The sequence below is a fragment of the Sus scrofa genome, chromosome 4 (genome assembly GCF_000003025.6).
Source record: "Sus scrofa isolate TJ Tabasco breed Duroc chromosome 4, Sscrofa11.1, whole genome shotgun sequence".
Taxonomy (NCBI): domain Eukaryota; kingdom Metazoa; phylum Chordata; class Mammalia; order Artiodactyla; family Suidae; genus Sus; species Sus scrofa.
The window spans coordinates 90,120,993-90,402,641 of NC_010446.5; the positions used below are offsets into that span (position 1 = coordinate 90,120,993).

The 281,649-nt window shown below is 47.0% G+C and overlaps 11 protein-coding genes and 1 pseudogene across 39 annotated transcripts in view; 4 read left to right on the plus strand and 8 right to left on the minus strand.

The window, feature by feature from the left end:
• Positions 217-21,942, minus strand: NCSTN (nicastrin). Of its 2 annotated transcripts, none has more exons than XM_001928786.4 (17): positions 21,760-21,942; positions 20,196-20,300; positions 9,989-10,112; positions 9,436-9,557; positions 8,860-9,005; positions 7,691-7,841; positions 7,266-7,375; positions 6,857-7,009; positions 6,077-6,181; positions 5,799-5,876; positions 4,661-4,833; positions 3,139-3,241; positions 2,927-3,022; positions 2,532-2,619; positions 2,143-2,297; positions 1,683-1,895; positions 217-1,046 (listed from the first exon to the last, which is right to left on the minus strand). In XM_001928786.4, exons 1-17 carry the CDS (start codon positions 21,842-21,844, stop codon positions 924-926), a joined length of 2,130 nt encoding a protein of 709 aa, XP_001928821.1. In that variant the 5' UTR covers positions 21,845-21,942; the 3' UTR covers positions 217-923. The 2 variants fall into 2 exon arrangements, with proteins under 2 accessions (XP_001928821.1, XP_013852326.1); XM_013996872.2 differs by lacking the exon at positions 21,760-21,942 and adding an exon at positions 21,262-21,577.
• On the plus strand, positions 21,637-70,751 carry COPA (coatomer protein complex subunit alpha). Of its 2 annotated transcripts, none has more exons than XM_001928707.6 (33): positions 21,637-22,109; positions 25,117-25,230; positions 25,419-25,492; positions 30,721-30,801; positions 32,236-32,312; positions 33,274-33,383; positions 40,239-40,348; positions 41,744-41,843; positions 42,425-42,560; positions 44,110-44,192; positions 49,335-49,485; positions 50,441-50,507; positions 51,963-52,038; positions 53,926-54,008; positions 55,139-55,278; positions 55,853-55,938; positions 56,054-56,192; positions 60,137-60,299; positions 60,397-60,543; positions 61,816-62,005; positions 62,125-62,220; positions 63,587-63,675; positions 63,868-63,991; positions 64,870-64,959; positions 65,137-65,246; positions 65,668-65,745; positions 65,908-65,976; positions 67,168-67,304; positions 67,579-67,765; positions 67,868-67,978; positions 68,295-68,456; positions 69,096-69,290; positions 70,098-70,751. In XM_001928707.6, exons 1-33 carry the CDS (start codon positions 22,070-22,072, stop codon positions 70,155-70,157), a joined length of 3,675 nt encoding a protein of 1,224 aa, XP_001928742.1. In that variant the 5' UTR covers positions 21,637-22,069; the 3' UTR covers positions 70,158-70,751. The 2 variants fall into 2 exon arrangements, with proteins under 2 accessions (XP_001928742.1, XP_001928732.1); XM_001928697.6 differs by having other exon boundaries at positions 21,962-22,109; positions 56,027-56,192; positions 70,098-70,744.
• On the plus strand, positions 75,994-92,316 carry PEX19 (peroxisomal biogenesis factor 19). 3 transcript variants are annotated; one of them, XM_001928869.5, is made up of 8 exons: positions 75,994-76,182; positions 77,601-77,710; positions 78,126-78,291; positions 78,774-78,859; positions 79,075-79,236; positions 80,325-80,501; positions 80,741-80,785; positions 80,946-84,224. In XM_001928869.5, the coding sequence occupies exons 1-8, from the start codon at positions 75,999-76,001 to the stop codon at positions 81,027-81,029; spliced, it is 1,014 nt and encodes a 337-aa protein (XP_001928904.2). In that variant the 5' UTR covers positions 75,994-75,998; the 3' UTR covers positions 81,030-84,224. The 3 variants fall into 3 exon arrangements, with proteins under 3 accessions (XP_001928904.2, XP_020945233.1, XP_013852328.1); XM_021089574.1 differs by lacking the exon at positions 80,946-84,224 and adding an exon at positions 86,088-92,316 and having other exon boundaries at positions 76,046-76,182; XM_013996874.2 differs by having other exon boundaries at positions 76,086-76,182; positions 77,601-78,023.
• DCAF8 (DDB1 and CUL4 associated factor 8) lies at positions 93,924-142,267 on the plus strand. 23 transcript variants are annotated; one of them, XM_021088540.1, is made up of 16 exons: positions 93,946-94,253; positions 95,114-95,186; positions 98,056-98,178; positions 99,019-99,134; positions 110,267-110,341; positions 114,731-115,401; positions 116,573-116,713; positions 117,902-117,996; positions 123,716-123,826; positions 131,584-131,656; positions 132,133-132,190; positions 132,702-132,809; positions 134,720-134,850; positions 138,598-138,717; positions 139,351-139,467; positions 140,298-142,267. In XM_021088540.1, the coding sequence occupies exons 5-16, from the start codon at positions 110,293-110,295 to the stop codon at positions 140,412-140,414; spliced, it is 1,791 nt and encodes a 596-aa protein (XP_020944199.1). In that variant the 5' UTR covers positions 93,946-94,253; positions 95,114-95,186; positions 98,056-98,178; positions 99,019-99,134; positions 110,267-110,292; the 3' UTR covers positions 140,415-142,267. The 23 variants fall into 23 exon arrangements, with proteins under 23 accessions (XP_005663251.1, XP_020944200.1, XP_013852317.1 ...); XM_005663194.3 differs by lacking the exon at positions 99,019-99,134 and having other exon boundaries at positions 93,924-94,081; XM_021088541.1 differs by lacking the exon at positions 99,019-99,134 and having other exon boundaries at positions 93,925-94,081; positions 110,224-110,341.
• On the minus strand, positions 104,116-104,363 carry LOC106510118 (annotated as a pseudogene).
• PEA15 (phosphoprotein enriched in astrocytes 15) lies at positions 142,608-155,150 on the minus strand. The gene is made up of 5 exons (XM_001928960.6): positions 154,553-155,150; positions 153,014-153,344; positions 146,279-146,452; positions 144,782-144,937; positions 142,608-144,628 (listed from the first exon to the last, which is right to left on the minus strand). Exons 3-5 carry the CDS (start codon positions 146,448-146,450, stop codon positions 144,564-144,566), a joined length of 393 nt encoding a protein of 130 aa, XP_001928995.1. The 5' UTR covers positions 146,451-146,452; positions 153,014-153,344; positions 154,553-155,150; the 3' UTR covers positions 142,608-144,563.
• CASQ1 (calsequestrin 1) lies at positions 155,760-167,998 on the minus strand. 2 transcript variants are annotated; one of them, XM_021088573.1, is made up of 12 exons: positions 167,839-167,998; positions 165,973-167,258; positions 163,829-163,913; positions 162,702-162,802; positions 162,378-162,489; positions 161,739-161,812; positions 161,336-161,466; positions 160,200-160,245; positions 159,726-159,780; positions 159,269-159,369; positions 157,911-157,985; positions 155,760-156,391 (listed from the first exon to the last, which is right to left on the minus strand). In XM_021088573.1, exons 2-12 carry the CDS (start codon positions 166,249-166,251, stop codon positions 156,242-156,244), a joined length of 1,209 nt encoding a protein of 402 aa, XP_020944232.1. In that variant the 5' UTR covers positions 166,252-167,258; positions 167,839-167,998; the 3' UTR covers positions 155,760-156,241.
• Positions 170,289-198,598, minus strand: LOC100157711 (sodium/potassium-transporting ATPase subunit alpha-4). Its single transcript, XM_021089576.1, has 16 exons — positions 198,359-198,598; positions 195,868-196,066; positions 195,522-195,631; positions 195,213-195,347; positions 190,773-190,962; positions 190,460-190,632; positions 185,148-185,284; positions 184,605-184,755; positions 183,509-183,677; positions 179,824-179,978; positions 179,573-179,696; positions 177,904-178,049; positions 173,894-174,024; positions 173,687-173,788; positions 170,656-170,747; positions 170,289-170,431 (listed from the first exon to the last, which is right to left on the minus strand). Exons 1-16 carry the CDS (start codon positions 198,581-198,583, stop codon positions 170,403-170,405), a joined length of 2,268 nt encoding a protein of 755 aa, XP_020945235.1. The 5' UTR covers positions 198,584-198,598; the 3' UTR covers positions 170,289-170,402.
• On the minus strand, positions 204,293-211,250 carry LOC110260485 (sodium/potassium-transporting ATPase subunit alpha-4-like). Its single transcript, XM_021090811.1, has 5 exons — positions 211,074-211,250; positions 210,831-210,890; positions 208,281-208,484; positions 207,105-207,218; positions 204,293-204,481 (listed from the first exon to the last, which is right to left on the minus strand). The coding sequence occupies exons 1-5, from the start codon at positions 211,221-211,223 to the stop codon at positions 204,293-204,295; spliced, it is 717 nt and encodes a 238-aa protein (XP_020946470.1). The 5' UTR covers positions 211,224-211,250.
• On the minus strand, positions 220,324-250,048 carry ATP1A2 (ATPase Na+/K+ transporting subunit alpha 2). 2 transcript variants are annotated; one of them, XR_002343034.1, is made up of 23 exons: positions 249,892-250,048; positions 244,786-244,890; positions 244,523-244,582; positions 241,946-242,149; positions 241,041-241,154; positions 240,644-240,778; positions 239,547-239,664; positions 237,069-237,337; positions 235,653-235,851; positions 235,396-235,505; positions 235,122-235,256; positions 234,215-234,404; positions 233,924-234,099; positions 229,960-230,096; positions 229,367-229,517; positions 229,111-229,279; positions 228,745-228,899; positions 228,345-228,468; positions 227,993-228,138; positions 226,956-227,789; positions 224,030-224,131; positions 223,840-223,931; positions 220,324-222,584 (listed from the first exon to the last, which is right to left on the minus strand). XR_002343034.1 is itself a non-coding variant. In NM_001171541.1 (23 exon segments), coding segments are annotated over 23 exon segments (3,063 nt in total). In that variant the 5' UTR covers positions 249,904-249,913; the 3' UTR covers positions 222,547-222,555.
• IGSF8 (immunoglobulin superfamily member 8) lies at positions 272,622-280,388 on the plus strand. Its single transcript, XM_003481424.4, has 7 exons — positions 272,622-272,931; positions 276,043-276,420; positions 277,341-277,802; positions 278,165-278,572; positions 279,010-279,423; positions 279,813-279,943; positions 280,126-280,388. The coding sequence occupies exons 1-6, from the start codon at positions 272,646-272,648 to the stop codon at positions 279,926-279,928; spliced, it is 2,064 nt and encodes a 687-aa protein (XP_003481472.2). The 5' UTR covers positions 272,622-272,645; the 3' UTR covers positions 279,929-279,943; positions 280,126-280,388.
• Positions 281,050-281,649, minus strand: part of KCNJ9 (potassium voltage-gated channel subfamily J member 9) — a 10,385-nt gene continuing 9,785 nt past the window's right edge. The window contains exon 3 of the mRNA XM_001929061.4: positions 281,050-281,649. This exon is cut by the window's right edge and continues 3,097 nt beyond it. The gene's annotated coding sequence lies outside the window, so the exon portion shown is untranslated.

Genomic DNA, 281,649 nt, shown 5'->3' on the forward strand with positions numbered 1-281,649 from the left:
AAATGGTGAGAAATTATGCTAACATCGCTCCTATGAGAAGGAACCCAGGGCTCCGGAAGGAATCCTTCTTTCACAGCTTCTGCTGTTTTTGACAGGGCCTTCCTCCTTGGGCCCTCTGTGGATCCAGGGGAGAGCACGTGGGATCGAAATTCCATGATGCCGGTCTGGGGTCACTGAGCAAGGGGGCTCGGGAAGAAGAACAGGTAATGGTACAGGTCATGTGGGAGAGTTCGTTTTAATGAAACTCACTATTTATATATTTACACACACACACACACACACTCTCACACATTCACACACACAGGGGAAAAAAAAAAATCAATATTACAGCTTAATACAAATTACAACCGAGCACTGTGGGCTGGAGGTGGGGTACCCGCCGGGCAGTACACCTACCCTGATGTGCCATCTAAGGGCCTGGAGACAGGACAGCAGGAGGGAGACCGCAGGCTCAGCCGCAGATCTCCCCTGTCCTCGTCCCCAGGACTTCCTGTAGTTTGCTCCTGGCATTCAAACTTTCGTGTCCCTCCGGGTCAGGAGGGTGGATGAGTACACGGGGTGGGGGTGGGGGGTGGAGAGCAGAGGGAGGTACAGGGCAGCACAGAAAGAGAAGGGTCCTGAAGAAGGGTGTAAGTTACAGGGGTAGCTAGGAGTCAAACAGGAGCAAGCGGCTTCTATCTGTCATCCTGGGATCTGGCCAGGGTGAGGAAGAAGAAACAGGGAAGGGGAAACGGGGATGGGGAGATGGGGCAGGGGGTGACATATTTATCTCTCATGGTCTCTTTTGGGCAGTTCCACTTCTTTAATGTTAGTCTGAGTCAGACCCAGAGAGGCTCCAGTGACAAACTAGTGGTTTATGTCTCGGTGGGACAGGTGATCTAGGAAGTGAACTGCAGAGCTGGCAGGAAAAGCTGGGGTCCTCTTCAGTAAGACACAGATCCCGGTTCCCGGGGAGCAATGAAAAGGACGTCGGCTTTGGCATTGATGCAGTAGGTGACAACGAGAGAGAAGACGAGGATGCCGAAGCCCACCATGAGAGTGATGAACTGCAGGAGGGGTGGGCAGGAAGGAGAGAGGTGCGTTCAGAACTCAGCATAGCTGCGGATAATGGCTTGGGGCTGGGGGCCAGGGCACTGGGATTCTGGAGCTGGCTCCACGCACCAAGTACTGGGCAATCACAGGCAACGAACGCCTCCCCAACTTGGGGACTCAACTTCCCATTTGAAAAGGGAAGTCAAGGACTTCTGTCCTTGCTGCTGTCTTTTTTACTTAGATGTTATGCATCCTGAAGGTAGGACTGTGACTTTTGATTCTCTTGTGGCCACATTATGTGACTGACATACTTGTGACAGGTACTCACTAAGCACCTATGGAGGATTGACTTGACCTGGCTACGGCAGGTGGGAACTCGGATGGGAGTGGAGTTGTGGAAGGGCTAGGTAGGGTCCATGGGGTAAGGCATAGCTCCTTGGGTCTCCATGGAAATCTATCTCCAGAACAAACACATACTCAAACTATCAGTGAGGACAGCCTTCCTAATGGGGCATGCTGGCTGACCAGGGACAGATCTGCAGCAGGTTTTTGAGGCCAATCTGGGGCAAATGGGAGATGGAAGGGGGTCAGAGACAAGAGGCAACAGAGGGAGGTCAAACAGGCCTCTGCCACCCCCATCCCCATCTCACCTCCAGTTCTTTGCTGGCTATCAGAAATATCCGGGCGCGGATATCTTTCCAGCGGCTCTCAGTCCATGTGGAGTACTCAGTAGAGCCCCACTGCCTCAGTTCAAAGGCAGGGGACAAGGCCCTGGCCAGTCGTGCCGTGGAACGCACACACCGGGGCAGCCGGTCTGTCTCGTTGGGATTCAAAGGGCCCTGAACCCAAGCGTACTCATACAGCTGCATAGAGGACAGGCCACAACAAGGGGCTGATGTCATCTCTCTTATCACTCGAGTGAGTCCGTTTTCCCCTCTAGATGGTCCGTTTTCACCCAAGCTCACTGCCTCTTCAGTCCTCAGGTTCAAAGGGCTGCATCCCTCCACCTCTCCAACCCAATCCCTTGGGTCCATCTGGGCCCAGGAGATCCACCAACTTTCCCAAAGGAAGGGGGTCCTCAGGGTACCTCCGACACCCACCACCACTCACGTCTTTGTTTTCAGTGGGGATTTTACTTGGATCCTGGCACTGCTCTCGGGTAAGGTCCATCACCTTGCCAGTCAAATTTGCCAGGGCATACTGCACGATGTATGTGGTGTTGGTGGGGCTGGAGACGGCTATGTAATGCTGAAGAGGCCCGTCGCCTGATCAGAGACCACACGGAAGGGAGGGTTGGGTGGGTGGGGTGCAGATGGGCAGGGACAGAAAGAGCCACAGATTGGGTGGGAGTCAGAGAAGAGAAAGCAAAGAGAAAAGGATCCAACAAATATCAAGAGGAAAGAAAGAGGAGGAAGAAGTAAGTAAAGATTAAACCTAATAATGACCTTTTCTCTACCCCTTCCCTTGGTTAAGGGTCTCAACCCACACGAAGCACTTACCCAAGTAGGACCTTAGGTCTTGCCTGAGGATGGACTGGAACCATGAGTTGTTGGCTCTAACCAGGAACCCGTAGAGCAGGCGGGTAACCTAGGATTGGGACAGGGAGAAGAGAGACCCCTGTGACCTGGAGCCCAGGGCAAGAGTTATTAGCGGAGATCCAGTCATAAGGTGGGAACTAGACTAACCAGACATGGGGCTGGGAAGATGGGGGCCGGCTCACAGGATGCAGATGAGGCCCACCCGAGAGCCCTCTGGGGCATCGGTGGTCCTCACCCACACGTCCAGGCAGGCTGAATGCCAAGGTTGAGAGCCTCGGCGAGAGGCTGAGATAAAAGATGAGCCAGCATGCTGTGTAAACCGAGACAGAAAGGAGCCAGGGCCCGTTTGCTCTCACCGTTTTGGGATCAGCCTGAATGGTATTGCTGAAGTTGGTTCCTCCTGCAAGCTGGTACAGTGCACGTGACAGCACCGTGGCCACATCTGCCAGAGCCTGGGGTAGGTGAGGGAGGGGGGCTGAATGGCCCATGTTATCGGACCTCGAACATGAACATTCGAACATCTGCACTGTGTTCCCCATGCTCCCAACGCGGCCCAGGTTGGTGCTACCTTGGCAGTGTCTGTCACAAAGTTCAGGTCCTCTTCAGGGCTCTGCCACTCAGGGTAGCTCACGTTAATGTTCTCGGCAGTGTCGTAAACGCTCTGGTAGTAGCTGCCAGGAAAGCCGGCATGAGCCTCGGCCACACTCAGCCGGGGCCCTGCCCTGTCCTGTCCTCCCTCAGCTGTCCCTTTTGCAGGAACTCGGTATCTCATTTTTCCTCATCCAGGGAGGAAGGAAGAGAGAAAATCAGGATTCCATATTGAAGAAGGCGTAAAGAATGGGGAAGGAGGAGTGAGGGTGGGAGTGGTTCAATACAAAGACTTGTCTGACAAAGCAGAAAAGGTACATGAGGTCAGAAGGCGGGAACTTCTCCGTCCTGGGAGATCTCTAGACGTGAGAGACACTTCTGTTTCACGGGGGTCAGAGATGTCCAGGAGGAGGGCCGAGACGACGCTCAGGGAGCCTTGCCAGCCACACATGATCAGAGCGATCGTCTGATTGTTTCAATGTGGCCGGGAGGAGCGGGGGATGAGCAGGCCTGTGTGAAGATGTGTGACACTGCACTGGTCAAACCACCCTCCAGGAGCGCCAGGGAGACAGGTCTTAGAAGAGAAGCTAAGAGGGGAGAGCTCCCAGTCCCACCGTCAATGAATGCCTGCCCCACACAGAGTCAAGTCAGCCGCATGGTCAAGTCCAAAAAGCATCAAATGATGAATCGCCCCTCACCCCAAAGTGGTACAGCAGACAAATATGGAGAAGAGAGCTGGCCCTACGTACCGCAGCTCTCAGTGCCCTAAATAAATAAGAGGGGGTTGGAGAAGCAGAGCTTATGCATTTTTGCTCAGAAACTCCTTCGGCCTGTTTTAAGAGGGGACAGGAGGCTGGAGGCTTAGCAATCCAGCCTGAGTAAAGTCCTCTGTTACTGAAGGCCTCAAGTCAGGGGCAGTTTAGGGGTGCCCGAGACGAGGAGAGAGGTGATAGCTGGGCCTCAGCCCTTAGGTCTGGATCCCCCTCAGCTGTAGGGGACATTTTTGCACCCACATTGGACCACGCGTACTTACCACATGGCAAGGTGTGACATTTCATAGCGTACGACTGCTGACTGTGGCACCCTCACCCTTGGGTGGGCCCCAGGCCGGGACAGCTCTTCTGTCCTCTGGCCAAAGAACCCCTATCCTCATTCTGTCACTCGTTTGAGACGATGCCCTCTGCTGGCAGCCCTGGGGAACTCAGACCCCTGGAGAGCTTGGGAGAGCTGGAACCACCAATGGGGATGACTGTGCCAGGGATGGGTTAAAGGTGAGGACTCTTTTCTAAGAGGAACGTCAAGTCAAAGGAAGGAGCCAGGTTAGACACAAAGAGGACACTGAGCAAAGAACACAGATTGACCTGAGAGTTTGGAGAGGGTGGTGGGGGGAGAGGGCAGAGCGGTGATCTCTCTCGACACAGAGACGTTTCTCTCTACGGCCCCCAGACTGCAGAACAGATGCTGCTGGAGAGCGAAGAGGATGCAGCCTAGGTGACTCTTACTGGTTATGGAAGACAGTGGAGTGGTCGGCAAGAACAACGCCAGAGATGTTTCGAGCGCGAAGAAATCGCTGCAGAGAAGATGGGGGGAGAGGCTGCGTCTGATTCGGCCTCCTGAGGACGACGGTGGGGACGCCGGCACCACTCTTCTCCAGTGTGGTCAGGAGCTCCTCCACCTGGGGATGAGGGGCATTAGCTGACAGGAGGCTAGGGGGTAGGAAGCAGGGGGTCTCCTTCAGATCTGAAATGCTCTCCACTTCAAATCCCCGCCCTAAGCCCTCCCAGATCTAAATTCCTTGAGCCTTTTGGCTTCCAGGTCCTCTGAATTTTTCTGTAGCTCCCATCACCCTGCCCGAAGAAGGAAGAGGCTGGTGGTTTTTTTTTTTTCACATCTGCAGGTAGATCTCACTGTCCTCAGGACACTATCTTATCCTCAGCTGATGTTTCACTTATTATGTGTTGTGCAGAATTGGAAGAGCAAATAATACAAAACAATGCCGAATGCCACACCAGTAATCCACTCCAAGTGCTCTAGGAGTCCAGAGCAGGGAGGACGCTAAAGCTGGGCTGGCAGGAAAAGGACCTCAGGGAAGAAACAGAACGAAAGGTGCATTTTGGCTTTTTAAAAATTTTTTGTTGATCACTTGGCCATGATGTGCAGTGGCTTGATGTAGGATCTTAGTTCCCAAACCAAGGACTGAATCTGGGCCGCAGCATTGAAAGCACCAAGTCCTAACGACTACACCAGGAAACTTCCTAAAGCTGTACTTTGAAGGGGAGGGAGGGTCTTGGGCAGGGAGTCTGACACAGCCAGGTATGTGGCTGGGCAACCAGGACGGCTGGGTCCCTGGAGCAGCAGGAAAGAAGGAACCACTCACAGCCCTGTCCTTAAGGGACAGAGATAGTTCCCTGGGCACCCAATCATCAGAGACCCACCCATCCCAGGGGACCAGTGATAGGAGCTGAGCTCATGGTTCCTCCTGGGGAGCTGCAAGTTGGGGTGTTCACCCTTTGGCCAACACCCAACCTAAGGTCCTGTCTCACAGGCCCTGGAGACTGGTGGGGATAGGGCCAGGGTGAGGGGGTGTCCATATTCGGAGCCTCTGAAACAGGAAGGCAGGGGGAGAGATGCTCAGATTACCTGGTTGTGTACAGTTTCATTTTTCTGAGACATGGGGTCTGTGTGCATCCAAAGCGCTAGCGAATTTCTTAAGGCCACCTGGGGGGGGGGAGGGGAGATGAAGAAGCAACACCTCTGATCAGGCTCCTATTCTGGCCCACACCTGAGAGAAAGGAGTGGGATGAAGAGTCAAGGGAAGAGGGGGTGGCACCTGCAGTGAGGACACAGAACAACGGCAGTGGGGCGGGCGGGGGGAGCTTCAGGTGGGAAGGAAGGGGTGGAGGACACCTGCTGCACACCTGTCCCAGCTCCACGAATGAGTCAATGTTCTCTAACTGCACAGGAAACTTGCCCTTCTCCATATCGTAGACCATTCTTGAGCTGCCAATGTAGTCAAAAGTTTCCTGAGGGGTGGAGATGGGTGGGAAAGGGAACAGAGATTCTGAAGCGGTAGGGCCACCTCGGTGCCTTGGGGCCAGATCGTCAAAGCTCTAGGCACAAGGGCTCCTGTCCGTGTCATCTCAACTGCTGGCCAGCGCAGTCATGTGACTCCGCCCCCCACCCCCTGTCCCTGCCTCCCAGCTGTGACTATGCCTCACATGTTATGTCACAGGACATCTCGGGCTCAGACATGGGGAAGGCAGCCTCAGTAAAGGCCCGAGGCGAACATCAGCTGTTATGTGCCTGTCTCTTGCTTCTCCCCCACCTCGGCCGACGCAGCCACGGCTGCTGTTCCCTCATTCCAAGGCCCAGGCTGCGGTGGCAGTGGGGAGACAAGGGAGCCTCAGGGCTCCTGGGTGGAGGTGCAGGAAAAGGGACCAAAGAATAAAAGTCGAAGAATGCCTCCAACAGGCTTTTGCACTGGGGAGTGAGGGAGCTGGCAGTATGCCAATTCCATGTCAGGGTGCAAAGGCTTCCTGAAATGGGGGGATCTGAAGGGGAGACACCCATGGACACAATCAGAAGCTCTCTGCTGAATAATGACTCCGGTCGAGTGCTGAGATCTTCCCCAAACAGCCGCTCCCACCTTTACCACCCCCTCCTTCCCTGGCAACCCACCCCAGCCAAAGGGCCCTCACCCCTTGGAAGAAGACAAACATGACATTGCGGGGCAGGGTGGTCACATCGGGTGCCTTCTGCAGAGCTTCAGCGGCAGCCAGCTGGGTGACGAAGGAGGCAACAGCACTCTCCGCCCCTGGGGCCACATTCCAGAAAAAGGAACGACTGTCCAGCTGGGTTGGGCAGGAGAGGCAAGGGAGATACACTTTGAAAACGGAAATTGGGACCATTCCCCCCGCTCCTGTTCCATCCAAGAGAGTACTCCTGTCCTGGGGTGAGGGCTAGAGCCCCAGAGTCTCACACCCCAGACCCCTCTCTGTTGGAGACTCCCTGCTGCAGCAGTCCAGACACTCGATATGTATGCCCAACAGATGCCTGCCTGTCTTTCTGTGCCAGTCCAGCCCACCCTGATCAGGGGCCAGCACTTACTCGGGTGGCAGCCACCACAACCCTGTCACCAGGCTCCAACGTCCCAGATGTATTTATAGGCTTAAGCATGCTCCACACATTGTAGTCGGAGAGGGGATCACAGACGATTTCTGAGTGTGACACAAACAGTGAGAGACCAACAGGAGTGAGGGCGAAGGTAGCTACAGAGAAGAACATTTCTGACCAGTACCCAAGGGCTCTGTGAATCATTTGCTTTATGTCCACTTTCCAGACTGGTTTCGCTGCCACCATCAGAGACAAGCTTCAGGGACAAGCTGCCTCAATCGTGTGGAGCTGTTTCCACTTCTCCCACACGGTGCTCCCCGCCTGCACCCACTCTGTCCTGACACTCACCCACCTTCTCTGGCCTGGCCCCTTCACCCCGCCCTGGGGCACCCAGCTTGCCTCGGATGGATCTGTCCTACCTGGGTTGATGCTGAAGGTGCTCTGGATGGAGCTGCGCCGCATGCAGGTGACAGTGCTGATGACAGCATGCATGTGTGAGAAGAGCTGCATGGCACACAGCGGGAAGGCTGGAGCCGAGCCATTCTGACTCAGGTTGTGATCTCGGTAGCACTGCAAGGGGAGATGGAGCCCACTGAGGCAGCTGGTTGTGGAGTCCCTCCCATACTGCCCAAAAAGAGGAGGGCCCAGCTCCATCCTTAAGCCACTCCCAAATCTGTCCCTGAGCTAGAGCTGTCCTGGTACAACCACTGGATCTATAAGGAGAAAAACTCATCAAGAGGTGCGAAGGGGCACAGACTCAGTGACTTGGCTGGGGCAGATGAAATTACCCTGTACCCAAAGGCCTGGCCCAATGCGGAGCTTCAGCCACTGTTCCTACTGTGATCTGTGATCTGTTCCTCTGTGATACAAAGCACCAAATGGAGATGAAAAATCAAATTCAAGACAGCCTGGACATAAACTCATCATGTAACTCTGGATAAACCTCTGAACTGCTCTATGTATCAAAATCAGAGAACATTATATTAGAATTACAGAACACGAGCACTAAAAAGAATTTCAGAAATTACTGAAGTGGGAGTTCCTGCTGTGGCTCTAATGGGACAAGAACCCAGCATAGCATCGGTGAGAATGTGGGTATGATCCCTGGCCTCAGTGAGTTAAGGATCCAGTGTTGCCATGAGCTGTGGTATAAGTCACAGATCTGGTGTTGCTGTGGCTGTAGCGTAGGCCAGCAGCTGCAGCTCCGACTCGAGTCCTAGCCTGAAGCTTTCATATGCCATGGGTGTAGCCCTTAAAAAAAAAAAAAAGAAAGAAATTACTGAACTGAATCTCTCTCAATTCCTAGTCCAACGCTCTTTTTAACCACAGTAAAGGTTCTTAACTGGGGCTCTCCACCTTGCTTTGTATTAAATACTCTTTATGTTTTCTTTCAGTCCAAAAGCCTTTAATGCTATAATATCAGGCAGGAGAGAAACAGGAGAGGGAAACATGAGAAAAAGAAACTTCTTGGCTTGTATTAGAGCAACTGTCTTTCAGAGGGTATACTAACAGAATGAGACTCCCTCCAAACAGAAGAGCCTAAGAAATAATTCTAAGTAGAATTGCTAGGAGCTGGCAAACTCATTACCTGTTTAATGATATTAGTTTCATCTTCATCTTCAAGAAGGAAGATGGGGAAACTAAAGTCTTCATAAGCCAAGCCATTGCCCAGGGAGTTCCACAGTATCTCTCTGCAGTGAGCAAACTCTGGCCCATAGGAGTCGGAGTAAATTCCTGAAAAGCAGGACCAGGGGTTAGGATGTTGGGACACCAAGCACTTAGGGATCAGGTGAGGGAGGAAGGCTAGGATATATATAGGGTTGGGACTACGAGTTCCAAAGGAGGGGGTGACTCAAAGAAGTATCAACCTATCACCTCCTACAGTAAAACAGACACGGGTATCAGGGGGCCCTGGGCTGGCCAATCAGGGATCTGAGCATGTGACCAAAAGGGAGGATGGAAGGTAAGCAGAAGGGGCAGCAAGAGAGAGAAGGGATGAGTGGCAAAGACACAGACGCAACCTTCTGTTTGGGAGTCAATTGCTCCATTATCCACAGACGCAGCAGACCCACACATATCCTTTCCCAACCCCCCAAGGCATGAGAATGAAGCAACAACGCGTTTTTGGGTGGCAGCAGCTCCACTGATCCCTTGGGGCTCTTACCAAACCCATCATTGGGACACTGTACACTAGGAGAGAAGCCCGAGGTGGGACTGGGCTTGGCTAAAGACACTGCAAGACCAGCAATTCGGCCGGTTCTCCCCTTCAGCTTCTCCATCAGATTCCTGGAATAAGGTGACAATGGCATGAATGAAGACAGGGAGATTATCAGGCAGCCCAACATCCTGTCCCCAAGGATGGAAATAAATGCAGTATTAGGGGAATCAACACTGTTGACTCGTTTCTTGTCTTCTTCAGACTCTAACTTCTGAGTGAGAACTATGACCTAATCTGAGCCCAGGACTCAATCTTACCTACTCTGGTTCCATGCAACCCTCCTTCCTCCCTGGGGTCCTTACTCGACTAGAGCTCTACTCACAAGGTCACCGAGACAATTCCTTTTAATGATTCATCTTTTCTTTCGAGGATCACCCCATCTCCTGCCCTGATTGGACCAGGGCAGCCAAGGGAAGTTATCACGCACAAGCGTGAAAACTGTTCACTGACTCGTCCCCTCCCTGGATACATTTCCCTACCAGGAACACACAGTTCTTACCTGGTAAAGAGTGTGCCTTCCAGCAGAACCATGTAAGGGGGGTTAGGGCCATCGGTCAACACCCACTGCAGGTCCTCTTCCTTCTCTACTACGTGGATAACCCCTGTATCCCCGCTAACGGAAGCTGCCAGGACAGAATGGGTCAAATTAAAGCTCCCACAGTGGACAATTATGACTTTGCCTCACTGATTCTGCAGATCACTTATCGCCACCCACTGCCCCCTCTCTGCCTGGGGCCTGTGCCCCACATCAAATGCTACAAGACATTTAGTCAATGCAGCCAACTCTGGACTGGAACTGAAGGGCTGAACTGCCCTGGCTCCAACCAAAGGCTACTAGGGAAGGAATGTAGGACAAAAGAGCCCAGAAGTCTACTCATTAAAAGCCTTGTTCAGGGGAGTTCCCATCGTGGTGCAGTGGTTAACGAATCCGACTAGGAACCATGAGGTTGCGGGTTCGATCCCTGCCCTTGCTCAGTGGGCTGGCAATCCAGCATTGCCGTGAGCTGTGGTGTAGGTCGCAGACGCGGCTTAGATCCCGTGTTGCTGTGGCTCTGGCGTAGGCTGGCAGCTACAGCTCCGATTCAACCCCTAGCCTGGGAACCTCCATGTGCCGTGGGAGCGGCCCAGGAAATGGCAAAAAGACAAAAAAAAAAAAAAAAAAAAAAAAAAGACAAAAAAAAAATATATAAAAGCGTTGTTCATTAAATGTCAGAAAAGCTGTGTGATCTTCATTTTCTTACCTTCTTGTTTCAACCTCATTTAGCCATACATACAAGACACTATAACAGCAGAAGCCAAAGTTTTTAAACATGTGCTTTGTCCATGACATGGCAGGCTCTAGTTCTCAAGCTCAGAGTTCTAGCACTGATTCTTTGTGAAAACGTATGTGCAGATTTCCTTGGCCTCATGGCCTCCCTGCATCTCCATTCCTTTGCCCTATTTGGGAATGACTTTATATGCTCTTGGCTGATTTCAGGAAAGGTTAATTGATAAGTTCAAAAACAAAACCTAAAGTCAATAGAAGGAAGGGAGTAATAAAGATCAGAGAGGAAATAAATAAGAGATTTAAAAAACAACAGAAAAAAAAAAAAATCAGTAAACCACAAGCTGGTTCTGTGAAAGGGTAAGCAAGATTCACAAACCTTTGGCCAGGCTCACCAAGAAGAGAGAGAACCCAAATAAACAAAATAAGAAATGAAAAGGGATGGGAGTTCCTGCTGTGGTGCAGTGGGTTAAGAATCTGATTGCATGGAGTTCCCGTCTTGGCTCAGTGGTTAATTAATCCAACTAGAAACCATGAAGTTGCAGGTTTGATCCCTGGCCTCACTCATTGGGTTAAGGATCTGGTGTTGTAGGTCACAGACGAGGCTGTGGCTGTGGCTGTGGTTGTGGCGTAAGCCAGTGGCTGTAGCCCCAATTAGACCCCTAGCCTGGGTACCTCCATATGCTGCGGGAGTGGCCCAAGAAAAGACAAAAAGACTAAATTAATTAATTAATTAAAATAAAAAAGAATCTGACTGCAGTGGCTTGGGTCTCTATGGGGGTGTGGGTTTGATCCCTGGCCCAGCGCAGTGGGTTAAAGGATCTGGTGTTGCTGCAGCTGTGGTGTAGGCTGCAGTGTGGCTTGGATTCAATCCCTGCCCCAGGAACTTCCATATGCCATGAAAGTGGCCACAAAAAAGAATAAAAAGAGGAATCTCAACTGATGTTGCAGAAATATAGAAAAAAAAATACTATGAACAATTAAATGGAAACAAATTTGACACCTGGAGTGGACAAATTTCTAGAAGTATACAGTCCACCAAGACCAACTGAATTAAGACCAATCACCAGAAGTGAAACAGAATCCGTAATTTAAAAAGAAATAAACCCTAGAAACAAAAGTCCAGGAGGAAATGGCTTCACAGGTGAATTCCACCAAACATATAAAGAAGGATATACCTATTCTTCTCCAACTCTTCTGAAAGATTGAAGAGGGAACACTCCCAAAGACATTCTATGAAGACGCCATTACTCTGATACCAAAACCAGACAAAGATACCACCAAAAAAGAAAATTACAGGCCATTATCTTTGATGACTATAGATGCAAAAATTCTCCACAAAATATCAGCAAACTGAATTCAACAACACATAAAAAAAAAAAAAGATCATATACCATAACCAAGTGAGATTTCAAGTTCCCAAGTTAACAAGGATGGTTCAACATATGCAAATCAATCAATGTGATACACCACATTAACAAAAGTCAAAACCCACATAATCCAAATTCCATATCCATTCATGACAAACACTCTTACCAATGTGGGTACAGAGGAAACATATCTCAACATAATAAAAACCATTTATGATAAACACACAGCCAATACAATACTCAACAGTGAAAAGCTGAAAGCCTTCCCACTAAAATCTGTAACAAGACAAGGAAACCTACCTATATCACCATCACTTCTGTTCAACATAGTATTTGAAGTCCTAGCCACAGCAATCAAACAAACAAAAGAAATAAAAGGTATCCAAATTGGAAGAGAAAAGATAAAACTGTCACTACATGCAGATGAATTCAGCAAAAGTAGTAGGATACAAGATTAACACTCAGAAATCAGTTGCATTTCTTTACACTAACAATGAAAGATCAAAAAGAAAATACAAAAAAAAAAAAAAAAAAAACTTTTTAAAATTGCGCCAAAACAGGAGTTCCTGTTGTGGCTCAGTGGAAATGCATCTGACTAGCATCCATGAGGACCTAGGTTTGATCCCTGGCCTCGCTCAGTGGGTTAAGGATCCAGCGTTGCTGTGAGCTGTGGGGTAGGTTGACAGCTATAGCTCTAATTCGACCCTAGCCTGGGAACCTCCATATGCTGCAGATGCAGCCCTAAAAAAAGACCAAAAAATAAAATAAAATAAAAATAACACCAAAACAAAAGAAAAGAAAACCTAGGAATAAACCTGACCAAGGAGCTGAAAGACTTATGTGCTAAGAATTATAAAACATAAATAAAGGAAATTAAAGAGGACCCAAAGAAATGGAAAGATATCCCAAGCTCTTGGATTGGAAACATTAATATTGTTAAAAGAGCATTACTACCCAAAGCAATATAAAGATTTAATGTGATACCTATTAAATTACTCATGAGATTTTTCACAGAACTAGAACAAATAATCCAAAAATTTATGTGGAACCATAAAAGACCCAGAACTGCCAAAGCAACCATGAAGTAGGGAAAAAAAGGCCAGAGGTATAACTCTCCCAGATTTCAGACAATACTACAAGGCTACCATCATCAAAACAGTGTGGTACTGGGGGGAAAAAAAAAAGACATAGGGATCAATGGAACAGAATAGACAGCCAAAGAATAAACCCAGACACCTCTGGTCAATCAATCTTCAAAGAAGTCAAGAATATAAAATGGGAAAAAGACAGTCTCTTCGGCAATTTGACTAAGTTGGACAGCTGCATATAAATCAGTGAAGTTAAAACACAGCATCATACCATGCACAAAAATAAACTCAAAATGGCTCAAAGACTTAAACATAAGACATTACACCATAAAACTCCTAGAAGAGAGCATAGGAAAAACATTTTCTGACGTAAATCATACCATTTTTTTTTTAGGTCAGTCCCCCAAAACAACAGAAATAAAAACAAAATTAGGAGTTCCCGTCGTGGTGCAGTGGTTAACGAATCTGACTAGGAACCATGAGGTTGCGGGTTCGGTCCCTGCCCTTGCTCAGTGGGTTAACGATCCGGCGTTGCCGTGAGCTGTGGTGTAGGTTGCAGACGCGCCTCGGATCCTGCGTTGCTGTGGCTCTGGCGGAGGCCGGTGGCTACAGCTCCGATTCGACCCTTAGCCTGGGAACTTCCATATGCCGCGGGAGCGGCCCAAAGAAATAGCAAAAAAAAGACAAAAAAAAAAAAATTAAAACAAATGGGACCTTTAAACTTACAAGCTTTTGCACAGCAAAAGGAACCACAGAAAACCCTAAAGGACAACCTACGGAATGGGAGAAAATAGTTGCAAATGATGTGACTGACTGACAAGGGCTTCATCTCCAAAATACACAAAACAGCTCAAATGACTCAACAACAGAAGAACAAACAACCCAATCAAAAAATGGGCAGAAGACTTAACTAGACCTTTCTCCAAAGAAGACACACAGACACCGGCATGAAAAGATACTCAACATCACTAATTATTAGAGAAATGCAAATCAAAACTACAATGAGATACCACTTCATACCAGTCAGATTGGCCATCATTAAAAAGTCTAGAAATAACAAACGCTGGAGAGGGTGTGGAGAGAAGGGAACTCTCCTACACTGTAACTGAAATGTAAGTTAGGGCAACCACTATGGAAAACAGTATGGAGGTTCCTCAGAAAACTATAAATAGAATTACCACATGATCCAGCAATCCCACTCCTGGGCACACACCTGGGAAAAAAAATGACTCAAAGGGATACATGCACTCCTTTGCTCATAGCAGCACTATTTACAATGGCCAAAAATTGGAAACAACCTAAATATCCATTGATAGATGAATGGATTAAGAAGATGTGCTACATATATACAATGGAATACTACTTAGCCATAAAAAGAGTGAAACAATGCATTTGCAGGAACTTGGATGCAACTAAAGATCATACTAAGTGAAATCAGAAAGAGAAAGACAAATACCATATATCACTTATAAACGGAATCTAAAAATATGGCACAAATGAACCCATCTAAAACATAGAAACAGACTTACAGACATAGAAACAGATTTGTGGCTGCCAAGGAGGAAGAGGAGAAGAGACAGATTGGGAGTTTGGGGTTAGTAGACACAAACTATTACATTTAGAATGGATAAGCAATGAGGTCCTACGGTACAGCACGGGGAACTATATCCAACCTCCTGGGATAAACCATAATGGAAAGGAATATTTAAAAAAAAAAGAATGTATATCTTAGGTGGGAACTAAAATGAAGACCTAAAAAAGAATAAGTTCGCATGACTCATTGACCCATCCAGAACCAGACCCACAGTGTCCACGTCACTGGACCTCCACAGGCAGAACAACCAAGCCCAGGAAGCAGCTGACTTCCCAAGGACAAAGACAGCCCCAAGGAGAAAGTTGAATTTTTATACCATGATCTCAACAACCATCCCGAACCTACAGTACTCAGCATATGATCCCCTGCCTATAAAACCCGATTCTCTCCCAATGGCGGGGGGGGGGGGTGCTCTGAGTTCCTCTGGCTCAGTGCTCCCAGCTACTCTCCTGGTCAATAAATCTTGCCTGAGATCTCACTGTTCTGCTCAACTGTCTTTCTTTCCCCTGTACTCTAACAGTATATATGTGTATAAGTCACTTTGCTGTATAGCAGAAATTAGCACAACATTGTAAATCAATTATACTTTAATTAAAAAAAAAAGTTCAAGGAGTTCTCTAGAAGGGAGCTTCCCAAATGATGGGCCTTGAATGAATTAGATGTGCTTATATTAATTCCTTTCATTCTGGAGGCACAGTCACCCCAGGCCAGAGCAGACCTATCTGTTATCCCAAGATGCCTGACAAATAACATCTTCATGTCAAAGACTGGAAGGGACCACTCCAGAGGATGGAAGATCCACAGTGCAGAATGCCTTGAGTTTGATGAGGCAATACCACTCACATTCCCAGGGATCCATACACAGATATCCCAGGGTCTCCCCAAGAGTCTTCTTCCCACTCAAAACTAGGTGTTAGTCACAAATTGTTTTAGGTCAACATTTCTCAACCCTGCTATATATGAGTCTCTTTGGAATTTAAAAAAATACAAATACTTGAGCTTTACTTCAGATTATACTAAATTACTTACTTTTTGGCTGTGCCTGAGGCATGCAGAAGTTCCCAGGTCAAAGATCAAACCCCCACCACAGCAGTAAACAAAGCCACAGCAGTGACAATGCAAGATCCTTAACCTGTTGAGCCACCAGGGAACTCTGAAGGAAAGTTTTGGGGTTTTTTATTTGTGTTTTGGCTGCTCCCATGGCATGTGGAAGTTTCCAGGCCAAGAAGGGAACCCAAGCCACAGCAGTAACAACTTCGAACCCTTAACTGTTAGGCCATCAGGGAACTAAAATTTAAATCTCTAAAGGTGAGACCCAAACGTGTGTTATTTTCAAATCATGCCACGTGCAGATCTTTATTAGGCATGAGAATTGTGGCTCTAAAAGAAGACACTGAATACTTGTAACTTGCATGAGACAAAAACCACAGGTACTTTCAGACTGCCAGCCAGGTAGAATTTTTCTCCCAAGGGATCTGGTGAAATCGAGATATAGAAGCAGGTCTCCAACATTCAGCTATGTCATATATAGTAAATAAGTTCATACTGATAGTGATAAAAATAACATGCAGAGGAATATCAGAATCTGCAATAACTTCAGTAAAGATTTAGCTACCAATGGCAGTTCTAAGTAAAACAAGAGGCAACAATGCGAACCAGATCATTTAGAACATAAGGGAGTTCCTGTCATGGCTCAGCAGTAAAGAACCCAACTAGTATCCATGAGGATGCAGGTTTGATCCCTGGCCTTGCTCAGTGGGTTAAGGATCCAGTGTTGCCATGAGCTGTGGTGTAGGTCACAGGCTTGGATCCCACATTGCTGTGGCTGTGGTGTAGGTGACAGGTGCAGCACCCATTCAGTCCCTAGCCTGGGAACTTCCATATGCTTCAGATGCAGCTCTAAAAAAAAGGGGGAAAAATGGGAAAAGGAAAAGGCCATCTGACAAATAAAAAATATACAACTTCTGCTCCAAGGAGGACAGGAGGACAAACTATAACACTGGGCTGAAAAAAACTGGGTTCTCGATGACTATATAGTCTTTAAGTATCCTGCTTATTTTCCCTGGTCCTTCAATGAGGAGAAAGTTTTCCACCCTTATTCATGTCATACTGTAGGGACAGAGTGAAAAAAAGGAAGGAAAGTAAAGAAAGCTACAGATGGCTCCTTTTGAGCACTTTAAAAAGAGTCTTCTAGAGGAGTTCCCACCATGGTGCAGTGGGTTAAAATCCAACTGCAGTGGCCTGGGTCGCCTTGGAGGCATAAGTTTGATTCCTGGCCAGGCACAGTAGGTTAAAGGACTTGGCATTGCCACAGCTGTGGAGTAGGTGGCAGCTGCAGCTCGGATTCAGTCTTTGGCCCAGGAGCTTGCATGAGTCACGAGCGCAGCCATTTAAAATAAAAAAAAAAAACCAAAAAAAAAAAAAAAAACAAAAGAAGAAGAGTCTAATAGAAAAAGAGCATTAGATTCAGAAAATTGAGACAAAAAAAAAAAAAAAAAAAGGAGTTCCCATCGTGGCGCAGTGGTTAACGAATCTGACTAGGAACCATGAGGTGGCAGGTTCGATCCCTGCCCTTGCTCAGTGGGTTAATGATCCGGCATTGCCGTGAGCTGTGGTGTAGGTTGCAGACACGGCTCGGATCCCGCGTTGCTGTGGCTCTGGCGTAGGCCAGTGGCTACAGCTCCGACTGGACCTCTAGCCTGGGAATCTCCATATACCGCGAGAGCAGCCCTGGAAAAGGCAAAAAGACAAAAAAAAAAAAAAAAGAATCAGAAAATTGAACCTAGGTCTTCTTCTCCAAATTTAAGAGGGTGGGGCTTGCTCAGGATGAATAGATTTGGTTAAGACTGAGAAATAAGTAGGTTGAAAAGGCTGAAAAGGAAACAAGATCTTTTTTTTTTTTTTTTTGTCTTTTTTGTTGTTGTTGTTGCTATTTCTTGGGCCGCTCCCGCGGCATATGGAGGTTCCCAGGCTAGGGGTCGAATCGGAGCTGTAGCCATCGGCCTACGCCAGAGCCACAGCAACGCGGGATCCGAGGCGCGTCTGCAACCTACACCACAGCTCACGGCAACACCGGATCGTTAACCCACTGAGCAAGGGCAGGGACCGAACCCGCAACCTCATGGTTCCTAGTTGGATTCGTTAACCACTGCGCCACGACGGGAACTCCGGAAACAAGATCTTAATGAGGAGTTCCCGCCGTGGCACAATGGAAAGACATCCGACTAGGAACCACGAGGTTGAAGGTTTGATCCCTGGCCTTGCTCAGTGGGTTAAGGATCTGGAGTTGCCATGAGCTGTGGTGTAGGTCGCAGATGCGGCTCAGATCTGGCATGGCTGTGGCTGTGGCGTGAGCTGGCAGCAGCTACAGCTCTGATTAGATCCCTAGCCTGGGAACATCCATATGTGGCAGGTGCAGCCCTAAAAAGACAAAAGACCGGAAAAAAAAAAAATCTTAATGAGGAAGTGACCAGGGTCCAGCCCCTCCCCTCTTGTCTCTCTATATTGGCACCAGGCTCTAACACTAGAGGTTATTACTTTGTTTCCCACAGGACTGCTCTAACAACATGCAACAGAATGTCTCACTCCCAAAGGGGATATCTTAGAGCTCAGTTTCAGGCTGGGGGCCTAGCCTTTGCCCTAGAGTGGGGTTCCAGCAGGACCAGCAGTCCGATTTCAGCCCACACTGGGCCTGGCTCCATTCTATTCACAAAGCAGTTAGAGAATAGAGTCCAACAGGAGTTCCTGTTGTGGCTCAGCAGGTTAAGGACCTGATGTGGTCTCTTTGAGCATGCAGGTTCCATCCCTGGCCTCGCTCAGTGGGTTAAGGATCCAGCGTTGCCATAAGCTGTGGCACAAGTCACAGATGTGGTTTGGGACAAGAGTTATTATGGCTGTGGCACAGGCCAGCAGCTGCAGCTCCGATTCAGCCCTTAGTCTGGAAACTTGCATATACTACAGGTATGGCCATAAAAAGAAAAAACAAACCAACAAAAGAACAAAGTCCAACAGAAACTTTATTTGGAACTGTTTGGAATCAGTTAACCTACTCCCAGTACTTCCTGCGGTAAGGATATGGACAATTAACATAGATTATAGCTAGAGAAAAGACCAGTAGAAAAGCAGTAATTGCCACCTTGAGCAAGTCTTTTACTCCCCAGTGTATAGTTTTTTCTTATGAAATTGGAAGGTTTTAGCCAATCACATAGTACTGCTGAGACCACACTCAGCATCATTAATAAACATCTATTAAAAGTAGTCTGAGGGTTCCTGTTGTGGCTCAGCAGTCAGTGAACCCGACTAGCATCCATGAGGATGCGGGTTCGATTCCTGGCCTCGCTCAGTGGGTTAAAGATCCAGTGTTGCCGTTGGCTGTGGTGTAGGCTGAAGATGCAGCTAGGATCCCACATAGCTGTGGCTCTGGTGTAGGCCGGAGGCTACAGTTCCAATTGGACCCCTAGCCTGGGAACCTCCATATGCTGTGGGTACAAAAAGACAAAAGAAAAAAAGTAGTCTAACTTTCAGCTTCATGCAGTTATGCTCTAACCATTTTTATGGGAGTAATCAAATTCAGAGGTAACCAACTTGATGATGAAATCAAGATCTGACTCTAAGTTTCCTGCTTCCCTGCAAAACTATGCTCTGACAGAGCTACCACCCAAAGAACAAAATCTGAAGATAATAGGTTAAGCAGCAAAGGAACTGGAAATTCAGGCTTTAGATAACTTTTTTCCCCTCTCATAGTTTTATAATCATACCATGTGGACATGGTAGCTTGTTTTGGAACACATTTACAAAACATAAAGATAAATCCAAATACTTTAATATTTCCTCTTGAAACCATTTGGCTTTCTCAATGCCTTCTTTTCAAAGAGTTCACTGCCTTAAAGAAACCCATCTTGGTTCCAAAAAGATCAGAGTGCAGCTGATGACTGGACTTCATAGAATATGAGGCTTTTTTCTCCTTAGAAAAGAGCATAGCTCTGTAAATAATCTACTGGGTGGTTATGAGTCCTGGCTTAGAACCTCAGACCACCAGGGCTCATATCCTAACTTTATCACTTAATAGTAGGATGATCTTGGAAAAGTTACTCAACTGCCCTAAGTATCAGTTTTATTAGTTGTAAAATGGTGGAAATTAAAAGAACTATTTCATGGGGTTGCTATGATGGTTAAATGAGATATACATGTACGGAGCTTAATATGTAGCATTTACCAAATGTTAGCTCTTATTAATTATCTCACCTGGTTTGACAAATGGTTCTCTATCACCTAATACCCACACAGCCTAATTTGTCTACTGAGACTCCCAAGCCAGACTTGGATCATTATATCTAGGACACAGATTGAAATATCAACAGCCAGGAACACAAATCCCAACCTCAACTCACACTGGCAGCCAATCTGATGAGTGGCATTGAGCAGACGGACACAGGGAGCTGTTTTATTTAAAGGGATGTAGATCTTCCTCTCCACTGAGTTTCCTTTGCACAAGCCTGATCAGAAGATAAAAAGTGTTAGAAAAAACTTAAGAGACATTGGTACTAGCCTCTACCATGTCATAAATTTGTTGTATGGCTTGGGTATATTATACTTTGTAAAATGGGACCAATATCTATTTTTTTCACCTCTTGGGAACATTACTGGAACAAATAAATGCACCCAGCTATGTATCACCGAAGGTTATTACATATTCCACATAAAGCAACTGACATTGAAGCTAAAAGATGGAAAACTTGACTTGTCAAAGGAAAGACCTCAGATATATCTGCCTCTGGTTGCATGGATGACCCCCACTTCTGCTTTTCGATTCTGTATTGCATATTACTAATTAGTTAAAAGGATGCCAGTCTTAGAATATAGATTACAATTTAAAAAACTTTTCTGAAGAGTTTCTGTTGTGGCTCAGCAGAAACGAACCCAACTAGTATTCATGAGGACACAGGTTCCATCCCTGGCCCTGCTCAGTGGGTTAAGGTTCCAGTGTTGCCATGAGCTGTGGCATAGTCCAGCAGCTGCAGCTCTGATTCGACCTCTAGCCTGGGAACTTCCATATGCCACACCTGTAGCCCTAAAAAGAAATTTTTTTTTAATTTAACAAAAATAAATAAACATAAAAAAACCTCAGACATTTTTCCAAGAGTCTGAACAGAACTAGGAGAAAGCTTATGCCACACACCCTGTAAGTTAATCAAACATCAGTAGGTCATTTATGTGTGCCCACGACGTGGGACAGCTAGTTTCTCCTCTGGGGATCTTTACAAACAATCTCAATTTCGGGGAAAGCATCATCATGGTTATAAACAGGCATGTTTGTATTTTAGAGTTTAACCAATCAGAAAACCACATACCAGAAAATAAATGCGTGGAAGCAAACACCTGTGCACAGTATAAAAGCCTAAAGTTTCTTGAGTCCTTATCTTACAAACTAAACAGTTGAGAGTACCAATATCTTACCTTAGTCTCACTTTACTGATGGGACAAACTGAGGCAAAGCACCGGGACGGGGGTTTTATGGTGGAATCAAGAAAGAAACAAGATAACTACCTTCCCAAGCGCCGCAATGCACACACAGAACCTGGCGCTTTTATCTTAAAAGTCTAAAGGCGCTGGGGAGAAAGCTGAACTCGGACACTTGTCCTTTCTGATTGTGCGTAAGGTGGCTGGGGCCGTGGGGAAAGGAAGCATCCGAACAAAGTGGGAAAGAGTCGGGCTGGAAGTCCAGGAAGAGGCCTGGAGGAGGAAATGGGTCGACACGAAGCGCCACGGGGAAGAAGGGACCTTCAGGTCCAGGCAAAGGGGGAACTTTTGTCGTGGGAACGAAAGAGAAAGGGGATTTACAGGGTGGGGGGACAGAGGGGCTGCGGGGACCAGAAGGTGGACGGCGGCGCTCGCTGTTGGGCAGATCGGAGGATTCTCCTACAGAATGGAGCTCACGAGCGGGGGAGGCCTCACCTGCAAGAAGAACGCAGAAAGGCAGAAGGCGAAGGAAACTCCGACTTCCCGGGCCGGCCACAGAGCCGCCCCCAGCTGTGGCCATCTTGCCTCTTGGTTGAGCGGAAGCCTCAGTTCCCCTCTTGTCCGGGAGTGGCCTCTCTAGGCAAACACTGGCGCCGTCTCTGTAGCCCGAAGCTCCTGGGACCGGAAGTTCGTGTCTGAGGAGCTTCCGGGAGTCGCGGCAGAGGGACGCTGACGTGGAGGCAGCCGTAAGGCGGCAGGGAGTGTCAGGGCTCGGATTAACAGCTCGGAGCCAGAGACCGGAGGGATGCTAACCAAATTCGAGACCAAGAGCGCGCGAGTCAAAGGTAGTGGAGAATAAAAGGGAGAGCACGGAGACTGGGTGTCAGGGGAGGCGCTGTCACCGGGGACAAAAGGGAGGATAGAATTGGGCCCACCGTTCGAACCCTGAGGAAGATGGTACCGAGGGAGGTTAGGCCTGGCGGGTGGTTCACCTGCAACCCTCTCTCTTGTGGCGTGCCCTCGGGATTTGATTTTCCGATAGCGCGCTGTAAGAGGTCCCTTACGCCCGCTCCCTATTTCTTTTCCTTCCTCTCTCCAAGGTCTCTGCTGCGACTTTTATTCGGCTCCCAAGGCCCTGTGACCTGTTGACTTTTTGATGACTGTGCTGTAGGGAGTGGCTCTGGAGATTGAGTCTCGACCTCTGCTATTCATGTGCAAGTTTAGTTTTTTCGCAGAAAGTGCACTGGCCTCCTCTCTTAAGGTCTTGACTGCACCACACCATATCAACATCCTTGCCTCCATTGGGTTCTCTTTCCTATCTGGAAACAGGATATTCTTAAGTCTGAATTTGAAAAGGTTACCAGATAAAATAAAGGATGCCTATTTGGATTTGAATTGTAGATAGAAAGCGAATAACTTTTTAGTATTGTTCGTGGTTTATCTGAAATTCACATTTAACTGGGCAGCTTTATTTTTGTTTCTAGAATATGACAACTAAAGCCTGTGGGTGGAGGTGGAGGGCAAACGACTGAAATTGCATTAGTAGTGTCTTAGAATGTTAGGATGAGAAAGGCAGAAATTTGTGAAGAAGATATGTGTATTGAATATTTAGTAAGATGCAGCATAGTAAAGTAGTTAGGAATTTGCTGTTTGGAGTCAGATGAGCTTACTTGAAACATTTGCTAACAAACTGTATGACTTCGAGCAACTTAACATTTCTAGATCTATTCTCTCGTCTATAATATGTGAATAAGTAACATTCTTTTATAGAGAGAATTAAAGTAAGAAAGTATATGAAAAGTGGGAGCATGATAATGTGAGAAATTAGAATGTGTACATGTATGTGTAACTGGGTCACCATGCTGTACAGCAGAAAAAAAAATTGTATTGGGGAAATAACTATTAAAAAAAAAAGAAAGAGAGAAAAGTGACTAGTGCAGACTTGGTAGCTCAAAAACTGGAGGCCATTTTTTCTTTCTTTCTTTCTTTTTGTCTTTTTTAGGGCCACACCTGTGGCATATGGAGGTTCCCAGGCTTGGGGTCAAATTGGAGCTGTAGCTGCCAGCCTACACCACAGCCACAGCAATGCGGGATCCAAGCCACATCTGTGACCTACACCACAGCTCACAGCAGTGTCAGATCCTTAACCAACTGAGTAAAGCCAGAGATTGAACTTGCATTCTCATGGATGCAGTCTTTTTGCAATCAAATAGTGTTTATCAAAATGTGAAGTGCACATACCCTATTTCTGAACAATCTCGTTTCTGGTCTTTAGCCTAAGTCAGTAATAATGCATATAGGCTAGATTATGTGTGGAAACATCTTCATTAGGTCCTATTTTCTGGTAGATAAAAGTTAGGGGGAAAAAAAACTTAAATTCCTATTGGTAGAATAATTTAAAAATAATTGTACTTTGCAATTATTAAAAAGAACAAGGGTATATTTATATATACTTAAATGTAATGCGATCCATTATATGTAGTTAAGTGAGAAAAGAAATTTGCAGACTATTATAATATCTCCATTATCATAAAATGATATAGATTGCATTGAGAACCTAAAAGGATACACGCCAAACTGTTAGCAGTTGTTACTTCTGTGGACATCCATTTCCATTTATGATGAGTAATAGAGACTGAGTTTACCTTCCAACCGTAAATGCCTTCACAACTGAACAAAATGTGGGAAACAAAGGTTTTTCAGACATTGGACAACAGACAGTGCAAGAGAGTAAGTCTTGAGAGAAAGGAAATAAACAAGATGCACCCCATGATTGTTTTAGCTTACTACCTGGAGAGAGTTTTCAGGCTACAGTACAGGGAAGGGGGAAGAGCCCTGTGGTATCACTGAGGAGACACAGGTTAGAGTTCAGGGAAACCAAGACAGCTAAAATTTGTTGGGCTGCACAACAGAAGAGAAAGCTGCATAGAGAACTCTGGAATTCTGCAGGGGATCCTGTTAGGCCATTGAGTACTAATGTGCACTTGCGTATGAGGAAATGACCCAAAGCCTGGGAAAGAACCACTGGAGAGGAGAAGGCATAACAATCCCTGGTGCTCATATAGAGCTGAAAGAGTTTGTGTTCCCACTGGTCAGAATGGAAAGACCTCCTGATACTATAGGGCGTTATACAGAGATCTCAAATGGGTTTTGTTTTGGCTAGGGAAGTTCCCCGGCCAGGGGTAGAACGCCCGCCACAGTAGCAACCCAAACCCCTGCAGTGACAACACAGATCCTTAACTCACTGTGCCACAAGAGAACACTGGTTATTGTTTTAATAGCAGTGCCAAATTAGACCTAGGCTGAAGTCCTAATAAAACTTAAAAAGCAGGCCTCAAAAGGATCAACTAATTACAAATAATTGCTTCTCAAACCAAAGCCCAACAGTATTTAACAAAATAGAACAACAACAACAAAAAACCCAGCGCATAATCCCACAAATACAGGAGGCATGGCATCCAGTAAATGAATATATGGGAGTTCCTGTTGTGGCTCAGTGGTAATGAACCTGACTAATATCCATGAGGATGCAGGTTCATCCCTGGCCTCACTCAGTGGGTTAAAGATCTGGCCTTGCCAGGAGCTCTGGTGTAGGTTGCAGACATGGCTTGGATCCCATGTTGCTGTGGCTATGGCCAGCAGCTATAGCTCTCACTTGACTCCTAGCCTGGGACTCTCCATATGCTGTAGGTGCGGCCCTAAAAAGACAAAAAAAAAAAAAAAAAAAAAAAAAAGAATAAATATGTGAACCCAGGATTAACCTAGCTGTCCCATTTTCTTATCAGAGTCGGCAGGAAGTGACATCGTGGGGCTTACTTAGTGCCTTGAATCATTGTTTTCTTTTTTCCCCAGGGCTCAGTTTTCACCCCAAAAGACCCTGGATCCTGACAAGTTTACACAATGGGGTTATCCAGTTATGGGATTATCGGATGTGTACCCTCATTGACAAGTTTGATGAACATGATGGTAAGATAACAGTTTCTAGAAAAAAAGCTAAAAAAAAATTTGTGTTTATTGTCTTCTAGAGTAGTTTAAGGTTTCTTTAGGATTAAAGAATGTGGGAGGGATAGAACTGGAAAATTCTGAGTAAGAGTTACCTTAGGGACTAGAAAGCATAGCTCTCTTTAACTTGTATTGCCTGCCTTCTTCCCCAGGTCCGGTACGAGGCATTGACTTCCATAAGCAGCAGCCACTGTTTGTCTCTGGAGGAGATGACTATAAGATTAAGGTATAGAGGGTTGGTCCTGAGTGGAAGTAAAGGACAAACAATGTGAAATTTGGGAATTATGGAAGGGATAAAAAAACAGACATCTCATGTATACAGAACTCAGGCTTTTCACATTATCTGGAGCTCTTATCCAGCAAACATTTATTGAATGCTTACTGTGTATCAGACAGTGTTCTATATTTTTGGAATTCAAAAATAAATAAGATATGGTCTCTGTTCTCAAGGAGCTCTTCTTCTTTTTTTCCCCTCCCCATTTTGCCTTCCCTGCTGCAATTTAGAGTTCCTGGACCAGGGATCAGATCTGAGCCTGCAATTTCAACCTATGCTGCAGCTGCTGCAATGCAAGATCTTTAGCCCACTGGGCCAGGTGGGGGGTTGAACCTGCATCCCAGCATTGCAGAAATGCTGCTGATCCTATTGAGCCGCATTAAGAACTCCAAGAAGCTTTTATTCTAATGGAGGAGTTAAATCTATGCCCAAATAATGGCATATACAGTTTAGTGAGTGAAACAATAGATAATCAAAGTGAAATAGGGAAGGACAATCTAGGTACAGAGACAAAATGGTATGACATAGCTAGATACATTTGAGAAACTATGATTAGTTTTGTGTGGATAAAATCTGGAGGAAAGATGAGAGAAGAAGCAGAAGATGAGAAATTCTAGATTATGGAGACTTTGTAGTGCTCAGAAGTTTGAATGTTATCATGCAGATAACAAGGAGCCATTAATGAAGTTTAAATAGAGTAGTAATATCAGATTCACATTAAAGCTTACCTGAGTGGCAATATAGAGAAAAGATTGGATGAATTGGGCAAGACTAGAGGCAGATACTACTTAGGAGACTTTTGTGTAAGTCCATGTGGGAAATGAACAGAGTGTGAGCTTAGGCAGTAGCATATAAAATGGAGAGAAGGAGGAGTCCCTGATGGCTCAGCAGGTCAAGTATCCAGCATTGTCACTCCTGTGGCCCAGGTTACTACTGTGGCATGGGTTCAGTCCTTGGCTCTGAAGTTTCTGCATACTGCAGGTGCAGCCCCCACCCCCAGAAAATATTCTCTGCTTGGGAGTTCCCTTCTTGCTCAGTGGATTGAGCATCTGCCATTGTTACAGCCATGGCTCTCAGATTGCAGCTATAGCACAGGTTTGATCCCTTACCCCAGAATTTCCACATGCTGCAGTCATGGCCAAAAAAAAAGGAGGTGGATGTATTCAACCAAACCGGAAAAATTTGTGAAGAAAATAAAATCTTTTTCAGAAAGTTACGACCACAGGAAGTTATATATTAGAAATTATACAGAAGAACTTAGATAACAGACATGAAAAGTAATAGCTCCATGTAGAGAAAAGAGGCATTAGAATTACAGGAAGGACAGTTCTTTACTGTTTCCTAGTTTTTAGGCACTGATTCTAGAGGCAGTTAGTGGCAGCTCAAAGCACCTGATAGGCCTCAGAAGCTCCTAAGTCTATCACTTCCTTGTAATATTTCTAGTAAAGTGATAACCCTTGAGTATTAAAGTTAACTTGGGAGTTCCTGTTGAGTGCAGTGGAAACGAATCTGACTAGTGTCCATGAGAATTATGGTTCTATCCCTGGTCTCACTCAGTAGGTTAAGGATCTGGCATAGCCGTGAGCTGTGGTATAGGTTGTAGACATGGGTTGGATCTGGCATTATTGCTGTGGCTGTGGCGTAGGCTGGCAGCTGCAGCTCCAATTAGACCCCTAGCTTCGGAACTTCCATGTGCCATGAGTGTGGCCCTAAAAAAGAAAAAAAAAAAAGAAGAAGAAGAAGAAAAAGAAAAGAAAGGCTGAGTGACATTTAAGAAAAAAGTTTTTTCCCCAAAATTATTAATATTTTTGAAAATTATCTTTTGTTTATATGGAATGTCTAGATCAGTAGAACAAATCAGTAGAGACATGAAGTTGATTAATGGTTGTCTGGGGTGCAGGGTGTTGGAGGAAAGGAAGGATAACTACTAATGGGTATAGTTTTCTTTTTTCTTTTTTCTTTTTTTTTTATATTTTTATATTTTCCCACTGTACCGCAAAGGGATCAAGTTATCCTTACATGTATACATTACAATTACATTTTTTTCCCCACCCTTTGTTCTGTTGCAACATGAGTATCTAGACAAAGTTCTCAGTGCTACTCAGCAGGATCTCCTTGTAAATCTATTCTAAGTTGTGTCTGATAAGCCCAAGCTCCCAATCCCTCCCACTCCCTCCCCCTCCCATCAGGCAGCCACAAGTCTTTTCTCCAAGTCCATGATTTTCTTTTCTGAGGAGATGTTCATTTGTACTGGATCTTAGATTCCAGTTATAAGTGATATCATATGGTATTTGTCTTTGTCTTTCTGGCTTATTTCACTCAGTATGAGATTGTCTGGTTCCATCCATGTTGCTGCAAATGGCATTATGTCATTCTTTTTTATGGCTGAGTAGTATTCCATTGTGTATATATACCACATCTTCCGAATCCAATCATCTGTCGATGGACATTTGGGTTGTTTCCATGTCCTGGCTATTGTGAATAGTGCTGCAATGAACATGCGGGTGCATGTGTCTCTTTTAAGTAGAGTTTTGTCCGGATAGATGCCCAAGAGTGGGATTGCGGGGTCATGTGGAAGTTCTATGTATAGATTTCTAAGGTATCTCCAAACTGTTCTCCATAGTGGCTGTACCAGTTTACATTCCCACCAACAGTGCAGGAGGGTTCCCTTTTCTGCACAGCCCCTCCAGCACTTGTTATTTGTGGATTTATTAATGATGGCCATTCTGACTGGTGTGAGGTGGTATCTCATGGTAGTTTTGATTTGCATTTCTCTTATAATCCATGATATTGAGCATTTTCTCATGTGTTTGCTGGCCAGGGTATAGTTTTCTTTTAGGGGTAATGAAGTGTTCTAAAACTTATTGTGCTGGAGTTACCATTGTGGCACAGTAGAAAAAATCTGACTAGGAACCATGAGGTTGTGAATTCGATCCCTGGCCTTGCTCAGATCTGTTGTTGCTGTGGCTGTGGCTCCGATTTGACCCCTAGTCTGGGAAACTTCATATGCTGCCGATGTGGCCCTAAAATGCAAAAAAAATAAATAAATAAAATTGTGCTGATGGTTGAACAACTACGAATGTGTTAAAAACCGCTCAATTCTATACACTAAATGGGTGAATTATATGGGATTTAAATTATATCTCAAAGTTGTTATTAAGTGAAGGAATTAGCTAGTTAATGGATGTGTAGTGCTGTCATGCTGTGGTTTAAATTTATATTTCTCTGATGGAAGTGAGATTATCTCAAAAAGTCATATTTATGGACTATCAAATTATTGACTCTACCCAGGTATAAATGTAGCATTAGTATAATCCTGATTTACAAAGAGTTAGATAGGAATTCACAGATGGCCAGGGTCTAAAACTCTGTAGATCTTTCAGAATTCACAGTTCTGGAGTTTGATAGAGGACTATAAAGGAGTCAAGACAATTTGAAACAAGAAATATGAAAGTTTAGAACACTGAAAGAGGATAAAAAGTTTTTATTTATGTTATGATCTAATTTTTGTGTGAAACTCAGACTCCACTGTGTATATGTGTATTTATTTATAGATGACTCAACAGATGAAGGTGAAGGTATTAGAATGTTTTCACTTTCTGTCTTATATACCTTTTCTCATTTCTGCACATATCTTTTGAGCACCTATTAAATGATAGCTGCTGTATTAGGTACTAGGGGTATAGTGTTGAGTATGATGGACAAGGACCCCACCTATAGGGAACTTACATTCTTGTTTGGACAGTCAGACTTTTGGATTATTCAAATGTGTTATAGGAAATGGAATTACTTTCTGTGATTTATGAGAGAAAATTTAACACTTTTTAAGTGAAAATAAAGAATAGTATCAAGCTGGTCGATAGATTATAAACAAGGATTAAATGTTAAAGAAAAAAAGGCATCTGACTTCTTACTTCTCTACTTCCAGGAGTTTTTCTGGTGGGAAATGTGAGCTGTCTTACCTTTATGGTCCCGGTTTCAGCATCGTCCTTAATTGTGTCCATCTATACCTGATACTTTGATAGTTGGCTTAACTTCTTATCTGAATATGATATTTTTCTGTTTAGCTAAGCTTAACTGAGCAATGTCATATTTTCCAGGGGTTAAAGTATTTTTGCATGATAGATGAATACAGTCATGCATATGGCTATCATTTGCCACAAAGTTGGAGTCTAACAAAAAATGGTGCTGTATATTATATTATTATTTTCTTTGAAGTCATGGTTTCTGTCCTTTTTTTTTTTTTTTTTTTTTTTCTGGTCTTTTTGCCTTTTCTTGAGCCGCTCCCTCGGCATATGGAGGTTCCCAGGCTAGGGGTCCAATCGGAGCTATAGCCGCCGGCCTACGCCAGAGCCACAGCAACGCGGGATCCAAGCTACGTCTGCAACCTACACCACAGCTCACGGCAATGCTGGATCCTTAACCCACTGAGCAAGGGCAGGGATCGAACCCGCAACCTCGTGGTTCCTAGTTGGATTCGTTAACCACTGCACCATGATGGGAATTCCTCTGTCCTACTTTTTTTTATCCCGAGCTAAGGTGATAGGTACACGCTAAGTAAAAACTCTGTATTAAAGCTAAGAACAAAATTATGCAGTAGAAAGAAGAGTTTCAAGTTAAGCCTTAGATAAGCATTTTGTCTCGTGTTATTAAATAAGATGGTTTCTTCCCGGGGCAGGGGCGGGGGGAACCTTTCCATAATTTTACCTTTAGCTTTTTCCCTGGCTTTGCCTTTTCTCCCCTCCCCATGTTGTTTAGCTGACTTAAACGGGATTCTCTGTCAAGATTCCTACCTCTTTTAAAATGCCAAGGAGTTGCCATTGTAGCTCAGTGGAAACTAACGCGTAAGAATGCGGGTTCAATCCCTGGCTTGCTCAGTGGGTTAAGGATCCAGTGTTGTGGTGAACTGCAGTGTAGGTTGAAGACATGGCTCAGATCTGGCGTTGCTGTGCTGTGATATAGGCCGGCAATTGTAGCTCTGATTAGACCCCTAGCCTGAAAACTTTGTATGCTGCAGGAGCAGCCCTAAAAATAAACAAAGAAAGAAATATTTACAAGTAAGTAAATAAATAAAATGCCAAAATATAAATCCAGACTTGTTTATTGAGAACCCTGGGCTTTATAGATGCTCAAGACCTTATATCTTATTCCTAAGGACAGCTGGATTTCTGTCTCTGCAGGTTTGGAACTATAAGCTTCGGCGCTGTCTCTTCACATTGCTTGGACATTTAGACTACATTCGCACTACATTTTTTCATCATGTAAGTAGCTATTATGGCTTTAGTTTTAGAATATTTTCAAGTTTTCCTGTAGGAATCTCCTGCTTGCTCTTCAAGAACCTATGCTCTGACAACAGAATTCTACTGTTGGTTCTTCTAGGATCTGTAGGGTGTTGACCTTTCTGCTTTGTTTTCTTCTGCAAGAGGAAGCATTCAGGGTTATATTTGAACTTTATTTAATTAGATTCAGGAAGGCATTGATTCTCTGTAGGGAAAAATAGAGATTTGACTTTAGGTTTGCTGAACTAGCAAACAAAAGTTTGCAGGCTAATCACATGTGGGCTGTTATTAAGTAGGTGTGTATAGGGGGAGATCAAGGTAAGATGCCTGCCATTTTGAATGTTTGGAAGCAATAATAATCATGTGCTTTTATCCTAGAATTTTAGGGTCTGGCAGAAGCTGTGCCCTTAGCCAAGCTTACTGCCTTTTTTGATCTATCAGTTATCATAGTAGGCAGATACTGAGTTACAGATTAAAGATTCCCAACCTCTTAATCTAGTCCCAACCTGGCTGGATCATTCTATAATTATATTCTATTAGAGTTAACTTGTCCTATTCCTTGACTCTAAGTAAGCTAAGTTAGAAAGAATATTGTGAATATCCTGAGTTAGAAAGAATATCGTGAACTAAATGTTAAATTCCTGGCTAATAATACTTTATTGCCTTTTTAAAAATTAAAACAATTTTAAATAGGAGGTGTTGAATGTGAAAATTATGGCTGAAACATTTGAGAGTGATAACCACTCAATACGAGATTATTTGCCCTGAAGGACTTACTAAAGACAAGTTGCCATCCAGCTAGAAAGTTTGAAAAGCTTATTTTCTTTTCTTTTATCAGCTTAATAAGTATTTGTGTTATTAGGTTCTTTGCGAAACACTGGGGATAAAACTGTGACTAAGAAATACTTCTTTTTCTTAAAAAGCTTGAAGACTCTAAAAAGACTAAGTTGTTTTTACATGTTATTTTTTGCTTTGGTTACTGAAACTTGGGAATTTTTTGAGACTGGTTGGTCTGATAGGGAGAAGTCAGACTTTAAAATAATATTCTAGTCTTCAAATTAAAGAGAGGAGATCCTTTCATAGGGTCTTAATTTACAAAATTAACTATTTATAAATCACATATGCACATACATATAAAGTAAATGTAAATACATGTTACACTCTTTGCCTCTGTGAAGCTATTATGTCTGGCATCCACTCTTAAACTTTATAGGTAAAAGTGCTGAAGTTGGGAAAAGCTGGTAGAAAGGTAAGGAGGAAAAGACAACTAGTCTGATAAGTCGGAATCTTTTTACAAATTTAGCTGAGATGTTAGGCAATGGAATATTTCTTCTAAATAGAGAAGTGGTTACGTACAGGTGCCTGGAAAAACACATTTGTTTAATGTTCGAACCCTTTGTCTGGAATATTTTTCAGGAATATCCTTGGATCTTGAGTGCCTCAGATGATCAGACCATCCGAGTGTGGAACTGGCAGTCTAGAACCTGTGTCTGGTAAAGCAGGAAACAGAGCTCAAGAAGAGTCCTCATTTCCTACTTTTTTCATAACAGCCTTTCTTCAGTATAATCATCTCCGTTCCCTGATGGACTGTGTCTGCTCATTAATTATTAGTTGTGTTTATAAAACAATCTTGTATATATATCAATAATTATAGAAGCAGTCTTGTTTGATAATGTATGGATCTCATTTCTCTGGTCATTTCTACCAGGGAAGAGAGGTCATATAGCTAAGCTATTATCATTATTATTATTATTTGCTGTTTTTAGGGCCACTCCCACGGCATTTGGAAGTTCCTCGGCTAGGGGTCAAATCAAATCTGCCATCCTACGCCACAGCCATAGCAACTCCAGATCTGAGCTGTGTCTGCAACCTACACCACGGCTCACAGCAATGCTGGAGCAAAGCCAGGGATCGAACCCACATCCTCATGGATACTAGTCAGATTTGTTTCCACTATGCCATGATGGAAACTCCTAGCTAAGCTTTTAGAACAAAATTTTTAGCTGGTTTTTAGTCCTGTTCCCGTGAAACCTAAGTCAAGGTCTAGACCTCTATCCTGCTTTGTGTGTGGGTATAGAGCTTTCCTTAAGTATGTGAAGACCATTTAAAATGATATCCTTTAAGAGGGATGCTCCACCAAAATCTAACAGTTTCCCATACGAATGGCTAAGATTTCATTTATATTGATAGTATGTCTTTGAGAGGAAAGCTGTGCCATCTCAGATGTCCTGAAAATAATTTTTGAATACTGAAACACTAGAGGCAAGGAGAGAACCGTTCTTGAAATAGCTGACCTTGCTTATTATTCAGAATTGCTAGGATGACTTGCCTTTGTCTCTAAAAAAGTACAATTGGGTCTGCATCTGTTCAGTATGGAACATGTTATTTAGCATGTAGGATTCTGTTGATTTCCTGCCTCTGACTTGGTATTGTCTTTCTTTTTTCTTCTTGCAGTGTGTTAACGGGGCACAACCATTATGTAATGTGTGCTCAGTTTCACCCCTCAGAAGACCTGGTTGTGTCAGCTAGCCTGGACCAGACTGTGCGCGTTTGGGATATTTCTGGTGAGCTGCCCGAGTTCAGGGGACAACCCAGTCAAGTCTGGCGCAAAACTGCAATTGTTTGAAATAGTGAGGGTTGTTGGCTTAGAACAGGAAAATTTAGAATATTCTCTTCTCACATAATAGTGTCTTTGTTTCTGAGGGTATTAAATCTGCTTTGATGGTTCTTCATGTCAGAGGTATTCAAAGAAAAGGTGGTTACTCTAGAAAAGTGGCTTAATTTGAAGAAAGTTTCACATTTTAGTTAAATTAGTTTTTAGTAAAATATGTACACTATTGGGAGTATTTGATTAAGAATCAAGCTTTCTACTAAAATTTAAAAAATACATCTTCGGGAGCTCCCATTGTGGCTCGGCAGTAATGAACCCAACTAGTATCCATGAGGATGTGAGTTCCATCCCTGGCCTTGCTCAGTGGGTTAAGTATCTGGTGTTGCCGTAAGCTGTAGGTTGCAGATGGGGCTCGGATCTGGCATTGCTGTGGCTGTAGTGTAGGCTGGCCGCTGTAGTTCCAATTTGACCCCTGGCCCAGGAGCTTCCATATGCCACAGGTGTGGCCTTCAAAAAAAAAAAAAGACAAAGATATGTTTGACAGAAACAATTTTGGGAATAGATTACTGCAAGGAAATAGTTTGGGATCCTGTGGCCTCATGTAGAAATAGGATAATCCCTTCATTATGTATCTTCTAGTGTAAGGAGCATGAGAATTGGGGGAGGGATTTTTATGTCCAGAATACCTTTTGTAATAGGCAGATTTCTAGGATGAAAAATAACTTGTAAATTTTGGATAGTTGGGATAATCTCTCCTTTCACAGTTTGTATACAGTGTCTTGATTTTGGGATAAAGGTGCAAATTTTAGTGCTATATAAAGGAGAACTGAGAATTTAAATGCAGAGAAGTGGCTGTACCTATGAAATTGACATGGTAGAAAAATGGAAGTGCTTTGTTGAGAAAATAAAATAAGGAAATGAAACTCTAAATGCTGTAGTTCTTTGCCCAGTTAAATTTACCTGTCATTTGCTGGTTGTTTCTAGTTGTTAGTTGCTTTAGAAATTCTTAATGATTGGGTTCTCTGAAAGTTCAGGTGCTAGACCACAGAACACTGTTTTCATCCTGTAAAAGAAAGGACTCTTATAGGTCACGGCCTGGTTCTTTGTGGTAGTAAAGGAAATCACCCTTCCGCATTGTAGGGCTGAGTTGGTAACTTTTCTCAGCTTCCTTGTGATGTAGTGGGCTGGAGCATATGATATTCGCTGAGCTTATAAGCCATTAATGAATAGCAAGTGGAAAATTTGGATTCCTGGGTGCAGCGTTTGGAATGTTGTAATAACAGTTGTTTAAGATTCATATAGTATAGCAACAAGCCAAGGGGAAGATGAGGACAGTTGGAAAGTAGAACTTCTATATCATTCTGTCTTTGCAGTTTTCAAGGGTTCAGGATCAGAAGGGAGTGGTGTAAACAAGATTTTATTGGAGATAGGGTAATTGTACTCTCTTCTGCCAGGGCTTTTGCCATTGCAGTTTTTCGTCAGACTGGCTGGGCTTTTTGAAGTACACCCAGATGTGACCAGCCATGCCAGCAGGAGGAGTTAGGCACAGACAATCTGAGCCTGTGCCCTCTCCTCACTGCTAGTACCAGGGAGCTTATTAGTCACTCTCCCAATAACCTAGCCATGGCTTTCCATGGTTTTTCACTGTGCATGCATTCAAAGCACCCTCTCTGTCTCAGGATATAGGAGCCTTATGGGGTTGGATCCTAGTTCATGCTGTTCCACCGGATTAGGGACAATTACTTAGAATACGTTTCCCAACCCGGGATCTGTGAGAGAAGTAAGTGCTACCCAAATACTTTGAGTGGCTGTTTTCTCTGTTCTTCTAAAAATGGTCTACAAGTAATGCCATTCCAGATCATAGATAAGTTAATTTGTTACATGCATAAACTGATGCTTTGGCCAGTGGAGCCTAATTCTTTTGCTAGAGCATTGGGTTGAGAGGGGCTTTATACTGCTCTACTCTTTTTATTATTATTATCATTATTACTGTTATTTTAATTGAAGTGTAGTTTTGTTTTTGGTTTTTTTTTTGTCTTTTCTAGGGCTGTGCCTGGCATATGGAGGTTCCCAGGCTAGGGGTCTAATTGGAGCTGTAGCTGCCAGCCTATGCCAGAGCCACAGCAACGTGAGATCTGAGCCACGTCTGCAACCTGCAGCACAGCTCATGGCAACACCGGATCCTTAACCCACTGAGCGAGGTCAGGGATCGAACCCGCATCCTCAGGGTTCCTAGTTGGATTCGTTAATCGCTGAGCCATTATGGGAACTCCTTAATTGAAGTATAGTTGATTTACAATGTTGTGTTAATTCTGCTCCACTTTTTTTTTTTTTTTTTTTTTTTTTTTTGTCTTTTTGTCTTTTCTAGGGCCGCACCTGCGGCATATGGAAGTTCCTAGGCTAGGGGTCGAATCAGAGCTACAGCTGCCGGCCTATGGCATAGGCACAGCAACACCAGGTCCGAGCTTCATCTGTGACCTACACCACAGCTCATGGCAATGCCAGATCCTTAACCCATTGATCAAGGCCAGGGATCCGCAACCTCATGGTTCCTAGTCGGATTCATTAACCACTGAGCCACCACAGGAGCTCCTGCTCCACTCCTAATTGTACTATTTATGCCACCTGATGCTGGCACAGCAAGTTCCCTGGGGCCTAGCTAAAGCAGTTTGGGGTGGTTGGGTGGATGGATTCTCATTGGTAATCATCGCATGGCCAGGGCAAGAAATCCTTTTCTTCCCTTTTGTAGGAAAACATTTTTGCATCAAAATCAAAGGCCCTAAATCAGAAAAGAGACAGAGAGAGTTTGATCCCAGTTTGGGTGTATGCTTGCTCTTGAATGTGTAAAGTGCATGGATTACTATATGATAACATTGTAACTGCTATACTTAATATATGTGATGTGGAAAATTTTACACCCACTTTTGTGCTGAAAATTTTATGCTATACTAATGTTAATGCTCTTTACAATTTTTAAGTATCTTTCTATACTCGCAACTTTTTTTTTCCGGTAACCTCTTAACCAGAGTGGAAGGAGATGCTTTGGTATTTAACCAAGTTAAAGGAGCTTTTGGGTTAGACTTACGCATTCTTTCCTTTTCTAGAAATCAGCATACTCTTTTTAGCAGAGTTATTTTGCCTGGATTCAAGTAAGTCTGAACATAGGAAGAGAAAGGAGCATTCAGCTCTGTCAGGAACCAGAGCTAACATTTCCAAGAGGGAGAAAGTTCTGAGTTAAAGAACAAAACCATTCAAATTTAGAGGACTGGTGAAAAATTCTAATTTTTTGAGTGTCTCTCTTTGAAAGGTGACATTCTCTGAAACAGATAAGCAACAAGAAAACAAATCTTTAAAGGAAAACCTCTCTTCTTGGTACTTCTCCCATCAGAATTAAGCCCACAGGACTTAGCTTAACCTGAATCTTTTGTATTAATCTGGCAAAAAAAAAATTGTTTAAAAGGGAATTTATTTGCAACCCAGTTATAGAAGATAGGTTACTTTTTTAGCTTGAGCTTCCAAGTAAACTCACAGTAAATTTATTTTAATGTGCCTATACTTTTGCATGTCAAGCCCATGTAATTCAGACTTCATCTTTGAAATGTGTACTAAAAAAGTATTAATTTGCTGCCAGATCCTGTCCTCATCCCTCTCTTTTTACTATTTCCCCTGGTTCCCTTTGGAAGTGTGCATTGAACTGGTCTATTCTGAGTGTCCTCCCCTCCCTCTGAATTTGAGTAGCTACTGTAGAAATTTTCCATCTGTCGTTCAGTTCTAGTGAGTAGCTTGTCGAAGACTCAAATATTTCTTCTCTAAGTATCTTTTCACTGCCTGTCACTATTCATCTGTCTGTTTTTGCTCTTCTCCTTTTCCTGGATCATTACAAGCAAGTGCAGCGAAGCCTTCCATTCTGTCATACGGCTTTCCTTTTAATGTGTTTGTTGAAGCTTATTGGAGGTGAAGTTCCTCACAGCTGTCTGTCTTTGTATCTTCCTTTGAATCTGTTTCATACACCAGACGCATTAGAAAAAGTTGACAGATCCCATTAAAGGGACAGGTGAAATAAGTGAAAGGAGACATCCCTGTGATAATGTATTTATGAAGCCTTAGGAGAGTACATTTATTTTTAAAGCATTGGCTTCATTTCTCTCTATTGGCTAAATGTTCATCACGGACAGGGTACAAGATAATTAAAACTGTTGTGTCCTTTTAAGCACTTGCTTCTCTAATGCTGATGTTTAGGTGCCATTATAATAGAAGTGATACATTGTGATTTTTTTTTTTTTTGGCCACCCGAGGCATGTGAAAGTTCCCAAGCCGGGAACTGAATCCAGGCCACAGCAAGGACCCAAGCCACTGCAGTGACAGTGCTGGATCCTTAACCTGCTAAGCCATATGGAAACTCCACATTGTGATTTTAAAACAGTGAAGAGAAATGCAATCATTAACTTAATTTTTTGTTTTTTTGGCTACGCCCCTGGCTTATGTAAGTTCCTGGGCCAGGGATCAAATCTGTGCCACTCTGGCAACCCAAGTTGCTGCAGTAACAATGCCTGATCCTTAACCCACTGTACCACAAGAGAACTCCTCATTGAACTTGATTGTATTTTCTTACAGGTGCCAAAATTTAGCCTTAAAACTATTTAGATTTTATTTTCAGTGATAACTTTTATCCCCCCCCATTACAGGTATTTGATTTTCTTATCTTTTCTTTTTTTTTTTTTTGTCTTTTCAGGGCCACACCTGCGGCATATGGAGGTTCCCAGGCTAGGGGTCCAATTGGAACTATAGCTGCCGGCCTACGCCACAGCCGTAGCAATGCCAGATCCGAGCCACGTGTGCAACCTACACAACTGCTCACGGCAACACCAGATCCTTAACCCACTGAGCAAGGCTAGGGATTGAACCTCTGTCTTCATGGATACGAGTGAGATTTGTTTCCACTGAGCCACGATAGGAACTCCCTGTTTTTTTTATTTTTCAAGTGCCAGGTAGTTTCATCTCCCTCTTCCCCTCTAAAAAGATAGGATTTTAGTTTCAATTCTATTTTCTCATCTATCAACTGGTATCATACCTCCTTGCCTATTTCAAAGGGTTGTTATCTGGATCATCTTTATAAAGTACAAAGTGCTTTTCACCTGTAAGGTAGTACCATTATCATAATTTTAGTTCTGACTGTAGCACAAATAGTCACATTTTAAAGACAGGTATAATTGAGCCATAAATGTGAGTCCTGTGCAAATGGGACCCTTCTTATTCTGATGTCTTTTTTCTTTTGTTTACAGCCTGCAGAAGTTTTAATGGCAAAATATATATATATATATATTCAGATTCATAGCCAGTCTCCCCCCCCACCATGGTTTGCTGTGGCTTGATGTGGGATCTCAGTTCCCAGACCAGGGATTGAACCTGGGTCGTAGTGGTGAAAGGGCCAAATCCTAACCACTAGACCACCTGGGAACTCCCCATAACCAGTCTTTTAAGCAAGTGCTTAAAGGGATATGGCAGTTTCAAAAATTTTATCTCCTGCCCAAGAGTCAAGATAGTTCCCTGGTGGCTCATCAGGTTAAGGATCCAGCATTGCACAGGTTTGATCCCTGGCCCAGGAACTTCCTCATGCCATGGGCATGACCAAAAAAAAAAAAAAAAAAGATATGAGTATACTTTTGCGTAATTTATAGTTTTACCATATCATCCACCAAGTAGCTCTTTTGTATTTCATAGTCTAATTTCCTTCATGCCTTTGGAATTTCCCCATGAGTTGCCTTCAATCTTCTGGTTTGAGAAACACTAAGCTGTGGCCTCCACAAATGACTTTAAAATAAATTTTTGAGATGGTAGAAGAAAAGTTGCTAAAAATTTCATAAAGTTGAAAGTAGAAGTTGAATTTTTACCATTTGAGGCCACATTTCAAGAATACTGAAAAATGGAAATGGGCGTTATCTCAAGTAGACAGCTCTTGAGTGAGATTTGTTGAAAAATTAGTTACAAGTTTGGATTGGCCTCCTTTGGAAAGAAGTCCTAGCAGTGGGTCTGTTAAGGGAGCAAAGGAGAACATAGTGAATGTACTTCAATATTTTGAACAAAATTTTTTTTTTTTGGTCTCTTCTCCATATGTGTCCACACCCACGACATATGGAGGTTCCTAGGCTAGGGGACTAATCGGAGCTGTAGCCGCCAGCCTACACTACAGCCACAGCCATGCTGGATCCAAGCCGAGTCTGCGACCTACACTGCAGCTCACGGCAATGCTGAATCCTTAATCCACTGAGTGAGACTAGGAATCCAACCCACAGCGTCATGGTTCCTAGTTGGATTCAACTGAGCCTCAACGGGAACTACTTGAACAATTTTAGAAAGAGATAGATAGGAGCTCTTGAGTCTTCCTTTAGTCTCTCTAAGTTTCTTTTTTCCTTCTTTTTCCTTAATGTTAGTCTATCACTGTACCTTTCTGTGCTTCTGTTACTGTGCTTTTGTTTTTTGGGGGGCGTTTTGTTTGTTCGTTTTGCTTTTTAGTGTGACACCTGCAGCATATGGAGGTTCCCATGCTAGGGGTCTAATTGGAGCTGTAGCTGCCAGCCTATGCCACAGCCACAGCAAAGCTGGATCTGAGCCATGTCTGCAACCTACACCATAGCTCACAGCAATGCCAGATCCTTAACCTACTGAGCGAAGTTAGGGATCGAACCCGAAACCCCATGGTTCCTAGTTGGATTCGTTACCACTGTGCCACGACGGGAATGCCTGTTACTGTACTTTTTTTGGTAACATAATGTTTATATCTTTTATTCCACTCCTTATCCCTTCAAAGGTCTAAGAAAAAAAAACTTGTCCCCTGGTGCAGTGGAGTCGGATGTGAGAGGAATAACTGGGGTTGATCTGTTTGGAACTACGGATGCAGTGGTGAAACATGTCCTGGAGGTACTTATCTCTATAGCCAGTGACTGAATATGGGCTCTTCTCCAGGGTAACTGTGACAATATGCCATTCATTTATTCATTCTTTCAATAAAGACTATGCAAGGCTTATTGGGTGCCAGGCACTGAAAACAGAATAGTGGGTGAGCCATCAGAGAAATGAAGCTTATGTGCCACCTGAGGGAGAGTCTTGTTACCTTAAAAAACTCAGTGGGGAGAAAGGAAGAAAGCTGGCATAAGCTCTGTCACCATCCCAAATGGAGTCCATTGTCAGGCCTCTTGGGGGAGGGGAGGTTGGTTAATCAAAGTTATGAAGAACCAACTATGTATAAAAACAAAAAAAGAAAAAGAAAAGAAAAAGAACCAATTATGTGTAAGTACCTTGCATGCATTGTAGGCAAATAGAAAAGCTTAAGGGAAATACACTAGATTTTTTTAAATGTGTAATATTTATAGCCATTCACTGGTGGAGGTATTAACCCCATTTTGCAGATGAAAAAATGGAGATTTAGAGCAATTAAGTGGTTTACCAAGGTCTAAATGTATCTAGTAAATGTAAGAACTGGGCTTTGAACTTATCTGACTCCAAAAACCTAGATGCTTTTCATCACAGAACAGCACCTCTCAAAAACACTGCTAATTTGAAACTACCTTGTCTGTGATTCTGTTACAATATAGAGTATAAACTTATAAATAGAGTAAAAGTTATCTTAAAATGAGCAGTTCTTAAACTTTCTGATCTGAGGCCTTTTTTATACTCACAAACCTTATTGAGAACCCCAAAGAGTTTTTATTTATGTGTAATATGTTTGTCAGTTTTTACCATATTTGAAATTAAAACCAAGAGTTTTTTAAAATGTGAACTATGTAAAGAATACAGTCCGTTAGCCATTAAAACAGTAACATAATCACATGTCATATAACCTCTAGAAAACTATACTTAGGAGAGAATAAGATAAAAAGGCAAATAACATTTTAGTATTATTATGAAAATTATTTTTGACCTTGCAGATTTACTAAAAGGGGATCATCCAAGAGTTTCTTGACCGCACTTTGAAAATTTCTTAAGTTATAAAGTGGGTCTTTATTCTTGAGATGTTAATAACTATTTGGAGAAATAAGATATAAACAAGGCAGTTTATCCCAAATGCAAATAAAACTAAACTTGGGGGTAGAAGGATTTGGGAATTCCCATGAGAACTTGGGGACAATATTAGGTAGATTGATGTGGTAATTCTCATAGCCAAATCTTGGAGCAGCATAGTTTCTTGAGTCTTTTAAGAGTAAAAGTCAGAGACATTTTTTCTAAACCAACTAGCCTGGTCCACTGGTTTGTCTGAGTATAAATATAAAAAACCATTTTTTAAGTTTAGAAGAACCATTTTTTTTCCTTCCACAGGGTCATGATCGTGGAGTTAACTGGGCTGCCTTCCACCCTACTATGCCCCTTATTGTATCTGGGGCAGATGACCGTCAAGTGAAGATCTGGCGCATGAATGGTGAGTGAACCAGTGACGGTATCACCATATCCAAAATATTGGCCACTGGCAACAAGGTGAAGTAGTTAGGTGTTTTGGACTTAGTGACCCGTTTTCCTACCTTAGGTTGTTATTCTAATCCTGAGGGCATGATAGTTGCCCTTTTCCCGTTTGCTCCTTTGATGGCATGCTGATTTTGAGGCATATAAACATAATTAAAAGTAAGAATTCATTCATTCAATAAATATTTGTTGAGTACCTAACTTTATATTAACCATTGTTTAGGCCTCTCAAGATACAGTGGTGATTAAATCAGATAAAACCCTGCCATATGAAGCTTCCGTTTATTCCTTAATGGCAGCTAGAGACAAAAGAGATAAAAAAATGACAGAGAAGAGGTGTTATAAAATTGATATGAGGATGAAATAACAATGAAATACATAAAGATTCAGAGTCTTAAATGGAGAAAACTGCCCTATTAGAAGTAGGTAACTTAGCATTTGGTAGTAGTACCTAGCATTTGGTTAGAGGATTCATAATCCCAAATCCCAAACTTAAAGTAGTAGGGAGTTGCAGTGACCTAATTCTTTTTTATTGTTCAGAATCAAAGGCATGGGAGGTTGATACCTGCCGGGGCCATTACAACAACGTATCTTGTGCTGTCTTCCACCCTCGCCAAGAGTTGATCCTTAGCAATTCTGAGGACAAGAGTATCCGAGTCTGGGATATGTCTAAGCGGTAAGGGGTTGCAACGGCGTGTGACCAAACCAGGGGAAAGCCCCTTTCTTTCTCTCTCTTTTAAAGAATTAGATTAAAATACTTCTTCTGGAGTTCCCTTTGTGGCACAGTGGGTTAAGGACCTGGCTTACCTCTGCAGCAGCTAAAGTTGATGCTGAGGTGCGGGTTCAATCCCTGGCCAGACACAGTGGGTTAAGGATCTAGTGTTGCTGCTGCTGTGGCATAGGCTGCAGCTGTGGCTCAGATTCAGTCCCTGTTCCAGGAACTTCTACAGGCCATGAGTACAGCCATAAAAAAAATAAAAATAAAAATAAAAATAAGACACTTTCCACCAAAGTGTCTTAGGAGCGCTGGAACTCAGGTTCAATCCCTGGTCCAGCACTAGATTAGGTTGAAAAGCAGCTCGGATCTGATTCCTGGCCCATTACTCCATATGCCACAGGGCAGCCAAAAAAGAAAAAAGAAAAAAAAAAAAAAGGCTTGTTTTGTTTTTCATTGTCTTCACATATTGAAAAATCAAGTCATGTATTATGAAAACTTGAAGGGACCTAGAGATTAACCAACGTTTACAAATTTTCTATCAATTAGAAGTCTGTGTGTGTTCTTTTTCTTTCTTTCTTTTTTCTTTTTTTATATATTTTTTTGTCTTTTTGTCTTTTTAGGGCTGCACCTGCGGCATATGGAGGTTCCCAGGCTAGGGGTCTAATTGGAGCTGTAGCCGCCAGCCTACACCACAGCCACAGCAACGCCAGATCCGAGCTGTGTCTGCAACCTACACCACAGCTCAAGGCAACGCTGGATCCTCAACCCATTGAGCAAGGCCAGGGATTGAATAACCCGAAACCTCATGGTTCCTAGTCAGATTCATTTCCTCTGCACCACGACGGACACTCCTCTTTCTTTCTTTACCTTTTTTTTTTTTTTTTTGGTCTTTTTAGGGCCACACCCACAGCACATGGAAGTTCCCAGGCTAAGGGTTGAATTGGAGCTACAGCTGCTGGCCTATATACCACAGGCACAGCAACGCGGCATCTGAGCCAAGTCTGTGACCTATACCATGGCTCAGGGCAACACCGGATCCTTAACCTACTGAGCAAGGCCAGGGATTGAACTTATGTCCTCATGGATATTAGTCCGGTTCATTACCACTGAGCCGTTATAGGAACTCCTTTTTCTCCTCTAAATTTAAGTTTGTTCTTCTGTAGCTACAGAAATAAGAAATGTTAAATGAAAGCAGTACAGTGGAAAGTTACAGTGAGTCAAAGAAATTATAATATCGAAATAATGTTAATTTTAAGTTCCCTCTTCCTTAGTAGATTTTATCATGACTCTCTTTATTTAGAATGCACTGTTCATTGTTCCTTTTTTTTTCTTTAGGGCTATGAGCCTCAGTTAACTGCTGAGCCGTGAAGGGAACTCCAGAGTTCACTGTTTTTGATTTAATTTTTTAATCCCAGCCTGTTAGTCTACCATTCAGTACTCTTACATATGATAGGCTGAAGATTCCTTGGAAATTGATGTTTTTATTTGTAACCTTTTGCTTTCCTAGGACTGGTGTTCAGACCTTCCGCAGGGACCATGATCGTTTCTGGGTTCTAGCTGCCCACCCTAACCTTAACCTCTTTGCAGCAGGTAAGGGCCATTTCTTCTCTTTTCTCCTTTGGCTCAAAGTTTATAAGACTTGAAAGTAATTCTCTATTGGCTTTGTCTCCAGTGAGTGTATAGTAAGATGGCAAGAAAAAATAGAATTCTCAAACCCATGCAGTTGAAACTTTTTTCCTTTTCCCTTCCCTAATCTTCTTGGGATAGTATTCTTTTAGGGTTCTTTATCTACCACAGTTCTTTTAATGGTGAAGCCCATTCTCTTTGACTAATTCCTAGGGGACTTAGAGGCTAATGCTAGGGTTATTAGTTCTCAGACTGAGCTAGAAGCTGAGTTTCATTCGTTTATTTAGAAAATACGTACTGAATATCAGCCCTAGTCTGGGTGCTGGTATTCTAACAGTGCATAAAAGTGTCCCTTACTTTTTAGAACTTTTTTTTTGAGTTATAATTAACTTAAAATATTTTATTAGTTTCAAGTATATGACATAATGATTCGATATTTTTATACATTATGAAGTGACCACTGCAATAAGACCAGTTATCATCTGTTACCATACAAAGTTCTTACAGTGTTATTAATGTTATTGACTATATTCCATATGCGTGCATTATAGCTTCGTGTCAATTATTTTGTAGCTGGAAGTTTGTACCTCTTAATCCCATTCACCTATTTCATCTGTCCCTCCTCCCTGCCTCTCCACTCTTGCAACCACCATTTGTTCTCTGTATCAGAAATATTAAGAATTTCTGTTTCTGGCAGTTACCATCATGGCTCAGTGGTTAACGAATCCGACTAGGAACCATGAGGTTGTGGGTTTGATCCCTGGCCTTGCTCAGGGGGTTGAGGATCCGGCACTGCCATGAGCTGTGGTGTAGGTTGCAGACGTGGCTCAGATCCTGCGTTGCTGTGGCTCTGGCGTAGGCCGGCGGCTACAGCTCCGATTCGACGCCTAGCCTGGGAACCTCCATATGCCGTCGTTATGGCCCTAGAAAAAGCAAAAAAAAAAAAAAGAATTTCTGTTTCTGGGTTTTTTGGGTTTGTTTGGGTTTTTTTTTTTTTTTTTGGTCTTTTTAGGGCTGCACCTGTGGTATATGCAAGTGTCCAGGCTAGGGGTTGAATCAGAGCTGTAGCTGCTGGCCTACACCAGAGCCACAGCAAATCAGGATCTGCGCTGCATCTGTAACCTACGCCACAGCAACTCGGGATCTGCGCTGCATCTGTAACCTACACCACAGCTCATGGCAACATGGGATCCTTAACCCGCTGAGCGAGGCCAGGGATTGAAGCTGCATCTTCATGGATGCTAGTCAGGTTCACTAACCACTGAGCCACAACAGGAACTCCCTGTTTTATTTTGTTTTTTAGATTCCACATATAAGTGAAATCATACAGTATTTATTTTTCTCTGACTTATTTCACTTAGCATAATACCCTCTGAGTCCATCTCTGTTGCTGCAGATGGCAAGGTTTCATTCTTTTTATGGCTGAGTAATATTTTAGTGTGTGTATAGGTGGAGCTATGTCTTTTTCCATTCATCTATCAGTGGACATTTAGGTTACTTCCATATCTTTTTTTTTTTTTTTTTGTCTCTTTGTCTTTTTTAGGGCCGCTCCCGTGGCATATGGAGGTTCCCAGGCTAGGGGTCTAATCGGAGCTGTAGCCTCCAGCCTACGCCAGAGCCACAGCAACGTGGGATCCGAGCCGCGTCTGCAACCTACGCCACATCTCACGGCAACGCCAGATCCTTAACGAGCTGAGCAAGGCCAGGGATTGAACCCGCAACCTCATGGTTCCTAGTCAGATTCATTAACCACTGCATCACGACGGGAACTCCTCATTTTGTTTTGATTACTATAAATTTGTAATGTAATTTTCAACCTGGGGGTGTGATGCCTCCAGTTTTGTTCTTCTTTCTCAAGATTGCTTCTATTATTGGTGTCTTTTGTGGTTCCATACAAATTTTTGGAGTATTTGTTCTAGCACTGAAAAATACCATTGGTATTTTGATAGGCATTATATTGAATCTGTAGGTTGCTTTCAGTAATATTGGTATTTTAACAATCTTGAGTCTTTCAGTCCATGAGCATGGTATATCTTTCCATTTATTTGTGTCGTCTTCAATTTCTTTCATCACTGCCTTATAGTTTTTAGAATACAGGTCTTTTTACTTGCTTGGTTAAAATTTATTTAGGTTTTCAAATTATTTTTGATGCAGTTGTAAATGGGATTGTTTTCTTCATTTCTTTTTCTGATACTGCAACAGATTTCTGAATATTTTGTTTCCTATAATTTTACTAAATTCATTTATTTTAATAGCTTTTTGGTGGCATCTTTGGGATTTTCTATGTATAGTATCTTGGTCATCTGCAAATAGTGGCAGTTTTACTTCTTCCTTTCTAATGTAGATGCCTTTTATTTCATTTTCTTGCCCAATGGCTGTACTAGGACTTCCAATAGTATGTTGGATAAAAGTGATGAGAGTGGGTATTCTTGTCTTACTCCTGATCTTAGAGGAAAAGCTTTCAGCTTTTTACCATTGAGTAGATGTTTGTTGATGTTAGTTGTGTGTTTGTCATCTGTGATCTTTATTATGTTGAGGTATGTTCCCTCTATACCCACTTTGTTGAGTTTTTTTCATAAATGCATGTTAAATTTTGTCAAATATTTTTTCTATATCTGTTGAGATGATCATGTAATTTTTATCCTTTGTTTGGTTGTTGTGATATATCACATTGATTTATGGTTATTAAACCATCATTTTATCCCTGGAATAAATCGTACTTGGTCATAGTATGATTCTTGTAATGTGTTGTTGTATTTGGTTGGCTAATATATTTTGTTGAGGATTTTTGCATATTTGTTCATTAGGGCTATTGGCCTTTAATTTTGATTTTTTTATGGTGTTTTCGGTTTTGGTATTGAGGTAATGCTGTCTTCATAAAATGAGTTTGGAAATGTTCCTTCTTCAATTTTTGAAATAATTTGAAAACAGTAAGTATTAACTCTTTTTTAAATGTTGGTAGAACTTACCTGTGAAAGTATACTTGATATTATACCAGAAGTCCCTAACTCTCCTCATTAAAAAAAAAAATCTTTCTTCATTTGCTGTTTTGATTGGGTCATTTCCACCACTCTCTTACAGATCACTTAATGTGTCTTTCTGTATCATCTAATCCGCTGTTTATTACCTATAGTGTGTTATATCCTTCACTTTTGATTAGTTTGTTCTTATATTTTCTCAGTCTGTTTTGAAGTTCTCACTGAATTCTTCCATTCTTCTCCCCAAGTTTGGTGAACATTCTTATGACTGTTTCTTTGAACTCTTTATTAGGTAAATTACTTATCTCTTTTTTATTCGGGGTTTTATTTTGTTGTTTCACTTGGAACATATTCCTCTGTCTTGTTTTGATGTATGATTTGACATATAATCTTTGTTTCTATGAATTTAAGTGAAATAGCTACTTCTCCTGGTCTTGAAGGAGTGGTCTTATGTGGGAGCATCCCCTGTGTAGACTGTTTGCTCCTGACAGTTTTTGGGAAGCTGCCTGGAGCTGGAGTTTGTATGGATGGGGAGTGTGCACCCTGACCATATCGATGGTGTGGCTGGGGCTGGAGTTGGCCTGGGATAGTCCCTGGAGAGTTCTGTGCCCAAGGCTATGGGACTTTTATTTGTGGTAAAAGGAGATAGACCCATGAAACAATAAATATATAAAACAATCTATGGTGAAAACTGCTTTGAAGAAGAGTTATGCAAGAGTAAGGGGAGAAAGAAGGACAAGTGTGGGGACTGCTACTTTATATCGGGTATTCAGGAAAGTAAAGGGGGGGGAGTTCCCATTGTGGCGCAGCAAAAATGAATCTGACTAGTATCCTTGAGGGATGCAGGTTCAATCCCTGGTCTCGCTCAGTGGGTCAGGGATCTGGCCTTGCTGTGAACTGCGGTGTAGGTCACAGACATGGCTTGGATCCCTTGTTGCTTTGGCTGCGGCATAGGCCAGCACCTCTAGGTCCAATTCAACTCCTAGCCTAGGAACTCCCATTTGCCATGGGTTCAAACTTAAAAAGCAAAAAAAAGTAAGTTAAGGGGAATAACAAATGTACTGGCAGTGGGAACAGCAAGTGCAAAGACCATGAGAGATGTTTTAACATGTTTGAAGTACATAAAAGTGGCCAGTTGGAGCACACTAAGGACCTAAAGTAATAGGAGGTAAGATCAAGCCAGATTGTGCATTTCCTTAAAGGCCATTAGTTTTTTTTTTTTTTTTTTTTTTTTATTTTTTTTATTTTTTGTCTTTTTGCTATTTCTTGGGCGGCTTCCGCGGCATATGGAGGTTCCCAGGCTAGGGGTCCAATCAGAGCTGTAGCAACCGGCCTACGCCAGAGCCACAGCAGCGCGGGATCCGAGCCGTGTCTGCAACCTACACCACAGCTCACGGCAACGCCGGATCCTTAACCCACTGAGCAAGGGCTGGGACCGAACCCGCAACCTCATGGTTCCTAGTCGGATTCGTTAACCACTGCGCCACGACGGGAACTCCTTAAAGGCCATTAGAATTTAGGATTTTATTCTGAATGAATAGAAAGCCATTAGAAGGTGTTGAGTAGGGAAGTGGCATGCTCTGGTTTATGTGTGGAGTACACACAAGGAGGACAAAGGTAGAAATTTTTTCTGAGGGATGGACAAGGTTAGTAGGGAAAAGCAAAACATTTTTTAAAAATAGAATGAAAAAGGCTTTTTAAACTTACATCCATTTTTCCTGCACATGTTTTTTATGTTCATTATATAGTAGCAATTGGGGAAGGATGGAAACTTTAGTAATTTCTGCTTTCGGGGCTCAGTGTATAGTTGGGGTAATATACCTAAACTGTTAACAATGCAGGATGGTAAGTGCTACGACCGGTTTGTACAAAGCCACTGGGAGACCGCAGAGGAGGGTTTACCCAAATGTGGCAGTGTGATAGAGTGAGTATTGGCAAAGGATTTACAGGCATTTATTTAAATAAAGATTCTGAGAATTGTGAGAATTTAGGCAAATAAAGGATGCATTTAGGTGTCTTAACTTTGTTTTTAGAATATACGTATACAGTCCTCATCTTTGTGTATCTCCTGTTTCCAGTTTTCTTTCTTGCTTGCAGCTAATTCTTTTCTCCCTTTTCTTGTGGCCAGGCCACGATGGTGGCATGATTGTATTTAAACTGGAACGGGAACGTCCAGCCTATGCTGTTCATGGCAACATGCTGCATTATGTCAAGGACCGATTCCTACGTCAGTTGGATTTCAACAGCTCCAAAGATGTAGCTGTGATGCAGTTGAGGAGGTAAATCAGACTTGTTCCTTCCCTCCAAACTGCCTCTTCTGTTACCTTGATACGGTACATATAAACTGGACTCTGTTCTTTTAACAACGTTTGGATCTCTGTCACAGATAGAATCCCATTGGCTGAGTCTGCTCAGTTTAAAAAACCCAGGAACATGGGGGGCAGGGTTTTGGTGGCCATGAGATAAGTGGGAGCTCCCCTGTTGAGAGTGCTGTAGAAGAGAAATCATACTTCCACTGTTTGCCAGGTGTCTTGAAAACCAGAGAAAGTTTCCTGGTTGAGAATAGCCCAACTTGGTGACAGGCCTTTTTGCCTTTATTTGGCTTCTCTTTTTTTATAAATTGTTCTTTGCTTTTCAGCCAAATGCACAGAACTCTAAACCAGAATGTATGTCTCTGGAAACTCTTAACTCTGAAGATATGATAACCTCTGGTGTGCCTGGCAAAAAGAACTATCCTTTTAGAAAGCCAGCTGCATCAGCATGCTGAAACATTCATGGTGGCAAACTTTGGCATGAGGGTTTGATAACCAAGCTCTAGCAGCACTACAATAAAAAGATGGATTTATATTAACACTTCAAGGGACAGGAGAAACTAGCCAGAGATGAATCATATCATAATAGTCTATGGTGTCCACTATGGTTATGTGTAGGAATTTGTTCCCAAGAGGAGCCAGTCCACTTGCTACAGTGAGTGCTAACCATAGCTTCTGTAGAATACAAACTGACTTGCACCAGGCTTTGCTTTTTAAAAAATATTTGCTTAAAGCTGAAATAGGGGAATACATAAACCTTAAAGGAGGAAGAAAATAATTCATTTATTTTTATTCCCGATCATAAAAGTGATGAGTATATATGTGAAGATTGGAGAAATGAGGTGTAGGAGTAATTCCTTTCTTCCTGCTATCCTCATGCCTCTTTCCTAATTTTTCTTTTTTTTTTAATCTCTCTCTCTAGTGGTTCCAAGTTTCCAGTGTTCAATATGTCATACAATCCAGCAGAAAATGCAGTCCTACTGTGTACAGTAAGTAACCCTTCTAGGATTTCCTCATTTCCCGTAGTTCTCTTTTTCATGCCCTTAGAAGATCTCTAATGGCTTCTTAGAAATTATTTAATGGTCATTTTGAGAGAGCTGAAACAGTAAACAGGCCCAAATCAGGTAGGCTTTTGTCATAAATATGTTAAGGGTTTGTGTACTTATCTTTTATAAGGCTAACAACTTCTGAACTTAATGAAGCATCAAGATATTCATCTTGATAAATAAATATCAAGGAGTTCTTGTCATGGCACAGTGGAAACGAATCTGACCAGGAACCATGAGGTTGTGGGTTCAATCCCTGGCCTTGCTCAGTGGGTTAAGGATCCAGTTGCCATGAGCTGTGGTGTAGGTCACAGATGCAGCTGGGATCCCACGTTGCTGTGGCTGTGGTGTAGGCCAGCAGCTGTATCTCTGATTGGACCCCTAGCCTGGGAACCTCTGTATGCTGCAGCAGGTGCCACCCTAAAAAGCAAAAAAAAAAAAGGTGAATTACCCAAATCACTGAAGGTAATTTGAAAGAGTGTTTGAGACTATATCCTATGCAGAGGAGATGCTTATCTTTGATCCCTCCATCTGGGTGAAAATAGTAGAGCTGATTTTGAGAGGGGTTGTCTTCAGAGTCATCCAGTAGCCCTCCTCATTTTCTTGCTATACAATTTTTTTTAAAAAAGGAAATGACATTCTGGAGTTCCTGTTGTGGTGCAACAGAAATGAATCCAACTTGTAACCATGAGGTTTCAGGTTCAATCCCTGGCCTCGCTCAGTGGGTTAAGGATCTGGCATTGCCATGAGCTAGTGTAGGTCGCAGATGTGGCTCAGATCCTACGTGGCTGTGGCATAGGCCAGCAACTGTAGCTACAATTCGACCCCTAGCCTGGGAACCTCCAATGCTGCAGGTGCAGCTGTAAAAAGCCAAAAAAAAAAAAAAAAAGACATTCTAATTTTAGCACCCTGGTTGCCAGATGGAAAGAATGAAAACCTGTCTTTCCCCATATGACTTTCAGTGTCTGATCATAGTCCTTCTTCAATATCTAACAGTCCCGAATTTTCCTTCTGGCAGTTTTCTTTAATGTCTTTTCTTTGATGTCTTTTATTCCCTTCAAACAGACTTTAAAGTTGATGAATATACTCAGGTGTGGCACTGGAAATATTGGGGTCTTAGTCTGTTAATTTGTGGAAAAGTGAGTAATCCTTGCTTTCCTTCAAAAGATATCTCTATCTTTGGAAGATAAAAGAAAAATAAAATGACATGAATGCTGAATTCTTTGGCAGTGAGTCCAGTAATTTTTAGCTATAGAAACATTCGCTTGCCCTCTGAGTGAAGAATCAGAGAAGTATAGTTCAAGTTGCTTTCTGTATAATGGTGCTGTTTTCTGTGTCAGAATAAAGTGGTACCTTGGGTGCTCTTACTAACAATGTCATTTTGCCTTTCCTTTACAGAGAGCCAGCAATTTAGAGAATAGTACCTATGACTTGTATACCATCCCCAAGGATGCTGACTCCCAGAATCCTGATGGTAGGCATTATCTTTGTCTTCCCAACTCTGCTCCTAGCCCTCCTCACCCAAATCATTGCTCCTCTTCAAGTTTTCACATTCCATCCCCAGGCCATGGCCACATCACTCATGTCTGTTGGCAGGTGCCGCTGACAATTGCATCAGAGGCGACCATAGTGTGAAATATTCATGTTCCTCCTCCATTTTATTACTCCAGCTAGATATATATATTTTATAATTTGGTTATTAGAAACTCTCCATTTTCTCTTTCAGCACAGCATGTTATCTTAGTTTATTGTCAGCTGATATGACTTTCACCCTGGTAGTTTCATTTATTTAAAAATGTGGTTCCAATCTTGCAATGTCTCATCTTGGGACTAGGGATTTATGCTCTCCCATCCATATCCAGATTCGATTTGCTTCCTTTTGCATGTCAGAAAGATGAGGCTGTTAACAGCCCCACACCCCACCAGGGATCCCAGGATCCAGCTGAGACTCCTGCCTACCTCTTTCATCACCACCATCCCCTGTTAATGTCCTTACTATTAGAACTTGCTGACAAAACATTCTCAGAATAGAATTGAATCTCGCTTATGCTCCTTTCAGTTTACTTTCTCTAGTTGATTTGTAGGTTAGAGGTTTATTCCTCAGGTCCCCATGCTTACTAGCATATTTTCATGATATTTTATACCTCATCAGCAGATTCTGAGGAATATTTTGCTAGCTCTGACCTTATTGTGGGTGCCATTGTTTCATTATTGCTGCTAATACGATCACTCTTTTTAAGTGTGATCATTGCAAAAAGAGTAAACCTTTGTGTCTTTGGTATCCATAAATCAAAGTCTCCTCTATAAATTAATCAGTTGAGCCATTTCTGGCTTATCCACCCCCTTGCATCTTTTCCCTATCTATTTATAGTTAATAGACTCTAAAATACCTTTGTCTTGTTTTATTACCAATTTTATTTTCTCCATCTTTTGAGGAAGATAATAATTAGTAAGGAAAAAGATATAGCCCAGTGATGAGGGAGCATTGAGGAAACAAAAGAGCTAAAGTTTGTCTAGGGTTGTTCTCTGGGCCCTGAAAAACGGGAGTGTTGATTGTGATAATAATTTTGTAAATTGCCTGACACTCCTGTTTGTCAGAGAAGTATAGAGCAAGGCTGGCCAGCACGTTCTGTCCAGTTTCCTGTTGATACTAATAGATAAAAAGAGTATTCTGCTTCATCCTTCTGTGTATCCCCTTTGAAGTTTCCCAGAGTGTGGAGTGCCCATTCAGAATTCTAATCAACCAGTGAAATGCTTGGGAACTAAGAAACATTTTGTAACTTTCTTCCTGGTATTAAGAATGATTGATTGACATTTATGGAGCAACAGCTTGGTGCTGAATACTGCCTAGCGTAGAGCTGCCCAGATTTAGTTGGGAGTGCTCTGCCCCACCCTGCTCTACTTGGAGGTCTGCATTTGCATGTTAAAAGCAGCAGAGCAGCTGCGTCCTGGGGAGGGGGCTCTGTCTCTACTCCAGCTTGCTGAGATAGGATGTCCTAGACACTCACAGGCTGCTTGCTTTGTGCCTCAGCTTGGCCAGCGAGGCCCTGCTCGTTAGCTTGATGGAGTGTGCTGTCTCCCAAGATGGGCGGTTCTTCTGCCAGTGTATGGTATTGGCTGAAATGCAGTCACTTGGCCTAGAGAACAGAGGCTTGGCAGGGGTGGAGGTTGGAGTTTGGAGGGGACTGGTGGGGAAAAGTCACTGACAATAGCCTCAGGTTACGGCTGAATTAGTTAGGAAGCAGCTGAACTGGCAAAGCCAACATGGCAGCCAGCAAGACTGGCAGCTTCATGGCACCTGACTCTGTCACCTGCCAGTAGCTTACCACATGCTCCTGCCCTTTGGTTTTGTTCTTCTCAGCTCCTGAAGGGAAACGATCCTCAGGCCTGACAGCTGTTTGGGTTGCTCGAAATCGGTTTGCCGTCTTAGATCGGATGCATTCGGTGAGTTAAGACTAAAAGGGATATTAATTTGGGGAGTGCTGTGGCAGTGGTCTTTGTTATGAATTGTAGAATAAAGAGCATTTCTCTGGAGTTTCTGTCATGGCACAGTGGAAATCCAACTAGGAACCATAAGGTTGTGGGTTCGATCCCTGGCCTCGCTTAGTGGGTCAAGGATCCAGCATTGCCGTGAGCTGTGGTGTGGGTTACAGAGGTTGCTCAGATCCCAAGTTGCTGTGGCTGTGGTGTAGGCTGGCAGCTGTAGCTCCAATTAGACCCCTAGCCTGGGAACCTCTATGTGCTGCAGGTGTGGCCCTAAAAAAGCATTTCTCTTCCTTACTCTCACCTGGGCAGCTGTGATCCTCGCATGTTGGTTTCTTTATTTTTAGCCCCACCCTAAACTCCTTAGGAGAAAAAGACCTTAAAATTGATTGGGTGGATGATGGCTTGTGGCTCTGGCTCTTAAGAACCAAACTCAAGTCACTCTTTACAACATAGGAGCCAAAAAACATCAAATATGAAATAGGTGGGCTGGATAAGGAATAGCTCCTCTTCTTTATCCTGCTGCTTAAAATGTAATGTAAAAAAAGATAAGCAGAGTAGTTCCTATCGTGGTTCAGCGGAAACAAATCTGATAGTATCCATGAGGACACAAGTTTGATCCCTGGCCTTGCTCAAGGACTTAAGGATTCAGCGTTGCTGTGAGCTGTGGTGTAGGTTGCAGATGCTGCTTGGATCCCAAGTTGCTGAGGCTGTGGCGTGGGCCAACAGCTACAGCTCTGATTCAACCCCTAGCCTGGAAACTTCTATATGCCATGGGTTACGGCCCTAAAAGACAAAAAAAAAAAAAAAAAATTAAGCCTCGAAAGTGCTGTTTTCTCTCTCTGGTTGTTTGAAAAATTCATACTTTGTTGGACTTGTCATATATTTCAATTGAAAAAAAAAAAAGCTATCAAGAACCTTGGAGAGGATCTTATTTAGAGTGGTCTACATAGAGTAGTGATTGGCCTGGACAGAAAGAAAAGAAAAACTTTGTTTGTGGAAGCTGAGGAGCAATTGCTGAGAGATATTGTCAGCTGTCGTCATCTACAGACACATACTTCTCTTAACCCCACCTTTTATACTCATTTCAGCTTCTGATCAAGAATCTGAAGAATGAGATCACCAAGAAGGTACAGGTGCCCAACTGTGATGAGATCTTTTATGCTGGCACAGGCAATCTCCTGCTTCGGGACGCAGAATCAATCACACTCTTTGATGTGCAACAGAAGCGGTAACATGTCAGATGCCCCTATGTAGACAGGCATATAGTGGGGGAGAGTGGACATCTTTAGTAGGAATTTTTTTTTCCCCAAGTGAGTTTGCCTCGTGGCTTGGCCACTTCTTGTGCTATCGCTCCAAGTCTCTCTCTAGCCACTTTTTTTCCTCTGTGATCATTCCATCCTGTACATACACACTAGCATTACAGTGAGGGGCTTGTTTATTTGTTTTTAGAGCATTTATCTGAAGAAAGAATGCTCTTGGGACTTAGAATGATAGGGAAACAGAAAAGAATAACATAATTCCTATACTTAAGGGAGCTTAACAGTCCAGTGGTAAAAGCAGACATACACAATTCCCTTAATAATACATCAGAATGAGGGGTAGGAAGTTGAAGAATGGGAAGTATACAGTGTGAGCCAAAATGTTTATGTCACCAAGCTATAAAACAAAATGTTTATTTAGTATTATATTAAGAAATTGGGGTTTATATCAATTTGGAGATGAAAAGCAGGTTGGTCATAACCTGGAACAAGGGAGTCAGGTCCACTCATGTACGTTTATATGCCCTTCTTCCTCTATCCCAGGACTCTGGCGTCTGTGAAGATTTCCAAGGTGAAATATGTTATCTGGTCAGCAGACATGTCCCATGTAGCACTACTGGCCAAACATGGTGAGTCTTCATTATATCCACCCTGATTCAAAGACCAGTCCCTCCCTCCCCATCCCTGCCAGTCTGCTTCACTCTCCCTGTCCAGCAGAGCACTCATGTCCTTTGCCTCTTACAGCCATTGTGATCTGTAACCGCAAACTGGAGGCTCTGTGTAACATTCATGAGAACATTCGTGTCAAGAGTGGGGCCTGGGATGAGAGTGGGGTATTTATCTATACCACAAGCAACCACATCAAATATGCTGTCACCACTGGGTAAGTGAATTATCTGAGATACAGAATGGGAGAAAGTGGCTTCTTGAAATCACTTTCCTGTCTCAGGAGATATAACTGAAGTCCTCCTTGAACTGTCTTCGTGGAAAAGCTTTGTCTGGCATATACATGCTAGACATTCTTTTTTCAACTCTTTCAAAATTGTAAAAGATGACACAAATATAGAAAATTACATAGATTATAAATATATGGAATAGCAAATAATTGTATAGTGAACATCTGTGGTAACTACCGCCCAAGCCAAGAAATAGAACATTCCTGACAGCCCAGAAGCCCTTTGCCATGTGGTCCCTGCTGATTCCCCACACAAAGATTACATTTTTTCCAACTTTTAGGATAATTTCTTCCTTGTTTTTCTTTGCAATTTTACCACACCGTGTATGTCTTAAAGTTATGATTTAATTTTTTCTAGTTTTGAACGTCATGTAAATTAAATCATGCTGAATATATTATTTCATGTTTTGCTTATTTTGTTCAATGTATTGTTTGTAAGATTCATCCATGTTGTACCTCTAACTTACTTATTTCCACTGTTGTGTAATACTCTTATATGTATATATACCACAGTTTATCCGTTCTGATCTACAGGGATACTTGGGTGATTTGGTTGTTATGAATGATGTTCTTTTAAACATTCTTTTACATGTATTCTGGTCCATGTGCAAATACATTTCTCTGTGGTATCTCCCCAGAGCAGAATTGCTGGGTCATCGAGCATTCTTATCTTCACCTTTGCTGGGTAATGTGAAAGAGTGGTTTTATCAATTTGCATGCCCACCAGCATTATGTAGAAGTTTCCTTGCTTGTCACCCTAGCCAGCACCTGCCTTTGTCAGACTTATTTTTGTCAGATAGATGCGTGAAGTACCTTGTAATTTTACTTTGCTGTTCTCTGATTTCCAAGGAGATTGGGTAACTTTTTATTTAGCCATCCATCAGAATTTCTTCTTCTATGAATTCTAAGTTTTTTATCCTTTTTTAAAAATGACTTACTCTTTTATTACAAGAATTCTTGATATACTTGAATATCAGTCCTTTGTCAAGGCTATGTATTGCAAATATTACTCTCTCTTCCCATTCTATAGCATGTCTTTTGATTCTCTTTTGCTATCCTTTAATGAACAAAAGTTCTTAATTTGATGTAGTTGAGTTTATAAATCTTATCTTTTAAGGACATTGAGTTTTGTGTCCTATTTGAGAAATCTTTATTCACTTCAAGTTCGTAAATGCATTCTTTCGTGTTCTCTTGTAGAAACTTTATAGTTCTGCCTTTATATCTAGGTCTGTAATCTACCTGAAGTTGATTTTTGTGTATAGTGTGAGGTATAGTGGGCTCAGCTTTACTTTTCCCTCAAGGGCAGCATCATTTATTGAAAAAACCAGCCTTTCCCCGTAGTTCTACAGAGCTATCTTTGTGATGTAAAAGTCATGTTTACAAAAATGCAAAGATCTGTTTTCTGTGGTCTTTTGTCTATCTCTGATCAAATTCTACACTTAGTATTTTGGTTTGTCTTTATAATGTGGTAAGGCAGATCCACAAATTTTTCCCACTCTTCAAAGTAATTTTGCCTTGAAAGGTAAATTTTCAAGTAATTTTTTATTTTGTAAGAATTATAAATTTTAGAATCAGCTTGTGAAATTCCATGCAAAAAAACCCATAAAACTCTATTATGATTTCAGTTGGGATTGTATTGAATCTGTATGTGTTTTGGGGTATAATTTGTCATTTTTACAATATTAAGTTTCCTAATTTGTGAACGTGGTGTAGTAGCTTTTCATTTATTTAAAGCTTCTGGAACATCTTTCAATAAAGTTTTATAATTTTCTCCATAGAGATTTTGCATTTTCTTTGGTTAGATTTATTCTTAGGCACTTGATAGTTTTTAAAGCTATATGTAAATACATCATATTCATTTAAAAATTTAATTTTCTAATTTTGGTTGATATTTAGACATACAGTTAAGTTTTAAGTTGATCTTATTTCAGAGACTTGCCAGAATCTCATTGATTCTGTTTATTTATATTTTCTTTTGGATTTTCTTTATGGATGCTCATAGCATCTGTAAGTAATGACAGTTTTGCTTTTCCTTTCTAGTACTTATCCTTTTATATATTTTTCTTGTTTTACTGCACTGACCAGGATCTCTAGCACAGTGTTGAATAAACATATGATGGCGGACTTTCTTGTCTTGTGCCCAGTTTATAGAGTGAACTTTCAAGTGCATTGTCCTTGGGTAATAAGCTTGCTATAGATTTTTTTATAGATATCCTTTATCTATTGAGGAATTTCTTTGCTGTACCTTGAATGAATATTGAATTTTCTTAGACACCTTTTCTGCATATGTTGAGGTGGTCATGCTGTTTTTATCCTTTTGTTGATTAATATAGTGAATTAAATTGATTTTTTAAAATGTTAGACCAATATTGTATTCCTGATAGAAATCTAATTTGGTCATGATGTTTTACCCTGTTTAAATATTGCTAGTTTCAGTTTGCTTATATTTCGATTAGAATATTGCATCTGTGTATGTATGTAATTGAGGTTGGCCTATCATTTCCCCTTCTCTTTCTGTCCTTGTCAGGTTTTGGTACCAAGGTTGTGCTAATTTCATAAAATAACCAAAATAATATACTTTATTCTTCTGTTCTCTCAGTGAGTTCATTTAAGATTGGAATTAATTCTTTCTTGAATTTTAGGAAAAATTTGCCAGTGGAGCCATCCAGTCCTGGGGCTTATAGGAGGATTTAAAAATCTGATTCAAAGAATTTTATGTAATAATTCTGGGACTGTAGGGGCTTTCTATGTATTTCCTTTTAGTCAATTTTGGTAAATTTTACTTTTCTGGGAATTTGGTCATTTAAAAAATTATGCTCATCCTCATTCTGCAGGATCTGAAGTGATATCCCCTTTTTCATTCCTATTATTGCCATTTTCTGTTTCCTAATTAGTCTCATGAGAGGTTTATCAGTTCTACCCAGCTTTTGCCCTTATTGAACTTCTCTATGGTATTTTTGTTTTCTATTTCTTAACTTCTACTCTTGGCTTTGTTATTTCCTTGTAAGTACATTCTTTGTTAGAACTTTTAAGAATAATAAAATTTTTGAGATGGATGCTTATTTTTAGTATTTTCCCTAACATTAAGCATATAGCACTCATTAATTTTCAGCATTTTTTCTCATATAGTATATGCATTTAATGCTATAAATTATCCATCAAATATTGTGTTAGCTATATCCATAAGTTTTAATTTATAAACTTTTAATTTTCATTCGGCTTAAAATATTATGTGCTTTGCATCATTTCGTTGTATGTCAGAAGTTTTCACATCTCCCTTTCTTCCATTTTCAGTTGTAGCTTATGAGGAGGGATTTAACTGTTCGTAGTAACCTAGTGATTATATAGCAGAACTTAAGATTTAACTTTATGGTCCAGTTCTGATAACTATGTTAGATCCTAGAGTACTAGCTTATAAAGAAATATCATACCATCTGCCCCATTTTTTCCCACTTGATACGAGAAAATAAGTAAATTTGTCATTTAGCTCTCTTCTTTTTTGAATCACTTCCCATCATTGTTCAAAGGGTACATGACAGAAGGGTACTGAGACGATCAAAGGCTGTGACCTAGGCTCACTTCATTTCTTTTTTTTTTTCTTTCTGTTTAGGGCTGCACGTGTGACATATGAAAGTTCCCAGGCTAGGTGTTGAATCAGAGCTGCAGCTGCTGGCCTACGCCACAACCACAGCAAGGCAGGATCCTTTAATCTACTGAGTGAGGCCAGGGATCAAACCCACATCGTCACTGATGCTAGTTGGATTCTTAACCCACTGAGCCACAGTGGGAACTTTAGGCTTGTTTCATTTCTTTACAGGCTGGATTTACCACCTCACTTGCTAAAAGTTATGCTCTCTACCTCTAATTCTTAGGGACTACGGGATCATCCGAACGCTGGATTTACCTATCTATGTCACACGGGTGAAGGGCAACAATGTATATTGCCTAGACAGGGAATGTCGTCCTCGGGTGCTCACCATTGATCCTACTGAGTTCAAGTTCAAGCTGGCCCTGATCAACAGAAAATACGATGAGGTATGAAACAAGGAAGCCTACTAGGAGTATTGAGAGGGGCAGCATTCCTTTTTTCCTATAAGTGATCTCTGTTTCCTGCCCCACCCCAAACGTCTAGGTACTGCACATGGTGAGGAATGCCAAACTAGTAGGCCAGTCTATCATTGCTTATCTCCAGAAGAAGGGATACCCTGAAGTGGCACTGCATTTCGTGAAGGATGAGAAAACTCGCTTTAGTCTGGCGCTGGAGTGTGGAAACATTGAGGTGAGAGAAGTGTGGTTATAAGCCCTGTAGCATTATAGAGAAGGTGAGAGGGTTAGGGTAGCATGGGGAAGACATTATTCTGGGCTTGCTTCTTTGGCCAGTATAATGAAATTTAAGGTTTTTGTTTTTGTTTTTGTCTTTATAGGTCCACACCTACTGCATATGGATGTTCCCAGGCTAGGGGTCCAGTTGGAGCTGTAGCCACTGGCCTACACCACAGCCACAGCAATGCAGGAACTGAGCCGCGTCTGCTACCTACACCACAGCTGACGGCAATGTCGGATCCTTAACCCACTGAGCAAGGCCAGGGATCAAACCCGCATCCTCTTGGATGCTAGTCAGGTTTGTTAACTGATGAGCCATGACAGGAACTCTGAAATTTAAGATGTTTTAGTTGTTAGATTCTTCTTATTGCTATTTGCCCATCTCTGCTTCTGCCACAACATTTCTACTGTTGTCATTTTGAGTTAGTCTGAATTCGGTAACTTTCAGAACACAAGAAAGAGAGCAAGGAATTTGAAAAAAATCTGCCAACTGGCTGCTTAGATGAAGGAGTATTTATTAAATGTTGAGGCCTAGAGTCTACAGGCATTGTTTTTATTTTTAAATGGGGAGAATTCTTAGGAAAATTGACTTTCCAGTGCCGAACTTCTCGCTTTTGTTATTTCTTCTAAGGAGCCCCAGTGGGTCTGCAAACCTAAAAAATAGGAAATATGGTAGCTAAGCAAGAATTACCTCTATGGCATCAGCAACTGCTAGAAGATGACTTTGTTGTAAGTTTCTGAGAAGGAGGATAAAGTGATGTGATTCTTCTATCCCTGGATCCAAAGGGATTCTGTTTGTTAATGGAATTTTCAATAGAATTAGACTGAAAGTAAAGCTAGGAGTAGTGCAAATATAAAGAGTTCCTTGGGTGGGAGTTCTCACTGTGGCTCAGTGGTAATGAACCCAACTAGTATCCACGAGGTCACAAGTTCTATCCCTGGTTTCGCTCAGTGGGTTAGGGATCCGACATTGCCATGAGCTGTGGTGTAGGTCACAGATGTGGCTTGAATCTGGTATTGCTGTGGCTGTGGCATAGGCTGGAAGCTACAACTCCAATTTGACCCCTAACCTGGAAATTTCCATGTGCCACTAGTGTGGCACTAAAAAGCAAAAAAAAAAGGAGGTCCTAGGGAAATTTATCTGGAGACAGACATTTTGACTGTAGTCCTTGGTTTTGAGTCACAGTAACCTCCAACCTGTTACCTCTGATCCTGGGGGATTCTTTAGATTGCTCTGGAAGCAGCCAAAGCACTGGATGACAAGAACTGCTGGGAAAAGCTGGGAGAAGTGGCCTTACTACAGGGGAACCACCAGATTGTGGAAATGTGTTATCAGCGCACCAAAAACTTTGACAAACTATCCTTCTTATACCTTATCACTGGCAACCTAGAGAAACTTCGAAAGATGATGAAGATTGGTGAGATCCCAGAAACTAGGATGGGAAGAGAGGTCCTTGGGGGAAGGAGGAAGGCAAATAGAGGCAGGAGAGAACTTAAGGGAAGGCCTAATTCGGTGTCTCTTATTGACTTGGTGCAGCTGAGATCCGAAAGGACATGAGTGGTCATTATCAGAATGCCCTCTACCTAGGAGATGTGTCAGAGCGAGTGCGGATCCTGAAAAACTGTGGGCAGAGTAAGTATGCAGGACTCACTTCCTTTGGGATCTTAAGAAGTATTTTCTCTTCATGATGAGTTATTCATGTATAGTGGTGAGGGGTTTCCCTTCATATCATTTTTTCAGAAGAGACAGCATGCTTCTACCATGCTCAGAAAACTTTGTTCAAAGCCAAATGGAGGGACAGCCAGAAAATACAGTGTGTCTGGGCACTCTTAAGAAAATAGATAATATCATGGGGCAAAGAGGTTTAAAAGTTCCTGGAGCAAATACCATAGTAAATGTAGTTGGTTGAATGCCATTAGAATTTTATCCTTTTACTTCAAGTCTGGACGTTTCTCACTTTTATTTACTTATTTTATATTTAAGGGACTTTAGAAAAAATTTTTTAATCTTATTTTATGGCTACACTCACAGCATATGGAAGTTCCCAGGTGAAGAACTGAATCTGAGCCACAGCTGCAGCAACACCAGATTCTTTTAACCTACTGCACTGTGCCTGGGATTGAACTCGCTCCTTCACAGTGGACCAAGCTGCTACAGTTGGATTCTTAACCCATAGCACCAGAGTGGGAGCTCCAAGGGACCTTTTTTTGAGCACCCACTGTATACCAAGCATTATACTAGCACTTGAGATGCAGTAGGGAATAAAAAGTGAAAGATGTGGTTTGGACTAAGGTGCTAGCAGTGAACAGGTGTACAATGGTCAGATTCGACATATATTTTAAAGGTAGAACCAACATAATTTGTTGGGATGGTGGTTGTGGGATGTGAAAGAGAAGAGTCAGGGATGAGTCCAAAGTTCTTGCTAACATTGCTGATAGATATTAAGAATAAGCAGTTGTTTCAGTTATTTGTTGCTGTATAACAAATACCCAAAACTTGGTAGTTTCAAATAGCAGACATTGATTATCTCAGTTTGCAGCATGATTTAGCTGCGCGCCTCTGGCTCAGTGTCTCTCCTAAGGCTGCAATCAAGGTGTTGGCCAAGGCTGTAGATATCTCAGGGTTTAAGTGGAGTTGGATCCACTCCTACATTAACTATGTGGCTGTGGTTAGTCCTTGAGTCCTTACTGGCTGTTGGCTGAGAGACATCAGTTTTCTGCTACGTAGACTTTTCCTTAGAGCAGTTTAGAGTATGGCATCTGGCTTCCCTTAGAGCAAGTGAGGGCACCCAGGATGGAAGCTGCAGTCTTTGTATCCTAATCTCAGAAATGACATTCCCTCACTTCTCCCACATACTGTTCATTAGAGGCAGTCATTAAGTCCAGCCCACACCTCAGGGAAGGGGTCACGCAAGGACTTGAGTACCTGGAGGCAGACATCAGGACCTCAGTATTCACTTGGAAATGTACCCATACCACAAGGTCTGTTTTCTCCACAGAGTCACTGGCCTATCTCACAGCTGCAACTCATGGCTTAGATGAAGAAGCTGAAAACCTGAAAGAGACATTTGACCCAGAGAAGGAGACAGTGAGTCTTTACATGAGCATCTCTGATTACAGGATTAACTCTGAGGTCTTGGGACCCATTTAAACCCCTACAGATGTCACTCTCCCACCCATTACCAGGATAGGCAAAGAAACAAATGAGATCAAAGGAACCTCCATAACCTTCCCTCCATGATTCCTTAGAGCTGTTTGCTTTTAATCTTCTACCTTTCAGATCCCGGACATTGATCCTAATGCCAAGCTGCTTCAGCCACCTGCACCAATCATGCCGCTGGACACCAACTGGCCCTTACTGACTGTGTCTAAAGGGTTCTTTGAAGGCTCCATTGCCAGCAAGGGTAAGTGCCCACTTCTCCTGTAGCATTTTTTTTGTGTGCTTGTTTTGTGAAAACCTGTCCTAGAGAGTACCATTAGTTCTTCTGTTCTTTTCGTCTGTCCTTTTTTCTCTGTGACACCGCATGGAGCACTGAAATGCCAATCAGAATTATGTTCCAGTCTTTTAAAAACTAAATAAAAGCATTATGAGATCATTAAAATGTGGAAAATAGGAGAGAAAAAAAGAAAGATGTCTCTTATTCCATGCCTCTAACAACCACTGTTAACATTGTGGTGTATTTTCTTAGGTTTTATCATGCATGTAGTCATATGGCTCCATTCTGTATTTTATCAGTCCTGACTTATAACCCTAAGGAACAGTCTCAGCTACCTCAAATTCTGTCCTGTCAGTATACTTGCTACCACTCCTACCCTTAAGCTCCTCCTGTTTTCTTGGATATGTCTCCTAGTTCATTTCTCCCAACTAAGAACCTAAATAGACCCTTTGGCATTTTGTGCCCAGCCCTGCTTTTTCCTCTATCTCCTCTCATCTAGCCTTTATCCTCATGCCCTGTCCACACTGTAGTGGCGGTAACTTAGCAAAGATCTCAGCAAGAAATTCTAAGAGTTGGTACCAAATGCTGTTTAGCAAAAAGTTGTTTAAGAGGCAGTTTTGGTAGTAGGCAGGCCAGTTGTTTTCATATCTCTTCTCTTCCCCCTCACTGTGAAACCTTCTATAAATTAGCATAACACATATACCTCAAAAATAAATAATAAACTAAAACAGCAAGTGGACAAAACCTTGGCACCTACTTGTTTAAGGATGCAACTTGCATGCGGAGGAGGCCATATCTCAGACTTAGCTGGCTATGACCAGCTCCTTTGTTCCTTCCCTCTATAGGAAAGGGAGGAGCACTGGCTGCTGACATTGACATTGACACTGTTGGCACTGAGGGCTGGGGAGAGGATGCAGAGCTGCAGCTGGATGAAGGTAAGAAGCCATTCTAGGATTGTTCTGGGCAGGTGGGCTCCCTGGATTGGGACTTAGTTGTGGGGCAGCTCTGCAGGGTTCTAGACCATAGGACCAACAAGGATCTCAACATTTTTGCTTTCTTATCAAAATCATGTCACTCCACAAATCTATTTTGAGCCTGGATTTTCTTTACAGATGGGTTTGTGGAGGCTACAGAAGGCTTGGGGGATGATGCTCTTGGCAAGGGACAAGAGGAAGGAGGTGGCTGGGATGTGGAAGAAGATCTGGAGCTCCCTCCTGAGCTGGTATGTGGAATTCTCACCTTTGTAAGCTTCTCCATTTCTCCCTGTGGAAGCCTGTGGCCTATTCCCGCCCCCACCCCACCCCCCTGCCCCTGTCCTGAGGTCCTCAAAAGAGGATGGCGCGGAGGTCCTAGACCCTCCTAGTCTGATACTTATCTCCCACTTGAAAGGAAGAAGATAAATAGGGTTATACCAGTAGCAGCTTATGAAAAGGCAGCAAGCTTTTTTTTTCCCCTAAATTGAAGCTTTTGGTATATATCATTTTGTTATTACTGAAGCTTCTCCTGTTTTGAGGGTTTTCTTCCACAACCACCACCCCTCTTCCCCAGCAGAGGCTAGGAATAAGGTAAAGGTTGTTTTTAGATTTATCAGGATAAAGTGCTTGAATGACTTTAAAATAACTCCCTTTTTGTTTTTCTGCTAGGATATACCCCCTGGGGCAGCCGGTGGGGCTGAGGACGGGTTCTTTGTGCCCCCCACCAAGGGAACCAGCCCAACTCAGGTAAGCAGGAAAACAGCCCTGTAGGGATGTGTTTCTGAGCTGGCTATACTTAATTAACATATATGGAATATTGACACTCTTCTATTTTACATGTAGAGTAGGAATGTTTGGGAAGAGAAAGGGCAAAATTTCACTTGTCTTGGGTTTTCTGTTTCCTGTTAGATCTGGTGCAATAACTCTCAGCTTCCAGTTGATCACATCCTGGCAGGCTCTTTTGAAACAGCCATGCGGGTAAGTCTTAAAGTAATTTTGGCTTTCGATGAGTGTGCTTTGCCCAGAGTCCCAAGGGGATGGTTGACTCATCTTAACCAAATGGAAATTATTGTATCCACAAGGGCAAGGGTGTATGTTTATTCATGGAAGTCCTTGGTTTTGCCTAAGGAAACTTGCGTCATAAGGCCTTCCTCTTACCTGCTTGCTTTCTTTTTTGGCCACCCTATGGCATATAGAGTTCCCGGGCCAGGGATCAGATCCAAGCCACAGTGGCCATAGTTGTGACCTATGCTGCAGCTGAAGCAACGCCAGATCCTTAACCCACTCTGCAGGACCAGGGATCAAACCTGTGTGTTGGCGCTCCCAAGAGGCCATGTACCCCATTGCACCACAGTGAGAACTCCTCTCTTACCTGCTTTCCATTTGGCTTAGTATTTTCTCTATATGTATCTTTTTTTTTTTTTTTTTTGTCTTTTTAGGGCCTCACTTGCGACATATGGAGATTTCCAGGCTAGGGTTCGAATCAGAGCTGTAGCTGCTGGCCTACACCACAGTCACAGCAATGCCAGATCTGAGCCGTGTCTGCAACCTACACCACAGCTCATAGCAATGCCAGATCCTTAACCCACTGAGTGAGGCCAGGGATCAAATCCGAGTCCTCATGGATGCTAGTCAGATTCATTTCCACTGAGCCATGATGGGAACTCATGATTGGGTTTAGTAATCTTTTAAGATAAATTCTTCCAGCCACCTTCCACCCATGTATAGGCTGCTTTCTGGCTCACATCAGAAAGTGAAAGTCTGCACCCCTTCATGTTCAAGTATATTGTTTTGAACACTAATAATAACAACCACAACTGCAACAACCACTAACATTCAGTGTTGACTAGGTGCCAGGCACTATCATAAATGCTTTATAGGTATTATTAAAAGAGGTAGATCCTATAATTAAATATAATTTAATGGTGAGGAAACTAGTACTGGGAACATAAGTACCTTGCCCAAGGTCAACTAGTTTTTAAGTAGCAGGGCAATGGGCAGTGAGGCTCTACTGTACAGCACATGAACTGTGTGTGACTGGGCCACTTAGCGGTACAACAGAAATTCAAGAAACATTGTAAATAAGCTATACTTTAATTTAAAAATAATTTTTTAAAAAAGTAGCAGGGCAGAAAGAAACATAAGGATTTCTTTCCTCTTGTATTCCAGCTCCTTCATGATCAAGTAGGGGTAACCCAGTTTGGCCCCTATAAGCAACTGTTCCTGCAGACCTATGCCCGAGGCCGTACCACCTATCAGGCACTGCCCTGTTTGCCCTCCATGTATGGCTACCCTAATCGCAATTGGTAAGATTCCTTGCTCCTGGCTTCTGTCTCTTTCAGCTTAGGTAGATATTTCAGATGGTAGCCTCACACAGTCAAAACTGTCTCCGAGCTGAGGTTTCCTAGTAGGAAAAGATCTTGGGCGTGCCATTCTGTAAGGTTTGGTTTACACCTGCTGCATCCTTTTCCCTAGCTTTTTTCAGAGTAGGGTGTTGTGATCATGTTGCCAGAAAAGGAAATCGAGTCCTGGTAGGCTTCTGATCATCCTGTCTTCTTCCTACCTTTTTTCTCTTTCCAGGAAGGATGCAGGGCTGAAGAATGGTATACCAGCTGTGGGCCTGAAGCTTAATGACCTCATCCAACGGTTGCAGCTGTGCTACCAGCTTACCACAGTTGGCAAGTTTGAGGAGGCTGTGGAAAAATTCCGTTCCATTTTACTTAGTGTGCCGCTTCTTGTTGTGGACAATAAACAGGAGATTGCAGAGGTAAGAGCATTCTAGTTTCTTGTCATGGTGCTGGGCACTCCCGCTCCCACCCCTCCCTTTCTTGCCTCTGTACCCTGACCTTCTTTTGTCCCCTCTCTCCAGGCCCAGCAGCTCATCACCATTTGCCGTGAGTACATTGTGGGTTTGTCCATGGAGATAGAAAGGAAGAAATTGCCCAAAGAGAGTCTAGAACAGCAGAAGCGCATCTGTGAGGTAAGACCTCTGGGCCTCTGAGTAGTATAGAACCATCCTCCCCTTTACCCTCTGTTAGGTCTGAACTCTTTAGGTCTCAGTCTGGGGAGTAAGGGAAATTTGGGCCCATTTCTGTGAGGAGAGGATGGTATTTTTCCTCCCTTCTTCCTCATCCCATCATTGCGCCACAGCTGGGAGGCAGAAAGCTTTTCTGCTTTATGGCTAGTCCTGTTTTTATTTAGTTGTTTTGTTCTGTTCTGTTTTCAGTGCTCATGTGACAGGTTATAAAAGATCTAGCCCAGCTTAGCATCAGCCTGTTCCTCTTTCTGTCCACCAGATGGCAGCCTATTTCACCCACTCCAACCTGCAGCCAGTGCACATGATTCTGGTGTTGCGTACAGCACTCAACCTCTTCTTCAAGCTCAAGAACTTTAAGACTGCTGCCACCTTTGCTCGGCGCCTGTTGGAACTAGGGCCCAAGCCAGAGGTGGCTCAACAGGTAGATGGGTACTCCTTTAGTGAGCATTGGGGAACAAATCTTCTCTTACATGGAGGGAGCTGAAGACCAAGGTCCTTACCTCTGGAACAAAGCACTGTATAACAATCTTCTGCAAAAAGAGCCAACAGAATGCCATCCTCTGTTTATTTCTGTCTTGGGTGCCTCCTTTTATTCCTGGAAACTGAACTAATAACTTACTCAGGGCACCACTGTGAGAGTGACCTGCAACCTAGAATAGCTCCACTGTACCCCAGTCTTGTCCTTAAACTCTGTATACCCCATTACCACCACCGTTAATTTCCATATATAGGTCCCATTGCTTGTGTTCTCCAAAAGCGTTCTATTTGGGCAATGAAAGCCAGTTTTAACCCTTTCAGGCCTAATCCAAGAATTCCCAGACTTGGTGTACAAGTATGGATCTATATCCATGGAGCCATTTTGGGGTGTAGAAGGAGAAAGCTTGATACAACAGGAATGGCAGTTGTTACACCTTAACCTGTGACCTGTAGTGAGGACATGTTTTCTATTCACTCAGTGCAATTGCATCAAAGAAACTACTGAACCATGGTGATGTGATCACTTGAGTTGTGGTGTACAGCTTTCAGTCCTCTTAAATAAATTATTCCTTCCCTCCCTTAGACCCGCAAAATCCTGTCTGCCTGTGAGAAGAACCCCACAGATGCCTACCAGCTCAATTACGACATGCACAACCCTTTTGACATCTGTGCTGCATCTTATCGGCCCATCTACCGTGGAAAGCCAGTGGAGAAATGTCCCCTCAGTGGGGCCTGCTATTCCCCTGAGTTCAAGGGTCAAATCTGCAGGGTCACCACAGTAAGTACTGTTTTTGAGAAATGCATCTAGAATTTGGGGGAAGGGGAAAGAGGAACTAGCATGTTGGTCCTTTTTGTCTCCTGTATTTTCTCCACATTCTTTGAGGCAGTGACACTGGAGAAAGGTAGGGAGTTCCCATCTTGGCGCAGCAGAAACAGTCCAACTAGGAACCATGAGGTTTCAGGTTCGATCACTGGCCTCACTCAGTGGGTTAAGGATCTGGCCTTACCATGAGCTGTGGTTGTAGGTCGCAGACATGGCTCAGATCTGGCGTTGCTGTGGCTCTGGTGTAGCCTGGCAGCTGTAGCTCCAATTCAATACCTAGCCCAGGAACTTCTATATGCCGTAGATGCCACCCTAAAAAGCAAAAAAAAAAAAAGAAAGAAAGAAAGAAAAAGAGCTCTTTCCCATTGCTTTATTTTTCTTCTTTTTTGCTTTTTAGGGCCACACCAACAACATATGGATATTCCCAGGTTAGGGGTCAAATCGGAGCTACAGCTGCCAGCCTGTACCACAACAACAGTAACTTGGGATCCATATCTTCAACCTACACCACAGCTCACAGCAATTCCGGATCCCTGACCCACTGAGCAAGGCCAGGGATTGAACCCGTATTCTCATGGATAACTAGTTGGATTCATTTCTGCTGTGTCACAACGGGAACTCCATCCCCTCTGCATTTTAGGCATCAGTAACAAACAATAGGAAAGTGCTCCACTGTGCTCATTGAAGAGTAGAGGGAATAGGCTTTTCTAAGTTCTCACCCTCACAAATCCCTAACTTTTTCCCTTGTTTCTTTTTCCACAGGTGACAGAGATTGGCAAAGATGTGATTGGTTTAAGGATCAGTCCTCTGCAGTTTCGCTAACAAAAGTTTCCCTTTTGTGTGTGTAGGGTCAGTCACCATGTTTGCCCCCAGAGAGTTAGTCTTTCTAACCTCCTAACTCCCTCTCATTCAACCACCCTTCATGGTATTGACATTTAGCTCTCCCTGCCCTAAAACCTAGTGTCCTTTTTTCTTTTCTATGGCTAATCAGAATGTCTAAACTTGACCCTTTTTATTTTTTTTTATTTTTTATTTTTTTTTGGGGGCCTCTGAGGATTTCTCATTTTCTCAAGGTGATTACAATTGTGGTCTCAATTAGCCTTGCCTTCCCAGCTTAGCTCTTTCAAGGAACACATGAACATTTGTGTAGTGAAGTCCTTCAGTATTTATCTCTTCCCCTCCCACCAGCTCTGTGTACTTTTTGTTAGGAATGAGAAATGTCATAAATAAGATAGTGCTTAGCCATCTCCTTTTTCCTTGGGCATTTAAACTCCTAGGCAGTTATCTTCTGTGTGCCAAGAAACTGTTCGGTTTTCTAGAAATGCACATCACTTTTTATCGATTTGTTCTTTACAACCATTGTTCTTGTATTTTGTTTCTCACACAAAATAAATTTCTGTGAGAGTTTTGTGGCTTGCCATTTGTTTTCTGGACACTTCCATGTTCCTACTTAACGCCACGTAGCTGCCACACCAAAGCAGATATCATTCCCTCAGTAATTATTTTTAATTACAAAAGTAATAAATACCCATTTTTAAAGTACGTATTTTTCACAGGGTATATAGTAAACTGCTGTGAGAATGGTAGAAAGCAGGTAGTTCCCCTAATTTGTTGTTGACCGTGTTCCATCTATTGCTAATTATAGCCAGTATTCATTGAGCATCTTCCATGTAGCTGATACTGTTCTAGATGTTTTACATGCTATATATATATATAGTTATATATAACTAGTAATACATTGTATATAGTACAATGGCAATACAGTAGTTTGCTTTTTGTGTACTAAATTTTTTTTTTTTAATTTTTTTTTTTTGACTGTGCTCATGGCATGCAGAAGTTCCCAGGCCAGGGATCAAACCCGAGCCACAGCAGCAAGTCAGGCCACAGCAGTGACAACACTGGATCCTTAACTTTCTGCACCATGGTAGAACTCCTGTCATGTACTAAGATTAACTTTCTGACCTACTATTCCTATGATTAAAATATATACTTTTCGTTTTAAATTTGTTTTCAATAAACAGTACATCCAAGAGTTCCCATTGTGGCTCAATGAAAATGAATCTGACTAGTATCCTTGAGGATGCAGTTTCAATCCCTGGCCTCACTCAGTGGTTATGGATGGGCATTGCTGTGAGCTTCGGAGTAGGTCACCGACATGCCTCGGATCTGGCGTTGCTGTGGCTGTGTCATAGGCCAGAGTTGTAGCTCCAATTTGACTCCTAGCCTGGGAACTTCCATATGCTGCAGGCGTGGCTGTAAAAAGACAAAAAAACCCAAAACAAAACAACACATTCGTATAGTTCAGACATCAGTAAATGTAAAAAGCTATTCTGTAATATTTTTTCCCACCCCTTGTTTTGGCTACCCAGTTCCTATAACTGTCCCCAAACAGATAACTGTAATTATTAGCTCCCTTTTGTATCATGCCAGAGATTTTTTTTTTTTTTTTTTTTAGTCTTTTTGCCTTTTCTGGGGCTGCTCCTGAGGCATATGGAGGTTCCCAGGCTAGGGGTTGAATTGGAGCTGTAGCCACCAGCCTACACCAGAGCCACAGCCACACGGGATCCAAGCCATATCTGTGACCTACACCATGGCTCACGGCAACACCAGATCCTTAACCCACTGAGCGAGGCCAGGGATTGAACCCATAACCTCATGGTTCCTAGTTGGATTCGTTAACCACTGAGCCACGACAGGAACTCCCCAGAGATTTTTTTTAATGTATATACAAGAAGATATGAATACGTTCTTCCCTATCCCCGATTTATACCTAAATGAAAGCATACTATTTAATGATTTTTCATTTGTTATCTCATTTAATGTAATATACAGATTTTTCCATATCAGTATATTAGCTTCACTCTATTTTTTTTTTTTTACTTCTTTGCATATGTACCATTGTACGATTTAATAGAAATTATTTAAGTTGCCTTCTTGTTGATGGATGTCTGCATTATTTCAGTCTTTGGCTATTATAAACAGTGCAGCAATGAACAACTTGAACATACATTGTATAAATGGGGAAAGTGTGTCTAGAGAATAAACCAGAAGTGTGAGTCCTACATCAAAGAGTGAAGGACTTTGTGGAGTTCCCTGGTAACCTAGAGGTTAAGGACTTTCCATTGTCACTGCTGTGGTTCAAATTATTACTGTGGTTTGGGTTCTATCCCTGGCCTGGAAACTTTTGCAGCTGTAGTCCATGGACCGAAAAAAAAAAAGTGAAGGACTTTGTATCTTTTTAGCTTTAAAAGATGCATACTTGGAATTCCCTGTTGGCCTAGTAGTTAAGGATTCAGCTTTGTCACTGCTGTGGAGTGGGTTTCATTCCTGGCTCAGGGAATTTCCACATACTGTGGGGCAGGGTGTGGCCAAAAAAAAAGAGATGCTTTCTTAAACATAGTATCTCCAAATTAAGCCTCTCTTCTCCAAAGTTTACATATTATTTTAATAACACTTTCTCAAATTATGAACTTTTATTTTTTCTTTTTTGGCTACACTTATGGCAAAAAAGGTCCTAAGCCAGGGATCAAACCCATCACAGCAGCAACCGAAGCCCCTGCAGTGACAACACAGGCTCCTTAACCCACTGCTTCCCATAGGAGAACTCCTAAATATTCTTTCTTTCTTTTCTTTTTACAGCTGCAGCCACGGCACATGGAGGTTCCCTGGCCAGGGGTCTAATTAGAGCTGCACATGCAGGCCTATGCCACCACATCCACAGCAACACTGGATCTGAGCCACATCTGCAAACTACACTGCAGCTTTTGGCAATGCCAGATCCTTAACCCACTAAGTGAGGCCAGAGATCAAACCTGCATCCTCAAGGACATGTTGGGTCCTTAACCTGCTAAGCCACAGTGGGAACTCCTAGACATTCTTTTTTAAATTTAACCATAGGCAAGTTGATTATAAATTTTGGCAAAATTTTTTGTAAGCTTAAAAATTGAATTATAAAATTAATTTTGCATACAAATATAAACATTCTGAACTAAGGGATATGAAAAAAGTGGACCATCCCCATGAAGTTTATGTAATTGGGGAAACAAAAAGGATAAATGTGAAATAATTGTGAAAAACAGGCAAGAATTTGCAGTTAGCTATTCAAACAGTGGAGAGACATTAAGTTCTTAATTGGGAGAGTAATATAAAGAAAATGCTGTAAAATACTGTGGCACGTGGAATTTCCCTGGCCTGGGATCGAACCTGTGCCACAGCAGTGGCGTGGGTCAACCCGCTGTGCCACAAGAGAACTCCTGTAAAATACTGCTTTGCAACAGTGTTCACTATACATGAAAGGCAGGAGGTGAGTAAATACTGAGATGAGGTGTTAGGCGTGTCAACAGCAAAGTAAGTTTAAGAAATAGTGCAAGGAATTCCCACTGTGGCACAGCGGGTTAAGGATTCAGTGTTGTCACAGCTGTGGCTTAGGTTGCAGCAGCGGCTCAGATTCAATCCCTGGCCCAGGGACATTACATATGCTTTGAGTGTGGCACAAGAAAGGAAGGAAGAAAAGGAGGGAGACAGAAAGGGCACAAAGAATTGTGCTTATTTTCAACTCCATCTCAATTTTCTCAATTACTGTCTACTATTTTATTAATATATCACACTATATTAATGTAAAGCCAATAGAAATACTTGTCACGTGTACCTGCAATAATGATAGCCATATTAGAGATACACATGTAAGCAGTATGGAGTTGAATGAGAAAGTTAGCCTGGAATAAATGTTACCAATGTTGAGAAAGGTTAATCAGAGAAGGATTCAATTATAGAATTTTAGAATTGGAAGTGATCTTAGAGTCGCAACTTTAATGTTACATATTTGTAATAAGAGGCTTAGAGTGGTGAAGGGATTTGAACGAAGCAATTTAGTGATAGTTGGGACTGGAATTTAGGTTTTCTGACTTCTAGTTCAGAGTGTTTTCCCTCAAGTCACAGACTGGCACGTGGAAGAATACAGTAAATTTTGCACAGGTGTGACTTTTAAAGTCTGCTCTATATGTCAAGGAAAAAGTAAGTACCTAATCTGGTGCTTGATGCAGTACTCAAGCGTGTGTTTAGAAAGCTAAGGATGAAAGTCATGAAGTGACTTTTTTCAATTAGATGTGACTTCTCCCTTTTAAACTTTATGGTACTTTATCCTTACTTCTTTTAAGACACTTAACCTTGCACCATACTTACTGTGTATGTCTAATCCTACCACCAGCCTAATCCCCAGTCAACTGCTTTACTGCAAGAGTGCAGCTTGACTTATCTCTCCATCCTCCACTATGCCCAGCGCAGGATTTTTTAAAATGTTTTTTATTTTTTTTGGAGTTCCCCGTCGTGGCTCAGTGATTAACGAATCCAATTAGGAACCATGAGGTTGAGGGTTCAATTCCTGGCCTCACTCAGTGGGTCAAGGATCCGGCGTTGCCATGAGCCGTGGTGTAGGTCACAGATGTGGCTCGGATCCCACCCACGTTGCTGTGGCTCTGGCGTAGGCTGGCGGCTACAGCTCTGATTAGACCCCTAGCCTGGGAACCTCCATATGCTGCGGGTGCAGCCCTAGAAAAGACAAAAAGACAAAAAAAAAAATATTTTTGCTACACCCGCAGCATGCATAAATTCCCAGGCCAGGGATTGAACCGGAGTCACAGCAGTGACAACACCAAATCTTTAACCACTAGACCACCAGGGAACTCCTAGCACAGGATCTTAAACAAGAGTAGATGCCTTGTAAGTGCTAAAATAGGTTTTCCTGAGGCAGTTGATGCATTCTGACAAATCTGAATAGAACAATTCCAGAGGAGGGAAGGGAAGTCTGGAGTTGTCTTTTATCTGAGCATCCCCCAACTTCATTGGGTTGAGTCCTGTGAAGAGAAAAGACAATAGGTCAAAGAAGGCAGGTTTATTACTACTGCATTCCAGTTGCCCTCTTCACTTAAGTCCAAGGTCCGAGAGTCACTTACTCCCTGGTTCAACTAACATTGGGTTCTAAGTTCTTGTGACATTTCTAATGGAGAATACAAAATGAGAGCTATCCACTAGATTCTGCAGAGAAGCATGCCTCACTAGAGCCTTGGAGAGCAAAGAGCAGCCAATGAGTGCCCACTAAGTTTTGGGCCCTAGCCAAGGAGCCGGGGTTACAGCAGTGAAGACAAGAGATGAAATCCTTTCTGTCATGGTGCTTTAATTCCAAGGAGCCTGGGGGAGAGACAATAAAGATAAATCAGTAAAATATGTAATATGTCAGATAGTGGTTAAGTGTTGAAAAAAAGAGGCGAAGTAGAGAGGAAGCATCTGTAAGTGTATGGGAGGGGTTGCAATTTTATTTAATGAGGCCAAAGAAGGCATTTCCGAGAAGGTGGCATTTCAGTAACATACTGAAGAAAGTGAGAGGAAAATAGCATATTGGCTGTGCCATAACTGTCTTACTGATTATACATGCATAGCTTTTAGTTTGCACGCAATTTGTCCCAGTCGACCTACCCGCAGCTCAAAAAAATAATGAAAGGCCCAATTCTGTAGGTAATGTGGGCAGTTGAAAGAAAGGAGGCCGGGCCAGTAAAAACCCTGACAGAAGATAACAGTAAATTCCCCTCTGTTGGTTCAGTGTTCCCGGAGAAAGAGGCGGGGAGAGGGGAACCCCAAACAAAAACAAAGGTTCCTGTACCTTTAAAAATGGCGGCCCCTCGGGCCAACAATATCATTGGTTGCACGAGGCAGGGGGGCAGGAACTGGGGGGCGCACGGCGCCGCGCAGTCCCGCCTCCTACGGCAAGTCGGAGGTGGCAAGATGGCCGCCGCTGGGGAGGGTGGTGGTGTTGGGGCTGAAGCGGACCGGGAATTGGAAGAGCTTCTGGAAAGTAAGAACCCGTAATAGAAAAGGCCTGAAGGGCGGGAGGTGTGAGGACGCATTCAGGGGGCCAAGTGAATCCGAGATAAAGGAGGCGGAGCGGGAGAGGCTCTTCAGAGGTTGGGCGGGGGCGGAGGGTCTGACTGCGACCCCCTAGAAAATCTCTAGGTCACCCTCTCCTTCCTCCTTGGCGGAGGCTGAGGATCGCATTTGCGTCCCTGTGCGGCCTAGACGGTTGATCTCCTTGCCGGAAGGGAAACTAGTCCAGAGGACGATGTTTCGGGATCCCGCTCCAAACTCCCCCTACTTTAGTAAGTTCTTGGAAGCCTAACTTTCTTCCCGCCAGCAACCACATTCGGTGCTCGGTGGGCAGAGAACTGGACACCCATGGGATTGCCTCCATTAACTCTTAGCAAGCCCGAAGCGTGCCTTTATGTGCAGTATCCTGTCCTCCTTAACACAAAAGACACGTCTTTTCCTTTTCCCAGACCTTTTTCGCACCAGGCTCCTTTCCAATTTTTTCATCATTTCAGAGCTCAAACCCATTCCTATCTCTTTAATTTGAGAACCAGAGTGAGACTGCCTCAGGGGAAGGCAGTTCACCCTCTCGAAAGTGGGTGGCGGAACTTTTCTTCCTTAGCCCCATCCACCACTCCTCTTTTGGTTTCTTGCCCAGAGTGGGGCCAGTGCCCTACCCCTAGGCCTGGCAAGCAGGGTGATGGTGAGGACACAGGCTTTTCAGGGAAGAGGTGAATATTTTTTGTCTCTTGCTGAGTCACAGAGATGTGAGCAGGTGGAAAGACGAACAGAAACGGTGAGAAGTGCCAGGCGACTGTGTGAATTGGCAGACACGGGTGTAGGCAGAGATGAGGCCAAAGGGAGCTCTAGGAGCTTTGGAGAGGGAGAGCTAAATTGAAAGATAAAAGAAGAGAATTCAGTGCCCTCCAATGGTGTGTAATATGGAGTCTCTCAGCTTGTACAAGGACCTATGCGAAGCTAGGTGAAACATCTTGTGGCTTCTGCTCTCTTGCCCAAGATTACTCCCTTGAGGGCTCCAGAGTGAGTTCAGAGGGTTAAGGACATCTGGTCTCTGCCTCCCTTGGATATTTGCATGGGATTTCTAGGGAATCATTAAAGTATGGCAGAGAAGGCACTGTGTCGGTGGAGGTGTCTCTGCAAATCTTTTAACTCTTCTCCTAACTCCAAGAGAGATGCTTGTTCCACCTTGAGGGATGTCTTCCCCTTTATCACATTAAATTAGACAATAGGTAGGGAAGTGGGAGGCTTATTGAGGGGTGGGCTGGGAGACTTTTAAAGGAGAAAATTTTAGGAAAGTTGACAGTTTGTACTCTTAATGTTTTGCCCAGAAACTCCCAACCTTTCATCCTCATCCATCCCCAAAACACCCCATGTTTCTTGTCTCTGAAGGTGCTCTTGATGATTTCGATAAGACCAAACCCTCCCCAGCACCCCCTCCTACCACCACGGCCCCTGATGCTTCGGGGCCTGAGAAGAGATCTCCAGGAGACACTGCCAAAGTATAAATTCCACTCGCTTAAGGGATGGGGAGGGGATGGGCATGCAGCTCTGGGCAGAGGTGGGGAAGGCCCCTGTGGGCCAAAGGGGAGTTGGGGGAGGGTGCCTTGGCCTTACATTGCAAAGTGCTCTTGCAGGCCTCAGTCCTCATGAAACAGGAACTTGAGATTGAGGGGAGGGATCTCAAGGTTAAGTTCCTTAAGAAGAGAGCAGATTTAAATGGTTGGATTGGGAATGCCACTCCATACCCTTCCCTCAGTGGCCAGATGCCTTTTTGCTGTCCTCTTTAAGAGAGGTGGTCAATGTCCAGTGGAGGTGAGTAGGAGGGGAGCACTACATTTCCTAGAGCTTCTCTCAGAGGCCATGTGCAGTGAGTTGCCAAGTAAGAGATGCATTTTGGTCACATCTCCCCTGCAGGATGCCCTCTTCGCCTCCCAAGAGAAGTTTTTCCAGGAGCTGTTCGACAGCGAGTTGGCTTCCCAAGCCACTGCAGAGTTCGAGAAGGCAATGAAAGAGTTGGCTGAGGAAGAGCCCCACCTGGTAGAGCAGTTCCAAAAGCTCTCAGAGGCTGCTGGGAGAGTGGGTGAGAAGGGGGCCCTAGACAACTAGAAATATCTGAACAAACCTCTTAGGTCATTGTTTCTTGAGAACACCAAAATTTTTTTGTAAAGTTGATAGTAATTATGATATCACTGCCATCACAACCATGTCACTGATATCACTGAAGGGAGGAGATGGGAGGAGAAATGAGACCCTGTTTAATGAAAGGGGTAGTTGGGAAATGATAGTTTGGGAAGTAACAGATGAAATTATTGACAGCTGACCATTTTAAAGGTCACAGTGTTAATGTGGGTGTCACTGTGGAGAACAGACTGACACACAGTCCACATAGATTTGTGAAAATAACTGTGGAGATAACCATAGAAAATTCAAAGATGTAGCGTGCCAGTGATTCACTAATAAATGCTCCATATTCAAGCTGGAGTATTCAAGATTGACCAGGTCAGTCTAGGCAAGCAAACAGTTGAAATCAGAAATGGCCTTGACTCTTTTTATCTCTCCTAGGCAGTGATGCGACTTCCCAACAAGAATTCACTTCTTGCCTAAAGGAGACATTAAGTGGACTAGCCAAGAATGCCACCGACCTTCAGGTGAGGGGAAAGAGATAGGGAACCACAAGGGGCCCACTCGCAGGCACTTCACCAGCAGAGTCTCAAAAGACAGACTCCCTTGAGTATCACCTCAAGTCTGTCCCTGCCTCACTATTTTGCTACAGGCAAGTTTAAACAGTTCTTTCCCACCTGAAAGATTGCTCAGCATCCCAGGAAGGCAGTATACTTGCTCACCTCTCCCCTATCCTTTCTAGAACTCGGGCATGTCAGAAGAGGAGCTGACCAAGGCCATGGAAGGGCTGGGCATGGAAGAAGGGGATGGAGAAGGAACCATACTCCCCATCATGCAGAGTATCATGCAGAACCTGCTGTCCAAGGATGTACTGTACCCGTCACTGAAGGAGATTACGGAGAAGGTTGTGAACTTCTATTTATGCTTTTCCTCCTCATTCTGCATTGTATCAACCTCCATGGGCTACTTTGTCTGTTTAGAGCCTGCAAAGTTAAAGTAACTGAAGTGCACAGGTTCATTTGTTTCTTTCTTCCTTATTTATTTGGAAGGAGAGAGTTAGGGAGGCATTGCATCTTAAAGATATTTAAGGTAGAAGGGGAAATCCTTCAGCTCTAGTTTCCTGTAAACTTATCTAAGACTCTGTCTCATCAGCCCCTTCTTGCATTTCCAATTGCATTCGTTTCTCCAACAAGGTTTTACTGAGAATTTTACTGGCTTTAAACTATGAATAATTTTAAGAGTAGATTATGCAGTTCCCGGAGTGGTGCACTGGAAATGAATCCAACTAGGAACCATGAGGTTGTGGGTTTGATCCCTGGCCTCGCTCAGTGGGTTAAGGATCTGGCGTTGCCGTGAGCTGTGGTGTAGGTTGCAGACGCAGCTCGTATCTGGCATTGCTATCAATGGCTGTGGCATAGGCCGGCAGCTGTAGCTCCAAGTAGACCCCTCGCGTGGGAACCTCCATGTGCCATGGGTGCGGCCCTAAAAAGACAAAAGTAATTTTAAGAGTAGATTAAATGATGATTTCTGCCATCAAAGAGTTTATAGTGTTACTGAAGAGATTTTTTTTTGGCTGTGTGTGCGACATGTGGAAGTTCCAGGGATCAAACCCATGCCACAGCACCAACCTGAGCCACTGCAGTTACAGTGCCAGATCCTTAACCCACTGTACCACAGGGGAACTCCTGAAGAGGTTTTTAAAGGTTGTAAAGTCAAAACAAACAAAAGAGACTATGTGGCCCTTAAAGTCTCAAATATTTACTGTCTGGTCCTTCACAGGAAAAGTTTGCTATCCTCTGGTGACTGTGAATGCTAGCATCGCCCAGTGATCTGATTGAAATCACTGCTACTTCTCCTGCTAAATTTGCTTATTTGGCTTTTCCTTCTTTGCTGTCCCTGTCCCCTTCATGTTTTAGTGTTTGTTTGTATTTTAGTGCTCTTACTAAACCATTATCCACTTAATTCTTCCCCACCCATTCTCTCTGTTCTTAGTATCCAGAATGGTTGCAGGTTCACCGAGAATCTCTACCTCCAGAGCAGTTTGAAAAATATCAGGAGCAACATAGTGTCATGGGCAAGATATGTGAGCAATTTGAGGCTGAGACCCCCACAGACAGTGAGGCCACTCAGAAGGCTCGTTTTGAGGTGGTGCTGGATCTTATGCAGCAGGTAAGGGCTCTTGCCATCTGCTCGCTGCTGCTGTCTGCTTGGAAGTTCAGTGGAGGCGGTGTCCTGGAAGGATGCCCCACTGCCAAACCAAGATGGCGGGAGGGGGAGCACAAGAAAGGCCACATAGCATGGTCCTCGGGAGAAAGCATAGAGACCATAGCTCAGATTCTTCCTTTGGACTGCCATGTTGTTTTCTGGGATTTTTCCCTATCTCATGTTTCTCTTTCCTTATTTTCTAGCTACAGGATTTGGGTCATCCTCCAAAAGAGCTGGCTGGGGAGATGGTAAGTATATGTTTTCATATACTTTAATCTGAGCCCAAGTTTCCAGAACTCTGTAACCTCTAGCGGGTCCACCTAAGGTGATAATTGTGGCTTTTTTTGAACCTTCAAAAGCTCTGACCTGAATTAGGAAATTATTTGAGTCCCTTCATCTCTTCTCCAGCCTCCTGGCCTCAACTTTGACCTGGATGCCCTCAATCTATCGGGCCCACCAGGTGCCAATGGCGAACAATGTCTGATCATGTGAAACACAGCACGCTTTCCTTCCTGATTCCCAGCTGTGGGGAACGTCTGGAGTCAGCAGAACCACTGGGAGCTGAGGCAGGAGTGTCGTCTACAGGAGTGGTCTGCCCACTGCCATCTGTCATCCCACCCAAGATTGTGCCATACCAGCTGAGGCTTTCTCTCTGTCTTTCTGAGAATAAGGCCTGTTCCACAGCTCATTTCTGTGAGCCCGTTCCATTGTGGTTTCTGCTGCTAGCAAAGGCCCGGCTCCCCACCAGGTGAAGGAGGCATCGGTTTTAAGGCATGCATCTTCTTCCCTCTCCCAAGATAACGTGTAGGGCCACACTAATGTTCACTTTTGTACCCAGGGTCTTTGTGCCTTGTCTCTACTCCCTCTCTTGGACCCCGGGGAGCAGGGACAGAGTCCTGGGACTCTGTTTCTACAGTTCTCTTGGGCAGGGCCTTTGGGAATGAATGGGGAGAAACTTAGCCTGAGCTGGGACTACAGGTCTGTCACTACACCCTCTTACCTTCAGGACGTTCTGAATTTTCTGAAGAGAAAGTGAGGGGGTTGCATCTAATCTCTGTAGATTGAAAAAGAAACGCTGGGATTCTTCTCTCTCCAGGTACAGAGCCCCCAGCTCCTGGTTCCAACCTGAGAACTCAGAGAGCTGCCCTGGTTCTTTCTGCAGTGCTCTGTGATCTGGGAGAACCCAGTCCTTGACCATCCTTTCCCTCCTGCCTGCCCTCTCATCTCTCCATATCAAAAACCTCTTTATTCTGAGCCCAAGCTGTGAGAAAGAAGGACCCATCCTGATTCCCCTCTAGTCTCTACCATTCTCAGTGGCCCCCTTTCTCCCTGGCAGACATATGTGATTATAGTGTCAGGTCTAGGAACTGAATGACTGTTCTTCCCCAGATACATTCCAGCTTACTTGAGACATCTGATTCCTTTGAATCCTGTCCCTTGGTTCAGGGAGGTGGCTTGGGGAAAGGGGGTGGGGTGCAACCTGGGTCCTTTTTCCTGACTAATAAATATTCTGAGTGAGGATTGTAGCCTATTTTTCATCCAAGTCTTTTCCCGATCTTCCTCAGCTCCTCTAAGCTGCTGCTGAGGAATATCAGCAGACTAGTTCTGCAGAGCGTGACAGTGCTGGGTTTTGGCACCACCTCCCTTGCCCAGCCCAGGCTAAGTTTCTCCCCATCCAATCCGTGTCTGCAACCTACGCCACAGCTCACAGCAGCACCAGATCTTCCCTTGCCCAGCCCAGTCGGCAACTCAGTTGATAAAGGAGACTGAATGCCATCTTTCCTTGTTTTCTTGAGTATTTCATTTTGGGAAGCTCCTCAAATGGTGCGGTATTCTAACATTTCACATTACGTTTATTAATGTTATTTATATAGTGTTCATGTGTTTTCTAAATTATTTTCCTTTGAGCTGACCTTTCCCTTCTCTGGCTGCCACATGTTGGTGAATACTCAGTCAGACCAGCTGGCTGTCCTGGCTCAGCACTCAGAAAATAACTACCAGAGCAAATTCACACTCATCACCTGTGTCGCTCTGAGCCCCTGGCACGTGACTTTCCCTCAGGTTAAGACTTCCCCCCATTGAGATCCCACATGTTCTATGGTATTGGCAAGGAAGGACATATTCTTAAGGCCTCAGGCTGTTTGGGAAGGCCCAGCTTTTGTAGCTTAGAGTATGAAAGGGTCCAGGTCTGAATCTGAGCTCCTCTACTCTGCAGGATGTGGGAAAGTAAGTACTGACAGACTTGTGACGATGCTCATAGGACATGAATGGCCACAGTCCTTTCCCTGTAGCCCTGGCCCCAAACCCGATGATGATAGACAGGAGGGAAGAACAAGAAGAGCCCTGCTGCTGAAACCATGTGCTGTCTGTCCTGCCAGTTTTCCTTTACACGTTCTCACTTCTGCTTAAGTCCTGACCAGGGCTTACTCCAAGAATCTAAACAGATGCCTCTTTTGTTTTGTTCCCAAAGCATTCATTTTCATTTTCATTTTGATTGAACATGAACAAATTGGCTTCAGGTTACTCTCTGTTCTATAAATACTCTTTAAATTATTCTAGTTTCCTTTTTTTTTTTCTTTTTAGGGCCGCTCCCATGGCATATGGAGGTTCCCAAGTTTAGGGGTTGAATTGGAGCTGCAGCTGCCGGCCCACGCCACAGCCACAGCAACTCAGGATCCAATTCGTGTCTGCAACCTATACCACAGCTCACAGCAGCACCAGATCCTTAACCTACTGAGTGAGGCCAGGAACCACAACCTCATGGTTCCTAGTCAGATTCATTTCTGCTGTGCCAAAACAGGAAGCCCTATTTGAATTATTCTAGGACTCACTGGTGGAAATATGGAGCAGTCCGTCTCAGTGTCTGTGGTGAAGGATCAGGGTTTTTGTTTTGTAAGTGTCCAGTACTTTGAACACTAATACGTGTTCTATGTGTGCAGTTAGACATAGCATACAAGTTAGACAACACTAAACTGACCAGACCCCTTCCACAGGGTAAGGCCATTGATCATACATTTGGATGTCACAGCAATGCTAAAATGTTTCTGAACACTCTCAGTTTCTAACTCATCTTGTCGAAGACTGGTGTAAAACTATTCACAAACCAGTACAAATCTTCCAGCCACATGAGTAGCACTGCTCTGGGGCCCTCCTCAATCTCCACAGCTACATCAGGGGAGCCGATACATTGTTTTACTTGTTCCCCATGAGGGTTGCTTTAGTAAACTTTTTCTTTAGCAAGAATGTGTCAATGTAAGGACATCTGTAGTATTTTTCTAGCCTTCCTTTATTGCTTAAAAATAGTCATTACAGTATAGCACAGGGAACTATATTCACTTGTGATGGAACATGGTGGAAGATAATGTGAGAAAAAGAATGTTAAATAAACAAATAAAATTAACCATTACAGGAGTTCCCCTGGTGGCACAGCAGGTTAAGGATCTGATGGTGTCACTGCTGCGGTGAAGGTTTGATCCCTGGCCTTGGGAACTTCCGTATGCCAGGGGTGCAGCCCAAGAAAAAGAAAGAAAAGAAACCCACCATAAAACTTAGGTTTAAGCTGTATGTGAAGTATTTATGCTGCTCTCAAACTTTAGAGCAGGTTCCCCTTTGTTCCAAAATTCTTTATGTTAGAAAACAAATTTGTGGTTGTTTGGATGGTTTCATGAATTAAGAATTGAGTTAATACAGAATTTGTGATAATGGAGTCATTTTTCTATGATTCTGGAATATTTTGGCAAGGGCCTTATCCTCAAGGTGCTTATCATAGGCGGTTGAGATGGCTTCAGGGGAGCTTAGGAAAAACGATGGCCCACAGTAAATGAAGTAGAGATGACTGTACAAGAAATGATCAACAGGCTTAGAGGAGATGGGCATGCAAGAGTGAATGTGGGAGTTCCCATGTGGTGCAGTGGGTTAAGAATCTGGCATTGTCTCTGGTGGCCTGGGCACATCCCAGGCCCAGCACAATGGGATAAAGATCTAGTGTTGCTGCAGCTGTGTCACAGGTCAAGCTTCAGCTCAGATTTAATCCCTGGCCCAGTAACTTCCGTATGTCTTGGGTGCATCCAGGAAAAAAAAAAAAAAAAAAAGAATGAATGTATATTTCTCTGGAAAACCCACAGCTCACTGTTTCTCAGGAAGGCCTCAGGAAAATTTTTTTGCGAAGGAAAGACACTAATGAAAGGTCACTAACATCTTTGAGTTTAGAAGTCTCTGTGTTTGTGAATGGAGGCTGATGGAAGAAGATGTTAAGAACTGGTTTCCCTGGTTAGTAGTGAGAGTGATAGGATCCTGGCACAGCACAGGCCAGATGGCAACACATCATTCTCGAAGCAGAGTGGGTGGACTTCCATAAGGGCAGCATGGTCAGAGTGGAGATGGCTAATGGAGCCTGAGTGGTCCTAGGAACCATACTAATGGACTGCCAAGGAGAGTATTGATTACATATAAGAGTGACCAAGAATGGTTCAACAGAAGACTGAGCTTAGTGACTTTTCAATGAAAAGTCACAATTCTTTGCCCAGTCTCTAGGCCTGAGACAGTTCTCAGACTCAACCTATGAACCGAAAGCACCATTTACGGGATTAACCATATACTAGGGCAAGAAGACTACCCAGGTTTTTTGAGCTGGAAAATGGGTACAGGATCTGAGTTGATGCTGATACCCAGGGACCCAAAGCACCACCACCATACCTCCCCTTCCTCCATCCTCCCACCTGACTCCCATTACAGTAGGAAAACATGGGGTCAGACAATAAATGCATGCTACCCCAAGTCTGTCTCACGGTGTGTCCCAAGATCCACTTTATGGAGTTTCCACTGTGGCACAGTGGGTTAAGAATCCAGCTGCAGGAGTTACCATCGTTGTGCAGTGGAAACAAATTCGACTAGGAGCCATGAGGTTGCAGGTTCCATCCCTGTCCTCGCTCAGTGGGTTACAGATACAGCGTTGCCGTGAGCTGTGGTGTAGGTCGCAGATGTGGCTCGGATCCTGTGTGGCTGTGGCTGTGGTGTAGACTGGCAGCTGTAGCTCTAATTTGACCCCTAGGTTGGGAACTTCCATATGCCGCAGGTGCGGTGCTAAAAGGCTAAAAAAATTAAAAAAAAAGAATCTGACTGCAGCGGCTTGGATTGCTGCAGAGGCTTGCGTTCGATCCCTGGCCTGGTGCAGTGGGTTACAGAATCGGGTGTTGCCATAGCTGTGGCTCAGAAACTTCCATATGCTGTGGATGCAGCTGTAAAGATAAATAAATTAAGTAAAAATTTTTTTTGGTCTTTTTGCCATTTCTTGGGCCGCTTCCGTGGCATATGGAGTTTCCCAGGCTAGGGGTCTAATCGGAGCTGTAGCTGCCAGCCTACGCCAGAGCCACAGCAACTCAGGATCCGAGCCGTGCCTGCAACCTACACCACAGCTCATGGCAACCCACTGAGCAAGGGCAGGGACTGAACCCGCAACCTCATGGTTCCTAGTCGGATTCGATAACCACTGCGCCACGATGGGAACTCCAGTAAATTTTTTTTTAAATCACTTTATGGTCATTTTTCCAGTGTCCAAATACAAAATCAGAATGGGCGTATTTGGGAGTTGACAGAAAAGCCAAATAGAAGCCACTGATACTGCACCCCACCTCTGCCAAGATGGTAAATAAAAAGTAATAATACCGCATTTTGGGGAAGATGGCAGCAATTAGTTTCACCTTTCTGGCCCTTGCAAACATCGGATGGGCTGTGGTGGATTCCAGTGGACTGCTGCAAACTTAAGCAAGTAGTAATCTCGGTGTCCTGTGTCGGATGTACTTACTGGAGAGCGAAGCACAGCCTCTGATGTAAGTATGTGGCTATTAACATGTAGTACTTACCTTTTATAGAAAGTTTGCTGACCCCAGATCTAGTAAATATGTTCTTTCTATATACCAATCAGAAGAAGTTTCAGAAGTAGTTTATAGTCAGAAATGATGGGCAACAATATATATTCACAGTCTAGATCTAGAGCTACTTTAATTCTCCCCTTTTCTGTCACAGTATAGTCCAAAAGGACCTGGACATTCTGCAGAATATCACATTTGTTTGCTTTATTAAGCTTGTGCTCTTCAGGTATTAGGGATAGGCTAATCAGATCTGATGAACAAGCAGTTCAGATATTCAGGATTCCTTGGTGAGACACATACACTTTTGAAGATTAATTCTTCAAAAGATGCAGGGCCCTGCCATGTTGGTTATTAGGTAGGTGTTCAGTGGTCTGGAGCATTCTGGGACATCCTCTCTAGAGTAAAGCTAAGTTACTTTATCTTTACCCCAAGAAAGAAGCAGTGAGTTGGTAAGCCTCTTCCAGTTTTGGAAGCAGCATATTATGAACTTAGGAATGCGGGAAAGGCCTCTACAGCAAGTCTAGGCTGTGATACTGCCAGTCCTGTTGCTTGGGCTATATCACGTGGAGAATAACATGATACTAGAGGTGTTTGTGGTAGGGAAAGGTGTGTGGATTCTGTAGCAATCTACAGTAGGAAAATTCCAGCACAGACCTCTAAGGTTCTGGAGTAAGACAATGCTACCTATAGCAGACAAAGTTTCACCATTTGCAAAGCATCTCCTTTGCTTTGCTGGAGATTCAGTGCCTGACCACAACATAGCAAGTGACTATGTGACCAGTTGCCGATACAACCAGCCTATTACTGTCAGACATGCAAAGTCATCAGATTGGGTAGATGCAATAGCTATATATATTACAGTGGATATTGTACAGTTTGCAAGAAGCCCAAGCAAACCTGGTGGCCACAAGTAAGTTAAATTGAACAAAGTGCCCCAGACCTCCATATTACCCACATCTCTTGCACCAGTAATACCTTTCTCTTACCTCATACCTATGGCAACATAGAATTCCTTCAACCATTTGACATAGGAGGAAAAAAACTAGGTCTGGTTTGTGGATGGTTTGGCTTGATCATGTTAGGGCGGGTCAAATATGGACTGCTGCTTTTTTATTTATTTATTTTTAATTAATTTTTTTTAGCTGTACCCATGGCATGTGGAAGTTCCAGGACCAGGGACTGAACCTGCATCACAGCAGCAACCAGAGCCAAAGCAGTGACACTCCAGATCCTTTAACCTGCATTGCCATGAGCTGTGGTGTAGGTCGCAGATGTGGCTCAGATGCCGTGGCTGTGGCGGTGGCATAAGCTGACAGTTGTAGCTCTGATTAGACCCCTAGCCTGGGAACTTCCATATGCCACAGGTGCAGCCCTAAAAATGAAATAAAACAATGTGGTAATGACACAAAAATAGACATAGATGCCAGTGGAGTAGAATTAAAAGTCCAGAAATAAACCCATACATCTGTGGTAAACTGAGTTTTAACAAGGGTGAAAAAACCATCCAGTGGGAAAAGAATAGTTTTTTCAACAATCATGCTGGGATGACTAGATAGCCGCCTGCAGAAGAATGAGTTCAGTCCTTACCTCACACCATATACAAAAACAACCAAAAATAGATCAAAGACCTAAAAGTAGTAAGTAAAACCATAAGGCTCTTAGTGTAACACATAGGGGTAAAGGCTTCATAACTTTGGATTTGTCTAAGGATTATTAGATAAGACACCAAAAACATAAACAACAGAAGAAAAGGGGGAAAAAAAAAGATAAATTGGACTTCATCAAAATTAAAAAGTTTGTGCTCCAAAGGACACCGTCGAAAAAGTACAAAGACAACCCACAAAATGGAAGAAAATATTTACAAATTAGATAACCAATAAAGGATTGGTATCTAGAATATGTACTCTTATAACTCCGTCATAAAAAGACACGTTACCCAATTTTAAAATGAGCAAAGGATTTGAGTAGATATTTATCCAAAGAAGACAAAATTGTCCAATTAACACATGAAAAAATGCTTGACATCCTTAGTCATCAGGGAAATGCAAATAAAAACCCTAGTGAGATACCACTTTATACCCATTAGGATGTCTAGAGCCAAAAAGATGAAGCTTTGGCAAAGATGGGGAGAAACTGGGACTGTTATACTGCTAATGTGAATGTAAAATGGTACAACTGCTTCAAAAAGCAGTCTGTCATGGAGTGCCCTTCATGGCTCAGTGGTAACAAACCCGACTAATATCCACGAGGACAGGAGTTCAATCCCTGGCCCTACCCAGTGGGTTAAGGATCCCTGCAGTCTAGGTCATAGACGTGGCTGGGATCCTGCGTTGCTGTGGCTGTGGCCGGCAGCTGTAGCTCCAGTTCAACCCCCTAGCCTAGGAACTTCCATATGCCAGAGGTGCAGCCCCAAAAAGACACACACACACACCAAAAAAAAAAAAAAAAAAAAAAAAAAAAAAAAAGAAGAAGAAGAAAAGCAAGGTAGTCTGCCAGTTTCTCAAATGGTTAAATGTAGACTTTACTGTATGACCCAGCAGTTTCATTCACAGTTGTATACCCAAGAGAAATGAAATGAAACATGTCCACACACAAACTTGTACACAAATGTTTATAGCAGCATTATTTATCATAGCCAAAAGGTAGAAACAACCCTAATGTCCATCAACAGATGAATGGACAAACCCATTTGTATGTCCATACAATGGAATTTAAATATTTGGCTGTAAAAAAGAATAAAGTACTGACACCTGCTGAAGTACTGATAAACGGATGAACTTTGAAAGCATGCTAAGTGAAATAAGCCAGTCATGAAAGGCCACATACTGTATGATTCTATTCCTACCAAAGTCCAGAATAGGGAAATCTGCAGAGACAAAGTATATTAGTAATTTCTTAGAGCTGGATAGGGATGGGAAGATGGGGGGTGATAACTTAAAAGAACTGGGTTTCTTTTTCTTTTCTTTTTATGGCCACACCTGGGGCATATGGAAGTTCCTGGGCTAGGGGTCGAATTCTAGCTGCAGCTGCCAGCCTATGCCACAACCACAGCAACACCAGATCCTTAACCCACTGAGAGAGGCCAGGGATGGAACCCACATCCTCACAGACACTATGTTGGGTTCTTAACCCGCTGAGGCACAATGGGAACTCCCTGGGATTCTTTTTGAGGCGATGAAAATGGTTGAAAATTGACTGTGGTGATAGTTGCACATACCTGTGAATGTAATGAAAGCCATTCATTGTGCACTTTAAATGGTTGATTTGTATGGTACGTGAATTCCATCTCAAGCTGTAGTGCAGCAGGTTAAGGATCTGGCATTGCCATAGCTGTGGTGCAGGTTGCAGCTGCAGCTTGGATTTGATCCCTGGCCTGGGAACTTCCATATGCTGTGAGGGCAGCCAAATAAATAAGTAAATGTGCCATTGGCTACCAGGTATGTCAGTCTAAAGCTTGAAGGAGAAGCCTGGTTTGGAAATAAAGACTTGGGAATCATCATTATGTGGATGGAAGTTTAGACTATGAGAATGGATAAGATCACTTTGGAAGAACATGTAGAACGAAGGAGAGAAGCTCGGGGTTCTCGTCGTGGCTCAGTGGTTAACGAATCTGACTAGGAACCATGAGGTTGCAGGTTCGATCCCTGGCCTCGCTCAGTGCATTAACGATCTGGCGTTGCCGTGAGCTGTGGTGTAGGTCCCAGATGCGGCTCGGATCCCGCGTTGCTATGGCTCTAGTGTAGGCCGGCGGCTACAGCTCCGATTAGACCCCTAGCCGGGGAACCTCCATATGCTGCACATGCCGGACCACAGATGGGAAGGCTTTTATCTACATAGCTCCTCTGTAAAGTCACTCTTGTCAAGGTCTCAAATTACCTCCATGTTTCAAAATCCAGTGGTCTATTTTCAGGCATCTTATCCTCAAACTCTTAAACAGGAATGACAGTTTATAGTGCCCTTTTTTTTTTCTGTCTTTTTTAGGGCCGCACCCGGGGCATATTGAAGTTCACAGGCTAGGGGGCCAGTCAGAGCTGCAGCTGCCAGCCTAAGCCACAGCCACAGCAGCGTGGGATCCAAGCCTCGTCTGTGACCTACACTGCAGCTCATGGCAATGCTGGATCCTTAACCCACCAAGGAAGGCCAGGGATTGAACCCCCATCCTCATGGATGTTAGTCGGATTCATTACTGCCAAGCCATGACGGGAACTCCTATGGTGCCCTTCTTAAAATGTTTGAAAATTTTGTTCTCTAAGATCCCTTTTTGTTTGCTTGCTTTTAAATTCTATTTCTTTGTTGCTCCTTTTATTACTTTTTTTATTTTTTGGCCACCTCCCGGCATTTGGAGTTCCCGGGCCAGGGATCAGATCCAAACCACAGTTGCCACCTAAGCTGCAGCTGTGGCAATACTGGATCCTTAACCCCCTGTGTCTGGAAGGGGATTAAACCTTCCTCCCAGTGCTCTCAAGACACCAGCAATCCAGTTGCACCACAGCGGGAACTCCTGTTGCTCCTTTTAAATAAATCTTGTTGGATTTTCTTTCTCTCTGACCTCTACTAGTTGGAATGTCTCAGGATTAGAGGGCTTAGTCTCTAGTCTGCTTCTCTTTTCTTCCACATTAACTAAGTGAGTGCTCCCCATCCAGTGGCTATTGATGCCATTTATACCTTAATACCTCCCCAATTTACACCACATATTGTTTCCTATGAACTTCAGATTCGTATTTCAGTTGTTTACTCATTAGCTCCATTTGGAAATCTGATAGGCATCTCCAGTTTAACATGTTTAAGGTAGAACTGGACATTTTTCCTCCACCAAAATCTCCTCCTGACCACCCCCCACCTCAGCCCCCAGGCTCTATCTCAGCAAATGGCATTACTATTTGTCCTATTGCTCAAGTTAAAAAAAAAAAAAAAAAAAAAAAAAAAAAAAAGGAGATCTCTTGAATCTTTATCTTACATCCCATATTCAATCTATTAGCAAATCACCTCTGCCACCTTCAGAATACATCCTGAATCCAACCACTTCCTACCACTTCCACTGCAATAGTCTTGCAGGCCTATTGCTTGCAGGCTGAGCAATAGATTCCTAACTGGTCTTTCAGCTTCTGTTTTGCCTCCCTGCAGGTAGTTCTCAAAGAATCAAGCAGAATGAATCTCTTCATTTGTAAATTAGATCATGTCACCATGTCACTCTCACCCAAAACCCTCTATAACTTCCTAGTACTCTTAGAATAAAATCCAAAGTCTTCTCATTGGTCTGTAAGGGATCTGACTCCCACTGTGTTTCTCCAAACTAATTTCCACCTGCTCTTTTTTTTTTTTTTTTTTTTTGTCTTTTTAGTGCCACACCCATGGCATAAGGAGGTTCCCAGGCCAGGGGTCTAATCGGAGCTACAGCTGCTGGCCTATGCCACAGCCACAGCAATGCAGGATCTGAGCCGAATCTGTGACCTACACCACAGCTCACGGCAACGCCAGATCCTTAACCCACTGAGCAAGGCCAGGGATCGAACCCGAAACCTCATGGTTCCTAGTTGGATTCGTTAACTACTGAGCCACAACAGGAACTCCCTACCTGCTCTTTTGCCACATTGGCTTCCTTGTTATTCTTTGAATTCACCAAATGCACTCAAACTTCAAGTCTTTTTATATTGCTGTTTCTTCTACCTGGAAGATTCTTTCCCCAGTGTGTGTGCCTTCTGTATCACTTCAAATCTTTGTTTGAATGTTACCTCAGCAGAGGGGCCTTTCCTGAACCTCATATGTAAAAGAGCATACCTACTCAAATAACCCACTTTTATCCTGCTTTATTTTCCTTTTCTTTGCTCCTTATAATCTGTTCTGTGTGTCCCTCTTCCCCTTACACTCCCAACCCCTGCATCAATAAATAAGTTCCATGAAAGCAGGAATCTTGGCTTATTTTATTCACTGCTGCAGCCTCAGTACATAGAAGAAGGCCTTACATGTAGCAGGAATTCAGTAACTGTTGGTGGCATAAATGAAAGAATGGTAGGGCATTAGTTACTTTGTATTCTGGCCCTCTTGGGTGTTGGGGTTACAAAGATGAAACAGACATAGTCCCTGCCCTTATAGAGCTTATATTCTAATAGTACAGTTAGATTACAAATACATACTTATCAGAGTTCCTGCTGTGGTGCTACGGAAACAAATCTGACTAGTATCCATAAGGGTTCGGCTTTGATCCCTGGCCTTGCTCAGTGGGTCAGAGATCTGGCCTTGCAGTGAGCTGTAGTGTAGGTCGCAGACACAGCTTGGATCCCTCATTGCTGTGGCTATGGCTATGGTTGGCAGCTAAAGCTCTGAATCGACCCCAGCTTGGGCACCTCCATATGCCACAGATATGGTCCAAAAAAAAAAAAATCTCCCATAAAAATGTAATAATAGATTAAATGTTATGGTAAAAAAATTATGAAAAAGTACAGAGTTAGAGGACAGAGAAGGATGGTAGTGCAGGATACCATTTTAGTTGGAATAGTTAAAAGCTGATTGAGGAAGTAGCCTTTGGGTAGAGATGTAATTAAATGGACAGAATGAGTCTAGTAAAAAATACCGTAGATGAACATTCCAAGAAGAGGGAACAAGTACAAAAGCCCTCAGGCTGTCCATGCTTTGGTTGTAGTGACAAGAAGAAGACCAGTAAGGCTAGAGCAGAGCTAGGTAGTATGGGAGGAAATGAAATCGGAGAAATAAGTGCCATGTCGTGTAGGGCCTTCCTCGGAAAACCTCTTGATCATTTAGATTTTTAATGTACAATGAGAAGCTTTCGGAGGTTTTGAGCATAATACTATGACCTGGCTTACGTTTTAAAAGGTCACTCTGGGTCCTTTATTTAACTAGTAGGGCAATGATGGAAGTGGACAAACCAGCTAGGCATCTCTTGCAATAGTCTAAGTAATATATAATGACATAATAGGATGGTTAGCGGTAGAGGAGGTTACCAGGGGCCTCACACCCTAGCCTTCTGGGCAAAACGCCCCTGGCCCGGCAACTGGGAGTAACTTTTTCAGGGGCCTCCTGCATGCTTCCTTCAGATGTCAGACAAGCAGAGGGTACATCATCTGTCCCAGTCTTTGGAACCTTCGACACACTACCCCCCTTCAAAGAGCTTCTTGAATAGCTTAGCTGCACCTCAAGCTTCTAAATCCCTTCTTTAAAAATGGGTAAATGGAAGCTCGGGGCGGGGCGGGGGGGGGCGGTAAATGGGTCTCGAGGGTAAAGCAAGCACTTAAGATCCTCAAAGGAAATGGAGTTTTCAGAAGAAATCTGGAGAAAACTGCTTGTTCAGAAACAGGGCAAACATGAAGGTCGCCCAGGAGTTTGCCTGCAAACCCGTCAGAAATGAAGTTGATTTAAACCACAACTCTGAAAGGCCTTTAACTCTATTTAAGTATCACGAGGATCGTGAAGTCTTCCAAACAGTACAAAAACAACTTCGCCTTCTCAGTAATGCGCACGCGCCGCCCGCTCCGTTTTCCGTTGGGCTTAGGCCCGCCCCCTATGCGTCCTCGGTGGAGGGTTGGGAGCCGAGAGCTCGCGCGACCACTTTTCCCTCAGTCTTCTCCAGCACATCGTCGCAAACGGGGCCGGAAAGCGTGGCAGCGCAGGCGCAAGCGCAGAGAGCGGAGGCGGTGGTGGTGGCGGCCGCTGGCCAGTGTAAGATGGCGGCGGCGTTGGTGGCGGCAGTGGACGGGGCGGCTGGGCCTGGAACAGTCGGAGCAGCCGCTGGCAGAAGGATGACCCAAGACGGGAAGCGGGCTGCAGAGTCTCGCCGGCTCCCGTGCTTGTAACTGCCCCAGCCGGACACCCCCCCCCTTTGACCTACCCGGTCCGTGTCTCGTTCCGGCTTGGCCTGGCCCCCTCCCCCTTGCCCCGTTCCCCTTTAAGATAGGTTTGACTGCTTTCTCGAGCTCCCAGGGCTCAGGTCTGCTCCTTCTGACCCGAGTCACCGCCGGGAGGAGTGGCTGTCCTTTTCGCAGGTCAGCCCCACGGCTGCCCCCAGGAGCATGCCCCGCAATCCACGGGGACGTCTTGCCTTGTCGGGTGACCCATTTGTGTGCGCTTTTCCCCTTTAGATTGGGGGACGCGGCTTGCCCTGCGCTTCCCCGTCATCTCAGGGCCACCGCGCTGTGTGCCCCCTCCCCCATCCCGAGTTCTCGGGCCCAGCACCTTGTACGGAAGGCCGAGGTCCAAGAACCCTGGAGTCAGTTGTTGCCGTCTGTTCCTGTACCCTTGTAATGTAATTCCCTTCACCCCTAAATCTTTCAGGGCACCGTAGAACGGTCCCATTTGGTCCCTGTTAGTTGGAAAGCATCTAGTGGCTTGAATTTCTGACTCATATGATTGTTGCTGGAGTCTCTGTAAACAAACCGGCACTAGCGCTATCACGTTCTCTCCGGGATTTCCCCCTGCTCTGTGGCTTGTTGAGAGGTTTGGTTATGGGTTGGCGTTGAAAAGATTCAGGTTTTCCTTTTAAATGACTTACGTTTTAGTGGAGCTGGGAGATTACTTGCCTGGTTCATTTAATTTCTGTAACTACGTAAGTTACTTGTTCAGTAGTCATAAATTACCGTGCTTCTAAATAGTCCTGAGGAGGTCTAAAAAAGTACTAACATGTATTCATAAATATGTTTTTATTATGTTTAGTTGAAGAGGCACCCTTGCCATTTAAACTTTAACTTTTCTTAGTCCTTCAGTGAATCTACAGGCCTATTTTCTCAGGAGCTCAGCCTGGCCCTACTTCAGTGATAAAGGAGGAAAGGTGAGTAGGAGTTGAAGGCATTTAAATTCCTCAGTCCAAGACAGACCCTACCCTGGTGCCCAAGTGCTGACCACTAAAATTATAAAATTCCTACCACAATTTCCCAAGGAGTTAGGGTATTGTTCTTGGCTTTGTTCCAGCTCTGGTTAAATTACGTTTACAAGTTTAATTGGCTCTGGGCCTCTTGACTTGAAGTCCTAAACTATTGCTGTATATCTTCAAATGACTCCAGTTAAGCATAGAAATGAATGTGTCTCCCTCTTCATTCGTTTGCTTTGTGTTGCCTTTGTGCAGATCATGTTTCTTACACTATTAAAAGCTGGGCATTAGTTTACTGGAGTTCTGCTTAGCCTTTTGTCAATCAAGTCTTTTTCCCTTTCAGGGCTTTGGGTTGTCATTTCTTTCTGTTTAGAGGAGACTGTTTAGCTGCCTTTAACTAAAAGTTAGGGAGTGGTGCTTAAGTTCAGTCCACCTCAGAATTCCAGCTTTTCAGGACATAGTGATAAATTTTGGGTTTTTAAAAAAAAAAAAAAAAAGAGTGGTGCTCTTTTATATCTAATCTGAAGAATCCTTGTTGAACAGAATACTGCACGTCAGCATCATGGGCCGTTGCTAGAGAGGGAATTGGGACATAGTTGTAATTTATGTAAGGGTCTTGGATTTCTGGTAGCAGAGAATAGTGCTATGGTTGAGGTTCATAGGATGTGACAGAAGAGCTGAGTGGCTCTGGAAGGTAGGCCTGGCTGATTCTTAATATCTTTATTGTTTGTAGTAGGAAAAGGTTGAGTGTGACACTGGTGAGTTTTATTCCACACAGTGTTGTGATTAGAAATTGCTCTTTATGAATGGTAATAAGATTATTGGCAGTATGTGGATCATCAGTAAGACAAAAAAGGAAAAATACAGTCCTTAGAGCTGTACTTAGAGCTGTACTTAGTACTGTACTAGGATTTCTTAGCCACCTGACCTTGGGCAAGTTACTTAGAATTTTCTGAATCTTAATTTCCACGTCTCTAAAAGCAGGATAATACCACCTACTTCCTAGAGTCATTGTCAGTATTATGTGAGGGAACTTATGTGAAGGTCTTAACACTATGCCTAGCACAAGATAGACACTAAGAAAAAAATTTCTGTTTGTGTATTATTAATATAGCTTTGAGTAAATTATATGCTTGTTTACACTTTGCATTTTGCTTCTGAACAGGTTTTCCTGGTGACTTGTTCAGATTCTTTTATTTTTCTGGCCACATCTACCACATGTGGAAGTTCTAAGCCAGGGATTGAACCTGCACAACAGCAGTGACAACACTGGATCCTTTTCCTGCTGAGCCACCAGGGAACTCCCAGATTCATTTTTAGCTGGTTTAGATGTGTCTTTGTGTATGCCCACCTAGGGTTGTCTTTTGAGCATGATTCAGGTCAGTCTGGTGTGAGTTCAAGACCAGAGGACAGCCAAGAATATCAGATGTTGATGTATGTGTATTTCTAAATGCATTCTTAAATTAAACATCAGTAAGTTTCTTTTGTTCTTTGCTCCTGTCTCTTGGTCTTTCTTTTAGCACACCTAATCAGAGGTGACATAGGTATTGTAATTCCTCCCTTTCCTGCTTCAGTGTTCACCTCCTCAGCTCCAGCTACTTCTTAAACCTTTTTCTTTTCACCACAGAGGGAGTGTATTTTTTCCAAGCTCCTGTGCTCTGCAGTGATCCTCATCAGTAGTTTATCAAAAACAATTAGACTATGGATGGAGTTCCCATCGTGGCACAGTGGAAACAAATCCGACTAGGAACCATGAGGTTTTGGGTTTGATCCCTGGCCTCGCTCAGTGGGTTAAGGATCCGGCATTGCCATGAGCTGTGGTGTAGGTCAAAGACGAGACTCGGATCTGGGGTTGCTATGGCTGTGGTGTAGTTCGGCAGCTGTAGCTCCGATTGGACCCCTAGCCTGGGAACCTCCATATGCTGTGGGGGCGGCCCTAGAAAAGACAAAAAAAAAAAAAAAAAAAGACAAAAAAATTAGACCATGGAAAGGTCCCCTTTCTTTATGAACTGAATCTAGACTAAGGAGTAAGGAATGCAGAGTTTTTTAATTTCATCTCCCCAGCTGGACCATCTTAGTATGACAGGACAGATGAAAAGTTTTTTAATCTCCTCTTGTTGGCTTTTCTTTCACATCTTTTTGGGGGAGGTAAGGGCACATGAAAATTAAGTAAGTGTTGATAACATTGTGATGAAAGCAACTGTATTCATTCAGGCCAGTGATCAACTGAGAGTTGACCAACTTTTGTTACTACCATCTAGGATCTAAATTCTCTCTATTGAAAGGTAAAGACTCTTAGGATGAAGGGTAGTGAGGTGTAATTTTATTACTGTGTTTTTAATGAAATCTAGAGTTCTTTGTTGAATGGGGGGTGGGGTAGGGAGGGGAAAAGGAAATATGTTGAAAGAGGCGTAACTTTGTTCCTTATTACTGTATGTGCTTGATGAAAATCCGCTCCCATCACCACCACTATCAGGAAGGGTTTCACATTTTATGCTCCAGGTAACACCTATGTATACAGTAAATCAATGGTTGTAGTCTCTAGACCATAACCGTAAAATTCTCTTATTTCTTAAGATATTTTATATATCAGGATGTTGCATGAGAATTGTTGCATCTTATTAGGAAGTATTTCCCATCGTGGATGCAGTGGGAGTCTAGGTATATTTGTGACCTTAGTTCCCACCACCAACCTGACAGGGCATTTTATACAGCAGTCTATTAAATGTATAAGAATCAGTCTCAGCGCTGTGGTCCTTAGTGTTGACTAGGATCAACCTAAGACAGAAGCTTGTACTCAGAGCTAAAATAAATGTCTTTTTGTTGCCAGTTTAAAACAATACTGGTGTTTCAAAAGCAAACGGACTAGTAGAAGACATTCTATAGTCGTGTGCCTTCTTGTGGGAGACTGAGATCTTCAGTGTTTTGCGCTCTAGGTCCTGTTTTCTGTCAGGTGAGTTACCGGCTTTAAAATCATGAACTGACTGGTTGAACTTTGTTTTCAGTAGATAGATTTATTTCTGGATTATATCTACTTTAGAAAAGTTATTCTAAACATGTCTAGGAAATGTCTCGGTTATAAAAGAGTTATCCAAACAGAGCTTTTTATTACATCACGTTGGTGTTAGAGTTAGTTTTAAGATTGAATTAGCTTTTTTTCCCTTTTTTTTTTTTTAAAAGCAGATTATCATGAGCCAAGATAATCTCTTACTTACCCTCATCCATTTGGAACCCAGGCAACTGAAAGAGTTGAATGAATAGTCACGGAGGTAGTGACTATGTATATTTTAGTTTCAGAGCCAAACACCAGTGAATTTAGATTAGCTTTACGTAATATTGAAGGCTTTTTTGTCTTTCATTTTCATGAATTTACCCAAGAAACTTTATCACTGTTAAAATTGGTCAGAAAAAATGTGCCACTGGAGTTCCCATTGAGGCTCATTGGCTTCAAAATGCGAAATAGCATCCTTGAGGATGTGGGTTCAATCCCTGGCCTTGCTCAGTGGGTTAAGGATCCAGCGTTACCAAGAGCTGTGGTGTAGGTCACAGGCGCAGCTCGGATCTGGTGTGGCTGTGGTGTAGGCCGGCAGCTGCGGCTCTGATTCAGTCCTTAGCCCAGAAACTTGCATGTGCCTTAGGGGCAGCCCTTAGAAAAGAAAAAGGTGCTACCTGTTCTTGTTTACTGATTCAGTTATTCTTGGAGCGAGAAGAAAGTCCTTGAAAGGTCTTTAAAAATGAGAGTGTGATCAATTGGTCACTTCTTTATAGCAGTCTTTTATCTCTGCCTCTGCAGGACATAGTTTCTGGGCCAGAAGCCCAATTTCTTAAATACTACCTTAACGCCACGAATGTGTATGCCAAAGATAAACTAATGAATTTATGCTGCTCTGAGTTTGCAAATAGGGCATGGTGAGTGATCAATTTGTCAAAGGTTAGTGAAATGTATTATCTAATGGATTGGGTTATTGCAGAAATTTTCGTTGTTTTACCCAAGAGGTTAGATATTTGCTCTTATCCTCCAAGGATACTATTTGAGGAGGTCTGTGTAAAGCATCCATGCTTGCCTTACATGTCGTTTTTTTTTGTTTGTTTGTTTCTGGTTTTTCTTAGCCATCTAGGAAGCTACTCTAGGATATACCTCTAGCGGTAGCCAAGGCTGTATTCTTCTAGTGTACTTTAAACATTGCCACATTAGCAGGCATGTGTTACCCTTACTTGGGACCCACATTATACTCTGTCCTCTGGTCTAGTGCACATAGGAGGGAACTTCTTGATGTTTTTAGCCTCTCTGTTATTGTTTTATTGTAAGTTGTACCTTTGGAGCATCACCCTTTCATCTCTCTAGTGCCCTTTACAACGATTTAAGAAAAATTTGAAATATAAATGGAAAAAACTGGTAATAGAGACTGGATTCTAGTGTAAAGATAAATCATAGTAGAAACACAATGGAATTTCCCTAGAAATGGGTTTTCCTTAAAATCATTTAAATCAAGATGAATAGGCTTAAATGTTATTATAAAATGTTCCCTAGCTCTGCTGCTGGAGACAGCAGTTAAGGGTTAGTGTGCATTCCTAACACGGTCTGAAATACTCTTAGTAGAATTCAAGTCAATAAACTATAAATGCAGGTCTTAAAGAGAGGGAGACTTAGTTTTGGGCTCTGGGGTATATTGCTTTACCTCAGTTAATAGAACACGAATGTGCTCAAAAGAAGATTGTAACAGAGCTCTCTGAATTCTTTTAAAAGGCCACTGAGAGCAGGTAAGCAAAAGTCATAGACTTGGAACTGTGTCCTAATTTGTGTACAGTGTTTGGAGGATCATTGTTGAGTGTCAAGAAGCCCAGGCTTCTCTAACCAATATGGAACCAGAGATGAGAAGCTGGAAAAATAATGTAAGTGCCTCTTGTGTACAGACAGCCAGTTGCAAATGTGTTTAATCCTCACACTAACTCCTTCAGGGTAATAGTATTAATCCCATTTTATAAATGAAGAAACAAAGGTAGGTGGTAGAAGTGGAATTCAAGCCTAGTTCTGACTGACCCTAAAGCCCTTTTCTTTTTTGTTATACTATATGTTGTCTTTAAAAAAAAGTCTCTTCAGTGCCAAGTGATGAAACAGATTGAGCTAAAAGGTAGAATTCAATATTTCTTATAAAAGTGTATTTAAAGTGCAAAAGGTTTGTCCAAATGACAATATGAATGAAAACATTTTTGAAGTGTTTAAACATGGGTCTCAGGTTATGATTAATTGGTAGCCTGATAAGTTTTTTAAGGAAATAATTTTAATGGACTTAACTAAACTGAAGAGATAGCTGAATCCTTTTATTTTATGATTATTGAATAGGAAGAAAACCAGCATTCTCACTTACTTCTTAAGGTAATTCCATGGGTCAAACCATGAACCATCCCACCTTTCTTGAAACCTTTTCATCTCTTGACTTCAAGGCATTTAAAACTTATTATTCCTTCTACTTCCCTGAGCATTTCTCTGTATCCCTCTTTCTATTTCCTAAAGGTAGGAATTCTCCAAGATTTTTTCCTTTCTTGAGTCTTTATTTTTTTTGGGGGGGGGAGTATAATTCACAAAGTATTTGATTTTGAAGCTTCTTTGTACAAATAATTCTCAAGCCTGTATCTGGCCCTAATTTATTTCTCAAATTTTGGACCTGCATTGATTTTCCACTACTTTCCTGACATGTCAACCTAGATTTTAAACATAAATCAAAATCAGATTCCTCTCTTTCCCCACTTGCCAGTCTCTCACTTTTGGCACTTAATTTCCTCTGGGCACCCAGATTCAAACTTGTCTTTTTTATTTTTTTGAGCTCATTGAGCCAAATAACTAGCAATTCTGCTTTTACAATGTTTCTCACATAGATTCCCTTCTTTTAATTTCCTCTGTCATCGGCCTAAGACAGGATATTATTGCTTCTTTAGAGACTGTGATAGATTTTTTTTTCTTTTCTTTTTATGCCCATACCTTCAGGATATGGAAGTTCCCCGGCTAGGGATACAGTCGGAGCTGCAGTTGCAGCCACAGCAATGTGGCATCCAAGCTGCATCTGCGAGCTCCACTGTACCTTGCAGCAATGCCAGATCTTTAACCCACTGAGTGAGACCAGGGATCGAACCTGCATCCTCATGGAGACTATGTTGGGTTCTTAACCTGTTGAGCTGCAATGGGAACGCCTGTGATAGCTTTTAAACTTGTTTCTCCTCCCTTTTCTTTCCATTTCAATCCATCTTATTATCCTTGACAAAATCTTCCTGATGCCTGTCACACACACCTTCTAATACTTAACCAATGAGCTATATCCCAGCATCTAGCCTAGCCAGACCAGACTACTGTTGTATTTTCTTGAACATAGCAGGTTTTTTGATCTTTTCATCCAATGGATTAGCTTCTTCAGTTCTACCCATTGAAATCCTATCCTTCCTTCAAAGTCCAGTTTATTTGTTAATTTTTTTTTTGGTATTTTAGGGCCACACCTGTGGCATATGGAAGTTCCAGGCTAGGAGTTGAATCAGAGCTGCAGCTGCTGGCCTACGCTACAGCCACAGCAACTCAGGATCTGAACCGTGCCTGTGACCTACATCGCAGCTCACGGCAATGCTCGATCCTTAACCCGCCTAGCGGAGCCAGGGATCAAACCTGCATCCTCATGGATACTGGTTGGTTTGTTACTGAGCCACAGTGGGAACTTCCCAAAGTCCAGTTTAAAAGCTAATTTCACCATGAAAGCTTTTCCTTTGTCCTGAAACTAAATATAATCCTTTACTCTGTTGAACTGCAGCAATGTCCTCTTAATCTTTTTTTTTAAATGATACTGACACTTGTATTTCTTATGTCATAGTTAGTTAGTCATATAGCTATTTTTTTCTAATTGATTTATTAGCTACAAAAGGGGTTGTGATGGCCTTGTATTTGTAGCTCACATATTACCTTTTACATTGTTGGTTTACTGCTATGTCTCGGTACAGATGGGCCACTGGGTGGTGCCAGAGGCCTATAGATAAACAAGGGAGGCTGGAGATGCTATACAGTTGGGTTACCCAGTGTTGTCAAATCTGCACAATAGTATTAAAGATTAATTTCCCTGATCCAGAAACATTCATAGTTTTGCTCCTCTGTCCAGTTTACTAGAGGAGACAGTATAGTATATTTAACTCCTCCAGAGAGTTACTTACTTGCTTACTAGTTACTTAGTTGCTTACTAGAGAGCAGCCCAGAGCTAAAAGGCCTGCCCTTTTATAAACATGTTTTATGCAGTATGAATTTCAGCTTCCTTCGGGTGGTCCTTTAAAATTTAGTGCCTGAGGTTCTTTTTCTGATTAATAAACCCTGTACTGTTAAAGTGGGGCTGGCAACAGGAGTTGGAAAAATTGGCTTGGAGAAGTGTTTATTGTAAAGTAGAAAAATAGTAAGGTAAGGAGAATGGATTTAAATTGAACCATTTCAGCTTGGAGGCAGAAATTGGGGATGGAGAAAGTAGGACTGGTTGATTCCAGATGGACTGTGGGGCCTCAGACTGAAAAGTAAATTTGTACTTTGGATGGAGATCAGCCCTGAACAGCTGTTCAGTTATGAGTGGTATGGGACATCTGCCCTCCCAAGAGGAACCAGGGATTGTGTGGCTCTCAGAGATCTATGTTACTAATAATTGAAGTAGTTTCTACGATCACCTTTTACTTCCAGAGGAAATTCTGAAACTTTGTCTTATTTTGGGCAGGGGGTGCATACCCATGGCACGTGGAAGTTCCTGGCTCAGGGATTGAATTTGAGCCACAGCAGTGACAGTGCTGAGTCCTTAACCGCTAGGCCACCAGGGGACTTCACCTTTGTTTCATTTAAATACGGGTATTGGGCACTTGAGTTGCAAAATGAGACATGTCAAACAAGACTGCTAGACTGATCTGAGAGAATGCTGGGATTATGTAACTCGTAAACTCACTGAGTATGAGTTCAGGTCTTAGTAGAGATATCAAGGACAGTGATATTATTTAGAAGTTGAAATGTCCATTGAACCTGAGGTAAGGTAGAGTTACCATACCAGTTTCCCTAGACTCCAAAGGAGTTAAAATGTACCCGAGAGAAATTTTAAAAATAAAAAGCATATGTGTACAAATTAATAGTACAACCACTAGAACTACTTTAAGCGTCTGATATTCTTAGTTGTCACCTAGACAGTAGGGTTGGAGACTTTGTATGAGTTGAGGATTCATCTTGCCTTTTTTTTTTTTTTTTCTTATGGCCACACCCACGGCATATGGAAGTTCCTGGGCCAGCAATCAAATCCAAGTTGCAGTTGTGACCTATGCCACAGCTGTGGCAACAGCAGATCCTTAACCTGCTGTGCCACAGCAGGATCTCCCAAGATTCATCTTGCCTTTAATGTGGTTGCTGATAAGGCAGCTTTGTTTGCAGCAAAAATTCATCCATATTTTAATTTTTAAGCAGGAAGATCTGACATTTTGCTCTCATATATTGTGACCTATTAGTTAACTTGTATTAATAATCACAGCCTTGAGAGTTCCCATCATGGCACAGCAAAAATGAATCTGACTAGTGTGCATGAGGATTAGGGCTCTATCCCTGGCCTTGCTCAGTGGGTTGGGGATCCAGCATTCCCAGGAGCTGTGGTGTAGGTCACAGATGCAGCTCAGATCTGATGTTGTTGTAGTTGTGGTGTAGGCTGGCAGCTATAGCTGTGATTCAGCCCCCAGCCGGGGAACTTGAATATACTGCAGGTGTGGCCCTAAAAAACAAAAAACAAAAACAAGAACAAACAAAAAACACAGCCTTGAAATGCTGGTATTTTTGTTGTTATTTTGTTTTATATCCCAAATGTGTTTATTGGGATGGTTTCCCATTGATCTTGATTCAGGGTGTTTAGTGCTGCTTCCCTCTGAAGTAGCATCCTTCTGTAAGCCTTGCTTTTCCTTCTGAGGACTGTCAGAGAACAGTAGAGCAGCCAACACAAAAAACAACTGTTTGTGCATGGCTAGAGATGGTGGTTGTTTTATAGCATCCTGTCCATTTCACAACTATGAAATAGGAATTGGGACTCTGCACCAGATACCTCTTGTGTTTCCTCTTTCTTCCGAAGAGGAATGTAGGAGATCCTTTGTGAGAGGCATGTTCTTGTGGGGAGGTCATCACTGCCAGAAAGGGAGAATCTAATGTTTTTGTTTTTTTCCACTTTTTAGCACAGCACTCGTGGTATATGGAAGTTCCCAGGCCAGGGGTCAAATTAGAGCTACAGCTGCTGGCCTGTGCCCACAGCCACAGCAACACCAGATCCTAGCCTTATCTTCGGCCTACACCATACAGCTCACAGCAGTGCGGGATCCTTAACCCACTGAGCTGAGCCAGGGATCGAACCCACACCTTCATAGATACCAGTCGGGTTTGTTACCACTGAGCCACAATGGGAATTCCTAGTATTTTTAATTATTGGATTTTTTATCTGTCATTTAACATGTTATGTGATTATTCCCCCAATTCCTAGCTCTCTTACTCTCTCTTCTGGCTAGATTGATTGATTACATGCAATAATACAATAAAATTTACCATTTGTTTCATGGACCCATTCCATGGATTCTAATAGATGCATAGTTATGTAACACCACCATGTGATGGAAGCATAGAACATTTTCATCTTTCTAAAGTTTTCGCATCCTATTTGTGGCTAGTTCCTTTTCCCCAAGTGCTAGCAGTGACTGATTTTCTCTCCCTATAATTTATCTTTTCCAGAGTGTCCTATAAATGGAATCCTATATCTATAGCTTCTTTAACTTAGCCTAATGCATTTGAGATCCATTCATGTTGCTGGGTATATCAGTAGTTCTTTCCTTTTATTGCTCAATAGTAGTCCATTGTGTGGTGGACCACAGTTTGTTTATCCATGACCTAGCTGAAAAATATGTTTCTAGTTTTTGATGAATCTGAGTAAAGCTGCTAAAACATTATGTTTAGATTTTTAGGTAGATATGTAGTTTCATTTTTCTTGAATACATATCTGGGTAGGATTCCTGGGTTGTATGGTTAAAAAGTGTTTTTTTAGGGCCACATCCATGGCATGTGGAGGTTCCCAGGCTAGGGGTCGAATCAGAGCCGTAGCTGCCGGTGTATGCCACAGCCACAGCAACAAAGGATTCGAGCCAAGTCTGTGACCTACACCACAGCTCACAGTAATGCCAGATCCTTAACCCACTGAGCAAGGCCAGAGGTCAAACCTGCATCCTGATGGATGTAGTCAGATTTGTTAACCGCTGAGCCGTGATGAGAACTCTTTACGTTTTTAATTTTGTAGAAAACTGCCAAACTCTTCCAAGTGACTACCAGTTTACCTTTTTTCCTAGCAGTGTATGAGAGTTTAGTTGCTTTACTCCTTGTTAGCACTTGATAAACTTTCATTATTATTTAAAATTTTTTTTTTTTTTTGGTCTTTTTTTTGTCTTTTGTTGTTGTTGTTGTTGTTGTTGCTATCTCTTGGGCCGCTTCCGCGACATATGGAGGTTCCCAGGCTAGGGGTTGAATTGGAGCTGTAGCCACCGGCCTACGCCAGAGCCACAGCAACGCGGGATCCGAGCCGTGTCTGCAACCTACACCACAGCTCACGGCAACGCTGGATCGTTAACCCACTGAGCAAGGGCAGGGACCGAACCCGCGACCTCATGGTTCCTAGTTGGATTCGTTAACCACTGCGCCACGACGGGAACTCCTATTTAAAATTTTTTAACTATTCTAGTACATATGTAGAGGATTCTCATTATGGTTTTAATTTGTATTTTTCCTAGTGACTAATGTTGATCATCTTTTTCAAGTGATTGTTATTTAGTTGTGAGGAATTTTAAATACATTCTGAGTGCTGTCGTTGAATATGTCTTTTGTAGATATTTTCTTTCAGTCCCTAGCTTGTCTTTTCATTTCATTTCATTGTCTCTTGAAGAGTAGATTTTTAATTTTGCTATGTCCAGCTAATTCATTTTTTTCTTTTATGGTTTGTGTTTTCTTTGCATTCTCTTTTAAGAAATAATTTGCTTAAACCAAAGTCACAAAGATTATCTGCTGTGCTTTCTTCTGAAAGTTATATTGTTTAACTTTTACATTAGGTCTGTGATCTATTTTGAGTTAGTTTTTGTATATTGTACAACATACAAGTTGAATTTCTTCTTTTTTTTTATTTTACATTTGGATGTCCTGTAGTTCTAATATACGTAGCTTCTTGTATAAATCTTTTGTCTATATTAGGAAAAGAAATCAGCCCCAGTGTGGCTTTAAACAAAGACATTTGGTATCTCTTCCACGAAGTACTCTTACATCCTGTATTAACTCCTGCTTAATTTTTAGCTAATATTTGGTTACGTATTTGGTTAAAAATTTAAGGCCCTTTTCTTATTAAGACAAAATTCTAGGTTACTGAAATTTCTTAGGTAAAATTAAAATGGCACTTGGATCTTTTTTTCCCCATCCCCCAATAAATAGTTTACTCTTTAACCTTCACTTTGGCAGGAGTTATGGTTATTTTTAGAGTACAGGCAGTAGAGCTAATCTAATTAAACTCCCCCAGCTACCTGGGGCAGTGAGCTCATCAGCTCTTCCAAGCTCAGATTGGTTTGCTCTGAACTGGATTTTACATGGAAATTGATGAAGGTAAAAAAGCAGTGGATTTGTTGGGAATGGAGTGCCCTAAAGAATAAAGAAGGTAATTTTAAGTTGAGTCAGATGTGGTCCTAACGTCAGGTTATAGAATAAGGTTATATTTTTTGGTGATAGAAGAAATTCTAGAGTGAGTCCTATACTTAAGACCTAAGGCATGGTCATAGCACCTTAGCCTGCTTTAATTTGGGCACTTACTCTGATTTCTGCCCTGGAGTTGAGATGGTTTTTAGTTTCTTCATTTGACAGATATTTATACAATAACAACTCATGCCCAAAGTAATTGTATTTTATCATTGTCATTTCTTGGCTTTTTAGAAAAGCATTCCTCCAAAATGGGAATGTGTGTATCCCAGGGGTATAGCAGATGATCCAGTGGTGTATAGGAATGTTGAAAATTTTTAAATTTTTTCTGGAAAAATTAAGCCTAATGTTTAATATAAATTGATTAAATGTGTGTGTACGTACACACATAATAAGAGTTCATGCTCAGTTTTCACTGATGGAGGTTCATAGTCAGTTTGAGACCACTGTTCTAAGAAAGTTCTTCTGTAGAAGTTTTAACATATGATTTTTCCTAACTGTACCATCTCTGGAATTACAAATACTGTTTTACAAAAGAAGAAAATGAAGCCCAGAGAAGATCAAGCAGTACATCCAAGGTCACGTTACAAAGTTTGCTAATAACTTAGCTGGTACTAGAACTCTGGACTTTAAAGTTTCAGACTAGGACTAATTTTGCTAAACTCTGTAGCAGCTAAAATGTGACCTTTAGAACCTTTCTGCCTATCAGCTCAGTGATTAAACAGAGGTGACATATGTATTCACAGGTTTTAGCAATAAATTCTGTCAACTTTTTTCCTCTAAGATCCCTTCGTGCAAGAACCTTAAACCAGTTTCCCAAAAGATGAGCTCTGCAACCTCTGGGTATAGGCTGAACCTCATGGCTCTCCTTTTCCCACTTCTCAGAGCTAGGTAAGCATTAGGCATTTGGCTCCTCCTGCCCAGGAAATGTGTTTTCTGGAGCCATTATGAGTCTAAAGTTCAGGCAGTCTGGGTTTCTGTAGAAGATGATGAGATTTAGGTTTGAGAAAGTGTTCTCTGGAGCTGCTTAATACTTCCTCTCTGGGAGTGGATCATTGTGTGTTGGGAAGTATAGTGTGATTGACACTTTTGATTCTAGAGGTGAGAATACATCAGCTCTTTTCTCAGTTGACCATAAAGTATGTCTGTGACATTAGATTTTATTTTTTGTTTTTTGTTTTTTAGGGCCTCACCTGCAGCATATGGAAATTCCCAGGCTAGGAGTCCAGTCGGAGCTGCGGCTGCTAGCCTACACCACAGCCACAGCAACGAGGGATCCAAGCTTCGTCTGTGACCTTCACCACAGCTCACAGCAATGCCAGATCCTTAACCCACCGAGCCAGACCAGGGATGGAACCCTTCGTCCTCATGGATTCTAGTCGGGTTCATTACCACTGAGCCACAACGGGATCTCTGGCCTTAGTTTTTATTTTTTTTAATTTATTTATTTTTATTATTATATATTTTTTAGAGCCACACCTGCGGCATGTGGAAGTTCCCAGGCTAGGGGTTGAATTGGAGCTACAGCTGCTGGCCTGCACCACAGCCACAGCCACAGCAATGCCAGATCCGAGCCTTATCTGCAACCTACATCACAGCTCACGGTGATGCCGGATCCTTAACCCATTGAGCGAGGCCAGGGATCAAACCTGAAACCTCATGGTTCCTAGTCAGATTTGTTCCTGCTGTACCACAATGGGAACTCTTCTGATCTTGGTTTTTAATCTTAACAAAAGCAGTGCAATTGTTCTCCCTGCTTTATAAAACTTTTCCAACTAGTATAATTAATTTAAGCCCTAGCTGGAGAAGATATTGCTGAGTTACTAAAGAACATAAACAGGAACTACTGAGAGGAAAAAACAAGTGTTAGGTGCAGAATGCTGTACAAAAATACATCATTGAAGTAGGAGGAAGAAAACAGCCTGGTCTGCAAACAGCTCTTTTACTCTTTTTCTCTATGTGGCTTCACAAATCTGTTTTCTTGTTGGCACTGTGTTTCATCATCACCCTTCTAGATATCCCTCCCTCAAGTTTAGCTTCAGTCCCTGCTTTTGCATTATTTCTACTCCTCCACTCTGGCCCACTACAAGCAAGCTTTGGGCAGCTGTCTCTTGGCAGAAGACACTTTTTTTCTGAAGCTACTTGGATTTCTGTAGCGGAAAGTAAGGGAGTAAGGATAAAGATGGGGCTGCTTCTGGGATAATTGTTATGGGAATGAAAGGGCTGTTGAAAGATTAGAGGCCAGTGTGCCTGGGTACAAGGACTGGAGTCATAATCATACTTTGTCTTTTACCAGTGCCTTTTGTCCAAGGCACTGAAAGAGCTTAACAAAATTCTGGTCTGAATAATATTATTCTTTGCTCTTTGGAATTTGCTCGAGGTGGGAGTGAGGCCTTGAAAAAATAATGAATGTATTATAGTGGTATAAAAGGAATAAAGCTAGGTACCCCAGTTCCTAGTTAAGGCTTTGTCAAACAGATACACCTGGTGAGAGTTGTTGGGACCAGGTGAAATAATGTTTGCCATTTTATAAAATGGTCTGAAATGGTTTAATGGAAATACTGCCCTTCTTCCTCCAGCTTTGCACATGGTGACTGACTTACTAGTCATAAGAGGGAAGAAAAAACCTTTTAGATTCTTTCTTAGAGGAAGGATGTTTCTGCATTCTAATTTGACTCTGCTTCTTATAATCCATGGTAAATATCTGTGCCTTTAAGTTTGAAGCTAGGCATCTGAGTGAACGTAAAGCTCAAGCTCTTACCACAAGAGCTCAGTTTCTCTGTCTCTTGTTTTATGTGTAAAATGATACTCAGAGTCTGACCCTCCTCTTCATATTGTGAAGACAACTATTTTATAAAGTTCATAGATACAAACGACTAGTATTTACAACAGAAGATTTTTGCCTAGAGGGCAGTGCTGAAGCTAGCTTTTTGTTTTGAATTGAGGTTCTCTGCTTACTTGCAGAATCTGTCACTTGATATATGCCTGCTCTTCCAGGATTTATTTCCATTCCCTTTTTCCCATCTGAAAAATTACTGCCAGTTCCTCAGGGTGTAAGGTAAAGAGATGGCAGTTGGCTTCCCAAAGATATGCCCTTTTATGGAATTTAGACATGGGGGCCAGTGGGACTGTCTGGCATAATTTTCAGCAGCTGAGAAGCTCTGTTGTACACACACAGAAAAGTCGTTTTTATAAAAGTGACAAAGGCTGTACACTGTTATATCTCCTGTTGCCTTTTATCATCTTTTCCAGGTTGTTTCCTAATTGTTTCATTTTCTTCATCTCCTGAATCCAGGCTGGCTACAGTAAACATCATTCAAGATGTCCAGCAAAGGGAGCAGCACAGATGGCAAAACAGACTTAGCTAATGGTAAGGGGCCAAAATGAAGGTGAAGCTATTTTTGCTCTGGACAGAGGTCCTCCTCCTCCTGCAAAGAAAGTAGAGAGATCTGGATTTTAGTGGAGAGAAGGAAATCTTTCCTAAGAGTGAATTCTTCCTGTGTTGTTTTGAGTATAGGAAACTACACAGAAAACACCTTGGACCACCTGGTACTTTTGCTCCTGTAACTTTCATTTGATTGTTTTCAGAAGAACAATAATAGAGTTGTGCCTGTGAAAGGTCAAGTGGTTTGGAATTTTCAAAGGTTGCAAGAGTGGACAAAATCTAGGAGATGCTATTAATAATGGAGAAAAAGAAAATCTAGTTGGTGGTGGGACCAAGGGAGTTGTTGGGAAGGTATGGCTCCCTACGTCTAAGAAGAAGTTTCTTTTCTTTTTTTTTGTTTTCTGTTTTTTGTTTTTTGTTTTTGTTTTTGTTTTTCTAGGGCCGCACCCTTGGCATATGGAGGTTCCCAGGCTAGGGGTCCAATTGGAGCTGTAGCTGCTGGCCTACGCCACAGCTACAGCAACACGGGATCTGAGCCAAATCTGTGACCTACACCATAGCTTACAGCAACACTGGATCCTTAACCCACTGATCGAGGCCAGGGATCGAACCCGCAACCTCATGGTTCCTAGTCGAATTCGTTAACCACTGAGCCACGATGGGAACCCTGAGAAGTTTCTTTTCATGGTAGATCATAGTTCAATAGAGATATTAGATAAAAGATGAAATTAGAACCAACTGGAATTGGGGCTTTTTTTCTTTCTTTTCTCTTTCTTTTTTTTTAAAGGACTTGTGCTGCCAAATATTAAATCATTGAATCTGACAGATTTGAAGGCAGAATATCAAGATTCTGATAGAGTATAGCTACTACCTGGATTATTTGACCAAAACGTGTCAACTCTGAGCCAACTTCTAACTAAAGTAGATAAAGTCCTTCAAAATGGATGTAGTTGGGCAAAACAGAATCCAGCATATCTCAGCACCTTGTAGGTCAGGACCATTGGCTAAATTCTAGTTGATGTGATTGGTAGAGCAATAAAGTTGAGTAAAGGAAAGGGAGATTTTTCAACATGCTGTTTTATTGCTCCTTTGTTCTCCTTCTCTCTCTCTCTCTCTTTTTTTTTTTTTTTTTTTTTTTTGTCTTTTTAGGGCCATACTTGCGGCATGTGGAAATTCCCAGGCCAGGGGTCAAATTGGAGCTGCAACTGCCAGTACACCACAGCCATAGCAATGCCAGATTTGCAACCTCAGCTTGTGGCAACACGGCAGTGCCGGATCCATAACCCGCTGAGGAAGGCTAGGGATCGAACCCGAATCCTCATGGATACTAATCAGGTTTTAACTCACTGAGCCACAACAGGAACTCCCCTTTGTTCTTTTCTTTTTTTTTTTTTTTTTTTTGTCTTTGTGCCTTTTCTAGGGCTGCTCCCGTGGCATATGGAGGTTCCCAGGCTAGGGGTCTAATCGGAGCTGTAGCGTCTGAGACCTACACCACAGCTCACGGCAAGGCCGGATCCTTAACCCATTGAGCAAAGCCAGAGACCGAACCCGCAACCTCATGGTTCCTAGTTGGATTTGTTAACCACTGTGCCACGATGGAAACTCCCTTTGTTCTTTTCTTAACAGTGCTGTTGGTTCATCTTTTGTAGAGGAGAGTGGCTTAGACTTTTCATTGGGCTTAGTTGAAGTGCACAGGACTCCAAAGGGGTTCAAGGTATACAGTTGATTGGGAGTTTGGCCGTTAACTTTATCAGGGATTGGCAAACTACGGCCTGCGGGCCAAATCCACAGGCCTGCAAGCTGCTGTTTTTGTAAAATTCATTGGAACTCAGTCATGCCGCACTTATTAAATAGTATTTATGGATTCTTTTGTGCTGCAGCAGTGGAGATGAATAGTTGTGCCATGTCCATGTGGCCCGTGAAGCCTAAATTCCCCCGCCCCATCATATGGAGTTAGTAGGCCAGGGATCAGATTCAAGCCGCATTTGCAACCTGCACTGCAGCTGTGGCAACACTCTAGCAGTGCAGATCCCTAACCTGCTGTGCCAGACTGGGGATTGAACTTGCATCCCAGCGTTCCAGAGACACCACTGATCCCATTGCACCACAGTAGGAACTCCCTAAGATTTTATTATCTGGCCATTTAGGAAAAATTTGCCAACCCCTAGCTACATCTTGGTCACTGACTGTTAAAAAGAGTCCTGTTACTGAGCTTATGATACGCTCTGGCCCTTAATGTAGTAAGGCTCCCAACGTCATCTTAGTTTATCATAATTTTAACAATAAATTGTAGGAGTTTGTTTTTTTCCACCCCACAGAAGTGATTGGTGTGATAGTTTATCCTTTCTCACCACTCCCAATCTCAAACCCAGTTGCTTTTAGATAATCATAGTTACTAATCTTTCTCAGCATAATATAGCAGTCTCAGCAAATATAGTTGCTGCCCTTTTCCCCTTTTTTCCAGTTCCTATTCCAGTTGTTTTCACACTGTGTTCTTAGTTGAGGTGCTTTTTTGAAAAGAGCTGTTTATGTTTCCCAACCTTCTGTCACTATTTGAATGAAAGTGTATGTATTGTTTATCTGGTTTTTTTGTATTGGGCTTTGCCTAAGAGTTCATTGAAAAGAGGTTCCATTGCTTCAAAGATTTTTAGAAATTACTTCTCTAATCCAAATGACTAAGCAAGAAGATACTCTCACTTTAAATCCTTAAACATCAGTGTGACATTGAAGTCGACTCTGGTAGCTTATACCAGAGTCACACATAACTGGTCTGCCTTTACTTCTGGCAAGATAAAATTCTTAGTCATCTGAGGAGAAAGGAGTCCACGAGCAGTGTTTAAAATTCATTTTTCCTATTTGCATATCTTGACCTTAGTGCTTTTTTTCAGGACCGTACCTACCCATGGTGTATGGAGGTTCCCAGGTTAGGGGTCAAATCGAAGCTGTAGCTGCCAGAGCCACAGCAGTTCGGAATCCCAGCCGGGCCTGCAGCTTACACCACAGTTGACAGCAACGCTGGATCCTACACCTACTGAGTGAGGCTAGGGGTGGAACCCAGGTCCTCCTGGATACGAGTCGGGTTCATTGCTGCTGAGCCACAGAGGGAACTCCCTCTTGACCTTAGTTTTGATGTTGTGGTCCTGTCAGCTCTAGAACACTGCCAAAATGCTCATTGGAATATGGTCTGGCTGTTAGGAGAATTTGGTATCTAATTGTCGGAAATTATTTTACTCAAAGTGACCTAGTTATTTTGTAACTACCAATATGTCAGACCTAGAATATGATAAACTTTTCAGGTCCCACTATAGTAGTAGCCCTGCTTTAATCAATTTTATGTATGCTTCCTGATAAAACTTTATCTCAGTGGAATTCCTGTATCTAAAAATAGTATTAGAATTATTAAATTAATGAAAGAATACGTTTATTAACAAAAAGTAAGCAGGAACCTACTCAGATGGTCACAGTTTCTGCTTGTCCTTCCACTTCCTCTGGATTCTTAGTGTATTTTAAAGCCTGGGAGAAAGAAACTTTAGGATTTGAGAGGTGGGAGGTAGTGATGCTTTCTCGAAGTGAAAAATAGTCCAACTCTTGCTGAGGATGGCTGTTCTTTTTTCTTATATTCAGTTTAAGTGTATGTTAAAACTAATGGTTGCTCATCTAGCAAAACAGCCGAAGGTAGTAGTATCAGGCATACTAATTTTTTTTTGCCACTCTTGCAGCATGCACAAGTTCCCAGGCCAGGGATCAAAAGTCACCATGGCAGCAATCCAAGCCACTGTAGTGACAATGCTAGATCCTTAACTTGCTGTGCCACAAGAGAACTCCAGACGTATTTCTCTAAAATCTGCCAGTGCTTCTTGAGAATGTGTTATAATCTGTGGTTGTCCTTCAATTTGTTACTTGTTTGTGGACTTGGTCTTAATCTTTTCAAGTTTCCCCCTCAGAAGGTCCTTTTTTTTTCTTTTTAGGGCAAAACCTCACGGCATATGGAGGTTCCCAGTTCTCAGGCTGGGGGTTGAATCGGAGCTGCAACTGCCAGCCTATGCCACAGCCACAGCAAACGTGGGATCTGAGCTGTGTCTTCGACCTACACCACAGCTCATGCAATGCCAGATCCTCAACCCACTGAGCAGCACCAGGGATCGAACCTGTATCCTCATGGCTCTTAGTTGGGTTTGTTAACCGCTGAGCCATGAAGGGAATTCCAGAAGCTATTCTTTATAAATATTTGTAATGGAAACATTTTGACCAAAATTGGTTTCTGGGTCTTTTGATGTGATGATTATTTTTGACTAAGGAGGGGAAATTCTTCTGATCATTATCTTATTTCCTTATTTCCCCCCCCCCATCTACTCATTCCTCACTAACATGCAGGAAGCCTGTCTAGCAGTCCAGAGGAGATGTCTGGTGCTGAGGAAGGGAGAGAGACATCCTCAGGCATTGAAGTGGAGGCCTCAGACCTGAGCTTGAGCTTGACTGGGGATGATGGTGGCCCCAATCGCACCAGCACAGAAAGTCGAGGCACGGATACAGAGAGCTCAGGTGAAGACAAGGACTCTGACAGCATGGAGGACACTGGCCATTACTCCATCAATGATGAAAACCAAGTCCATGACCCCTCAGAGGAAGAGGAGGAGGAAGAAGAGGAGGAAGAAGAGCATCCTCGTCGCCGTGTACAGCGCAAGCGGGCCAATCGTGATCAGGACTCATCCGACGATGAGCGAGCCCTGGAGGACTGGGTAGCCTCAGAGACATCAGCCCTGCCCCGACCTCGCTGGCAAGCCCTTCCTGCTCTTCGGGAGCGGGAGCTGGGTTCAAGTGCCCGTTTTGTGTATGAGGCTTGTGGGGCAAGAGTCTTTGTGCAGCGTTTCCGTCTGCAGCATGGGCTTGAGGGCCATACTGGTTGTGTTAATACCCTGCACTTTAACCAGCGCGGCACCTGGCTGGCCAGTGGCAGCGATGACCTGAAAGTGGTGGTTTGGGACTGGGTGCGGCGACAGCCAGTATTGGACTTTGAGAGTGGCCACAAAAGCAATGTCTTCCAGGTGAGGCAAGGGAGCACATTGGCAGTTGGGAAAATCAGGCATGTGTTAGACAAACCTGAGCTGCTAACTGGAGTAGGAGTGGCAGCAAGTTGTGGTAGGAATTAGATATCAGGGCTTGGTCCTACTTTGGCCCCATAATGAGTTAGAGGAACTAAATACACTGAAAGACCCATGGCAGCCTTTTATTTCCTTGAGCACATAGAGTATTGCAAGCCTCATTATAATAGGGTGCTTGGAAATCGTTAGGAAGTTACTAAATGCCCTGCTTAGGAGGGATATAGTGTAAGAGCAGAGGTTTTTGAGCCAGACTACTTGAGTTTAAATCTTGGCCCAACTCCTTACTAGAGGTGTGATCTTGGGTACATTTATTTAATCTCTGTCTTCAGTTTCTTTAACTATATAATATGGGGCTAATAACACAGAGGGTTGTGATGGAGTTCCTGCTCTGGCACAGAGGGTGAAGAGTCCTACTGCAGTAGTTTGGGTCCCTGCAGAGGCCCGGATTTGGACCCTGACATGATGCAGTGGGTTAAAGGATCCAGCATTGCTGCAGCTGTGACTTGGATTCAGTTTTTGGCCCAGGAGCTTCCCTATGCCTCTGGTGTGGCCATTTAAAAAAAAAAAAAAAAGAGGGTTATGAGGATTAAATAACAATAGAAGCTAAGCAGTTAGAACCATGTCTGGTACTTAACAAACATTTGATAAATATTAGTTGACATTGTTATTCTCTGGAGGTTTTACTTATCAGCCCCATCTATCATATAGTCTAGCTATTTATCCCTAAGCATGGTTTCTTTCCTTCTCCAGTATCCCCTCTAGTTTCCTTTTTCTTTGTAGAAAATTTGTTTACTTTCTGAATCAAGGAAGATTTTTCTCTTTTTTTCCTTTTCTTTCCTAGTAGGTATAGTCTTAGTTTACCTGAGCACTTACCCTGTACCAGTTCAACCTTTTGGAATCAACAGAAGTGCTTTCTTATATCAGAAGTTTTTTTCTCTTCCTCTCCTTTATCCCTTGGACGAAATTGGACTTGAGCCAATTATAAAAGAGTAGGAGGTCTTAAGTTTCCAGCTATCGTGCAGCAACAGGGGGAGATTTGGGGTGGTCATCACACTTTTCCCTCTCAAATGTGCTTTTATTTCTCTTGTACTTTCTTTTATTCTTAATATCCCAGGCCAAGTTCCTTCCTAACAGTGGTGATTCTACCCTGGCCATGTGTGCCCGTGATGGGCAGGTTCGGGTAGCAGAGTTGTCTGCTACACAGTGCTGCAAGAATACGAAGCGTGTGGCACAGCACAAGGGAGCATCCCACAAAGTAAGTAAGCCCTGTCTGCGAAGATTGTGCAGTTCCGCTTCTCTGTGAGTCTCCGCCAAGGCCCTCCAGTCAGTATCTGTACATTGTGTCCCTTTGTTGGGGTCACCTGCCTCACTTCTTTCAGTCCTAAGATTTGTAGGTAAGATGGGAGAAAAAGCAGCTACCCTAAACTTCTCAGAAGGCATGTATTTGAGAGATGTCTATATCTTGCACATGGAGCATTCACCTGATGATACCTGACTCCCAAGCTGAGCCATAGTTGATTTGGAGATCCTTGAGGTCTCCAATGCCTTCCAAGCCTTTAAAATTTACTCTGTATTTAGAACATTTTAACAGCTCCAAGGTGCTAGCTGTTGACTTCTCATATGTGAGAGCTTCAACTTTTCTGCTCACAACTCTCAGTGCATAAACAGCACTATTTCTGGAAGCCTATTTAGAGCAGGAATATAGGCCAAATAGTCATGGCAGCCAGTGAGGAGCCAGCAACTGCCTTATCTCCAAGTAGGCACTGTTTTCTTTCACGCCATGGAAGGAGGATGATCCCCTCTGTTTACAACCCTAAGCAACTATATAGGTGGACCTGGAGTATGCTTTTCTTGCCCACATGGCTCAGGAAATATGAAAATTACCTATTTGATTCTTGAGACTACCCCCAACACAGTAGATAACTAATTTTTCGAACTAAGATGCGAGGAATAAAAGTTGGGTGCCATTTCTCCCCCATCCCTAGTATATGGAATTGATTTTGAGAATGAGCCCTAATGTCATTGTTTTCTTTTGGTATCACTCTTTATATATCCCTTGGGGACTTAGTTAAAAGAGAAAATCATCTGTCCTTTTGCCTTGTATAAAATAAACAAGCTGTAAATAATTCACATACAGAGTAAGAATTAATTTATTAAATTATCTTCTTTCCTGGGATTTTACAACAAAAGAGGTAGGCATTTCTCTGGCTGAGACTTTTTTTTTTTGCTTTTTAGGGCCACATCTGTGGCATATGGAGGTTCCCAGCTGCCAGCAATGCTGGATCCAAGCCACATCTGTGGCCTACACCACAGTCACGGCAACACCGATCCTTAACCCACTGAGCAAGGCCAGGAATCGAACCCACCACCTCATGGTTCCTAGTCAGATTCATTGCTGTTGCACCATGATGGGAACTCCAACTGTTCCTTTTTTCTCTTTCAGTTGGCCCTGGAACCAGACTCTCCCTGTACGTTCCTGTCTGCAGGTGAAGATGCAGTTGTCTTTACCATTGACCTTAGACAAGACCGGCCAGCTTCGTAAGTATAACATTAGTATTTTCTACAGAATTGAATCTCTTGGCCTTGAAAATATTCCATGTGTCCTAGGTAATAACTCTCTAGTTCATCAGAATAGTTCTTTTGTGGAAGTTCGACTGTGGCTCAGCAGAAACAAATCCAACTAAAAACCATGAGGATGCTGGTTCGATCCCTGGCCTCGCTCAGTGGGTTAAGGATCTGGTGTTGCCAGGAGCTGTGGTGTAGTTCCCAGACGTGTCTTGGGTCCCGCGTTGCTGTGGCTGTGGCTGTGGCTTAGGCCGGCAGCTGCAGTTCCCCTACCCTGGGAACTTCCACGTGCTGTGGGTATGGCCCTTAAAAAAAAGAATACCTCTTTTGTGATTATGATAAGCAGATTAAGGTTTAGGGGAATTCCTTCTTTGTTGTTGTCTGTTCTCAATAGTAAAATACTATTCAGCGTATCTTCACTTCTAATGAAGGAAGGGTTCAGTTATCTTCTTATGTGTGGGCTCTAATAACTGGATGTTCTTCCACTCTCCATTCACTTAGGTGACACTCAGCTTCCCCACAAGAAGCACATTACTGGCAGCTTAGAGATAGGCTCCTGTGTGGTTTTCAGTTCAATTATGTATAAAAACATAAAAATGAAATGATAAATCTTGAGCAAAAATATCAGTAGCTATAATAGAACTTTATCATATCACAGCTCATTTTTACATGAATCTGAGACTTATAGGAAAATTATATCTCTTTCACCTGTGTGATCCAGAAACAGCAAATCATCCTGTTTGGATCTAGCTCAGATCTTAACTTGGCACCACTAGTTGTGACTTACAACCTTTCCGAACCTCAGTTTCTTCAGCCTCACTGTGGGCATAATCAGTCAGTCTCATTCTCTCTCTTGAGAATTACTGATTACTGATACTTGAGCGTAGTGTCTGGCACTGTGGTTGGAACTGATTAAATTGCACTTACTAATTTTTTTGTTTCCTTTTTTCACTTTTATTGCTCTTACAGTGAACAAATACGTCTTGTTTTAAAAATTCAAATAATAAAGTATATGGACAAAATGTAAATGCTTCCTCATGTATACCTCCTCTGCCCCCCATTCTGGCTATTGATAACCATTGTTAAAAATTTTGAGTGCCTTTTCAGTAATTTTTCTAGACATTTATGTATCTTACTATGTATATATACACATATACACACACCCATGGGATAGTTGTATGTATATATAAACATATGCATATGTATGTTCCCATAATTTGCTTTTTTCACATTTTTATGTGTTTTGGAGATCTTTTTATGTTAAAACAAAAAGGCCCACCTACCTCATTTTTAACCATGACATATATTGGTGTACCACAGTTTAACCACTGTCTAGTTGATGGATTATCTAGATTATTTATTGTATCATTACTCTTTAAAATTATCTTAAATCTTATATATCAATACCAATATTGAGTAAGGGGTATCACTGATTTACATAGCAGATAAGTAAAATATAAATTAAGGAATATAATCTTAAGGCTGATTATTACTAGACTTTTAGAAAGATCAGTACAGAAAAAAATGTCTAGAAAATGGAGGAATTTAAAATACTGATTAAAGGATAGAAATATTTTGGGCTTGCAGAAACAAGTATAGGGGATAACCAGTAGAGAGGATATACTGGTTATTTATATAAAATTTCAAGAGGTTGAAGGTTGAGAGATAACGAGTGGATTTCTGTGAGAAAGGGAACAGGCCTGGGTACAAGGGATCTGCCTTCTAGTACTGGCCTACAGTTAGGTAGCTTTGAGAAAATCATTTAATCTCTTAAACTCAATGATTTTTGATATTTTCAGTTCTTTGGTTCTGTGATGATAATGGAACATTAGCAGGTTTTCCAGAGGTAGCAGAGGGCAATGATGGAAAAAGTGATGTGAGCTAGTTTGGTCTACTGTGGTAGAGAGTTGTGAAGTAGAATGAGATCTCATTGTGTGGATCAGTTTCAGAGGAAGAGTACTGTTAAGCAAGAAGAAATTGGGAATCTGGTTCAAGTAATGGGCAGAGCAAACGACTTGGGCACATTATTGAATGTGTAATGAAATGATGTAGGCAGAATATCTGGCTAAGAGTTGACCAGTGGATCTACATGCAAACAGTAGTAGACAGGATAGAAACTAAAAGGGTGAACATAGGAGAAACATAGATTAGGAGGCCCAAATTGTGGGTTTGGGAAATAAGAGACAGTGGGCCTTCAGAAAATTTTTGCTTTAGCGGTTGAATTGGTAGAAGACTGAAATGAGGTTGGAGAATTGAATGTGTGAAGGTCATGGAATTCTAGAACATGTATCCTTTTGTGTTAAGCTGGTGCCTGAACATCTGCTTATATCAGAGGCATTTTTGTGTGAAGTTGGCATAGGGGAATTTTTCGCTCTTGTATATCTCTGAAAGCTGAATCTCTGGAAGGTGATGATACTGGCTAACATCATAGGAAGAGGTGGATTTGACGCAGTGGGTGGGATATTCCCTTAACCAGTGGAAGCTGGTTTGAGATATTCAAAGGAATCCTTTGGTTTGATCTGTAATTGTTTTTCCCTTTTTCCTGGAACATACCTACTCATTAAAAAACAGTAAATTTTAAGGCAAAATTTGGTAATTTTTTTTTTTTTTTTGCCTTTTTGCCTTTTTGCTATTTCTTTGGGCCGCTCCCTCGGCATATGGAGGTTCCCAGGCTAGGGGTCGAATCGGAGCTGTAGCCACTGGCCTACGCCAGAGCCACAGCAACGCGGGATCCAAGCCGCGTCTGCAACCTACACCACAGCTCACGGCAACTCTGGATCGTTAACCCACTGAGCAAGGGCAGGGACCGAACCCGCAACCTCATGGTTCCTAGTCGGATTCGTTAACCACTGTGCTACAACGGGAACTCCAAAATTTGGTAATTTTTAAAATGATTTTTATTTTTTTCCATCATAGCTGGTTTACAGTGTTCTGTCAGCAAGGGGACCCAGTCGCACATACATTCCTTTTTCTCACATTATCATGCTCCACCATAAATGACTGTAGTTCTCAGTGCTATACACCAGGATCTCATTGCATATCCATTCCAAAGGCAAAAATTTGGTAAATTTGTTTCATATGGTTTTGTCTGCTACCTTTCTCTGGTGTGAATTTTTTTTTCCTACTGCTATCATTAATCATTTTAATAGCACCTCTGCATTTTCCCCAGAGAGCTCAAGGTACTCTGTGCATTTTTCCCTTAGGAGAGAGAAATGTTTGTTTTAGGTAAATAAATGGAGGCATAGGAAGATTGAGCTCTTTTTCAGGATGAGATGACAGTGGAGCCAGTACGTCATAATCTCTCCCCTCAGTTTCATTTTGCTTTTGCATGGTAACCTTTATGTTCGTCTGACCATCCCCTCTAAAAATCCATGTTAGAGCTACCTCTTCTCCATTGCAAGTTTTGTTCCTGAAACTCTTGATTTGTTTCCTATATTTTTGGTTGTTTTGTTTTGTTTTGTTTTTTCCTTTTTGCCTTTTTCTGGGGCTGCTCCCTTGGCATATCGAGGTTTCCAGGCTAGGGGTTGAATCGGAGCTGCAGCCACCAGCCTACGCCAGAGCCACAGCAACTCGGGATCCAAGCCGCGTCTGCAACCTACACCACAGCTCACGGCAACGCCAGATCATTAACCCACTGAGCAAGGCCAGGGATCGAACCCGCAACCTCATGGTTCCTAGTCGGATTCATTAACCACTGTGCCATGACGGGAACTCCTATTTTTGTAGTTTTGAGGGTTGGGTATGTGATACATATGTGCTTCCCCTAATAACATTTATTTCTAATGGCCTCTATACGCTGTTCTTTTAATGGAAGGCTGCAGAGTTTTTAAAATTAAATAAAAGTTCTCCTGTTTGTCTAGAGTGGTCTAAGATAGAGTGCCTTTCACCATGCAGAGAGGATACTAACCTCATTTACAAACAACCTCGTCATAGTTAATTTCTTTCATTTTCTATAAGCATCAGAAATGAGTAAAACTTAGAAATAAAAATGAAAGCTGAAGTCCAGCTCCTTCCTTTCCTGTGTTCCTTTTCCTATAAATGTACTAATCTTTATGATGTTATATTTGGTTGGATACTTAGATCTGGGAAGAGTATTCGTAGTACTACACTTAAAGTGGGACAAATTACAGCTCTTTGGCCAGAATCTTCTGGCTAAAGCTCTGAAATTTTATAAGGTTTCCTCAGAGTCCCATGCCCTCTTACAGTCATCTTTTTTTGTGTTACAACCAGAAGAGTAATTTTTTTTTTTTTTCTCTTTAGGGCCACACCCAAGGCATATGGCGGTTTCCAGGCCTAGGGGTCTAATCGGAACTACAGCTGCCGGCCACAGCAGCGCAGGATCTGAGCCAAGTCTACGACCTCTATCCCAGCTCACGGCAATGCTGGATCCTAACCCACTGAGCGAGGGGAAGGATCAAACCTGAAACCTCATGGCTCCTGGTTGGATTTGTTTCCACTTCGCCACAACGGGAACTTCCCCCAGAAGAGTAATTTAGAAATGATTTTCTAGCCTTAAAAGCCACTGTCTTCATAAGAATCTCCTAATTTGCTTCAGATAAGGAAGAACTAATATGTTTTCCTTTGGATTAATTGTTGCTTGTTAATATTCTTTTCTTTCTTTTTTAAATGGCCGCATCTGTGGCAGACTTATGGAAGTTCACAGGCTAGGGGTCGAATCGGAGCTGCCGCTGCCAGCCATAGCTCATGGTAACACCAGATCCTTAACCCACTGAGTAAGGCCAGGAATCAGACCTGAGTCCTCATGGATACACTAGTCCTCATGGATGCTAGTCGTGTTTGTTGCCAATGAGTCACAACTGTAACTCCTGCTTGTCAATTTTCATTGTGGTTTTTTTTTTTTTTTTTGCTGTACTTGGAAAGTTCGCATTGGAAAATTCCTGGGCCAGGGATTGAACCTGAACCATAGCAGTGACAAAGCTGAGTTCTCATCCGCTAAGCCACCCTCATTGTGGTTTTTTGTTTTTTTGTTGTTTTTTTTTTGTCTTTTTGCCTTTTCTAGGGCTGCACCCGCAGCATACGGAAGTTCCTAGGCTAGGGGTCTAATTGGAGCTGTAGCTGCTGCCCTACACCAGAGCCACAGCAGCGTGGGATCCAAGCTGCATCTAAGACCTACACCACAGCTCATGGCAATGCCGGATCCATAACCCACTGAATGAGGCCAGGGATCAAACCCTCAACCTCATGGTTCCTAGTTGGATTCGTTAACCACTGAGCCACAATGGGAACTCCTACATTTTTAAGGCTGGGTTTTAAGTGAACACTTTTCTGGAATCTGGGAGATAGATTCTAACCTTCAGGTTTCTCTGTCCACTCTTTCTGTCATTCATCCTTCCCTCCCTCTGCTCCCAGATGATTGGGAAAGATGAATTTATAAGTAAAGGAGGGGATGATGTGGGTAATATTGTCTGTTCTTGAAGAATACCAGAAAATGACTATACTACATGTTTTTTCTATCTCCAAAGGAGTAGCATTTATTAAATAGACATGGAGGTGGGTTTTGGTTTTTTTGTGTTCCAATGTACAAACAAACAAAACCACTTTTTTCTTTCTTTTCAAGTGAGAATCTGTTTGATTTCTTATTCACTGTCTATATTACTCTTTCTGTTCTCATTTGCCATGACCATCTGGGTCTTTTGGAGACTATAACTTTTATACTTTTCTACTCTTGAAGGAAATTGGTGGTGACAAAAGAAAAGGAGAAGAAAGTGGGGCTGTATACAATCTATGTGAATCCCGCCAATACACATCAGTTTGCAGTGGGTGGACGAGATCAGTTTGTAAGGTGAGTTTTTGCCTCTTTTGTGTCTTTGAGAGTTTGAGACTGTGATGCATTGTGTACTACCAGCTGTCCCTTATGGAAAGGTAGCAATTGCTTAGGAATCCATTAACCACAATCTTTAATTTTTTGCCATCTTCCAAAGAATTTAAACATTGTCTTACGTATTCTTTTCTCTAATGTAATGAATGATCTCTGAGGGATGGCTTAACATGTTGTAGAGATTATTAAGTGTTGAGAAGTTTGACAAAATGACCAAGGTCCCCACTTAGCAGCTAAGACATAAACCCAGGTTTACTAGCAAGCACTCTACTAGTAAATATTTTCCACCATTTTTCATAAATAAATTAACATATGTACTAGAAATTTTGAGTGCTGGTCTCACATACAGAAATGGTTTGACTCAGGAGTACTCAGTGTGAACTTGGGTTTTGGCTTCCACTGTCACAAACCACTTTACTTTATCTTAGTGATACCTTTGTAACACTGTCTGTTGAGTCATAGCCTAAGGAAAACAGAGCTAGTGGATTCAGTCCCCATGTGTACCAGTTAGTTTCCTTCTGGCTTTTTGTCAAATTGTATCCCATCCATTTGGCCTATTTTGACTGTATTTCTTTGGTTGCCAAGAGATCATCAGTTTGAAAGGGAGAAAGGAGAGGATCACTAGAAAAATGAATGACTTGTTTTCCTTGATGGTGGGTGAAAAGCATTATCTTCTTCTTAAAATGAGAGCATGTTTTTACAACTATATTCTGTAATTTTATTAATAAAAATCACAGGGATAGACCAAGTTTTTAGAAATGCTTGAGAGAGGACCTTAATTTGTTGAAGAATCCTGCCACAAGAGAATTGGGCAACTTTGTTACTCTCTTCTTTCCCCTTTTCCCTTGCCCTGTAAATTCTTTTCATCTGTTGACTAACAGCAGATGTGTAGCAGTAGATTTTCTTTTGTGTTTTTATTTTTAAGATAAGAAGCTGTTGATCAAAAAGAGTTGTAGTTGTCAGAACTTTCAGGTGCTGCCTCCTTTAAATTGAGCATTTACTGAAATTTCTAATTTGGATTTCCTGCTTAGAGCTCTGGATTCATTGAAGAGTCTTTTTGTCTCTAGATAATTCAGCCGCTAGGACCTTGATTTTGGAGGACAGTGGAGTTGTGTTGAGAACTTCAGTTGGTAACACCTTTTTCCAAAGCTAGTTTAGGATTAACAGGGTTAGAGTTGGGTAGAGATTAATTAGTTTTAGCATTTCAGTACAAGGAGAAGTACTCAGATCTGTCTCTTATCAGCCTCAATGTCTTCATCCAAATTCTCAGCATATAATAGCCTATTTGCTCGACAGAAACATGTGTAGATTTTGAGACACACTGATCCCGTATGAGCAGATGCCCCTCTAGTACCCCACCTCTTCTCTGATCATCCTCAGTTTCTCTGGCACCTCTTCAGTTCAGCCATTTGAATATTTTGGATGTCCCTCTTTCTGATGCTTTATTTGACAGAACTCTAGGCTCACCTTTTCAGTACAAATTTGAAAATTTTTTTTGCTGAATATTTTATAACACCATTAGCTTTTACTCCTAACCTGAAGGAATTCCTTTAAGGGAATACGGAGAAACAGTATACTCATCCTCAAAACTTTTTCATCATAAATACTGAATTTTAGTTTAGGATTGAGAAGAAGCATTTAAGGGAAGCTTTAAAGAGTCATGCGTATTGAAATATGACCCCAAAAGGGGGGCAGGGAGAAAAAAAAAGGTGGGCAAGTAGAGGGTGGTATAGATATGAGTTTCTGCTACCCAATCCTATTTGGGTTGGTTTAAGAATTTTCAGAAGTGGGAGGTTCTTGTTGCGGCTCAGTGGGTTAAGAACACAACATAACTGTCCATGAGGATTTGGGTTTGATCAGTGGGTTAAGAATCCAGTGTTACAGTGAGCTATGCCATAGGTTGCAGATGCGGCCCAGATCTGGCATTATTGTGGCTGTGGTGTAAGGCTGCAGCTGCAGCTCCGATTTGACCCCTAGTCTGGGAACTTCTTTATGCTGCAGGTATGGCCTTAAAAAGAAAAAAAAAAGCTCACAGGAGTGAAGAAAAGGAGAATGTATCAGATGGATGAATCCAATGATTTGGCAGTGTGGTTGGTTGACATGTAAATTTATTGCTGAAGGATTTAGTATAGGTATTAGTTTATAAAACACAATCAAATAAAGAGGCCCTTTGCTCCCCTGTCTTTATCAGCAAGTGATAAAGAGAGAACTGAGAGAAGACTAGACTAAAGTTAGGTCGGGGGAATCGGAGGTGAGGAGGGAAGAGAGAGAGACTTATGGTAACAAGTTAGTGGGCACCTGGAGTCCTGTGGAAAGAGTTGCAGTAAGAATGTTGAGACAGTGCAGAGACCATTCCTTATTTGATTTAAAATGTCAAGGGCATAGGAAGATTCAGTATTGTGGAGATGTCAGTTCTTCCCACCTTGATTTATTGATTCAGTGAAATATAATCAAAACTCCCAGTAAGTTATTTTATGGGTATTGGCAAACTAATTCTAAAGTTTGTGTGGAGAGACCAAAGTACCAAATAGCCAGCACAATATCGAATGAGAAGAACAAAGTTGAAAGACTGACACTATTCAACTTCAAGACTTACTGTAAAGCTGCAGTAATTCAGACAGCATTGTACTGGTGAAATAGACAAATAGATCAATAGAACAGAATAGAGAACCCATAAATAGACCACTATTAATGTAGTCAAATTATCTTTGGCAAGGAAGCAAAAGCAATAGATGGAGAGAAGATAGTCTCTTCAATATATGGTGCTGAAACAACTGGACATCACATGTAAAAAAATGGATCTAGACATAGACCTTAACCCCCTTCACAAAAATTAACTCAAAATGGATCATAGAGTTGCTGTTGTGGCTCAGTGGTAACGAACCCAACTAGTATCCATGAGGATGTGGGTTCGATCCCTGGCCCCACTTAGTGGGTTAAGGATCCAATGTTGCCGTGAGCTGTGGTGTAGGTTGCAGACACGGCGCGGATCTGGCATTGCTGTGGCTCTGGAGTAGGCCAGCAGCAACAGCTCTAATTAGACCCCTAGCCTGGGAACCTCCATATGCCGTGAGTGTGGCCCTAAAAAAGGATAAAAGACCAAAAAAAAAAAAAAAGGCCAAAAACCTTAACACATATCTCACTGAAGAAGATAAGATGTGAAAAGATGGTCCACACCATATGTCATTAGGAAAATGCATATTAAAACAACAGTGGGGATACCACTATACACCTATTAGAATGAAATCTGGAACACTGACAATACCAAATGCTTGTTGAGTACTTTGGAGCAACAGGAATTCTCATATTTGCTGGTCAAAAAAAATGATAGAGTCGGAGTTCCCATCATGGCTCAGTGGTTAACAAATCCGACTAGGAACTGTGAGGTTGCGGGTTCGATCCCTGGCCTTGCTCAGTGGGTTAAGGATCCGGCATTGTTGTGAGCTGTGGTGTAGGTTGCAGACACGGCTCGGATCCTGAGTTGCTGTGGCTCTGGCGTAGGCTGGCAGCTACAGCTCCGATTCAACTCCTAGCCTGGGAAACTCCATATGCCATAGGAGTGGCCGTAGAAAAGGCAAAAAGACCAAAAAAAAAGATAGAGTCACTTTGGAAGATAGTTGACATTTCTCCAAAACTAAGCACACTTGTACCATACAATCTAGCGGTCAGGCTCCTTGGTATTTACCCAAAGGAACTGAAGACATGTCCACACAGAAACCTGTATGTGGATATTTATAGCAGTTTTATTCATAGTGCCAAAATATGGAAGCAACCAAGATGTCCGTCAGTGGGTGAATAGATAGATAAATAGTGGTACAGCCAGACAACAGAATTTTACTTACCACTAAAAAGAAATGAGCTATCAAGTCATGAAAAGACATGGAGGAACCTTAAACACATATTACTGAGTTTAAAAAAAAAAGCCAATCTGAAAAGGCTGCCTACTATATGCTTTCAACAATAGGACATTCTGAAAAAGGCAAAACTATGGAAACAAACAAAAGAACATCAGTAGAGCCGCAGGTGGAGTGGGGTAGGAGAAAGAAATAGGCAGAGCACAGAGTATTTTTAGGGCAGTGAAAGTACTCTAAGATATTATAACGATGGATATGTATCATTATTCATTTGTTCAAACCTATAGAATGTACAGAAGTAACCCTCAGGTAAGCTATAGGCTTTGGGTGATTATATGTCATTGTAGGTTCATCCTTGGTTTAAAGAAAAAAAAAAAGCTCCGTTTTGGTGAGTGATTTCGATAATGGGAGAGGCTATGCACGCGTCAGGACAGAGAATGTATGGAAAACCTCTTTACTGCCTTCTCAGTTTTGTTGTAAACCTAAACCTGCTTTAAAAAATAAAGTCTTTAAAGTTAAAAAAGAAATTTTTTTTTTAATGTCAAGGCCTTGTCTTCTCAGATAATAGGGAAATATCTTTGTATTTCTCTTTGTATCACCACTGTCTAGCACAGGAGTTGGCACTGTAAACTCTGTTGCTGTGAGTAAAGTTTTGCTGGAACACAGACATGGCCATTTGTTTATATATATCCATGGCTACTTTTATGCTACAGTTGCAGAGTTTGGGAATTGTGACAGAGATTGGATGGCCTGCTAGCTTAAAATATTTACTGTTTTGCCATTTAAGTAAAAGTTTGCCAGCCCCTAGTCTCAAGCATTGTATCTGGAATACAGTAGATTCTTAATAAATATTTCTGAAAGAAAGGGGAAAGTAGGTAAGGATTTCCTCATAAAGAAGAGGGACAAAGAGCATCAGATACTGAGGATCACAGAATGGTCCATACATCAAAATATTGAATACTTAAATTTTGTTTACAAATTTGATGACTTGTGAAGATAATGATGGTTTCGTGACATTTGGGAGCTCTTGATTTAGTAGGTTAGAGGAGAAAAAAATCTGATTATCTGCCATATTTGCTAAAGAGTAATAATTGATTGTACAGCAAGCAGTCTCCTGTTTTGTCTTTTTTTTTTTAATTGGTTCCATTTTAAAATAATTTATTGGCATTCCCATTGTGGCTCAACAGTAACAAACCTGACTAGTATCCACAAGGACTTGGGTTCAATCCCTGGCCTCAGTCGGTGGGTTAAGGATCCAGCATTGCTGTGAGCTGTGGTGTGGGTTGCAGACACAGTTGAATCTTACGTGGCTGTGAGGTAGGCAGGAAGCTACAGCTCCGATTCGACCTGCAGCTTGGGAACTTCCATATGCTGCAGGTGTGGCCCTAAAAAAAACCCAATAAAATAAAGTAAAAATAAAAAATACTTACTGGGTAATCTAATGGATTGTGGAGATACCAACATACATTGATTCATTCAGTTCTTTAATAAAGAATAAAAATATTAAGTAACTTCCCCGGTATTACTCATCTAATAAGTAGTAGAATTAGTGTTTGAACTCATCTCAGACTCCTTAAATATGGTAGAAACCTTTATGGTGGAACTATGCCATTCTTTTTTTTTTTTGTCTTTTTAGGGCTGCACCCGCAGCATATGGAGGTTCCCAAGCTAGGGGTCTAATCGGAGCTATAGCTGCTGTCCTACACCATAGCCCCAGCAACACCAGATCTGAGCCGCTTCTGCAACCTACAGCACAGCTCATAGCAATGCCAGATCCTTAACCCACTGAGTGAGGCCAGAGATTGAACCCGCAACCTCATGGTTCCTAGTTGGATTTGTTTCTGCTGCGCCACGACGGGAACTCCAAACTATGCTATTCTTTCTCCCAGAGGAAATATCAAAGACAAATGGGAAATTGTATTTCAGGTGGAGGGAGCAATATGTGTAGAGTTAGTATAATAAGGTGTGATATGGTGTGTTCAAGGAAGCATAGCTTTTGGTTTTTTATATAATGTATAGGATCTTTGAGAAGTAGTAGGCAGCCATACTAAGTAGTTTGAACTTTATAGTAGAAAGTACAAAATCACTAAAGAGATTTAAGCAAGGAATTTCCATAAAAATTTTCATTTTAGACATAATTCTGGTGACAGTATGAGTAAGAAAAGCAGTTAGGAGGTTGCTGCAAATAATCTAGGCAGAAAATGACCAAGGGTGGAGATAGCAGATATAGTGAAATATACTCAGGGAGTCAAATTGACAGGGAAGAAATTAGATATACAGGAGAAAAAGGACTTGATTTCTGGTTTTGGCCACTTGAATTTAGGAAGGTATCATTAACAAAGATTTAGGGGAAAGGGTATGTCTAGAATGATCTTAGTTTAAGAAGGAGAATAATTTTACTTTGGGGCATTCCATTACAACATCCAGTTGGCATGTGGATATAAGTCTAGAGCTCAGAACAAGTGTGGGCTGGAGACACAGATTTAAGAGACAAACATCCACATATAAGTGGTAGTTAAAGCATCGGTACTGAAATTTGATCATCAAAAGAAAGTATAGAACAGAATTTTTCCTTCCTTTTGAGTCTCTAACCTTTTTGAGCATCTAAGGAGAACTATGATCCCTTCTCCCTGGAAAAATACACATAAGCAGTTTCTGGGCATTTGCAGGTACTTTAACTCTAGGTTAAAATTTCCTTATATAGAGTCAGAGGAGAACTTGAGACCAGACCTTCAAGGTACATCAGCCTTTAAGGTATAGACAGAGAAAGACAAGCTCATGTACAGCATTAAGGAGTGGTTGGACATAACAAAAGAAAGTGTTTCTAGGAAGGAGTAATGAACAATGTCCGGACCAGAGAGAAGGGCTTTTCTAAAAAAGTGTCTTGTTGGCACTGGTTGTTAGATTACTGATGACTAGCGAGAGAAGTTTCAGTAGTGAGTTGAAGACCAAAGCTAGATTGGAGTGGATGGAGAAATGAATAGGAGGTGAAGGAGTGAAAATATTGAATGCAGATTGCTCTTTTCAGTAATTTTACTGCAGGGAGAAGGATAGAAAAGAGTAGGAAAGGCCACTGGTAGGATTTTTAGAAAATGGGTAGATGGTGGCCATGTTCAAACAGGGTCCTTGAGGGGATGAGATTGAGAGCAGCTGTGGAGATATGAGGCTCTGAGATTGGAAGATGGGCAAAGACAGGGACTGAACCTGTCTTGTTTCTCTTCACTGTTATTTCCAGCACCTGGTGTAATAGTTGGCACCTAATATATGTGTCATAAATAGGTGCATGAATGACTCAAGTTTGGATTGGAAAGATGAGAGAAGGTGAAGGTAGTTTGATGCTTCAGGGGAATGAAGAAAGGAGAGAGGGAGTCCTGAGGTGGTTTGTAATAGTTGTCGTGGGGAGAACTAGATGGAGAACTCACCCAAGAAAATTTTAAGAAGGGATTGAAGACCTACTGACTCACATGAAGCCTGGTCTCTATCCATGAGTAATAAACCCTATTGGAGAGGCAATGTACACACAAAAAGCTCTATAAAAATGTTATTTCAGTGCAAATAAATTATAAATGATGTAAAAAGCTAAGAGACTGTAAATCAATTATAATAAAAAAAATTTTTTTTTAAAAAGCTGGGAGAAGAGATAAGCTACTTCAAACTGATACAATTTAGGATTACTACTTGAAATGAGAAGTACCTGGATAAGAGTTTTGGTTTGGAAGCAGGGTGAGAGAAGATTTTTGAGAGGAGCATGAGTCAGAAGCTTAGTTGGGAAATGTCCTTTATCTGTCCTGGCATTCTGCCATTGAATTGCAACTCTTGAAGGGATGTTTTTAAGTTCTGACATTTTCATTATTTCTTCCACTGTAGGATTTATGACCAGAGGAAAATTGATGAGAATGAAAACAATGGAGTACTCAAGAAATTCTGTCCTCATCACCTGGTAAGATTCATGATGGGCCAGTGGCTCCAGGCTTCCCTGACTCAATCCCAAGCCTGTCCCCAAACTTGTTGGTATGGTGGGAAGAGTTTGGACTTAAGAGTCAAACACTTGGACTTGAATCCTGGCTCTACCCCTTACCAGCTTTGTGATCTTGAGCAGTCACCTTACCTCTGTAAGCCTCAGTTTTCTTATTGACAAAGTAGAGTTACAGAAAACTGCCTTGTACCACAGTGGTAAGGCCTAATGAGATAATGTGTATATGAAGTGGCTTAGCACACAGGCAACCAACACATAGCCCTCTCCTTCCTGAGGTGGTCAAAGTTTCATCAGTTGTACTCCTGTCTCTGTCTCTCTGTCTCTCTCTCTCTCAGTTTGTGGGAGAAATTATAGGGGAGTTTGAAGGAAAACCTGTTTCCTAAAGGTTGTATAACAAATGGGGGGGTGGGGCATCAGTCAGTATCTGCTCCTTATTGCAGGTGAACAGTGAGTCCAAAGCAAACATCACCTGTCTTGTGTACAGCCACGACGGCACAGGTACGTGAGCAGGGCCCAGCTCCTAGGCTGGCATGCCCCCTCTGTCTAGGGAGCTGCTGAGCCAGTGAGGCATGTGCCCTCCAGTGCTCACCACTGTGCTTTAGCTCCAGATGGAGCAGCTGGGGAGTAGTTGCTGATGGTGAGCACACAGTGGGAGGATGCAGCAGATGACCCACAGAGATGCCAGGCACTTGGAGAATGCTGCCGATGATATTTGGCAAGATCTGTCCTAAAGCCCAGGCTACTTGCCTGTGCAGGTTCTTATGCCTTTGACTCATCCCGAATTAATGGGTATAATCTTTCTGAGCATTCTGCTACCCCTGAGTTGGCAGCGTGTTCCTTGTCTACCCTAGACGCCTGAATTGCCTGCTGTTCCAGCAGAGTAAGATGGGTGCTATACCTGGGTATTAGGAGGGGGCACTACTGGCAAGAAGCCCCACCCCAACCCCCAACTGCTGGTCCTAGCTTTTTTCAGCCTTTGCCTTCACTGCTGTGTGCTTGTTCTTGGCAGAGCTCCTGGCCAGTTACAACGATGAAGACATTTACCTCTTCAACTCCTCTCACAGTGATGGGGCCCAGTATATTAAAAGATACAAGGGCCACAGAAATAACGCCACAGGTGAGGCTGTCTTTCTAGTTTTCTGTACCCTAAGTCTGTTGGCTTGGAGAACTGTAGTATCTCCTTCAGGTTGTGCCGATAGAACTGAGTAAGGCTGCCTGTCACCGAGGGCAAGGAGAATGGTATCTCTAATTGGGCTGGAGTTCTCATGGGCCCTCCTGTGCTGGAGAAGAGGGCTCAGGAACATCTCTCACCACTGCAGTGATGTTACTTGGTTTAGGCATAAGGAGACTAGACTGACTATTTTTCTTATGATTTCAGGTAACTTCAGGACTTAAAAGACTTATTATTAGGGAGTTTGGGAAAGCCCTCCTTAGTAAGCAGTACTGAATTGCCTAAAATAGCGAGGTGAGCTTATACTTCTAGGGAAGAAGAGGAAATGATTCTTTTGAATGAAGCAAAGGAGGAGGAATGGTGATAGTGGCTTACCCAAGTTTGCAGTGAAGATTGGCCTTTTTTGTTCTGTCCAGGGTTCCCAAACTTTACTGCACAGCGAAGTCACTTGGCAGTCTTTTAAAATACTGAACCTGGGGGTTCCCGTTGTGGCTCAGCGGTAAGGAATCTGACTAGGATCCATGAGGGTGCGGGTTCGATCCCTGGTCTTGCACAGTGGGTTAAGGAACCAGTGTTGCCGTGAGCTGTGTTGTAGGTCACAGACATGGCTCAGATCTCAAGTTGCTATGGCTGTGGTGTAGGCTGGCAGCTGAACCTCTGATTCGACCCCTAGCCCGGGAACGTCCATATGCCACGGGTACAGACCTAAAAAGCAATAAATAAATAAATAAAAATACTGAAGCCTGACTTCCAAACCCATCCATTCTGACTTAACTGGTATGTGGTACAACTTCATGAGGATTTTTAAAAAACTCCCTGTATGATTCTAATGTACAGAAAAATTGGGGAATCACTGCTTTTTGTTGTCGTTAGCACTCCTAACAGATGTCTGTCATAATGTTGACTGGGAGAGAGCAATTAGTTTTCCTTTTATTCTTACGCTGGTAAGAAGAGAGGGAAAAACCTGTACTTGGATCTTAGTCCTATGGGCTAAGTCCTTCTATGGGCATACAGAAGAAAACGTTCCAGTCTCATGACTGGTATGGAACTGGACAGAATAGTTGGAACTCCTGGCTTCTCTTGTTAATTTCAGACTGGGGCCTTACTGTTCAGCTGCTTCTTATAGGCAATTGTGGCGTATACCTCCACCAGTCTTAGGTCACTTGTTGACCCAGGAAGCATTAACAAGGTGCCGATGAAGCACACATACCAAGGATAATCCTAAGGCATAGGACCGTGCTACCTAGGAGTGGGCAGAGCTGGGGCCATTCAGCATGGGACAGGTAGGGCATTAGACCTGTCCTTGCTCTGTAGGGTGTAAACTAAAGAAATAGGCTGTTGGTGCCAGCACCTCAGCTCTGTGGACCTCTTGAGGAGAGTATAAATAGTCTCTGGGACTGGTGCGTTTTTGTTTTTTGTTTTTTGTTTTTTTTTTTTTTGCTTTTTAGGGCTACACCCGTGGCGTATGAAGTTTCCCAGGCTAGGGGTTGAATCAGAACTGCAGCCACCGGTGTACGCCACAGCCACATCCATGCCACATCCGAGGCACATCTGCGACCTACACCACAGCTCTTGGCAACGCCGGATCCTTAACCCACTGAGCAAGGCCAGGGATCGAACCCACAACCTCATGGTTTCTATTCAGATTCATTTCCCCTGCACCACCATGGGAACTCCTGGTATGATTCTTGTTCTATTATACATACATAATCCTTTGATTTGTTTTGTGAAAGTGAAAGGAATTCTTTGGCTCTTAGCTGATTGAGATTTGTGAATAACTAAATTTCCTGTGAGGTAAATATATATAGGCTTGCTGCCAACTTTCATGTGGTCTATCCTTCCATTTATCATTTTAGTAAAAGGCGTCAATTTCTATGGCCCCAAGAGTGAGTTTGTGGTGAGCGGTAGTGACTGCGGGCACATCTTCCTCTGGGAGAAATCATCCTGCCAGATCATTCAGTTCATGGAGGGGGACAAGGGAGGCGTGGTGAGTATGGTGTGCTGGGCTTGCTGGCTTCCTCCTCTCTCCAGTCATAAAGGTAGGTTTTAGCAGGGCCACTAAAATCTCACTCTGACAACATAATACCATGTCTTAGAGGTCTAGCTAGCTACATAAAAAGGCAGCCTAGTCTGGGGGTGCTGTGGTTTTAATCGAATATTTTCCTCCCTTTCCTGTCTTATGCCCTCTGTGGCACTATTTATTAAGAAGAGAAAGGGATCTTAGAGAAGAACCTCTGACCTGAGTGAGCTATCTCTAGGCATGGACCTTTTCCAAAACAAAAATATTAGAGAGTTCAGGGCATACCATCCTACACAGTGTAGTAAGTAGCTAGTTAGGTGAATACAAGCTAGAAGGAGCATTTTTTTCTGACAGTTGGGAAAATCAGCGTATGGTCTGTACATTGATATAAACAAACGTTATATATGGAGAAAGAAAATTTCCCCCATTTTTTTGGACTGCTATACAACCTATGATCATATCATAGTCTGCCTATCCTTTGAGTTCTACAGACAACCTCATAGAGATGGGTGAAAAAGGAAGCCTGATGATCCTGAGTTGGGCAGTGAAGGGTGGTCAGCTCTTAAGATGTATCTGGCTAACTGTATTTTCCTTTTTTGAGACCTGGAGTCCAGAAGGACTCAGTAGCCTTCTATTGCAAGGTTTTTGGACTGCAGAAAATAATAGGCAACTTGGGCAACTACACTGTAGTGACTACTCAAGATAGTCTTGTTAAGAGCTTCTAAGGAATGGCTGAGACTCTCGGTCCGTCTTCCTTTTCATTCCTTCTAAGCAGTGGGGAGTTACAAGGAACCCAGCCATCTCTTAAGGAGGTTTATCCAAAGTGGTGTTAGAATTTAGAATGGTTCAGTGTAATCAGGATCCTGCTTCTTCTCTTACCCTGATGCGAGGCTATTTTAGATTTTCTTCTGGTTTCCTTTGAATTTGGGGGACCTGGGACCAGTATAGATCTAAGGCTTCTATGGCTCTATATAAGAGTATAGAACTTAAAGTTATCTCACTGTTGCCTGATTCATTTCCTACTCTTCCATAGGTCCTCTTCCATCATCTGCAGGGAACAAACCCAAAACACTGGAGCCTTAATGAGAATTCTGTAGTAGGCATATAATCACAAGAAAGTCAAAAGGGGCCGGTGAATCTTTTCTTCATCGTAAACTATTGTCTTGCATTCTGTTCCAGAGAGATGCAAGCCTGAATGCGCACCCCCAGGCCAGCACTTGTCCATTTTCCAGCCTGCACTTGTCCATTTTCCAAAATCACTCTACAGGCCAGTCTCCTTTCAGCTCAGCCAGTGCCAGGGTTTGGTAATTGATCCAGGTGCTCAGGTGGGGAGGGTATCTGCTTGGGATGGGTGGGGCCCCAGTCCTGAGTTTTAGTGGTTTTAAGACTGAGGTCCTAGAACAAGAGGTATAGAGATTTCACCCTGCAGCAAGGTTCCTGGCTTGTTCTTGCCTCTCTGTGAGCTGAATGATCCATGTGGTCCTTACCTGGCTTCTTTTGCTTTTTTGTGCTACCTTCCAGCAGTGGGGTCACCAGGCAACCAGCCTTAATGCAGACTCATTAGCATTTCTGTATCAAAGTAGAACTAGAAGGGACCTTTGAAATTATTGTCTACCTTGGCCAGGTCTCTTGATACTGTTTTTGGGTCAAACTCTAGTCCTTTCTTTGTTTCAATTCAGGTACAGGAGTACGGGATAATGTCAAAGGACAATCCTTAGTCTCCCAAAAGCAGTTTGCTCCTTTATCCATCCCTTGCGTTCCCCCAGCCCAGTCTTTGAGACCAGAGCTCTTTTCTCTGCTCAGACATTGTTGACAGTATAAACCCTGGCATTCAGACAGGTCAGGTGAAGTGACAAGGTACTCTGGTCCAGAAGCACTCCGTTGGTTCCCCCTGCAGGCTCTAACTGCGTGTAATTTATTCGCTCTCGCTCTCGCTCTCGCTCTTGCTCTCTCTCTCTCTCTCTCTCTCTCTCTCTCTCTCTCTCTCTCTCTCTCTCTCTCTCTCTCTCTCTCGCTCTTTTTTTTTTTTTTTTTTTTTTTGGTCTTCTTAGGACCGTACCCGAGGCATATGGAAATTCCCAGGCTTGGAGAATTGGAGCTGTAGCTACTGGCCTACGCCACAGCCACAGCAATGCCAGATCCAAGCCATGTCTGTGACCAACACCGTAGCTCCCATGGCAAGGCCAGATCTTTAACCTACTGAGCAAGGCCAGGGATGGAACCAGTGTCCTCATGAATACTCTATTTTACTGACATGTCAAGCACAGCTGGGTCAGAGTAGAAGGGTAGCAAGGGCTTATCTGAAGATGGAGGAATGAATTCAGGTTTGTACGTGTAAGTTGTCACATATCTTTTCGTAGTATTTCCTGGCAGTGGAGTTTTTCTGTCTAGTGCCTCCTCATGCTCCAGATGCTGGAACCTCTTCCACCTCTTTGCCTAAAAGAGCCCAAATGTAGACTTTGCAGTGAGCTGATATGTGTAATGAAAGAAGAACAAGGGAAAATGTGGTTTCTACTTTACTCAGACTTAGCTTTGGTGTTTTTTGAGAATTTGCTTATTTGTAAAATGGAAGACGAAGATCAGAAGACTGTAGGTCAGTTGTATTTTCCATGTCGACCTTGGCTTCCTATCAGCTGCTCTCTGCATGTGTGGGCAAGGCAGAGAAGGTTGGTCCAGAGAGAGCTAAAAGAGGCCGTTTGCCAAGGGTTGTTTTGTCCGACTGTAGGGCAGCTGCAAGATGGGACAGGGTGAGGTGAAGAATGGCTAAGACCACACCTTCTTCCTTCTGGGTGCTTTTCCTATCTATTCTTCATCTGACTAAAAGCCCCCAAATGCTTTAGCAGCTACATCTGGGACCAGCTCTTCCTGTGGGGATGAGAGCGGCCCTGCCCCGTCCTGCCCTGCCAGGAAGGCTGATGTTTCCAAGTCAGACAGTAGGGGGCATAGGTGCCTTTGGATAGAAGGAAGTTGCCCAAGCCAGAAAGCCTTCCACTCGGCTGCTGAAGTTCATTCCTCCTGCTTGGAGGGTGGCTTAGCTTGAAGTGATGGGTGCCCTAGGAAGCCGCCCTGCTGTACTGTGCTGTCCTATGGTCGAGGCTGTTGTGCTTTCATGGCAGAGAGCAGGGTGCTGGCCCCTGGGAGGTGCAGGGTTCTCAAGCAGATGTGTCTCCACTATCCCACCACTCCCCAGGATCAGCCTCTTCCCAGTCTGCGCCTCTTTCCAGTTCTAGTAAACAGTGCCAAGTGAATGTAATTGTTCTCTGAGTCTTCTCTAGGGGCTCAGCAGCAGCTGCTGCTTTTTTCATTTTTAAAAATTTATTTGCCACTTGGTGAAAGCCACTGAGGTGTTTTTTCCAGCCTTGGGCAAGTTGGAACTGTGGAATCTGGAGAGAATGAGGTCATACGGACCTCATTGGCCTTCTTCTGAAGCCAGCAGTATGCTTGGCCAGTCACCCGCCCACCCCTAGGGCTGGGTCTGGGGATGAGACTGCCCTACCTAAATGTAGGAAATGAGAGATAGGCCTGCTCTTATACTCCGTCTGTGCCCATTGTTTCTCTACCCTGAGGGCCCTTTGCCCTCGGGTCATGATGAATGGGCCTGCTTTCCCTGCACCTGATTTCATCAGGGTTTGTTGTTTGGTTCGAGGTGAGTAGTGTTTATTAAACGCTATTCCACATACTCCTGAGCCTGTGTTTTCCTTTCCTCCTGACCAGGTAAATTGTCTTGAGCCCCATCCTCACCTGCCTGTGCTGGCAACCAGTGGCCTAGACCATGATGTCAAGATCTGGGCACCCACAGCCGAAACTTCCACTGAGCTTACAGGGTTAAAGGATGTAAGTGGCTGGCTATATAGATTTCTTCTTTCTGCTTATTTGTACAGTTAGGAATTTTCATTGTCAGAGGAAGGAATAACCTGCTGTACAGTCCTTCAAAGGCACTTCTCTAACCCCTCCCCTTCCCCCACGTTCCTGTCATTGCCTCTCTAGGAACAGCCCCAGTGCTTCTAGATGATGGTAGGATGGGGACAGGAGACATTTTTTCCATGGATGAAAGTGGGGCATCCTTTTCTAATATGATCTAGTTATGCTACACTCTGTTAATAGTTCCTAAGGGAAGATTTTTTTTTTTTTTTGGTCTTTTTTTTTTAAGGCCACACCCCTGGCATATGGACCCAGGCTAGGGGTCTAATCAGAGCTACATTGACCGGCCTAGGCCACAGCCACAGCAACACCAGATCTGAGCCATGTCTGCGACCTACACCACAGCTCACGGCAACACCAGATCCGTAACCCACTGAGCGAAGCCAAGAATCAAACCCTCAACCTCATGGTTCCTAGTCGGATTCGTTTCTGCTGTGCTACAGTGGGAACTCCCTAAGGGAAGATTTTATTGGGCTAGAACACCAGCCTTTTCTGATCAGGTCCAGTGTTCCTATTCATTATCCACTCTCCCCCTTTCGATTTCAGGTGATTAAGAAGAACAAGCGGGAACGGGATGAAGATAGCTTACACCACACTGACTTATTTGATAGCCACATGCTCTGGTTCCTCATGCATCACCTGAGACAGAGACGCCATCACCGGGTAAGCTGAAGTGGGAAGTGAGCTCCCAAAGGCAGTTGACCCTCTCAAGAGGGTAATGTTCCACAGTGCACACTTCCTCACTGCTCTAGACGAAATCAGGTGAAATTGGTTGGATTTCCTATCCATTATCCCCCATCCCCATCAAAGCCTTGATGTAGTCTTAGAAGAGCCACTAGCAGAAATTGGTGTTGTCTTCTTTGTGTTTTCCATCACCATGCATGCACAATGCTGTCTTCATAAAAGCAATGGCATGAGGGTGGGGAAGGAGTTGAGGAGAAACTCCTTGAGCCAGAAGAGTCCTAACGCAGGGGTTAGCAAACTATGGCAGATTTGGCATGTGCTCGTTTTTTGTAAATGAAGTTTTATTGTAATATAGCCTCACCCATTCATTTATGTATTGTCTGTGGCTGCTTTCATGCCACAATAGTAGAGTTGAATGGCTGTGACAGAGATGTGGCCCATGAGTGTAAAATATGTACTGTCTGACTCTTTAAGAAAAATTCTGGGAGTTCCTGTTGTGGCTCAGTGGTTAACGAACCCGACTAGGAACCATGAGGTGGTAGGTTCGATCCCTGGCCTCATTCAGTGGGTCAGGGAGACGTGGCTCAGATCCCGCGTTGCTGTGGCTGTGGCATAAGTAGGCAGCTACACTCTGATAAGACCCCTAGCCTGGGAATTGCCATACGCCACAGGTGCAGCCCTAAAAAGACAAAAAAATAAAAAGAAAAATTCTGCTGACCCCTGGCTTAGAGTATCTGAATCTTAGCTAAGACCTGACAGGCTTGTCCTTGTTCCAGGGTAATTACTAATAAGCTTTTCCCATCCTACAGCGCTGGCGAGAACCTGGGGTTGGGGCCACAGACGCAGATTCGGATGAGTCTCCCAGCTCCTCAGACACATCGGACGAGGAGGAGGGCCCCGACCGGGTGCAGTGTATGCCATCCTGAGGCCTCGTACCCAGGAGGGGCAGGCCAGGGCTGCCAACCTGATCCTGCCTGGGCAGCCCTTTCCTGTCCCAGGCCCTTACATTCAGCAGAAACGCACTTTGGACATTTTTGCTTTAGATTTAAAAAAAAAAAAAAAAAAAAAAAAGGAGAAAAAAAAAAAAAAAGACATCCCAGGAGGACAAGCCAGAGGAGAGCGAACCTGCAGGGGTATCTAAGAGTGGGAGTTGAGCCCTGCAATGGGGTTCCATGGAGAGGTGCGCAGGACTCAGCAGAAATGGCCTCTCCCCAAAGCCTTCTTTTTTTTTTGGGAGGGGGGAGCCTATTTTGTTAACTGGTTTTGGGTAAGGAATGGGGTTTCCTTTTCTTTGATCTCCCTTGTTTCTTGGGTGGGGGGTGGGGGGTTAACTGGCTGTTCAGTACCAAGGGGCCAGACTGGGAGTGGTAGAAGGGCCACTCTCTCTTTGGTTTTAGGTTTTGACGTTATTTTCTTTATTTTTAAAAAGTCTATGACAGTTGCATTGTTTTTTCTTCCCCTTGAGCAGCCCTATCCCAGGATCCTGTTTCTCTGGGAGGTCCTTAGAGCCCCTAACCATCCCACACTTTTCACTTTGTTTTCCACCTCATTCATTCTCTGTACTTATTATCACAGTGTTTTGCACTTGATTATGTATCCTTCACTCTCTTCTCTTCATCCTGTCATTCCCTCACTAGGTCTGGTGAGGGAGGTTGGGGGGAGGTGGGAGGAGGGGTAGAAGTGGAAGAATAGGAAGGATGTTACCTCTTTTGTTACTTTAAAAAAAAAAAAAGTTTGTTTGGTGGCAGCAATCTCCCTGTCCCTATCACTGTTAGAGGCCTACTTTTATATCTATAAATATATTAAAAAGCAAGTTAAAATTGGATGTATCACATTAAAATTATTGTCAAAGTTTAAATACTATATATTCTCTATGACTGCAATAAAGGGACTTAGAGGAGAGTGAGTGAGAGTAATGATGCGGAGGTGTCACTTGGGGTCACCCTCCTCTCTGTGTATGGCCATTGGGAGATTGGGGCTCACCCTTTTAGGCTTTAGGAGGCTTGAGAATGGAAAGATCCTGAATCCTGCCTTTCCCTGCTTTCCTGCCGTGGTTTCAGGGTTGGGAAACCCCTTTTAGCTCTTTGCCCCAGGTCTCCTACCTCTCCTTAAGTCTTGTGGGGGTTCCCAGGATGGCTCTTTTAACCACAGACTGGCCCATCTTTAAAACTTGACTGAACTGTGGCTTCAGGAAGAGGTCTGCCACTGCAGGCCATCTCTCCTAGTACTGTGTGTAACAGAAAACACAGTCTTACCTTTAGCTGCTTGATTCTTTAAGCCATCCCACTCCACACCAGCTCCCTTCCTCATGGAAGAGCACAGGGAGAGACCTCCTGGGTTTGACTGTATACCTTATCCACCTCTTTTGGGATTGAAGGAATGATTAAGGTGGCTGGGGCTCAGACACCTGTCGTATCACTGGTCACTGAATATGAAAGTCCCAGTTGAATTCTTGCCCTTAAATGCTTTTGCTGCTATTTCTTTGCCCCCCACCAGGAATTCTGCATCCTGGGACGGTCAGATTCTACTAGAACAGGACAGGAAGGAAGGGAAGAGTGAAAGGATGGAATTCCCAGATACTCCTTCCTCCTGCCCCTTTTTCCTAGCAGCACTCAGACCAAATGTTAGCTGCTGCACTTCCTCCCTGAAGTGGGGAATGTGTGGTGACTGAGTGGTCTGTGTTCTTCTTGCTGGTGGGGTGATGGAGTGGGCTGAAAACCGTGCACTCTGGAATTTGTTGTGTATTTTCTCTCAGTAAAGCTTTTTTTTTTTTTTCTGACTGTTGCTGTGTGTGTGATATGTGGGCCATTCATTCCTGATTGGCTCGTTTTGCTCCTTCCAGTAGAGGCGGCCCTGGTCTTAGTACAGTTTTATGAAGTGCAGTCTGGGATATCCATGTTTCCAGTGGTTGGGCTCCAGTCGGGGACTGTAAGTGGAACAGGCCCCACAGTTCAGTGATACTTAGCAGATGGGGGAGGGGAGAGATATTAGATGATATTAGGTGGCCCCTGTTCCAGGCTGCAATTAGGATTTGGGGGTAAATACTGCTCTCCCTCCCTTCCCAGTCATCCAGAGGCTCCACAGTCCTGGTCATTCATAGAAATCCTAGAATCATTTAATACAGTACAATCAATCACCTTTATTCCAGGGTTAGAACAAGGCCGTGCACACTGCAGACGGAGGAGCACAGGATAGGGGCAATTTCACAGCAGTACAAGGGGTGGGTGGGCAGGTTAGTCTTTTTAGATTATTTTGCCTTACAGAAATTACTAGACTCCACTGAAAATGACCCTGTCTCCCTTCTCCCATCTCAACTTCTCTCTTTGAAGGAAACTCTTTATTCTCATTCTCTCTTTCTCTCTCTCTCTCTCTCTCTCTCTCTCAATCTCACTTAACATATGCTGCCTTGGAAGGACAATTCATGCTTACCTTCTCCTCCTTAGTTCTACAGGTATCCCTCTCTCTTCTTGAGGGAGAAGCCAGACAGGGCTGGGGAAACTTGGGAAGGTCCTTTAAGGCAAACCTGTGGAATACTCGAGGTGTATGTGTTAAGGCAGGTGTCCGCAGCAGTGGCCAGAAGGGACAGGCAGGCTGGGCTGGGTTAGGAGTAGAAGGGTGCTCTCCAACCAGTCTGGCTTCTTCCCTCTTCCAACAGTCAGCCCTCCCCTCCACCTAAAGCTTTGCTCCCACATCCTAAAAGCTCCTAGCTTAAACTTACTCTAAATAGTCTCTTGACATGCGAATTTTTTTTTTTTAAGTTTTCTTTTTCGTTTTGACTATGTAGCAATTTGTCTCTGCCACTCCCTTCACTGTGGCATTTCCCTCCCACCCCCGCCCTGGCCTAGACAATAAGTTAATGCTAGACACCACAAAAAAAGGGCAGACATGGCAGTGCGGGTTTAATATACATATATGTAGAATATATATGTACACACAGTTAGCACGGTCAGGGTGGGCAGGGGTATCTTGGGACAGGCAGGAGGCTGGGGTCACTGGACTCTGGTGACTTGGCTAGGAGGCGCTCGTAAGCCCAAGGTGCCAGGATATTGAGGGAGAGGGGTTACCAGGTCCCCTCCTGGACTGAACTGGGGATCAGTGCAACAGAAAACACCGTAGGTAACTTCATCCCCTTTCTGGCTTGGGGAGGGGTTCTTGACTGCAGAGAGAGGAAAGGTTGCCTGCAGTAACCACATTGGGACTCTAGGTGGAAGCAGGATTAGAGTTAAAACCTAAGGATCTCAATTCTCCGAACTCCCTAGGTCAGTATGTGCAACAGTCTGAGTAGGAATAAAGGAGTAGAAGAGGGGACTCTGCCCTCATCCCCACTCAGCCCCAGTGGGGCATGTTCCCAGCAGTCTCCAGAGCAGAGGCGGAGGCGGGATCTAATGCTGGGTGCTCCATGGGATAAATTCTGGGGCCAGAAAAGATCCAGTGATCCTCGCTCTTCAGTTCCCTGGCTCTTACGCGTCCTAGGCCCATGAGAGGGAGCAAAAAGGAACCTGCTCGTGCCCAGGCCCTCCAACCTGAGGAACAGCTGGAAACTAGACTCTTCAGCCAGTCCAGCACTGGGGTACGGACACGAACTCTGGCTTTTCTTTGACCCTTCCAGGCGGGGGTTGGGTAGTCTCTGCATCTTCCCTCCCACTGCTTTCTATTAGATTCACCCACCTCTCCCATGCCTCCCACCTTGCCTCCTCAATGTAGGAAAATAAAGGTCCTTTCTGCTCCCACACTTTAGAGATGTGGGGGAAGAGTGGAGGAAAGGGAAGGAGGAGAAATGTGCCCATTTCTATTTGCATAGAAATAGCCCCCAACTCCCCCTAGAGTGGGGAAACTGAGCCCCCCCCAACCCCCAGCCCCTGACCCCCATCCCCTCACAAGGAGGAGGAACTAGATGAGCTAGACATATAGACAGACAGCCAGAGCGTGCGCACACACACACACGCGCACAGTAAGGGGGTTAGGACCAGGTTAGTAAGTGGGTGGCGGGGGGTGCCCTTGCACCCTCCCCGGGAGGATGGGGGAAGAGAGTGGTCCGATGAAGGTCCAACCTTCCTCCTCTTCCTCCCCCTTGCTCAGGCCTTCTTCGGTGGAGGAGCCAATTTGATGATCTCTTCCTCAGAGGGCTGCCGGATAATGTCTGGGGGCAAAAAGAGATGAGCGCAGGGACAAAAGTCATGGGAGGCACCAGGCAGGCCAACTGAGCATCAGCCTCTGTTCTTCCGAAATTCAAGTGCTCCACAGACAACCATGGGAGGGGGCAGAGGTGCGTATGAAAGGCATGACCCCTTACCTTTGTACTTCTTGGCACTGGGGATACGGGTCAGCTTGGTGTCCAGCTCATCTTCCTCAGAGATCTTCAGAACACGGGTTCTGTAGTCAACCACCATGGTGAGGAGGTCAGGACGGCGGGAGATCTCAAAGATGTGCTCGATGTAAGAGAGGTTGTCTGGAGGGAGGCAGGAGACAAGGTCAGAGCCAAGCTGTAGAGGTCAGCTTTCCCTACACTCTCAGACCAGGCTTCTGAAACCCGGGCCGAGCTGCTCACATTGGTTACTGGAGGAGGCAACACTGGAGGAAGAGGGGCTACTAAGCCAGGAAAGGACAGCTAAGGTACCAAAAAGCAGAACTGTTCCCAGGAAGGGCAGATGGTTGATCAGTGAAGTTTCCAGAATGAGGAATTTAGATTAAACACCAGGTTCCACATTGAAGGGAGAGAAGAACAGAAGAATTAGCTGGCCTTCCAAATTCCAGACACCCAACTGTGTCCCTCTTCTGCCTTTCCTCAAAGTAACCATCAGAAAAGTCTTCCCAGCAGCACATGTGCTACTAGAAGGGTGGACTCTGTAGACCACACAGGAGAGATTCTGGGCCTAGTGAGAAGGGTAATTGTGAATGAGGAAGCACAGACATGACCAAAAGGATGGTTTCCACAGCCAGTTCTAGCAGACTGCAGCTGTCTCCCTGCCTGGCTCCTTCCCTCTCCTGCTGCAGCCTCCCTCTCTGCTACCCAAGCTACAGATGAGTATCTCTGCAGGGCCTCATGTCACTCACCTCACCTATCAAATACCCTATTGCTCAAAGCCCTACATGGCACAGACCTACCTTACCTTTCCCTTCACCTTTTTTTTTGGGGGGGGGGCTATACCTGCAGCATGGAGAAGTTCTTGGGTCAGGGATCAAACCTGCACCACAGCCATGACCCAAGTCACAACAATGATGACATTGGATCATAACTGCTAGGCCACTGGGGAACTCCCTCCAGTCACTTCTAAACATACCCTTTGCCCCAGCCAAGCTAAGCAGAACTCCTTGCTTTTCCACACACCACTCTCCCACTTGGGCGACCAGGTCCCCTTGCCTAGCATGTCCTCTGGATCCTGCCTTTGAAATCCCACTTGTCCTTCAGGGCCATCTTAAAATATTTGTTCCTCCCTAAAGCTCTTTCCAGAGCACTGGTCTCTAGAAACGGATAAGAAAATGTTAGCGCTTGTGGCTTTAAGTTTTATCACTTTTAACTTCTATTTTAATGTTCCATTATATATGTGATGATAGCACAGTAGGATCTGAGTAACATTTTTTTTCTGAATGATATTTTTAATGGCAAGGTGAAATATGAAGAATGTAAAAACCACTGCTCTAGGGCCCCTGTACTCTCTTAGAGCATCCCTCTTACCCTGCCTTGTCAGAGAGCACACTTTGTATAGGAGCTCTGAGCCCATTTCTATTTACTGAATGAAGGAGCCTGAAAGGCTGACGGTAGGAGGATGGCTGTGTCCCCCTCCCCTACCTTTGTCCAACTTGTTGTGGCTCTCCAGGAAGCTAAACCAGGCACTGCCAGTAGTGATCTCCTCACTCTTCTCACTGGGGATATCCTCCTTGCAAGCTGACTTGAGCTGTTCCAGATCTTCAAGGGTGATGTTGTTGGTCAGGTCCTGGAGGAGGGTCCCGTATTCAGCCATGACTGAGGTTGAGGGGAACAAAGGGAGAGGAGGCTGAGCTTGAGGTACAGGGTCTGGTTTGCTCACTGGCACTACACGCCCCTCCTCTAACCACACCAGGCATGTGCCTAGAACATGGATGTTGGGGCTACAGAAAAGGAAGCCCTAAGGGAGGCAGGAGTAGACAGGAAGCAACTTGGAAGCTAGGGGCCAAGCTGGAGCCTAGAGTGAAAAGTCACACCTCTTTCCCTCCACCATCTTTCTTCTTCCTTTTCCCCCCTCTAACAGTAACCCTGGCAACAGCTCCCCGACTGAGGAGGCGGTTACCATAGCAACCTGCTCCTGAGACTTTCTCACTCACCCGCTCTCTCCAAGTCCCCCCACCAGAATTGCCTCACCCACCTGCAACCCTTCCCACTGTCAAAAAAAAAAAAAACAAAAACCACACACATAGACTCCAAAACAATGATCAGGGAGAGGCTTGCCATGGCAGTGAGAGGCTAAAAAGGGGCTGGAGGAGGTTGATTGGACTTCATGTGTTCTAGCTTCTACTCTTTCCCAGAAGCACAGGGGGGTCCCCCTCACATCAACTCCCCACCACCCCACTAATGACTCATTTTGAATGGATGCCTAGTAGCCTGGGCTAATGGTCCCCTGGCCCCTCCATGCTCAGCCCTGTATTCAGTCATTAGGTCTCACGGGGTAGTGTGAGGAGGGGGGAGCAATGGGCTACCCCCACCTTTGCGGAGCCCATTTTCTCCCTTGATTGCTGCTGGGCCTCCACACAACCCTCTCTCCTAGCCTTTGTGCTATGCCTACAGCCCCCGCGCCTAAGAATACCAAGCGGCTGGCTCTGGCCCCCTGCCCAGTTCCCAGGCTGGCTGGGTGGCAGGGGGAAGGGGTTCAGATGCAGCTTTGGGAGAGTCTGGCAGGAAGGGGGCTGCCGCTCCTGCTTGCATCAACATCCGGCTGGCACTACCTTCCATGTGACCCTCCCAGAGGAGGCTGGGGGAGGCTCGATCTCATCTAGTCCTTCACCCCATTCCTCCTCATGAAGACCCTCAGATGAAAAGGTAAAAAACAGTCAAGGCCTTCCTTCTACTAGGCTAAGGAAATGTGGCTAAGACCAGAGGAGAGAAGGTCAGACCTTAGAATGAACTTTCTGGATGTGATGAAATGTGAAACTCCAGTGGTGAGTTTTAAAAGGGGAGCCTTTTCCCCCACAATGAGTATGTCTTTCTTTTATAATTAGAAAAGTATAAAGCATTTTAAGAAGTTAATTATGCCATAAACACTGGCTAGACCAAGGGGTGGGGCAAGGAGCTAGATGACCTCGTACTTGACTGAGACTGCCCACGAATCACCCCAACAACGGGGCCGGGAATATGAGAAGGGGACTAGTTGACACACCCCATCTTCCTTTATTTCCGGCTTACATGCAGGGAAACTGAGGCAGAGAGGCACAGCCACTACATAGTAAGAGGCATGGACTCAGAAGGCCTCATTCTCAGACCCCTGCTTGGACCAGAACAAACAAGCCTCCCTTGGTGGCAGGCACCGTGACACAGACACACAATGAGCCAGGCACCAGGGCCAGCATGACCCCCACAAGAAACAGGCACTTAAAGGCACGCTCACTTGCACACCCAGGTGCAACCAGACAGAAGGGCCCAGCGGTGGCCCTGCCAGGCTGGGCCAGGAACAATGCTCTCTGACTGTCAGCACCAGGAACCGTCTCTGCCTTGAAATCTAGGTCAGAGCAGCAGGCTCTGGAGTCCAGCCCCCACCTCCCTCTGCTGATAATCCGAGGACAGAAAAGAGGGGGATGTGGACAAGAGGAATGCTGGGAAGGGGGTTCGGAGATGGGGGTAATAATGGAGCGGAGCTGTGGGGAGAGCTGAAAAAAAGGGGCACCACCGGAAGGAGTTGAGGAGACCCTGGGACCAAACACTCGGCTGGAAAATGGGACAGGATTTAGGGTCATAGTACCCTGCATGCACATGGAAGAAGAGTTTGTAAATAGAGAGATTCTGTGGGAGGAGTGAGTGTGTGTGTGTGTGTGTGTGTGTGTATCTCCTGGGAGGAGTTAAGTTTTAGGACTGAATCAAAAACACAGACTTACAGGGGAGGTGGGCGGGAAGGGATTAGTGTGTATTAGACACCCACCCACAAAGGCTGCGGGCGGTGGGTAAGAGCTGTTTAAGAGAAACAGATACAACGAGGCCCTAAAAGAACAGGGGTGGGGGGGGTGGGGATGGGAACGTGTAAGAGCCAGGATCCCCCGGATGGCCACTGCTCCCTGGGTGTGGGCACAGGTACAGGGAGGGGGCAGTGGCTGCTCTCTGTGGGTGTGTTTGGATGTTGTGGTGATGGATGTGTATGTGCCAGTGTTGGATGTGTGGCTCTGAGTGTATGTGGTCTGTGTGTTTGTGTCGGACCAGCTGAGAGTAAGTGTAAGAAGGCAGAGAATCACAGGCTCACATCCAGAGGAAAGAGGAAGGGTAGGGGGAGCCTACAGAATGGAGGAAGAGAACTGCTGGTGGGAGGGGGGAAGCCTCTGAGGCTGCAAATGAGGAAGCCTGTGGGGAGGGGGCCAAGGAGCACAGAGTCCACGATGAGAAGGCTGCAGCCTCGGCTCACTGGTTACCATGGCAACCTCAGTTCTGGGTTCCCCGCCCCCCCCTCAGGCGTCAGGACAATGACACCACTGGATGGGAGGGATGTGGGGAGTGGTGAGTAAGAGGAGACAGAAAGGACAGGAGAAAGACCCTGTGAGGGAGCGAGGACAGGCAGCCTGGCTGTCCACCTCCCTGGAGAGATCCCATCTGCCCAGACCTGCGTGGGGCGGCAGGGGCAAGGACAGCGGAATCTGGGGGGTTTGGAGGGGTGAGGAGGTGGGAGCTCCTTACTTGGCTCTCAAGTCTCACTCACTGGTCAACCACTGTCCCTGAGTAGTCTGGCCCTGGCGGGGCTTGGCAAAAGCTTGGCTCCTCCACCACGCATGTCACTTTTCTCACCCAAGATTCAAAAGTCCTTAGGGCCTCTGGAGTCGTCTCCCACTCTCACAGCTCCTGATCTTTGGAACAGAGCAAAGGCTGCCCAGGGAACACCAGGCAGCCTGGGTGGAGGCCATTCCTGAGACAGGATACTAGGGCAGGAACCGGGAACCGGAGCCCAGGCTGCCAGGAAGTCAGTCCCCTTCCCTCCCAGATCATTCTATGCTCGGCTCACCGCTTCCTCACACCTTCCTTCCTTCCTCTCTTTCCCAGCCAGGCCCAGGTGGGGCTCTGACAAAAGTCAAACCAAGGGAGAGGGCCAGGAGGTAAGGATCATTATACTCTGACTTTCTGGGTAGGAGTTGGGAGCATGACAGGTGGGTGCTCTGTGGGCACTGGGGGAGGAAGGGGCAGCCCTGGGGGCACTTCGAGAAGCCCAGCAAAATGGGATAACCACCTGTGGAGGAGGCAGCAGCATCAAAAGAATTTCCGTGCATTTCGATATTAATTCACGATTATCCCCTCTCCCTAGCATTTGGTTCCAAATCCCCAGTAAATTTAAGAAGCCAGAGGATTAGGAGTTGCTCCTCTCCCTCCCTCACACCTGCTGCAGCTGCCTAAGGCTGAGGGGAGCTGTGAGGACCTGGAGATGCCTGCAGTGAGCGGGAGGGGGCTCTAAGCACTCAAGTCTATCTGGTTGCCTGGGGCTGGGGGTAGGAAGGTCAAGGTCAAGCAGAGGGGGTGGGAAGGGAGAGCACAGGGCTCCTACTTTTTTTTTTTTGGTTTTTTTCCCACAGCATATGGAGATATGGAGGTTCCCAGGCTAGGGGTCCAATTGGAGCTGTAGCCGCCAGCCTACGCCAGAGCCACAGCAACACAGGATCCGAGCCGCATCTGCAACCTACACCACAGCTCATGGCAATGCTGGATCCTTAACCTACTGAGCCAGGCGAGGGATCGAACCCGCAACCTCATGGTTCCTAGTTGGATTTGTTAACCACTGAGCCACGACGGGAACTCCACAGGGCTCCCACTTTAAATTTTATCTAGGCCCAAATTCAAGCAGTCCTGTAGTTCGTTTCTAGTTAGTCCTTTAATATCATACTCAATTCATTTCTTCGTTTAGCTTCTATTTAGCGTTTTAGGGGGTGGGAATGGGATGTCTTTATTCCTGTAAAGTAGGAAGGGAGTTTCTAAGCCTCCAGGGTCAGTCGAGCAGTGAGGGGGTGGGGCATGACACCTGGACCTCAAAATGTTCAGTCCAAGAAGCAAAATGGGTTACCTCTGGGCAACCATCTAAGAGAAGACAGACCAGGGAGTTCCCGTCGCGGCTCAGTGGAAACAAATCCAACTAGTATCCATGAGAATGTGGGTTCAATCCCTGGCCTTGCTCAGTGGGCTAAGGATCCGGCTGTTGCTGTGAGCTGTGGTGTAGGCTGCAGATATGGCTCAGATCCTGCGTTGCTGTGGCTGTGGCGTAGGCCAGCGGCTACGGCTCCAATTGGACGCCTAGCCTAGGAACCTCCATATGCTGTGGGTGCAGCCCTAAAAAGCAAAAAAATTAAAATAATTTTAAAATAAAAAAAAATTTAAAAATAGGAAAAGAAAGAGCCAGACCAAAGATGAGAGCATCAAGAGACACTTGGCACTGGATCAGGCGGGGCACAGGAAGATGAATGGGGCATCCTGCTGCTCTTTACTCCTCTGGTTGTATCTCTCCCTACTTCTGTTTCAGTTTCTCTCCCATCTGTCTCTGCCTTAGCTATTATCTCTTTCCCTAGTCTCTCAGTCTCTCTTTGCCTCCTGTCCTTTCAATGGGCTTTCATCCTAGTTCCACCTGGCAGCAGCCAAGAATACCTAGGACTCCTAGGTTCTGCCACTCAGCGACCCCATCTCAATACTCTGGGCTCTTCTATACTAGCTACATTAGGAAGGAGTGGGTGTCCCTGCTCTAGCAGAGATAGAGTAAGTTTGGTGGGGAGGGGGCTGGTTTGGTCGGCTGCATGCAGGGTGGTGATGTCCATCACTGCTCTGTGCGAGAGGCTGCGTGTAGGAGAGTGAGGGGCTGGCATGGCAGGGTGTGACGCTGGTCCTCTTCATGCAAGACAATACGTGCGCACACACATGATGAGCACAGGTGTCAGGGAAGTGAGGAAGTAGGCAACCAGGGCAGCCGGCAGCCTAGGGCATCTCTGGCAATTTCCCCAATGGAGTGTTTAACCACAAAGGGAAGAGCAATTAAAGCTAATCGTTCTGACAGCCTGGAGGCCAGACACGGGGGAAACAAAACAAATTCAGCATGTTTCCCCTAACTCCCGGTGGTCTTGCCCCCATCCTGCTTTCATCCTCGCTAATTTCTGAACTGCTCTGTCCTCCATTCCCCAGCCCTCTCCCCGCTCTTCCTCTCCCTCTTCCCTGATGGCATCTCTGTCCCTCCGTGTCCCTCTCTTGATATCTATCTCCCTTTCACACACATTCCCCTCATTCTCTCTCTCTGACTTGGGCTCCATCCTTGGCTGACTCATACTCATTCTTCCCCCTCTCTGTTTCTTCCACCCCTTCCTCCATCCTTTGGCCACTCACATGCTCAGAAGCCAGCCACTCCCAGCACCCTAAGCTCCAACTGGACCCAGCAAGAGAGGCCACCAGCAGCCCCTTCCCTCCCTACTCACCCAATTTCAGAGCACCAAGCTCACTCACCCTCAACATCCTGTCTCTCTGTCCTCAAGTGTGACCGGGATTTTCTACCATCTTTTCTCACTGCTTTAAAGAGGGGCCATCCGAAGCCAAGGGCTCGGAGAAGATGCTCAGAAAATTAGGGTGGACCCGACGACAGTGGTTCCCACTTAGCTAGCTGTCCTATTAGACTGATGTTCTTCCAAGCAGTGGGAGTGAGGTGGGGGCTTGGATGCGTAGTGCAGGGGCGTTTGTGATTTGCTGTGTGCAGTCGATGTGTGTAAGAGTCACATGGGTGTGTGTCACCGTGTGTGCTGGCGTGTCTCTCGTAGGTGTGTGTGTCCCTGTCATTTTTGACACGGATTATATTAATTAGGGGTTTGACGTTAGCTACTTAACTCCCCAGCTCCCAACTCCTTCCCTCTGGACAAGCCTTGAACAATCCCACCTCCTCCCCAGGTGCAGAGGGCTGGGTGAGGGCACGTGGTGCCAGCCGCCAGGTTTGAGCCCTCGGAGCAGGGGCGGCTGCCGCGGAACTGAGGCTGGGCCGGGCCAGGAGACCGCCAACCGCGGCGAGCCCGGAGCCAGAGAAGGGGAGGGAGGGGTGGGAGCTGGCCCGGCCGAGCCGGCTGGGCGGGAAGCAGGCTCCATCCTAATCCCCAGGCCCCGGTCCGACTCCCCAACTGCGGTTCAGCGTGGAATGGGCGGCCGGAGCCACGCCGCCTCCAGCAGACACTCCGCGCTCGGGGCGCACCGACAGAGACCGAGCCCGTGGGGCCCGACACAGAGCGCACCCGTCCGGGGCCCCCACGCTCGGCATCTGCCCCCGGGGGCGTCCCGGATCGCCGCCCCTCCAAGCCCAGACCCCAAATCTGTCCCTCCCCGAGACACGTCTCCTCTCGGCCCTCTCACCGCCTCTGGGGCTGAGCGCTCGGGGAGCGGGCACTCCGGCGTCCCCGGTTCCTGAGCAGCGTCCGGAGCCTCCTCCTCGGCTCCCGCCGCCACCGCCGCCGCCGACGCCGCCGCTTCTGCTGTCGCCGCCGCCTCTTCCGCCCGCGGAGCCCGAGCCCAGCGCCGCCTCACCCCACCCGGCTGGCCAGTGATGTCAGAGCCGGGGAGGGGCGGGGGGCGGGGAGCGGCGGGAGTGGGGGGAGGGGAGGCAGCAGGGGGCTGGGGTTCTGGAAGACTCCCGGGCTGGGGGCAGAAGTGGGGGAGGGCTGGAGGAGCGCCGCCGCCTCTCACCCTAAAGAGCGAAACCCAGTTCTCAGATGTAATTCTTCCCAGTGGAACACACCCTTCCCCTTACGACCTTTCAATGACCACAATGGCTGGGACCCTGGGAGGCGAAGAGTAAGTTAGAGTTTAAGGGCTGGGAAGGCCTTTGGCCTCAGGATCCTCTTAGCTGCCTGGCTTAGTATGTGGAAAAACCTTTTTCTTCCCCTTCTGGGTCAGGGGAGCCATAATGACCGCTCAGTTTTATCTACCTTGGAAGGTGGGGGCTGGAGGAAGCGTTGGGGGCAAGAAGCAACACAGGGACCTCCTCACTTGCCCTGGAGCCACAGACCTCTCTCCAGGGTGATGCCAGCCGGCCTCTTGTGGTCCTCTTACCTTTCCCAAATATACCACCCCTCTGCCTTCCCCCCACCATGATGTAATTTTATTTTTCTGGGGAGAAAAAGAGCAGCAGTGAGCTCAGCATGCAAATATAGACAACTTGCAATGCCACGCTTAGCTCTGTTTCCCAACTCTGCCCCTCTGCCCAGGCCCAGCATGGCAGCTCTCACTTCCCCTCCACCCCAGGGACTTTCCTCCCCCAGATTCTCAGCCAGACTGAAAGAGGGAAGGAAGAAGTGGTAAAGCATCTGTTTTCATTTCCAGCCTAAGGGGTCTCTCCTCAACTCTGGCAGAGTGTGGCGGGGGAAGAGGTCTGAGCCCCGTCAGTGTCTGTGCCACTTCCAGCTACAGCCTGGCAGAGACCCAGAGGAAGCCTCAGGTGAGTTCCTCCTTTTTTTTTTTTTTTTTTTTTTTTTTTTTTGCTTTTTAGGGCTGCACCTGCTGCATATGGAGGTTCCCAGGCTAGGGGTTTCATCGGAGCTATAGCTGCCAGCCTATTGCAGGGCCACAGCAACGCCAGATCCGAGCCTCGTCTGTGACCTACACCACAGCTCACAGCAATGCTGGATCCTTAACCCACTGAGCGAGGCCAGGGATTGAACCTGCAACCACATGGTTCCTAGTCGGATTCATTTCCACTTCACCATGACGGGAACTCTGAGTTCCTCCTTTCTTTCCTTTCACCATCCTCTCCCCCAAAGTGCCCTGTCACTGACCTTTGGATAGTGACACACCCTCACAATGTGCCTCTGCCTAGACCTCATTTGTTCTGTGTTGTAGGGGTGAAACCGATATTGCTGACCCATCTTTGAGACTCAGAGAAACTAAATGACTTACCTACAGTCAGTGAAGGGTCCAGGTCTTCCAGAGGCAGCCAGGTAGAAGGGACTTGGGCTTCACGCTGGCTCTACTCCTTTCTGGGGCAGGTTATGCCTCTGAGCCTCAGTGTCCTGGCTGGGGACACTGATACCTATCTCACAGGGTTCTTCTTAGATGTAGAAATTGTAAGTCTCTAGTGACTGGCGCAGATGGGTGTTTTTTAAAACATGGGCACTACCATTTAGTGGGACCTTCCACGGATCGGTGCAAAAATAAGTTCCATCATATTTTTGTATTGGTTCAGTGCCCATACTGTGTATTAAACATTTGTTAAATGGGTACAAGCTGGATGAAGACATGGGTTTTGTTTGTTTGTTTGTTTTGGTTTTTGTCTTTTTTGTCTTTATAGGGCCGCACTAGCGGCATATGGAGGTTCCCAGGCTAGGGGTCCAATCGGAGTTACAGCTGCTGGTCACCACCACAGCCACAGCAACGCAGGATCCTTAACCCACTGAGCAAGGCCAGGGATCAAACCCGTGTCCTCGTGGACACTAGTCAGGTTCGTTAACCACTGAGCCATGACGGGAACTCCTAGGGACTCGTTTTTTTGTGTGCCAGGCCCTGTGGACACAGAGAAAAGGCCTGGAGTCCTGCCTTCAAGGAGCTCCCAGTCTGGATGGGGGAGACAGTCGTGGAATTGAAGAGCTCGGCTGGAGTGGGCTGAGCACTAGAACAGAGGTGGTTAGTGCAGGGGGAGCCCAGAGGAAGGAGATGCCGGAGGGGCCACCTCTGAGAAGGCCTCCCCAAGGAAGTGTTCTTTGGGCTCAGTCTTGGCTTTCAAACAAGAGCTGAAGGGAGGGCGCTATCAAGCAGCACATAATCACTTAATTACCTATTGCTTTGTATTTCTCTTCAGTTGTTTCGGGTGCTTGTCTTGACTTCCCAGTGAGGCTAATCAGCTCCAGAGCAGGGACAGGCCCGGGCACTCTTTGTTCTCCCAGAGCCTAACAGCGGTGCTGGACAAACACCATGTGTTCAGAAAAGGCTTGTTGACTTGCAGCGGATAAATAATCCAGGCTTCTCTGGGATAACTGCCTGGAAGGAGGAGGCCCCCACCCCCCACCCCGTGATCACAGTCCCTTAACAAGGCACCCACACGTACATCCCCCATCCTCTGGCTGCCTCCCTCCTGCCGCAGGGTGAGACCCCATCAGCAGACACTTGCTCATGGTGCCCCAGATCCTTTATTAAGGTCTCTCGTTTGACCCAAATACATTAACAAGAGATTGCTGAGCTGCAGCCCCAAACACAGTACCCTCCCATCCTCCTGGCCAGGGAGAGGACAGTCAGAAAGATAGAGGATTTGAGAGAGTGGGGTAAGCATGTGCTCAGGTGGAGGGAGCGAGCGGAAGAGAGATGAGGGCCCTTAGATGCGGCAAGAGGGAATCGCAAGAAAGCGCATGTGGGGGGCGGTGGAAGAAACAAAAAATGGATACAGGGATATCGTGGGACAGGAAACACAAGTCAGAGAGCTGGGCCAGTGTGTAGGGAAAGGTAGCTCCTTGGATCTCAGCACCCAACATAGAGACTTCAAGGGCCCCAAGCCAGAGGATGACCTGGTGTCCCTGGAGGCGCTCAAGGAAGGACAGGGAGGGCAGGAGGGAGCATGAGGAGGGCAGGTGGGGCTGGGCGATGGCTGCCCAGCACCTAGTCGTCGTCGTCATCATCGTCATCGTCATCTTCGTCATCATCCTCTGTGTTGATCTCGCCGGACAGCACATCCTCCAGCCAGTCTTCCAGCTCCTCAGCAGAAGGCAGGTCCTCTTCGTCATCCATCTCCATCCATATGCTGTCCGCCTAGGACATGGCAAGACAAGGGATCAGAACTAAGCCCCATGTAGGTCTTTCAACCCGTCCTCCCACTCACTGGACCCTGTACATCCTCTATCTCTCCTCTTCATCTGTCAGTGGGCAGGGAAACTGCCCCTGTGAAGGTCTAGGTTAGAATCATGACCATGGGAGTAGAAAGAATGGCTGGATCAGCAAGTAGACCTTCTCCGTTCAGTCTTTCTTACAAACTCTTGCCATGCTGAGCTGCCTAGAGCAGACCTCTCAATCCCACCCTTGATGTAAGACTGGTGGCTCCCCCCGGCCTGGAGAATAAGGTCGGCAACGCTTCAGCATTCAAGACTTTGCAGGAGTTCCCGTCGTGGCTCAGTGGTTAACGAATCCGACTAGGAATCATGAGGTTGCAGGTTCAATCCCTGGCCTTGCTCAGTGGGTTAAGGATCCGGCGTTGCCGTTGTCATGAGCTGTAGTGTAGGTCACAGACGCGGCTCGGATCCTGCGTTGCTGTGGCCCTGGCATAGGCTGGCGGCTACAGTTCCAATTAGACCCCTAGCCTGGGAACCTCCATATGCCGCGGGAATGGCCCTAGAAAAGGCAAAAAGACAAAAAAAAAAAAAAAAAAAAAAAAAAAAAAAAAAAGACTTTGCAAAACCTGCTTTTCCAGCATTATCCTCAGAAATCTCTAGATTCTCAAGCCATAAAAAAATGAAGTGCCTTTTCCCCTAACTTGATACTCATTTTCCTACTTTTTGACCATCTGCACTAACTTTTCCATCAGTTCGGAAATGACTTCTCATAATTTCCACTTGTAGAACTCTATACACTGAACAATGTCCACTGTATTTTAATTTTTAAGAATTACATTTAATTTTTTATTTTTAAAAACTGAGGTATAGTTGATTTACATCAGTCTCCACTTTAAGTGCTACTCCTTTTAAAACCTCTGGGATTCTCAAGCAGAAACACTTTGATTTCTGTGTCTTCCCAGCATTTCGTTAGTATCTCTACCATAGAGTTTACCAGATCTGGCCTGGTAGTCAACAGAATACCTACCTCCCCAGTTAGACTGGGAATTATAGGAAGGCGGACTGTGACTTACTCAATTCAACTCAACAAATATTTTTGAAGCACCTGCTATGTGCGAATGAGATTTCTGCCTTCAGAAAGCTCAAAGTCTACTGGAAGAGAGACACAACACATAAATGGCCAAGTAAAAGTCATGTTCTCAAGGCCAAATGGGCTGTGGGAGAGTGCCAACAAGAGAATGATTCCAAATGAGAGATCTGGAAAGACTGGCTGGAGGAGAGAGGATTCGAACCCGGCTCTGAGGGAGGAGCAGCCCATCACAACAGGTAGAGACGGGGGTGAGTTCAGGGCAGGAATCTCTCCCTCTCTTCCAGCCGTTAGACTGGGCATGTCTGATGCCTCTGGGAAGGGCTCCACTCCTAGTTAGCAGAGCAGAGGAGAACCAGCTACACCGGGAGCAGAGTTGGGGGTCACCGGGGGATGAGGAGAGAAGGAAACTCACATCAGTGACGTTGACGACTCCTATTTGTGGGGCCGATAGGTCGATGTCGAATGTCTTCTCCCAGTAGGGAACCAGCTGTGGAGAGACCACATATGGCCACTTAATGAGTCTAGGAACCCCTGAGTTCAGGAGGGTGCGTGTGCGGTTCAGGCCAGGGGTAGAGTGGGGACATTATGAACCCGTTGGGAGCTGGGTGGTGGTGGGGGGGGTCCACCTGTCAGCCCTGAAGGGAAAGGGTAGAACAGAGCAGTTAAAGAGTAGACATCCCAGGAGTTCCCATTGTGGCGCAGTGGAAATGAATCCAACTAGGAACCATGAGGTTGTGGGTTTGATCCCTGGCCTCGCTCAGTGGGTTAAAGATCCAGGCATTGCCATGAGCTGTGGTGTAGGTCACAGACGCGGCTCTGATCCTCCGTTGCTGTGACTATGGTATAGACTGGCAGCTATAGCTCCGATTTGACCCCTAGCGTGGAACCCTCCATGTGCCTCGAGTGTGGCCCTAAAAAGCAAAAAAAAAAAAATAATAATAATAAAAGATTCGATATCCCAGGAATTCCCGCTGTGGTGCAACGGCACTGGTAGTGTCTTGGGGGCACTGAGAACACAGGTTTGATCCCCAGCCCGGCTCAGTGGGTTAGGGATCCCGCGTGACTGCAGCTTCAGCTTAGGTTGCAACTGTGGCTTGGATCTGATCCCTGGCCCAGGAACTCCATGTGCTGAGGGGCAGCCAAAAAAGAAGAAAAAAAAAAAAAAAGCAGATACCCCAAGAGGAAAGTATCAGCTGGGGGCCTTTGGCCCCTCCTTCCCCAAGAAAACTAGATAGGAAACCCTGTTCCAATACTGATTGATCTTGTGACTTTGGGCAAATCACTTCTCCCCAGCCCTCAGTTTCTACATCTGTAAGGTAGTTCAACTCCGTAATTGCCAATGGTCCTCGCATTTCTGTTTGTTCATCTAGTTCCTCTTTCAACAAAGAGTGCTAAGTGTTGGGGATTCAGCTGGGAACAAAGCCCTGAGACATGGAATCTCTGCGCTTTGGTGCTGTCATTGTGTACACCCACAGGCAGGGTTCATGTGACCCGCTGCTGCCCCAAACTCTGGATGGCTCTAGAAGGAGCCAGCCCTGGGCACATGAGCTACCTGCTCAGCCTCTGCTCTGGGAATCCTGTTGTTCCCACACCTCCCTCCTGTCTCCCCTTTCTCAGGATGCCCTCCACACCCTCCATGCCCCTGTGCAGGCAACAGAGCCCTCCAGCTAAGAGATGGGGACGGGAACTCCCAAACAGGTTTCCTTCCCCTTGGAAGTGCCCCAGCCCATGCCCAGCTTAGGATCACAGTGCCAGAGGGATGTCTCTTACCAGGGGGAAGTCATCAGGATCAATCCAGATGATGCTGAGATCAGGGTTATCAGTGTTATCTTGGGCCACAGACTTGAGAGTCTCTAAGAATTCATAGCCGTCTTGGAGGGGACACAGGTGACAAGTGTGAGGTGGGGCACAGAGGAAACAGGAGTCCAGACCTCTTTCCCGCCTCCCACATCTCCACGTGTCTAGCTCCAGGCCGCTTGTAAACTATACTCTAACAAAACATATCCTGGAGTTCCCTCGTGACCCAGCAGGTTAAGGATACAGTATTATCACGGCTGTGGCTCTGGTTACAGCTGTGAAACAGATTCAATCCCTGGCCCGGGATTTTCCGCATGCCGCAGGCACAGCCAAAACAAACAAAACCCCCCACATCTTATGTATGAAGAGCCTATGCCCCGCGCCAGTGCCCCTGCCCACCCCCCCCCCCAATCCTGTGTTCCTCCCTCACCAGGATCAGCTTCTTCTGCAAAGGCCACAATATGAATTCCGTCCATATCATCCTCCTGTTGAGGGCGAGAGGGGATCTTAGCTATATTTCCTGAACTTAGAGAGCCCCAAACAGACCCTAGATCTTCCTTGGACCTGAATTTTGTGGCAATCCAGCTTCTGAATCAGATATATTCTTGTGGTGGTGATGTTTTTCCAAGTACACCGCCCTCTTCTGTTCCAGGGCCCCCACACCTCCTCTGGCAAACCCCTCAGCCCCAGAGCTTGGGGCTCCCCAACCCTTGTCATCTTCATCAAGTTATGGGTGTCTCCCAACTCCTGACACGTTCTTCTGAACAGAAACCCTCAGCCTATGATGGTGCACTGCCTTTCCTACAAGCAAGACATGAGGAGCAGCAGTGTCGGGTGGTTCTAGGACTTGAGTTTTCAGCCACGATGTTCCCCTGAGAGCCTTGCCCCGCCCAGGAGCACTCACCCAGGTCTCATACATACTCTCAGGCTTCAGTTTCCTCAGGGTTGATCTAGAAGAGAGGGAAAGTCACTCCTCAGTGGGTGAGAAGGACACCCTTGGCTCCAGAGGGTCCCCATAGCAGAGGCTGCCACAGGGTCATGCCTAGGGCAGAGACAGCTTGTAGCCTGGAACAGAGCCATCTGGCAAAGTCTAAGCTCTGGGCATCAGGCCCAGATCATTGCATGGTTAAAGCAGGTGGGAGAGTGGAGGGTGGGCAAGGGGACTGGGACAGAGACTTTGGGAGAAAGAACTGGACATCTGGGTGTGTGTTCCCTCGTTCATTCATTCACTCATTCATTCAATAAAATGGAATGTTGGAGATGCTCCAGACACTGTGCTCAGCGCTGAGTAGACAGAGTTGAACAAGGCAAACCTATCCCTGCCCTGATGAAGGGGACCACCCTCTAGTGGGAGAGAGCGTAAGCCGTGTTTTCCACTGATAAAAGGGTATTGCCAGTTGCGGAGTACGGTGAAGGAAGAGAATTATGTGACAGTGTAGGGCAGGGTTTGTCAGCCTTAGCACTAGTGACATTTAGGCCCAGATAATTCTTCGCTGTGGGAGGGCTGTTCTGTGCATGGTAGGTATTTAGCCGCATCCTTGGCCTCTACCCACCAAGTGCTGGTACTCTTCTCCAACCAAAAATGTCTCCAGACATTGCCAAATATCCCCTGTTGAGCACCGCTGGTGTAGGGTAACATATGAGAAAGAACACAGGCCAGATCGGGTTTAGAATCCAGTTCTGATACTTAACTGTCTGTGGAATCTTTTAAACTGAGGTTGTTCAAAGCATTAAATAGAACCATAGAGATAGCACCTCAGAGTCCCCAGGCACTCAACACTGGTCACAGCCAACATTTCAATGTGTGTAAGGAGCGCGTCTACGGAGCACTGCCTGCGTGTAAGGCTCCTGGCTGAGTGCTGGGGTGCAAAATATTATGCAAAATGGTCATTGTGTCAGTGAGCACTGGTACGCAGAAGTATATCCATCTCCAGGGGAGATGGGACTCCTGGTTGGCCCATCTTGCAGATGTGTGTGTGTATGTGTTCTAGCTGGGGGGAGAAGTCTTCCCTGCTCAGAGGGTTGCCCCTCGCTCCCCACCTCCTGTGCTTCTCCACGAAGTGGACAATCTCCTCTTCGCTGTTGGGCTTGTCTGGGATGGTCACAGGCTCTTCCATGAAGGCCTCGTAGAAATCAATCTCGTTCAGCTTCAGGGTCAGCTTCTTTGCCACCTTTTGGGGGAAGGGGTGGGGTGGAGGGAGTGGAGCAGGGGACACGGTCATGGTGAGAAGCAGTATTATAGGGGGGCAGATAGCAGGCACTCGTCACTGCCGCTGTGACACTGGACAAGTGTCTTAACGTCTCTGGGCTTTGGTTGGACATGAGGGGGTGGGTTCGATCATCCAAAATTTTTGAGGTGGGGATGGGGAGAGTTGGTGTGTAGGTGGGGAGGAGGTCCCCCACCTATTCTGGGAGAGGGGGCTGAAGGAGCCCTAATACAGACCTTGCTGTCGAAGGTGGCGAAGAAGGGGATGTAGGGGTGAAACTCCTCTGCTGCATCCTCGAAGGCTTTGTAATCTGAGGGGGATGCAGAGTCAGTCTTGGGGGAGAGCCAGGGTCTGCCATGGAACCAGGCCCCCTCTATCTCTCCCTGGTTCTTCTTCTTCTTCTTTTTTTTTTTTGCTTTTTAGGGCCACACCCACGGCACATGGAAGTTCCCAAGCTAGGGGTCAAATCAGAACCACAAGCACTAGGCTATGCCACAGCCACAGCAATGCAGGATCCAAGCCGCATCTGCGACCTACACAGAAGCTCACAGCAATGCCAGGTCCTTAACCCACTGAGCGAGGCCAGGGATCAAACCCACAACCTCACGGTTTCTAAACGGATTCGTTTCTGCTGTGGGTTCATCCTGAGACCCACCCCCCTCTGAGAGTGGTTAATTGGGGAGGGAGGGCAGTGCTGAAGGTGCCTGTCTGAGAAACCAGCAGAGAGCCGGCAGATCAGAGTAGCTGATGGTCCCACCATGGCAAGAGGAGTGAGGCGGCAGGGATGCTGAGCCCGTGGGTGAAGTGGGGAGGCAGGAGGACAGGTAAATTGAGGGGCCGGGGCAGAGGGACAGTGGGCTCTGAGGGTTACCCACGCTCTGAGTCTTTGTTCTTGAAGTAGCCAATGAGTTTGATCTCATCTTCAATATTCTCGAATGCCTGCAGCTCTCGTTCCCCCTCAATCAGTTCCACAGGGTCCTCTAGGACCTGGAGGAGCAAGGACATAGAAGGAAGAGTGTGAGATTCTGTCTCAGCCGTAGAGGCAGGGAAAGGGATCAGGGAAAAGAGGGCTGGGAACTTGGAGGAAAAGGCTCTAAGTTGCCTCTGAGTGTGTGTGTGTGTGTGTGTGTGTGTGTGTGTGTGTGGTTGGAGTTGGTCAGACACTAGGGAGGCACCATTAGGTCCAGGGGAATCCTTACATCAAGCAGAAACTCCACCAGGGTGTCAGCAGAAAACTCGCCATCATACTCAATGACTTCATCTCCTTTGAATACATAAATGCTGTCCTCTTCAGTTAGCCCTGGGGAGTGAGCCAGAGGTGCGCCATGATTCCAACCTTCCCACAGAGCCAAGGGTCCAAGTCCAGGGTCGCAGCCCATTCCATAATCCCACCGGACCCCACATCCTCCACCTCTACTGACTCTTAGCTCCTACATCCCTGGTATCTTTGCCCCTGGATTAGTCTGGCCTCAGGGGTTCTCCAGGGAGAAGCTGGGATCCAGCGGGGCCTCTCCAAGGAGAAGCTGGGATCCAGCGGGGGTGCTAGGGGAAGACGTAGGGAGACATCATCTAGCAAGATGTCTCCCTTTGCCTGCCTGCCACCACCAGAGACAGGCGTTTCTGGTACCTCCTCTGAGGACTCTAGTTGCTGATTCTCGGGTCCAGCCCTTTAACCTTCTGCTATTACTGACCAGATGACTTCATTGCTGACCACCCCTCCCCCACCCACATCCGGAGTCCAGTCTCAGGCCTGTGCTGCCCCCTGGTGGCTGGTGCTGTAACACCCCGCCCACAGCTCTGGAGGGGGATGGGTTGGATGGGTTGGAAGAGGCGTTTGCAGAGGCCTCTCCAGCCCTGCTTGGGTTTCCAGATTTCCCCTTTCCTCCAGCACCTAGCTCTGTTTTTTTTTGTCTTTTTTTAGGGCCACACCCGCGGCATATGGAGGTTCCCAGGCTAGGGGTCTATATCGGAGCCGTTGCCGCCGGCCTACGCCAGAGCCGCCACAACACCAGATCCAAGGCACGTCTACGACCTACACCACAGCTCACAGCAATGCTGGATCCTTAACCCACTGAGCGAGGCCAGGGACGGAACCTGCAACCTCATGGTTCCTAGTCGGATTCGTTTCTGCTGCACCATGTCGGGAACTCTGCTAGCTCTGTTTTTCAGGTTGATACAAAGAATGACACCTCCACCTCTCTCTGGGATTTGATCATGGGTCTCTCTAAGGAATAAAGGAGAAGCTGGCACCACCCAGCCATAACCCTTCGAATTTCTCACTCACCACCTCCCCCCCCCCGCCACGCCCTTCCCTCCTCTCCTTTACCTAGTTTCTTGGCTACGGCCGCGTCCTTCTCAGAGTCCACCATCCCGAAGCCAACACCCTTGTCTTCTAGAACTTGGGCTGCTAACTGAAGGGAGAGTTAGGATTAAAATCAGCCCCTGGAATTCTTAGTAACCACTATTCCTCATCTCTTGCTTTCAAGGTGGGTCCTTTGAAATGCAGGGAATATGAGTCGACCCTGACCCTGTGCTAGGATCCAGGGTATTTCCACTTTCCCTACCACGCTACCATTTTGGTCTTTGGTTCAATTTTACTCCTTGAACATTTACTGCTCATGTACCGTGTGCCTCTTATGTTGAACTTTCCGGCACTGTGCATGTACTTCCGGGTTCCTTAGGGATGCCGAGGGGTCTGGCTTCAGAATGACTGAGGCCCTTCCTTCCTTCAGAGCTGAGTCCCCTACTCCCTACTGATCAAAGGCCATGCTCAGTGTGGGGGTGACATTAGATGTCCTTTGGGATTCTTTTGAGTGACTCCCAGTGGGAAGAATCTTGGAGGGCAAGAGGGTGATAGTGAGATCTGGTCATGTTGCTGAGGAGCAGGGAAAGCCAGAGAGCTGAGAGTAGAGGTCCCTTCGCCACCACTGGTTGCTCTCAGAGGCAGAGAGACTGACGGGGAGACCTGAGGTGAAAGGGGCCGGGCTCTCCTCAATCCGGTGGGACTTCCTCTTTCACTGTCTACTTTAGCCCTCCTAGGGCAGTTACACCCTAGGCCTCCCAACCGGGCTCGCAACCCCAATGCGCTCTGCCTTGGGCACCATTTGCAGCTTTACCCCACCTAACACGGATGCTCGGGCGCTCAGGTTCTTAGGAGGATGGGCCAGGGAGGTGGTTGGCAGGTGGCTGGAGAGGGATGCTGAGCACTCAGGATAAAAATACTCAGCTCATTAATCAGACGGTGGGTTCCAGTGCCCAGCAGGGGCACACAGAAACAGGAGCCTGTAATACTGGTGTCTTGCCCTGAAATAGTCCAAGCTCTGGGCAAGCTGGGGCCCCTCTGCAGTGCCAAGCTAGGGAAGGGGCTGCGGCAGCTTGGCCAAGGAGACGCCACACATCCCACTCCTGGGGGCAGGGGGTAGGGGTTGTGTGTGTGACCACAACTCTCAGTTATCTTTTTTTTTTTTTTTTTTTTTTCTTTTTCTAGGGCTGCACCCATGGCATATAGAGGTTCCCAGGCTAGGGGTCTAATCAGAGCTGTTGCCACTGGCCTACTCCAAAGCTACAGCAATGCCAGATCCGAGCTGAGTCTGTGACCTACACCACAGCTCACGGCAATGCTGGATACTTAACCCACTGAACGAGGCCAGGGATCGAATCTGCCACCTCATGGTTCCTAGTCGAATTCCTTAACCACTGGAACTCCCTCCCAGTCATTTCTAAATGTGGGCTCTTTCCCCTTGTAACAATAGGCTCTCATAACTCAGTGCCCCAGGTCAGTTTGGGGGTGAGGAGAAAGTTCCCACAAAGACAGGTTGGGGAAGGCATTGTGGACCCTCCTCCAAGCAAGAATTTTCCAGTGGAGATGCCCAGCCCGATCCAATAGGGGCAGATGGGGCTGGTGAGGGAGGGGGAGGGAGGGGGAGACTAAGAGGCCAATGGGAGACACCGTGGTATCTACTAAGCCTTTGGCCATTAAACAAGTGACATGCAAGTTAAACGGCTGTAACATTGAAATTTATACTCAGTTCGGATCTCTTTGGTGTGTGGCCCTGAAAGTATATAGAGAGGGGGCACATCCTGGCTAGAAAGTAGATTTGGGGGGTGCACTGCAGTTCTTCTCATTTGCCTGAGGAAACTCTCTTTCCCTCCTTCCCCCCACTTCCAAGGTCACCCCAGTCCTAGGCAAACCCAGTACTGCCAGCCTCCTATGCAATGAGGAGAGGTCCCCCTGCACTTCCTCCTCCCCCTCAAAACTGCCCGATTCGGGCAGTACTTTTGAGTTCCTGAATCTCTGTTTCTCTTTCGGCTAAGGTCACATGCCCCTTGTGTCCTGTTGTTCAAGACAGGGTCCTGCAGCCCCGGCCCTCACCCCCAGATCCCACCTTCCAAGACCTACATGGAGTTGCAGGCTAGGGGTTGCAGAGAGGGGCTGGCGGGCTCCGCAGGCCTGCACACCCCGCCACTCACCTCCAGGATCAGCTCCTCCAACTCAAACTGTTTTTGTGAGGCCTTGTCGTCCTCGGGGGGTTCATGGTAGAGCAGTGCCAGCACCTCATACTTCTTGAACACATTCTTGTAGTTCTTTGCGTTGACGTTGACCACACGGTCCACACCATCATACTGGGGGAAGTCCAGCCCTTCCTCCCCGTGCACCCCTGACTTGGGTGTCCCTAGCACCAGCAGTAACAGCAGTGCCAGCCGCAGGCCGGGCACAGCTCTGGCCCCCATCCTGTCTGCAGCGCTCATGGAGGTAGAGGGGTCTGGGTCGGCTCTCCTGGTCCAGAAGAGGTTAGCTGGGGGAGGGAGGAGCCCCTGGGTCCCGAATCCTGAGTTGGGGGGGGTGTGGGGAACGGCCCAGAGCAGTGGACAGAGGACGCTGCTGGGTCCTGGAGAAATTGCCGACAGAGCCAAGAGAAAAAGGGTCAGGAGGAGGAATAGGAGCAGGGGCGGGGAGGGAACCGGAGCTGCCCCCGAGGTTGGCACCCCTCGGCCCCCACCTGGTCCCGTCTAAATATGTCTCCAGGATTGGCAGGAGAGACAGATAACCTTCTGCGGCCAGGCCGGCTCCGTGAGGGCCGGGATCCTCCTACCTCCAGCACCTCTCACCCGGGCTCTCAGAGCTTCCTTCCCCTCCCCCTCCCCCAATGCCCAGGGCTCCTCAGCCCCTGTCCCCACACTGGCCTAAGAGCTCATCGCCATATTAAGAAAGGAAAAAAGCTGGAGCTAAAAATAAGACCAGATGAGTCGGAGGTAAATGAAGCTGGGGCTGGGGGAGGGGAGGTTTGGGGTGATCAGAGAGAATTGCGGGAGGGCAGGGGTCCCCAGAGAGAGGGAAATGGGGCCCCGAGAGGAGGAGGTATTCTGGGCCAGAGGTTAAATCCGTAATAAATTCATCGAAGGGGGACAAATGCAGTCTTGACTCTAAATCCTCAAACCTGGGACTCTCTTCTAGGTCAAGTCTGTTTCTTTGATGCTGTGGAGGATGGGGGGCAGTGCAAATGCAATCCAGGCTGCAGGAAAGAGACCCCCTGCACTTCCCTTTAAAGAACCAAGACCAAGGATGAGGTCATTCTCTGAATAAAAGATGGAGCCGCGTCCAGGACCGGCGCCCTGGCTCAGCTCCAGCCCGTTTCCTTTGCTTCACTCAACGCTCCTCACTGGAGAACACAGGGGAAGGACGGGGCGTGGGGCGTGAAGTGCTGGCCGGCATCCAGCCTTGGAGATTCTGATCTGGGGCTTCTCTGCCCACAGGCCTGCGATGCAAAGGAGGAAAGTCATTCGGCGGCTGCCTCCTGCTCATACTCTCTACTCGGATCCTATGGGACTGGTTTTCTACGGCACGGTGGGAAGGAAGGATTCCCCAGGCTGAATGATTCCAGGAAGAGGGAATAGCGCCTATGCATTCCTATGTCTTTGACAAGATGAAAGGGACGAGGTATAAACAGCAGGGGAAAAGATCCAACACTGGGAAGATATGAAGAGGTGGGCCCGGTGCCCTGAGCTGGGGATGCTGATTAATTCTGTGCACTGATGGCCAAAGCAGAGCTGGTGGGGAAAGGCTCTCACGTCCTAGATCCTGCTTGGGGGTGAGGGCAGAGTGGATGAGTTCAGCTCTGGGTACCGTGAAGGGAGGACCCTCGTCATGGCCCTCCAGGGCCCTTACCATGCACGGGTAAGCTGAGCAGCGAGGGGACAGAGAGAGGCTAGGTCCAAGTCAGAAGCCCCCATCCCCACCCTGAGTAGCTCTGATGTTGGAGGGACAGGTGTGTATTCCGCACCATGAAGTGATGTTAGAGGAACAACTTTTCTGCACACCCGTGGGGCAGACCTTACGTGGCTAAGCGGGGAAGGCCAGCGAGAATCTCAAGAACGTGGCAGGAGTGGGTCCAAGAGCGACAGCTGTCACTGGAGCAGGAGAGGCCAGAGCGCGCCTAAGCAGGGCATGTTGGAGCTGGAGAGACCTCAGAAACCATCTCCTGGCCTCACAGGAGAGTGGCCAGCGTGCCCACAGCCGCACAGCCACAGCAGAGCCAACAGGAGAAACGACAGGCCCGCCCAGACGTCCGTGACCTAGATGACGTCCAGTGCTGACCGCCTGCTCTTTTCTGCTGCGCTCTGGGGCAGGGGGGACCGCTGGGACAGACACCAGACACGCTGGGACCCTGAGATTCGTTGCATCATGCCTCTGACCCTCCCTCCCCCCAGGGTGAGGTGGGACCAAGTGGTGGCCAGGCTGGCCATGCCCTTCCCCTTCTGCAGCTACCAGACTGTGTCATCCATCCCTCCCTCTCCTCCCCCCCCTGGCTGTCCAGAGCCACCCAAATCCTTTCCAGCAGCTGCCTTCCCTCCCCGCCTCCCCATCCTCCTCTCAGATTCTTTGCTTTTTACTTTCTACTCAGTCCCTGCCCTCTAGGCCCCGCCTTCAGGCTCAGCCACTGGTATCAAATGACCCTAAGTTGGGGCCTCTGTATTTTTAACCCACCAGACACCCGAAGCTCCTGCTGCTGAAACCTGAGGCGCTGGCCCTTCCTCAGGCCCCCTCCCCACCCCACTCACACACACCCCGGCCCCTCCATCTTCCGAGGTCTGGTTCAGCCCTGTCAGCAGCGAGGAAGGACCCCAGACTGATAGAGCCCTGTCCCTAGACGACCTTGTGTTGGGGGTGGGGACAGGCAGGAGGAGGAGGGCCAGCGTGGGCAAGGGGGGCTGCTGGACCTTACAACGGCCTGCTCTTGGCTCGCCCATGGCCTCTCATCTTCCAGATCCGTCCATGGCCCTTTCTCCATCACCAGCCTTTTTCTTTTTTTCTTTTTCGTTTTCGCATCTGTGTATTTTTGGCCCAGCCCTCATTGTAAGACTAGTCTGAAAATGGCTGTGGGTACAAGTTCTGGAATCGGACAGACCCTGGTTTCCCCGTCTATAAAACGGGGAGGGGTGCTAAGAATGTCTTGCTTGTATGGATTAATGGGTACTGTGTGTAAGGCCTTTGTCCACTGTCACACATAGTGTGCAGTCACTTAGCGCATGTGCTTTGTTTTTGGTGACAGCCTCCGATTTCCCCCAGCTTTTCTTCGCATTTCTCTCTGTGTATGCTTTCCTGCTTAGCCAAACCTCTTGTCTAAAAGAAGCCTGAGAATGGAGTTCTCCTTGTGGCTCAGTGGAAATGAACTCAACTCGCATCCATGAGGATGTGGCTTCAATCCCTGGCCCCATTCAGTGGGTTAAGGATCCAGCATTGCTGTGGCTGTGGCATAGGCTGGCAGCTGTAGCTCCAATTTGACCCCTAGCAGGCTTCCATGTGCCGCACATGTGACCCTTAAAAAAATAAAATAAAAATACATAAAAGTAGCCTGAGAATGAACCGGCCCACAGGGCAAAGTGGACTGGCTCACAAAGCAAAAGCCAGCGAGTGGGTGAAGAGGAAGGAAAAGCTGCCGCCGAGAGTGGGCAGGAGGGAAAGTCTCCCAGGGACTCCCCACCCACCTGAGATGCCGCAAGGGCTGAGCCCAGGCTTGGGGATCAGGCTCTGGGGACCGTCCATCACCCACGTGAAGCTGGGGCACAAGGGGGTGGTTGCTTTGCCTGAAGCGTTGTTTCTGCTTCTATTTCAAGGCCAGAGAAAAAGGCCGAGGGGTGGGATGGGATTGAGCTGCCCTAATGACTGGGCTGGGGGACAGGGCACGCCCCCTTCCTTAGAGGAGGGGTGGCCCCACATTCACCTCTCACCCCCTGACCCCTCCCCAGTCATTTAACCTTCTGGACCTGAGGTTCTTCCTGATGAAATCAAGTCTTTTCTAGCACAAAAACGCTATGCTTCTGTGAGTTGATCTGAGGGCTGAGTGGGTGCTGTGGGCCTCCCTCCCATAACTTGTGGCTCCCCTGCTCCCCTCTCATCCCCTCCGTTTCTCTGATCCCAGCTCCACGTGTCCTGTCCTTGCTCTCCATCGGTTTGGAGAGTGACTTTGAGGGCTGGTCCTCAAGAGACAAGGGTGCTTGATTCTGATCCCCTCCCAGCCTCGACTGTGGTCCCCAAAAGGCTTTCCCTGCCTGGCTACCATGACGATCTAGCGTCACAGTAATCCCTATCTTCTAAAAATCAGAGGCGACACGTCCAGCAGCTGAGGGCTGTTGCAAAGGTTTACTCTCTGGTCTGGTTACTGAGCCTCCCTGCTGGGCTCCAGTCAGACGCAGGCTGGGCTTCCCCTCCACCCACCTCCTCTTCTATGCACGGTGCCCTCCAGGGTTGCCTGCTTCTCTCATCATTGCTGCCTCCTGGCATCTCTCTGCCCCAACTAACATGCTCTCTCTGATGTTCCTGCAGACCCACTACCCCTAACCCTCCCCGAGCCGGCCCTCAGGACACCCCTGTGTCATGTGAAGCTCTTCCTCTGTTGAGTTTAGTAGTAGGTCTCCCTCTCCAGCCAGCCTGTGCAAGAGAAGCGAGCAGAGTGAACTGGGGAAGGCGTCAAGAGGAGAAAGGCAGATGGGGAAGCGAAGACAAGGAGCATCGTGGTGGGGCAGGGACAGGGGGGCAGGGTCCGGGCGCGGCACACGCCAGGCAGTGAGCTGGGGGAAGGGCAGTGGGCCCAGAGGAACCCGGGGTGGTTAGGAGGCTAGTGACCTCTCAGATCAGGGTGCAGGGGAGCATACCGCCAGGATGACCACGGATGATGAATTTTCTGACTTCATCATAGATAAAGATGAGGAGGCTATAGGGAGTGGCACACAGCCACCAGGTTATCCTGGAGAGAGTAAAAGCTCATCAGTGGGAGAGGAGAGAGAGGGGACAGAGAAAGGCAGGTGCAGAGAACAACGTGTGGGGAGTGAGCATTTTGGGCTTTAAAAATTTTTTTTAAACTATAGTTGACTTACAGTGTTCTGTCAGTTTCTGCTGTACGGCAAAGTGACCCAGTTACACACACACACACACACACACACACACGCGCGCGCGCGCGCGCATACATTCTTTTTCTCACATTATCCTCCATCATGTTCCATCACAAGTAACTATAGTTCCCTGTGCTGTAGAGCAGGATCTCATTGCTTATCCACTCCAAATGCAATAGTTTGCATCTACTAACCCCAAACTACCAGTCCCTCCCACTCCCTCCACCTCCTGAGTGTTTCCTTTGTTGTGTGGGAGGTCAACCTCTGCCTTAGAGAAGGTCAAAGCCTGGGGAGAGAGGGCAGAGGAGCCCAAGACAGGAACACAAAAAGCCAAGGAGAACAGTACGTGATAAATGCCATATTAGAGGTATATGCAGTGTAAACAGAGATTGTCCTCTGGCTTTCAGGGAGTAGCTGAGGGAAAGAGACCCTCTTCCTTTGCTTCCTGGGTACTGTGGGCATTGCACCCACAAAGTCCAAGCAGGCTGGGTCTATCTGAGACCAGATGCATGGGGATATCTTGCCAGGGAATATATGCACTCTTTTGTATTGTAAAGATATGGAAATCTTTTTCTTTATGAACCTCTTCTATAGACCAGGAAGATGGACCCTGGGAGGGGTTGAATCAGGACCACATGTGTCCCTTGGATGTTGTTAGAAAGATGGCCTAGACCAGGAGTTCCTGTTGTGGCTCAGTGGAAACGAGTCTGACTAGTAACCACAAGGATGCCAGTTCGATCCCTGGCCTTGCTCAGTGGGTTAAGGATCTGGTGTTGCCATAAACTGTGGTGTAGGTCGCAGACACAGCTCGGATCTGGTGTTGCTGTGGCTGTAGTGTAGGCCAGTAGCTGCATTTCAGATTCTACCTCTACCCTGGGAACCTCTGTATGCCACGGGTGTGGCCCTAAAAAGACCAAAAAAAAAAAAAAAAAGAAAGAAAGAAAGAAAGAAAGATGGCCTAGACCTGTCTGATAGAAATATACTGTGTGCCACATGTGAAATTTAAAATTTTCTCTGGTAGCCACATGAAAATAAGTAAAAAGGAACAGGTGCAATTAATTTTAGTATATTTTATTTCATCTTAAATATCCAAAATATTAATCATTTCAACATGCAGTCAATATAAGTGTAATTAATGAGTTATTTTACATGCTTTTTTATCCCAAGTCCTCAAAATCCAGTATTTTACACTGACAGTATACATTAAGTCAGACACTAAATTTTTAATAGCTAAAGGAAAATGGAGTCCAACCAAAACAATAAAGCTGTATTAATAGAAAAAATATTGGACACTGCTTTAGTTTTCAACTTTCAGTGCATTAAAACCATAAATTCAGTTTCTCAGTCTCACAGGCCATATTTCAAGAGCTCAGGAGTCACATAAGGATGGTGGCTACCATATTGGACAGTGCAGGGCTAGGTCATGGTTCATTACACACACAGAAACACACACACACACCCCTCAACCAATATAAACAGTTACATACATACAGTCCCACATTCATTCAACAACAATTATCATATGTCTGCTCTGTGTCTGTGTTAGGTCTTGGGGAAATAGAAATCAAGACGTGATAGTCTTTGATCTCAGAGAGCTCAAGCGATTAGGGAAAAGAGGTTAGATAAACACACAAAATAAATAATCCCAGTATTAGGTGATGAGTTATGGTGAAGTTACATACAAAGTGGGAGCACAGTTCATGATCAGCCGTATTTACTATCATTTATATGTTGACATGAAGAGCAACAATAGCAGAGCTACTGTTAACAATACACCCATCTGGACCCAACCACCATGCTCTGTGCATTATATGCATTTCTGCATGTAATTCTCAGAACAGTCTGCCAGGTGTGTGTTATCAAAACTTTGTAGGTAAAGCTGAGGCACAGAAAGGTTACCGTCTTATCCAAGGTCATAGAAACCTGGGATTGTCAGTATCTAAGGGCAGTGCCAATGTCTTGGTCTTTTTGTAGGGCTGCATCTGTGGCATATGGAAGTTCCCAGGCTAGGGGGTGAATCAGAGCTACAGCTGCTGGCCTACACCATAGCCACAGCAATTCCAGATCCTTAATCCACTGAGTGAGGTCAGGGATCAAACCTGAATTCTCATGGATACCAGTTGGGTTCGTTACTGCTGAGCCACGACGGGAGCTTCCCAATGTTTTTTATTAAACATTAATTGAGCAGCTACAGAACACAAAGCATTGTACAAAACACTACAAGGAACAGAAAGCTGAGCAAAGCATGTAAACACATAGAAAATGGAGTGAAATGGGAGTTTTGCTTATTTCTGTATAAAAATGTTAAATAGAAAAATCTCACAAGCATATACTGCTGTAAAAAACAATAAAAACATGGGACTTGAACCAAACAAGGCACCAGACAATAAGAATTTCAGTGTGCCCACTCACATGTATGCACATTAAGACATATTTGCATAAGTACAGCAGAATTAGCCACGCATAGATTAGGCTCTATTTATGATTACATCGGCTCCAAGCAATATGCAGCCTGGGACGCCTATACCACACATTATCATAAAAAAGATACCACGCTGTTAAGCTCTGCTAAGTCGACTAAATTTGCATGTCTGGTGGGTTGCAGCCATTTGGCACAGTCCCTAATCCCTCCCCAAATAAGGTGCATCTGTGGGAGCGCAGAGGGTTCTCTTTACTTCAGAGTGCCGCCTGCCCTCCTCTTGACGTCCCAGCTCAAGCACTCCCCCCCTCCCCCGCCCCGGGGCTCCCCCTGGGTCCAGACTCGCTCCGTCGTTGCATCCTTCCCCTTACTCACTTGAGTGGGTACATTCGCAGGGCCACGTCCATGCCTGGAGTGTAGGACAGAAAAGCAGCCAGGAGGGTCTCCTCCAGGATCCCAAATATTAGGATCTTATTTCTGAGAAGAAACGTTAAAGTGTGTGTTGGGGATCGGGAGGGAGGGGGAGGGGTGCAGCGTGGGAGTGGGCGGGGCCGGTGGGTGGGGCCGGTGGGCGGCGCTCACTTCATGCCCTGCTGGAAGACTGAGTTGCGGCGGGTCTTGCAGATGATGAGGTCCGCCCACTGCACAATCACGATGCTGACGAAGAAGGCCGTGTGGCACGTGAACTCCACCACCTTCCGCTGCTCATAGGTCTGGGGGAGAGCGGGCAGAAGGGAGCTGTTAGTGTCAGAAGGGATCCAGATATTCCTCAAAGATTTCTTCCTTCTCCTGCCTTCCTGGGTGGGAAGGCTGAGTTAGGGCCCCTCGTTAGAGAGCCCTTCAAGGGCAGTCACCTCTCTTGTTTATTTCTGTATTCCCCTGCCCATGCTTAGTTCAGTGAATGGCAGGTAGTACGGTTCAATGAACATTAAGTTAATAAGAAGGGCGGTATAGAAGGTGGAAGAGTTCCTTGGTGGCTCCGCGAGCTGGGGGTCTGCCGTTGTCACTGCTGTGACTCTGGTTATAGCTATGGTGAGGGTTTGATCCCTGCCCAGGAACTACTGCATGCACTGGGCAGGGCCAAAGAAGGAGAAGAAGGACGACTTTAAGAGAAAAGCAGAGTCAGAGGAAATAGGTAAGGACGATGGGGCAGGAGGGGAACTGCGTGCAGAGGAGACCAGATGGAGGCACTTAACCACTGGTTAATTCTTTTTTCTTTTTTTTTAAATTTTTTGCTTTTTAGGGCTGCACTCACGGCACATGGAAGTTCCCACCAGGGGTCGAATTGGAGCTACAGCTGCCGGCCTACTCCACAGTCACAGCAATGCAGGATTGGAACCGGGTCTGTGACCTACACTACAGCTCATGGCAGCGTCAGATCCTTAACCCACTGAGCGAGGCCGGGGATTGAACCTGCATCTTCATGGATACTAGTCGGATTCATTTCCACTGCCCCACAATGGGAACTCCCCATTCGTTAATTCTTTCATTCACATTTTACACAGAAGGAACTTAGCGTCTAGTGGGAAGATAAATATGTTAACTATATCAGCCTAGGAGGTAGATTATAAGAAGATTACAGAGGGCTATGGGAACACAGGAGAAGTGCATCTAAATTAGACTGGAGAAAAAAACCCATGTTAAATACACAAACAAACAAGACTGAACATGTTTATAAATAATACTGAAAAATACTGAAAAAAGAATTTGAAAATTCGTGGGACTGAACAATAAAGAGATACTACAGATAGAACCTCATGGGATGTGGGCAAAGTCGTACTTGGAGGGAAATATAAAGCCCTAAACAATTAGAAAACAAAGGTTGGAAATCGATGAGCCAAGCATTGAACTTAGAATGAGACCAGTCAGCACATTTCTGTGCATCAGATCATGCCACCACTACCCTCCCCTGCAGGCAGCTATGAAAACCCAGCCACTCCCACCATCACTTGAAAATCTTAGCTCCTGACTCATTGTCACTCTCACTGCTCCTGTCCTGATTTTTTGGAGATTTAAATACCTACGTTTTTGAATGATCCTTCCCATACCATGGTCTCACAGTACTTTGATCTTCTGCTCCTCCCGTGGTTTCTGCCACTACCCACCCGGGCTGCTTGCTCTCATGGTTAAACTCCAGACAGTGTCTTTTCTAATAGCCACAATTTTTCTGTAATTTAAATATTAAGTGCCTCTTTTCTCTCTGACCCCCATCTTTATCTTTCTATCTCACCTACCCTAACAGCCCAATTCCAACGCTTCTTGGACTCTACTTGGATTTACAGTCCGTTGACCCAATATGTTATATATTTGGTTATTATCTTTCTCCCCTCCCACTCTGTGCCCCTAACTAGACTATAAGGTCCAGGAGAGCATTAACTTGGCCATTTTTATCCACTACCGTATCCCCAGGGCCAAAACAGTACCTAGTGCATAGAAGATGCTCAACAAATATTTGCTGAATGAATGAATGAATGAATGGATGGTGGTCAATGGAATTGCTCCTAGAGGTATTTAGAAGATAAGGAGCTACCTGTCAGCGTGTAGGGCAGTTCCTGGGCGGGGAAGCTCTATACTTGATTATTGAGGATTACAGCAATGGAAGAGTCATTGGCCTGCCTTGCCTTTATGGCATTTATTCCTCAGAGAAATTGTTCTCAACCCATCCTGCAGTACTTCAAGATGCCATTGATGTAATTTGATGTTAATTCAAATGAATTCTAATTAGCTTTAATTTCTTGTAAATAAACAAGCTTCACCTTGGTGGCAGGGAGATGGTATCAAGATATAAAACTAATAAGGGGCTGGAGTTCCCTTCCTGGCTCAGTGGTTAACGAACCTGACTAGGAACCGTGAGGATGCGGGTTCGATCCCTGGCCTTGCTCAGTGGTTAAGATCTGGCATTGCTGTGAGCTGTGGTATAGGTCACAGACTTGGCTTGGATCCCGCGTTGCTGTGGCTGTGGTGTAGGCCGGCAGCTGTGGCTCTGATTCGACCCCTAGCCTGGGAAACTCCATTTGCTGAGGGTGCAGCCCTAAAAAGCAAAAAAAAAAAGGCAGGCAGAAAGAAAGAAAACTAACAAGGGGCTTGACTTAAGGGTTGAGGAGATGCTGACAAGTTACACAGCAATGAGGACTCTGGGCACCTTTGGACCCTGGAGCAGTGTTGGTAGCTGGAATCATTGACGTCTTTTGGCCTCATGAGGCTCAGATAGTGGAAGTCTGCTGTGTGTGAAGGGAAACTTTCCAACAACCCTGATTTTAACATACTTTTGAGAAGCTTACAATTAACTGGTTTGGAGGCATCCTGGTGAAGTGGGAAAGTGCCAGGCAGGAATCAGTTCAGAATTCTAGTCCAGTTCTTTTAGGATTTCACTGAGCAAATTATTCAGTCTTTCTAGATTCAGATTCCTCATTTGTAGGATGATGGTAATTGACTATGTGTCCTCTCTAAACTATGTGAACCCTATAGGCCTATGATTCTAGCAAAAATGGGTGTCATGGAGTTCCTGATGTGGCTCAGCCTCAATGGACCCGACTAGTATCCATGAGGATGCAGGTTCAATCCCTGGCCTCACCCAGTGGGTTAAGGATCCAGGGTTGCTGTGAGCTACAGTGTAGGTCAAAGACTTGCTTGGATGTGGCATTGCTGTGGCTGTGGCATAGGCTGGCAGCTGCAGCTCCAATTCGACCCCTAGCCTGGGAGCTTCCATATGCTGCAGGTGCAGCCCTAAAATAAAAAAAAGGAGGTGTTGTATCTCCTATTGTCTTAGAAATTGGGACAGGAGTGTTCACAGATACAAACAAGCATACTTACTAAAGTTCTTGAACACTTACTCACTGTTGGTTAGAGGGATTCAGTTTAGTCATCACTCATCTTGGGGGTTAGGAAAGACTAATACAGAGAGGCATCCTCTAAGTTTAAAAAGTTTACAATGACAAGGAAGAGATATGCAAAGAACATAGATTTTTAGATTTAAAATTGTATGTATTTTTAAAAAATTTTAATGGCCACTCTGGTGGCATATGGAAGTTCTCAGGCTAAGGATGGAATTGGAGCTGCAGCTGCTGGCCTACACCACAGCCCCAGCAACACTAGATCCGCACTGCATCTGAGACCTACCCCAAAGCTTGCGGCTATACCAGATCCTTAACCCACTGAGCAAGGCCAGGGATTGAACCTGCATCCTCAACGAATACTAGTCTGGTTCTTAATCCACGGGGCCACAGTGGGAACTCCAAAATCTTATTATTTAAACTCCCATGGAGAAAAGGAGCATAACAGGAGGGGGTGGGGTGGGGGGTGGGGAATACAGCATTCGTTTCCAGGGCAATGATGATAAAACCTGGAAAACCAGAAATCGGCCCCCAAAAATTGCTTGACAAAGAAGACCTCCAGGTCCTAGGAAGCCAGAAAGACCCAGGAAGATAAAGACAGACAAGAGACAGTAGGAATGCGCACAGAAATGAATTCACATTGGTGATGTGAAGAATATTTGCTGATGTGATTGGAAATTGAGGACAGATGTTAGAAAGCTCCTGGAGGACTGGAGATGAGGCAGCCACTCGGCCTGCCCGGTGCCTCCTTTCACTCACCCACTGCTGTCCATAGCTGTCCTCCAGGTCATTGATGTATCGGTTTTCCCAGTTGATGCGTATGCCTAGCAGATCCACGGGCTTAAAGCCATTCTCGGCCAGGATCACAAAGTAGGTGAAGAATCCTGCCAGAGCCTGGATCATGCCTGTGAGTGACAGAGTCACAGGTCAGGGGAACCTGGCTCAGAGAAGAGTCCCAAAAGGCAGCCCCTGGAAGGGGTGGTGCCTGGGACTTGCTTCCAGCAGGACTGGTGTATGTCTGCGCTGTAGTGCTGAAGATTCCTGCTGGCAGCGACTGGACCTCACCGTCTCTGTAGGATTTGCCTCTACACTCTGACATTTGTTTCTAAGCTAAAATCCAGAGTCGTCTTTGAATCACATAACCTTAAAACTGGAAAGGACCTCAGAAGGGGCTTATTCCCTCTCCCCATCCAGTGAGTGTCAGACTCCTCCCTCTCCATTTCCTCTGCCATCCAGACAGTCATCGAGTCCTCCCTTGATCTCACACTGTAACCTCTGCTCCTTGACTCTCCTTTGGTCGAAACCTCCATTCCCTATGCCTGGACCATGGCCATCGCTAACAGTAATGTTTGCCTACGGACCGCGCACTGTGCTCTGTGTGGGCCCCCATAGGCACTGATGCTAACAATTCTGAACCATCATTTACAGTCCATAAATGGGAAAACTGAGGCACAAAAGAGATTAAATCATTGTCCAGGGTCATACAGGCAGTATGTCATGAAATTGGGATTCAAAGATAGTATGGTTCTCAAATCTGTGCTTTTTCTGTATGCTTCCATCTCCAGGGATTGGGATTGTCTGTCTCCATCTCTCCCCCGTGTCTCCCCTGTACCTGGCAACGCAAGAGCAAAGACCTCTAATGGCTCTCAAATATCCTTCAAGGCTAGCCCCGGTATAAATGCTACCCGTGTCTACAACCTCATTTCCCACTACTACTTTGTCGGGAAGAAGCACTCCACCAAACTGGTTTATTTCCTCTTTGACAACCAGATCTCCTCTGGTCCCCTACACCTGACCATCCATTTACTAGTCTAAGCCCTATCTTCCAACGCCAAGTCCTCCTTCCCCCATAAGTCCTCTCTGACTGTTCTCGAGATTGCTGGGTCCTCTTGCTTTGGACTCCTGCACGTGTCCTATCAAGACTCACTACTGGACATGTGGAAAATGCCATCATTTTATGTATGGAGTGCTCCCTTTGGACTGGGATCTTAATGTGAGCTTAGACCAGAGACCCATGGTCTTTTATGTCCCAGGGTCTAGCACAGTTTGCCATTAAGAAATATCTCCCTGGGAATTCCCGTTGTGGCGCAGGGGAAACGAATCTGACTAGGAACCATGAGGTTACAGGTTCGATCCCTGGCCTCACTCAGTGGGTGAAGGATCTGGTGTTATCATGAGCTGCGGTGTACGTCACAGACGTGGCTCGGATCCTGCGTTGCTGTGGCCGTGGTGTAGGCTGGCAACTACAGCTCCTATTCGACTCCTAGCCTGGGAACCTCCACATGCTGCAGGTGTGGCCCCCAAAAGCAAAAACAAAACAAAACACCCCAAAGAAATATTTCCCTGACTTCAAAACCAGGATGGGTCTAGTGACCAGGCAGGTGCCACCGCTCCCCACTCCCTTCACCCCTCCTTCCTCTGGCCGCACCAATCTGTCCGTAGGCCATGCCAATGAGACGGTGGTTCACCAGATTATCAGTCTTGGGGTTCCGTGGAGCTCTCTTCATGATGTCACTTTCAGCTGACTCATAAGCCAAGGAGATAGCAGGGACCTGGAGAAGGAGGGAAGTGACAGGCAGAAGTGCCTCGAGCTGGGCCCCCCTCTCTGGACACATATTTCTCCTCCCCCTCAGTCCATTTCCCAGGGTTCCACCAGCCAGACCCCAGCTTGGGCCTCACCATGTCGGTGCCCAGGTCAATGCAGAGGATGGTTATCGTGCCCAGAGGGAGGGGGATCCCGAGGATGATGAAGAGCAGGAAGGGGGTGATCTCGGGGATGTTGCTGGTCAGGGTGTAGGCGATGGATTTCTTCAGGTTGTCAAAGATCAGGCGGCCTGGGGAGGAGGATCAACCTTCTGTGAGAAGCACAGAGTTTACACCTTCCACAAACCAGCTCCTGGACGGACAGGCCGCTACCAGGCAGCATCACGGTCCGTGAAAGGGTCTGAATGAAGGTCCTAGACCTTGGCAGCCCCAGTTTTGTTTCTAAATTGTGTGACCATCCGAGTTCCTGTTAAGGATCTGACCTTGATTCTCTGAGGATGCAGATTGGATCCCTGGCTTTGGTCAGTGGGTTAAGGATCCAGCTATTTGCTGAAAGCTGCGGCATGGGTCGCAGATGCAGCTCAGATCATGTGTTGCTGTGGCTGTTGCAAAGGCCAGCAGCTGCAGCTCTGATTCTACCCCTGGTCTGGGAACTTCCATATGCTGTGAGTGTGGCCCTAAAAAGAGAAAAAAATTCTGTGACTATTAATTAGAGCCATGACTTATTAGAATGCCACATCTGTGTACTCTTTTTTCTTAGGTTCGACATGGTTACTATCATCTGATCTCTGAAAATTAAGCAGGGTGAAGCCTGGTAAAAACTTAGAGATGTCTGCGGAGTTCCTGTCATGGATCAGTGGTTATTGAACCCAACTAGCATCCATGAGGACGCAGGTTCGATCCCTGGCCTTGCTCAGCGGGTTAAGGATCCGGTGTTGCCGTGACCTGTGGTGTAGGTTGCAGATGTGGCTTGGATCCCAAGTTGCTATGGTTGCGGCATAGGCCGGCAGCTGCAGTTCTGATCGGACCCCTAGCCTGGGAACCTCCATATGCCTCAGGTGTGGCCCTAAAAGGCAAAAAGACAAGAAAAAAAACCACAAAAACTTAGAGATGTCTGAGAATGCCAATATAAAAGCCATTAGAGGGAATTAGAGAGAGTTCTCTTGTGGCGCAGTGGGTTAAGGAACCAATGTTGTCATTGCAGCAGCTCAGGTGGCTGCTATAACAGGGGTTTGATTCCTGGCCCAGGACCTTTCACATGCTGTGGCCCTGGCCAAAAAAATAAAATAAAAAATATAAAAATAAAAGCCCTTAGAAGATTAAGGCTGATTTGTAGCAACATAGATAGACCTAGAGATTTATTAAGTGAAATAAGTCAGACAGAGAAAAACATACGATATCACTTATATGTGGAATCTAAAATATGATACAAATGAACTTATTTATAAAACAGAAACAGACTCTCAGACATAGAAAACAAACTTATGGCTACCAAAGGGGAAAGGGGGAGGCGGGGAAGATAAATTACGAGTTTGAGATTAGCAGATAAACTACTATATATAAAATAGATAAACGAACTAATATATATAAAATAGATAAACAACAAGGTTCAACTGTATAGCACAGGGAACTATATTAAATATCTTATACTAAACTATAATGTGAAAAGGATATGAAAAAGAATATAATGTAAATATTGATATATATATTACATTATAATAATTGATATATAACATATAAAAAACTGAACCAGAAACTAACACAACATTGTAAATCAACTTGACTTCAGTTAAAAAGAAAGAAGAGGGAGTTCCTATTGTGGTGCTGCAGAAACAAATCTGACTAGTATCATGAGGATGCTGGTTGGATCCCTGGCCTCACTCAGTGGGTTTATGGATAGTGGGTTAAGGATCCAGCATTGCCACAAGGCTTGGATCTGGCGTTGCTGTGGCTGTGGTGTAGGCCGGCAGCTGTAGCGCTAGCCTGGGAACTTCTGTGTGCCACAGGTGGGGCCCTGAAAAAAAAGGGGGGGGGGAAAGAAAGAAAGATAAAAAGAAGATTAAGGTTGAAGTGGAGCCTGGGCTTGGGTTGCAATTCCATTTTCTGCTACAACTGGCTTGTGACTGTGGGCAGCTCTCACCTCTCTGAGTTTCATCCTCCTGCCTTGCAAGATGATTTGAATTCTCCCTACAACCCTTTCAAAAGCTGCTCTTCCTCCCTCCCTCCACCCCCTGCTCTACCTATTTTTTCCCATTGTGCTTGTCTTCTTTATTGTACCATTTAGTTTACTTTATTGTCTGTCTGTCTGTCTCCACTGGAAATTAAGTTAGGTGAGGGAAGGCATGTGTGTGTTTACTCCCCATTGTTGTATCCCCAGCATCTGGAATAGTGCCTGGTACATAGTTGATGCTGAAGAACTTTATTGAATTGAGTGGTTATAAAATACTGAGCAAAGTGTCAGGATCCTGAAAGGTCTCAATTAAAAGCTAGCAATTATTATTATTATCTTATTATTACTATTTTTTTGTCTTTTTGCTATTTCTAGGGCCGCTCCCGCGGCATATGGAGGTTCCCAGTTTAGAGGTCGAATTGGAGCTGTAGCCGCCAGCCTACGCCAGAGCCACAGCAACGCGGGATCTGAGCCGCGTCTGCAACCTACACCACAGCTCCTGGCAACGCCGGATTGTTAACCCACTGAGCAAGGGCAGGGACCGAACCCGCAACCTCATGGTTCCTAGTCGGATTCGTTAACCACTGCGCCACGATGGGAACTCTTATTATTTTTTTATATAATGATTTTTATTTTCTTCATTATAGCTGGTTTACAGTGTTCTGTAATTTTCTACTGCACAGCAATGGTGACCCAATCACACATACATGTATACATTTTTTTTCTAATATTATCATGCTCCATCATAGGTGACTAGACATAGTTCCCAGTGCTACACAGCAGGAGCTCATTGCTAATCCATTCCAAAGGCAATAGTCTGCATCTATTAAATGTTAACAATTATTATTATGTGGTTGTCATATATTTCAGTCACATAGCTCCAGGCAAAAATCGGGGGCTTAGGAAGCAGAATTTGGGGGTTCTCCTGTTCACCAATGGGTACAGTCTATGGGAAAGAGGGGTCTTAATTTGCCTTCTGCAGTCAACTCATAGATCAGGCTCCAATTGATTTTTTTTTTTTTTTTGTCTTTTTAGGGCCATACCTGCGGCATATGGAAGTTCCCAGGCTAGGGGTCAAGTTGGAGCCGTAGCTGACAGCCTACACCACAACCACAGCAACGCAGGATCTGAGCTGCATCTGCGACCACAGCTCAAAGCAATGGTGGATCCTCGACCCACTGAGTGAGGCCCAGGATCAAACCCACATCCTCATGGATGCCAGTGGGGTTCGTTACCCACGAGCAACGACGGGAACTCCTCCAACTGATCTTGATATGTCAACATCATTCAGACAAAAAGTTGCTAGTGTCCTCCTGAGACTGGAATTTGAAGGAGTCCCATGGGTATAGCTACCTCTTGAAACTTACTTTAGACCCACTTGAATCCCTATGAGAGAAGAAAAACAATACTATGCTGCCCTGGAGCCCCATTCTCCCTAGAAAATCTGGACTTTCCTCCAGTCTCATAAGGGCTCCAGATAGTGATGCTCTAAGCACCGGCTAAATCAAATTTCCAGAATTTTGACTGACAGTGAATTTTGCTCTGTACAGGCGATTGGATGATGGGCAAAGGGAATGAGAATAATGTACGCCAACTCTCTTGCCTGAGACCAAGGCCCAAGGCCCAACCCTGGGCACCCTGCTTCCTCACCCTCCTCCACGCCCGTGACGATGGAGGCAAAGTTGTCGTCCAGCAGGATCATGTCGGCCGCCTGCTTAGACACGTCAGAGCCGGCGATGCCCATGGCGATGCCGATGTCCGCCTTCTTCAGCGCAGGGGAGTCGTTCACCCCGTCCCCCGTCACCGCCACAATGGCTCCCTGGGTGAAGCAGAGAGGGAGTGAACTAATGACCACGCCAGATTCAGGCACAGTCCCAAAGGTCAGTTTGATTCCATCATCCCTTGTTCTTTTTTTTTTTTAAACATTATTGAGGGGAGTTCCCGTCGTGGCGCAGTGGTTAACGAATCCGACTAGGAACCATGAGGTTGCGGGTTCAATCCCTGCCCTTGCTCAGCGGGTTAATGATCCGGCGTTGCCGTGAGCTGTGGTGTAGGTTGCAGACGCGGCTCGGATCCCGAGTTGCTGTGGCTCTGGCGTAGGCCGGTGGCTACAGCTCCGATTCGACTCCTAGCCTGGGAACCTCCATATGCCGCGGGAGCGGCCCAAGAAATAGGAAAAAGACAAAATAAATAAATAAATAAATAAAAAAAAAATAAAATAAACATTATTGAGGAAGTTTTTTTTTTTTTTTTTTTTTGGTCTTTTTGCCATTTCTTGGGCTGCTCCTGAGGCATATGGAGGTTCCCAGTCTAATCGGAACTGTAGCCGCCAGCCTACGCCAGAGCCACAGCAACGCGGGATCCGAGCCGTGTCTGCAACCTACACCACAGCTCATGGCAACGCTGGATCCTTAACCCACTGAGCAAGGGCAGGGATTGAACCCGCAACCTCATGGTTCCTAGTCGGATTCATTAACCACTGTGCCACGACGGGAACTCCCGATTCCATCATCCCTTGTTCTTGATGTAGTCAGGCTTGATGTCAATCTCTTGGCCCTTCTTTTTCCCTCACCTCCTGAGATGGCAAAACTCTCAGGGAGCCCCCAAACGGATGCCTATCTCAGGGGTTCATGATGGGATGCTCTCTGGAGCACACGCCTGCCCACACATTCCTGTGCTTAGTTTGGGGCTGGGCTATACCTCATGGTTCCCTCCAGATCCCCCAAGGCTCTGCTGTCTCCCTTACCAGCCTCTGACATCCCTCTACGATGATGAGCTTCTGCTGGGGTGAGGTCCGAGCAAACACGATCTCATTGTGGTTTTGTAGGATCTCATCCAGTTGCTCGGAGTTCATGTTCTTTAGATCTGAGCCATGCACCACAATGGCCTTGACGTCCCTGAAGGAAGCAATTGCAGAAAGCTGGTTCAGAGTGCTGAGAATTTGCCAGGGGTCCTGGTGCCCTCCAACCCAACTTTACTGTGACCTCTTTGTTTCTCCTTTCAATTCCGTCCCCTCACAGTCCCCAGCCACGGACTGTCCCCTGATCAGCACACTGCATCCCCTCCCCTCTCCCAACTCCTCCTCCCTCTTCTCTGCTTCTTTCTTTGTCCCACCTCCCTCTGAAAACCCACGACATAGTCACGTCTTTTCCTATTATGTTTTACTTTTCGGTAAGTACATCTTGCGCATTGTATCTATAGAAAGATCTTCCAAAGAACTTTAGCGGGTGGGGCCGGCTAAGGATGGAGGGAAAAAAAAGCAAAGATGTGAGGTCTTTAGGGGTCTCACCTGGCATTGACCTGGTCGACAGGGATCTTGAGCCGGGCAGCGATGTCCTCTGCTATCTCAGAGCCTTCTGAAATGATGCCCACTCCCTTGGCAATGGCCTTGGCTGTAATGGGATGATCCCCTGTTACCATAATCACCTAGGTTGGGAGGGGAGGGAAAAGAAGCAGAATTGTCTTCAGGGCGATCCCAGGTCCTTCTCCTTCCCCTTTAAGAACTAACATCACTGCTATCATTCCACAGGGGTTTCAGTAGCTCATTCCCAAGAACTTGTGCTACTGATCAAAATCTTGATATTGTGACTTCAACCCTTGGGAGCGGGTCAGGGCCATCAGGCTGTAAAATATAGAAATGACTTCTAGTTTTCCCAGGAATAAATCAGGAATTTGGGTGCATTACTGTACTCAGAATTTCATTTAATTGCTCCATAAGCTATTCTGCTTCTTTAAGCTCTAAGACAGAAATGGCTACCCACAGAACGGTGGTAATAAAGGCAAGTCTGGAATATTCCCTCTGCCTAGTGATTTCTTTCTTTTCTTTTTTTGTTTTAGGGCTGCACGTGCATCACATGGAAGTGCCTGGGCTAGGGGTTGAATTGGAGCTGCAGCTGCTGGCCTACACCACAGCCACAGCAACTCGGGATCAGAGCCTCATCTGCGACCTACACCACAGCTCATGGCAACGCCGCATCCTTAACCCACTGAGCGAGACAAGCGATTAAATGTGCATCCTCATGGATGCTAGTGAGGTTCTTAACCTGCTGAACCACAATGGGAACTCCTGCCTAGGGAAATTTCATCTAGGCCCAGGTGCATTCTGACCCTCACACTACCTGTCTCTACCTGCCCATGTTCTGTGCTCTTCCAGCTTTCTGTTCTTTCAGCACTTCTCACATGTCTGTTTGGTGGCTTGTCTCTCCCCCGATGCTGGCCTGAGAACTCTGCGAGAGAGTGGGGCTATGCCTATGAGTCCTTGTTAAGTCTCCAGCCCTAGCATAATTCCTAGCACATAGTAATGCAGGTAATTATAGAATGAAGGAATGATCACTTCCTGGGAACCACTGCCCATGGTCCCCAAGTCCCCTCCAAGCACAGAATTCTCAGGCCCTGATTGGGGGTGGGGTGGGTAAGAGAACTAACTGACTGTGGCTGAACTAAGAACAGAGGTCCTGGAAAGGTCGGTCTGTTTGCTTTCAGAGCGTGGAAATAAGCCTTGAAGGAGTTTTCCCAGGAGCCCTCCTCATTCCACACTGGCACCGCGGGCTGACTGGAAGAAGTGCTAACAAAGCTGGGATTACCAGAGACTCGGGAAAGTTGCACTCTGAGCAGTTACCCACATCATTGATTTCAAGTTCCCTGGTCAGTCCTGGGGCGCCAGATCCTCACCAGGCTCTACCAGTGAGGTATGGCCTAACTGGCAAGGATCTGAGGGGAACGGCACCGAAGATTAGAAGATTCCAGATGTGGTTCAGATGGAGCCTTCAGTAATGCCTTTCAGGCTCCACTGCCCTGCAAGTTTCCCAGTGGTTCATCCATCGTGACCTACAGCACAGGTGTGGTACCTAGCCCAGGCCGACAGTTCAGATGGGCTGCTCTACAGTAGTTTCTGGAAATACCACCTCCATGCCAGGCTGGAGAAATAAAAACAAAGTCATCTCCCCAAGAGTGAGTTCCTAAAACACAATTTCACAGAACACTGAGCTGCATACATACAATAGAGGCGCAGTTCTACAAAGAATGGCTCTCTTTGAGGTAAAGGGCATTCGCTAGTTTCTGGAATTTGTCAAGTACTAAAGGAATTTCATTTCCAACTTTTTTTTTTTTTTTAAGGACCACACCCACGGCATATGGAAGTCCCCAGGCTAGGGGTCGAATTGGAGCTGCAGCTGCCAGCTTACACCACAGTCACAGCAATGCCAGATCTGAGCAGTGACTGCGACCTACACATATAGCTCATGGCAATGCCAGATCCTTAACCCACTGAACTGAGGCCAGGGATTGTACCTTCGTCCTTATGGACACTAGTTAGGTTCGCTGCCGCTGACTTCTTGGTGCTGACTATACCGCTGATGTTCCGACGTATCCTCGCAAGCCGCTGTCTTGCTCCCTCGGACCCTCTTCTCCCAGATCAGACCCATCTGAGAAAAATGTTCCAGTGTGGGTGACCCCACTTGCAGGCCTTCACTGCTTAGCCGTGGTTCTTAGAGGAGGCCACATTCACAACAAGAGCCAAGTGTGTTCAGACTACTAGGGGCCTCAGGTAGTGGCAAATATAATGGGATAATTTTATTTTAGTGTTTTAAAGTCACATATGTTTCCAAGGCCTGAACACGTGGCTTTGGCAGAGAAATACCAGTCTCACAGTCAACCGAAAAGCCCTTGCTGCCACACAGCTGTTGTCTGGCTTCTTTCAGCAGCCTTGTAACATCTATCACCTCTGCATTGGCTCCATCTTGGAGTTGACCTTGGAAGGATCTATTGTGTGGGACAACCCCTGGAGAGCCATTACGTTTTGTCCTTCTTGCAGGCTGGTATCATGTGTATGTCTCTCACTTCTCTACAGGGAAAAGGGGATGGTTCAGAATTCCTCATCAAGTCGGCTGAATTTCAGTCAGCCTCAGGTCCAAAAGAACTAAGAGATTAAAATGGAAACCTAGGCGTTCCCATTGTGGTGCCGTGGAAATGAATCTGACTAGTATCCATGAGGATGCAGGTTTGATCCCTGCCCTCACTCAGTGGGTTAAGGATCCAGCGTTGCCGTGAGCTGTGGTGGAGGTTGCAAACATGGCTTGGATCCCAAGTTGCTGAGGCTGTGGCGTAGGCCAGCAGCTACAGCTTTGATTCGAACCTTAGCCTGGCAACCTCCATATGCCATGAGGGCAGCCCTAAAAAGAAAAAAAAAATTGTAAACCTGTGCCCAGAATGAGGACTGGCCCAGAAAGCACCAGAACTTCTGCTTCAGGTGCCAGCTCAAGGCCAGCCTGAGTCCTCTTCAGACCTGTCACGCCTTGCTTTGCCTCTGGCCGTGACCGGGTCCTGCTCTGACAGGCACCCTGGCTCAAATCATCTCTTTGTCTCCTGGTTGGGCCTCTCCATCCGCAGGCATAATTATAACTCTCCTTTTGCTAAAGGGACCTATAAATCCCAGATAAGACCCATTTTAGACGACATCCACAATGTTCTCCTCGTTCCAGCAGCCCGCTTCCAAGCTGCGAAAATGCAAATGAACCCCTTCTCAATCTCTCTTCTGCCTTGTGACGTGGTACCTCATAGAACCGTGGAGGAATGGCAAGATAATGTGGTTACCCTATGCAGATGTGTTATAATAATGCTGTTTCTGCAAAGACCTATACCACCCCAAACATCTTGTAATTAGGGAAGTCACTCAGAATGATTTCCTAGATCCATTCTTTGGTTCTCACTGTAGTGACTAATCATTGTGCTTAGCTCAGCCCAGGCTGCCCTGGGACAAACTGCCAAGTGTCAAAGGTCAAGATAAAACCAGCTCTGGAGTTCCCGTTGTGGCTCAGTGGTTAACGAATCCGACTAGGAACCATGAGGTTGCGGGTTCAATCCCTGGCCTTGCTCAGTGGGTTAAGGATCTGGTGTTGCCATGAGCTGTGGTGTAGGTCGCAGACTCAGCTCAGATCCTGCGTTGCTGTGGCTCTGGTATAGGCTGGCGGCTATAGCTCCAATTTGACCCCTAGCCTGGGAACCTCCATATGCTGCGGGAGCGGCCCTAGAAAAAGGCAAAAAGACAAAAATAATAATAACAATAATAATAAAATAAAAATAAAGCCAGCTCTAACAGAGAGCATCCAGTTCTCCTTAAATACTTCCAACCCCACCCCATACCCACCTGCCCCCCCAACCTGTCCTCCCAGACATTCCCAGAATATAAAGTATAAGCAGAGAAGTACCAATATTTAATCTACAAAGATGTACATGAGTCTTAGAATTTTTTTTTTTTTTTGTCTTTTTGCCATTTCTTGGGCCGCTCCCGTGGCATATGGAGGTTCCCAGGCTAGGGGTTGAATTGGAGCTGTAGCCACCAGCCTACGCCAGAGCCACAGCAACGTGGGATCCGAGCCGCATCTGCAACCTACACCACAGCTCACGGCAACACTGGATCGTTAACCCACTGAGCAAGGGCGGGGACCGAACCCGCAACCTCATGGCTCCTAGTCGGATTCATTAACCACTGCACCATGACGGGAACTCTGAGTCTTAGAATTTGATCTGGGAAATGTGGGTTACAGAACATCTCAGAATTAGAGTAATTTTACCGCTGCTATCCTGCTGCGAGCCCAACCTGACTGAAGAGGAATTCCCATCTCTGGGTTTGTTCTGCAAGTGTGTTTTACTCTTAGAGCATTTTGTTGTGGTTTCTAGCTTTTGCTCCTGGATGTATACCTCTTCAGGCAGCTGTTCACCCTGAGTCAGATCCACCAAGGGCCCCAGTCTCAATTTCTCCTTCTCACTATTGCCTGCTCCAGGCCCCCGGCCCACTTGGCCTCACCCTTTTCACAACCCATCCAGCAGTATGGTTCCGTGGCATCTTCTAGCACTTGGCTACCTCTAGTGTGGTCTGCAGACCAGCAGCCACTGGCATCCCCTGGGAGCTTGTTAGAAATGCAGGATCGTGGGGTGTCTTAGACTTCTGAATTTAAGATTTGCATTCCAACAAAACCCCCAGGTGAATCGCCGGCATATCAGTTTGAGAAACCCTGTCCTAGGGCGCTGGTTCTCAAACTACACATTGGAATCTCCAGAAATGTTTTCAAAAATACAGATGCCTGGGTCCCACCTGAGAGTTTCTAATTTAATGCATCTGGAGTGTGGCCAAGGTATCAGATTTTTAAAGTTCCCCTAGTGATTCTAATGTTCGGTGCAAGACAGGATTCTAACGACAGAGGACACTTACTACTGTTGTCTCTTAAGAGTAAAAGTCAAGGAGTTCCTATTGTTGCTCAGTGGTAATGAACCCGACTAGTATCCATGAGGATGCAGGTTCAATCCCTGGCCTCACTCAGTGGGTTAAGGATCCTGTGTTGCCGTGAGCTGTGGTGTGGGTTGCAAACGAGGCTTGGGTCTGGCGTTGCTGTGGCTGTGGGGTAGTCTGGCAGCTGCAGCTCTGATTCGACCCCCCCTACCCTGGGAACTTCCATATGCTGCGGAAGACAGAAAAAAAAGAGTCACTGGCTCAAGGAGTCAGAAATCATTTCAGTTAAGCCAAGAACCTACTGTATCCAGGGTTTCCTACGGTGGCTCCAATGTAAGACAGGTAAGGGGCTTCTGGGATGGGCAGATGTTTACCTTAATCCCGGCACTCCGACACTTGCTCACGGCATCAGGCACTGCAGCTCGGGGAGGGTCAATCATGGAGATGAGCCCCACAAAACAAAGGTTTTCCATGGGGAAGTTGATTTCATCGGTGTTAAACTTGAACCCCTTGGCATAAGTATTAGGCAGATTCAAGAAGCAGAACCCTGGAGAGGGACAGGAGGCAGGACCAGTCGTCATTCCTCTACGTCTCTAGCCTGCTCCCCACAACAGCCTAGATTTGCCCCCTACAAATAATAACCGTTTTGACATCACCCTTTGAAGGCTCCTCCCATAGCCCCCTCACCTAGCACGCGTTCCCCCAGACCCCCCAGTTCCAAGTAGGCATCCTGGAAGGCTTCCTTCATGTCATCGTCCATTGGGTGCTCCTGCCCTTTCAGAAGGTAAGTGGAGCAAAACTCCAGGATCCTCTCAGGTGCCCCCTTCATCATCAGTACGTGGGTCTGGGAGCTGTCACCCCGGAGGTGGATGGACATCTAGGGAGAGGAGAGGAAGCATCCATGGGGCAGGAGGAGAGAGCGAGGGTTGGGGCACAACATTGAAGGTTTTTGAGAGTAGAGCCGACAGGCAATCTGTGTCTGTTTCCTTGGTCCCCTAACTCCTTGCAGCCCCCTACCCCCCAGCCAAATCTGAGCCCATCCCTCCTCCTTTCCAGGAACCCGCAGCCTGGTATTATTTGCACACGAATCTCTGTTATCTGCTCAGCCAGACTGGAAACTGAGGGCAGACGGGGCAGCCTCACGTTTGCGGGGCCCTCTCCACCTGGGCAGCTAGAAGCAGAGGTGGTGGGGCCAGTGGAGACCGCAGAGTATAGGGAAGGTGCTTAGAGTCAAACACCAGGGCTCCAGGCCAGCAGGGTGCTTTACGACCTCAGGTCAGTCCATTCAACCTCTCAGAGCCTTAGGTCCTTTGATAAACTTGCCCACTTCATTGGGTTTTTATAAGATAGAGACAATATTTGTAAAGAATACATTGAGGGAGTTCCCTCATGGCTCAGCCATTAACAAACCCAACTAGGATCCATGAGGATGCGGGTTCGATCCCTGGCCTTGCGCAGTGGGTTAAGGATCCAGCATTGCTGTGGTTGTGGCATAGGCTGGCAGCTGCAGCCCCGATTGGACCCCCTAGCCTGGGAACTTCCATACGCCAAGGGTAAAGCCCTAAAAAGCAAAAAACAAACAAATAAGCAAAAAACCCACAAAAAGCAACATTGAAAACTGCAGCACCATGCAAAAATAAGTTCACCGTTCTAGCCCCCCGGCCACTGTCTCCTGGGAATATGACAAGTCCCCCGAGGGGCTAGATGGTTCAGGTTAGAGGGTCAGTGTCACTGTGCCTCAGTTGGGAAGGGAGGGCGTAGTCATGAAGGGAACCTCAGGCCACAACTTGAGGACAGAGAAAGGAGATCAATTCCAGTTTTCATTTTTCTGTGATCTCTGATCCACGAAAAGGAACCATCTGTGGAGTTCCTCTTATGATCGACAGGAAATTCCTGCGACGTGGTAGGCTCTCGGGTAATAAAATCAGCACATAGAGAGGAATTGAGCCTTCAGTGCTGAAGGTCAGATCGCACGGGCCCAAGGAGAAGCCAGGTGGGAAACCTGGGTGTAAATCGTGGTTAAAGCTGCTCCTTTGGAAACTTTCCAAAAACTCTTATATTCAAAATATGCTTAGGCAGTTTAGAGGGAAAACCTTAACTCATGTAAGCAGAAAGCTGTAAAAAGTTTAAAAAGCTTAATTTGGGGAGGGGGCAGGAGTGGGATGGATTGGGAGCTTGGGGTTAATAGATGCAGACTATTGCCTTTGGAACGGATAAGCAATGAGATCCTGCTGTGCAGCACTGGGAACTCTCTCTAATCACTTAGGATGGAGCATGATAATGTGAGAAAAAGGAATGTATATATGTATGTGTAACTGGGTCACCATGCTGTACAGTAGAAAAAAAGAATGTATTGGAGAAATAAAAAAAAGAAAAAGAGTATATATACACACACTATATGTATAGTTAGGTGCATATATATATATATATACTGCAAAACTGAATCATTTTGCAGTATAGCAGAAATCAATACAACATTGTAAATCAACTATATTTCAATAAAATAAATTTAATTAAAAAAAGCTTAATTTTGTGAGCACTTAAAAACCTGTTTGTTGGGAGTTCCCGCCGTGGTGCAGTGGTTAACGAATCTGACTAGGAACCAGGAAGTTGTAGGTTCAATCCCTGGCCTTGCTCAGTGGGTTAAAGATCCAGCATTGCCGTTGTCATGAGCTGTGGTGTAGGTTAAAGACACGGCTTGGATCCTGCATTGCTGTGGCTCTGGTGTAGGCCAGTAGCTACAGCTCTGATTAGACCCCTAGCTTGGGAGCCTCCATATGCCGCAGGAGCGGCCCTAGAAAAGGCAAAAAGACAAAAAAAAAAAAAAAAAAAAAAAAAAACCAAAAACCCAAAAAAACCACAAACCTATTTGTTGACTATTTATTGGAGATGATCAGAAGCGACAGCAAGAGCTGTTTCAGCTAGTAATTTCGTCACAGAAAAATCACATCTTGATGGAAAATTGCAGACAGGAGTTCCCACTGTGGCACAGTGGAAACGAATCCAACTGGTATCCATGAATGTGGGTTTGCTCCCTGGTCTCGCTCAGTGGCTTGGGGATCAGGTGTTGCGATGAACTGTGGCATAGGTCGCAGATGCGGCTGGGATCTGGCATGGCTGTGGCTGTGGTGTAGGCTGGCAGCTGCAGCTCCGATTTGACCCCTAGCCTGGGAACTTCCATATGCTGAGGGTGTGGCCCTGAAAAGTAAAATAGAATAAAGTAAAATAAAATAAAAAATAAAATTAAAGACAAAAAGATGGGAGAAATCTGGAAATGTCAGAACAGAGAAACTTATTCATTTCCATCTCAGAGAGGGAGAGACCAAGGCTTATAAACGACCAGCAGGCTAGGATGTCCCTGCAGACTGGAGCCTCTGACTGCCCCAAGAGCAAGCTGATTAAAGCAGGTGGTTCATGGGTAGAGAGGGAAAGGGGCCAGAGGGGTTTTGTTGGCACACCCCCCAACCCCCCATGCAAGTCCCATTAGAGCTGGGTGGCTTGCAGGCTGGCCAAGCATACTTGGTGAAGAGGAGGAATTTGCTGTTTGAACTTGATCTTCAGTAAGCTCAGAAAAGGTACTAACATAGTCGTTTGGGGGAAGGTTGCAATTTTGTTGGAAGTCCCAACAAATGTCGTGGCTGTGTTTTGCTTTTATTTTGAATCTAGTGGAAGGAGAGGTACCTAATTCTTTCCAGACAAAGGCTTTAATCAGGCCCTGCCAAGCACAAAATTCCTGTCTGGTTCGTGAGGCCACTAAACATCAGAAAAAAGTGGAAATAAGTTTGCAGTTTGGGCCTAGGGGACCTATCTTATTACACTGACGAAAAGCCAGTTGAGACAAAAAACTGTGGATCTGTTTCTTTAATTTTCACTCGTTCGGCTTTCAGTGTGAAAATATAGGTAACTGGGTTTAAAAAAAAATCTTATATAGCCTTTGTTATTTTATTGTTGTTGTCCTTAATTTCAGTTACCAAAAAAAAATTTTTTTTTTGTGGCAAAAAAATTTATGATCTATTCCCTTAAGCAACTTTCAGATAGGAGAAAGTATTCTCTTTTGGCACAGCAGGTTAAGGATCCACCGCTGTGATGCAGGTTTGATCCCTGGCCCAGGAACTTCCATAAGCCATGGACACAGCCAAAAAAAAAAAACAAAAAACAAAAAACAAAAAAAAACATATATATATATATATGAAAGTATGGACAATTTCATGAATTTGCCTGTCATCCAGGGGGCATGCTAATCTTCTCCATATTATTCCAATTTTAGTATATGTGCTGCTGAAGTGGTTACTATTATTATGTGTTTTTTAAGACACAAAACCAAAACTGACTTTTGGGAGTTTCATTTCTTCTGTTTCTGCACCTGAATGCCTGACCTTTCTGGCAGTGCATGAATTGATAAGACTTCCACTCCCCTGAGCAAATCATGATTCTCTCTCAACATTCCAACCTTAGCTGCTAGAGCTCCAGGCATGGCGATGCCCCTGGTCCCTACTTTCCACCATAACCCTCCTCAAATTATGCCGGGATTCTCACATGGGAGGGAAGTACTGCTTCCTGTCCCACTCTCAGATTTTACTGTCAGGCCCCCACTTCCCTTGCTCTTCATTTCTCCTTCCCTTGTCACTCCTCGCTGGATCATGGATAAAATGCCCCTGGGAAACCAACTTGACAAGCAGGCCAGAGGCCCCTGACCGCCTCCTAGAATCACAGGCATGGAATGAAAAGAAGTCTTTGGTGACTAGTGAGATAAGGCACTTCGGAGGAGTGGCGGGCAAATCCAGCATATTCAGCAGTAGGAAATCTCACAGTAGCCACAGGGATGCCTCTCTGTGACTTTCTGCAGACAGCCATTGCTGCCTAGGGACATTTCAGAGAGCACTTTATGACTTGTTCTCTGCACAAGTGGCATAGCCTCAAGTCTGCTTAGGGCCAAATGCTGCTTCCTTTTTCATCAGCACCTGTTCCTCACTTTCCCCTGAGGTGAGGCTTCCTCCTAATTGGGGCACTGCTTATCCCCCGTATCTGTTCCCCAGCTCAGACCTAAAAGCAAAGGCAAAGCTTCCGTTTCCCCAGGTGACAAGCCCACCCCACACAGCTATTCTCCTACCTTTGTAGGTTCTGTACCTGGTACTTGTTGGTAGAATTAAAGGGGATCTCAGCCACCTTGGGGCTTTTCTCCCTCATCTCCTTCACAGAGCTGTAAGACTGCTCGATGAACTTGAGGAGGGCTGACTCCGAAGCATCCCCTGTCGTCGCCCACTGCAGGGATGAGATCGTGTCATGAGCCTGGGCAGGGCACCTGGCTTGCCAGGGGTGACAAGGAGACGGCAGAATGGGGAGGGGCGCTCAGGGCATCCCTGAGGTCCAGGAAAGAGATACTTAGGGGAGAGGGCAGGTTATACCCCAGACACCGAGGTGCCTTAACCCTGACACCTTAGAGATGGGAAGGGTCTGCTGATTCCCCTTAAAGTCAGCCCGGTTGCAGAGGCCAGCGATCTGGGCCAGGATAAACCAGGTATCAGAGCCCTTGGCAAACGAATTCCCTAAGGAGAGAGAACAGATGTGAGCAGGGGATGGGGCGTTTAAAGCAGGGGGTTATTCACAGCCTGCTCTGCATCCAGAGCCTTCTCAGAGACAGCGCTTTCTGTCCTGCACGCCTCCCTGCTCTCTTCTCGCTTTCCAACTATCTGCTGGCTGTCTGGACTCACCCCGCCCGCTCAGCCCCCTCATCACCTCCCCCACATCCTTCCACGCTCTGCCCACCAGCGCCACTCATCACCAGTCTGTTCTTCGCTGGTGTCGGCCTTGTAGATGGTCCTATCGAACCACAGGTGGGCGACGGTCATGCGGTTCTGGGTGAGGGTGCCCGTCTTGTCTGAACAGATGGTGGAGGTGGAGCCCAGCGTCTCCACCGCCTCCAGGTTCTTCACCAGGCAGTTCTTCCGAGCCATGCGCTTGGCCGTCAGGGTCAGACACACCTAAGGCATGGAAGAGGGGGAGAGGGGAAGTGAGAGAAGAGCTTGGCTGCTCACAGCATGTGGTGTCCTGGAAATCTGATCATTTTTATTGCTCTTTTAATTTTTTTGGTACTTATTTCCCTGTTGTTACCATCCCTTCTTTAGAAATCCCATCTGTGGCTACTGGCGAGGGAAATTAGGAAAGTGATTTTGGTTTGCACTTTATGGCAGAGTTTCAAAAAAAAGAGTGCATTCCTTTACCAGGGTATCATAGAGAATTGCTTTCCTATTCCTCCTGGAATATTCCACTCCCCCGTGATCCTTTCAAGTTCAGACCACACATCTTTCTCAAGTCCAGTCTTTCCAGGGACCACACTGATGACTAAACTTTTATTGTGGTATATGATACTGTGTGTGGAAAGAGGGCTGTACCAAAAGGTGAAAAAGGAATGGAGGGTAGAGAATGATGAAACTGAAAAGGGCAGTTGCAACACTGGAAAACGATTTGAGAAATCCCTTAAACCGGAAAGTTTTTGTTGACCATAAATTCAATGAAAATCAGGTGTATGGCAAGGTGGTTTTAAAAGTGAGTGAATTCTTAGGCTGGGGTTATGTACAGAATTCTTTTTTTTTTGTCTTTTTTGTCTTTCTAGGGCTGCGTCTGAGGCATATGGAGGTTCCCAGGCTAGGGAGTCTAATCAGAGCTATTGCTGCCGGCCTACACCCCAGCCACAGCAATGCCAGATCCCAGCTGCGTCTGTGACCTACACCACAGCTCATGGCAACGCTGGATCCCTAACACAGCGAGAGAGGCCAGGGATTGAACCTGCAACCTCATGGTTCCTAGTGGGATTTGCTTCCACTGTGCCACAATGGGAATTCTGATGTTCAGAATTCTAATGAAGGAGTTACTACTTATTTACATGATACCAAGTCCTGATGTCTTTGTATTGGTCCAACCACACCCGGAGTATTGCTCTCATTTCCATTTTAAGAGGATTTGGTAAAGGAGAGCAATCCCCCAAACAGGTGATCAGCAAGACAGGGGTCTGAAGATCAAGTCACAGGAAGCAGGGTTAAGGGAGAAGGCACCGTTTGACCTCCCACCTGGAGAGTTTGAGGGATGTAATGACTACTGTAAAAAATCCAAAGGGTGGTTATGGAAGAGACAGAAGTGACTCATCTTGTGTTTCTTCAGATGGGAAAACTGGGACCAAATGGGGAATCATATGTCTGCTCAACATAATGAACTCTAACTAGAGCAATCTAACAATGAAATGAGATGACACAAAAAGGGGCGGACTTCCCACTACTGGAAATCATCATTGCCTGCTGCAGATTTTGTACAAGGATATTCCCCATGTTGAGAAGTGGAGTTTGTTTTTTTCTTTTTCTTTTCTTTTTTTTTTTTTTCTTTTTATGGCCGCACCGTCAGCATATGGAAGGTCCCAGGTTAGGGGTCAAATTGGAGCTGCAGCTGCTGGCCTACACCACAGCCACAGCAACACCAGATCTGAGGCACATCTGCGACCTACACCACAGCTCATGGCAACACTGGATCCTTAACCCACTGAGTGAGGCCAGGAATCAAACCTGCATCATCTCGGATGCTAGTTGGGTTTGTTACCGCTGAGCCACAACAGGAACTCCTTGAAAGTATGAATTTAATGGGCTTTGAAGTCCTTTCCAGTAAGAGTCCATACTTTGTGTGTGTGTGTGTGTGTGTTTGCCTTTTCTAGGGCTGCACCCACGGGACATGGAGGTTCCCAGGCTAAGGGTCTAATCGGAGTTGTAGCTGCCGGCCTATACCACAGCCACAGCAACACCAGATCCAAGCCGAGTCTACAGCACAGCTCACGGCAATGCCGGATCCTTAACCCACTGAGCAAGGCCAAGGATCAAACCTGAAACCTCATGGTTCCTAGTCGGATTTGTTAACCACTGAGCCACGACGGGAACTCCGAGAGTCCATACTTCTAAATTCATCTTTCTCTATAAACAGATGAATAAACAGAGGCCTGGAGTGAAGAGAATTGTCCAGGTTCACCAACCAGTACACTCTGGACCGGAACTCGCTCCTGTGATTTATAATCTAACACTTTCTGCATTGTAACTCACTTCTTTTCTCATTAAGGAGGAAAGGGGTTGAGGCAGTCACAGTCCTTTGGGAGCTAAGGGGTTTGCCCCCCACCCCATGCATGGTGTTGGAGTATTCTGCACTTGAGAGGTTCAACCACAAGGGAGGTACTAGCGGTTTCATTTCCGTGAGGTAGTTGGTCTGCTCTGGGGCCACCCTCCACCCCGGCTACTCACCGTGACGGTGGCCAGCAGCCCCTCAGGCACATTTGCCACAATGATGCCAATAAGAAAAATGACAGCCTCCAGCCAGGTGTAGCCCAAGATGAGTGAGAGCCCAAAGAAAGTGACACCGAGGAAGACTGCCACGGCTGTGATCAGATGGATGAAGTGTTCGATCTCAGCAGCAATGGGGGTCTGGCCCACCTTCAGGCCTGATGTCAGTGAGGCGATGCGGCCCATCACGGTGGCATCCCCTGTAGCGATCACGAGGCCCCGGGCGGTTCCTGTGGGTGACGAAGGGGATAGTCTGAATTGGGAAGGCTGTGGGGTTTGGTTCCTATGAAGAGAAAACTGTCAATGGTCAAAAACAAGGTGGACGCAAATGAACCTCTCTACAAAACAGAATCAGACTCATAGACGTGGAGAACAGACATGTGGTTGCCCAGGGGCGGGGGGGGGGGCAGGGGGAGGGATGGACGGGGAGTTTGGGGTTAGTAGATGCAAACTATTACATTTAGAATGGATAAGCAATGAGGTCCTGCCTACAGCACAGGAAACCATATCCAATCTCTTGGGATAGACTATGAGAATATTAGAGGAGTTCCCGTGATGGCTCAGCAGAAATGAATCTGACTAGTATCAGTGAGGATGCAGGTTCGATCTCTGGCCTCGCTTTGTGGGTTAAGGATCTGGCGTGGCTGTGAGCTGTGGTGTAGGTTGCAGACATGGCTTGGATCTGTCTGGCATGGCTGTGGCTGTGGCTGTGGCCAGAGGCTACAGCTCCCATTCAGCCCTTAGCCTGGGCACTTCCATATGCTGTGGGTGTGGCCCTAAAAAGACCAAAAGAAAAAAAAAAAAAAAAAAGAAGATAATATTAGAAAAAGTATATATATATGACTGGGTATGACTGGGCGCTTTGCCGTACAACAGAAATTGGCTCAATATTGTAAATCAACTACACTTTAACTAAAGAGCAATGAAACAAGGTGGAAACTCAAGGTCCTCTGAGAGGTTTTTATGTTCTATTCTCTTTATATTTCACTTACACAGATGAGGGGCTCCCATTCTGAAAAATCTCTGGAGAGATTTCACAGTTCTCTGGAGAGACCCAGTTTTATTGCCTAACTGCCTTCACTGCCAAGAAAGTCCCCCTTACTCTTCATCTGAATATCTCTGTTGCCTTTAGGTTTCTTCTCTTGTCCTCAGTAGTGACACTTCTCGATCCCCAGGAAGAGTGGCTCCCCTTCTGCTAGAATCCTATATTCCCTCATCCTCTAACCCAGTGGTTCTCAATTTGCCCCCCAGGAGACAGTTGGCAACGTCTGGACGCATTTTTGGTTTTTGTCGCAACTGTGGTGGGAGGGGTTGCTACTGGCACCTAGTGGAGAGAGAGCAGGAATGCTGCCAAACAGCCTGCAACTCACAGGCAGGCCCCCTTTTCCTCCTCCCTCAAAGAATAGCGCTGCCCAAAAGTCAGCCTTGTGGAGCTTGAGAAACTGCTCTGCCTGGAGCTCCCTCCCTGCTTGGCTGGCTGGAGCCAGTCTGCCCCCTGCTGGGTGGTATAGGCCATGACTACTGGGCCTCTGTGCTTCCCACCAGCAAGGCCCCTGAGTCAGAAGGGGAACTTCACATACACAGGATGCAAGACCCTCATGTGCTGGAAATGAAGGGCCCCCTAAGGTCCTTTGCTTGAAATAATTCTTCCTGCTTTACCATAATGGCTGAAATTCCTACCGTTGAAGTTACAGTCAGAATCACCCAGAAAAGCAACATATTATAGAAATAGCACTTATTTTAGAATCAGAAAGATGCAGGGCTGGAAATTCAACTTTCCAAAGTACTAATTGCCCTGGGGCAACTTACTGAGACTCTCTGAGGTTTGGGTTTCTTCATCTTTAAAGTGGGATGAGGAGTTCCCGTCGTGGCGCAGTGGTTAACGAATCCAACTAGGAACCATGAGGTTGCGGGTTCGGTCCCTGCCCTTGCTCAGTGGGTTAACAATCCGGCGTTGCCGGGAGCTGTGGTAGGTTGCAGACGCGGCTCGGATCCAGCGTTGCTGTGGCTCTGGCGTAGGCCAGTGGCTACAGCTCCGATTCGACCCCTAGTCTGGGAACCTCCATATGCCGCGGGAGCGGCCCAAGAAATAACAATAAATAAATAAATAAATAAAGTGGGATGAAAGCACCTACACAGCTTCGAGGATTAATTTTTTTTTTTTTTTTTAGGTTGCACCCGTGGCATATGGAGGTTCCCAGGCTAGGGTCGAATCTGAACTACAGCTGCTGGCCTATGCCACTGCCACAGCAACGCAGGATCGAGCTGTGTCTGTGACCTATACCACAGCTCATGGCAACCCCAGATCCTTAATCCACTGAGGGAGGCCAGGGATTGAACCTGCAACCTCATGGTTCCTACTCTATTCGTTTCTGCTGTGCCACAACGGGAATTAAATGTTTTTAAAAGAGCCAAGAACAGGGTTAAATGTTTTTAAAAGAGCCAAGAACAGGGTTGGGCACATGGTAGGCACGCAAATAATTTTTTCTTTCTTTTCTTCATTTAGATGAATTTGAGGTCTCCAGAAAGACAGATGTAAAATCCCACGTGTGCCTCATAGGGTAGCTCTAATCTGGCAGCTCCCAGGAACATCATTGCATGGGGCTACCAGTCCATTTTCAAGGTCACCTTCAGCCTTATGAGACCGAGAACAGAGTCCTGTTCTGACAGTGGACAGGTCAGATCAATGACATGTGAAGAGTGGTTCTGGAAAGCTTCACAGTATGAGGCACTCTGCAGATGAGCCTCAGACTGCTTCATCCATCAAACTTTGTGGAAGGAAGATACTAAAATAACTGATTGGTGCTGATAGGGTTTATTTCGGTGGTGGTGGGGTATTAGGTATAGTATCACTTATTTATTTTATGCCATGGTTTAATCTAGTTCTTCATTTTTATTCCTTCTACTATTGGCTTCCCCATGCTTGGAGAGACAGGATTAATAACTAATCCCAATGTGTCTAGAGACAGGGTAGGTTGATGTCATCCTTGGGGAAGATTAAGAAGGCCAAGCCTTCCATATTCCAGGCAAGACTGACTCCTTCCCACACCTTCTATACAATGCCAGAGAAATAGCTTAGCATCTCCTCCCAACTCCCCATGAGGATGGATGAGAACCCAAAGAGAGATGTTTGTACCAGCAGCCCTGTCAAGGTCCACACTGATGAAAGCAGAGAGGCAAGGGTTTAGGCTAAAGTGTAGTCACGCTCTCCATTTACAGATTGCACAGAGATTCCTTTCAACAGTCAAGCTCCTTCAACCTAGCTTCACCCTCTCGGCAGCATCTTGAATCTTTCTAGTCTCCTATTAAAACCTCCTCCAGTCTAGCCGCATGGTATTTCTCAGATGGAATGATGAAAAGCCTACTTGGGAAGGACAAATTGGAGCAAATGTCATCCTAGGGGGCTTTTTTGTTTGTTTATTTTTGAGGGCCACACTGGTGGCATATGGAAGTTCCCAGTCCGGGGGTCAAACAGCCACAGCAACGCCAGATCCGAGCCACATCTGTGACCTACACCGCAGCTCACAGCAATGCCGGATCCTTTATTCCAGAGGAGGTTCTGTGGAAGGAGCATGGGCTTTGGAGCCAGACTTGCGCTAGAATCCTTGATCCTCCTCCTTTCTGTTGAGTTGTGCTCTTGGGCACTGCATTTAATTTCTTCGAACCCTGGTCTTTCACGTGTAAAACAGGGATCGTATCAGTTGGAAGTGTTAGAATCAGAGATATCAGTAGTACCTGACACACACTAGACATGCCTTTAAAGAATAGCTGTTTCCTGGAGTTCCCGTCGTGGCGCAGTGGTTAACGAATCCGACTAGGAACCATGAGGTTGTGGGTTCGGTCCCCGCCCTTGCTCAGTGGGTTAACGATCTGGCATTGCTGTGAGCTCTGGTGTAGGTCGCAGATGCGGCTCAGATCCCGCGTTGCTGTGGCTCTGGCGTAGGCCGGTGGCTACAGCTCCGATGAGACCCCTAGCCTGGGAACCTCCTAGCGGGAGCGGCTCAAGAAATGGCAAAAAGACGGAAAAAAAAAAAAAAAAAAGAGAGAGAGAGAGAGAGAATAGCTATTTCCTGTCCCTCTGCCTAGTGTGTGCAGGGGGCTGAATGGGGGTCTCAAAGGCTATGTCCAATCCTGACCCCCACGCCTGTGAACCAAGCCTTGTTTGGGAAATAGGGTCTTTGCAGATAGAATGAAGTGAAGGCTTGAGAAGAGGTCGCCCCAGACGAGATGGGCCCTGACTCCAACGACAAGTTTCCTCCGAGGAGAGAGGGGAGGAGAGACGGGGGAGGGGACCTGGGGGAGGGCATGGGGTTGGGTCATGGAGAGGTGGACTCTTCCCTCAGAGCTGCCACACAAACAAAACCTTGGCTTTGAACGTCTGGCCTCCAGAACTGAGAGAATAAATTTCTGTTGCCTTAAAAAAAAATAGCTATTTCTTAGATACCCAAACATTTATACTTAAGCATGAATAATGGTTTTCATGTGTGTTCCAGAGAGTCTTAGTGGCCTCCTTGAGCAGAAAGAACAAAGGAGAAATTGACCTCATGATACTGAGCTCCCTGTTACCACTCTGGCCAGAGCTGTCTCTGAAGACGCCCTAGGTTCTTGGAGCAAAGCCAAAGGTATGAGTGGCAGCTCCGGTAACTCAAATTTCCAATGCCAGTACCTTCACCTGGAAAAGCAAGGAGAAGTTAGGGCTCGCGTCTGGAGAAGAGGGACCTAGCAGGGCTGAATAATTGTCTTTCCTTCTATGCTATTTTCAGCCCAGAGAGCATAGTCCATTCACTAGACAGAATTAAAAATAGCTACAATTATAGGGCATTTACCACGTGTCAGGCCTTGTGCTAAGCATTTTCTATGTATTATCTCCTTTAACCCACATAAAAATCTATGGAGTAGTAACTTTCAGTATCTTCAGTGTACAGATGTGGAAATGAGGCTTTGACCTTTCATCAAAGGTCATGCAGCTCAGGAGTGATGGAGAACTTAGGTAAGGACCTTCCTTACTACCTTTAGGACATAGAGAGTTCTGGAAATCTTTGTTTAATCTTTGCTCTTTTTTTTGGTCTTTTCTAGGGCCGTACCTGAGGCATATGGAGGTTCCCAGACTAGGGGTTGAATCGGAGTTGTAGCCACCAGCCTACACCAGAGCTGCAGCAATGCGGGATCCAAGCCGAGTCTACAACCTACACCACAGCTCATGGCAACGCTGGATCCTTAACCCACTGAGCGAGGCCAGGGATTGAACCCACAACCTCATGATTCCTAGTTGGATTTGTTAACCACTGAGCCACGACGGGAACTCCTGATCTTTGCTTTTGAATCTAGGCTATTTACAATGTGATATTTACCTTCCACACAGTTGGTGGAGAAGAAGCAGATATTCTGGGTCTCCAGAGGGTTCTCATTGGTGAATTCAGGGGAGCGGGATTGGGGCTCGGATTCTCCTGTCAGGGATGAGTTGTCCACCTGGGATGGGAGGGAGGATGGGTGGTAAAGTGAGCATGGAGACAAAAAGCTTTATAAAGACGACACGTCTTTAACTGCCACATCACCATCATTGACATGCAGACAGAAACACAAACGTACACATAGCACCTTATTGTCTTTAAGCCCACGTCTGCACTTGTGACATCTCAAGGTTCTGAACAATGGAGGTTCCCAGGCTAGGGGTTGAATCGGAGCGGTAGCCGCTGGCGGTTGCTGTTGGATCCCACAGCAACATGGGATCCAAGCCTCGTCTGTGACCTACATCACAGCTCAGGGCAATGCCTGATCCTTAACCCACTGAGCGAGGCCAGGGATTGAACCTGCATCTTCATGGATGCTAGTCGGTTTTGTTTCCGCTGAGCCACGACAGGAACTCCTAAACGATATTTAACTGCGCCTGGGTCACTACAGTGCTCTAAGACCAGGCTTGGCCCCTTCCTTAGCGTCACGTCCCCTCACCTTACATCCTTGTGAAGAGATAAGCCGGATGTCAGCCGGGATTCGGTCTCCACCCTTCACTTCTACCACATCTCCCACCACCACCTCTTGGACGTGGATCTGCATCTTCTCTCCACCTCGAATTACCAGAGCGTGCTGTGGAAAGATAGTGCAGGGTTATTTCCAAAGGTTTTTGTTTCCCTGATCCAGCTCCTGGGCTCCTTCCCTCTGATTCCCCTTTCTTAACCATTGCTCACCACATCATTCTTTTTTTAAGATGATTTTTATTTTTTCCATTATAGCTGGTTTACAGTGTTCTGTCAGTTTTCTACTGTACAGCAAGGTGACCCAGTCACACATACACGTATACATTTTTTTTCTCATATTCTCATGCTCCATCATAGTGACTAGATATAGTTCCCAGTGCTACACAGCAGCATCACCACAGCCTTCTTGAAGGTCTCATCAGTAGATTGCAAATTATTAGCACTGCTGTCTGCAGGTCCCTTCGATGCTCCTGCCTTAAAAGAGGGAGTCTACCTCTCCATTCCTACACTTAAGGCTTGGTTATATGGCTTGCTTTGGCCCATAGGACATTAGCAAATATAGTGCAAGCAGAGGCTTCAAAAGTGCTTGCATCCTGGGGCTGGCCTTCTGCCACCATGGTGAACAGGCCCAAGCTGGCCTCCTGAAGGAAGAGAGATCCTAAGGAAAAAGGCCCCAGATGGCCATGACATAGCAGCCAAGGCCCCAGACCCGTGAATGAGGTCATCTGAGACCATCCAGCACCAGCTGAGATCAGCCCAGATCAGGAGATCAGCCCAGCCACAGAATTACAACAAATGCTATGTTTGTTTTTTGAGACACTAAGTCTTGGGGTGGCAAAAACTGATAGTCTCCAAACTCTGACCTCATTCTACCAGGACATTTTTCCCCCTGAACTCTTACCCGAGGAAGGAATTAAGTTATGTTGACAGCAACGGGAGAAGGCGGTCCTGGCTGCAATGGCAGAGCATGATCCTGTCATTGGAAAACTTAGCAGCCTGTCCCTCTCCGAGGTTCCAGCCCTGTGCCTAGGAACCTCCTTCTATGGTCATATTATTTCCAGGTTCTTTAGAAGAGTTTATTTTGAAAATAATCTAACCTTTTGGAAAAGTTGCAAGAATAAAAATTGTCCCAGGAACACCTGTATAAACTTTACTCAGATTCATCTGTTAACATTTTACGCCTTTTGCTTTGTTCTTTGTTCTCTGTCTCTACCTATGTGTGCATGTGAATTCTTTTTTCTTTTTCTTTACTTCTTTTTCTTCCTTCCTTTTTCTTTCTTTCTTCCTTCCTTCCTTCCCTCCTTCTTTCTTTCTTCCTTTCTTTCCTTTCCTTTCCTTTCCTTCCTTCCTTCCTTCCTTCCTTCCTCTTTTTCTCTTTCTCTCTCTCTTTCTTTCCTTTTTAGAGCTGAACCTTCTATGTATGGAAGTTCCTAGACCAGGTGTCGATTTGGAGCTGCGGCTGCTGGTCTACGCCACAGTCACAGCAACACGGGGTCCGAGCTTCATCTGTGACCCCCCACTGCAGCTTGTGGTAGTGACGGATCCTTAACCCACTGAGTGGGTCCAGGGATACAGCCTGCATCCTTCATAATCCGCTGAACCACAATGGGAACTCATGAATATGTTTTTTCTTGAACTATTTGAAGGCAAGTTCAAATACATACATACCTCATGATCTTTTATCGTACATACTTCAGTGTGAATGTCCCAAGAATTGGGATAGTAAATAACCATAATATAGTTACCAATTTCAGTAAATTTCATGTTGACACAATACTTTCATCTGCTGCCTGTAGATTTGTCACTTGACCCAATATGTCCTTTACAGCATTATTTGCTGCTCCAGCCCAGAATTTGGTCTAGATCAGGTGTTACAGTTAGCTGCCATGTCTCTTTACCTCCTTTAATCTGGAATACTTTCAGATTCTTTGGCTTTAAGGCCATTGACATGTGAAGGATCACCTTCCTCAACCTCCACTATTTTTGTTTTTTGTTTTTGGGTTTTTTGTTTTGTTTTGTTTTGTTTTGTTTGGTCTTTTTGCCTTTTCTAGGGCTGCTTCCCACGGCATATGGAGGTTCCCAGGCTAGGGATCTAATCGAAGTTGTAGCCACTGGCCTATGCCACAGCCACAGCAACACGGGATCCAAGCCGTGTCTGTGCCTGACACCACAGCTCACGGCAATGCCGGATCCTTAACCCACTGAGCAAGGGCAGGGATCGAACCTGCAACCTCATAGTTCCTAGTCAGATTCATTAACCACTGCACCATGATGGGAACTCTTGTTTGTTTGTTTTTTCTTTTTTGGCCACCCCGAGGCATACAGAGTTCCCAGGCCAGGGATCGGATCCTACACTGCAGCTGCAGCAACACTGGATTCTTAACCCACTGAGCCCTGAGTCTCAGGGCTCCAGAATCACTGCCAATCCCATTGTGCCACAGCAGGAACACTTCCTCTTTTTTTAGAACAGAATCCCAATAGATTTGGGGCTTCAGATGATGCTCATTGGGTTCAGATTGTGCATTCCAGACCAGACTACCTCAGAGGTGATGTTGTGTTTTTCTCAGGGAACTTTTAAGTCCGGACAGAGGAAAATCTACGTGACCATCACCCTTGTTACCAGCCTCACTCAGTTCCCTCATCGTAGGATGTAATTCTGCAGGGGAAATGAAACATACGTATTTGGCCACATGCTATACATCCTCCCACTATATGCTTCACACCGGTCTTACCTGAGGGACCATGTTCCTAAATGACTCCATGATCTTGGAGCTCTTGGCCTCCTGATAATAGGAGAAGCAGCCCGTGATGATGACCACGACAGCTAGAACAATGCCCAGGTACAGCTGGGGGGAGGGAAACAAGGGGCTCATGAGCAGGTCCTTTTCTTCCTCTTCATTCTCAGGAAGTCAGCTTACAAGGATAATGGCCATGCCTCCAGGGGGAAGAAACCATGGGGCTAAGTGCAAGAGCACAGTGGCCGAGGAGAGTCTGAGACAGGCCTGGCTCTCTCGGCTTCCTGGTGAAGGAACCCTGAGCTATGGTGAGGGGCCAGCAAAATCTCAGGTCCAAGAAAGCCTTTATCTTCCTCTCCAGGAAGGCTGTCATGGAGTGGAGGGTGGCTAGTGAGGGAGGTGGAGAGGAAGAGGTTAAAATTCTGGGAGTTCCTGTCTCAGCCCAGCGATAACAAACCCGACTAGGATCCATGAGGACACAGTTTCCGTCCCTGGCCTTGCTCCGTGGGTTAAGGATCTGGCATTGCCGTGAGCTGTGGTGAAGGCTTCAGACTCAGCTCGGATCCTGTGTTAATGTGGCTGTGGTGTAGGCTGGCTGTTACAGCTCTGATTTGACCCCTAGCCTGGGAACTTCTATGTGCCATTCGTGGAGCCCTAAAAGACCAAAAAAAAAAAAAAAAAAAAAAAAAAAAAAACTTCTGGGAAAGAGGGAGTTCCGTCTGTGACGCAGTAGGATTTGTGATGTCCTGGGAGTGCTGGGATGCAGGTTCGACCCCCAGCCAGGCACAGTGAGTTAAGGATCTGGGCTTGGGTCACAACTGTGGCTCAGATCTGATTCCTGGCTCAGGAACTCTGTATGCCGCAGGGTGGCAAAAAAAAAAAAAAAAAAAAATCTGGGAAAGAGAATGGATGGCAAAGTGCTCTGATGACCAGTTGGAAAGATAATCAAAGGAGAACAAGTTTCTGGTGGGGAATTGTGCATCTCAGGGAACTAAATCAGGAGCCCTCTAGATAAAAGGCTGGGGCAACCAGGAGGGACGGAAGGTCCCTTAGAAAGTCCTGGGAGTATTAGGGATTTGGGCCAGAGGTCTTGAGGAGTGCTAGGCTGCTGAGCAGAAGGTTATCAGGGGCTAAGCAGAGACGGGGTGGGCAGCAGGGGTTGAACGGACTCACATTATCTTTGGTAGGGTCCTTATGGAAATACATCTGGATGCCATAGGCCACAAAGCAGAGGATGGCACCAGTCCACAGTAGGAGGGAGAAGCCACCAAACAGCTGTTTACAGAATTTGACCCATTCTGGCGTGCTACGGGGTGGGGTAAGTGTATTGGGTCCATCTCGAGCCAGGATTCGCTGTGCCTCTTCGGGGCTATGGCCCTGTGTGGAGAAGACAAAGGGATGGATGGAGACCCATGAAAAGAGAAGCAGCTATAACAAAGGAGAACCTGGCTCCAAAACTCAGATCTGCCATTTAGAGCCTTAGGATATGTCGTGGGACCAATGATGTTCTCTGAAGGTCAGCCTGTGAGTTCTTCCAACATCAGTGGGATTCTAAAATGTGTATTCCAGGAGTTCCCGTCGTGGCGCAGTGGTTAACGAATCCGACTGGGAACCATGAAGTTGCGGGTTCGGTCCCTGCCCTTGCTCAGTGAGTTAACAATCCAGCATTGCCGTGAGCTGTGGTGTAGGTTGCAGACACGGCTCGGATCCCGTGTAGCTGTGGCTCTGGCGTAGGCCAGTGGCTACAGCTCCGATTCGACCCCTAGCCTGGGAACCTCCATAGGCTGTGGGAGCGGCCCAAGAAATAGCAAAAAGACAAAAATAAATAAATAAAATAAAATAAAATGTTTATTCTAGAAGGATATCAGTTAGCCTCCTTAGAGAGGAAGAATTTTTACTTAATGGATTGATTCACAAATCTTTTGAACACCTATCTTGGGCCTGGTCCAGTGGCGGGTACCAAAGTGCATAAAAACCATCCCCATCCTTACGGGGCTCCAACTGTAGTGAGGAGATTCAAATAAACGATTTAAGCGTAATGTGCCGGCTAATGCAACGATGAGATACAAGACATAATGTTGATAACACAGAGACATTCACACTGACTTTTTATCTTAGAAATAGGAAAAATAGTACCCATCGTGGCTCAGAGGTAGCGAACCCGACTAGGAACCATGAGGACATGGGTTCAGTCCCTGGCCTCACTCAGTGGGTTAAGGATCTGGCATTGCCATGAGCTGTGGTGTAGGTCAAAGATTCGGCTCAGATCTGGCATGGCTGTGGCTGTGCCATAGGCCAGCAGCTGCAGCTCCAATTCTACCCCTGGCCCAGGAACTTCCATACACCTCCGGTGCAGCCCTAAAAAAACAAAACAAAAACAAACAAAAAAAGACACACAAAATAAGAAAAATATACCAACTACATACATGAATGTGTAGACTGCCACTCTAGCCTCGTGCACAAACTTGTGTGCTTTTTCCTGATGGTAGAACCTGCCAGAGGACTGTAAAACAAATGCTTCTTAATCCTCACCAGCCACTCCCTAACCTTCCCTTGAAAAACACGCAATTTTAATAAAAACAAGACCAGTCTCCTATGTTCCTCCCTGGTTACTGGATGGTCACCCCCAAGCCCCTCCAATGAAGAAATTCTAGAGCTAAGAGGCATTTAGACTTTGAGGGCTTTTATTTACATTTATTTATGGCCATTGTATTAGTGGTTAGAGTAGCAGCAGCAGAACTAGTGATGATAGCAATAATATATGATTTCTGTTAAACCAGCAGTTCTCAAAGTGTGGTCTGGGGACCCAGGGGGTTTCGAGACACTTTCAGGGAGTCCACAAGGTCAAATAATTTTCATTATAATATTAGATTGTTGTTTGTCTTTTCCATTCTCATTCTCTTGAGTATATGGTAGAATTTTCCAAAGGCTACAGGGCGCATGATAGCACAATAAATTTAATGCTGAATATATATGAGAATCTACTGTCTTCTATTAAAAAACTAAATGTTAAAGCAATTTACAAAAATGTAAAATGCCACTAAAGTTTTGTTTTGAAAAACATAGCCATTAGTCCTAAAAATCTTATTTGTACCATCATATAATGGTGTTACGTTTGTTTATAAATGAATTAGGGAGAACTTTTTAATATTCTCCATTTAAATTTAAATAGTAACTATAGATTGATGTAATCTATATAAGCAAAAAGCTCTTTGGGGTTCTTAATAATTTATGAGTATAAATGGGTCCTGAGCACAAAGGTTTGAAAAGTGCTGCCCTAACCTTACATTCTCATTCATCTAATCCCAAACTCCCTCTTTGGGGTAGCTGCCATCAGCATCTTTTTCCCAGTGTGTGTCCTTGGCTGGGCACAGGTTGAGGGTGAGAACATTGACCTTGAAATTAGGGGCTAGATCACTAGCTCCACTCTATTTTTTTTTTTTTAAATGGACACACCCATGACATATGGAAGTTCCCAGGCCAGAGACAGAATCCAAGCCACAGCTATGACCTATGCTGCAGTGCTGGATCCTTAATCCCCTGTGTGGGGCTGGGGTAGAACCTTTGCCTCAGCAGCAACCTGAGAGCTATGCAGAGAGACAATGCTGGATCCTTGACCCACTGTGCCACAGTGGGAACTCCTCTAGCTCCACTGTTGTCCTGAGTAGCCTCGAGGCTGGGGAGGAAGACACTCTGCCTCCCTCAGGGACTTCCTTAACTCACCTTGTTCAGGTCCACGGCATACTTGGCGCTCAGCTCGTCCAAGGTTAATTTGTGATCATCCTGAGGGGACAGTAGAGTTACTGAGGCACAGGGGGCGACAGGTCATCCCCAGGGGAAACATTCTGGGGAAGAGGGTTGGCTCTGGCCTGTGTGACCCATTCTCAAGGTGACACATTAGAGGGCTGAGGGCTGAGAAATATCTGCTGAGGATGATTCGTCAGGACCCGTGATGGGCGTTCTCACCAGGACCACTTCTTCCTTCAGCTCCTCCATATCTCTCTTCTTTTTTTTCCTCTTCATCTTTCTTTCCCTGATTTTAGGACTCTTCTTAGGACTTGGGCTGGTATTCTGCTCGTGAGGCGTCACGATTCTCTTTTTCCCTCCAAGCCCCATAGTTTTTGCTGGATATGGCTGCCCCCAGATCAACTGGTGGGAAGAAAGCAAAGAGTGAAGGGTGGGGGAACCAGGAGGAAGGAGGGGCTGGGGTCAGAGGAAGGATGGATGACTGAGAGAGGGGGCACTGAGGGAGAGAGCGAGGGAGGGAGGGCAGCAGTGAAGCCCTAGAGCGGGAGGAAGTATTAGGAAGGGGGATGTGCAGGGGTGAGAGGAGCTGGGTGAGTCACAGCAGGGAGAAGGGGTGGAGAGAAAATGCTGAGGGCCTTGGGACCGAGGAGTGGAGGGTACTCTGTGCCTAAGTGATGAAGATGCGGCAGGGCCCTGGGCAGGTGGGAAGTGCAGCGGGCTTCAGAGGGAGCTGGGAGTCCCCCAGCTCCAGGTCCCGTGGCATCCAGGCAACGCCCAGATCTGTGGTCACAAAGGGCTCGGGAATGTTCTAAGAATCCCCAAGTCTCAGTCCCTGTGTTTGAGGATGATTGAAGCAGGGTCTGCCAGAGAGAGCGCTGCGGTCTGAAGGCAAGGCTAGAAGTCCCAGCCTGTCCTGCTGACTTCCAAGACTCTGAAGTAGAGAGCTAACTCCAACAATAAAGCAGGCAGTGTGTGTGTGAGTGTGCTTTTGTTGAGGCACCCTTCCCACTGACCTTGACTTTGAGCTTTTGGTTGTAGAAGGTCAGAGAGCCTAATAGGTTGGATCTTGGATTTTTGAATCAGTCCTGGGTTTGAATCTTGGCTCCTCTGCTGTGTGACTTTGGGCAAGTCGCCTAACCTCTCTGCGCCTCTCTTTTCTCATCCTTAGATGAGGATACCTCCACATCATAAGGTGGCAAGAGTAAGGATTAAAGCAAGGTGCTCTATATAAAGCACGATGTCTGACTTTTATGGTATGTGCCCAACATATAGCTTGAATTAAAGTATTCTAAGTTTTATTTGTGGCTTAATGTGTGGTTTTTTTCAGTGACAGTAAAAATATGCTTTCCATGTGATAACCCTGTATTTCCTCATTTTATTTTATTTTACTTAATTTTTTATTTTTTTGGTCTTTTTGCCATTTCTTGGGCCTCTCCTGTGGCATATGGAGGTTCCCAGGCTAGGGGTCTAATTGGAGCTGTAGCCACCGGCCTCCGCCAGAGCCACAGCAATGCGGGATCTGAGCCACGTCTGCAACCTACACCATAGCTCATGGCAGCGCCGGATCCTTAACCCACTGAGCAAGGCCAGGGATCGAACCTGCAACCCCATGGTTCCTAGTTGGACTCGTTAACCACTGAGCCACGACGGGAACTCCTGTGTTTCCTCATTTTAATATGACATAGCTATCTCTTCCATTTACCTTCTTTGACATTTTGGTAAGTGGCATGACTCTATTAACTTTATATATGTTTTGCATGTAAATCATACTGCCCCTCCTTCCAAAAAAGGATCTAAAGCAGCTATTTATTTCTATCATTTATACATTTTTTTAGGTTATGCGTTTCCCCTTTCTATTGCTGAAGATTTATTTAATCGCATTTTGGCGTGGCATGCTTTTAAGAAATATGACTGGATCAGGACACATCCATCTTGGTGCTGATGTAATCCTCCTTCAAGATTCAGAAATAGAAATTTTCCCTTCCCAGCAGGGACAAATAATAGTCTGTTTCTTTAATAGATTGGATGAGAGATGAGATTCTTTTTTCTTCCATATTAAACATGTACGAAATAAAAACTGAAAGTCACGCTTTCCCTCCCCCCAAACTTAGATTCCCCACTGCTGACGTTACCGCTGTTGGCGACATGTGGCAGTGTGTCCTTCCAAGTCTTTTCTCTTCTCTTATTCAAATAGGTATCCTAAAAAAAAAAGAGTTCCTGTTGTGACTCAGCAGTTAACTCATTCCCGACTAGTTTCCTTGAGGATGTGGGTTCAATCCCTGGCCTTGTTCATAAGCATCTGGCATTGCTATGAGCTGTGGTGTAGGTTGTAGACATGGCTCGGATCCCTTGTTGCTGTGGCTGTGGCCTAGGCTGGCAGCTGTCGCTCTGATTCAACCCCTAGCCTGAGAACCTCCAGATGCCGAGGGTGTGGCCCTAAAATGAAAAAAACAAACAAAAACAAATAGGTATCTATAAGGACGTGGATTCTTACTCTTACAGAGTCATTCAACTCCCCTTTCATTCATCAATCTATTGTGTATGTAAAGATTTAAAGGGTTTTTTTTTTTTTTTTTTTTTTTTTTGTCTTTTTGCCATTTCTTGGGCCGCTCCCGCGGCACATGGAGGTTCCCAGGCTAGGGGTCAAATCGGAGCTGTAGCCACCGGCCTACGCCAGAGCCACAGCAACGCGGGATCCGAGCCGTGTCTGCAACCTACACCACAGCTCATGGCAACGCCGGATCGTCAACCCACTGAGCAAGGGCAGGGATCGAACCCGCAACCTCATGGTTCCTAGTCGGATTTGCTAACCACTGCGCCACCACGGGAACTCCTAAAGGGTTTTTTTTTAGTGGCGCCAAGGCCATGTCACATTCTGTATTGACCAAGATCTATTCAATCACTCCCACTATAGGCAGATTTATAGGATATTTTCCTTTTTTTTTTTTTTTTTCTTTTTTACCATTAAAAACACTGCTGCAGTGGCATCCTCATATATAGTATGTTTTGGCCCTTGAGCTTCAGTTTTTGTAGAATGGATTCCTGTTGCTGAATCATAAGATACTCAACTCAGATCTTAAAAGGGGAGTTCCTGTTGTGACTCCGTGGGTTAAGAACCTGACTACCATCCATGAGGTTGCAGGTTTGATCCCTGGTCTCGCTCAGTGGGTTAAGGATACAGCCTTCCCAAGAGCTGCAGTGTAGGTGGCAGATGTGGTTTGGCTTTGATGTGGCTATAGCTGTATCATAGACTGATTTGACCCCTGCCCCGGGAATTTCCGTTTGCCACTGGTGTGGCCTTAGAAAGAAAAAAATCTTAAAAGGTCCTACCAGATAGCTCTTCAAAACAGCTCTTCTTATCCATATCCCAGCAAGATGAAAAAATATCCCCTCCCCACAACTTTGATGACACTGGATGACCTTGAGCATTTTCTTCTTCACTATTATAATGGGCCAAACTTGGTATCTTACAGGGTTTTTTTTTGTTTGTTTGTTTTTTGATGATAATTTATTTATTTGTAAAAATTTTTAAATGATTTTTATTTTTTCCATTATAGTGGGTTGTACAGTTTTAATTTGCATGTCTTTATTGTCTAGGTAGCGTTTTTTCTTACACTCATTGGCTTTCTGGGCTTCGTTTTCCTTTTCTGAATTGTTTTTATCATTTGCCCACTTTTCCCTTGTTTTCTTTCCCTTCTTGATGTGTCCCAAGGGCTTCTAACCCCTTGTCACACACATTGCAAATATTTTCTCCCAGCCTTTGTGTTTAATGTAGACCATAAAATCCCCAAGAGCAAGGTTAGAATTAAAGTTAAAATTGCCAAGCTCATCTAGGCATCATCTATAACTCAGCCCAGTCTTGGCCATAGGAGGCCCCTAAAGGCAATGTTTTTGACATATAATCAAGTGAAATTATATTCGGAAACCTCATTCTGTTCCACAGAACTTAGCTCAAAAGTTTACCTTTTCTCTAATTATCAAATGCAAAACAGCCACTCTCATAAGCAGCCCTCGATCCTTCACTTGCAGGCTTCACTGCATCTTTTACCCTCTGAAATTATCCTGCCCATTTATCTGTGGATTTGTTAAATCTCTGTTAAATTTGCTAAATTGTGTTTTCTCCATATTTATACTCAGCCCCTAGAACAGCACAGAGTGACTGGTCCACACATAATTCCTAAAAATAAACTGAACAGTGAATCTTCAGGTTTCTTCTTAAAGTTTTGATAACTGTCATTTTGGTCTGCTATGTTTTAAAATCTGTTAGGGTGAAACTGCTAGCATCCCGAATATCTACTCATTTGCTTCATAATTACTTACAAACAAAACTCTCTGATATTCTTGCCTCCTCATTCTTTGTGGCTGAATGCCACAACCATGTTATGTTTTTTTTTTTTTTTTTTTTTTTTTGATTTATTTATTTATTTATTTTTGTCTTTTGTCTTTTTTTTGTTGTTGTTGTTGCTATTTCTTGGGCCGCTCCCGCGGCATATGGAGGTTCCCAGGCTAGGGGTCGAATCGGAGCTGTAGCCACTGGCCTACGCCAGAGCCACAGCAACGCGGGATCCGAGCCGCGTCTGCAACCTACACCACAGCTCACGGCAACGCCGGATCGTTTAACCCACTGAGCAAGGGCAGGGACCGAACCCGCAACCTCATGGTTCCTAGTCGGATTCGTTAACCACTGCGCCACGACGGGAACTCCCATGTTATGTTTTATAAAAACACAGTGAGGATTTTAACTGATACTGGATTGGCTCTTTGTGGTAATGAATGTTTAGCTTTACCATATTCTATCTTCCCAATTGGCAATCAAGTTTGGCTCTCCATGTATTCATGCTTTTGTTACTTTCTTTGTGTTTTTAAATTTTCTTTAATAAGTACCGTGTCATACACACTAAGTCTTCATTGTAATTCATTTTGATTCTGTTGTTAAGTAGAGGCTCTTTGTGCTGTATTATCGATCTCACTAATATTTAGGGATATATTTGATTTATTTTATTTTTTGTCTTTTGCCTTTTTAGGGTTGTACCTGCGGCATAAGGAGGTTCCCAGGCTAGGGGTCAAATCAGAGCTGTAGCCGCTGGCCTACACCACAGCTATAACAACACAGGATCAGAGCCGTGTCTACAACCTACACCACAGCACATGGCAATGCCAGATCCTCAACCCGCTAAGCAACGCCAGGGATTGAACCCACGTCCTCATGGATACTAGTCGGGTTCATTAACCTCCGAACCATGATGGGAACTCCTATTTGATTTTTTTTTAATTTTTTTTTTTTTAGATCAATATCTTATACCCTGTAACTTTTTTTTTTTTTTTTTTTTGCGTGTGTGTCTTTTTGCCATTTCTTGGGCCGCTGCCGTGGCACATGGAGGTTCTGGGGCTAGGGGTCGAATTAGAGCTGTAGCCACCGGCCTACACCAGAGCCACAGCAATGCAAGATCCGAGCCGTGTCTGCGATCCACACCACAGCTCACGGCAAGGCCGGATCGTTAACCCACTGAGTGAGGGCAGGGACCGAACCCGCAACCTCATGGTTCCTAGTCGGATTCGTTAACCACTGTGCCACCACGGGAACTCCAACCCTGTAGCTTTGAATTCATTGCTTCTAGGATTTTTTTTCTTCTAGGATTTTTTTTGTTGTTGCTGTTGCTTGGTTTTGGTTGACTTCCTTGGATTTTTTTGGTATTTAATCATGTCCTTTACCAAAACAATATGCTTTTATTTCTTCTAGTTCGTCTCTTTATTTAGACCATTTAAAGACAAACTTATCCAAGATTTCAAATGCTGTTGCTACTGCTTTAGTTACAGTTGCTGTTACAGTTTTCTAGACTCATAATCCCTTCCTCTCTTCTCTGAATATGACTGCAGTTTCCTACATGCTTTTCCTCCAACATTTTCATCAGGAACAGATATTAGATATTACCGATAACTTCTAACATCTTTGAAAGGATTATTTACCCATTTTTCTAGTGAATATCAGTGGTTAGTTTTCTGTATAATATATTGTCCTTGCATTCCACTATTTGGGGATAGTCAAGTTATATATATTAACAATATCTGTTTGTTATTTGTTTTATTAAACTCTGTTGAAACTGTTTTTGTCTTGCTAAGTAGGCTGGGCAATACAAAATTCTTTCCTACATTCCAGTACAATTGAAATAATATAAGGATGTACTTTGAAGTATTTGGAAAAAATTCTGCACTGAATTCACTGGAGCTAAGAGTGTCTTTTTTTTTTTTTTTTTTTTTTTTTTTTTTTTTTTTTTTTAGGGATGTAGCATATTGAGGTTCCCAGGCTAGGGGTCAAATTGGAGTGGGATCTGAGCCATGTCTGCGACCTACTCCATAGCTCATGGCAACACCATGATCCTTAACCCACTGAGCAAGGCCAGGGATCAAACCCTCGTCCTCATGGATCCTAGTCATGTTCGTTAACCACTGAGCCATGACAAGAACTTCAAGAATGTCTTTGAAAGACTCATTTTATTTTAAATGTCTTCCTTGGAAATTGATCTAATCATGTTTCCTATTCCATGCTGCGTTCTTAGCTTATTAGCTGTCTCTGATGAATCATCACACCTACTATTCTGTAGGTAAAAAAAGGAAGTGGCATGAAAATCACATCTGCCCGGGTCAGAGGTTGGCCTGAACTTCTAACACCACATCCCAGCGTAAGATTCTCTCATCCTTTTGCTAAGATCCTCTAGCAGGTGGCTGACTCTTAGCCCCCGACTGCATCTTTTAAGGTCACGTCCTTTCCCTTTCTCTGGTTCTAGCTGCTTGGGTCTGCCCAGCCCCTGCTGCTCAAATGTTCCTGTCCACAAAACCCTGGCCCCTTTCACAGCCTCCCCAGTTCATGAAATAGCATGTTGCTATGTAGTCAGGCTCCCTCTGTGCCCACGGGTTTTCTGTTCCTGCAGGCGCCCATGCATATGGCATGGTGGTTAAGAGGGCTGCCCCTGAAGCCAGACTGATCTCAGTCTGGATCCTCTCTCTGATGCTTACCATCTTCGAAACTGAATACACAATTTTGCCTTTCCAAGCCCTAGTTTTCTCATCTGTAAATTAAAGCTATCAGCAGTTTCCATCTTACTGGATGAAAGGGATTCTTTCAGTCATCCAACCAATATTTATTAATTGCCCAATATGTGTCAGGCTTTATTTTGGGTGGTAAATAATGATGGTGAAGAAAAAAAAAAAATCCCTGTGTACATGGAACTTATTCTGGAGAAGCCAGGCAAACAAAAAAAGTATAAGCAAACAACATGTGTGTGTGTGTATGAATTATAAGTGTTTTTTTTGTCCTTTTTTTTTTTTTTTTTTTTTTTTTTTTAGGGCCTCACCTGCAGCATGTGGAGGTTCCCAGGCTAGCGGTAGAATCAGAGCTGCAGGTGCCAGCCTACACCACAGCCATAGCAACACCAGATCCAAGCCACATCTGTGACCTATACTGCAGTTCATGGCAACGCCAGATCCCTTAACCCACTGAGCGAGGCCAGGAATCAAACCCACATCCTCAAGGATACTAGTCGAGTTCTTAACCCGCTGAGCCACAACAGGAATGCCCGTGTGTGTGTGTGTGTGTGTACATGTGTGTACGTGTGTGTGAACATATGTGTGTGTGCGTGTGTGTGAACATATGTGTGTGTGTACATGTGTGTGTGAACATATGTGTGTGTGTGTGTACATGTGTGTGTGTGTGTATATATATTTTCTTTTAGAGTTGCACCTACGGCATATGGAGCTTCCCAGGCTAGGGGTTTAATCTGAGCTACAGCTGCCAGCCTACGCCACAGCTACAGCAATCCAGGATCCGAGCCACATCTTCAACCTACACCACAGCTCAGGGCAATGCCGGATCCTTAACCCACTGAGCGAGGCCAGGGATCAAGCCCGCATCCTCGTGGTTCCTAGTCAGATTCGTTTCCGCTGCGCCATGAGGGAAATGAATTACATTCCGCTCCTGTATGTAATTTTATACATTATCTCTACCTACCTATCTATCTAAATTTGAGGTAGTTAGTGTTTATGAATAAAACCAAAGAGCATGGGGAAAGAGGTGCCAGTGTGTCTTTTATTTGATGTGGTCAGAGAGGGCCTTGCTGAGGAGGGAATGTTTAAGCGGTGATCCGTACAAAGGGAGGAAGCCAGGCCTGTGAACAATTAGGGAAGAGTGTTTCTGGCAGAGAGACCATCCAGAATAAAGGCCCTGAGATGTGATGAAATGAGATTGGACAACCAGAGGTGGGACATAGTTACAGCACAAAGGAGATGCAGTTCATCCTCCTCCTGCAAACTGCCACCCCCGAGGCTAGATGGTAATGAACAGGCCAGGAACTAACTTCTGATAGTATTCCAAGCTCCAAGGCCGTAAGATCAGTGTCTTCCTCTCTCCTGTCAGTAGGGAGCCCTGGAGGGATACACATCACCATCCACCCTTCCATCCCCAGGTTAGAAGCATCCCTTCCTGCTGCCCATCATGCTTTGTCCATGAAGCTTCTCTTTCCTTCCCTTTTAAGGCTTCGCCTGGGCATATGGAAGTTCTCTTAGGTCAAAATGGAGTTGCGGTTGTCAGCCTACACCGCGGCCACAGCAATGCGGGATCCAAGCTTCATCTACGACCTACACCACAGCTTAAGCCATTGAGTAAGGCCAGGGATCAAACCCACATCTTCATGGACACTGTGTTGGGTTCTTAACCTGCTGAGCCACAATGGGAACTCCCATGAAGGTTTTCAAAGTTTGCTACTTAGGTGAATTTCAAGGACTGCATCCACCTCTCCTTCCATTCTCCTTTAAGACAGCAACCAGAACAGTACAGACCTAATCGACGTTGACTCTCGAGGCTCCTCAGCCCACCATCTCCTTCCCTCACCTGCTCATAAATATTGAGGGTGACCTGATTTGGGTCTGGCACAAAAAAAGCAGAAATGGCCCTGTGGGTTTGAGCCCATGGATTTGTGGGCTCTTCCCTGTTCTAGAAAAACCTTTATGATACTTGGCGTGGGTTCAGCTATGAGGAAGGAAGGCCCTGCTATATTTTCTTCTAGGTCATTTTGCATCTGAACTTCTTCCCCTGTCGCTTGCTCCACTGGCACCATCTCTTCTCAGATTCTTTCCTTCTAATCTTTATATCCTGCCCTCTTTCTTTTTTTTGGCCACCCCATGGGATATGGAGTTCCCAGTCCAGGGATCAGATCCAAACCACAGTTGCGGCCTATGTGGCAGCTGTGGCAACTCTAGATCCTTTAACCCACTCTGCCGGGCTGGGGATCAAACCTGTGTCCTGGTGCTGCAGAGACACCACCAATTCGCTTGGGCCCCAGTGGGAGCTCCTCTCCTGCCTTCTCTTTATTGCTTCCTCTACAAGGCAGATCTTACCATAGCACACGTTTCAATACCATGATGTGGGAGGGAGGCAAGTATTAAGTAGAGAAATCTAAATCATGAAAGGGATTTCTTCTTTCATAAAGAAATGCAACTTTATTATTTTCAAGTACATACATAGTGTCTCAGACTAATGTCTTACAAAAGGTCGCCAAGTAAAGGCCTTGCAGATGTTTATCTAACAAATACATAAGAACTGATGATAACTAGCCCATGCATTCACTATTTCTAAATGGATAGTCCTAAAGTGCCCAAAAAGTATCATTTAAGAGACTACATATGCCACCCCTAGCAATATTGTTGATACTCTTAATTTACTAAACAAATGCCATTTTTATTGATTGTGTAAAGATAAACTTTTGTTCACGGTCAATAAATCTCAAATGAATCGGGCCCCATGTAAAATGGTTTCCCATTTCGTTTTCCAAGCCCAAGGCAACGACGCATTATTTCAAGGCACTTCTGATAAAGCAGAATTCCAGTGCAATGAAGTAAGAGCCCTTGGGAGGTTGTTTAGGGGCCTGATGTTTGTCTTTTGTGCTTCCTTCCTTTCTGCCTTCGGTCTTCCATTTTCCTTAGGGGTCCCTCTCCCTTGCTTGGTTCATCTAGGTGTCTTGCTACAGGACAGTCCCAACGCCTTCTAAGCCGGGCTTAGAGAATGGGCAGAGCTGCCTGCAGAGCAAGGTGCAGATGGGGAGCGAGCTCCGGAAGGAAAAACATCTTCCTGCAGGAACCTCAGGGGAAGTGGGCACTGTGATCATTATCGGGAAGGGTGTTTGCTTGGGAGGAACAGCCCTGCCCTCTGAGAGGTCAAGGGCAGGTCTCCTAATGCTTTCCTTCTTCTTATTGTTATTATTATTATTTCTGTCTTTTGTGGGCTGCATTTGTGGCATATGGAGGTTCCCAGGCTAGGGGCTGAATTGGAGCTACAGCTGCCGGCCTATGGCACAACCACAGCAACGTGGGATCTCAGCTGCATCTGCGACCTACACCACAGCTCACGGCAACACCGGATCCTTAACCCACTGAGCGAGGCCAGGGATCGAACCCTCATCCTCACGGATACTAGTTGGATTTGTTAACCACTGAGTCATGACGGGAACGCCTCTTTCCCTCTTATTGTCCAGAGCTTCTAACCATGTCCACGACCTAAGCTGATTCTGTATGTTCCTGGAAGAGGGGAAGTTTCTGAGAACTTCTCCATCCCAATTCTAGCTGATGGCCAGGGACCTGCTTTTCCCGGGCTTGCTTGGCAGTGCCTGGGAGTGACACAGGCTCATCTGGAAGGGCGTGAAGCGAGGTTGGGGGGAGTAGGGGATAGGGGAGCGCTGGAAGCATCCCTCTCAGCGCTACCTGGAACTTCTAAGGACACAGTGATCTAAAGGGCAGGTGTGACCAAGAGCGAGTGGTAGAGAAAGCCAAAGTGTCTGTGACACCTGGGCCTCGGGGACCAAAAGACCACAAACCAAGGGGCAGTGGGAAATGCCAGGAGCACGTGGGTACAGCATCGCAGTGAAGCTCCTGGGATGGCTTCCTGGTCCCGCCTCTGTGGCTATTCTGGTGACATGGGAATTTGGTCTGCTGGCAGAGGGCTCTAAAGGGCAGGACACAAAGCTGGAGCCCAGACACCTGTGTCCGACGTCCTGTCATTGACGTCATTTCTCCTTTCCTGTCCCCCTCCTCCGCCACACCCCACCCTCCCACCTGTCCACCCAGCTCTCCTCTGGCGCTTCCTCTCCAGCCAGCTTCCCTTTCTGGCGGCAGGCCCTGGCACTCACCCGGAGGGACTGTTTGTGATTTCCTGGTCACGGGGGGTGGGGTGGGGGGGTGGGGTGGGGGAGTGGCAGGGGACAGAGTTGGGTAGGAAGCAAAGGGGGGGTGAAGGTGGGAAGTGGGGTGAGGCTGGAGGGCTAAAGAGACACTGGTGATCTGAGACAGTTGCCCTCCTCCCAGTTTAGACAGGTTCCTGCCATTCCCCTTGATCTGTTCTAGTGGGAGGTGGGCAGGGGGAAGGGACTGGGGAGGGCTGGGGTACCCCTCAATTCCTCAGAGAGGTAGAGTGCAGCAGGGTCTGGGGAGGGGCCCCTGACACGTGGTGTCTAAGCTGATGGCTCTGGGTTAGGCCTCTGAGCAACCACCTCAGGCCGAGTGACCCACTCCCCCAACCCTGCCTGCTGTGTGGCCTCCTTCTCTCTCCCCACGTCTTCTCCCCCACACCTCCAGTACCACCCCAGGGTCTTCCACCCTCCCCAACACTTCCGGGCCACCCCATCTTTCCCGTGCCTGGTTCGTCCTTCCAATGGGCTCAGTAGTATGTCTCCTTCTCCACCCAGCCTGTTAAGAGAGATTAGGGGTGAGGGTTGCAGCGGGAGCTTAAAAGGAGGCCAGAGACAAATGTCCTAGGGGCCTGGGTGGTTAAGACTAGGCCTAGGGAACAGAAGCCTGAGGAAGGGGCTGAGGAAAGCAGCTACAGCAGGTGAATTGGAAGGGAGGGTTAGTAGGAGTTTGGGGTTAGTAGATGCAAACTGTTCCATTTAGAGTAGATAAGCAATGAGGGCCCATGGCACAGCATGGGGAACTACATCCAATCACTTGTGATAGATCATGATGGAAGGTCATATGAGAAAAAGAATGCATATGACTGGGTCACTTCACTGTACAGCAGAAATGGACAGAACATTGTAAATCAACTATAATAATTAAAAAAAAAAAGAATGGGGGAGGGGACACCGGTGAGCAGGGCCCTGGGTTAGGGGAAAGCAGAGACTTCTTTTTAGCACAAGGGAGCGTGGGCACAGCGAGGGCTGGTGGTGAAAATATAAATGCCAACAGGGGCTGTGCAGGTAACAGAGGAGTTTCTAAAGAGGCAGCCGTCCAGGGTTGCTGTGCAGGAATGGGGCCAGGGGATTGATGGCTCTGGTGATTTTTCAGAAGCCAGAAATGTGGATTTTAGGTGAGAGCCTCTAAGTTGTAGATATTGGGCCAGTTAAAAAAAAAAACCCAAAACTAAAAACCAAACCAAAACAAAAACACATCCGCACTGTTTTGGACAGCCAAACCAAATACTATCCCATGTGCCCTATTTGGCTTGTAGGCCATCCATCTTCAATCTCCGGTAAGTGATCAAAAATCTTTGTTTGGGAAAATAAACACTTGGTGGATGCCTGAGAATCAGGAGACCTGGGTTCTAGCACAGTGGGGCTGCTCCTGGCTTTCTGACCCTACACGAGTGAATTCACCTCTGCCCCTCTCTTTGTCTGTAAAAGTGGAGGTGGGACGAGATGACCTGGGAGGGCCCTTCTCATTCTGATGGTCTGTGATTCCAGGTGGAGGGCGGAGGGCCTCAGAGACCGATAGCGAGTTAGGTGGGACTGGAATCTCAGAGGAAGAGGGTGGGGAGAAGAGGTTTGGCAGAAGCAGGGGTCCCGGGACATGGGGCCGCAGGCTCCCAGGACGCCGAGGGAAAGGAGCAAGGGTCTGCAGTAGGAATGGAGTTGGGGTTTGCAGCCCAGCAGGGTGGCCGGCATTGGTGTGTGTGGGGGGTGCACTTGGTGGGGGGGGTGGCGGGGTGAGGCTTGGAGGTGCTTACCCCCAGGATATCGTCGCAGGATCAACTTGCGGACCTCATCGTAGATGAAGATGAGGAGGCTGTAGGGGAAGGCGCAGAACCACCAGGTGACCCTGAAGGAAACGGAAGAGAGAGTCAGGAGCATCAGAGGTTGCTTGGAAGGGACCCGAACTTGGATTCGAGTAGGGCGCCCTTGTAAAGAGACACTCACTTGAGGGGGTACATGCGGAGGGCCACACCCATGCCCGGGCAGTAAGACAGAAAGGCCGCCAGTGCTGTCTCCTCCAGGAGCCCAAAAATCAGAATCTTGTTCCTGGAAAGACAAAGAAAGGAGGGTAGGTCGAGTTTGGAGGGGAGGGCAAGGCGGGGCGGAGATCCAGGGCGACCCCTGGTGATGGAAGGGAAAGAGGAGCGAAGAATCGCCAGGGAAGGGCTATAAACGGTCTTCCCAAGCTTTCTTCAAACACCCTCTTCTCATGCTTAATGTGACCAAAGAAAGATTGTCCCTAAATTTTCTGCTTACTGACTTTACGTCTGTTGTTGTTTATAACACATATATTCATTCATTTAAAGAAATGTTTCCAGAATTCCCTTTGTGGCTCAGCAGGTCATGAACCCACCTAGTATCCATGAGGATGCAGGTTCAATCCCTGGCCTCGCTCGGTGGGTTAAGGATCCGGCATTGCCATGAGCTGTGGTGTAGTTCGCAGACGTGGCTCTGATCCGTGTTGCTATGGCCATGGTGTAGGGCTGGTGGCTACAGCTCCAATTAGACCCCTAGCCTGGGAACTTCCATATGTTGCAAGTGTGACCCTCAAAAGACAAAAAGAAAAAAAAAAAGAAAAAAAAGAAGAAAAAAAGAAAAAGAAAACAAAGAAAGAAAGAAAAAGAAAAATAGAGAATTGTTTCTTATGTACTGGGTGATACAGCCTGTGCTGGAGATGCTGTGGTCAGTGCAAGCTTCCTTCTGGAGACATGAGGCCCACCCTCAGGCAGCTTATTGTCTTGTTATTGTTCCAGGCACGTGGCCTGTGAGAGTGTCTCCCCAGCAAGATACTTTGGAAGTTCCTTTAGTTCAGGACAATGTCCGTCTCCTACCTTCTCTGTGTTTCCCACAACCTCCCTGGTAGTTGGTTGTGAATGTTTAGTAAAGAAGGGAATGTCTGGGAGTTCCCGTTGTGGCTCAGTGGTAATGAACCTGACAAGTATCCATGCAGATGCAGGTTCAATCCCTGGCCTTGCTCAGTGGGCTAAGGATCTGGCATTGCCATGGGCTGTGGGGTGGGTTGCAGACGTGGCTCAATCTCTAGCCTGGGAAACTCCATATGCTGTGGCGTGCAGCTCTAAAAAGCAAAGGGAATTCTGTAAAATACTCAGAAAGTGAAAGCTCACTAGATAAGAAGTGCTGAATCTATATTCACTATATCAGAATTGAAGAGCAGGATAGAGTGAGGCTCTGGCCACAGACAGGTGAGGCCTAGTCTCAGCTCTGCCACTTAGCAACTTCTGGCTGAAAGTATGTTTCTTGACTTCTCTGAGCCTCATGCTCCTTCTCTGGAGGAGATTGTACCTTAATATCCTAGGATTGCTGGGAAGATTACGGGAGATAATAGCTCTGGAACATGGGGAACATTTGGTTGTATTTTATAATCTCATGCACTGCACTTCTTCATGGCTTAAGCCAATGGTTCCCAAACTCTTCATTCACTAAGGATCCTTCTTACTTTTCTTCTATAAAGGCCACATTTTAATTGTTTTTTGCCTCTCCAGCTGCATTTGTTCACAAGTAATGAATACTTCCCCATTTAAAGTTAATTAGAAATAGGGGTTCCCTGGTGGCTCAGCAGGTTAAGGATCCAGCGTTGTTACTGCTGTGGCTCAGGTTGCTGTTCTGGCACAGGTTCGATTCCTGGCCTGGGAACTTCCACATGCTGTGGGTGCAGCCAAAAATAATAATAGGGAGCTCCCGTCATGGTGCAGTGGAAATGAATCCGACTAGGAACCATGAGGTTGCTGGTTCGATCCCTGGCCTCGCTCAATGGGTTGAGGATCCAACGTTGTCGTGAGCTGTGGTGTAGGTTGGAGACACGGCTCAGATCTGGCATTGCTGTGGCTGTGGTGTAGGGTGGCAGCAGCAACAGCTCTGATTAGACCCCTAGCCTGAGAACTTCCATATGCTGCCCCTGTGGCTCTAAAAAGACAAAAAAAAAAAAAAAAAAAAAAAGACAATAAAATAAATTAAAATAAAATAAATTAGAAATAGATACAGCTTCCAAATATAACCATGTATTAGCATGGATCACTCTTCTTCATACTGAGGCTTCTGCCTGACGCCTTCTTAGAGGAAGTGCTTGATTTCCATAACACTTTTTGGATGATATGAATAGCATCTCAGAGGATCCTGTGAGTCTGGAGTGCCCAGGGGCAGGGCAGAAGGTGCTGAGGCTGCCTTGAGCCAGGTTATTGTTGGTATTAGTTCTCTTTCTCTGTCCCAGTCTGACTTTGGTTTAGTTTCTTTTCCATTTGCCTCTTGGATGCACAGGATTTAGCCAGTCTGGTTGTTCTCCTCTTGTGTGTTACCCATGCTGCCCTGTATGGTAAGCAGGCCCCACTCTGCACCCAGGGTCTTGGATCCTCACTGCTTTGTCCTCATTAGCGTTTTTAGCTTAGGAATCGCCTTCCTTTGTGCAAAGATTTTTTTTTTTTTTTTTTTTTTTGTCTTTTTAGGGCCGCACTCTTGCCATATGGAAGTTCCCAGACTAAGGGCCAAATCGAAGCTGTAGCCACTGGCCTATGCCACAGCTCACAGCAACATGGGATCCTTAACCCACTGAGCGAGGCCAGGGATCGAACCCGCAACCTCATGGTTCCTAGTCGGGTTCAAGACCATTGAGCCACGATGGGAACTCCCGAGCTAACATTTTTATCTAACAGACATTTCTCCTTCCCTCCCTGGGATCCTAAATGCTACCAATTTCACCAGGGTTTTGGCATCATTTTTTGTTTTTTTTGTGTGTGTGTTTTTTGTTTTGTTTTGTTTTGTTTTGGTCTCAAACTAAGAAGTTGTGACAAAACTCATGTGGGAAATTGTGCCCATTGTTCGCAGTAGAAGAAAAGAAAGAGAAAGGGAGCGATACCTTCAGCACTAACTGCCATCCAGGCTGGAATCGCAGACGAATCACTGAGTACCCTCCAGGTGCCAGGTTCTGTGACAGGCGAGCCCCCCCCGTGTAGTAGCCGCGAGCTTGGGCTTTGGGGACAGGGCTGGGTGAACCATTCCCAGCTGGGTGACCTCGGGCACGCCATTTAACCTTTTCTGGGGTCCCTTATCCGTAAAATGAAAATCATATCCACCTCGCAGAGCTATTGTGAGGTTTGATAATGTCTCTGATCAGTAAATCACACTATAAGAGGGCCCTGAACTTGACTCTGGGCAGCTTGCACCACCACCATCACCACAAGACAAGCGCTACAAACTGCAGCTACCTGCTGAGTGGAGCGGAGCACAGGAGACCACGTATTTAGGGCGGGGCCAAAGGTGGGGGTGGGGCCAAGGGTGGGGTCATTAAAGTGCACGACGGAGGGAGGCAGGGAGGAAGAGGGAAGGGAGAAGAGGAAAAGGAAAGAAGATGAAAGGAGACCATAATGAAGGAGATTTTAGGAGCAAAATTAAAACCCATCAGAAATAGTCATGGCCTTTCTTCCTCTCCTTGCATCTACTTCCAACACGGATACGGATATACCGCTGGGCAACTACAACCCTAGCAGATCTAGGTTGGGGGTGAGGTGGGAGTGGCGACGCGCTCTGTGCAGTGGGCGGGGCCGGTGGGCGGCGCTCACTTCATGCCCTGCTGGAAGACTGAGTTGCGGCGGGTCTTGCAGATGATGAGGTCCGCCCACTGCACGACCACGATGCTGGCAAAGAAGGCCGTGTGGCACGTGAACTCCACCACCTTCCGCTGCTCATAGGTCTGAGGGAGGGCGGGCAGAGAGAGGTGAGTGTGTGAGCGGAAAGAGAAGGATCAGAGTGCGGGGTGGCCCAGGGCAGATGTTAAACGCTGGGCCCTTCTCCACCCTTAGCCCCCCGTCCCATTGGCCACAGCTGACCACGCCTGGCAGGCGTTCAGCGCCCCCCCTCATAGGCGTACATCCGCACTTACACAGCCCCACTCACCCACTCCTGTCCATAGCTGTCCTCCAGGTCATTCATGGATCGGTCATCCCAATCAAGGCGGATTCCCAGTAGCCGTGAAGGCAGGAAGCCGTTCTCTGCCAGGATCACGAAGTAGGTGAAGAAGCCACCCAGTGCCTGGATCATCCCTGTGGGTGGTAGGCAAAGGACAGAGGGCAGGGTCTGGGTCAGAGAAGGGAGCAGGATGGGGCCAGCCCCTATGGGCTGGAGGTAGATATCCCTGACCTTCAGGGAGTTGGCCCCTGTCCTGGAATTTTGCAGGGGGATCATCCCTCCAAAAGCTGGGAGAAGCCTCTTCTTGGGGTTCCCTCCTCAGCCCAGGGCGTGGCCGCACCGATCTGTCCATAGGCCATGCTGATGAGTCTCTCATTCACCAGCTTGTCAGTCTGCGGGTTCCTCGGCTGCCGTTTCATGATGTCGCTCTCAGCCGCCTCATAGGCCAAGGAGATGGCAGGGACCTGAGGGAGAGGGCGGTGCGGGAGAGAAGAGTGTTTGACGGGAGATGATGGGAGCAGAGGACAATCGGCAGATTGGCAGTGAAGAATTCTTGACACGATTCACTTATTAAGACCTAAGACCTTGTCCCCTTCCAGGCCTTGTGCTCGTCTTCTCTGCCAGCCTCTTGGCCTGCTCACCTAACCCCCAGTGCTCCTCTCCTTCCATCTGCTGCCCATCCCTGCCCACTGTGCCCCCGTGATGGCCTTCCCGCCCTCTCCTCCAACCCCTGGCCTCACCATGTCGGTGCCCAGGTCAATGCAGAGGATGGTCACGGTGCCCAGAGGCAGGGGGATGTTGGCGATGATGAAGAGCAGGAAGGGGGTGATCTCGGGGATGTTGCTGGTCAGGGTGTAGGCGATGGATTTCTTCAGGTTGTCAAAGATCAGGCGGCCTGTGGGGAGGCTCTGAGGGCATCAGGGAGATTAGAAGGACCCTCCCCACCCCTAGCCCCTGAAGCGTGGCCGCCCATCTTTCTGACAGAGGGAGGTTTTGTGTTTGAGCGCAGCAAAAGCAGGCAGTGGATGCCCAACATCCTGAGTCGATCTGTAGTTGGGGCAAAAGGCACGGCATGCAGATGTGCCGACTCAGACGCCCCTCCTCACCCTCCTCCACACCCGTGACGATGGAGGCAAAGTTGTCGTCCAGCAGGATCATGTCGGCCGCCTGCTTAGACACGTCAGAGCCGGCGATGCCCATGGCGATGCCGATGTCCGCCTTCTTCAGCGCAGGGGAGTCGTTCACCCCGTCCCCCGTCACCGCCACAATGGCTCCCTGGGAAGAAGGTAGAGCCAGAGCTGGGGGTGCGGCCTCTGCACACACCTTGCCCCACCCCGGCCCCGCCCCCGCCCCCTTGCTCACCTGCCTCTGACAGCCCTCCACGATGATGAGCTTCTGCTGAGGAGACGTCCGGGCAAAGACGATCTCTGTGTGGTTCTTGAGGATTTCATCCAGCTGCTCTGACGTCATGTCCTTCAGGTCAGAGCCGTGCACCACACACGCCTTGGCTTCTCTGGAAGCAGGGGAAGAGTCGGCTGATTCCCCAGAGCCTCCAACGGCCTCTGCGGACTCCCTACTCCCCAGCCACAGCTTCAATCCTCCTCTCCCGCCACGCTCAGCGACCCATCTTGCCCATCCTGCTATTGGAGGGTGTGAGGCTCAGCCCTTCCCACGTGGCAGCACCATGGTTGTCAGCACAGTGTGCAAGGCCAGGTGCTACTTCCTTTATACCTGCCTCACTCCTATAGCAACCTGGCAGCCCAGATGCTACCCTAATTTTGTAGTTGAAAAAATGGAGGCTCCGAAAAGTGAAGTGACATCTCCAAGGTGTCACAGCTGATCAGCGGCCCAGCCTGGCCACATGTCAGGACTAGGGAGCCAGAGGTTAGGACCAGATCCCTACAGGGGATTCTCACATGCCTTGGGGAAGAGGTAGGGTTCCTGCAGAGCCTCACCTGGGGTTGACCTGGCTGACAGGAATGTTGAGCCGGGCAGCAATGTCCTCCACAGTCTCATTGCCCTCTGAAATGATGCCCACACCTTTGGCAATGGCCTTGGCTGTGATAGGGTGGTCCCCAGTCACCATGATCACCTGGCAGGGAGGGGAGGAGAGAAAAGAAGGCAGCATTAAGGTGGTTTTTTTTTTTTTTTTTTTTTTTTTTTTTTTTTTTGGTGTCTCTTTAGGGCCGCACCCGCAGCGCATATGGAGGTTCCCAGGCTAGGGGTTGAATCAGAGCTGTAGCCACCAGCATACACCACAGCCACAGCAATGCCAGACCTGAGCCCGTGTCTGCAACCTACACCACAGTTCATGGCAACGCCAGATCCCTAACCCACTGAGTGAGGCCAGGGCTCGAACCTGCATCCTCATGGATACTAGTCAGATTCCTTTTCCCTGAGCTGCGATGGGAACTCCAAGGTTTTTTGCTCCTTGTATTCCTTTCCCAGAGTCGTAAGAGCTAGACCACTAGATGGTGGGGCCGGTAGATCCCAGCCAAAATAATGGAATTGTGTGTTCGGGGGAGGGGGGAGAGAAGGTGGCTGACAGGACAACAAGTTTTTGTTTTTTTTTTTTTTTTTTTTTTTTTTTGGCTGCCCTCTCCGTGTGCAGAAGTTCCCAGGCCAGAGACTGAACCTGCCCACAGCAGTGACCGGAGCTGCTGCAGTGACAAGGCCAGATCCTTAACCTGACGCACCACCAGGCAACTCCAAGAGACACAAGCTATGTTCAGGAGATCAGAGACAGCTAGCCTGAATGGAGGAAAGCCTCTGCCAGAGTAACAAGTTAGTGAGGGTCCCTTGGAAGGGAAGACTCTAGGATTGTTTAGGAGTTTAGAGTTCATGGGGTACGAGGCTGTCAGAGCTGGAAAGACTCTTAGCAGCTCCTTCATTTCACCAATGGGGAAACAAAGGCTTCAAGAGGACCCAGGATTTGCTCCAGGTCCCAGGGAGCCAGAACAAACCCGGTTTTCTTGGTGCCTAAGGTGATAGCTGCTGGCGTTCTAACTGCCTTCCACCACCTGCTCCTCTGTCTCTGACGTCCCTGTGCCATGTGGGAAAGGCGACTCCCGCCTGAACCATGATGTGGTCCATCGCTGTTGCAGAATGTGTAGAGTTGAATTGGGGGGAGGGTTAGCATCTGAGAAGCTGGTCAAGAGGCTTTTATGAACATAAGGTCAGAGCTGGCTGAGGATAGCATTTGCATGGGGAGGTTTTTGGGGCGCGTCCCATGGATACTGAGAAGGAAGTCCCTACTGCCTTCTCTTCCATCCCTTAAGGCCACAGACACCTCCCAACTGAAAGACAAAAGCATCTTTGAGGTTCCCACCCTACTCGACCCTCTGTAGAATTTGGCACTGCTCCCCACCCCCTCCTTGAAGCCCTGTCCTCCCATGGCTTTCATGGACCCCTTCGTCCCTGGGTCCCCTCCATCCCTTCTCATGCTTTTTCCCACCCTTCCTGGGGTGGCGACCGAGTGGAGTGAGGAGGCGGCTTTGGTGTCAGCTGGTGGACCTAAGGTCAAACATAGACCTTCCCAAGTGCCTTCGCTGAGTCTCAACATGATGGTGACAGCGAGTCCTGCCCTCTGGTCATCATGTAGAGTGAGTGGCATTAGGTGGACATCACTCAGGGTCACCTGTCACTTACCGCCCTCCCCTCCTTCACTGACTCCTCTTTTTCTCCTGTCCCTCTTGTTGGTGTGGCTAGGGTTTCATTCCCACTCCTGCTCTTTCCTGAGCAATAGAATCCAGCATTCTAGCATGTCTTTAACTTGCGCTCATGTGCAAATGAGACTGACTGCTCCAGTCCTGGCCCTCTTTCTTGAGTTCTCAACCGTATTCCCACCTACCCTGAAACATCTCCTGCTGGGTGTCACAGATGCTTCCAGCCTCAGGTCAAATCCAACTTGAACGCTCCACCCCCGCCATCCTCGCTGAGCCCGAACCTCTGCTCCCCACCTTAGATGCCATCCCTCTGTTCATTCCGTCCCTTTGCCTCCTGGATCCTCCTTGCCTCCCGTATCCACTTTGATCACCGAGTTCTTAAAACATCTCTCAAGCGTAACTACTCCACTCCCTTTGTCGCTGCCCTGGTTCGGATCATCACCTGGCCTGGACTATTGCGATGGCCTCTCCCACTGTCCCCCGAATGCAGTTCTTCAAATCCAGTCCCTCCTCCATCCAGGTAGCCTCTTAACAGCTTGTTCTGCCCTGTGTCACCTGTGGCTGTCTGTGGCTCACAGGATAAAGTCCAAGTCTGGCATTTAGGCAAAGTCCTTCCAGCTGGCCCTGGCCCAGTGTTCCGGTCTCAATCCCCAGGGCTCCTTGGCCACCTCCCACCGCAACCTCCCCCCCACCCGGTACAGTCCAGCCACAGCAGGGTACACACTGTTCCCTGCTCTTGACGTGCCTTCCGCTCCCTCCCTGCCTCACAAAATGCTTTTCACCCTTCGAGGCCCAGATCAAATATCGTGCCCTCTATAAAACATTGTCCAGTTCACCGAGGTGGACTTAACTGCCTCCCTGCCACTTTGAGTTCCTGTGGACATGCTTTCCCCAGCCTCGGTGACAGATCTGATCACGGCAACAGGGTGCCTGGAGAGAAGGGGAGCATGGGCTTTCCGGATGAGTTGGCCGTGCTTCCTAAAGCCAGTCTCCTTCTTACTAGCAGTTTTATTTTGGGAAGGCTGCTTGCCCACTCTGAGTCTCAGCTTGTTTTATTTTTAAATGGGGGTAATGATGCCTACCTTAAGGGACAGTGGTTGGGGGGGTTCAGAACTATATATATATATACACACACACACATATATACCTTCAAGCCCTCTGGTGTGATGGTTAAGAAATAGCAAATGCCTTGGTTCAAGTCCCAGCTCTACCACTTACGAGCTCTCTGGCCTTGGGCATGTTACTTAGAGCCTCAGGTGGTTCCTTCTATGTAAAAAAGGGAAAAATACTAGTGCTTACCTGTAGGGTTGTTGTGAAGATCAAATGAGATCCTACAGGTCTGGTGTTTACCTGATGCATAGTGCCTGATGCATGTAAAGCCTCACGACACAAGGGGCTCCTTTTATTATTAGCGTGCCTGACCTATAGCAGGTGCTCCACAACCCTAGCTCTTAAAACTGTGCTGTGATTCATGTAAAGGCATTTGTTCTCCCCCCCCACCACCCCCGCCGAGAGATCGTGAGCTCCGGGGCCAGGCACTATGTCATGTTCATCTTTGCATCCCCAGTGCAGGAGACAGATTGAGCTGAACTGATTTGCTGGCAGGTGGTGTTGAAAAAGGAGGGACGCATGATGGCACCAGAATTGGTAACTGGACCAGTTAAGAGTGCTAAGGAGCTGCATCTTGAAAACAGGAAAATAACCAAGATGGGAGGCATCATTGTTTGGGTGTTGAACTCCAGCACCTTGAACAGGGCTTGGAAGGCATACATATTTGTTGGATGAAGAATGAATGTAGCCCAAAGGAGAGAGCAGTCGTTGAGAGGCAATCGCGGTGGGACCAGAGAACCTGGAGTGATGTGTTTGGTGGGATGAGGATTGGGGCTGGTCTATGGGGCTATGGGAGATGGAGAGCCTGCTGATCTCATCCCAAACAGCTAGAGGGTGAGCAGCAGCTGGGAAGGGGAGGGCAACCAGATCTCAAGACAGAGGTGCCTGACATCTGAATGGCATGAGCTGTGCCCTGGAGAGAGAGGCTGGGCCTGATAGACTGGTCACTCTGAGCAAAAGGCACAAGGATGAGAGTCCAAGGCAGGGGCCAGCTTTCCTTGGGAGATGGATGGCTTCTCTTCTCAGTTAGCGGGATGGAGGAGACCCGTGGCCCAGGTCTCCTCAGGGCAGCAGGCTCTGCAGCCCCTTGACCTTCGGTGTTTGGGAGGAGAGAGGATGGAAGGTTGGAAAGGGAGGTTGGTACCTTGATGCCTGCACTCCGGCACTTGCCCACAGCATCTGGCACGGCAGCCCGTGGAGGGTCAATCATGGACATGAGCCCCACGAAGCAGAGCTTCTCCGTGGGAAAGTTCAGCTCATCTGTGTCGAACTTGAAGCCCCGAGGAAACTTTCCAGAGGGCAGATTCAGTTGACAGAAGCCTGAAGGGTGCAGAAGGGAGGAGTGAGAGGAGGCAGGTGGTTACCTAGGTGCCCCCAGAGCCCCTCATCCCAGGGAACCCTTTCTTAGCCTCGCTCCCTGATTCTGGCCCCTCACCCAGCACACGCTCGCCCAGTCCTCCCAGCTCCAGGTAGGCGTTCTGGAAGGCGTCCTGCATCTCCTTGTCCAGAGGGATCTCTTTGCCCTGCACCAAGATGGAGGAGCACCGGTCCAGGATGCGCTCGGGGGCCCCCTTCATCACCAGCACATGGCTCTGGGGGTTGTCTTCTCGCTCGTGGATGGACAGCTGGAGAGAGGACGGGAAGTTACAGAGGGGGCTACACTTGTCTTGGTAGGTGCCCAGCATGGGGCCTGGGACAGAGCAGAGGCTGGTAAGGAAAACTCCCTTAATAAAGTAACCCCTGATCCATCAACCATTGTCAACACAGGGAGAATCTCCACCTGTGGATGGGTGTTTGGACCTCATAGTCCTAACCCTGTAACCTGAGAGTCACCTTCCCACAGGACATTCATTCACTTAACAAATATTTACTCGGATCAGTTAGGACAGGCACCGTGCTGGGGGCCAGGGGTCATCAGCGCACCCCTTCACCATACTGGCCTCTCGGGGGCTTTACCCCTATGGCTTTTACAGGACGTAGCTGTGTTCTTGGCATTTAACTGATGGCCTCAGGCTAGGAGATACCCTGAGGAAATTTTCCAAGCATGGTTCAACTGAATGGGACAGAAAGGTTGGGGGACTGAGGCCAGAGGATGCTGAACCCCGGGAAGAAGAGTTGAGCAGGTGACAGGTTGTAGTAAAGGGATGAAGATTTGGGAGCTGGAGGGGGAGGTCATTGAAGCCAGACATCTGGTCCCCCACATTGCCTGGGGGGATGAGATGGGGTAAGAAGACGTGATGCTCAGATGCCCCATCTCCTCCTGTGGATTCCCCTTTGACTTTGCGCGCCCCTCACTTCCGTCCCTCCCTCCCTCTTCCCCCGACCCAGCTCCCCAACCAGACCTGATACTTGTTGGTTGAGTTGAAAGGGATCTCTGCCACCTTGGGGTTTCTATCCCTCATCTTCCTCACGGACCCACAGGACAGTTCAATGCACTTGAGCAGAGCTGACTCGGAGGCATCACCGGCTGTATCCCGCTGCCACCAGAGGAGAATTCCATGTCACGGTGGAGAACCAAGGGGGGAGGGCATGATGCCCCCGAGGCAGCCACAGGGTGCGAGAGGGGAAGCTGGGCATCAGCAAAATGGGCAGACTGTGGAGACCCCTGACCCCTACCTTAGACACAGAGATGTTCTCCTGCCCAGCCTTGAAGACAGCACGGTTGCAGAGACCAGCAATCCGGGACAGGGCCGTCCACGTGGGGGATCGTTTGTCAAACGTAGCCCCTGGGAGGAAGGGAGGGAGCCTCTATTGCTTTTGAGGAGCTTGGCCCCCACCTTTAGAGCCCATATCTCGGCCCATCCTCCCTGCCATCCCAGTGCCCTGAACTTCCTCCCATCCCCTCCACCCCTCCAGACGGAGTGCCCAGTCACCAGACTGATCTTCCGTGGTGTCAGCCTCATGGATCTGGTTGTCAAACCACATATGGGCGACGGTCATGCGGTTCTGGGTGAGGGTGCCCGTCTTGTCTGAACAGATGGTGGAGGTGGAGCCCAGCGTCTCCACCGCCTCCAGGTTCTTCACCAGGCAGTTCTTCCGAGCCATGCGCTTGGCCGTCAGGGTCAAACACACCTGGTGAGAGAGAGCAATAAAAAGGGCTCAGCCTGGAGCTAGAGATGCCCATGACCTTACCCCAGACCCTGGCTCTATCCCTTCCTTTGATCCAACTCCACCAACCTTGCGAGGGACCTAGGTTAAGTCCTGAATGTGTTCCATTTTAGACATGCTGAACTGAGGTCATGAGTGTATATTTAGGTGAAACGCTCCAGGAGGGAGTGGAAGATATTTGGCCAGCGCTCCAGAGAGGGCCAGAATAGAACAGGGTATAGGTGTGTGAGAGCCATCATCACAGAACAGGCACCAGAGACTGGGGGGCATCAGGGGCGGAGCAGAGCACTGAGGCCTGAGGACCCGTGGGGGTGGGGAGGAGGAGATATTGCAAGGGACGAGGAGAGGAGAACAGGGATGACGTGTCACTGTCATCAACGAAAGAGGGAATGCTATGCGGGTGGACAGCAGTATCCATTTCAGCGGCAGGGTTAAGGATGGGAGCTGAGCAAATGTCACTGGATTTGCTAGTCAGTCACCGGTGACCTTTGAGAGAATCTTTATGGGATGGTTGGCCAGGATGGGCTCCATACTGCAGAGGATGATGACGAGTATAAGGGGTTTGAGAAAAGGACAAGCTCTGGGAGAGAAACTGAGTGCTAAGGCACAGCCCAACTTGAGATTTTTTTAGACTCAAATTCTGAGCCATGTAGTAAGTGAGAATCAAATAAGCGATGTTTAGGGGCTGGAAGGGAAAAACCTGCAGAGAAGCCATTAGCCTCTATTGCCTTTTTTTTTTTGGCCATCCCATGGCATGTGGAAGTTCCCAGGCCAGGGGTCGAACCCGCACCCCAGCAGTGACAACAGTGGGTCTTCAACTGCGAGGGCACCAGGGAACTCCCAAGCCTCTATTGCTTTTTCGTTGTTGTTTCCTTGCTTTTTAAGGCTGCACCTGAGGCATAAGGACGTTCTCAGGCTAGGGGTTGAATCGGAGCTACAGCTGCCAGTCTACACCGCAGCCACAGCAGCATGGGATCCGAGCTGCATCTGCGACATACACCACAGCTCACAGCAACGTTGGATTTAACCCACTGAGCAAGGCCAGGGATCGAACCTGCATCCTCATGGATGCTCGTCAGATTCATTTCTGCTGAGCCACGACAGGAACTCCGAGCCTCTATTGCTTTTGAGGCAGAGTAGCAAAGCCCTCCCCTGGAGGCCCCTCAGCCTGACCCACTCACCGTGACAGTGGCCAGCAGACCCTCAGGCACATTGGCCACGATGATGCCGATGAGGAAGATAACAGCCTCCAGCCAGCTGTAGCCCAGGATAAGGGACAGCACGAAGAAGGAGACCCCCAGGAACACAGCTACCCCTGTGATCAGCTGGATGAAGTGCTCAATCTCCATGGCTATGGGTGTCCGCCCAACCTCCAAGCCTGAGGCCAGAGTGGCTATGCGGCCCATCACCGTGCGGTCACCGGTGGCAATCACGATGCCTCTGGCAGTGCCTGAAACACAGGAAGGGACACCAGATTGGGTGCCTTGGGGCCCCCAGGAACTGAGGTCCCATCCTCCTTCCGGGGAAAGGAAAAAACCATCGCAGAGTAAACAAGCCAAGGACTCAAGGACTCAGATCTGGGGTGGGGGGTGGGGGGGTCCCTGGCTCTGCTTCCTCACTTGGCTTCCTCTCCCTGCACAGATGGCCGATCCCAGACTCAACACAACAATCATTATTATCTCTTATACTTGGGCCTGGGGAGAAACCTTGCAAATAAACTTGAAGTTCAAACTGAGGAGATTCAGCAAATGAAACAAAAAATACTGCTTGTGGTATTTCGGTAAAATCAATCCTATACTTGTTATCATCCAAAAATATATTATGAATGCAAAGGAAAGCACTTGTGGATTTTCCCTGTTGCCTGAAGTTTTGCTTTCTCGACATTAGGCACGAATCTCTACAGAAGACGCTAGGCAATCGCTAGTCCTTATGTAGACACTCCAGGGATCTTCCAGGGAGGAAGTGGGCTAGAGTGGAAAGAGCATGCAGCCGAGTCAGCAACCTTGTTTGAATTCCTACCAGAGATCTTTTTTTGTTTTTGTTTTTTAGAGCCCCACATGGAAGTTCCCATGCCTATACTACAGCCACAGCAACACAGGATCCGAGCTGTGTCTGCGACCTAAACCACAGCTCACGGCAACGCTGGATCCTTAACCCACTGAGCGAGGCCAGAGACTGAACCCACATCCGCACGGATGCTAGTCAGGTTCGTTACCACTGATCCATGATGGTAATGCCCTAGGGATTGTTTCAATAATTAAATTAGACAGTGCAGAAAAAAGACCAGTGCCTGGCACATAGTCAGTGCTCAGCAAATGTTAGTTCCATTCATTTCCTCTCCTCTCTTCAAGACAATTCAGAGTAAGCAATGGACCTTTTTTTTTTTTTTTTTTTTTTTTTTTTTTTTTTTTTTTTGGTTCTTTGTCTTTTGAGGACCACAGCTGCGGCATATGGAGGTTTCCAAGCTAGGGGTCTAATCAGAGCTAGAGCAGCCGGCCTACACCACAGCCACAGCAACACCAGACCCGAGCTGCATCTTCGACTAATACCACTGCTCATGGCAACGCCAGATCCTTAACCCACTGAGCGAGGCCAGGGATTGAACCTGCAACCTCATGGTTCCCAGTTGGATTTGTTTCTGCTGCGCCACGACAGGAACTCCAGCAATGGACATATTTTACTAGGCATGGTCAGTTTTTTTTTTTTTTAAACAATTGCGATAAATGGAGAGCAGATTTCAGAATCTCAGTACATTAACTATTTAGGAAACAATGTGTGATGATTTTCACTGTGATTCCAACTTGCTAAAGGAATCGAAAAGCCCAGAGAAACATAATACACTCAAGAGAAATGAGAAACAGGAAGGGAAAGGTGTGTGGGGGGATGTGGGTACAAGGCCTTCCTTGACCCACTCTCTGAGGCCGGGGTTCTCCCCAGGCTCTTCCTCCCCCCAGCTCTTGCCCCCACCCCCTCTGAGGCAGCCCCGACTCTGCTCACTGGCATGACCACAGAGGGCAGGGGTTCCGGTGGTGCTTGGACTCCTGCCACTAAGTGGCAGCAGGTACAGGATTGCTTATGGGCCTTTGGCCATCTCGAGAACCCAGAGCAGAAATGGGGCAAACTGGGCAGCCTGTGCAGGATGAGCAGTTTCTTTTGCTGGAGCACAGGCCCAATGTGGCCCCAAGAAAGGCTCCAGGGTTCCGCTGGACTGAAAGCTTTCATGCCCCTTCCCCAGCCCAGGCCCCAGTCAATGCACGGCTCAGAGAATGAAGCAGCTGGTCCCAGAACCAGCAGAGACAGAAACCATCAGTCACATCAGAGACTCCTAGGAGTCAGGCTGTTTGGATGTGTGTGTGTGTGTGTGTGTGTGTGTGTGTGTGTGTGTAGGGGTCTTGGCCTGACAACTGAAGGCTTGGGAATCCTCTCCATCCTGGGTGGACAGACAGAGCTCTTCCTGCAGGGAGGTAACTTTTCCCTGGAGTCATTCGTGGCAGCCTGGCTACTCAGGGCTCCCTGACCCTTTGGTTCCTTCCTCCATGGCTGGGCTGCTAACAGGGAAGAACAACCACAGCCCCCCGTCCTGCCTGGGAACCCAGGATGCAGGCTCCTCCTTCCGCTGGTGCTGGGAGAATAGGCTTCCCAGCGGGCCAGCCTCTCACCTTCCACACAGTTGGTAGAGAAGAAACAGATATTGCGGGTCTCCAGCGGGTTCTCGTGGGTGAACTCGGGGGAGCGGGTCTGAGGCTCTGACTCGCCTGTCAGTGATGAGTTATCCACCTGAGGAGGAAGAGGGTGGGGAGCCATCAGATGGGCAGACACACTCGGGCGCATGCAGCTGCCTCCGGTCTCCAGCCGCAAATCTCCATGACACGAGAGACAAAATCGCACTTGCCCTCATCACATATTTATCGCATTACTCAGCTATTGTCCCTGCTCTGGTTTGGAATCTGGGCTCTCACTGACTTCTTCTATGACCTTGGCCTTATTACTTAAACAACAGTGCCTCCCTTTACTCATCTGTAAAATGGGAAAGGTAAGCAGAATCTCCGCCTGGCACAAGTACAGGGGGCGGGGGGCGCCACCAACGCAGTAGCCTATGAAAATGGCACCGTCTAGGGTTGTGTGCGTGGCACAACTTGTGTGGCCAGAGGCAACAGCCCTGTGTGACTATACCTTTCTTGCAGAGTTCAATTTGATGGAATATGTAAATGTATATAAACCATCTGACATGTGATTCTACTCAGCAATTGCTATCAAGTGGATATCAGAGGAAGCCCTGGGGAGCAGAGCATTCATAGCAGACAGATACAAGGGGACAAGGCACAGACACTGTATGGGGGACAAAGTGTGGCTGGGCAGTGCAGGGCAGGTGTGGACACTGGGACTTGGGTCTCTCAAACTTTAAACCTCTAGCTGGCCTCTCTCAGCTTTATGCAGTTTTTGTTGTTGTTATTGTTGTTGTTTCGCTTTTTTAGGGCCACACATGTGGCATACAGAAGTTCCCAGGCTAGAGATCGAGTCAGAGCTGCATCCACCAGCCTACACCACAGCCACAGCAATGCCAGGTCTGAGCTACATCTATGACCTACACCACAGCTCACGGCAAGACTGGATACCTAACCCACTGAGCAAGGCCAGGGATCCAACCCGCATCCTCATGGATACTAGTTGGGTTCATTAACGGCTGAGCCACAACGGGACCTCCTATGCAGTTTGTTTTTAGACTCAGCCAGATGCTCTGGCGCAGCCCCCTCACCTTACAGCCATGAGAGGAGATGATCCGGAGGTCGGCCGGCACGCGGTCTCCACCCTTGACCTCCACCAGGTCTCCCACCACCACCTCCTCTGCGTTGATCTGCATCTTCTCTCCTTCCCGCACCACGAGGGCTTGCTGTGGGGAGACCCCGGGCACCTCCTGAAGGGCTCCCCTCTACCCCCATCTTCCTCTTTTGCTGGCCTCCCACCTCGCCTCTGACCCCACCAAGGAGAAGGACAAACCTCGCGCCCTTAGCAACAAAATAGGTCTTGGCATGGAGAGCTGGAGTGTCTTTTCTGCCCAAGCCTCCATCTCAGAGCAGGAGGAGTAGAGAAGAGATGAGCGGGCTTCTCCCAGAAACCTTGTGCCCCAGCCCAGAGCCCCGCCAGCCCTCTACCTGAGGCACCATGTTCTTGAAAGAATCCATGATCTTGGAGCTCTTGGCTTCCTGGTAGTAGGAGAAGCAGCCCGTGACAATGACCACAGCTGCCAGCACCACACCCAGGTAGAGCTGGTAAGGAGACAAGATTACTTTTGTCTTTTTAAGGCCACACCTGTGGCATATGGAAGGCTCCCTGGCTAGGGGTCTAATCCGAGCTATAGCTGCCAGCCTACGCCACAGCCACAGCATCTCAGGATCCAAGTGATGTCTGCAATGTACACCACAGCTCATGGCCACACTAGATCCTTAACCCAATGAGTGAAGCCAGGGATGGAACTGCATCCTTATGGATACTAGTTGGGATTGTTACCATGGAGCCACAATGGGAGCTCCCAGGAGACAAGATTTGAAGGACCTGCTCTTTCCCCAACCCTGGAGAGGCAGTTTCCACCCAGGATGAGCATTCAGTGTCACCTTTGTCTCCACCTGGGAGTGAGAATGGTGGCAGAATGTCCTTCTTTCCAACCTCCCCCTCAGTCTTCTAATCCTGAGTTTCCCAAGACTGGACAGGAGGGGAAAATCATAGGGCATTCCCAGGACAAGGACTTCTCTGGGGTAAAGACTTAGGGATGCAGGCAGGCCCACTTAAGGATGAAGCAACAGGGAGGGGCCGTTTCAGTCTTAAATGGCTCTGTGTGTGTGTGTGTGTGTGTGTGTGTGTGTGTGTGTGTGTGTGTGTGTGTTGGAGGGGGCTGTTTGTAGCTGTGTATGGAAGCCTCACCTCTTTCCAGCCTAAAGAGCAGAGGGGCTGTGGGACGGTACATGAGGGTCTTGCTCCCTGCCCCCCACCCACTGCACTGGAGTTTCAGGACTGGAGGACAGAGTCCTGGGCTGGTCCAAGGTCAGACGGGCTGGCTTACGTTGTCATTGGATGGTTCATCCTCCATGGCAGCCTGGATGCCATAGGCCAGGAAGCAGAGGATGGCCCCGATCCACAGCAGGATGGAGAAACCCCCGAAAAGCTGGCGACAGAACTTGACCCACTCCGGGGTTGTTGGGGGCGGGGTGAGGGCGTTGGGCCCATCCCGAGCCAGAATGTCCTGGGCCCTCTGGTTGGTGAGGCCCTGAGGGAGGCAAGGAGAGGGCTGGGAGCTCGCCTCCGGAAACCAGCCGGCCCTTCACCACTTCCCACCAGCTCCTGGGCAGTGGAGTAATGTCCAGGTGGAGAGAAAAGTCCACCTGGTGGGAAGGCGTGGGGGGACCATTGCGAGAGGCCACGTGGAGGAGGGGGCATTTGCAATGGGTGTTGGAGGCCTTGGAGGCTGAGGAGGGTAAGAATAAGCCTGGATGAGGCTCCCTGGAAAGACATCTTGGTTGGTTCCCATCCCCGCCCCATCTCTCTTCCTTCGGATTCCCCACTTCACCAAGGATTCAAGGAGAGTCCTACAGTATATTTTTTCTTTTTCTTTTCTTTCTCTATTTTTTTTTTTTTTTAGGACTGCACCCGCAGCATATGGAAGTTTCCAGGCTAGGGGTCGATTGGGAGCTGCAGCTGCCAGCCGATGCCAGAGCCACAGCCACAGCAACGCCAGATCCCTGCTGCATCTGCGACCCACAGCACAGCTTGAGGCAAGAGTCCTACATTATTGATCATCAATGTCACACAGCTTTGCGAACCACCCATCACTTTCCCCAGAGAGCTTCTCCTGGCCTTGCCCCCGGCCCCAGGCTGGCTCAGATGCCCTCTCTGGGTCCCACTGTGTCCTGTGCATCATTCTAGAGCTGCACTCTCCATAAGGCATTGGAATTCCACATTTGCCTTCCTTTCTGCTGCTGGACTATGAGCTCCTTGAAGGTCGAGACTGCTTCTTATTTATCTGTCTACCTGTCCCCTCATTTATTAAGTAAATGTCCACTGAGTGCCTACTACCTGCCAGGCTCTATTGTCAGCACTGGGGATCCAGGGATGGACAAGGCCCTCAAGTCCCTGCCTGAGTCACTGCCTCACTAAATCATAGTGACACAAAAAATAGACAATATTGCCAGATAGTGAAAAGTGCTGTTAAAAAGTTAAGGTAGGAGTTGCCGTCGTGGCTCAGTGGTTAATGAATCCGACTAGGAACCATGAGGTTGCAGGTTCAATCCCTGGCCTCACTCGTTGGGTCAAGGATCTGGTGTTGCCATGAGCTGTGGTGTAGGTGGCAGTTCAGATCCTGAGTTGCTGTGGCTGTGGTGTAGGCCCGAGGCTACAGCTCCAATTAGACCCCTAGCCTGGGAACCTCTGTATGCCGAGGGTGTGGCCCTAGAAAAAGACAAAAGACCAAAAAAAAAAAAAAAAAAAGTTAAAAGTAAAAGAACTGGGGCATAGGAATTCTCTTGCAGTTTAGAGTTAAGTATCTGGCATTGTCAATGCAGCAACTGGGGTGGCTGCTACCGAGCGGTTCAATCCCTGACTCGGGACCTTCCACATGTCACAGGTGTGGCCAAAAATAAAAGAATTGGGGCATAGAATTTTCATAAGGGCAATCAGGGAAGGCCTACAGGAGGAGGCATGCACCCACTACATTTTTGATGAGTGATTTTTTTTTACTTTTCAGAATGCTAGGCTTGGCAATCTGACTGTGCCGCCTTTTTTTTTTTTTTTTTCTTTTTTTTGGTTACACCCACTGCATATGGAAGTTCCCCAGGCCAGTGAACTGAGCCACTGCAATGACAACACTGGATCCTTATTTATTTATTTATTTATTTTTTAGGGCCGTACCTGTGGCATATGGAAGTTCTCAGGCTAGGGGTCGATTTGGAGCTGTAGCTGCTGGCCTACACCACAGCCACAGCAGTGCAGGATCTGAGCTGTGTCTGTGACCTACACCGCAGCTCATGGCAACTTGGGATCCTTAATTCACTGAGCAGGGCCAGGGATCAAATCTGAGTCTTCATGGATCCTAGTCTGATTTGTTACTGCTGAGCCACAGCTGGAACTCCAACATTGGATCCTTAACCAGCTGTGCCACAAGGGCACTCCACCACTATTTATGTAACAGCAAGGGAAGCTGCTCTCTCTCAGAGTCTCCTTGCTTTAATAAACAGGTCTCCGTACCTCGCCTATTTTAAGGATCTGAGGAAAGTATGTAAACGACTATCCCAGGGCTATGTGCGTAGCAGGTGTCCAACCTGTTACAGTAATGACAGTCATGGGTTACCTGCTACTGCATGCGTATCTGTTCATGAGAGGAAGTGTGTCACTGAAGCTGCTTGGGATAGAGCCCTGCCCAGAGGCCCCCTGGGGCCTGGGTTCCAAGGAGTCCTGACTTTGGAAACCATAGGAAAAGAGCAATAGACTGGGAAGCAGGAGATCTGGGTTCTAGTCTTGGTTCTACCACCACCGACTCACTTGTCTCTGGGCCTCAGTTTCCTTGACTGTAAAGAGGGTTGGATTAGAGTTTTAAAGCTCCTGCCTGAAGCTGCCTGGTACCCTCCCTAGAAGCCCCTTCACTCACCTTGGACAGATCCACTTGGTACTTGCGGCCCAGCTCATCCAAGGACAGCTTGTGGTCATCCTGGGGAAAGGAGGGCAAGATGCTTTGGGGAAGGAGGCAGAGTGTGCATGTCTAGAATGCACACGAGGGCATTGAGGACACAGGGGACAGGCAGGGAGCGTGGGAGGGGTGGGTGCGAGCTTCCCTGGGTGCACGGGGCCTCGGGAGCCATTCTCCCTACACGGGAGCCCTTTTCCTTGGCCCCCTTTCCACGAGGACCTCACCATGGCCACCTCCTTCTTCAGCTCATCCAGCTCCTTCTCCTTCTGTTTCTTCTTGCCGCCTCCATTTTCTGCAGTGGTGGCTGCAGGGGAGTACTCGCGGCCGGCCTGTGGGAGGGAGGGAGAGCCCAGGGGGTCAGGGAGGCTGGAGGCTGGAGCCTCTATTCCCACTGGACAGCCTGGGAGCCGAGGCCTTGGGAGTGGGGGCCTGTGGGTTCAAAGTCAGTGGTCCTCCTAGGGGAGGAAAGAGGGGTGTAAGGTGGAGGGGACCCCAGGCCCTCAGGTTGAAACCTATTGGCAGAGTCGTGAGGCTCTATACTTGAACTTCAGAAAAGGCTGAGGGGCTAAGGACTCAGGAGCCCACTCTTAGCTGTTTAATCATTTGGGCTTCTGCTAAGATTGTGTTTGTTGGGAGAACCCTGCTGTTAAAGCAAGGTAAACAGGAGTTCATGTCGTGGTGCAGCGGAAAAAATCCGACTAGGAACCATGAGGTTGCAGGTTTGATTCCTGGCCTTGCTCAGTGGGTTGGGGATCCGGCATTGCCGTGAGCTGTGGTGTAGGTTGCATTCGAGGCTCGGATCTGGCGTTGCTGTGGCTGTGGCATAGGCCGGCAGCTGTAGCTCTGGTTTGATCCCCAGCCTGGGAATCTCCATATGCTGAGGGTGCGGTCCTAAAAAGCAAAAAAAAAAAAAAAAAAAAAAAAGGCAATTCATAGAACTGGAAGCCTCAAAGCACATTTGGGTGAGAGGGGAACTGAGCCCTATTTGTCTAAAAATACAAGAAATTGTCTTTGAGGATAAATTTAAAACGGAAAATGCATGGAACTCTTAGGTCCAGGCATTCCTGGGCCCTCTGGTGAAACCAGATGAACATTTTATTTTATTTTACTTTATTTTATTTGCTTTTTATGGCCGCACCTGTGGCATGTGGAGATTCCCAGGCTAGGGATCAAATCAGCGCTGTAGACAGCCTCCCTCCCCCAGGCTCCTCTCCTCCCACTTCCTTCAGGATATCCCATGTCCTTGTCACAGAGGGTGGGGCTGCTCGCTTTCTATCCTGTGTCCTCATTTCTCCTACGAGCCATGCCAGGGTTCCAGGGATGAGCTTGTCTGTACTATGGTGTAATTTTTTTTTTTCATAAAGAGGAGATAACTGAGTAGGATCTGCAGTCAAGGTGTTTACTCCCCCCCTTTTTGGCAGGATATATTTTTTGTCTTTTTAGGGCTGCACCTGCAGCATATGGAGGTTTTCAGGCTAGGGGTTGAATCGGAGCTGCAGCTGCTGGCCTACACCACAATCACAGCAACTCAGGGTCCAAGCCACATCTGCAACCTATACCACAGCTCGTTGAAATGCCAGATCCTTAACGCACTGAGTGAGGCCAGGAATTGAACCTGCATCCTCATGGAGGCTAGTTGGGTTCGTAAACACTGAGCCACAAGGGGAACTCCCGGATAACGTATTTTTATATTTTAATTTTTATTTTATTAATTTTATTTTATTTTATTTGGTCTTTTTAAAGCCGCACCCATGGCATATGGAGGTTCCCAGGCTAGGGGCTGAATTGGAGCTACAGCTGCGGGCCTACGCCACAGCCACAGCAATACCAGATCTGAGCCACGTCTGTGACCTACACCACAGCTCCCGGCAGGCAACACCAGATCCTTAACCCACTGAGCAAAGCCAGGGATCGAATCTGCATCCTCGTGGATACTAGTCAGATTCATTTTCTCTGAACCACGAAGGGAACTCCCCGGATAACATATTTTTAAAAACAGACTTTTAGAGTGATTTTGGGTTCTCAGCAAAATGAGCAGAACTTATCGGCTCCCATATACCTCCTGCTCCCCCACCCCCCAACGCGCTGCCCCTCCATCAACATCGGCACCAGATGGTCCATTTCGTTACAATGGATGAACCTACACTGACACGCCACTATCGCTCAAAGTCCATAGTTTACATTAGGATTCTTTCCTGGTGCTGTACATTCTCCGGATTTGGATAAATGTGTATTGACACATATCTACCCTGATAGTATACAGAGTATATTCACAGGGCACAGGGTTAACAGACTTCTTTTCATCAAAGAGGAGCAAGCCTCTGATCAGAAGAGGAGTGTGGCAGCTGCCCTGATCAGAAGAGATCACAAATCTAGCTCCTGGAGAGGCAGAAGTCTGACCCGTAAAATCAGGAGATGCAATGAGAGGTGTGCATCGTTATCATTATCACCTAGACGCTAACGATCTAGAAGGATCTGAGCTTTTTGCAGGCTGCTCAAAATTACTCTTCTCAGCAAAGGTGACCAGTACATCGTGTGTTTGTTTCCATTTATGAATCAAGGATATTTTCTGCTTCCTAAAGGCTGATCATCTGAAATTGGCAAAACTGCAAATCAACTATACTTTAGTAATAATAATAATAATAATAATAATAATAATAATAATAATAATAATAAGGCTGATCATCCTGGGCGACTGAAGCAGTCCAACGGAATCAGTGGGGGAGGGCTATGAGTAGCGCTAACTCCCCCTTCCCCAGGTGACTTGGGAGGCCTCATTTAATTAAATGGATTAAAACACTTTGGATTCACAAATCTAATGCTTTGGATTCTGTCCTTGGTGGGGCAGGGCTGAGAAAGAGATGAAAAGCACCGAAGGGGCAAGAGGCAAGAGATCAGTTTGGCCAGCCTCGGGATGACCGTACGGAGCTCCCCCGGGGCAGGATCAGGGCCTGAGCATGCGCAGAGGAGAGGGCTGCAGCTGGGGGCCAGGGAGCAGAGCCCAGAGAATTTCTGTACATTCAGGCATGAAATAAGGTTCATGAAAATTAGAATCAAAGGTATGGTTTTAAAACGGTGCTGGTCTACAGACCTATGTCTGGCATATAGAGACGGTGGCTGAGCAAAGACGCTCGGAGCAGCACCCCCTTTCCCTAAGCTCCCACCCCACTCTCCCGCAGGCAGGCACAGAGCAGCGGGCACACTGCCCCTTGCCCCCCCCCCCCGCCCCCGTCCTGGCAGGGATGTTGGGCTCTGCGGCCAGGAGCCTGCAGAGATTTGGGGCCAGCAGGCTGCCCAGGCAAGAAAGAAAGAGAGGAAGCAAGGACCCCCCCCCCACCAGCCCCCCTTACTCCTCCCTCTCCCCCAACACAAGTCCCCCTCTCTGGGCCTTGAATGCTGAAGGAGAACAGAGAGTTCTTTCTGAGAAAGCGCAGGGCCGGGACAGAGTGGGGGCAGCTGGAAATCAGCCAACGTTCCCCCCACCGCAGCCTCTCCGTGGCAGCTGGAGCGGGCTGGGCTCCTTCCCACCAGGGCTGTCCCTTCCCCCAACTCCCACGCTGCCCTTCACGGCCATAGGGTGATGGGGTGACAGTGGGGCCTTGCTCTGAGGGAAGGAGCAGGGGAAAGAGGATGTGGATGGGGGTGCCTTCCCTCTTTGGGAGTCTCCTGGGGGGTTGAACTCCAAGCGCCAACCCTAAGGGCACCCATACCCCGCAGCCTCTCAGTCTGAACAGAGGCAGTCCTGCTCCCTGACTTGCTACTGGGGGTGGACAGGTGGGAATGGGATTCAGGGAGGCTGGGGGAGAAGCATAGACCCCTGAAGAAGTCAAGGTCAAACTGCTTCTCCAGGACCCCTTGAGCTGAGTGCACCCTGTTCTAAGGTGGGGGAGAAGAGGGGTCAGAGGTCCATGCTTCAGTTGGGGGCTTCCTTTCCCCCGGGGGGAACAAGAGATGTCAAGGTGCCGCCGAAGATCCCAAGACAGTACATCTTCCCACTGTCGTGAGCTCTTCCTCTGTGAGGCCCACACCTCAGAGACAACTCTTCATAGACCCTCATGAGCCCCCCCCCACAGCGATGTCTCTGCTCACTCCTGCTCCAGGACCTGCGTGTTTGCAAATTTTTCTGCTGAGACACAAACACAGGTGCTCATCCGTGGATATCTGTATCAGTTCCAGCCTATGGAGAACACGTCACACACACACACACACACACACACACACACACACACACACCGGTTCTATTTATAGCTCCCACCCTAGCTCAGGAACCCTGGTGTCCAGGCTCAGAGTTTTCCCAGCTGCTAAACTCAGTGCGACACCATGTCCTTGCATGACCCCCTCCTGGGCCCAGAAACTCCGCCACAGCTCCCCACGGGCACCCTCTTTCCTCAGCACCCTCCCGGGGCTCCCTTCTGCCAGCATTCCACAAAAGGAAAGCCACCAGGCTTGGGATGTAAAGAGATTGGGTCCCTTTTCTCCATATGGAAATTTCATTTCCAAGAATTCCAAGCCTCAGCCCTGGCCACCCCCACCCTCTCCATCCCCGGTGGCTGTTAATCTTCCCCTTGGCATATCCCGAGCTGCAGAATGCCACAGGCTGGGGTGGACCGAGGGGGGTGCCTGCAGCTCTCACCAGCCTCTGGGAAAGTCCTCAAAGCGCATGGCCTGAAGCCCGAGCACAATGCTGCCGGGGACAGCGCCGGGTGGGTGGGTGGGGGTGTTGGACCAGGGGCTGGGGGCACATCGCTCTCTGCCTTTGCTCACTGCTCCCAGCTGTCCCTGGAACCCAGGGTCCCCCCTCTCTCCCAGAGCTGGTGTTTGGAAATGCTTGGTGACTCAGAAGCAGATGCCCCTTGGCCCTCTCTGCAACCACAAATTGGACCCCCATCCTCTCAGGCTGGGACTCCTGGAGGAATGGATACTTTCAGAGGGTGGCGAAGGCAGGGGGCATTCTCAGTACCAAATAACCTTCCGCTGGGAGGCCAGGAGATACGGTGAGAGAGGAGGGACCATGGGGGTTTGGTGGGGAGGAGATGAGGCAGGGGTGGAGGGAGGGCTGGAGGGGATGCTGGTGGGGGGTGGTGAGCTTCGGAGCTGGTCCTGGGGTCGGTGGTAAAGAACTCAGCACTCAGGGAGCGAGCAAGCAAGTGCCACTGTCCGTCTGTGCACATAGTCCTGGCTGGGAGACTCAATACTTCCAAGTTCAAAGCAGCCCACCGCTCCTCCCTCTGGGTCCCATCCCCACTTTGTCCTTCCTTCCAGCCTCCCTCATCATCCAGAGAGCCGCACAGCTCCCTCCAGAGCCAGCCCTGCTCTTTAGGGATACTCACCCCACGGCCCATCTTGGGGCAGAGTGGCTGCGGGACCTTGACTGGAGAGGTCACCAGGAGGATCCCGAGCTCACACCACCGGTCTGGGGCGCCAGAGACCCCGGCAGACAGACAGAGACAGTGAGCAACAGGGTAGCTTTAAATAGGTCCCTCTCCCCCTCTCCCCCGCCTTCCCTCCTCGGGAAAGAAACGTTTGTTGAAACAGGATCTCTGAGGACTCCTCCCCTCCCGCCCCTTAAGCAACTGGCCTGAGGAAGGTCCGTTTGTCCCACCGAGTGCTCCCCCTCCGCTCCCCTCACCCTCCAAGTCCTGGCCCATGGCAGCCACTACTGAGAGAGGGGAGATACGGTATGGGGTGGGGGATATGCCCCTTAGGGAGGGCAGAGGGGGAGCCCTGGGCAACAGCATCAGCATCCCAGAGAACAGAGGCCATGTGATCTGACCCTGCCTCTTGCTTTCCCGATGGGGAAGCTGAGGCCCGGAGAGACTGCACATGAACAAGATTTGAGCTGATAAAACAGAACTAGAACCTGGTCTCCTGCATCTACATCTAACTTCCCGGAGAAAGAAGCAAGAGACCGTTCTCTCCACTGTAAAGACTGTGGGAACCCTGAAGCCAGGAAGAGGTGGTGCTAGAACCCAGGGCGGCCCTTGTGTATGAGGCTTCTCGAGGTTGGCAGCCTGATGAGAGCCAAAGGCAGCTCCAGAAGCAGCATGGGAGTTCCCGTTGTGGCTCAGTGGATTAAGGACCCAACATGGTCTCTGTGAGGATGCGGGTTGGATCCCTGGCCTCACTCAGTGGGTTAAGGATCCGGCATTGCTGTGAATTGTGGTGTAGGTCACAGATGCCGCTCAGATCCGTGTTGCTGTGGCTGTGGTGTAGACCAGCAGCTGCAGCTCTGATTCAACTCCTGGCCTGGGAACTTCCATATGTTGTGGGTGTGGTCCTAAAAAGAAAAAAAAAAAAAAGAAGCAGCATGAAGTCTGCTAGATGGAGGGGAGAGAGTCTTCCCAAGCCCTCCAGATGTAGCCTTTGCAAAGTTTCAGAGTCAAGGCTCCCAAGACCTGGGAGATGGCTGGCAGAAGGGCAGGTGGGGCACAGAAGGGACTGCCCAAGTTTACCCTTGTAATTGGGGCGGGGGGAACACACACATTACCCTCTTAGACACTGTTGAGGAACTCTAGGCTGTCGATGGGTCGGTGGGGGAGAAGCCCAAAGACTGGCACTTACGGAGCTTCTAAGAGGCATATAGAGGTCAGTATCCTAACATGTACCAGAGCCAAGAACAACAAGAAGGGCAACTGCTTCCTTCAGGCAGGATGAAGGGTAGACAGACAAGAGCCCTCTCTGCACTGAAACATGGGAGTGGCATTCCCGTCGTGGCTCAGTGGTTAATAAATCCAACTAGGAACCATGAGGTTGCGGGTTCTATCCCTGGCCTCGCTCAGTGGGTTAAGGATCCGGTGTTGCTGTGAGCTGTGGTGTAGTTTGCAGATGCGGCTCAGATCCCACGTTGCTGTGGCTCTGGCGTAGGCCAGCGGCTATAGCTTTGCTTGGACTCCTAGCCTGGGAACCTCCATGTGCCTCAGGATCGGCCCAAGAAATGGCAAAAAAAAAAAAAGAAAAAAAAAAAAAAAAGAAACATGGGAGAAACTGACCCAGTGTTCGGGGAGAGGGGAGAGGGGAGTGGTGAGAGGGCCTTGCCTTGGGCGCGGAGGGGGACCTTGAACTGACACCAACCAGAACCAAGGGTAGACGAGTCGGCCAGGACAGGACCTGCTGGTCTAGGGCAGGGGTCCCAGGTCATTTGCTAAAAAAGCCCAAGAATCGGGGCCAAAGGGAGGGAGGGGGAACCCAGAAGGGGCAGAGAGAGAAGAAAAAGTCCTACACGGCCTTCTCCTGGGAGCAGTCAGAGGGCAGAATTCTCCTGGTGGAGGGAAGCCAGCAGTGGGGGGGCAGGTCTGAGCCCTGAGCTAACTTCAAAGGAATTAGGATGAGAGGGCTCAAGGCTTGAGGTGTCTGCTGGCTGGGCTGGTCTCTCTCTGGCCCCAGGGGGGAACTTGCTCCAGAGGGATTATCGACCTCTCCTCCGGCAAGTCCACTCTCAGGGCACAGGGCTCACGTCTGAATTCCCCAAATAACTGGCCCCCTCCAGGCCCGCGGCTGGGATTTTCCATTACAGGATCTGGCAGGTCACACCCCACATCCGCCCTCCTTCTTCTTCCTGGGTTAGAGCAGGAAGGGTGGGTGGCATGGGGCCGGCATCTTCTCAGCACAGGCCCCTTAAGCGACCTTGAATTTGGGCCTGGGGAGAGCAGACAGTGGGAGGAACCAACGAGGAGATAAGACATCCCAGTTCAAGCGCCGGGGTCTAGAGGAGAGAGTGAGAGAAGTCGCGCAAGGTGTAGCAAGAAGGCTTGTGGTTAGATGGCCGGAGAGACGGCCAGAAGAAGTCATGGAAAGGCTGACCCACACGTGGGGTCAATCCACACGCGGGCCGCCTTGCCCTGGGGTCGGGGCGCAGGGGAGGATGACTTGGGATTTAGGAAGCACCTGCTCCTTGGTTCCTGGGTTGGAACCGCTGGGTTCTCTTCTGCCCCGCCCTCTGCAGGACACAAGGTGAGATAGAAGGGAAAACCTCCACCCCACTGCCTGGAAACCCAAGGGCGTGTGTCATGCTGGGCTCACACAGTTTTCTCTCCCGCCCACCCCTGCTGGCACCTCCCAGTACTTCCCAGTCCTTCCAAGGCCCTGGCACTGGTCCTTGTAGCCAGGTCCAGTACCGGAAGGGACTGTGCCCTTCCTCTGCCTACAGAGACTGGTGGCGGGGCGGGGGGGGGGGGTCCCTGCCTCGCCCTGCAATGGGGCAGCCCCAAGAGCACTGCTGCACACACATCCAGGGCTCAGACAAAAGAAAGGGTGGACAGGACACCCAGGGCCCATTCCTCATCCGGATCGAGCATCACTGACCACCTTCCCTGCCCGGGACAGTGTGGAGGCTCTGAGAGTCCACTGTGGACTTCCGACTCTGGGCATCATCCAGTGTAGACACTGGTCCTTTGATCTGGGATGCCTGCTTCCTTTGAACACAGACAGTGGTGCCAGGTTGGATCAAGGCCCTTAGGGTGAGAAGAACAAAGTGGAAAGTAAGAAAGACTTGGCCCTAGGAGGTGCAGGAGGTGGGAAGTCCAGAGGGGACTGGGCTGGGGAGTGGGTTTGAAAGTCGGAGGCCGAAAGGGGGTCAACAAAGGGCAGGGTAGGTGATCTTAAATCAGATATTTGGTTGGTAGGGAGGCTCTGGGAAGAAGGGGTGTGTGCGGGGGTGTGTGCTTGGGGGTGCGTGCACGTGTGTGCCAGTCAATGACTGAGGCAGGCGGGATTGTGTGGGGAGGATGTGTGTGGGGAAGAGACGGCTCGAAGGAACCAAGCCGTAATTCCGGAGGAGGCGGCGTGGTCAGGCTGGTGAACATTGGCTCTTTGCGCTGGGACCCCGGGTGTGTGTGCGTGAGCGCGCGTGCGTGCGTGCGTGGCGGGTGGGGAGCACGTGTGGAGCCGGGTGGGAGTACGTGAGAGTCCGTGGGAGAATGTGTATGTGCCCGGGGAGGGGGTGGGGACGCCGCTCAGCTGCAGATGGGCTTTTCAAGGTCTCCAAGAAACAGTTTTGTTTCCTAAGTGACTGGCCTCCTGGGGCCTCCAGCCCAGACTTGAAGGTTGTTTCAAGATCGTGAAAGAGAGAGAGGGAGGGAGAGTGGGAGGGAAGGAAGCACTGGGAGGCTCTATCAGTGCCACCCGCTGTCCCTCCCCCCCCCCCCTCACCCCACTTCTCTGCCCCAGTCCCAGGCCCGGCCAGTTCCCCAGCTCACTCGCCTCCTCCTCTCATCCCCTCTGACTCCCCTGCCAGCCACCAGGGCAGCTGCTTGCTCAGCCCTTCCGACTCCCCTCTCCCCTTTTTCAGGGCCTGTGGTCTTGTCATCACAGCCAGGTTTCCAAGGCCTTCTGGGGGAGAGAGTGAGACTGTTTCTCTTCCTGGGGAAGGATGTCTTGAGGTGATAGGATGGGTGGGGAGCCTGGGAAGGTCTGGGGTGGCCGCGACAAGGGTCCCCGTGGACAGATGCCTCTTCCTCCCTCTTCCTCTCCAGCCCTCTCTCCTCCCACCTCCTGCAGGTTGCTGTGATCTTGCGGTGGGCAGGTTGGGCTTGGAGCCCCATCGTGGCTATCCAGCTTCTCTGCTGCCTCAGTGTTCCCTCTGGACCACAAGGGACATGGAGGATTTTCTCTCTCTCTCTCTCTCTCTCTCTCTCTCTCTCTCTCGCCTCCTGCCTTGACATCTGCACCCCTGTTTTCTTTCTGGTCGTTCTTTTCAATCTGCTCAAAATGGGCTCTAAAAACCTCTTCCTCTGTCTCTCTTTGGGTCTGTCAGCTTTAATTTTCCCTCCAGATCATTCTTATTATCCTTTTTATTGTTGTAACCACAGTATACAGAAGTCAGAAAATGGAGAAAAGAGCACCCAGAAGAATGTTCCTCGGTCTCTCTGCCTCTGCTCCATGCCCCTGTCTCTCGCCCTCTTCACTGCTCTGGGTTGGAATAACTCCATGTTTGTGTCCCAGATGTGCAGGTGGAAGTCAGAGGGAGAAAAAGGGAGGATCAGGGATGCGGCTCAGAGGACACGGGTCAACCCTCCTCTCCGAGCACGATGGCCCAGAGCCGCTCTGTACCCGACTTCCCACTGTCCTCCCTGTGGCCTGCACTGTGGTCTAATGCAAAGGATGCATGTCTGCAAGTCAGGCTGCTGAAGTTGGTCCCAGTGGAACCACTTGTGTGGCCTTGGACAAGGGGCGTTCCCAACTCTGGACTTGCTGTTTCTTTCTTTCTTTCTTTTTTCTTTTTAGAACTGCATTTGTGGCATAGGGAAGTTCCCAGGCTAAGGGAAGAATCAGAGCTGTAGCTGCCAGCCTACACCACAGCCAGAGCAATGCGGGATCCTGAACCCACCAAGTGAGGCCAGGGATCGACCACATGGATCATAGTCGGGTTCATGACCGCTGAGCCACAACGGGAACTCTTGGCCTTGCTTCTTCATCTGAATAACAAGGAACAGAGCTGGAAGAATCCCTGAGATCTCTTTGCAGCTCTGATGATCCCCAAGTTCCAGGCTACCTCCTCCTCAGAATATGGCTCAGCTCAGGTGCATGGGAAAAATTACATGTGGTTGTGTATTTGTTTATTAGTGCCACCCCCAGAAATGAGTCTTATCCCTCCAACTCTTGGCGTAGGACAAAGAAGGGCACAGGGTTTGGGCAAAGACTCCCCTGGTTTCTTTTCTTCCCTTTCCTTTTCCTTCCTTCCTTCCTTCCTTCCTTCCTTCCTTCTTTCCTTCTTTCCTTCTTTCCTTCTTTCTTTCTTTCTTTCTTTCTTTCTTTTTTTCTTTCTTTCTTCCTTTCTTCCTTTCTTTCTTCCTTTCTTCCTTTCTTCCTTTCTCATTTTGACCTGCCCTGTGGCATATAGAGTTCCCTGGCCACGGATCAGATCCAAGCCACAGCATCAACCTAAGCCGCAGCTGCAGCAATGCCGGATCCTTAACCCACTGTGCTGGGCCGGGGATCGAACCTGTGTGCCAGAGCTCCCAGGACACCACCAATCCTGTTGTACCACAGTGGGAATGCCTACCCTGGTTTCTTACAGGAGCCTGAGTGAGAGGGGGAGAGCTTTGGCCATCTTTGGGGGAGAAGGGCAGGGCTGGTGGTGAGGTTGGAGAAATATGACATTTCTCGGCTGGCATTTGATCCACAAACAATAGTTGAGTCTGTTTCCAGAGATTCCTTGGGCTGGGAAAAGTCTGCTGGGGTAATGGGGAAGATGGGGTTAATGGGCCCTGCTGAGTGCCGGGGCAGGGGTCACAGCTGGGCCCTCTAGGGTTCCTGTTTGCCTTTGATTCCATCTGGGCAGGGAGGGGGCGGCCCCCAGCCCCCTGAGGCAGGTTTGCTTTGGCCAGAGATCTGACCCAGCCACCGGCCTGGAGCACCCCGCCTCCCTGCTCCCCCTATCAAGAGGCAGCCTGGCTCCCCAGCCTCCTCCTTTCCAGCTCCTTCTGCCCTCGCCAGACCCCCTCCACTCGGCCCAGGAGACAGCTCTGTTTGTCTGCCTGTGCCCTTTGGCGTTCTGGATGCCCCACAAGGACAGGATGCCCTGCAAACATCTGGTGCACAGGGCCACAGCCTTGCTCCCCATACCGAGCACTCCAAGGGGGAGCTCGGGGAGCTTGGCTTCGCTGTGCCTGTGTTTCTCTCTGCCCCACCTCTTGGGGAGCATGAGCACCCCCATGGATGGCTTGGTCCATAGTGCAAGCTCAGACTTTCTCACAGCATTTCCCCCTACCTTTTTTTTTTTTTTTTTTTTTGTCTTTTTAGGGCCACATCTGAGGCATATGGAGTTTCCAGGCTAGGGGTCCAATTGGAGCTGCAGCTGCCGGCCTATGCCAGAGCCACAGCAACACCAGATCCCAACCGTGCCTGTGACCTACACCACAGCTCACTGCAACGCCAGATCCTTTAACCCACTGAGCAAGGCCAGGGATCGAACCCACAGCCTCATGGATACTAGTTGGGTTCTTAACCCTGAGCTACAACGGAACTCCCTGTCCCAGCATTGCTGGAGGGTGTGCTGTGTGCCAGCTTTTGTGAAGATCCTGCTACACACAATCAAGGCAAACGGGGTTCCCACCCTCACAGTCCCTTTGTCAGAACCTCACGCCTTTCAGTCTCCAAATCCTTCCACCCCATTCCTTGACCTGGTCTCCCTAAAGCCAGCTCTGAGCCCTCAGGGACCCCTCCTTGCCTCTAGCTCCCCACCCCTCCCCCCACTTCTTTACCTCTGGTTCTGCTGAATGAGATTGGGTGGCCTGGGCTCTGCCTCCCACCCAGGCGAGTCTCCCAACCCACAAATGCAGGAGCAAAGGCTGGCCTGTGGAGATCTAGATGTTACCCTGGACTGGGCAGGAGGGAGGGAAGAGGGTTGTGACACAGGACTCACTCCACCATAATCTAGCCATGTCAGCTTGAATAAGTCATTCTTTTCCTATCAATAGAGCGAGGTAGTGGATGGGGGTGGGGGGTTCTAACTTCTAGCTGTGTATTAATGTCCCACACCTGTGCCTTACCCCAAGGATCGCGTTTTAACTGGTCTGAAGTAGCACCCAGCCATCAGTATCTTTTAAAAACTCCCAGATGATTCAGGGTGCAGACAGGGTGGGAACCAACTGTGTCTAAGATCGCTAGCTCATCAGAGCTATCAGGTAATGGGGGGCCAGGCTAAGCACTTTGGCACTTTCCATGTGGGACCTAATTGAATTGTCATAACAGTTCTGTCTCATAGATGGGGAAATAGGGACATGAAGATCCCAAGATGCTGATCCAAGTAGGGGAGCTGGGATTCAAACCAGGAAGCCTAGTTCTAGAACCCACATGTGTAACTTCTGTGTTATAAGGATGCAGAGAAGGATCAACTCTGGGTTCTTAGCCCCAGGGGCACAGGGGCAGAAACCTCCAGGCTATGCAATGGCGAGAGTGAGCAGTGCCCCAGGACATACAGGGAAAGAACCGTACAGCTGGCTGTTGGCTACATGCTGTTCCGTTTAGGGAGTGATGGGAGCTTGGAGATGGAAGAGATGGTTCTCACCTGGAAGAATGAGGAGGCCTGCAGGGAGGAGGTGGCATTCTAGTTGGGCCTTGATGAGTAAGTAGGATCTAGCTCAGAGAAGCAGAAAGAGCAGTCCCAGGTGGAGAAAACAATATGAACACAGGCACAGATGCCTGGAGCGCCCAGAACGCAAAGGAACATGGGAGCCAATACTGGGCATGGGGGTAGGAGCCTTTCATGGGGGGGCCTTGAACACCAGACTGATGCCATTCTAGACACCAGCGTTTCCTAAAAGATTTTGATGATAACAATCACCTAGGGTGCTTGTTACAAATATAGAAGAGCTGGCCCATCTCTTAGAAATTCTGATGCAAGGGCAAGGATGGGGAGTGGAAATCTGTATTTTTACCACCAAGCGAGTTTGAAAAATATTGTCATAAGCAATGTGGAGCCATTTAAATTTTTTGAGCAGGGGGGGTGATGTTCTCAGAAGGCTTATTGATTGCAGTGTGTGTGTGTTCATGGAAGGGAATGTGAGATTGGAAGAAGAGGCAGGTAGGAGGTTACAGCAATGATTTAGCCAAGAGATGGTGAGGATCTGCCTCAAGGTAGTGGCAATGACCGTGATGAGAAAGGGACTTTGGGAGGCAGAATTTCAGGATTTAGCAACCGACTGTACGTCAGGATGAGGGAGGAAGGAGCTGGAGATGGGGGTGGATATTGGTGCAAAGTTAACTAAAATAAGGGTATGGAAGAAAGGAGGCTGTGGAGTTCTCCTGTGGTGTAGTGGGTTAAGGGGCTGAGGTTGTCACTGCAGGGGCGTGGGTCACTGCTCTGGCTCAGGTTCAATCCCTGGCCGGGAATTCCACGTGCTGTGAGATTGGCGGGAAGGAAGGAAAGAAGGAAAGAAGGAAGGGAGGCAGAAAGAGAGAAAGAAAAAGAAAGAAAGAAGAAAGAGAGGGAAAGAAGGAACAAGAGTAAGCAAGAAAGAAAGAAGAAGAAAGGAAGGAAGAGAGGAAGAAAGAAAGAAAAAGAAAGAAAGGAAAGAAGGAAGAAGAAGGAAAAAAAGAAAGGATGCTGCGTGGGAGAGATATATGTTTGCCTTGGGGCATATTCAGTTTGAGGTGCACCTGGCATGGTTTCCGGTTGAAGGTGCTCAGTGGGTAGTGAAGTGGGGAGCTTGGGAGAGAGGGCGGGCTGTGGAAGTCACCAGCACAGAGGTGATCATTGACCCAGAAGAGCAGAGGAGGACACCGAGGGCCCTGAACGGCACCTTGGGTCACATCCAGGGCAGAGGAGGAGGATCTGAAAGATGGGGAAGTAGACAACCCAGCGAGATGGGGGAAATAGAGCAAGTAAGAGCCCCAGAGACCCAAAGAGGAAAAAGGTTTAAGTGTCAAGAGACTAAACAGCTTCAGATGCTCCAAGGGGCCAAGGGGAAATAACAGCTGCTCACTTTTGGGGGACCTCAGAGGTGACTGGCATGACCTTTGGAAAATTATGTCCGTAGGAGGTGGAGTCGGGAAATAAAATTATGAAGGGTTAAGGAGCGCATGGTGGGGAAGCTGAAGCAGGGGAGGAGGTTATCCTTTTCCAAGAGGATTACAGGAAGTTGAAAGAAAAAGACGGCAGGGAAGAGAGAGCAGAGGGGGTGGGAACCCAGAGACAGGATGGTTCACTTAGAAGAATCTCCCCCTTTGCTTTGCCGCAGGTCCCGCTCGGTCATGCATCTTCGCTTTGATCATATCAAGGCACCGTGATCCCTACATTTTCATTTTGTCTTCACAACAATCTTCAAAAAACATGAGGTCAAGACCATACTAATCCCTGTATTTCCATTCAGTGAAACCAGGGCTAGAGAAAGGGTGTTCCCATTGTGGTGCAGCAGAAACAAATCCAACTAGTAACCATGAAGTTGCAGGTTCGATCCCTGGCGTTTCTCAGTGAGTTAAGGATCTGGTGTTGCCGTGAGCTGTGGTCTACGTCGCAGATGCGGCACGGATCCTGCGTTGCTGTGGCTGTGGTGTAGACGGGCAGCTGTAGCTCCAATTCGACCCCTAGCCTGGGAACTTCCATATGCTGTGGGTGCGGCCCTAAAAGGAAAAGAAAAGAAAAAAGAAAAGAGAAAAGGAAGGAAAAAAGAAAAGAAAAAAGAAAAGTCAGTAATGGGACAGAGGCTGCACCATTGGTAGATCCAGGTACAGGCAGACCTACACTGTCTGGTTCTGGAACCCCAGTCCCAAAGGTTTTGACTAAGTTGAGAACAGCAGAAGTTTTATTACATGTGCCTAAACTCCTGAGGGTAACCTGCTTCACACCCCCAACTGGGGGGTTTGTTCTGTTCAGTCACCTTTTCCTGAGGACATCTGGTCAGGAGCTGGCCATCCTTAGTGGGAATGCTTGGTGCCTCAGTGTCCTCTGGAGCGGGCCATCCTGCCAGCTGGCTGGACCCGTACCCTTGCCGTTCCCCCAGACACCAGCTCCTTCTTGGATGGTGGTTTGTACTATGCAGAGGCTGCAATGGCAACTGGTCAGGAACTGCTGTGGAGTCAGAATGCCTGGACTAGAAACCCTAGATCTGGGGCTCCCTGGTGGCACAGTAGGTTAAGGATCCTGCATTGTCACTGCTGTGGTGTGGGTTTGATCCCTGGCCTGGGAATTTCCGCATGCTACGGTCGCAGCCCAAATAATAATAATAATAACAACAACAATAATAATAATAATAGTAAAATAAATCCTAGATCTACTGCTCACTGGACAAAAATGTAGCTCTTCTGAGCTTCAATTATCTTATCATCTCTAGCTCATAGGTTTGTTTTGAGAATTCAAATGCTCGATGCATGTTCACTACTATTTTTTTTCTTTTCTTTTCTTTTTTTTGCTTTTTACGGCTGTACCCAAGGCATATGGAAGTTCTCAGGTTAGGGGTCGAATTGGAGCTTCAGCTTCCTGTCTATATGACAGCCACATCAACGCCAGATTCAGATTCAAGCCGAGTTTTCGACAAACACCACAGCTCACGGCAAGGCTGGATCCTTAGCCCACTGAGTGAAGCCAGGGATTGAACTTGCGTCCTTATGAATACTAGTTGGGTTCGTTTCCTCTGTGCCACAACGGGAACTCCCTGCGATGATTTTCTGCCCTTGCTTTTCCATGTCCTGATCTTGGGACTACAGTTTCTTCCCAGCATCCTTCGCTCCCCAGAGGACATAGCTCAGCCCTTCCCAGGCCACCCAGAAAGCCAGGCTGGGTGATTTGCTGGGATTTGGAAGGTTTGAGCTCTGAAATAGAAGCTTTCTGTCAGCTGTGGGTGGAAGGGATCAGCATAAGACAAAGGAAGGACTCCAGAGGGAGTCCCAGTGCCCACTGTGGAGGCGATCTGGCCTCCAGGGAGAAAGGACCCAGCTTGCCTCTCTCTCACTCACCCACCTGCTCCCTCGCTTGCTCAATTGCTTGGCACATGTTGGTGGCGTTTCTACTCCTTGCCAGGCACTGTGTTAGGCTTGGAGGCCGAGCCAAGAAGAGCCAACCGTGGCCTTGAGCAGCTCCCAGCCAGCATGGAGAGGCAGCTATAAACAAGGCCTGGGATGACAGTGCAGAGTGGAAAACGCCATCAAAGGGCTGAGGACAGGGTGCGGGGGAGGGCATGTCAGCATCAGGACCCCAGGCCTACTCTCTCCCGTGGCGAGCTCCTTCACCCCCACGGTCCCATCTGTTTCTTTGTTTTTGTAGCTTTTATTTCTGGCTTTGTTTTCCCTTCTCTTTCCCAACAGAAAGCCTTTGGAAAAATTCCACCCTTGTTTCAGTTGGACTTGGGCAACAGGCACTTGTCCACTCTTCAGCCAGGAGAACCGAGGGGTGCCAGACTCCTGGAGGGTCCAGGTGTGGACAGTGGGGGGGCAGGGGATGTGGAAAAGTGTGCAACACCAGGATGGGGAATGGTGACAAGTAGGGGCTGAGTGGCTGTGTGGCCGTGCTCCCATTCCCTCTTCCCAGATCCCTCCTCACACCCTTCTGTCCCCTGTCCCAGTTGGAGGGGAGAGTTAAGGCCCCCTTCACCTCAGGGAACCCCATGAACCCTGGTTTCATTCCTCTTTCCCCACCCACTTGGAGAAGGGTGCTTGGAAGGGCTGGGATCCCAGGGGAAGAAATGAGCCTTTAATGTCATTGGCCTCGCAGGAGGGCTATTGCGTGTGCACCTGTGTGTGTGCATGTGCATGCCTGTGGAATCCCCTTACCTCTTTCTCCGTCCCCCGACCCTCATACCAACATACATATAGCAACAGACACACACACACACACACACACACACACACACAACCCTCTTTTGATTTGTCTTTTCCTGAGCCTCATCCAACAAATATTTACTGAACACCCACTATGTGCCAGGAGCTGGAGATATGTTGGTGGAAAAAGATGGTTATTTCAAAAGGTTGCATAGGCACCAGGTATGCATGTGCATGCATGTGTGTGTGCGTGCACACACATGTATATAAGTGTGTGAGGATTAGGGAAGCAGGAGGAAGAAGACTATTAGGAACCTAAGTTCAGGAATAAAACAGTTTGCCTTTTTTTTTCCTTTTGCTTGTTAGGGCCCCTCCCTCGGCATATGGAAGTTCTCAGCGCTGCCCCATAATGGGAACTCCAAATAGCTTGCCTTTGAATCCAGGTGCCAGCCTGGTGACCTTGGGTAAGCAGTATAAACTCTCGAGGCCTCCTGCTCCCATCTGCGAAACAGGTAACAATAGGACTCGTCCTCCGGGTGGTGGTGAGAAACCGGTTGAGTGAGTGCGCATGCACAGGGTACCCGTTGCAGCACCTGGCACTGCACAGCAAGCGCTCAGTAAGTACTAGCCCTGGTGCCTCCTCCTCACCTGGCTCCTAGCTGGGTGTGGACAAACTTGGGAATGACCTGTTCTCCAAATCTGCCTCTTGCTCGCTGACTCAGAGGCAGCCACCTGGCACTAACCAGCTCCTGCCCCCGGAGGCTCATCTCTAATACGCAGCCCACAAACCTGTGTCTAGCCAGACCACTGCCATCTTCTGCCCTTGATCCAGCCCCACTCCCCCGCCCCAGCTGCTCGGGTGGAGAAGTGATATCACACCAGTGGGGGTTGCCTCAGCCCCGGTGCCACCCTTCGTGCAAATGTCTGCAACACTGACTCCCTCTTAGCTGGCTGGGGATGGAGGGGAGGGATGGGGGAGCATCTGGGGGGGAACCCGGGCACCTAGGCCTGTGGGACTGTGGAACAAGGGACTTGACGGGGAGGGAGGGTGAGGGGATTCCAGCGGAGAGGGAGCCATCCATGGCATTCCTGAGTGGGCGGCAGCTGGCACTAATCCTGGCTTGAGAAATGGCAGGGCCTCCTCAGAAGTCAGGGCCAGGCGTGCAGTGCCATTGCTCCTCCCCTGTCCTTGAACAGCTGTGATGCCCCCTTAGCAAAGGGTTTGAGAACTTGGGAAGGAACATGGGCTCAGCCAAGGCAAGAGGAGGGTTCAGGGAGTAGACACACACACACACACACACACACACACACACAGTTCCCCCATGAGGGTGCAGGTGCCTGGCTAGGGAGGGAGGAGGGAGAGGGTCTGGTGTGAATGCATGGGTGTGGGGGATGGCTTTGTGGTTGTGTGAGTGCAGCTGGGTGTGTGCGATGCCTGTGTGTTTATCTCCGTGTGCACCCAGGTCCCTGGGTGTGAATCTGTTTCAGTGAGTTCTGTGTGAGCTGAGTGTCAGCATAAAGGTAGGTTTTTGCTCCACTTCTGTCTTGTCTCTTGATCCTCTCAGCAAGTCAGCACAGAGAATTTTCCTTTTCGGGAGGGTGGGAAAATAAGGCTCATGGGGCGGGATGGGCCAGGGCTTTATAAACACACACAAATCACAGGACATTCTTGTGTGTGATGCTCAGCTCCCATCAATCTGGGATTTATGCACATTAAAGGGAGAGCTGAGGGCTATGTGTGTGTTTGTGGCGCTTCTATGTCTATTGTCTGGTGGGTGGATGTGCTTGTTTCTTGGCTGTGTTTGTCATTGTCCCCAAGGTGCTCTCCATGTCAGTGGAGTGGGTCAGGTGTACTCGAACATACAAGCTGGTCCAAGTTTGCCTTTAAGAAGCCACGTAACAGGGGTTAGAAGCACCAGCTCCTCACACTTAGACAATCCAAGGTTCATGTCTGAGTTTGGACAGTAACTAATCCATTAATCTTGCCTATTTTTTTTTTTTTTGAAGGGCCACACCCACGGCATATGGAAGTTCCCAGGCTAGGGATCAAGTCGGAGCTGTAGCTGCTGGCCTACCCCACAGCCACAGCAACGCAGGATCTGTCTGTGACCTACACCACAGCTCACAGCAATGCCGGATCCTTAACCCACTGAGCAAGGCCAAGGATCAAACCTGCATCCTCAGGCATACTAGTTGGGTTCGTTAACTGCTGAGCCACGACAGGAACTCCTAATCCATTAACCTTGGATGTGTTCCTAGACTTCTGTGCACCTCAGTCTCTTCAAGGGGATAATAATAGCACTAACCTCACAAGGGGCTGAAAGGATAAATGAGATCATGTTATGTACCTGGCACAGGACAGAATATGCCAAGGGCCCTGTCTATGATGTGACTCTCTGAGAACTGGGTCTCCACCCGTGTGACTGTAACGTGTGACAGTAATGTGTGACAGCTGAGCCAGATCACATACGGCTTTAGGGCACAGCGTGGGTCTTGATTTTCTTTAACTATTCTCAGGACACCTTGGGGCCACCTTGGTGCCTGTATATATGTCGTTTGAAGGGAAATGAGTTAAAAAAGCCTGTGAAACATTGGCCTGGTGCCTGATGTAAGCCCACACCCGGTGGTATGGGTTTGGGGAGGGGGGAGTTGGAAGCTGGTGACGGCACAGTGACAACAGCCCCTCATGCTCACTCCTGCTCCCCTCACCTGTGTCTCTGCAATGCCAGGCTCCCACTGTCATGGCTCAGGCTGGCCTGAGACGCAGGGAAAGGCAGCCTTCCTTCTTTTTCTGCTCATCCAACCGCGGGCATCAGCCCCTGCGCTGGGTGAGCCTGGGTGGATTTTTTATGGGCCAGAAGGCAGGGCGGTACAGGAAAACTCTCCATTCCCCACACCATGTCCCTTCTCTGTAGCACGTGCCTGTGCTGTGTGTCTGTGCATTGCTCTGCTGGGGGTGTGACATCTTTCTGTCTGAAGCTCCTCTGTGTTGTTGTGGCTACGTGCGTGTGTCCGTATGTGTGACGGTGCCTCTGCCTGGGGTTTGCTCTCTTCCCCCAGTTTTCCCCGTTACATAAGCCGCTGGGGGCCACTCAGGCCTGGACTATGGGCTCCCCCTGCTGGCGGCCTCCAGTACTCACAGGCTGGGGAGGGGCCCTTGGAGAAGCTGGTCTCCCAGCGCCTCATTTCCCCTGGCGACTCCAGCCCCACCCTCAACGCCAGCCTGCTCTCAGCTTCCTCCCAGTCTCAAGCCCTAGGGTGCTCTCTGCTCCCCAAGTGTCCCTCTCATAACACTCATACTGGGGGTTAGTTATCACTGGCTTATTGTACATCTCCCTGGAACCACCATATGTTCCCTGAAGGAAACATTTCTGCCTGGCATCTCCAAGTGCCCAGCACAAGGCACAGCCCAATCAGTATCTGTTGAATGAAAAGTTTATGTAAGCCTACACATGGTGGTATGTATGGAGAGGCTTGGAAAGAGACAGTGGGCTGTTGGAAAATTGGGGGCTTTGGGGACAGATAGGCCAAGCTCCTTATTATACCTTGGCCAATTAAAAGCTGTGTGGCCTTGGACAAAAAGCTTAACTCCTCTGAACCTTAGCTTTCTCATTGTTAGATGACACCACCTGTTATAATATGCTATAAAGGCTAGATGTAATACCCCAAATGGCCTTATTGTGCAAGCATCTGTGAAAATGAGCAAAGGAAACCTAAATTGAAATGGAGTCAGGGAGTTTCTGTTGTGGTGCAGCAGAAATGAATCCGACTAGTATCCATGAGGATGCGTGTTTGATCCCGGGCCTTGCTCAGTGGGTTAAGGATCCTGCGTTGCCATAGGCTGTGGTTTACGTGGCAGAAGAGGCTTGGATCCCATGTTGCTATGGCTGTGGTGTAGGCCAGCAGCTGTAGCTCCGATTTGACCCCTAGTCTGAGAACTTCCATATGTAGCAGGTGCAGCCCTAAAAAGCAAAAAAAAAAAAAAAGGACTGAGGAAGCCATGAAGGGAGAGCTCTCACACATACATCACTGCAGCTTACAGATCCCAGCAGAAAGAAGGAAGTCTTCCTTCAGCCCAGCAACAAGCTGCTCATTGCTTGCAGCCAAAAAAAAAAAAAAAAAAAAAAAAAACCCTACCACAGCAACCCCCTCCCCATCTCTTCCTAAAACCTCGTAAAAACCAACCTTCCCTTTGACACTTGGACTTACCTTTGGCTCAGCACAGTTTGCTTGTCTAGAATTGCAATTCCTCTGCTATTCCCAAACAAATTCTTTTTGGTTAGCTTAAGACTTGCTTCATTTTTAAGGTTGACATTTCATGGTGACCATGAAGGGACCCATAGGACCTAAACCCCCTGGAATGGCGGAGGGAACGCTGAAGCCAGGACATGAAAAAAAGACTGCTATAATGGCTCCAGGAGTCTTCAGTCACCCAACCTATCTTTCCAATGTCCTTCCACTTCCCAATGATGGGACTCCGAGGAGTCACAGGGGTTTTCCCCAACCCTTCTCCAGACTGGGAATGGATTTCTGTTAGATCTTCATTAAACAGCCCTTGCTTCAGAGTACTAAAACTATTCAAATAGTGGGGATGGCTAATAAACTTCAACAAGTCAAGGAAAGGAAGTTCCCTTCATGGCTCAGCGGTTAACGAACCTGACTAGGATCCACGAGGATTCGGGTTCGATCCCCGGCCTTATTCAGTGGGTTAAGGATCTGGCGTTGCTGTTAGCTGTGGTGTACGTCTCAGACACAGCTTGGATCCCGAGGGGCTGTGGCTATGGCCTAGGCTGGCAGCTACAGCTCCGATTCGACCCCTAGCCTGGGAACTTCCATATGCCACAGGTGCAGCCCTAAAAAGAAAAAAAAAAAGTCAAGAAAAAACATTAAATCCAAAATGCTTATACCCTTTAACAGGAGTGAACAGGGCATACCCCCATGGCCAGACTGGTGATGACGAAGTGAGGGAGCAAGTTGACATGCTCTTTAAAGTGCTGCAGGAGTTCCCACTATAGCGAAGTGGGTTAAGACTCCAAATGCAGTGGCTTGGGTGAGGATCATAGCTGCAGCCTGGATTCAGTCCTTGGCCTAGGAATTTCCATATGCTGTGGGTGTGGCCATAAAAATGGTAAAAATCAATCAATCAAATACAAATAAATAAAGTGCTCCATATTGTGAATTTTAACACCAGTGTGCAGGCTTTAATGTTGCTTCCCCAAGTTATGAATTCTGAGCAAATGATATCAGACCAATTTTACACAGCATTGCATAGGAAGATGTTGGATCCAGGGATGATGTTTATTCCTAAGATGCAATCCAGGAAAATCTGTCCTGACAGCTCCTAGGCACTTTAAACTGCCTGATGGACCATTTAGATTTGGCAAATGGATTTCACACAGCTACCCCCATCTCACAGGTATAAATATGTCTTGGCAACAATTGGCATGTTATTGGACTGGAGCTTTTCTGTGTAGACAGGCTACTGCCTCCAAGATCCTACTGGAAAAGATCATACCTACCTGGGGGGAACCACTGCTCCCCATCCCCGCTGCCACAAATGTCATATTGATAAGGGAATCTACTTTACTGGTCAGGTGTGACATTAAGTCCATGCCATTTGTCCAGTTTTACAATATTTTTACTGCACTTATCCTCAATCTTCAGAACAAGTCCAATGTACCAATGGCATCATCAAAACGCAATAGGCAAAAGTTGTGGAGACTCTTCAGATACCTTGGCACAATGCTTTGCCATTGGTCCTTCTGAATCTTAGGACCACTCCCCTAGGAGCCTACAAACTATACTTAACTATATATTGGAATAACCTTTCCATGGCATGCTCCTGGGACGTGCAGACTTTCAGCTTTATACGTCACATCCTGAAGGTCTCATCTATTAGAAAAGACATCTCCAGACAGATTCTCTTCAACTGCATTGGAAAGGCCACTATCAGGTACTGTTAACCAAAGCTCGTGCCACTAAACTCCATGCAATAGGCTCTTGAATCCATGTGTTGCATGCAAAGAAAACACCAAACCCTGAATGGACTTGTACCACAACCTGTAATATAAAAATAAAGATTTTTGGAGTTCCCGCCATGGCTTTGTGGAAACGAATCTGACTAGCATCCATGAGGACACAGGTTCGACCCCTAGCCTCAGCTCAGTGGGGTAAGGATCCAGCATTGCCGTGAGCTGTGGTGTGGGTCGCAGATGTGGCTCGGATCTAGTGTTGCTGTGGATGTGCTGTAGGAAACCTCCATATGCTGCAGGTGCAGCCCTCAAAAAAAAAAAAAAAAAAAAAAAAAAAAAAAAAAAGTAAAGATTTCCAAGAATTGAAGATTATAATAGCTGAAGGAAACAGCTCTCCCAAGATGACTGGACCAGGCCTGTATATCATTTCCCCATTTCTTTTTGCCTTCTCTTCTCCCTCTCTTACTTGGAAAGACAATGCTCTTATCCATCTTTCCTAATCCATTGCCAAAGGGGGAAACCTTTCTGATTGTTGGATTTGTTGTCAGAAACCCCAATATGTCCCTGACAGTGGTGACCCTCCAGTATTAAGTCTGCTTGCTATGATAAAATCATCCCTCTCTTTGCAGCCTTTTGGGACAAAATCCACAGAACAGAATTGCTTCTCCCCAAATACTCCCTGAACACCACTAACTCTTGGCTCAAAAAGACCAGTTGATAAATTCCAGTTAATGGCACTATTAATAATAGTCCAATATGTACCGCCTGGCTTTAGCCTTGTTTGTGGCAAATGAAACTCTCAGTGGGCCTATGAATGTTTGGGCAGCTGGTGAATGGAAGACCAATGTTTACTGGGATATTTAACCATCCCTGTTAACATCTATAATAAATCAGAAGCTTCCCACTGATCTTTCTCGTTAAACATTCATAAGCATCCTAAATGGGAACTACCTGGATCCATACATGACTCTGGGCTTGCCTCCATAGCAAGAGCCTATTCCCATTGGGACATAGTGCTAATGAGCATAAATCCCCTCCTAACATTAGAAGAGCTGGCTGATTCTGCAGTCCAACAATGATCATTTGACTCCTTGGCTAAAGTAGCTGTCAGCAATCAATAGCCTTGATTGTGAACAAGGTGGCATTAGCAAATACCAGCTGTTGCACATGGGTAAATGCCTCCAGAGAAGTAGAAACTCAATTATACAAGATCAGGGAACAAGTGCATTTGCTGTTTGTTCAGTTGACTATCCTAGGGTCATGATTTAAAACCATCCTACAAACTGGATTTGTCATGTTAGCTTTCTTCTTCTTCTTCTTCTTCTTCTTTTTTTTTTTTTTTTTTTAATTTTAGGGCTGCACTCATATCACATGGAAGTTCCCAGGCTAGGGATCAAATCAGAGATGTAGCCACTGGCCTACACCACAGCCACAGCAACGTGGGATCCGAGCCACATCTGTGAACTAGACCACAGCTCACGGCAACACCAGCTCCTTAACCCACTGAGGGAGGCCAGGGATCAAACCTGCGTCCTTACATATGCTGTCAGATTCATTTCCACTGAGCCACAGCAGGAATTCCTGTCATGATACTTTTAATTCTGCTTTCCTAATTAAAAAATTTTGCACCCATTGCCTGTCCAGCCTCTGAAGAAATGGTGAAACAAACAGAATGTTGACTTGACATTTTGAAAGGATCTTAAGAGGGAAAAGGCCTGAGAGTTCCTTTTTTCTACTTCCCTTATTACTCAGATATGTCCTCTGATGGTTTTGTCAGGCACTATCCCTCTGATGTGGGATATGACATCCAGGAGAGGTTCACCAAGGGACAAAAGATAATTCTGCTGAAACTGGGTAATCTGACTCTTTTTTTTTTTTTTTTGTCTTTTTTTTGCCTTTTCTTGGGCCGCTCCCACGGCATATGGAGGTTCCCAGGGGATCCGAGCCACGTCTGCAACCTACAACACAGCTCACCTCGCCGGATCCTTAACACACTGAGCAAGGCCAGGGATCGAACCTGCAACCTCATGGTTTCTAGTCGGATTCGTTAACCGCTGAGCCAAGATGGGAACTCCCTGAAATTGGGTAACCTGATTCTTGATCAGTGACACTTTCAAGGAAAGGTTATGATTAAAAGAGGGAAATGTGAAAATGAACAAAAGGAAAACTATGTCAAAACGGAGTCAGGAACCCATGAAGGGAGGACTCTCATGCATATGTCACTCACCACAGCTTACAGATCCCAGCAGGAAGAAAGAAAAGTTCCTTCTGAGCAACAAGTTGCTCATCCCTTGAAGTCAACGAAAAAGAAAACTGCCACAGCCCTCCCCAGGTTCCTCCTAATCCAACAAAAGCTGACCTTCCCTTGGTCTTTTCTCTCTTGCCTATGGTTCACTACAGTCTGTTCCTCTCAAATTGCAATTTATCTGCTGTTCCTGAACAAACTCATTTTGGCTAGCTTAAGAGCTTGTTATTTTATTTTATTTATTTATTTTATTTTTTGTCTTTTTGCCATTTCTAGGGCCACTCCCGCGGCATATGGAGGTTCCCAGGCTAGGGGTCCAATCAGAGCTGCAGCCACGGGATTCACAGCAACGCGGGATCCGAGCCACATCTGCAACCTACACCACAGCTCACATCAACGCCAGATCCTTAACCCACTGAGCAGGGCCAGCGATCGAACCCACAATCTCATGGTTCCTAGTTGGATTCGTTAACCACTGAGCCACGATGGGAACTCCAAGAGCTTGTTATTTTATTTTTAAGATCAGCATGTCCCATAAGTGGCATCTATGATGATGATGAAGATGGGCAACATCTCTCATCTCTCAAGCATCACGAAGGCATTATGTCCACTCCACCCCTAAATAAAGGGAGAGTGACTTTCCTCCAAACGCTTCCCTACACTTTTCGGCTTTCACACAGCTCAATCTGGCCTGTGGATGAGCTTAAAAGAAATGAATCTGGAGAAATCAGGCTGCAGGTATGCCAAAATAGGGGGAAAAAGAGACCCTGGAGTCCTGTTCCTAGGCCATTCCTAGAAGTATTGAGAGGGGAGGGGGGACCTCTGATTCCCTCAAGGGTTGACAGCATTTTGATTCAGAATTTCTCTGGTCTCTCCAGGATTCTTTTTTTTTTTTTTTGTTTTTTTGCCTTTTCTAGGGCTGCATCAGCGGCATATGGAGGTTCCCAGGCTAGGGGTCTAACTGGAGCTGTAGCTGCCAAGCCCACGCCAGAGCCACAGCAACGCGGGATCGGAGCCACGTCTGCAACCTACACCACAGCTTATGGCAATGCCGGATCCTTAACCCACTGAGCAGGGCCAGGGATCGAACCCACAACCTCATGGTTCATAGTCGGATTTGTTAACCACCAAGCCATAATGGGAACTCCTCTCCAGGATTCTTGAATATGGCTTCAACTGAGCACCTCATCTCATCGGGCACTGTGCCAGGATCAGGGAAGAGAAAGTCAAGGAAGATCTGGTCTGCCTTGGGCCACTTCCTCTCTCGGGGCCTGTTTCCTCTTCTGTAAATCGGAGTGAGTGAAAGGGTTGGGGGATGAGTGGGGACAGATGGAAGTTTGAGGATGAAAGCTCTGGGGTTAGTCCCTGTGGATGGCCACTTGGACATCCTGGCTGTCCCTTTCCCCTTTCTGACCCCACCCTTCCAGATCCTCCCCACATCCCTTTTTTTTTTAGCTTTTTAGGGTTGCACCCACAGCATATGGAGGTTCCCAGGCTAGGGGTCCAATCCGAGCTACAGCTGCTGGCCTATACCACAGCCACAGCAACATCAGATCCAAGCCGCATCTTCGACCTACACCACAGCTCATGGCAATGCCAGATCCTCAACCCACTGAGAGAGGCCAGGGATCGAACCCACAGCCTCATGGCTCCTAGTCGGATTCGTTTCCACTGCACCACAACAGGAACTCCCCCACTTTTTTATAGTTGAGGAAGAGACAGAGTTCCCAGGAAAGAAGTCTTTTCCAACCTCCCACCTCTGGGGCAGGCCCCACTCCTCCCAGTGCAGAGTGCTGTCCATTTCTCTTCACTGGACCTAGGGGCTCCTTCGCTTAAACCCCAAGCTCACCCTCTCTTTCGGTCTGAACTAAACCTCACAGCAACAGTTTAAATAATTCAACCCCCCCCATCTCCTATTTAGTGTTATCCTGTGCCAAGCACCTTGGTACATTATCTCAATTAACGTCACAAAAATCCTTTGGGGTGGACGTCATCCACTTCAATTTGCCAACATGAAAACAGGCTGGAGGAGGTTGAGCAACTTGACTAGGATCGCCAACCAGGAAGTGACGGAACCCAGCCGGCCAACCCTTCTAACTCACTTCCTCTGGTTCTGCCCCGAGGGGGTGGCAAACAGGTCTCCAGTGACCTTGCGAAGCCATGGAGCGTCCTTGAGCCCAGATCCTCCTAGTTCCATAACTCCAAGGTCCCGCCCTTCCCCATTTCGGCAGGGTTGGCCGCGAGGCGTAGAGGCTCCGGGAAAAGAGCTTGATTCTAAGTGTGCAGCCGCAGTCACCTCATTGACCCCAGGGGCCCCTGCACCCAAATCCTCAGGGAAAAGCCGAAAAGTGCAGGGTACGAGTACAACCTGCCAAGCTGACGTGGATGTGGCTAAACCCAGGTGCAGCCGGCTTCCGTGGGCTGGGGTCGGGGCGGAGCCAGGACCCAGGGGGGCGGGCCTGGATCGGGGTCAGGGAGGAGCTGGATAGCGGGGCGGAGCCTGAACGGGGGCGGGCGGAGTCCGGGCGGAGGTCCAGGACTAGGGTCCAGACACACCCAGGGATCTGAGCGGGGCCAGGGTCTGGAGGGGTCGGGGCGGGATTGGGGACCCGGGCGGGGCTAGGCGGGGGCGGGAGCCGAGGTCGGGGCGGAGCCTGGGTAAGGCCGGGCGGGAATGGTCTTTCCAGTTGCAGAGGCTGGAGGCACAGCAGTAGGAGGAGGAAGGGCAGGGGGAGGAGGGAAAAAGGAGGGGCCTAGGCTGCTCCCGCTCCGCTCCGCTCAGCTCCGCGCACCCACGCCTCGCTGCTCCGCTTGGTGCCCCTCACCCGGGCATGCGCCCCCTGAGCCCCCGGCCACCCAGAACCCGAGCCGCCCCCCAGAGCCTCCCCAGAGCTCGTTGCGCAGGATGGGCGCCCTCGGTCCCAAGCCGCCGCCGCCGCCGCTGCTGCTGCTAATGCTGGGTAAGCCCGGCTCCCAGCCCCGCCCGGCAGGTGCCTGCTACCTGGTGTCCAATCCTGCCCGACTCCCCAGCACTTCGGAGCCCCTCGCACCCGCCTCTCCATCAGCCTCGCCGGGCCTGGCGCTTAGCTGCCCTGTGAGGCCGCCGGCCGAGCCAGTCTTGGGGCGGGCGGCGAGTGGGGTGGCAGGCGGGGATTGAAGGCTCCCCCAGTTCTAGGCCCTGGGCTGGGGCACAGTGAGAACCCAAAGAGGTGCCACCCCCAGGGACCTCCTGGCCTCAGAGGAGCAGGTCCCACTTCTTAGCTGGCATGCTCAGGTCTTGGGGTCGCTGCGCCCAAATGCTGCGACTCCACCGCCTCACACTCAGCTCCAGGCCCAGCCTGAAGCTCGCCTGCGTAGGCAGTGCCTGCCCATCTCCGTAATTGCCTGAGTTGGCTGGAGGCCCAGGGGCGGGTTCTGCCCACGCTCTTTGAAGGAAGTCTCCCCTAATTGCATCCCCCACCTCAACTTCATCAAAAGTTGAGGGCAGTTCCATCTCTATCCTGGACCAGGTCTCCCTTTGCCCCTCTTTTCCTCTCCTAGATGTCCCTTGGGTCTGTAGCCTCCCACTGGTTGTCACACCCTCTTAGTCCCAGCTTCTCTGCCTCTGGAGAAAACAGGCTCTGTGGAGACTGATGCTGAGATCTCCAAGCGCCCTTGTGGCTGTTGTGCGTGTTCTCGGTGGGGTGTCCTGGGCCATTGCTGCACAGATGCATGCAGGCAGTGCCGGTGGAAATGTTTTGGGCCTGAACTGGAGGAGGCTCCCTGTAGGGGCAGTCTGGGGAGGAGTACCGTGAGACTGCTTGTACAGATGTTCAGGAAACTGAGACCCTTGAAATAAGAGCACGGGGTTGGGGGGGTGGCTTTGGTGCCAGGATTCGGAGCTGCCATAGTTACCGCAGAGGCTGACGTAGCCCCAGCCACTTGTTTCTAGATCAGAGCTCTATCACAGTGCCGAGCAGCCTCCCTGTACGACATAGGTCCCTGGGTCCTATGGGACTAGAATGAGTCGTCTCCTTGGGGGAGGCAGGAGGAGGTACAGAGGAAGGAGCTGCACAGCCTGGTTGCCTAGCACTCAGCCCGTTTTCCCCAGTGGGCAGCGTGGAGCAGAGAGGAGCCCAGGGGAAGTGTGATGCGGAGACAGAAGAGCCTGCTGAATACCCACTGCACACAGGGGCGCTTACTTTCATTTTGAAGATGAGGAAAATGAAGTAACTTTCCCCAGACAACCCATGTGATGAATGTTGAGGCTCAGATTTGACCCCCATCCATCTGACTCCAAAGCAAGACCCTGTTCTTCTTTCCCTCTTCTGCTGACACAGAGGGGCCCCAGCTGGGGAGAGAGCTGCCTGGCAGCTGGTGTCCTAAGGCTGTGGGGGTGACTTTCCCATGGGGATCTCCAAGCATCAGCAGTCGTGGAGCCAGGGAGATGGGAGGGGCCCTCCTGAGCGGTGTCTGCCCCAGGCCAGGGAAGGTGTCAGCTGGCTGTGTCCGCCATCACTCTGGTTATGAAACACCCTCAGGCAGAGCCTTCCTGAGTCACACAGGCTCACTCACCCTCTGAATGGAAGCTCAGAGCTCTCCTCCAGTGTAGAAACTGAGGCTTGGGATTGGGAGGGGCTGGTCCAAACCAGATCGCTGGGGCTGGGGCTGGGGCTGGAATCCGACCTCCAGATTTGCAGCCTGAGCTCTAACCAAGCAAACACAAGTTTCCTGTACAGATGTTCAGACCCCAAGTTCTCCCCGTGACGTGACTCAGCCGCAGGAAGAAAGGGGTGGTTAAGAGCGGGCTCAGGTGGGAAAGTTAAGGGGGATGTTTCTGGGGCAGCTGGAGGGCCCGAATTTGACTAGCCTTGCTGTTTTCCGCCAGCCCCTGTGGGTAAGCCCCTGGGAGTGCCACTCTAGTTGGTGAGGTCAGTGTCCTCAGTTCCCTCCCCTACCCATCCCCGGAGTTCCCCATCACCTCCCTGGCTTGTCCCTCTGCAGGGGCATGTGGAAGCCAGCCAAGGATAGTAGGAACTTGGCCAAGACTGTATACTTCTCATGCCTTACCTTTCTCATGCAGAAGATGAAGGCAGAGGGCTGACCCAGCCCCCCTCACATTCTGGGCTTCTGTGATCTGGGGCTGTGAGAGGAAGGAAGGAGAGAAGGAAGAAGCTGAGCCCTCCAAGGCCACCAGGAGTATCTGAGGGGGCAGGGTAGGGCCTGGGGGTGGGGCAAAGAAGAGAATTTTGGCCTCTGAGGAGAGAAAGACTGAAAGAGGCAGCTAGGGGTTTCGGAGCTTCCCTACCCAAAGGGAGCAGTATGTAAATGAATGAACACCACATGCAAATGGAGGCTTTTGTTTAGGGAGCTGTGGGGGGGGGGGGTTGTGTGTCAGCTGGGCCTGTGGGGAGGATTGGCAGGCACTGGTGGAGGAGGGGATCTTCTGCCCCTGGAGGCCAGGGCAGAGACTGGTTCTTGCCCCTTGAGCCTCAGCTGCCTCGCCAGCCCTGTGGGGAGGAGAAGCAGTGAGCTCATGGCCCAGCTGGAGGGGGGAGGGATTGTGTGGTGAGAACTGACTGGGTCTGTGCCCTGTCCTGCTGGGCTGCTGGCTCCATTGTCTGGAGTCCCTTGGCCCAGGTGACACAGCTGAGCCAACTAGCCCTTCTGAGCAAGGTTTTGCCAGCTCCCTTCAAACAAAGGAGCGGGACATGTGGTCTTAGGATCCTTTAGCTAGAAGGTGGCACTGGCTGGGCCTCGCAGACATGCGAGTGGGAAACAAGAGGAGGGACTCAAGGTATAGCTGGAACCAAGGAAGGTTAAATCAGGAAGCAGATACACTCCTTTCCACCCCTATCTGCTTCTGGCCTCCCAGGAATGGGATGTTTCTGGGTTTTGAGGCAAATCTGGCTCTGTACCACCACCTGAAGACCCACGTGTCTTACCTCCCAGCATCCTTTCCCCATTCTCAGAACAGGGCCCAAGCTGTAGGTTTCTTTTCCTGTTGCAAGCAGAGGCCAAAAATGACACAGGTGGTGTGGGGAAGCAGTGGGTACCCAGACATCTCTGACCTCTCCCATCCTTCCCTACAGGAGTCGGGTGCTGTGCCCGGGAGGTGCTGGTCCCTGAGGGGCCCCTGTACCGCGTGGCTGGCACAGCCATCTCCATCCCCTGCAATGTCAGTGGCTATGACGGTCCTGCCCAGCAGGATTTCGAGTGGTTCCTGTACAGGCCCGAAGCCCCAGAGGCTGCCCTGGGCATTGTCAGTACCCGGGACGCCGGGTTCTCCTACGCTGTCTTTGGGCCCCGAGTGGCAGCTGGTGAGGTGCATGTGCAGCGTCTGCAGGGTGATGCCGTGTTGCTCAAGATTGCCCGCCTGCAGGCCCAGGATGCTGGCATTTACGAGTGCTACACACCCTCCACTGATGCCCGCTACCTGGGCAGCTACAGCGGCAAAGTGGAACTGAGAGGTATTGGGCCCTGGGATGGGGGTGGGGCCGCATCCTCCCAAAAGGCAGAAAGTCAGTCCGGGAGGGACCTAAGAGGAATCTGAGGCCCAACCAGGTTAAGTGACTTCACGCAAGTCACTGAAAAAATTAGCCGCCTGTCTCAAACTCTATCCCAGGTCCCTTCATTCCAGGCCACTGCTTTTATTCTATCGGGCTGCTTCCTGGCAGAGGGAAAAGTGTCCTTAGGCCATCCAGTCCCCTTTCCATTCCCTGACAGGGCAGGGGAACCAGATGGAGTGAACAGACTCCATTCCTGGAGATTCTAGGATCCAGATCCGGGGGAGAAGTGAGACCATGTGATGTTCTTGCCCTCTTAAGTCTCTTTGTCTTCCAAAAAGGAAGAGAGAGCCACTTTTCTGAGTATTTCAAACAGGGGTCAGTCTCAGACATAAGGGTGAGTAGGCGATGGGCTGGCTTTAATGAAATTCAACAAGTATTTATTGGAGTTCTCGTTGTGGCTCAGCGGTTAACGAACCCAACTAGTATCCATGAGGATTCAGGTTCAATCCCTCGCCTCGCTCAGTGGGTTAAGGGTCTGGTGTTGCCATGAGCTGTGGTGTAGGTCGCAGACGCGGCTCGAATCTGTCGTTGCTGTGGATGTGGCGTAGCCCGGCGGCTGCAGCTCCTATTCAATCTCTAGTCTGGGAACTTCCCTGTGCCATAGCTGTGGCCCTAAAAAAACAAAACAAAACAAATATTTACTGAGTGCCTGTTGTGTGCCCAGCACTGTACTTGGCACCACTGGGTTACAGAAGAAATGGTACAACACGAAGTCTCTGCCTTCTAGGAGCTCACAGTCTATTTAGTGAAAGAGGTTGCAGATAGAAAAGTCACAGAAGTTGACAGCTCCCAGCCCTCCTCACTCCAGCTGTTCTCTCCAGTTCTTCCAGATCTGCTGCAGGTGTCTGCTACCCCCCCAGGGCCCCGAGGCCGCCAGGCCCCGGTTTCACCCCCTCGCCTGACGGTGCACGAGGGGCAGGAGCTGGCCCTGGGCTGCCTGGCGCGGACGAGCACGCAGAAGCACACACACCTGGCTGTGTCCTTTGGGCGAGTGGTGCCCGAGGTGCCGGTGGGGCGAGCGACCCTGCAGGAAGTGGTGGGACTCCGGCCTGACCTGGCTGTGGAGGCTGGAGCTCCCTATGCCGAGCGGCTGGCGGCAGGGGAGCTGCGGCTGGGAAAGGAGGGGACTGAGCGGTACCGCATGGTGGTGGGGGGCGCCCAGGCGGAGGACGCGGGCACCTACCACTGCACCGCCACCGAGTGGATTCAGGATCCCGATGGCAGCTGGGCCCAGATCGCGGAGAAGAGGGCTGTCCTGGCCCACGTGGACGTGCAGACACTGTGTGAGTGCCACACGTCCCATGGTGCCTGCTGGGAGCCGTGGTATCTCAGTAGGGGCAATGGCCCTAGGGGCACTTGATGGCCATCATCCAACTCCAGGGAGCTCCCCTTCCCTCCAGTGAATGATCCCATTAGCATCAATCCCTGTTAGCATCTGTACCCAGGATGGACTTTCTCTGTTCAGAACCTGGTGGGAGATGGGAGGGCCATGGCGGAGATGAGATGAGGGGGGCGTCAGGCACCTGCATCTGGGAGATGCGTGGCCTGGAAGTTGCTCCTGTCCAGGAAGGAACTATGGCTGGGGAGTCAGGTGTTCTGTGCCCTCTCCTGCCTCCTTGACACCTCTTCCCCTCCGGTGTTTCAGCCAGCCAGCTGGCAGTGACAGTGGGGCCTGGTGAACGTCGGATTGGCCCAGGGGAGCCCTTGGAGCTGCTGTGCAACGTGTCAGGGGCCCTGCCCCCACCAGGCCAGCATGCCGCTTACTCCGTGGGTTGGGAAATGGCACCTGCAGGGGCACCTGGGCCTGGCCGCCTGGTTGCCCAGCTGGACACAGAGGGCGTGGGCAGCCTGGGCCCTGGCTACGAGGGCCGGCACATTGCCATGGAGAAGGTGGCTTCGAGAACCTATCGGCTACGGCTGGAGGCTGCCCGGCCAGGGGATGCGGGCACCTACCGCTGCCTTGCCAAGGCCTATGTCCGTGGGTCTGGGGCCCGGCTTCGTGAAGCAGCCAGTGCCCGCTCCAGACCCCTCCCTGTGCACGTGCGAGAGGAAGGTGAGAGGAGGCGGGTTGGGCCCTGGTTAGTGTTGGGGTTCTATAGAACCTTTCCCTTTTATTTTTTTAAATATCCTCTTTTGGGGGTGTGTGGAGGGGGCTGCCCCGTGCCATACAGAGTTCCTGGGCCAGGGATCAGATCCGAGGGGTAGAGGGGTAGATATGACCCAAGCTGCAACTGCGGCAACGCCCGATCCTCAACCTGCTCTGCTGGGCCAGGGATTGAACCTGTGTTCCAGCGCTCCCAAGATGCCTCTGATCCTGTTACATCCTGAACCTTTCCCTTTGTTTCTATGCCTCTCTCTCACCATCAACTGCCTCCATGCCTCGGCCTCTTCTAAGACTGGGGAAACACCTCAAGTTTCTGGGCTACTGCTTGGACAGCAGTCCTAACCCCGTGCCCCCTGACTTTTCACCTTCTGACCTTTGTCCTGCAGGTGTGGTGCTGGAGGCTGTGGCCTGGCTGGCAGGAGGCACAGTGTACCGCGGGGAGACAGCCTCCTTACTCTGCAACATCTCTGTGCGGGGCGGCCCCCCCGGGCTGCGGTTGGCTGCCAGCTGGTGGGTGGAGCGGCCAGAGGAGGGGGAACTGAGCTCTGGCCACGCTCAGCTGGTGGGTGGCGTGGGCAAGGACGGTGTGGCAGAGCTGGGTGTCCGGCCCGGGGGAGGACCTGTCAGCGTGGAGCTGCTGGGGCCCCGAAGCCATCGGTTGAGACTGCACAGCTTGGAGCCTGAGGACGAAGGCGTGTACCACTGTGCCCCCAGCGCCTGGGTGCAGCACGCGGACTACAGCTGGTACCAGGCGGGCAGCGCCCGCTCGGGGCCTGTCACAGTCTACCCCTACACACACGGTGAGTGATGCCCGCCCTCCCCTCCTCTCCTCACTCACCCGTCCCTCCAGCCCCCCCACTCGTTCTCGCCTTTGCCCTCGTTCTTCCCTTTGCATCAGATCCCCTGCTAATGGTCCCTTGTTCTTCCTCCGGAGGAATGGTCCTCATTTTTTCACACAGAGAGTCTTGAAAGTTCAGCTTTCAGCCTTTCAGTGCCCCTCTGCCCAGGGTCCTGGTGGTGGGGACTGGCTTGAATACAGAGGGGCCAGGGAGCGGGTCAGGGAAGGCTCTGTGAGTAGGAGGAGGTGGTTCAGACTGCTCAACAGAGATGGTGCTGGCACATTGGTTGGGACCACGAGTGGAGGGCAGTGACCACTCTAGGCTGAACGTAGCCATCCTCTCTTGCCCAGCCTTGGACACCCTGTTCGTGCCCCTGCTGGTGGGTGCAGGTGTTGCCCTAGTCATCGGCGCCACCATCCTTGGCACTATCACCTGCTGCTTCATGAAGAGGCTGCGGAAACGGTGATCCCCCGTTCCCCAGGTGAGGGGCGAGAACCCCGAATCCCCAGCCCCGTCTCCCCAGGTCCTGAGATGAGTGGCTCCCTCCTGGCCCCAGCTGGAGAAGGAGCAGCCCCTCTCAGCTCTGTGAGGGCCCCAGGAATGGTGAGGGCCGGGAGGGAGCCACACTCCTTAGCCCCCTCGGCGTGCTCTCCCCTTTTGCAGGTGTGACTGTCTTCCAGCCCAGCTGCCAGCCCACCTCTGGTACCTGGAGACCCTCTCCCTCTGCCTGCACTGCCTTTAATTTATTTGACTCACTCCCCACCAGAGTGGGGGACATGGCTCCCCTTCCCCACTCCTTCCTTCCCCACCTCCTCCCTCTGTCTGGCCTTCCATTCTCGATCCCACACCGAGCCCCAAAAGGAGGCCATTCCCTGTCCCAGGATGAGTTTTTCTAAAATGTGAATAAACTTGTTTTATAAAATCCAGGGCTGTCTGTGTCTTTCCTGCCGTGAGGCTGTATAAGGCGGGAGTGTGGGGCAGGGAGGCTGTTGGCAGCTGACAACCTCCTCTGAGTGACCTGGGCCTCACTTCCTCCCACAAACACCATCTGGCCTCTGTGGGCCATGCCACCCACCCCAGGAGGGGACACCTGGGTCCCATCTGCTGTCTGAGCTGTCAGTGCTGAGCCAATTCCTATAGGGACTCCTGCTCGGGGAGGGGAGAAGAGAAAGGGGGGGTGAGTTCCAGCGGAGCATGGCCTTCACCCCTACACTTCTAGGTTGCAAGGCGGCGGCATCCAGGATCCAGGGCCCTTTTTTGCCCAGTTCCCACACTGTGCAGTCTCATCCTCTAGGTCAGGCTAATCTTGGGCCTGACTCCTCCCTCCGGCCCCTGGGGCCTCCACCTTTTTTCTTTCTGATCTTCATTTATTCTGTCTGACTGCAGCAGAATGGAAGCCTTAGAATGTGACAGCAGTCAGAGGAGCCCCAGGGACTCCGCCTCCACAGCCTGCATGCACCCCCACCCCCGCTTCACCCCCGCCCCCAGGGCCTTGGGGCTCCCTGCATTTGCTGCTGCCTAAGGATTCCTTGATCCTAGACTTCTCAGCAGCACTGCATCTCAAGAGGCACTCAGTCTACCTCTTTCAATTCAGTTATTTAAACATTTATTGAACATTACTAGTTTGCTAAGCGTTGTTTTTACAGATGGGGAAACTGAGACCCAGAGAAGTGATGTAACTTGCCCAGAGTCCAAGAACTAATTAGGGACAATGTCAGGATTAGAACCCAAGTCTCCAGACTCCTGGCTCTGTACACAGTGGTGTCCTGAGCGGTGGCTGAGTGACGAGGAGTGGTGTGGTGGGGTCTTGGTGCCTTCCATCCAGGCTCAGTTCCTCTGCAGGGGGTTCACTTGCAATGGGTGAACTACCGTGTGAGCGAGTGTTGATAGCAACAGCCCATTCCCTCCTGTCCAGAGTCTGGCTGTTTCACCAAATTAAACCCAAATCGCTCCTTATCCTGTAAGCCAACATTTGTTCTTTTGGGAACAGCCGGTGCCAGGATTCAGGGACCTCATTTTTGACTGATAGTGACCCAAGTGACCTTGTGACCCGAGGCAAAGATGTCCTCTCTGAGTGGACCCAAGCTGGTGTCCTGCAGGATCCCAGCTTCCCAGCCTGGAATGGAGCACACTGGGGTGCTTTCTCCCAAGGGACTCAGACTTTTATTAGAGGACAGGAGTCGGGGG

Bases quoted from the DNA above. Each gene is read 5' to 3' on its own strand.
- NCSTN (XM_001928786.4), bottom strand. From the start codon at position 21,844: ATGGCCACAGCTGGGGGCGGCTCTGTGGCCGGCCCGGGAAGTCGGAGT. The intron at 10,113-20,195 runs GTGAGTTGAGGT...CTGTCCTGGCAG, and splicing joins TCATCAGATTGGCTGCCAGT to CTTCCGTTAGCGGGGATACA. The intron at 3,023-3,138 runs GTAGCACCAACC...CACCTACCCCAG, and splicing joins TTGTGACAGACACTGCCAAG to GCTCTGGCAGATGTGGCCAC.
- COPA (XM_001928697.6), top strand. From the start codon at position 22,070: ATGCTAACCAAATTCGAGACCAAGAGCGCGCGAGTCAAAG. The intron at 25,493-30,720 runs GTATAGAGGGTT...CTGTCTCTGCAG, and splicing joins GAGATGACTATAAGATTAAG to GTTTGGAACTATAAGCTTCG. The intron at 55,939-56,026 runs GTGAGTCTTCAT...CCTGTCCAGCAG, and splicing joins AGCACTACTGGCCAAACATG to AGCACTCATGTCCTTTGCCT.
- PEX19 (XM_001928869.5), top strand. From the start codon at position 75,999: ATGGCGGCCCCTCGGGCCAACAATATCATTGGTTGCACGAGGCAGGGG. The intron at 76,183-77,600 runs GTAAGAACCCGT...TTGTCTCTGAAG, and splicing joins ATTGGAAGAGCTTCTGGAAA to GTGCTCTTGATGATTTCGAT. The intron at 80,786-80,945 runs GTAAGTATATGT...TCTCTTCTCCAG, and splicing joins AAGAGCTGGCTGGGGAGATG to CCTCCTGGCCTCAACTTTGA.
- DCAF8 (XM_005663194.3), top strand. From the start codon at position 110,293: ATGTCCAGCAAAGGGAGCAGCACAGATGGCAAAACAGACTTAGCTAAT. The intron at 110,342-114,730 runs GTAAGGGGCCAA...ACTAACATGCAG, and splicing joins CAAAACAGACTTAGCTAATG to GAAGCCTGTCTAGCAGTCCA. The intron at 131,657-132,132 runs GTAAGATTCATG...TCCTTATTGCAG, and splicing joins AATTCTGTCCTCATCACCTG to GTGAACAGTGAGTCCAAAGC.
- PEA15 (XM_001928960.6), bottom strand. From the start codon at position 146,450: ATGGCTGAATACGGGACCCTCCTCCAGGACCTGACCAACAACATCACC. The intron at 144,938-146,278 runs GTAGGGGAGGGG...GCCTCCCTCCAG, and splicing joins CCACAACAAGTTGGACAAAG to ACAACCTCTCTTACATCGAG. The intron at 144,629-144,781 runs GTAAGGGGTCAT...TTTTGCCCCCAG, and splicing joins CAGTGCCAAGAAGTACAAAG to ACATTATCCGGCAGCCCTCT.
- CASQ1 (XM_021088573.1), bottom strand. From the start codon at position 166,251: ATGAGCGCTGCAGACAGGATGGGGGCCAGAGCTGTGCCCGGCCTGCGG. The intron at 159,370-159,725 runs GTGAGGGAGGAA...GTCCCCTCCAAG, and splicing joins TGCAGAAGAAGCTGATCCTG to ACGGCTATGAATTCTTAGAG. The intron at 157,986-159,268 runs GTAAGAGACATC...GTCTCTCCACAG, and splicing joins ATCCTGATGACTTCCCCCTG to CTGGTTCCCTACTGGGAGAA.
- LOC100157711 (XM_021089576.1), bottom strand. From the start codon at position 198,583: ATGGGCCGCATCGCCTCACTGACATCAGGCCTGAAGGTGGGCCAGACC. The intron at 190,963-195,212 runs GTACAGAACCTA...TCCTCTCCCTAG, and splicing joins ATTCTACCAACAAGTACCAG to ATGTCCATCCACCTCCGGGG. The intron at 178,050-179,572 runs GTGCGGCCAGAG...TGTCACTCACAG, and splicing joins CATGGCCTACGGACAGATTG to GCATGATCCAGGCTCTGGCA.
- LOC110260485 (XM_021090811.1), bottom strand. From the start codon at position 211,223: ATGGGGCTTGGAGGGAAAAAGAGAATCGTGACGCCTCACGAGCAGAAT. The intron at 208,485-210,830 runs GTGAGTTAAGGA...TTCTCCACACAG, and splicing joins ATGCCGTGGACCTGAACAAG to GGCCATAGCCCCGAAGAGGC. The intron at 204,482-207,104 runs GTAAGACCGGTG...ATCTTTCCACAG, and splicing joins TTAGGAACATGGTCCCTCAG to CACGCTCTGGTAATTCGAGG.
- IGSF8 (XM_003481424.4), top strand. From the start codon at position 272,646: ATGGTCTTTCCAGTTGCAGAGGCTGGAGGCACAGCAGTAGGAGGAGGA. The intron at 278,573-279,009 runs GTGAGAGGAGGC...TTTGTCCTGCAG, and splicing joins TGTGCACGTGCGAGAGGAAG to GTGTGGTGCTGGAGGCTGTG. The intron at 279,424-279,812 runs GTGAGTGATGCC...TCTCTTGCCCAG, and splicing joins AGTCTACCCCTACACACACG to CCTTGGACACCCTGTTCGTG.